The sequence below is a fragment of the Aquarana catesbeiana genome, linkage group LG13, assembly GCF_042186555.1.
Source record: "Aquarana catesbeiana isolate 2022-GZ linkage group LG13, ASM4218655v1, whole genome shotgun sequence".
In the NCBI taxonomy this organism is placed as follows: domain Eukaryota; kingdom Metazoa; phylum Chordata; class Amphibia; order Anura; family Ranidae; genus Aquarana; species Aquarana catesbeiana.
The window spans coordinates 219,647,704-219,936,061 of NC_133336.1; the positions used below are offsets into that span (position 1 = coordinate 219,647,704).

A 288,358-nucleotide genomic window follows, 5' to 3' on the forward strand; every position below is an offset into this window, starting at 1 on the left:
GCCATTGCCTTCCACATGCCGGTAGAGAGCCGGAATCACCTTCCATGAGAAGAAGTGGCGTTTGGGATGACGTCAGAGACTGGAGATGCAGGACGCAGTGGGGCGGTGACACGGCAGCCATCTTTGTGGTTAGAAGTGCTGGATGCTTCACACTGTTGTTTACTATTTGACCAAATCTGAGTTTTTTTACTATCAATTTATTAAAATTATTTTTGGATAAGGAGTTTGCGCAATGAGTGTTTTCTTTTTAATTCCCATGTACCATTTGTGGTTAGACTTGTTATCCCTGGATTCCACAAGAGGCAGAAGGCTGGTGTTACCTGGCCTCACTGGTGCCCATAATGGGGGTGATAGGTGATAGTGATGGGAGTCATTTACTTGAAGCTAGTATACACCCAAGGTATCCATTAAAACATCGTAACAAGAGAGAGTTATTCCTTGAAAAGGATATGGCCTGGGAATGGTTCCCTTCCTGGACAGGATGGGGAATAGATTTGATGAAAAGGTTAAATAATTACTCAGGAATTATTGATGAGATGATGGAAAAGAATTCTGATGACATTTCTAAACTCAATGTTGAAACTAGGGCTATTAGAAAACAACTAGAATTGCATGACTTTGAAAGCATGAGTTCAGCCCTTACAGGATTATGTGAAATGACTGAGGATTATGAATGTTGTACTTGGGTACACAATACCAGTATAGAGGTACCAGATTATTATGATGTGATAGCTCAGCATAGAAAAGAGGTGGCCAAGCTGCAACAAGAGGCTCGCAACATAGCCAAGACCTGGAGTCCTTTTGGAAATGTTGATTTTGGATTTGGAGGGATATTCTCTTGGATAAGGGATATTGCCATAATTTTAATCATGATTGTGTTCTTTTTCCTTTTCCTTTATCTTGTGTATAAGCTTATTATGTGCCTTATTAATAGAGCCACTTGCATTTCAGATCCCTCATCTCCCAATAAAACTTATCTCAGTATGTATCATCAGAAGCAGGCTGAGAATACCACCATGAAAAGGAAGTGAGATCATACATATATGATCAGAGTGGGGATTGTAGGGATATTTTAGCTTGCTGTCCACCATTTTAGCTATAAAAATGTGTATCAGTTTCAGAATAATATGTATATGTGACGTTTATCAAAAGTTAGTTTCAAATTCTTATAAATGGTTTGATTTCTCCGAAATGATGCACAAAGCTTTTTCTTGTTGACAGTGTCTGTATAAAGAAATCATGTTCTATTTTTGTTCGTTTTAAACATCCTGTATGTCTGTATGTCTGTAACTTTAGCATATATTAATGAAAAGGTTGGACTTTTCTTGTGATGTAATTTTGGTTATATAAGTGGAAGAATACGGAAATAAAAAGCAGAACATTCCGCATGTATTGACTGTGTGTCATTATTTTCTTATTGGAATGATCTCCAGGCCTGATTGGGTTTGAAGGAACACTCTAGGCAGGATATCAGATGAAGGTTCACTTGCTTCTAAATCATCTTTACACCCCATCAGCTCTGGGGGGTAGTTATAGCACCATGGTTCCTGAGTTGGCTCATGTCCACTGGATCATACCTGGCTCAATATTTGGTTATTAAGAGGAACCCATAAGTTATAATTTGGTCTAGAAGGATTTGAATTGTTTATGCCATCATAACAAAGGATCATTGGTTTATCCCTAGAAGATTGCCTTTGGTGTCTGTTTACTACCTATGTGTATAACCCATACACTGACGGTAAGAGTCAGTGAGTCAGGATCACCATCACTGAGTCAGTCAGTGATGGTGATCCTATCCTTTTTTGACTTTTCCTCTATGGTGGGTCTTGGTTAACAGTTGGTTCCTTATTTTCCTTTTGCTGGAGAAGGATTCCTTTTGCTATATTTTATCCATACTTCAGGACATTATCTCAGCATATAATTTAATTATATTTGGAATAACATCTTATCATATAACATTTTAGCGCTGCACCTATTTCTTCTATATCTCTTTAATTGTACCCAGCAATTTCGTGCCAGCCGCTTTTCATTATATGTCATATTAAGCGCAACAGATTGTGTTTTTTATTTTCTACCGTTTGGGAACCTGCCACTGAGGAACCGCACATTCCACAAACTCACGGAAGGGGGCAGAGTCTACCAACTGAAAAGGTAGCAGTTGAAGTGCTAGTAATTTAGCCAAGCAAGCATTCAACTGCTGGGCATGTGGATGGCTGGGAGCGAACTTCTTTTGGTGGTGCAGCAGCAGTGTACCAATAGCAGATTGCCCGCAAGTACTTGTCTGTGACACACCTAATTCTACACCTTCATTCCTCTCAGTGCAGGTCTAAGATAGGACTGAAGGTATAGTGGGGTTGGAGATCCCAGCTGATGAAGAGCAAGGAGAGTTCCTCTTTGTTCTTTGGTGTGGGACTTTAAGGTACGTTTGCCAATAAACTGCATGGCAGGTCAACATATGTCTGGTCAAACATGTGGTGCCCAAGCGGGAAATGTTTTGGCCATGTGAGATATGCTTGAGACATATGTTGCAAATAGCAGCGGTGCGATCAGATGCATTCGTCTCAAAAAAGGCCCACACCAAAGAACTTTTGCAATAACACACAGAGACAGCAGCGCCCTGCACATGCGGAGCTCTGAGGTGTGATGCAATCAGTGTGCTGCCCTTAGGCTGGCCCCTGGAGGGTATCCTGCCTTGTTGGTGATGTGCCTCCTCCTCCTCTCTCCTATCAGGCACCCACGTTGAGTCAGTGACCTCATCATCCCCTCCCTCATCACTGGAGCAAACCTGGCAGTATGCTGCAGCAGGGGGAACATGACTGCCAGATTGCGGTCCTTCTTGGGCACCCCCTCTGTCCGTGCTCACGTTACTGCCTTCATCTAGCTCAGTATCATCATCAGAGCCTTAAAAAAGCCAGGCATCCTCCTGGAGCATGTACCCAACACTGTGGTCAAACAGTTCGAGGGACTCCTCAGGAGGACATGGTGGGGCTAGGGAAGGAGTCACTGATGCCATTGAGCCGAGGGAAGAGGCCGCGTTGGCAGCTGCTTTGCCAGACAAAGTACCCTGAGCCTGGGTGAGAGAGGATGAGGAGGATGAGGACGGCTTGGTAATCCACTCAACCAAATCTTCCGCATATTGTGGCTAAACATGGCCAGCTTCCGAAAAAAAGGCCAAGCGTGTCCCACGGCCATGTACTGATGAGGATGCACTGTCTCCACAACCAGCACTGTTGCCTCTAGACACAGAGCCTGCTTGCCCTCTTTTATTGGCTTGTGACTGTCTGCCTCTCCTTGTTGGCCTTCCAGACATACTATTGGCCTGCAGTGAGCTGCACAAAACTGGGATGTATATATATATACCGATTATACTGCAGCTAGCAGAATCAACTGTCTGCCTGTAGTATTATTAGTAGGATAACCCCTGCACTTGTCTTCAAGTAGCTATACTGTAGGTGCAACTGTGCAGGTAGCTATACTTTAGGTGAGACTTGCGAGGTACACAGTACAGTATTTTGAAATACTTCAATGAGCCTACACAAGCACCTGGCTGCAGGTTGCTATACTGTAGGTCAGACTGTGCAGGGTACGCAGTACAGTAGCTGGAAATACGTCAATGAGCCTACACAAGTACCTGGCTGCAGGTTGCTATACTGTAGGTCAGACTGTGCAAGGTACACATTACAGTAGCTGGAAATAGGTCAATGAGCCTACACAAGCACCTGGCTGCAGGTTGCTATACTGTAGGTCAGACTTGCAAGGTACACAGTAAAGTAGCTGGAAATACTTCAATGAGCCTACGCAAGCACCTGGCTGCAGGTTGCTATACTGTAGATCGACTGTGCAGGGTACACAGTACAGTAGCTGGAAATACTTCAATGAGCCTACACAAGCACCTGGCTGCAGGTAGCTATACTGTAGGTGAGACTGTGCTGGGTACACAGTACAGTATTTTGAAATACTTCAATGAGCCTACACAAGCACCTGGCTGCAGGTTGCTATACTGTAGGTCAGAATGTGCAGGGTACACAGTAAAATAGCTGGAAATACTGTAAAAACACCTGCCTGCCTGTCAGTATATTAAGAAGAGAAGAACAGGATCTAGCTAAACTGAATACAGTATATATATATATATATATATATATATATATATATATATATATACAACACCTGGGATGCATATATATATACAAAATACACTGTAACTGCAACTAACTGACTCGACCTGCCTACTCTATCTAACTTAAATCAAATGACACTGTCTCTCTCTCTCTCTGAACGCCAGAACACACTACACAGGGCCGCTGTGCAGGCGGCCTTATATAGTGTGGGGCGTGTATTAAACCCCCTGAGCCATAATTGGCCAAAGCCTCCTTTGCTTTGGCCAATTACGGCTCTCTGTTCAGGCGGCGCTGTGATTGGCCAAGCATGCGGGTCATAGTGCATGCTTGGCCAATCATCAGCCAGCAATGCACTGCGATGCCGCAGTGAATTATGGGCCGTGACGCGACACTCGACTTTGGCACGAACGGCCCATATCATTTGTAATTTGGCAAACGATTGAACATGCGATCGATGGGTTCGACTCGAACACGAAGCTCATTCCTACTCCTGAGCAAAGGCTCATAGCCACCTTGCAGTTCTTGGCAATGGGGAGAAGCGTCCAGGATCTGATGTTTACCACTGGGATCTCCCTCCAGGCTCTGGGAGTCATTGTTCCAGAGACCTGCTCAGCCATCATTCAATTGCTGCAGAAGGACTATATTAGGGTAGGTTTTTTTTCTTTAAGATCACTATCTATGTATTTCTGTTTGCTATTGTTTTTATTCAATGTTTTGATTACATAATTATCAATCTTGTAATATGCTGTGAATGTCCTCTTTGTCCTCATGCATGCTGTAAGGTTTTCCAGCTCCTTTTTTGACCTACATGCATATTTTCCTACAATAACTTCCCCAGCATGCTATCCTGGGCTCTTACACACCTAGCCCAGTAACTTAACAATGTTTTTTGTCAGCTACATTTTGGGGCTTACTGATGAAGTCCCGCCCCTGGGACGTAATGCGTACAGGAACCACGTGACCTTGATTGTGATGTCACCCCCGTCCAACATGCTGATCCTCGTGGAAACTCAGCATATCTTTAGCTATTCATCCCTCGCACTGAGTATGTTGTTTGTAAGTGCACATTTTATATTCCTTAAATGAATTTATCTTTAGCATACAGAGAGCACTAGATCTCTTTTGCTTTTATTATATGTGTCCATCGTATCTGGTGTTGATGGTGAACATTTGGGATAGGCTTTATGTTCAGGCCAAACATGAGTTTGACTCAAACATTGGCTGTTCGCCCGTTCACCGAATAGTGAACAATTTTGGGCGTTCTTGGCAAATTTGAAAGCCGCAGAACACACTTCAAAAGTCTATGGGAGAAATCAAAAGTGCTAATTTTAAAGGTTTATATGCAAGTTATTGTCATAAAAAGTGTTTGGGGACCTGGGTCCTGCCCCAGGGGACATGTATCAATGCAAAAAAAGTTTTAAAATCGGCAGTTTTTTCGGGAGCAGTGATTTTAATAATGCTTAAAGTGAAACAATAAAAGTGTAATATCCCTTTAAATTTTGTACCTGGGGGTGCCTATAGTATGCCTGTAAAGGGGCGCATGTTTCCCGTGTTTAGAACAGTCTGACAGCAAAATGACATTTCTAAAGGGAAAAATAAGTCATGAAGTAATAGCGGCTATAGTGAATTGTCTATGGGAGAAATCAAAAGTGCTAATTTTAAGGGTTAATATGCAAGCTATTGTCATAAAAAGTGTTTGGGGACCTGGGTCCTGCCCCAGGGAACATGTATCAGTGCAAAAAAAGTTTTAAAAATGGAAATTTTTTTCGGGAGCAGTGATTTTAATAATGCTTAAAGTGAAACAATAAAAGTGTAATATTCCTTTAAATTTCGTACCTGGGGGTGTCTATAGTATGCCTGTAAAGGGACACATGTTTCCCGTGTTTAGAACAGTCCGAGTACAAAATTACATTTCTAAAGGAAAAAAAATAATTTAAAAGTACTAGCGCTAGCACCGGCTATAATGAATTGTCGGTCCGGCAATACACATAAAAGTTCATTAATAAAAATGGCATGGGAATTCCCCACAGGGGAACCCCGAACCAAAATTTAAAATAAAAATGCGTGGGGGTCCCACAAATTCCATACCAGGCCCTTCAGGTCTGGTATGGATATTAAGGAGAACCCCGCACCAAAATTTAAAAAAATGGCGTGGGGGTCCCCCTCAAAATCCATATGAGACCCTTCATGTCTGGTATGGATATTAAGGGGAACCCCGCGCCAAAATTAAAAAAAAATGGTGTGGGTCCCCCCAAAAATCCATACCAGACCCTTATATGAGCACGCACAAATGACATTTCTAAAGGAAAAAGTCATTTAAAACTACTCGCGGCTATAATGAATTGTCAGTCCGACAATACACATAAAAGTTAATTGATAAAAACGGCATGGGATTTCCCCACAGGGGAACCCCGAACCAAAATTTTTAAAAAAATGCGTGGGGGTCCCCCTAAATTCCATACCAGGCCCTTTAGGTCTGGTATGGATATTAAGGGGAACCCTATGCCAAAATTTAAAAAAAAAATGGCGTGGGAGTCCCCCTCAAAATCCATACCAGACCCTTTAGGTCTGGTATGGATTTTAAGGGGAACCCACGCCAAAATTTAAAAAAAAATGGCGTGGGGTCCCCCCAAAAATCCATACCAGACCCTTATACGAGCACGCAACCTGGCAGGCCACAGGAAAAGAGGGGGGATGAGAGAGCGCCCCCCCTCCTGAACCGTACCAGGCCACATGTCCTCAACATTGGGAGGGTGCTTTGGGGTATCCCCAAAGCACCTTGTCCCCATGTTGATGTGGAGAAGGGCCTCCTCTCCACAACCCTTGCCTGGTGGTTGTGGGGGTCTGTGGGCGGGGGGCTTATTGGAATCTGGAAGCCCCCTTTAACAAGGGGACCCCCCGTGTGAATTTGTAATGGGGTACAAATGTACCCCTACCATTTCACAAAAAAAGTGTCAAAAAGGTTAAAAAACACAAGAGACGGTTTTTGACAAGTCCTTTATTAATTTCTTCTTCTTTCTGCCTCTTCTTCCATCTTCTTTCTTCTGGTCTTCCTTCGGTGTTCTTCTTCCTCCACCTTCTTCTCCTCCATCTTCTTCTTCTCCATCTTCTTATTCCTCCGCTCTTCTTGTCCCGCATCATCTTCCGGCTTCTTCTCCGCTCCATCCGCACGATCCGCCTCAGTGGGAGTCTTCTGCCGTGTGGCGCTTCGGTTCTTCTGACACTTCTTATATAATTGAAACACTAATGTGTGGCGCTAATAGAGTATACCAGAAATCTGAGTGAGTGCATATATGGTCACAAATGTGATAGTGATATTCAAAAGAATGTAATAATAAAAGAGAAGTATGTAATTACACATATCGAAAACGTATATAAGCAATACCGGCTACAGAGAAACTGTAGCTCGTAAGTGAAAGTCAAAAGCTATGTTAGTGACAAAAAGGTATTTGTATGCCGCACTAACTACGACATCAAGGTTTAAACATCAAAAAAATAAATAAAAAGTGAGATCAATCGATCAAAGTGAATAATCTAGTGTATCACTATAACATAATGATAACAAATTGAGTAAATAAATGGGGTTGACAATGGCACATGTAAACCCGCCTCCAATATTTAGCAAGTATTAACATATGGGTATACTATGGTGCATCTATAGTTCATATCAAACAGGGAAGTGAAGACTCGTGGAGGTGAAGATGTGGTACTGTCGATACTATTGATCTTAATTGCTTCTCAAACTGGTGTTAGAGATGTGCTGGCATGTGAGATACTATCTTCTCCAAACCAAACTTCAAGTAAAGAAAAATGCAATGCCCTTACCAGAAGTGGTGGACTCACAGGCTGTTGGCGGTGAGTCAGATAGGCTTATACCGTCAAGCGGTGAGGGTGGATCTAATTCTAATAGATCAAATGTGCTTGGTAGGGAAGAAGAGCCTGAGAACTTGCTCGCCACTGGAGGAGATGGATCAAGCCTGGACTTCTTATTGGCTTGAATTCCTGTTCAGGGACTGGCTCGAATCACCCACCGAGCTCCACTCAATCATTTACACTATGGATTTACACTATGGTCACCGGGGGGCCCCGCCCTCCGTTATATAAGAAGTGTCAGAAGAACCGAAGCGTCACATGGCAGAAGACTCCCACTGAGGCAGATCGCGCGGACAGAGTGGAGCAGAAGCCGGAGGAAGATGCGTGACGAGAAGAGCGGAGGAAGAAGAAGATGGAGAAGAAGAAGATGGAGGAAGAAGAACACTGAAGGAAGACCAGAAGAAAGAAGATGGAAGAAGAAGCGGAAAGAAGAAGATATTAATAAAGGACACTTGTCAAAAAATGTCTCTTGGGTTTTTTAACCTTTTTGACTTTTTTTGTGAAATGGTAGGGGTACATTTGTACCCCATTACCAATTCACACAGGAGGGCCGGGATCTGGGGGTCCCCTTGTTAAAGGGGACTTCCAGATTCCGATAAGCCCCTCGCCCGCAGACCCCCACAACCACCGGGCAAGGGTTGTGGGGATGAGGCCCTTCTCCCCATCAACTTGGGGACAAGGTGCTTTGGGGGCTACCCCAAAGCACCCTCCCAATGTTGAGGGCATGTGGCTTGGTACGGTTCAGGAGGGGGGAGCGCTCTCTCGTCCCCCTCTTTGTTGTGTGCTCGGATAAGGGTCTGGTATGGTTTTTTGGGGGGACCACATGCCATTTTTGATTTTAATTTTGGCGCGGGGTATCCCTTAAAATCCATACCAGACCTGAAGAGTCTGGTATGGATTTTGAGAGGGACCTCCACACCATTTTTTTTTAAATTTTGGCGTGGGGTTCCCCTTAATAATCATACCAGGCCTGAAGGGAAATAATAATAATAATTATATGATAATTGAACTTTCCATCAATGGCCCGGGGGGGGACATCTACCTGACCTTTCACAAAGTTCACTCCCAATAAGTTGATAATTACTCCTCCCTGTAATCGTGAGAAGAGGACCAGCCACCACAAAGATGGTTATTCAAAGTTCCAAATGTTGTACAATCAGATTACATAGTGTATGGTCTTACTGAAAGGAATCTTTCTATGAGAGCTGAGAATGGTCTTCTCCATTAGGGAGATTCTTCCTCTATATTTGCCCTGGTGACCATGATCATTGAAAATAACTTCACTAAATTTTGGGTTGTCACCAGAACAGGAATAGGAGGGAAAATCTTCCAATGGGGCCACCGAGGATATTCTCTCACATCCTGTTTTGGATATGGAAGAGGAAGTGAAGGGAAATCTTACCAATAGGATGTAGCCCCTCCCCTTTATTTTATCCAAAAACATAACAGAAAAGGTTTTGCCTTTAGTTCTCCTTTATTGAATTTGTAATTTTCATTCATTATTAATTTCCATTCCTTTGTATTTTATACGGTGGATTTGGTTGTTGCCGGGAGACGTAGCGGCACCTTCTGTAGCCGGCCTCACTTTTGGGGTTTGTACTTCTGATTGCAGAAACCTCACAAATTCGCTGTTTTGTAATCTTACGTTATGGCTTTCATCCGAAGATACCATAATACTCTTAAAAAGATCCAGATACTGACCCTGAGAAGACACAAAGTATCATTCCTCCAATATACTGAATACACAATGTTACATTGCACCCTTTTCATCCACCGAGCCTGTGAACTGCAACATAGAAAGGGGGCTTCTCTGCTGAAGAGTTCACCTGGGGCCCCAGAAAAATGACACCCTGACACTTGGTGGCCCCAGAACAATGACACCCTGACACTTGGGGGTCCCAGAACAATGACACCCTGACACTTGGGGGCCCCAGAACAATGACACTCTGACACTTGGGGTCCCAGAACAATGACACCCTGAAACTTGGGGGCCCAAAAACAATGACACTCTGACACTTGGGGGTCCAAGAACAATGACAACCTGACACTTGGGGGCCCAAGAACAATGACACCCTGACACTTGTGGCCCCAAAACAATGACACACTGACACTTTCGGGCCCCAGAACAATGACACCCTGACACTTGGGGGCCCCAGAAAAATGACACCCTGACACTTGGGGGCCCCAGAACAATGACACCCTGACACTTGGGGGCCCCAGAACAATGAAACCCTGACACTTGGGGGCCCCAGAACTATGAGTCCCAGACACTTGGGGGCCCCAGAACAATGACACCCTGACACTTGGAGGCCCCAGAACAATGACACCAAGACACTTGGGGGCCCCCAGAACAATGACACCCTGACAATTGGGGGGCCCCAGAACAATGACGCCCTGACACTTGGGGCCCCCAGAACAATGACACCCTGAAACTTGGGGGTCCCAGAACAATGACACCTTGACACTTGGGGGCCCAGAACAATGACACCCTGACACTTGGGGGGCCCCAGAAAAATGACACCCTGACACTTGGGGCCCCTAGAACAATGACACCCTGAAACGTGGGAGTCCCAGAACAATGACACCCTGACACTTGGGGTCCAGAACAATGACACCCTGACACTTGGGGGTCCCAGAACAATGACACCCTGACACTTGGGGGCCCCAGAACAATGACACCCTGACACTTGGGGGTCCAGAACAATGACACCCTGACACTTGGGGGTCCCAGAACAATGACACCCTTACACCTGGGGGTCCCAGAACAATGACACCCTGACACTTGGGGGTCCCAGAACAATGACACCCTGACACTTGGGGGTCCAGAACAATGACACCCTGACACTTGGGGGTCCAGAACAATGACACCCTGACTTTTGGAGGTCCCAGAACAATGACACCCTGACACTTGGGGGTCCCAGAACAAAGACACCCTGACACTTGAGGGTCCAGAACAATGACACTTGGGGGTCCATATTATAATGTAAATGATTTTCTTACTTTGAGAGGATTCAGCTTCAGATATTCCATCAGCTCATTTGCATTCAAAAATGGTGTATTTCCATCCTTGTATGCAATCACATTAAATTTATTCACCAGACTCTGTAACATCAACTCCAGCAACTGGACCTGTACAAACATATGAGGAGGTTCCATCATCTAATCTCCAACCTCCCCATCCACTAATATTATTATTATTATTATAATACATTTATATAGCGCTGACATATACTGCAGTGCTGTACAGAGATCACTGAGCCAATCACATCAGTCTCTGTACTAGAGGAGCTTACACTATAATGTCCCCTTCCCCACAGTCACAGTTTTCTATGCCTCCTATTAATAACAATTGTATTATTGTCCATCGCAATGAGGAAAGGTAGGTACTCCCCTTGTATAATAAGGAAGGGTAGGTACTCCCTCTGTATAATGAGGAAAGTTAGGTACTCCTCCTGTATAATGAGGAAAGGTAGGTACTCACCCTGGTAATGAGGAAAGGTAGGTACTCACCTTGGTGCTGTAGGCAGAGAAGAGACTCAGAAAGATCAGAAGACAGAACATTTTGTAGGTGGGTTTGAGGATTGCAGTCTGGGGAGAAGAGAACACAATTATGATGGGTGAGGATGGGTAATATAAACTCTCTATAGGTAATATAACTTACCATGGTGATCAATGTGACGGCACACACTATGCTGGGTACAGGTGTGAGGAGCCTTTTATATGAACTGAAATCTGGTCAGACCCTCCTCTCCCCTCCTCTCCCCTCCTCTCCCCACCCCCTTTATGTGTATTATATTCCTTGTGTGGACACACCCAGCTCTGTACTGATACCTCTATACAGGTGATCCACACTCCAACGACTTGTCCTGCGACTTGGGACTGCAAAGTCACATGACAAGTCATTCCCCATGATTTCCAATGACAACCATTCATATTAGTATGACTTCATATCATGCCGATTTAAAAGTAGTCCCTGCACTACTTTGGTTCGCCTTTGATGCGAGTTACACAGGCATTCCCTAAAATCGCGGCAAAATTGCATGACTTTGGAGTCGCGGTAGTGTGAAAGGGGCCTAACTAGCTTGCTAAAACATTCTTCTCGACTATGAGACCTGGGACTGTCCCAGAGACTATGTCCAGGGCCTCCCAGGACTCTGGGTCTGTGCCATTCCCTCACACAAGGGTTGTCCAACTAATAATTGAGAGGTTATGGCTAAATCCCACCGATAATTGGAGGTTTGATGCATTTTTTATGTTTTGTTACCACAATAGGTGGTGAATAAGTATTATGAATCTACCTTAATTATTTCTGTATTGGAATATGCTGCTTTGACAACTTAATATTAATCTGCCTATGTGACTGGCTATTTTGTACTTTGTTACCTTCTTTTTTTTTTTTTTTTTTTTTCAAACTCTTTATTACAAAATTTTTACTTACAAGTTATTTAACATAACTTACATTATCATTTCTATATCTTTTCTTCCACAAATTTGTACATATATATCAATTATCATACCCACTCTTACAACTCATGCCGTGTACACACGAGCGGACTTTATGGCAGACTTTGCCCGGCGGACGGGATTTCGTCGGACAATTCGATCGTGTGTGGGCTCCAGCGGACTTTGTTTTCTCAAAAGTTGGACTGACTTAGATTTGAAACATGTTTTAAATCTTTCCGTCGAACTTAAGTCTGGTCGAAAAGTCCGCCGGGCAAAGTCTGCCGTAAAGTCCGCTCATGTGTATGCGGCATTATTCTTCCCTCTCGTCCATCTTATGGTCACTAATTCTTTCCCCTTTTGCTAATTTTATACTGTATTTTCTGGTCTTCCTGTATCTGTCGTCAAGTGTGATTTATTCCACTTTGCCCAAATCTTATAATAGTTCTACATATTTCCTCTTTGTTCATACATTATTTTCTCATGTGGTACCACTTGGTTTACTGCTCTCACCCACTGATTTATTGTAGGTGGATTTGGCTGGATCCATTTTTCCACTATTTGTTTTCGGGCCAGGAATAATACTTCTTGCAAAAATATCCTGGTGTATCCACACACCCTATCTTTTACCACCCCCAGCACACATAGTTCCACAGTGGCCATAATAGGTTTATTTATGACTTTTCCTAATTTCTTGACTACCTGTTGCCAATACCTTCCTATACATCCACACTGCCACATCACATGGATGAAATCCGCTCCTCCTTCCCCACATCTTGTACAGTCTGGCGCCTGCATCCTCCCCATCCTATACAGTCTATTTGGTGCCAAGTATGTCTGATGTATTATATTTAATTGAATTATCCTGTTGTTCATTGCCGGCGATACTTTCAAATGCGAGGAGCAGATTTCATCCCAGTCCTGATCACTCATTCCCGGGATGACCCCCTGCCATTTATCCCTCATACCCACCGGGTCCCCCCTTATTTTACTCTGTAATAGGTGTGAATACAACTTAGATATCAATCCCTTTGGTCCTTGAGATTTTAATATGCCTATAAGAGGGTATCTAGAGATTTTTGGTTCTTTTCTTTCAAACTGTTCCTGTAGTAAGTGTCTTAACTGTAGGTACTTTGTTTACTCTGGAGGTTATATTGTTTACACAGGTTCTCATATGTCACTATTACATTATTATTATACATCTGGCCAATAGTTTTTACTTTTTTCTGTTTCCAATAATTACTATCTTCAAATATTTCTAATTTTTCAAACATTGGGTTATTCCATAATGCCGTTTCTGGTGGAATGTCCTTAAATCCCGTCAATTTTTTTTACCTCCTTCCAAACTGACCTAGCCAGCTTATAAGAGGAATTTTTACTCCGATCTTTCTTAATTCTGCTGTTTCTAATCCTACCAGTAGGTCTCCTACCTGCATTTTATTTAGCAAATATTTCTCCACCCTCGTTTCTTGTTCCCGAACTACCCAGGTTCTTAAATGTTTTAATTGCCCCGCCAAATAATATAAATATAGATCTGGTATTGCAAACCCTGCTTCGGTGTTGGGTCTTTGTAACGTGGAAAGCTTTAATTTGCATCGCCCATTTGCCCAGATGAACCTAGTTAGCTGGGAGTTTAATTTTTTTAAATATATATTTTGGTATCTTTACCTCCGAATGCGCCATCACATAGAGACACTTTGGTAGTATAATAGATTTGATCAACTGTATTCTCCCTGCCATTGATAACGGTAGTTTTTTCCATACTCCCAATTTATTCTTTACATATTCTACCAAGGGGTCTATATTTGCTTTAAGAGCTTCTTCTGATTCCAATGTAATATTTATTCCTAAATATTTAAAAGTTTCCACTATTTTTAATGGGGTCTGAGGCTTCCTCTCCTTTCCTGGCCTTAATAACATCAATGTGGATTTCTGCCAGTTTATTTTAAGTCCTGATAGTATCCCATATGTTTCTATTATTTTCATTGCCTCCCCTAATGAACTATGTGCATCCTCCATGTATAATATGATATTGTGTGCATATAGTCCTATGTGTTCAATCCTATCCCCTACCCTAATCCCTTTATATATTTTGGATTGTCTAAATCTATTAGCTAATGCTTCTATAGCAAGTGAGAACAATTGGGGGGACAGCGGGCACCCCTGTCTTGTTCCCCTTTGCAGTTTCACTGTGGGAGACAAAATTTCATTTATCAAAAGGTTAGAGCATGGTTGTTTATACAGTATTCTCACCCATTTTCTAAATCCTTTCCCAAATCCACTTTTTTTCAACACTGCCTGCAGGAATTCCCATTCTATGGAGTCAAATGCCTTGGCCGTATCCAACAATGCCAAGGCACTCGACTCTGGGAAGTACTCCCTCAGCTGGACCATCAGCTGAGTTCTTCTAATATTATTTGTAGTGGACTTCCCCGGCATAAATCCTGTTTGATCTTCTGATACAATGGATAGACTTAGCTTCTTTTACCTCCTCTACTTCAATATCTTTCTCTAATTCCCCTTTTTGCTCTTCTGATAATTTCAGGAACTCCAAATTCTTCTAGGTATTTCTCTATCTCCTCTCCTGTGCATGTCAGTGTTGATGTATACATTTTCTCGTAATATCTATAGAAGGTTCTCCCAATGTCCTCCACTGTATTAACCATCTCCCCCTTCTCATCCCTCACCTTTGTTATAGCTAGTGTAGATACTTGTTGTTTTATCAGATAGTTTACTATTTTATTGGCATAGTAACCTTGGTCAAAGTTTTTTTGTTTTGACTGGAGCCTCTTGCGTTTATTTTTGACTATTAACTGATTCTTGTATTGACGCACCGCTCCTACCCATTTTATCTGGTTCATAATTTAGGGGTTCTTAATAAACTCTGCTTCGGCCTTCTTACATACATCTTCCATTTCCTCTTCCTCTTGCCTATTAGCATGTTTAATATATGATATTGAAGATCTTACTATCCCTCTTAAATACACCCTCCAATATACTGTCCCCGTGGGCCTCAGAAACATTTCCATTTGCTCCGATATTCAATCATTTGACCCAATCTGGGCTAGCCAATAGGGCTGTATTCTGTATCCCGGCTGCCTTCCTCTGGGACCTATCTTCAACTCAAAGATAAGCCCAGAGTGGTCAGACACCCCTTTAAGCATATATGCAACCGAGTGCACCATTGGGAGTATTTTCTCATTCCCCAGTGCCAGGTCTATCCTAGACATGCTCCCTCTACCTGGAACATGCCACAAATAGACCCTGACCCCTGGGTTTCTAATCCACCATAGATCAAACCATCCCACCTCCTTCAATAAGTTTTCCAATGTTTTAGACCCTTCACCTCTCCCAAGACTTTTTTTTCCAAATCTATCCATCTTTGGGTCCAGCCACATTTTAAAATCTCCCATACATATAACATATGCCTCTGGGTATTCTGACATAAATAACATTGCTTCCTTCAATACTCCCAATGTGGCTGGAGGTGGATTATATATCCCCATAATAACCACTGGAAGTGAGTGCACCAGGGCAAAGACAAAAACATAACGCCCATCTGGATCCCTCCTTACCCTGATGCACTCCCACGCCACAGATCGATGTACCATTAGAGAAACCCCTCTCGAAAAAGTTGTATGGCATGAGTGGTAAGACCATTGTATCCATGGTTTTTTCAAGTAATCAAGTCTCTTGTTAACCATATGTGTTTCTTGAATGCAGATTATTTTGGCCTGAGTTTTCCTAACTTCTGTATATACCTGTGCCCATTTTACTCGCGTACCCATACCCCTCACATTCCAAGATAAAAAAGTACAATTATTAGTCATTTCTACCCATTCTTAATCATTCTTTTACCAGGAAGCCTGACCTCTATTTCTCCTCTTTTCCCTTAGTAACCATATTTTCATTTTCCCTCCATTCATCCATTCATACATCAAACACAACCTTGATTTTAGGGCATTACGACATATCGCATCTGCTTTTATATAGGTAATTCATCTTGTTTCAGCCTGTCTACTCCTCAACCCCCCTCCATAAAAAAAGAAAAGAAGGGTGCACCCATTAATATATCCCTCCCTATCACTAGGGAAGGGAAGGTGGGAGGGGGGAAGGAAGAGAGAGGAGGAAAAAAAAAACCATAACATATATCAATCCCCCCTCACTTCACCCAGTTTTAACCCCCATACCCCCCCCTCTGTGTTTCCGTGTTTAAGTTATTTATGTGTGTATATGTGTGACTAACTTTCGTTCTCCCCATTGGTTCCCCTGTCCCTTTATCCCTTTTATCCCTATTCTTCTTTAATAACACCCTTTGTTACTCCCACCCCTCCCCCTCCTTATTTCTATCCCGTCTTATTGTGTTCACTTCATTATTAATTCCTTGGTTTTTTATAACACCTCTACTATTCCCCCCAAATGTTTTGTGCCTCGTGTTCCAAAAAAAAACAAAAAACCAGCCACCCACTTTTACCACTCCAAATATTCAAATCACAACATCACCCTTATCCATCCCCCTTCAGGGGCACACCAACACTCCCACTCTGTGATGAGAGGGGTACAATATATTCTCCCGCATCTCTCCCATGTCCCCTGCTTCAACCTGCTGCAGGAGCTACAGGGAGGAGGAGGGAGGAAAAAAAAAGAAAAAAAAATACAGACAGAAAAACAAACCCCATCATTTCTCCTCTCCCCACCCCACCCCCCTCCCGCCATCAACCAAACATAGTCCTCCCCCCTTTCCTTCCAATATTTTTGTCCCGGCAGCATCTTTTTCCTTAGATTATCTCACGATTTTCCATTTCATGTTATTTAGATATTTAGTCCGAATCCACTCTTTAGCTTGCTCCGGTGTATTGAAAAAAAAAAGTCCTTCCTCCTTCATCCACTCTCAACCGGGCTGGATATGCCATAGAATATTCTATTCCTGCTTCTCTCAATTTCTTTTTAACTTCATAAAAGGTTGCCCGCTGCTTTTGTAACTCTAGAGAAAAGTCTGGGAATATTGACACTTTGCTGTTCTCATAGTGAATCTCTCTTTTTTGTCTTGCATTCCGCAGAATTGTGTCTCTGTCTCTGCAATTCAAGAGTCTCACCAGCAGTGGTCTGGGGGGAAGCCAGGCCTTGGTACCGCTGCAGGGACCCTATGCGCCCATTCCACCGCAAATGCTTTTGATACCTCCATATCTGGAAATGTATTTATCAACCATTTTTCAATAAAGTCCCCCGGGTTAAACCCCTCCGCTTTTTCCAGAAGACCTATTATTCTTATATTATTGCGGTGCATCCGATTCTCAAAATCGTCTGTTTTCTGCTGCCATGTGCCAATCTGCTTTTCTACTGTTGCTATCTTTTTGTGTATATGAATTACTGTATCTTCCAACTGAGATATCCTGTTTTCAACCTCGGCCATCCTGTCTCTAATACTTTGCATATCTTGCCTAATCAATCCAATGTCCGTTTTAATCTCGTCCATTTTACCTGTCAGTCCCGCGCTGCTTGCTTGGATGGCTGCCATTAATTGTCCGCTCACCTGCTCCAGCGTCAGTTTAGCTGCTTTCTCTGGCTTCTCTGGCTTCACAGCCTGGGACGGAGGCGTGCTGGTTTTCTGGGTGTCCAGCGCCAATGGTCTGCCGCTCCTTGTCTGCGGAGGGCTCCGCACGCCATCAGTTTTCTCTGTCCTCGCATACTCTTTAAGGCGATCTGATGCCGGTTGTTTAGTTCTCATCTTGCCGCCAGATTTGTTTGTTTTTCGGGGTCTTGGGTCTCGGTTGTAGTAGATGCTAATCAGGATACTGTTGGAGACTCAGGCTGACTCAGAGCTTCCGCCGCTCACATCTGGTCGTATCAGCGTACTTTGTTACCTTCTTTTTCCAATAAAAACATTGAAATATAAAACATTCTTTTCACCACTGAACCCAGCTCTATCTCCACGGGAAGGAACCTTTTATAGTGTGGCGCAAGGATGGGCTCGGGCGTGTTCGCACAGCCCACATGTGGAGCCCGCCAGGAAGTCGGCACAGTGCTGCGCTAATCACAGGCAGTGAGACATTTCCCGATCTCTGCAGCCATACATGTGGGCTGTGCGAACATGCCCGAGCCCATCCTTAGTGTGGGGTGAGACTATGAGCACTGAGCCATGATTGGACAAAGTCATAACTTTGCCCAATCAGAGCTCTCACAGTGCTCTTTGCCCTGACTGGGCAAAGCCTTGCACCTGACCGCTGCTCAGGTGCATTGCTTCAGCCAATCAGAGCTGTTAAAAACGCACTGTGCGTCACGCAAGTGCATTGTGGGCCGCTCGGCGGGAGAACATGCAAATACCCGAAAGGGCGATGTTTGGGTCAGAACTGATGCTTGGCCCAAACAGCTCATCTAAACACCATGGTCTAGAGAACAAGCAGGAGAATAAGAGAGCTTGGTTAGGGTCGATTGACTTCCAGTTGGCTTGTGTTCCAGTGTTGGTGTCTTTTCTTTTGCCAGCAGCAGTGGCGTAGTGTAGGTTGTCAGCACCCGGGGCGAGGCAAGTAATTTGTGCCCCCCTAACCTGTGGGCTTTTAGCACCCAAGAATGGGGGCCCAGGTTCCTCCACTCACAGCCTGAGCCTCTGATTGGCCACCTGCAGCCTTTTATTAATGGTTAGATCTGAGATATCTCTTTGATTACAGTAGTCAAAGAGATATCTTCTCAGTATCAGTCAATAATAAAAGGCTGCAGACAGCCAATCAGAGGTCTAGGTTGTAAATAACAAGGAGCACCTATATACAGCAGAGCAGGCAGCCAATAGTGACCCAGACGTAAGGGTTGTGCATATTATTTAATGCTAGACATACTACAGGAGACAGTCAGAAACTGCAGGCATACTATAGGAGATGGTCAGAGACTGCAGATGTACTACAGGAGATGGTCAGAGACTGCAGACATACTATAGGCAGGGCATTTTTTCTCAGAGAACCACCGCCTAAGAGTGGGAGAGTCTTAATGGAGCATTGTTAAATACTACTTGTGCATTCTGCACAGAGTGCAGAGTTCAGGAGTGCAGTATGTACAGAGTTCATGAGTGTACTGCGTACAGAGTACAAAGATCAGGAGTGTGCTATATACAAAGTGCAAAGATCAAGATTATGCTACGTACCAAAAATCAGGAGTACCCTATATACAGAGTGTAAAGTTTAGGAGAGCGCTAGGTACAAAGTTCAGAGTGAAATTCATACAGAGTGAAGAGCTCAGGAGTGTACTGCATACACCGTGCAGAATTCAGTAGTGAGCTACGTACAGAGTGCAAAGATTAGGAGTGTGCTAAATACAAAGAGAAAAGATTAAGATTCTACTACGCACTGAGTGCAAAGATCAGGACTGTCCTATGTACTAAGTGCAGGATTCAGGAGTGCACTACATACAGAGTGAAGAGCTCAAAAGTGCAAAGAGTTCAGGATTCCGCTATGCAGAGTGAGCAGAGTTCAGAAGTGCACTGCATAGAGAATGCACTGCAGAGTTCATGACTGTGCTAAGTACAGATTGCAGGGCTCAGGAATGAATGTCTCACAGGACAGTTTACAACTCCCCTTCCAGTACAGAGCTCTCCTCCCATCCCCAAATCCTCTCTTCCCCACCTACAAAGTATCAGGTGTGGGGCTGCTACAGATGTGCAGCTACAGCTTACAGTAGGAGTGCAATGTTGTTAGGTGGATAGAGGGGGCATTAGTGCAATGAGGGGGTATAGGCAATGATATTGGTGCTAAGTTAATAGGGCACTGGCGCTAAATGGGGGGGGGGGCAATGTGCTAATTTCTAACTTGGGGGAGAGTTGGAACATTGGTGCTAAGTGGGGGGATGTTTGGGATAAGTGGAGAGAGAGGGGTTACTTGGGATAAGTGGAGGATGTTGGGGATACGTGGGAGGAGAGGAGAAACATTTGGGATAAATGGCGGGACAGGAGGGACATTGGGGATAAGTGGGGGGAGAGGAGGGGCATTTCGAATAAGTGGGAGGGGAGGGGGGACATTTAGGATAAGTGAGGATAAGTGGGATAATGGGGATAATTGGGGGGACAGGAGGAACATTGGAGGGACAGGAGGGACATTGGGGGGAATGGGAAGGACCATGAGGATAAGTGCAAGGACAGGAGGGACACTGAGGATAAGTGGGAGGAGGGGAGGGACATTGAGGATAAGTAGGGGGAGAGGAGGAACATTTGGAATAAGTGAGAGGAGAGGAGGGGCATTGGGGATAAGTGGGGGGACAGGAGGGACATTGGGGGACAGGAGGAACTGCCAGAGAACTCACACATCAAGCACCCGTCCCCATGCAGCAGCTGCCAATCATTGTTCTGCTAATGCCAAGGTGCATGCACGAAACCATAGCCAGAGACAAATGAGATCCAGGGTGGGCATGCACAATGGCACCTCTATGCGAACGCGCGCATGCTAACGCGTGCCCGCGAGTGCCAATGCGCGCCCGCGAGTGCCAAAGCACTAATGTGCTAGCGCGCATGCGACAATATGCCAAGGTGCTAATGTGCTAACGCACATGTGCCAATGTGCTAAGTTGCTAATGCGCATGCGCGTACGCACGTACGCTGGCGCGAATCCTGGCACACAGCACCCTATATAAACAGAGAGTCTGCCTAGCATCAGTGCTGGATTGTCTTCAGCTTGTTCCTGTGTTCCTGTTGTTACTCTGCCTGATTGACCTTGTTCCTGAAAACCTGGCTATCTTCTGACCATTCTCTTGGATCTCCCCTGCCTGCTGAACCTGCCTCTACCTGCAATACTGACCTTGGCTTGAACTTATGATTACGGCTCTGCCTCCTGATTCTGTACCCTGCTGCCTGTCTGTTGCCAACCCCTGCCTGTTCCTGACTACGGTTTTGCCTTCTGACTCGATACCCCGCTGCCAGCCTGTTGCCATCTCCTGCCTGTTCCTGATTCTGCAGTTGATCCTGATCTGGCTCCCGCTGAACAAGTTTGGTGATCAGTTTTCACATCTCCTCAGCAGAGGTTCCTATATCTCCAAGTTCCAGCCTCCTGCCTGCAGGCACCTGCACCCTTTCATTGCCCTCGCACTCCCTGTACCCACCACCAGGGGTGCTTGGACCGGAACCGTGCAAGAGGCCACCTTCATCATTTCGGGCTCCGCTGTAAGGTACGTGACAGGAACATTGGAGGGACATTGGGGAGGACAGGAGGGACACTGGGGGACAGGAGGAACATTGGAGGGACAGGAGGGACATTGGGGGAGACGGGAGGGACATTGAGGATAAGTGGGAGGACAGGAGGGACATTAAGGGGACAGGAGGGACATTAAGGGGACAGGAGGGACATTGAGGAAAAGTGGGAGGAGGGGAGGAACATGGGGGGAAATGAGGAATATTGGAGGGACAGGAGGGACATTGGGGGACAGGAGGGACATTGAGGATAAGTGGGAGGAGGGGAGGGACATTAAGGGGACAGGAGGGACATTAATGGGACAGGAGGGACATTGAGGGAACAGGAGGGACATTGAGGATAAGTGGGGGGAGAGGAGGAACATTTGGGATAAGTGAGAGGAGGGGCATTGGGGATAAGTGGGGGGACAGGAGGAACATTGGAGGGACAGGAGGGACATTGAGGATTAGTGGGTGGACAGGAGGGACATTGAGGATAAGTGGGGGGACAGGAGGGACATTGAGGATAAGTGGGGGTACTGGAGGGACATTGGAGGGACAGGAGGGACATTGGGGATAAGTGGGGGACAGGAGGAACATTGGGGGGATGGGAAAGACATTGAGGATAAGTGGGAGGACAGGAGGGACATTAGGGGACAGGAGGAACATGGGGACGGATGGACGGGAGGAACATTGAGGATAAGTGGGAGGACAGGAGGGACATTGAGGATAAGTGAGGAACAGGAGGGACAGTGGGGGACAGGAGGGACATTGAAGATAAGTGGGGGACAGGAGGAACATGGGGGGATGGGAGGGACATTGAGGATAAGTGGGAGGACAGGAGGGACATTGGGGGACAGGAGGGACATTAGGGATAAGTGGGGAACAGGAGGAACATTGGGGGGACGGGAGGGACATTGAGGATAAGTGGGGGGACAGGAGGGACATGAGGGACATTGGGGATAAGTGGGGGGCAGGAGGGACATTGGGGGACAAGGAGGAACATTGGGGGGGTGAGAGGGACATTGAGGATAAGTGGGAGGACAGGAGGGACATTGGGGGGGACAGGAGGGACATTGAGGATAAGTTGGGGACAGGAGAGGACATTGGGGAGCAGGAGGGACATTGGGGGACAGGAAGAACATTGGGGGGGCGGGAGGGACATTGAGGATAAGTGGGAGGACAGGAGGGACATTGGGGGGGACAGGAGGGACATTGAGGATAAGTGGGGGGCAGGAGGGACATTGGGGGGCAAGAGGAACATTGGGGGGTGGGAGGGACATTGAGGATAAGTGAGAGGACAGGAGGGAGATTGGGGGGGACAGGAGGGACATTGGGGGACAGGAGGAACATTGGAGGGGTGGGAGGGACATTAAGGATAAGTGGGGGGACAGGAGGGACATTGGGGGGGGCAGGAGGGACATTAGGGAACAGGAGGAACATTGGGGGGAGGGACATTGAGGATAAGTGGGAGGATAGGAGGGACATTGGGGGGGACAGGAGGGACATTGAGGATAAGTGGGGGACAGAAGGGACATTGGGGGACAGGAGGGACATTGAGGGACAGGAGGGACATTGGGGATAAGTGGGGGGCAGGAGGGACATTGGGGGCGGGAGGAACATTGGGGATAAGTGAGGGGCAGGAGGGACATTGGGGACAGGAGGAATATTGGGGGGGCAGGAGGGACATTGAGGATAAGTGGGAGGACAGGAGGGACATTGGGGGGGCGGGAGGGACATTGAGGATAAGTGGGAGGAGGGGAGGGACATTTGAGATAAGTGGGGGAGAGGGTGATGCTCTGTGTATGTGAAGTGTACATCCGTTTCACATACCGCAGTTTACTTGGTCAGGAAGATCCGGTTCCCCAGAGATGTAATTTCATTGCATGTGGGGTAGAGCTGGTGGCCTGGCGCCACACCGCCAGACTGGCTGCCACAATGTAGAAAGGGGAGATCCATCATCCAGTCCAGAGCGGCGGAAGAGAAGATGGCGGCGGTTCACACAGTAAGGCGGAGGCGGGACTCCTGGAGCAATCCAGCCCTGCCACCACACATGACCTCCGTTCATCCAATCACCGGCACCCGCTGCCCATGCCGGAACCTGGTGGCCAGAGCACAGCCAGTGACACCGTCCGTACACAGTTAGCATTTGGACGGAGTGTCACTGGCACCTGATGCTGCGCCTCCCCAAATTTTGCGCCCGGGGCCACGGCACCCCCCACACTACGCCACTGGCCGGCAGCCACATCTGGGTTTTACCTGGAGTGTGGTGGCTGCATCATATGACATATGGGAAGAGTTGCCACCTCATCCCTTTAAACCCAAACGCCTTTGAATTACACAGGTTCTGAGGCTAATTAAATAAAGATAAGGCACCAAGTGAGTTTAAATAAAATATAAATAAAGTAAGTAATAGACGCGCAACCGAAAATGGGAAAAAGGCCAACGTGTACAAAGGATACAAAGTTAAAAAAGGAGACAAAAAAGGTGAAATATGTGCACCTTGGTGATCAAATTGAAGCAAATAAAATAAAATAGAATAAAAATTTTGTGAATGTCCAGATGAATCTCAAATAATAATAAATTCTATCTGCATACATATATTGACATAAAATAAACCTTTACTGAAACAAAAAGGGAAAAAGGGGAACCTCAGTGCTAGCAAAAACACAAGAGAAGTCCATGGTGCATTCAATACAGTTTATATGGAAATAGATTATTCCGGTGAAGAGCCTCAATACATCTTTTTCTGCAAATGGTCCCACAGGATAGTCAAAGAATGAAAAAAGGAGGTCAGGTGGCCACTTACCAGAACTGTAGGACCCCTATTACGGAGGTCTAATAGGCACAGACAGGAGGGAACAGTCAGTCACGGGCGGCAACTTCAAACGTCCGTCTGGATCCTCTCATCCACCAGTATAACCAGACTCAAATATGTTCTGTGGGACCCACGTTCAGCAAGTAGAAATAGGGGGTTCCAAGGGGTAATCCGCGGCCGGGTCTCTTTCGCTCTGAAGTGCCTGCTTTTTTCTATGTTTGTGTGCAGTGTCACAATAAAAGAAAACTTTTTAAAATTTACTGCACCATGAAGCCCTCCTTTTTGTTGCTTTGACTTACCCCTTGGCACCCCCTATTTCTACTTGCTGAACGTGGGTCCTACGGAACATATTCGAGTCTGGTTATACTGGTGGATAAGAGGTTCCGGACGGACGTTTGAAGTTGCCGCCTGTGACTGACTGTTCCCTCCTGTCTGTGCCTATTAGACCTCCATAATAGGGGTCCTACAGTTCTGGTAAGAGCCCAGTCTCCTTTTTTCCTTGTCAAAAGAAGTTTATTGAGTATACAATGTTATAAAGATACATAAAGTAAGTTTACAAGGATCTATAAAGTAAGCTCATTGTTTTACAGTAGGATTTATATAGGTAAATATCATGAAATTTCAAATATTAAATGTTGGGTTCACGTAAACCTAAATTAAAGATATATATCATTTCCTTAGTTACTTTTGTAGGTATTTAAATGATTTATACCTACTATACATATTGTTTACAAGTAGAGTGTATATAGGTCAAATAAATTCTGATAATGAGCTTTAATCGTAAGGTGGAGAAAAGGAAAGAGAAAGAAGAAAAAGGGTTGAAAGGTAGAGGTATGGTCCACAAGGTTGTCCCGCTCGTCAGTTTATTATTCTTTTTAGTTCTCTTTGAAACCTTAGAATGGGTGTCTCTGTAAGTCATTTAATCTGTTACCATGGCAGCAGGACAGAGTCATTGAAATTTGACAGGAACTGTTGTTTTATCCAAGGATGCCAAAGTTTTTCAAATTTTGGAATTTGATTTTGATCGATGGCTACCATCTTAGCATGGGACATTGTATTATTCATTCTGTGAATTGTTTCTGCTAGTACCAATGTAGGAGATTTCCATGCCTTGGCCACTGTTTGTTTTGCAGCCGTTATTAGTTGGATCATAAGTTTGAATTGAGAGAGTGTTAACCATTCCGGTTTTAGATTAAGTAAAGTTAAAATATGGATCTGGTTGTATTATTTTTTTAAATATTTTAGATGCAATCACCAAGACTTCCTTCCAGAAGGTTTGGATTACTGGGCACGTCCACCATATGTGTAAATATGTGCCTATTTCTGGGCATCCTCGAAAACAAAGAGCTGAGGTATTAGGTGAATATTTTGCCACTCTAGCGGGTACAAGGTACCAGCGAGTTAGGACTTTATAATTTGTCTCCAGTGCTAAGATGTTGGGTGAAGATGACTTAGATGTGAGCCATATGTTAGACCAGTCTGTGTCTTCTAAAGTTCGTCCCAGGTCCTCCTCCCACCTCTGAACGTAAGAGGGTCTATTAAGATTTGCTACTCCATATAATTGATTATAAAGTGATGAAATTGTACCTTTAGCAAATGGATCTTTTGTGCAGATTGATTCAAAAATGGATAATTGGGATAATGGTGTATCCCCCTTTAGGAATGGTGTATAGAAATTTTTGATTTGGAGATATCTAAATATCTCAGAGTTTGGTAGATCATATTTTTCTCTAAGCGATGGGAATGAAAGGAATGATTTAGATGCTATGAAGTCATTTAGTGTCTGAATGCCTGATGTTGTCCAAGCTTTAAAAGAATTTGGGTAGATCCATGCCGGATAAAAGGCCGGATTTCTGATAAAAGAAAGGAGAGGATTGTGTGGAGATTGTAACTGATATTTGGTTTTTAGTTTATCCCAGAGAGATAAGAAGTGTTTAGTTATGGGATTATGAATTTTAAAGCGGTCTTTAGGATCAAGCCATAATAAATTTGATATTAATAGAGGGTCATTTTCTGAAGCCTCTATAAATACCCATAATGGGATTTCCTGTTTTGCATGGTATTTGGACAGACTGGCCAAATGTGCTGCTCTGTAGTAGTTAGTAAAATTAGGGTATCCCAGGCCTCCTTTATTTTTGGGAAGATGTAGTGTGTGTATAGGTATACGTGGTTTAGAAGAGCCCCATATAAACAAAGTTGCTCTTTTTTGTACTATTCTCAAAAAATAGGAAGGAATTGGAATAGGGAGGACTCTGAATAGATAAAGCAATTTGGGTAGAATAGTCATTTTGATTGCATTAATCTTCCCTATCCAGGATAAAGGAAGTTGCGACCATTGTTTTATTAGATTTGTGATCTGTCTTAATACAGGAGGATAATTGGTTGAGAATAAGTCAGAATGAGATGCTGTTAAATGAATTCCAAGATATGGGATTGATTTTTCTGCCCATGTGAATGGGAGTGCAGCCCTAGCCGGGATCAATTCCATGTTTGTGAGTGAAATATTAAGCACTAGGCATTTCTTAGGATTAATCGGCGATGAGTATCTTAAGGAATAAAGTACACCACTCAGCTCCATCTTGTGGTCATAATGATGTACTTTCCACATCCACATCTTTTTTTGGCACAGTTAGCCGGATTCAACTTTAAAATAAGTCCAGACATAATTGTTTTTAAATGGGGAGCAAATGTATTAATTTATTATATAGCTGAGCCCCCCACCCACCCAGCTTTGAACTGCACAATGAAGAAGTATTTTGAGGTTCTGATCTCTGAATATGAAGAACAAATATGGTAACTTTATCAGTGAGAAGCCTCAGAAAGAAGCTGCCATGCTATAATTGCATGTTAGGTTGGGGGGGCAGCAACGTCCTCTGAGAGCAATTATACAGCATTATGTGATCTGCAATCACTTCCATCAAAAGCTTCTCCCATAGATGATGACAGAAATCGGTCTGTTAGAATATTACAGATCCTCGGCTTTCATGGTCACCTCTTCTCTGGTTTACTAGATGTCATCAATATCCATATTCTGTGTCAGCATTGGATTGGTTGACAGCCAGGGAACCGGCAACTTCTGATAAGGTTCACTTTAATGCTCTGAGGCTCTAATGCTGATGACGTGTCCCTACCCACCGATGCGTTTTACTCATTATGAGGCAAGTGAGCTTTGCATGGGAATTTAACTTCATACGTGTTGTTGGCACCAAACTGGCGTCAGATTCTGTGGACGGAGAGATTGCTTTAATTGTACAAATTTATTATAATTATTATAGAAAAAAATCAGACAAAATTCCACCCTATAACTCAATGAATGGAAGGATAATGGGCCGACTCAGAGACAGAGACTCTGGGGCCATCTAGTGGTCAGTATGTAGAAGGCAGAAACCCTGTGTGGGCGAATATACAGTATATACCTCTCATTATATATAGGAATCAACTATATTATATATACAGTATATACCTCTCATTATATATATAAATCAATTGCGGTATATGTCAGAGCTATATAAATGTATAATAATTAGGGATGGGCCAAACACCCCCCTGTTCGGTTCGCACCAGAACATGCAAACAGGCAAAAAAACACGCAAACACGGTTAAAGTCTATGGGACACGAACATGAAAAATCAAAAGTGCTAATTTTAAAGACTTATATGCAATTTATTGTCATAAAAAGTGTTTGGGGACCTGGGTCCTGCCCCAGGGGACATGGATCAATGCAAAAAAGTTTTAAAAATGGCCATTTTTTCGGGAGCAGTGATTTTAATAATGCTTAAAGTGAAACAATAAAAGTGAAATATTCCTTTAAATTTCATACCTGGGGGGTGTCTATAGTACGCCTGAAAAGGGGCGCATGTTTCCCATGTTTAGAACAGTCTGACAGCAAAATGACATTTGTAAAGGAAAAAAGTCATTTAAAACTACTCGCAGCTATAATGAATTGTAGGTACGGCAATACACATAAAAGTTCATTGATAAAAACGGCATGGGATTCCCCCACAGGAGAACCCCAAACCAAAATTTAAAAAAAAATGCATGGGGTTCCCCCCAAATTTCATACCAGGCCCTTCAGGACTGGTATTGATATTAAGGGGAACCCAGCACCAAAATTAAAAAAAAATGGCGTGGGGGTCCCCCTCAAAATCCATACCAGACCCTCCAGGAAAAGAGGGGGGACGAGAGAGCGCCCCCTCCTGAACCATACCAGGCCACATGCCCTCAACATTGGGAGGGTGCTTTGGGGTAGCCCCCCAAAGCACCTTGTCCCCATGTTGATGGGGAGAAGGGCCTCATCCCCACAACCTGGTGGTTGTAGGGGGCCTGAGGGCAGGGGGCTTATCGGAATCTGGAAGCCCCCTTTAACAAGGGGACCTCCAGATCCCGCCTCCTGTGTGAATTGGTAATGGGGTACAAATGTACCACTACCATTTCACAAAAAAAGTGTCAAAATGTTTAAAAAAGACAATAGATGGTTTTTGATAATTCCTTTATTAATGTCTTCTTCTTTCCCTGCTTCTTCTTCCATCTTCTTCTGGTTGTCAGAGGGGGGCGGGGTCACCCATTTAAGTAAACGGGTGACCCCGCCCCCTCTGACAACATGGGGGAAGCCATAGGGAAGTCCCCGTGCATCAGAGGGGGCGGGGGTCAATGGGTGGTCTTGCCCTCCGTTATAAAAGAGCTGTCACCTGAACAGAAGCGTCATACAGTGGAAGACTCCCATTGAGGTGGATCGTTCGGAGGACGAAGCAGAGAAGAGAATGCTGCCGGCTGAGAAGACCGGAGGAAAAAGCAGAGGAAGAAGCGGGGGTAGAACAAGATGGAGGAAGAAGAACACCGAAGGAAGACCAGAAGAAGATGTAAGAAGAAGCGGGGGAAAGAAGAAGACATTAATAAAAGGAACTGTCAAAAACCGTCTATTGTCTTTTTTAAACATTTTTGACACTTTTTTGTGAAATGGTAGGGGTACACTTGTACCCCATTACCAATTTACACGGGGGTGGGATCTGGGGGTCCCTTTGTTAAAGGAGGCTTCCAGATTCTGATAAGCCCCCCATCCGCAGACCCCCACAACCACCGGGCAAGGGTTGTGGGGATGAGGCCCTTCTCCCCATCAACATGGGGACAAGGTGCTTTGGGTGGCTACCCCAGAGCACCCTCCCAATGTTGAGGGCATGTGGCCTGGTACAGTTGAGGAGGGGGGGCACTGTCTCGTCCCCCCCTCTTTTCTTGCAGCCTGCCAGGTTGCGTGCTCGGATAAGGGTCTGGTATGGATTTTGAGGGGGACCCCCACGCCACTTTTTTTTAAATTTTGGCGCGGGGTTCCCCTTAATTTCCATACCAAACCTGAAGGGCCTGGTATGAAATTACTGCTAAACAAAAACAAGTGTGCTTACATCAGCAAGTAAAGAAAACCGTTTCCTGACAAGATAACAGAAAGAAACACATTTTAATGACAACTACAAACCCCGAACCTCAACTTAAACACAATCCAGGCTAAGAAACATTTTGAGATTTAATCGCCATCAGGATGCGATTCCAAAACCCCCCATTAACCCCTCCCCCCACATCATTCACCCCAACTTTCACATCATTCACCCGACTTCCACATCATTCACCTTGCATTCTGCACCAGCCACTCTCATGCCCTTCCCACCTCCCCTTCCACTATCATCCAATCCATCCCTCACTCCACCCGCACTTCTGCTACGCTAAGGAAAGGGGTTGGAAGCATCTTACTTGCTGGTCCAGCACCCTCCGCTGTCTTCACTACAATAGGAGAAACAATAGGTGCGGACACAGACTTGACAACCACACTTTCTGACACTGACTGGGGAACCACAGACTGGGGGGGACACTGACACCACAGACTGGGGGGACACTGACTCCACAGTTGGCCTCACAGACACAGATTCTGACGGGACAGAGACACTAGGATCTCCCGGTACAAACTCTGCCAACCCAGACTCTTCTCCATCCAGACAGAAAAATTCCTCCACTAACTCTGGCTTATTGTGCTAAGCCTCAGGGCATTGGCTATAAGGGTGACCTTATCACATAGGTTACATTTAATGATGTTACAGTCCCTCGCCAGATGCCCCAGTTCCTGACACAAAGAGCACTTCTGTTCTGGACATTTAGAGGAGAAATGTCCCTTGACTCCACATTTATGGCAGAGCTTAGGTTGACCAGCGTAGAAGACAGTAATCCTATTGCCACGTACACACGAGCGGACTTTACGGCAGACTTTGTCCTGCGGACTTTTCAATGGACTTTACGACTGACTTTCCGAATGAACGGACTTACCTACACACGATCAACCAAAGTCCGACGGATTCATACGTGATGACGTACGACCGGACTAAAACAAGGAAGTTCATAGCCAGTAGCCAATAGCTGCCCTAGCGTCGGTTTTTGTCCGTCGGACTAGCATACAGACGAGTGGACTTTTTGACCGGATTCGAGTCCGTCGGACAGATTTGAAACATGTTTCATTTCTAGGTCCGTCAAACTTTTGAGAAAAAAAAGTCCGCTGGAGCCCAGACAAGATCGAACTGTCCGACAGACTCAGGTTCGCCGGACCAAGTATGCTGTAAAGTCCGGTCGTGTGTAAGTGGCATTACTCTACCAATAAATGTTTGCGCTGCGCTTGATAATCTAATAAAATGGTGCACAAAATCACTAATATATAAATACCAAATAAAATAAAAACAAACTAATAACTTCCTATATATAATGTGCACATTAACTTCTATATTGTGCTTACATATGAAACAATTAAAGTGCAATGTGCATGTATAATAACACCAAAATACAATTACTCAAGTGATGTATCAAACAACATGCAATATCTCGCATTTAGTGCAACATGCAAAATTTCAAATGACATAAAATTACATAAAAGTGCCCAGTGCTTTTTTTTAAAACGCAGTCATTATAATCTGTGTTCAGTAATCTCCATATTCTAGTGTCCTTAAAATATCCAAATCAAAAGTGCATCTGTGTCCAGCGAAATCCAAAAGATCCAGTGCAATGAATCTGAGTGCTGCAAACAACCGTGATATATTCTGATAACCCCCCAAAGTGATTGCGCTCACCTCAGAGGGTGTGACACAGTGGCTAGCTATGTCAAATCACGCTTGGTAGCCACTCATTGGGCTCTACAAGGTATAATAGATGCGATCTCCACTCACTCTGGGTTGAAAAGGCTCCATAGACATCCAATCATAAAATGAAGAGAGACTACATAGTGTAATACTATCAAACACTATTTTATTAAATATAAAACCACTTCCCACAGAGGGGTACTCACATTCTCCTGGTGCTGCTGTGCACCAGACAAAAAAACGCTGTATTAAACCGCTAGTTAGTATGCCGCAGGGTAAGTGTTTTTCTCCCAATTCAGCTGTATGCTTTTTTGTCCGTCCTGGCCCCTCCCCTACGCGTGTTCAACACAGGGGGTCACGTGTCTTCATCAGGGGGATATGATTGGACGGGTGCTCTGTCATTTAAATACTCTCCCGGCGGCCATTTTTCCTGAGATCGCAGACTAGATCCTAATGGGCTACATTACTCTATCTCATGTATTGCGAATCAGTGAAAAGACGCTGTGTAGTAAAGTGTTATCGCTTTGTAACCCATTCTATGCCTATACTAATCCAGGATGAAGCTTCAGGAGGAAAAATAAGTTACCCCGCTGCACCAACATAGCTATGCATAATACAATACATGTTTAATCAATTGTTAAAATATAATAACATATAATAAAAGTAAGCCATACAAAAAAATGAATAAAATAATAATGAACGGTAATGTGTGTCTTAAATTCCTCCCTTGGAATATTATAACAATAAAGAACTGAATCTATCTAATCATAATACGGACGCTATCCCATACACATTATGTTAGGGATTACCAAATGCCATAGCTGTTATGGAGCCTGTATATCTGAATGAAGACGCACAAGCTCCAAATGCTGGACATAGCAATCTCCATATAAAATTAACCCTTACATCCTTAAATCTCTCCGAATGCTGGACATAGCAATCTCCATACAAAATTAACCCTTACATCCTTAAATCTCTCTATTGGTGTTATCTGTAATATCCCAATATCAGAAGGGGGGGTTGCTTATCCTCCCGAACAGCAGTGAGAAGGGAGGGGTAAATGTCTTGGTTGTATCAGAATAAATTTAAAACTCAAAATAACAAACATATAAATTATGCAAATTCCAACAGACTTATATCCTTAGAATAGATAAAATCTTAAAGCTAAATTAAAAATTACTCCAAAAGCATGTAAGATCAAATTCTTTGTTCAACCCACCAGGCGACAAAGAGCCAAGCTGGTAAATCCACCAGGATTCACGTTTACTAATGTCCCTGACGTAGTTGGAGCCCCTCCAGTTACGCTTGGGTGCTTCAATTCCCCAAAATTTCATACCTTGCGTACTTTGATTATGAACCCTTTTGAAGTGTATGGAGAGGTGATGTTTATCGTGTCCCTTTCTAATATTCCTTATGCCGCGTGTACACACGGTCGGACTTTTCGTCTACAAAAGTCCAACGGACGCTGACGGACTAAAGCTGGCTGGTAATCCGATCGTGTGTGGGCTTCTCCGGACTTTCAACGGACTTTTTCAGCCTCAAATCCGACGGACTCGAAAAATCCGCTCGTCTGTATGCTAGTCTGACGGACAAAAACCCACGCTAGGGCAGCTATTGGCTACTGGCTATCAACTTCCTTATTTTAGTCCGGTGTACGTCATCACGTAAGAATTCGACGGACTTTTGTGTGATCGTGTGTAGGCAAGTCTGTTCGTTAGAAAGTCCGCCGCAAGTCCGTCGAAAGTCCATCGAAAGTCTGTCGGACAGGCTGTCGGACTTTTGTAGCTGAAAAGTCCGACCGTGTGTACGCCCCATTACATGCTCCTCCATACGGTCTTTCAAGGCTCTGGTAGTGCGGCCCACATAAATAAGGTTACAGGGACATTTGATCGCATACACCACCCCTATCGTATCGCAAGATATAAAATCCTCTATAGTATGCAACCTACCCCTATGGGGATTAGAGAACTCCTTCACTCTCTTATTATTAGAAGGAACCCTGACACAGCTGTAACATCTTCCACAGCCAAAAAAGCCCTTCAAATTCCAGAACATTTTAGGCTTTAATGGGGGTGGTTCCACTATATTGTGTACTAGCCTATCGCGCAGAGAGGGCGCTTTCTTGTAAACAATCTTGGGTTTATCGGACAAAAGGTCTTTTAGGTGAGTATCTTGCTTAAGTACACTCCAATATTTCTTTAAAATCCTCTCTACATCCCTACTCTGTAGACTGTAATCCAAAACAATACAAGTACCATCAAATTCTTTATTTCCCACAGCTGCGTTTTTATCTTTCAACAAATCATCCCTGTTTAGATTCCTGACCACATTTCTTTCTTTCTTCAAAAATTCTTTTCGGTATCCTTTATCTAAAAACATTCCTTCTAATCTGTCTGATTGGGTTTCAAAGTTGTCTTCAAGCGTGCAATTTCTCCTCATCCTCATAAACTGGCCCCTGGGAATGTTATCAAGCCATGGTTTATGGTGACAGCTCGTAGTGGAAATGTAGGAGTTACGATCTGTAGCCTTAAAAAAGGACCTCGTGATCATACCTTCTGCTGTGTTGAGTATCTCCAAATCTAAGAAGTGTATACGGTCCTTACTTATATCCCAAGTCAAAGAGATGTAACGATCGTTATCATTCATGGTTTCCAATAGCGTCATTAATGATTCTCTACTCCCCTTCCACATAATTATAAGATCATCAATAAACCTTTTATATAACGCTATATCTGTATACTGTTCAACCATTACTGACTCCTCCTCCCATTTAGCCATGTATAGGTTTGCTACGCTCGGGGCGAATTTAGCGCCCATAGCAACACCCTTTATTTGCAGAAAGAATTTATTATTGTACCAAAAAAAGTTATGGTGTAAACAAAAATCCAAACACTTCAAAATAAATCCACAAAGGCCTTTATCAATCCCTTCCTCCTTATCTAGGGCCCATTCCACTGCTTCCAGAGCGCCCTCATGGTCAATGTTGGTATATAACGATGACACGTCTCCCGTAGCCATAGTCATATCATTTTCCATGTCAAGTTCATTTATCAATTGAAGGGTGTGCTTGGTATCTTTAAGATAAGCTCGTGTCTTTTTCACCAAAGGTTGTAAATGTAGATCTATATACTCCCCGAGCCTTGATGTTAAGGACTCGATCCCACTCACAATGGGTCTTCCTGGGGGATTAGAGTTATCCTTATGAATTTTCGGTAAGTAGTATATTACAGGAATCCTGCTAACCGTGGGAATTAAATACTTGGCTTCTTGTTTATTTAAAAATTGGTTGTCCACACCATGTTTGATAATGAGATCTAATTCTTTCTTAAAGACCTTCGAGGGATCAGCACTCAGCGTCTGATATGTGCTGTTATCACTCAGTATTCTATTCATTTCATCTTTATATTGCTGTAATGAAAGTACTACAATGCCCCCCCCTTTATCCGCTGGTCGTATTACTATATCAGTTCTCTTCTCTAACAAATCCAATCCTTTCTTGAAATCTTTGTGCTCGTATGCCTTCTTGATGGGTAGCTGTTCCAGCTCAGTAGTGACCAATTTTTTAAAAAGATCCACATATCTATTGTTAGCTACGTGTGGGTTGAAAACGGAGTTATTACGCAGATTGGTAAATTTATTACTTATAGCCGTTTTTTCTACTGGATTTAGGGCGTAATATTTTTTGATGTTAATAGTGACTGCGTTTTAAAAAAAAGCACTGGGCACTTTTATGTAATTTTATGTCATTTGAAATTTTGCATGTTTTGCATGTTGCACTAAATGCGAGATATTGCATGTTGTTTGATACATCACTTGAGTAATTGTATTTTGGTGTTATTATACATGCACATTGCACTTTAATTGTTTCATATGTAAGCACAATATAGAAGTTAATGTGCACATTATATATAGGAAGTTATTAATTTGTTTTTATTTTATTTGGTATTTATATATTAGTGATTTTGTGCACCATTTTATTAGATTATCAAGCGCAGCGCAAACATTTCTTTTTAACCTTGGCACGACTATGAACGCGTGAACTGCGTTTGCGGCTAGATATCTATATAATTATATACATTTCTTCACGTTTCATTCTTTAAGTTTCACGCTTTACATATTTTTGCACATTGAGCATTGGATGATTGTGGCTCGCAAGATTTTCCTCATTTCTACTCTACCAATAAAGGCAGAGGAGGGCAAATGATGGATGACATTCTCATGAACACTCAACCTCATTGACACTGGCCACCCACCCATCCAGATTCCTCTATCATCCTCAATATTTTTTAGGGGACACGTTTCACCAAACCTCCTCAACCAGACCCATAAATCCTCAGGGGGTATAGACTCATTCTTTGTCAGGATAGTCACATTCTTAATCAAGTGCTGAGGTGAGACAACTTTGGGGACAAGCCCCTTCCAGTTCGGCTGGTCCCTATATACATGCTCAAACCGCTTCCAAAACAGATCCAGCAACTCTGGATGCACAAAGGATGAATCATATTCATAGGAACCAGCCAGACTGATAAGCGCATAATATCCTCTGCCTTAAATCCCATGGCTAGGATCTTATCCACAACCACCCTCCTGATAGGTGGAATATCTTCTCCCTCCCACCTGAGCTGTACCACATTCCTGCGTTTAATGGAAGAAGGTGTGTTAGGTGAAAATCACACAACTGGCTCCCTTTCACCACCAGCAGTATGACTTTGTCCCAACACAGCCTTAGCATAGTTCATAACTGGGACAGATGACACATTAACTGACTGCATAGGAACCTCTGAAATCTGGTTTGTCATGCGACATTCCTGCTCTGCACTGTTAATGTCCATGTGGGACTCCTCACAGCCAGCGGAAACTTCTCTGTCTGGATACATGCTTGCATTCCCATGATCTTCATCTGATGGGTTGTTGTCACTCAAGGGAGATTCAATTTCTATAATGGTCTGCAGCAATCCGCCATTTCCCTCAACCTCCTCCTGAGATGACCCAGGCTGCTGGAGAGAGAGGGGGCAGATACTGACTCGGATGCAACAGATCCTGAGACAGAGGTAGTACTGGGGCCACCATGTGAAGCCACTTCCTTACCCCCATACATACCACCCTCTGGCTGGTACTGGCACCAGCACTCTCCTTCATCTGTTGGCATCTCTCCTCATGCTCACACTTTTCTCTTAACACACCGGTGCTTTCCTTTAAAGAAGCAACCAACTTCTCCTGCTTTCTCAATGTCTCTTCCAGAGACTTCAGCTTGGGGACTTCCCTCTTACTGTTCCCAGATATTAGATATTGGGGGATATTAGAATGTAAGCTCCTCTGGTACAGAGAATAATGTGATTGGCTTAGTGATCTCTGTACAGCATGGCGGTATATGTCGGAGCTATATACATACCTATATATATTTGTGTGTATATATATATATATATATATATATATATATATATATATATATAAATATATATATATATATAAACAGCAGATAGCACGGTTGTAGCTTTGTAAGGTTATATATAAACAGAACAGCACAGAGCACTCTTACAACTTTGTACAATTGTAAGGTTTTAAATAAAGTAGAACAGCAGAGGGCGATGTTGTAGCTTTGTACCAATGTAAGGTTTTATATAAAGTGGAACAGCAGAGGGCGATGTTGTAGCTTTGTACCAATGTAAGGTTTTATATAAAGTGGAACAGCAGAGGGCGATGTTGTAGCTTTGTACTAATGTAAGGTTTTATATAAAGTGGAACAGCAGAGGGCGATGTTGTAGCTTTACACCAATGTAAGGTTTTATATAAAGTGGAACAGCAGAGGGCGATGTTGTAGCTTTGTACCAATGTAAGGTTATATATAAAGTGGAACAACAGAGGGCGATGTTGTAGCTTTGTACCAATGTAAGGTTTAATATAAAGTAGAAAAACAGAGGGTGATGTTGTAGCTTTGTACCAATGTAAGGATTAATATAAACTAGAACAGCAGAGGGCGATGTTGTAGCTTTGTACCAATGTAAGGTTTTATATAAAGTGGAACAGCAGAGGGCGATGTTGTAGCTTTGTACTAATGTAAGGTTTTATATAAAGTGGAACAGCAGAGGGCGATGTTGTAGCTTTACACCAATGTAAGGTTTTATATAAAGTGGAACAGCAGAGGGCAATGTTGTAACTTTGTACCAATGTAAGGTTTTATATAAAGTGGAACAGCAGAGGGCGATGTTGTAACTTTGTACCAATGTAAGGTTTTATATAAAGTGGAACAGCAGAGGGTGATGTTGTAACTTTGTACCAATGTAAGATTTTATATAAAGTGGAACAGCAGAGGGCGCTGTTGTAACTTTGTACCAATGTAAGGTTTTATATAAAGTGGAACAGCAGAGGGCGATGTTGCTGCATTGAATTGTTTTCAGGGTTTATATAATACAGCTGAGAACTTATGTGACAAACAGAGGGTACAACTCTTGTGCAGTCATTACAGCTCCCAGTACCTGAAACATGTTAGGATTAGGAAGCCATGTAAAGTGCTGTAATAAGATTGGCTCATAGAGCAGAGCCCTCCCACTGTCATCCTGATTTCTGGTTCTCAGAATATGGAACAATACTAAATCATAATTTCTTTTGTCTGCAGAGATCCATTCATGGCTCTTGTTTCTGATTGGTTTCTGTGAGTTGATGGCTATTTCCACTCTTTTATATGAAGTCAGAGAAATAGACCAATAAAATCATTCGTAGGAAGCTGACCAGACGTAACAAGCTAAATTATATTTTTAGCACAAATACTGCAGACGAGACGAACGTCATATCCAAAAAATGTTACATTTATTGAAGGATTGCACAATCGCTGAATTCAGTAAATATTGCCCCTCCCCCTCCACCGAGGATGCTACTCTATTGCATCCTTTATGAACATTGTGGCCAAGGAACCCAAGAAACGCATGAGTTCCTTGAAGGTCACCTTCTTATCCTCATTATCATCCATCGTACTGATGATTCTCTCCAGGCTCGCATTATTCTTCGCACGTCCCTGTAAGACAGAATTAGGACACATTTTCATTTTAAATTTATTTTCTTTTTAAATGAGATTTCCTGCAGTAGTTTGTGTCTCTGCCCCTCCCACAATGGTGAGATTTCCCTGCAGTAGTTTGTGTCTCTGCCCCCCCACAATGGTGAGATTTCCCTGAAGTAGTTTGTGTCTCTGCCCCTCCCACAATGGTGAGATTTCCCTGCAGTAGTTTGTGTCTCTGCCCCTCCCACAATGATGAGATTTCCCTGCAGTAATTTGTGTCTCTGCCCCTCCCACAATGGTGAGATTTCCCTGCAGTAGTTTGTGTCTCTGCCCCTCCCACAATGGTGAGATTTCCTGCAGTAGTTTGTGTCTCTGCCCCTCCCACAATGGGGAGATTTCCCTGCAGTAGTTTGTGTCTCTGCCCCTCCCACAATGGGGAGGTTTTTTGCTCAGTGACACTTCCACAGCTTTCAGTGAATGTCTATTCTCCATATCTGAGTCGGTAATCACATGAGACAAATGTAAGGATGTGATTGGCTGCCCTTTGGTGTGACCCCACCAATAGGTGTCACTTACCCTGAGTGTGGGGAATTCGGCTCTGACCATGTCATACATCTTGTCGGTGCTCATCGTGTTCATGTCTTCACTACTCTTAGAGGCAAAACTTTGAAATTTCATCACCAACAGGGCCAGGATATCCTCCATCTTCAGTTTCCTATCCTGGAGAGAGAAGAAAATGAGCGATCCCAACGAGATCCACCGAGATCACCTACCCCTCCCACAGTGAGGCCGGGGAGAGAGAGAGACAGAGGGTGGGGTTACTGGGAGAGGGTGGGGTTACTAGGAGAGGGTGGGTTTACTGGGAGAGGGCGGGGTTAGTGGAAGAGAGACTAGGGTTACTGGGAGAGGGCGGGGTTACCAGGAGAGAGCGGGGTTACTGAGAGAGGGTGGGGTTACTGGGAGAGGGCAGGGTTACTGGGAGAGGGTGGGGTTACTGGGAGAGGGTAGGCATACTGGGTGAGGGCAGGATTACTGGGAGAGGGCGGGGTTACTGGGAGAGGGTGGGGTTACTGGGAGACGGTGGGGTTACTGGGTGAGGGCGGGATTACTGGGAGAGGGCGGGGTTACTGGGAGAGGGTAGGGATACTGGGTGAGGGCAGGATTACTGGGAGAGGGCGGGGTTACTGGGAGAGGGCGGGGATACTGGGAGAGGGTGGGGTTACTGGAAAAAAGCGGGGTTACTCCCAACTATTATTATTATTTACTATTATTAATAATCATAATAATAGTAAATAATAATGTTACAGATCAGCACAGCAGAGCCCCTCCCCCATTAGCGTTCATATCGCTCCCCTGATCTCACTACCAGCCGGACTCCTCTTCATCAATTGTCATTTTAGCCCTCCGAGTATCATAAAACACAAAAGCAATGGAGCTTCCTCTGCTCTGCTGGGCCCTGGCACAAAGTCTGGGGGGTGTCTGGCACAAAGTCTGGGGTGGTGTCTGGCACAAAGTCTGGGGGCATCATGTACAGAGTCTGGGGGTGTCAGGCACAAAGTCTGGGGGGTGTCTGGCACAAAGTCTGGGGGGGTGTCTGGCACAAAGTCTGGGGAGTGTTTGGTACAAAGTCTGGGGGGTGTCTGGTACAAAGTCTGGGGGGGGTGTCTGGTACAAAGTCTGGGGGGGGTGTCTGGTACAAAGTCTGGGGGGTGTCTGGCACAAAGTCTGGGGGGTGTCAGACACAAAGTCTGGGGGTGTCTGGCACAAAGTCTGGGGGGTGTCAGACACAAAGTCTGGGGGGTGTCAGGCAGAAAGTCTGGAGGGGTGTGAGGCACAAAGTCTGGGGGGTGTCGGGCACAAAGTTTGGGGGGTGTCGTGCACAAAGTCTGGGGGGGGTGTCTGGCACAAAGTCTGGGGGTGCCGGGCACAAAGTCTGGGGGGGGTGTCGGGCATTAGGTCCGCCCATCAGCTGCTCTGTGTTGCCAAATAAAATGTAATGAATATCTTATTGGTTGCTTTTAGTGACTTTGGCTCCGCCTTGTTTCTCTGCTGTCTCTAGGGAGGCGTGTCTCTCCGGTTGCTCCACCTCCTCTGCAGCAGCCGGGGATGGCTAACATTTTCCTAATTGTGACCAGCCAGTCTTGTGATTTACACTGCGTGCTGCATAGCTGAAGGGGGAGGGAGTGACACCACTATCTGCAGCTCTGAGCCTCCCTGTGAGATTTGGATTCCTGTAACACTCCCCATTGCCCATCGCACTGCCCCCAGCACCTGAAACATGTTAGCTTGTCAGCATTATGCATTGATGTCTGTAGATTTCAAGCTTCACTATTTACTGCAGACTCGGATCCTTCTGTGAGATCTTCACCCGATCGTCTGGAATGTTTTTTTTGTCTCGTTCGACAGACAACAATATTTGTTCAGCCAATCACAGGTCACTGAAATCAGACTAGCATACAATGAGCCCTGATTGGCTGCCTCAGCTGCATTCCTAATAAATAAAGATTTCAATATTCAAAGCTCTCCGGCGGCTGTGTCGGTGTTCTGTACATAGCGGAAGGGACGCCGATCCCCAATTATTATCTCATATCTCTATTGTGTGTATTATAGGACCCCGCGGGGGTGGGGAGGGGGAGGGGATAACATGAGAGGAGGGCGGAGATCCCTATACATGGATTTGTTACATCTTTAATCTGCATCTGTGCAAAATTGTATTATTATTGTTTTATTATCAATATTTGTATTATTATTAATATTGTAATATTATTTTTTATTAGTGTATTGTTGTTGTTTGTTTTATTATGTTGCAATATCAATAGCATTATTATCAATATTATGTTTAATAATTTATTATTGTTATTATCATTATTGTTATTATTAATATTATTATTATTATTATTATTATTATTATTATTATTATTATTATTATTATTATTAATAATAAAATATTTTATTTTGTAGTTTTTTTATTATTGTATTATCGTTGTGATTATATTTTTGTAGTCTATTATATAATTGTTTATTTATTTTTTGATTATTATCAATGTTTGTATTAGAAATATTGTATTTTTTTTATTATTGTATTATCGTTGCTGTAGTATTATGTTTTATTATTAATAGCATTATTATCAATATTTTTAATATTATATATCTTTTATTATTGTCTTTATTGTTATCAATATTTTTATGAATTTTGTAGTATTTTTAATATTGTATTATCATTGTTATTATTATTTTTTTTAAATGATATAATTGTTGTTTTTATCATTAGCAACATTTTTATTAGTAATATTGTATTTTATTTTTTTATTATTGTATTTATATTTATTTTAATTATGTATTATCATTGCTGTATTTTTATTATGTTGTAATAATAATATCATTGTCAATATTTTTAATATTATATAAATATTATCGCTGTTGTTAATATTATTATTATTATTATTATTATTATTATTATTATTTTTATTATTATCAATAAATTCATTTTGTAGTATTTCTTGTTATTGTATTGTTGTTATTATTATTTTTAATATTATATCATTGTTTTTATTATCATTATTATCAATATTTTTATTAGTATTTTTTTAATTATTGTAGTACTATATTATTATGTTGTAATCTTATCATTATTATCAATATTTTTGATATTATATAATTGTTGTTTTTATTATTATCCATATTTTTATTATTGTATTTTTTTATTATTGTTGTTGTTATTATTTTTAAATTATGTTGTAATATTTCATTATTATCAATATTATTTTTTAATATTATATAATTGTTGTTGTGGTTTGTTTGTTTGTTTGTTTGTTTTTATTTATTTATTTTTTTAATTTATTATCAATATTTTTTATTATGTTTTAATATTATTATCAATATTATATAATATTATTGTTATTATGATTATTATTATTTTTATTATTAATATTGTAGTTTTTTATTATTATTATTGTATTGTCCATGTTAATAAAATAATTGATTATTATGTTATAATATTAATATCATTATCAATATTATTTTAAATATTTTATTGTTTTTATTTTTCTATTTGCTCGGCTGGCCGCATACAAGAAATCGGCGTCTACAGGGTGTAATAATCATGGCGTCATAAATGTAAACTATGTGTACCCCTGACACACCAGGGAGGTAAAATAGATGCAATATTTGCCGATCCCACCACTACCGACAGATGGCACACATAGGGTTAACCCCTCATTCTATTCTATCAATCGGCAGACAAGTTAACACGAAGGGGTGATCAATTGCTTGGATCAAAAATATCTGTCCGATGGTCTTTGTTCCTCTATGACAATCAGTGCCCTGCCCCTCCTCCACTCTGCACAGGCATAATCATGGACACACGGCCGTGCCAATCGCTCATGTTCATGCCGGCTGGGTTTTCCTGACCACCTCCTAGTCAGGGTGACCTGCACAGGTGGGCAAATGGGGGTCAGTTGCCTCAGACTACTCCAAAGGACAGGGGGCTGCTGAGAGAACAGAAAATAAGGAGACTTCTCAAGACTTTGGAGACTTCCTGGTCACAGACGTGAGATGACCTATTGAAGACAGATCTGAGGAAGGAGACGCCTTCTTCGAAAATGGCGACCATTCCTATTTTCCGATCTCTTAGCGGCACCCCCTCTCCAACTATCTGAAAGAGCTGACCCCCATTTTTCTCACTGGTGCAAGGGACCCTTGCCTATCGAGAATGTAACCTGGAACATCGAATGACCCCACCAGAGGAATCCCATAGAGAGAGCCCCATGCCAAGCTGGCCATGAACATTGGCACTGCTACCAACCCCCCCCACACAAAGCAGACAGAGAGCAGCGGAGTCTCACTATGTTTTTAATGTCGTCAGTCTACGGAGACAGAGGGTAGAATTCAGCTGGTGTGGTACCTGTTATATTTGATGCCCAATATATACCCAGACAGGACAGCACCACACCCAGGGGAGCCATCTGATGAGAGATGAGCCAAGGATTTGGGGCAGAGGTATCACCCTTCCTCCTCGTCCTCTCCTCATTGGCTCCCCTCTCCTCACAAACTCTCCGAAATGTTGGTAAAACTTTTAGTAAAACTATTCAGGTTGTGGTCCCTTAGGGGAAGAATTTGAGGGTAGTGTTGAGTACTCAGGGGTTCTCATCCATGCAGGGTTGGAGGTTCTGGGGTAGTCCAGGTGGAAAGGAGAGGACTGGTTTTCATTTGGCACCTGGCTGAGAGAGATTGAGCCGGGTGAGCTTAGGACTGAGCCATGGTTGGTGGGCTGCGAAAAAAACCTCCTTGGAATCCCTGAAGCCAACGGGGAAACCCAAAACCCCAGGAGGGGCCAGTATGGTGACGGTGAACCTTTGACTTGTTCTGCAATTTTGAAGCAGGGTTATGGACTATCTCGTGTTTTGTGTTTGTTGAAGATTGTAGTGATATAGTATAGTGGGTAGATAATTAATTAGTAGTTATTATAATGATGATGTAAGTAATCTTTCCGCAGCAACCCAATTCTTCCAGAGAGATGCACTTTATTGAATTCCAACACAGAACAAAGTCTTGCAACAGATGACAAAATCCAACAGAGTAAATATGACAATGTTAGTAAATATCCGAACCTTCAGAGCTCATTCACACAGGGGCAACGCGACTTCCAGCGCGACTTTGGGAGGCAACTTGGACACGACTTGAGTATGAATCACAGCACGACTTGGGGCAACTTACAACACAACTTGAAGTCGCCTGCAGGACAGGGAACTTTACAAGTGGCCAATCAGAGCTTATCAGCTGTGTGTGAGAAGGAGGGGGCTGGCTGTTTAGTGGAGGAAATTACTTTCTGTTTCCTTTCTGCTTCCTGTAAAGTTGCCTCAGTATGAACAGTGATCAGACTTGGAGGCAACTTCCATTGAAATCAATGGGTACAAGTTGTCTTCAAGTCGGATTGAAGTAGTACAGGAACCTTTTCTGAAGTCGGAGCAACTGCAGTAGTGTGCATTAAGGCTAGGTTCACACTGCTGCAGTGCGAATTTAGCGCGATTTTGTTCCGATTGCGTTGCGAATTTGCATTGCAAATTCTATATGTGTTCTTGCGATTCTACTGCAAATTTTGCAGTCTATGGAGCTGAATTCGCATCACACACGGATCAAACTCGCACAGGACCTTTTTTTCCCGCAAGTTATATTCGCAACGCATTGATGTGAACGACACTAATGTTAATCTATATAATTTAAATGACTTGCGAATTTGAGCGATCGCAACGGCTCAAATTCGCAATAGAATTCGCAGCAGTGTGAACCTAGCCTAAGATGGATCCATTCACTTACCTTTCATTTTTTCATGTAGCGCGACTTGAGGTGACTAGGGGCGACTTGGGGTGACTTGAAGTCGGATCCAAAGTTGCCCCTGTGTGAATGGGCTCTCAGAGTCCCATGTTTCCTAGACCTGTGCCTTCATAATCACAGACCCCCAGTGAATAGACTGAACGCCATGTTATATTCACTATACACTGAATGGCTGAGCAATTTGATTGGCCATTTCCATTTAGGCCTTTGATCTGCTTCTGTCCTTCAGAGTGACAGACAATGACCCCTCGCCGTAAACAGCTGTCCTCATAAACTGCCCTAATTTGTATTCTTGTATATTAACATCAACGAGTATTTGTGTAATTAGATTAACAGATACCAATGTGGCCTGCCTAGAATGGACTTGTCCTAGAATGCCTACATATAACACCATATATAAAATACATATATATACCGTATATACTTGAGTATAAGCCGACCCGAATATAAGCCGAGGCACCTAATTTTACCACAAAAAACTGGGAAAACTTATTGACTCGAGTATAAACCTAGGGTGAGAAATGGGCAGCTACTGTAAGTGGAAAAGAGGGTCAACAATGCCCATTTGCAGCCTCACTGTGCCCATTTGCAGCCTCACTGTGCCCATTTGCAGCCATAGGTCCCCCGAACTTCAAACTCGGTAGTTAAGGGTTCCTAGATACCCCCTAGCTGCAGCCAAAATTTGGGTCTCTGGACCCAAAGGGTCCCAAAATGACATTGCTGCAGATGGACACAGTTGTCTAAATTTGGGCCCTGTATTTTGGGGGCCACTTGGTGCTAGGAACCCCAAATTTGGTATGCAAACCCAGTAGACCTAGAACTACAACATATCTAAAGCTGGGGTTCCTAGCACTAAGTGGATTATAGGTGGTATGGGGGTATGGCGCTTCCTTATGAGATGTAGGCTAATTAATTAAAAGTGCGTTTGACAGTGACTAAACCAGATAGGTTACATAGTGTTCCAAACACAAAAAGTAAAGACTGTGAAATTCTTGCTCGGTGAACCCATAATTTATAAATCAAAAAACCTAAAAATATATGTATATGTATATGCACCCCCTATTATATTGCATATAACTCTGTGTAACAAATAGTGTCAAAAGGTGCCACTAGGTGCTGCTGCTGAGCAGCTAATGTAATAAATCCAACTTATATGTATGCAAATTTAGTGACATATACATATACCAATGTAGAAACATATATATGTCACATATACGTATATATATGACCGTGCAATCCACCATATAACTGTGCAATAAAGTGCAATATAGTGCAATCAAGTCCAAAAAAACCAAAAAAACTGTAGATGGCATCAAAATTGCAAAAAACAGAGGAAAGTATAATCTCAAGTGATGCGTCCCAGTTTTAAATAGCAGCAGAAAAGTTCCAACAGCTTAGTGACTTTGGTGCCCTCAGAGGTAAATCCGTGACTTCTGTGCTCCCCTTTTGGCTCCCCACTCACCAGCTTCCACTACCCCTGCAGGGGTGACAGGCACTCTAGAATCCTAAAGCCGTCCTCTTATCCGGTATCCCGTGGTTGCTGAGATGGAATGGCCTCTCTCCCAGGAATTCCGGATTGTCACCTCATACCATATCCAGGAAGGGGATCGCCAGCAAAGCCCTCATAAAAGGAGATGCCACCTCATAGTGTAGTATAATTAAAAGCTTTAATAGTATAAAAACTCCCCTCAGGGGAAAAAACACATCGCACTACACTAAGGGTGAAGCTGAAAGCCACTATGAGGTGGCATCTCCTTTTATGAGGGCTTTGCTGGCGATCCCCTTCCTGGATATGGTATGAGGTGACAATCCGGAATTCCTGGGAGAGAGGCCATTCCATCTCAGCAACCACGGGATACCGGATAAGAGGACGGCTTTAGGATTCTAGAGTGCCTGTCACCCCTGCAGGGGTAGTGGAAGCTGGTGAGTGGGGAGCCAAAAGGGGAGCACAGAAGTCACGGATTTACCTCTGAGGGCACCAAAGTCACTAAGCTGTTGGAACTTTTCTGCTGCTATTTAAAACTGGGACGCATCACTTGAGATTATACTTTCCTCTGTTTTTTGCAATTTTGATGCCATCTACAGTTTTTTTGGTTTTTTTGGACTTGATTGCACTATATTGCACTTTATTGCACAGTTATATGGTGGATTGCACGGTCATATATATACGTATATGTGACATATATATGTTTCTACATTGGTATATGTATATGTCACTAAATTTGCATACATATAAGTTGGATTTATTACATTAGCTGCTCAGCAGCAGCACCTAGTGGCACCTTTTGACACTATTTGTTACACAGAGTTATATGCAATATAATAGGGGGTGCATATACATATACATATATTTTTAGGTTTTTTGATTTATAAATTATGGGTTCACCGAGCAAGAATTTCACAGTCTTTACTTTTTGTGTTTGGAACACTATGTAACCTATCTGGTTTAGTCACTGTCAAACGCACTTTTAATTAATTAGCCTACATCTCATAAGGAAGCACCATACCCCCATACCACCTATAATCCATTACATGTTAGTCCTTTTGAGGACTTAACTCGGGGAGGCAGCACACCTTACAAATTTCTTTTCTTCCTTTCCCCCTCCCCCCTCCCATCCCTTTTCTATCTGCATCACTTGTCTATCATCATTACTCTTCCCCCCCCCCCCTCCCCCCCCTTTTTTCTGATATATGTCCTAAGCGCAGAGATTTGGAGGCTTGATCCTAGCACTAAGTGGCCCTGAGATATGGGGCCCCAAATTTGGTTCGGAAAATGTCAAGCACTTTTCAGCAGCAGAGAAAGACATTTTCTGAACCGACTTTGGGGTCCCGTATCTTGGGCCACTTAGTGTTAGGGGACCCCAGCTTTGGATATGTTGTAGTGCTAGTTCCACTGGTTTTCACACCAAATTTGGAGTTCCTAGCACCAAGTGGGGCCCCAAAGTCGGTTCAGAAAATGTCATTCTCTGCCGCAGAAATGTGCTTGACTTGAGTATAAGCCGAGGGGAGAATTTTCAGCCTAAAAAAAGTGCTGAAAAACTCGGCTTATACTCGAGTATATACGGTATATATAGATATAGATATACATACATATATATATATACATATACAAAACACACTACATATATCCCCACTTGGTTTGGTACGAATCAGAATTGATTCACAACCAAACTGCTCAGACATCCCTGGCTCTTAAGATTGAAGCCATCTCTATGCTTTCCTTATTTTTCTGGATTGTTCTTAGTTTTCTTCTACCACAACAATATAAACCAAACAAAAAACATATTAATATAAATTGAATAAACACAAAAATCATGGACAGAGTTCTCAATAGCGAGTGAGTAAAAGTGTTATTGGGTCTCCACCAAGGCTCCTAAAATTCTTTAGCAATTTTATTAGAAAAATTATATTATTAGAAAATATATGTATATATATGTGTATGTATTTTATATATGGTGTTATATGTATGTATATATATGTGTATGTATTTTATATATGGTGTTATATGTATATATATATATGTGTATGTATTTTATATATGGTGTTATATGTATATATATATATGTGTATGTATTTTATATATGGTGTTATATGTATATATATATATGTGTATGTATTTTATATATGGTGTTATATGTATATATATATGTGTATGTATTTTATATATGGTGTTATATGTAGGCATTCTAGGACAAGTCCATTCTAGGCAGGCCACATTGGTATCTGTTAATCTAATTACACAAATACTTGTTGATGTTAATATACAAGAATACAAATTAGGGCAGTTTATGATGACAGCTGTTTACAGCGAGGGGTCATTATCTGTCACTCTGAAAGACAGAAGCAGATCAAAGGCCTAAGTGGAAATGGCCAATCAAATTGCTCAGCCATTCAGTGTATAGTGAATATTACATGGCGTTCAGTCTATTCACTGGGGGTCTGTGATTATGAAGGCACAGGTCTAGGAAACATGGGACTCTGAAGGCTCCGATATTTACTAACGTTGTCATATTTACTCTATTGGATTTTGTCATCTGTTGCAAGACTTTGTTCTGTGTTGGAAGTCAATAAAGTTCATCTCTCTGGAAGAATTGGGTTGCTGCAGAAAGATTACTTACATCATCATTATAATAACTACTAATTAATTATCTACCCACTATACTATATCACTACAATCTTCAACAAACAGAAAACACGAGATAGTCCATAACCCTGCTTCAAAATTGCAGAACAAGTCAAAGGTTCACCGTCACCATACTGGCCCTCCTGGGGTTTTGTTGTTTCCCCGTTGGCTTCAGGGATTCCAAGGAGGTTTTTCCAAGGAGGTAAGGTACTTCCCCTGGTAATGAGGAGAGGTAGGTACTCATCCTTGTAATGAGGAAAGGTAGGTACTCCCCCTGTATAATGAGGAAAGGTAGGTACTCCCCCTGTATAATGAGGAAAGGTAGGTACTCCCCCTGGTAATGAGGGAAGGTAGGCACTCACCATGGTAATGAGGAAAGTTAGGTACCCATCCTCGGTGCTGTAGGCAGAGAAGAGACTCAGAAATATCAGAAGACAGAACATTTTGTTGGTGGGTTTGAGGATTGCAGTCTGGGGAGAAGAGAACACAATGATGATGGGTGAGGACGGGTAATATAAACTCTCTATAGGTAATATAACTTACCATGGTGATCGATGTGATGACACACACTATGCTGGGTACAGGTGTGAGGAGCCTTTTGTATGAACTGAAATCTGGTCAGACCCTCCTCTCCCCTCCTCTCCCCTCCTCTCCCCACCCCTTTATGTGTATTATATTCCTTGTGTGGACACACCCAGCTCTGTACTGATACCTCTATACAGGTGATCCACACTCCAATGACTTGTCCTGTGACTTGGGACTGCAAAGTCACATGACAAGTCGTTCTCCATGATTTCCAATGAGAATCATTCATATTAGTACAACTTCAAGTTGTTCCGACTTCAAAGTAGTCCCTGCGCTACTTTGGTCTGACTTTGATGTGAGTTACACAGGCATTCCCTAAAATTGCAGCCGCAAAATTGTGTGTCTTTGGAGTCGCGGTAGTGTGAAAGAGGCCAAACTAGCTTGTTAAAACTTTCTTCTCACCACTGAGCCCAGCTCTATCTCCAACTTCACACTGCAAAAGGTTCCACGGCAAGGAACCTTTTATAGTGTGGGGTGAGACTATGAGCACTGAGCCATGATTGGACAAAGTCATAAAGTCAGAGCTCTCACGGTGCTCTTTGCCCTAACTGGGCAAAGCCTTGCACCTGACCACCGATCAGGTGAATTGCTTCAGCCAATCAGAGCTGATAAAAACACGCTGTGCGGCACACAAGTGCATTGTGGGGTGCTCGGCGGTAGAACACGTAAACACCCGAAAGGGCGATGTTTGGGGCTGAACTGATGCTTGACCCGAACAGCTCATCTAAACACCATGGTCTACAGAACAAGCAGGAGAATAAGGGAGTTTGGTTTGGGTCGATTGACTTCCAGTTGGATTGTGTTCCAGTGTTGGTGTCTTTTCTTTTGCCAGCAGCCACATCTGGGTTTTACCTGGAGTGCGGTGGCTGCATCATATGACACATCACGGGTAGAGTTGTCACCTCATCCCTTTAAACCCAAACACCTTTGAATTACACAGGTTCTGAGGCTAAATTAATGCAGATAAGGCACCAAGTGAGTTTAATTACCACCTTAATCAGCCACAGAACCTTTGTAATTAATATGTGTTCGGGTTTAAAGGGATGAGTTGGCAACCATAATCACGGGACTGCATCCTCGATTTGAAATCAAGTGGGACGTTGTGTCAGTGCTTGAGCACGGAGTCCATGTTCCTCTAGAACTTTTGTGCCTGCAGCTCCTCTGAAAGGTACTGAAGCATTCCTCTACAACCGTTAGACCTTTAAACCTCCGTAGCCCCCTGCAACTTCCACTAATCTACACAGCAGTCCCTTTTGCGCCTTGGCATCCCCATCTGCCATCCATTCTCTGCCACCTCTGTACCCGCAGTCTCCACTACATCCACAGTCTGAACCTGGACTACACCCAATACCAGGGCAAGGCCTTCTAGAACCCAAGAAAAATGAAGCCAAAATGTGCAGTGTTGAGGCAGGCAAAGCTTTGTATTTGCACCTAGAGTGTCCGGGACGGCACAGGGAACATAATTGGCCACCACTGTCCACCAGGCCTAGTCTTGACACTTTGCAGTCCGTGGAAAACTGAATAGAAAAGGGAAAAAGATGTGACACAGTTCCACCAGTGTTGTTTAGCTATCAGGAGCTTTGGGAAGCCAGGTTTTCATTAACATTATTGAAACCAATTTTGGTTTTATCTGTAAACTAGTTAGAACTCATAAAAAGTGCAAATTGCATTCTTTTGTAAAGTCACTAGAATGAGGTCTGTGGTACAGATTCTGGTTCTGTCTATTTTTGTTATGTGACAGATTTCTGTGCTGGTTCTGTTCCCCCAATGCCTATTATGACTAAATCTCAATCATGTAACTATGATAGACCACCCCCATCCCGTCCTGCAGGTATACAAGCCTTCTCCATCTCACTGATAGGGACTACAAGGATTACACCAGGACTACACCGTATGATGTCAGCTTAATGAGGATGTTTTTTACTCGGGATGTATGATTTTGGCAAACAGGCTCAATAAATCTTTATATGAGCATCTTGCTGTACCCAAAGGTCTACCGCCTGCTCCTGTTCTCCATTCCACAAGATAAATAAAACCAGTACTTACTGGGAATTAATGAATTGTTCTGTCTGCTCTTCCAATAATGAATGCCGGAGATCTGGGACCTCAGGCAAGTTCTGAACAATCGGTGATCTTTACCTGAACAAACTAATAGTCACAGTACAGGCTGGCCTCACGGTAATCTCATCCTCATTGAACTGTTTATCTGCGTTTGTCAACATCAACGTCACGCCACACGCCGATGTTTGTCATTAACCTGTAATGTGGCCTGTACATAACAGAATGCATCTATAAACCCAAGAGAATACGGGGCATTACATTAACAAAAGGTTATAAGCCCTGTCACTTGGGGGTCCCAGAACTATGGCACCCGGACACTTGGTGGTCCCAGAACAATGGCACCTGGGGGTCCCAGAACAATGACACCCAGACACTTGGGGGGTCCCAGAACAATGACACCCAGACACTTGGGGGTCCCAGAACATTGACACCCGGACACTTGGGGGTCCCAGAACAATGACACCTGGACACTTGAGGGTCCCAGAACAATGACACCCGGACACTTGAGGGTCCCAGAACAATGACACCCAGACACTTGGGGGTCCCAGAACAATGACACCCGGACACTCAGGAATATTGGTATTGGATTATGGTCATTGGTATTCTATAGATATATTGATGCAGAAAACAGAAACACAGAAGCATTTAAAGGATACATTTCTAGTTTATTGAGACGTCAGTCTTTGTACAAGGGTCTCCTCCATGGCGGTGGAATGAACGGTCGGAGAGCCTCAGCTGCTCTCGCAGAAAAAGGTGTTGCAGGCCACGGTCTAAGAGGCCACCAAGATGACAAACTCCTGAAAGTCCACCTCCCCATCTCCGTTCTCATCCAGCCCCTTCAGGATCTTGTCCACGGAGGTGGCGTCTTTCTGCTCCTAGAGAAGAAAGACTTAGATTTAATTAACCATCGTTTTCCCATCTTTCCCCGGTTCCTGCCTACATTACACCGAGATTCCATTCTAGAAGAGTATCCCACAGGAAATAAAAAAGTGTATTTAGTTTGGAAATTTGAGGCTTTCGTAAAAATTCTACACGTCTGTTTTTTTCATCTTTGTAGTTTGTGTATCAAGATGATGTGGTCCTCTTTAGAATTAGTCAACGCTATGCAACCCTCAATATATTTTTTAGATAATGATTTTTGAATGTCAGGTATCAGCAAAAAGACTTTTCAGAGGGTTCCCCAATCACCAATTTGGCTGTTGATTGTGTGTGACTTGCTTTAAAGAGTAACTACATGCAGTATCTGGAGTAGAGTTAAAAGATATTACTTTTTACTTATTGATTTATTTATTTATTTTATTTATTTATTCTGGAGTCCTTGTCCCTTTAGAGCCGGTTCACACAGGGGGGCTTCAAAGTCGCCCGACTCTGAAATCGCCCCATACAGCCCGACTTGCAAAACTACTTCTGTATAGAAATCAATGCAAGCCGCTCTGAAGTTGCCCCAAAGTAGTACAGGAACCTTTGAGTTGAGTTTGACTTGAGTCGCTCCTATTAGAATGGTTCCATTGTAGAGAATGGAGAGTGACTTGTCAGGCCGCTAAGTCGCCTGACAGGTGGCCCCTGTGTGAACAATGTCTTTCTTCTTGTCACTCTTCCATAAAGGGCAGATGTGTGGAGAACACGACTAATAGTTGTCCAGTGGACAGATTCTCCCACCTGAGCTGTGGATCTCTACAGCTCCTCCAGAGTTACCATGGACCTCTTGGCTGCTTCTCTGATGAATGTTCTCCTTGCCCGGCCGGTCAGTTTAGGTGGACGGCCATGTCTTCATGAGATGTTCAAAGCTTGGGATATTCCTTTATAATCTAACCCTGCTTTACACTTCTCCACAACTTTATCCCTGACCTGTCTGGTGTTTTCCTTGGCCTTCATGATGCTGCTTGTTCACTAAGGTTCTCTAAGAAATCTCAGAGGGCTTCACAGAACAGCTGTATTTATACTGAGATTAAATGACACACAGGTGGACTCTATTTACCAATTAGGTGACTTCTAAAGGCAATTGGTTCAACTCGATTTTAGTTAGGGGTATCAGAGTAAAGGGGGCTGAATACAAATGCCCCCCCCACACTTTTCACATAATTATTTGTATCATTTATCATTTTCCTTCCACTTCACAATTATTACCTCTGATGTATGATGATGATGAGGATCAGATTAGGTACACCCAGAGGTGATTCTCATCATCATCATACATTAGAGGTAACCCTTTCCTGTCCAGAGTGTACCTATTAGCTAGGTCCCCCTTGCTAGTAGCGGGTTGGACCCCCTTTTGCCTTCATTCTTGGTGGCATAGTTACAACAAGGTGTTGGAAACGTTCCTCAGAGATTTTACTCCATAGTGACATGATAAGATCACACAGTTGCGGCAGATTTGTCGGCTTCACATCCGCGATGCAAATCTCCTGTTCCACCACATCCCAAAGGTTTTCTATTGGATGAGATGTGGTGAGTGGGGAGGCCATTGGAGTCCAGTGACCTCATTGTCCAGTGGTGAGATGATTGGAGCTTTGTGACATGGTGCATTATCCTGCTGGAAGGAGCCATCAGAAGATGGGGACACTGTAGTCATAAAGGGATGGACATGGTCAGCAACAATACTCAGGTACCCTATCCCCCACACCATTACACCCCCACCACCAGCCTGAACCGGTGACACTTGGGGGTCCCAGAACAATGACACCCTGACACTTGGGGGCCCCGGAACAATGACACCCTGACACTTGGGGGTCCCAGAAGAAAGACACCCTGACACTTGGGGAGTCCTAGAACAATGACACCCTGACACTTGGGGGGTCCTAGAACAATGTACTTGTGTCGAGGATTCAGACCCCTTACTGAATTCTCATCATTTACCCTACCCTCTGTGTCTGTCTTGGTGTCTTTTAGTACAACAAGAATGGGTGGGAAACAAAGTGTTGAATCTCCCCTACAATCCATGATCTCCAACTTTAGGAAGGGATTTTCTAAGAACTGAAATTAAAAACTTAGTCCTGAGAAATTAATAACATTGTGTGAGAAAGATTGGCCCCGCTATGGAGCGCGGTGGCTCCCACAGGGAACCTTTGACTTAGAGAACAATGACAGATTATTTGAGAATATTATGTCAGACTCACAGAAACATGACCAAGACGCACCTTCCAGGAGGACTGTTCGTTCGGATGATTGTGCATCCCTCGAATAAATCCTCAGCCAGTCAGTTAGGAGGAATATCTGTCCGGATGATTGTGCATCTCTCAGATAAATCCTCAGTCAGTCAGCCAGCTAGGAGAAAACGTCCGTCTGGATGATTGTGCATCTTTCGGACAAATCCTCAGTCAGTCAGTCAGTCAGTCAACTAGGAGAAAACGTCCGTCTGGATGATTGTGCATCCTTTGCACAAATGGGAGATAAAGACCTGCAGTGGATAGAAGCCACAAAAAGAGGAACAGTGTAGAATTATGGTTATGACAATAGTACCACTGACAAAACAAACAAAACACATATATTCTCAACCCGAAGAGACAGATCAGCCTCCCCCGTATGTAGATGAACGGACCTCAGATAGAGACAGGTCAGAGCCATGTCCAAATGCCCCATCCAGTAAACAAGGGGACTCAAGTTGTTGTCCACCTACATCAGATTCAGCAAGTTTGTCAATGCCAAATCTCAGTAAATATACTCCGAACTGTAACACTGTGGGTATAGGCAGGACAGAAATAGGGAACTCAGTAGTAGTCTATGGGCTCCCCAATCAAGTGTCCACTTCCACTCCAAGAAATCCTGATGCAAATAGCCGGATCCTTGCCCCATCTTTCAACATACCTCTGCAAAATGCCCCTAAGAGAACAGGCGGTGGGGGAACTCTAGTTTACACCCCTTTTTACCACAACAGATTTACTGAACTGGAAGATTCATAACCCTGCCTACTCTGAGAAGCCCCAAGCCATCACAGATTTGCTTCGGTCAATAACTCAGACCCATAACCCCACTTAGTCGGACTGCCAGCAACTTTTATTGACCCTTTTTAATACTGAGGAGAGACACAGAATTAACCAAGCAGTGCAGAAGTATAAAGGCAAAAGACCCTTTCTATTAGAAAGACTTTGTAGTTTTGGGGGGGATCAAGCCCAACATCAGTTCCTGTACATGCCGGATTCCCCTATTCCCTTGCTGGGCAGAGACTTACTTGCTAAACTCAGAGCATACATATACTTCCAATCTGACGGACAGGCTATCCTAAAATTGCCCCATCTCTTTGAAGCTCGCATACTGCAAGACATCCCGGGACTATGGGCAGAAGACAACCCACCAGGATTAGCCAGACACATTTCCCCAATCCTTATTGAATTAAAATCAGGAGCCACTCCAGTCAGCCTGAAACAGTACCCAGTCCCTCGAAAAGCCCTATTAGGAATACAAAAGTACTTAAACAAATTCCTACACTATGGTATTCTAAAACCCTGTCAGTCTCCCTGGAATACACCTTTACTCCCAGTGCAGAAACCTGAAACAGCTCACTGTCGTCCTGTTCAAGACCTCAGAGCAGTCAATCAGGCTGTAATGACCATGCACCCAGCGGTCACTAATGAACTGTTACAATTACTGTGGGAGGCAGGTTATAAGGTGTCCCGGAGAAAGGTGCAATTGTGACAAGAGACTGTAAAGTACCTGGGATTCAGAGTATCACAAGGGCAGAGACAATTGGGAGAAGGCAGGAAAGAAGCTGTTTGTCAGATTCCCACCCCGACTACCAGACGGCAAATACGTGAATTCCTGGGGGTGGCAGGATTCTGCTGAATCTGGATACCGGACTTTGCCACAAAAGCCAGACCCCTCTATGAATCCACAAAGGGGGCAGAAAAGGAACCCTTTCAATGTGGAGAACAAAACAGAGCATTCCAAGACATTAAGGTCTCCCTAATGCAGGCTCCTGCGCTAGGCCTGCCGAATAGCCAAAAAGTCTTCTATTTGTATGTCAGTGAAAAACAAGGAATAGCAGGAGGAGTCCTGACACAATACTCTGGGTCTTGGTAGCGCCCTGTAGCATACCTTTCAAAACAACTGGACACTGTAGCTCAGGGATGACCATCCTGCCTGCGGGCCATCACAGCAACAGCCCTCCTTGTGGCCGAAGCTGACAAGTTGTCATTAGATCAGGAGACTTATGTCCGAGTCCCACACCAAGTACAGGCATTAATGGATTACAAGGGGAATCACTGGTTTACTAACAGTCAAATGGTTAAATATCAAGCTATGCTGTGTGAAAATCCTCGTATCCACTTAGAGACTGTAAACACTTTAAACCCAGCCACTCTGCTCCCCACCTCACAGGAACCCCTAACTCATGACAGTCTCCAGGTAATGGATATGCAAGCCGACCAGACTTGAAAGACAGCCCCTTGGAAAATCCAAACGTTGAGTACTTTACTGACGGAAGCAGTTTTGTAAAAGATGTTTATCCCCAGATATAGACTCAGACAATGGCCCTGCCCTTTGTCCACAAGTGCCTCCAGGAATTAGCAACAGCACTTAAGATTACTTGGAAACTACTCACTGCATATAGGCCCCCAAAGCTCTGGAAAAGTTGAACGAATGAACTGTACGCTCAAGTCACAACTGGCCAAGCTCTGTCAGGAAACCCAAATGAAATGGACCTTGATGTTGCCCATTGCTTTACTGAGAATTCGGAGTGCCCCAACAAAGAGGACTAATCTGTCCCCTTTAAGGTACTGTATGGTAGGCCCCCACCCATCATTAGAGGGATAAGAGGAGACCTGCATCAGATAGGAGGGGTTGTTAACCGTGAACTGATACAGAGACTTGGGGAAAGTATGCAGGACATAGGGAAATGGGTTCAAGAGAAACTTCCCGTAAGCTTGTCGAACCCAGTACACCCCTTTAAACCAGGAGACACAGTGTGGGTAAAGGAGTGGAACTTAACCCCACTAGGGCCAAAATGGAGAGGTCCTTACATTGTTCTGCTATATACCCCAACAGCCATTAAGGTAGTCGAGGTGACACCCTGGATACACCACTCCAGGGTAAAACGAGCTGCTGACCTCACAGACTCTTGGCACAGTACAGATCCCCAAGATCCTTTGAGACTGAGATTGACCAGAGAAATCAGAAGGAAGAACTCCAGCCCTGTGTTCAGCACACCCCTGGAAGCTGCTGAATTTACGCATGGCAGAAGATAGAAAGACTGCAGCCCTGCGGCCAACATACTCTTGGAAGCTGCTGGCTCAACGCACGGCAGAAGATAAAGGATATCTACTAAGCTCTGCTCCAACCACACCCCGGACACTGGTTGGTCTACGCACAAGCTGAAGCCTGAGGATATTCATCGGTGTAATGTTTACTAAAATCTTTATAATGAGACTGTTGATAGTCATAATAGTGATACTGACCGGGCTAAAAGAGGGGGAGAGTAACTCATGTGACCCTTGTATAAAGACCACCAGAGTAGGATCCATAGCTACCAAGATGTTACTGTGGCACTCCCATTATCAATGCAAGGGCACAGAAACTGGTACTTGCATACATAATGGGACTACCTATTCAATGTGCTCCGTTGAAAATCAGATAACCTGTTATGACCCCACTTATGCACCCTATAAAACCTGGCTAACCGTTCGGAGCTTTAGTTCCACCGGTAAGCTGATAAACCGTACACTGATCACTAACCCCAGCACTGCAGCAAACCTGATGTTTGATGTGTGTTCTGCCATCAACCTCAACCACTTCCCAAGGGGAGGGTGTGGAGGATTGGGATGGGAGAGAGAGTATTTGAAAAATGATAGGTACATCTGTTCAGGGAAACTGGGACCTAGCTGTGCAAATGAGGAATGAAACTACTGCCCCAATTGGAGGTGTGCTGCTTGGGGAACATGGGGAATGAAAAATCAGGATGCCATTCTACAATCTTTAGCTGGTTCATCCAGCTGCACAGTGGGGAGTTGCACCCCTATGAATTTCACCATACATAACCCTGCCCGGTTTTTAACACAATGGGGAAATAAATTTGGAGTTCATATTCATGGTAAAGGATCAGACCCCGGTACAATTGTGTATGTCTCATTGGAGACTGAACATACAAAGAGTACTAATCATCAGCTATTCCATTCCCTATATGAAGAACTAGCCACTGGTATGGAAATACCCCCTAGAACAAAGAACCTGTTCACTGAACTGGCAGAAAGTGTGGCTGATAATTAACAAGTGACAGATTGCTATGTGTGTGGAGGAACTAACATGGGAGACCAATGGCCTTGGGAAGCCAGGGAAAAAGATTATGATGTGCCATTCAGTGCCACCTCTGAGCAGCCCCCTGAGTGAATAAGGTCAGAATGGCACCTGAAAACATCAATAATTGGGAAATATTGTATAGCCAGGTCGGGTCCTCAGTATAGAACACATGTAGGAGAAATGGCCTGTTTAGGACAACAGTTTTATAACAACACTTCTAAAAATACATCCTAGTGGAGTGATACAAATGTATCCATGCCTGACCCACACAATTTTACCAATATTACTCATCTAAAAGGGCTATGGGAAAATCTCACCAAAGAATCTAACTGGAAGGCCCTAGAAAACTTTTACTGGATTTGTGGGAATAAAGCCTATTCAGAGCTCCCCCAAGACTGGTCAGGAGCCTCTGTCTTAGGCACATTAAAACCCTAATTTTTCCTTCTTCCACTGGGGAATAGGGAAGAGCTGGGAGTCCCTGTGTACATAGGTTCAAAGAGGAAGCGGAGGTCATCTAACCTAAAGATAGGAAACTGGAAAGATAATGAGTGGCCCCCAGAACGTATCGTCCAGTATTATGGTCCAGCTACATGGGCCGAAGATGGTGGCTACGGTTATAGAACACCAATTTATATGCTTAATCGAATTATAAGGTTACAGGCTGTATTAGAAAAAATTACGAACGAAACTGCTGCTGCCTTAAATTTGCTTGCTAAACAAGGAACTAATTTATGTGCTCATGTGTATCAGAATAGACTTGCCTTAGACTATCTGTTAGATACTGAGGGTGGTGTCTGTGGAAAATTTAATCTGAGTAATTGTTGCTTAGAAGTGGACAACACAGGAAAAGTAGTTGAAGAAATCACTGGTAGAATGAAAAAGTTAGCTCATGTGCCAGTCCAGAGATGGGATGGTCTCAATGCTGGTAGCTGGTTCGGAGATTGGGGTTTCCCCAGTGTATATGGGGTAAAGGCTATATTGGGGATCGTTGTAGTAATACTTGTAGCATGTCTGCTGCTGCCCTGTCTGATTCCCCTTGGGACTAGAATGATCCAGAGTTTCATTGAAGCCACCGTAGAAAGAAAGGCTGCGACCCATATTATGTGGAAATACCAGCCATTAACCCCCCAGGACTAAATAAAAATCTCAGTCACATTAGGCTCTGATCCATTAGAAAGAAGAACTGTATGCTATTTAGTGATGCTTAATCTCGCTCATATTAATCGCTATGATTATGATCAAAGGGGGGAATGAAGTAGGAACGGGGGTCAGTTTATATGGCCATAGATATGTGTGTAGTAAGACTGATTTAGAATTTCAGCTAAGAATCATATTTCTTGTATTCCATGTTGAAGCTATTTGTGACTTCCTCATCAGAGGAATTTGCTACATTCCTCTTTCTGTGCAAAAAGCTTGCTTGCTGACATCATTTAAGACAGATGAAGGAACCGCAAGAGCATACTGCAGAGAAACGAAAGTTTAGTAAAAAAGCTAAAAATATATATATTTTGCAGAACTTGTCTGGGTTAGGATGCATAGGTTGATTTTTAAAAGGTTAGAATGTCTGGTATAAAGAAGTGTACCGTCTGTTCGCTTGTGACGTAATATGCTGAAAATTATATCTACACTGTATTCACTGTATCTGGAACTCTTGATGTGTAGACATTAGTCGGGTCAGGAGTGTCCATTCTTTTCTGGCCAGAAAGATGGAATAAATCTCCCATACCAAAGTTCTTTGTCCAACTGTCATTCACCGATATCCTACCTAATATTCAGCTACATTACCAAATCAAAGAGACCCAGACACTTGGGGGCCCCAGAACAATGATACCCTGTCGCTTGGGGTCCCAGAAGAATGACACCCTGATACTTGGGGGTCCCAGAAAAATGACAACCTGACACTTGGGGGCCGAAGAACAATGACACCCTGACACTTTGGGTCCCAGAACAATGACACCCAGACACTTGGGGACCCCAGAATAAGGGCACCCTGACACTTGGGGGGTCCCAGAACAATGACACCCTGACACTTGGGGGGTCCCAGAACATAGACACCCTGACACTTGGGGGGTCCCAGAACAATGACACCCTGACACTTGGGGGGTCCCAGGACAATGACACCCTGACACTTGGGGGCCCAAAAAAAGACACCCTGACGCTTGGGGGCCCCAGATCAATGACCCCTTGACACTTGGGGGTCCCAGAACAATGAGACCCTGACACTTGGGGGGTCCCAGGACAATGACACCCTGACACTTGGGGGCCCAAAAAAAAGACACCCTGACACTTGGGGGCCCCAGATCAATGACCCCTTGACACTTGGGGGTCCCAGAACAATGACACCCTGACACTTGGGGGTCCCAGAACAATGATACCATGACACTTGGGGGTCAAAGAACAATGACACCCTGACACTTGGGGGCCCCAAAAAAAGACACCCTGACACTTGGGGGACCCAGAACAACGACAACCTGACACTTGGGGGGTCAGAATACAATGACACCATGACACTTGGGGGGTCCCAGAACAATGACAAGCAGACACTTGGGGGCCCCAGAACAAAGACAAACTGAAACTTGGGGGGTCCCACAACAATGACACCCTTACTCTTTGAGGCCCCAGAACAATGACACCCTGACACTTGGGGGGTCCCAGAACAATGACACCCTGACTGTTGGGGCCCCAGAACAATGACACTCTGAGACATGGGGTCCCAGAACAATGACACACTGACATTTGGGGGTCCAGAACAATGACACCCGGGGGTCCCAGAACAATGGCACCCGGACACTTGGTATTGGATTATGGTCATTGGTTTTCTATAGATATATTGATACAGAAAACAGAAACACAGAAGCATTTAAAGGATAAATTTCTAGTTTATTGAGACGTCAGTCTTTGTACAAGGGTCTCCTCCATGGCGGTGGATTGAACAGTCGGAGTGCCTCAGCTGCTCTCACAGAAGAAGATGTTTCAGGCCAAGGTCAAAGAGGCCACCAAGATGACAAACTCCTGGAAGTCCACCTCCCCATCTCCATTCTCATCCAGCTCCTTCAGGATCCTGTCCACAGAGATGGCATCTTTCTGCTCCTAGAGAAGAAAGACTTAGATTTAATCAACCATCGTTTTCCCATCTCTTCCCGGTTCCTGCCTACATTACACTGAAATTCCATTCTAGAAGAGTATCCCACAGGAAATAAAGTGTAATTAGATTGGAAATTGGAGGCTTTCGTGGTAAAAATTCTGCATGTCTGTTTTTTTCATCTTTGTAGTTTGTGTATCAAGATGATGTGGTCCTCTTTAGAATTAGTCAGCACTATGCAACCCTCAATATATTTTTTAGATAATGATTTTTGAATGTCAGGTATCAGCAAAAAGACTTTTCAGAGGGTTCCCCAATCACCAATTTGGCTGTTGATTGTGTGTGACTTGCTTTAGAAAGTAACTACATGCAGTATCTGGAGTAGAGTTAAAAGATATTACTTTTTATTTAATTATTCTGGAGTCCTTGTCCCTTTAGAGCCGGTTCAGACAGGGGGCTTCAAAGTCGCCCCACTCTGAAACCACCCCGTACAGTATAGAAGTCAATGCAAGCTGCTCTGAAGTTACCCCAAAGTAGTACAGGAACCTTTGAGTTGAGTTTGACTTGAGTTGCTCCTATTAGAACGGTTCCATTGTATAGAATGGAGCACGACTTGTCAGGTGGCTAAGTCTTCTGACAGGTTACCCCTGTGTGAACAATGGCTTTCTTCTTGTCACTCCATAAAGGTCAGATTTGTGGAGAACACGACTAATAGTTGTCCTGTGGACAGATTCTCTCACCTCAGCTGTGGATCTCTGCAGCTCCTCCAGAGTTACCATGGACCTCTTGGCTCTTCTCTGATGAATGTTCTCCTTGCCCGTCCGGTCAGTTTAGGTGGACGGCCATGTCTTCATGAGATGTTCAAAGCTTGGGATATTCCTTTATAACCTAACCCTGTTTTATACTTCTCCACAACTTTATCCCTGACCTGTCTGGTGTGTTCCTTGGCCTTCATGATGCTGTTTGTTCACTAAGGTTCTCTAAGAAATCTCAGAGGGCTTCACAGAACAGCTGTATTTATACTGAGATCAAATGACACACAGGTGGACTCCATTTACTAATTAGGTGACTTCTGAAGGCGATTGGTTCCCCTAGATTTTAGTTAGGGGTATCAGAGTAAAGGGGGCTGAATACAAATGCCCCCCCACACTTTTCACATATTTATTTGTGTCATTTATCATTTTCCTTCCACTTCACAATTATTATCTCTGATGTATGATGATGATGAGGATCAGATTAGGTCCTCCTTGCTAGTAGCGGGTTGGACCCCCTTTTGCCTTCATTCTTGGTGGCATAGATACAACAAGGTGTTGGAAACATTCCTCAGAGATTTTGCTCCACAGTGACCTGATAACATCACACAGTTGCTGCAGATTTGTCGGCTGCACATCCATGATGCAAATCTCCCATTCCACCACATCCCAAAGGCGCTCTATTGGATGAGATGTGGTGATTGTGGAGGCCAATGGAAGACAGTGACCTCATTGTCCAGTGGTGAGATGATTGGATCTTTGTGACATGGTGCATTATCCTGCTGGAAGGAGCCATCAGAAGATGGGGACACTGTAGTCATAAAGGGATAGACATGGTCAGCAACAATACTCAGGTACCCCATCCCCCACACCATTACACCCCCACCACCAGCCTGAACCGGTGATACCCCATCCCCCACACCATTACACCCCCTCCACCAGCCTGAACCGGTGATACCCCATCCCCCACACCATTACACCCCCTCCACCAGCCTGAACCGGTGATACCCCATCCCCCACACCATTACACCCCCTCCACCAGCCTGAACCGGTGATATCCCATCCCCCACACCATTACACCCCCTCCACCAGCCTGAACCAGTGATATCTCATCCCCCACACCATTACACCCCCACCACCAGCCTGAACCGGTGATACCCCATCCCCCACACCATTACACCCCCTCCACCAGCCTGAACCGGTGATACCCCATCCCCCACACCATTACACCCCCTCCACCAGCCTGAACCGGTGATATCCCATCCCCCACACCATTACACCCCCTCCACCAGCCTGAACCAGTGATATCTCATCCCCCACACCATTACACCCCCACCACCAACCTGAACCGGTGATACCCCATCCCCCACACCATTACACCCCCTCCACCAACCTGAACCAGTGATATCCCATCCCCCACACCATTACACCCCCTCCACCAGCCTGAACCGGTGATACCCCATCCCCCACACCATTACACCCCCACCACCAGCCTGAACCAGTGATATCCCATCCCCCACACCTTTACACCCCCACCACCAGCCTGAACCGGTGATACCCCATCCCCCACACCATTACACCCCCACCACCAGCCTGAACCGGTGATATCCCATCCCCCACACCATTACACCCCCACCACCAGCCTGAACCGGTGATATCCCATCCCCCACACCATTACACCCCCACCACCAGCCTGAACTGGTGATACCCCATCCCCCACACCATTACACCCCCACCACCAGCCTGAACCGGTGATACCCCATCCCCCACACCATTACACCCCCTCCACCAGCCTGAACCGGTGATACCCCATCCCCCACACCATTACACCCCCTCCACCAGCCTGAACCGGTGATATCCCATCCCCCACACCATTACACCCCCTCCACCAGCCTGAACCAGTGATATCTCATCCCCCACACCATTACACCCCCACCACCAACCTGAACCGGTGATACCCCATCCCCCACACCATTACACCCCCTCCACCAACCTGAACCAGTGATATCCCATCCCCCACACCATTACACCCCCTCCACCAGCCTGAACCGGTGATACCCCATCCCCCACACCATTACACCCCCACCACCAGCCTGAACCAGTGATATCCCATCCCCCACACCTTTACACCCCCACCACCAGCCTGAACCGGTGATACCCCATCCCCCACACCATTACACCCCCACCACCAGCCTGAACCGGTGATATCCCATCCCCCACACCATTACACCCCCACCACCAGCCTGAACCGGTGATATCCCATCCCCCACACCATTACACCCCCACCACCAGCCTGAACTGGTGATACCCCATCCCCCACACCATTACACCCCCACCACCAGCCTGAACCGGTGATACAAGGCAGGATGGATCCATGCGCCAAATTCTGACCCCACCATCTGAATGTCGGAGCTGAAATCCAGACTCATCAGACCAGGCAACGTTTTTCCAATCTTTTATTGTCCAATTTTGGTGATCCTGTGCCAATTGTAGCCTCAGTTCCTGTTCTTAGCTGATGGGAGTGGCACATGGTGTGCTCGTCTGCTGCTGTAGCCCATCTGCTTCAAGGTCAGATGTGTTGTGCGGTCAGAGATGGTATTCTGCATACCTTGGTTGGTTATTTGAGTTACTGTTGTCTTTCTATCATCTGGAATCAGTCTGCCCATTCTCCTCTGACCTCAACAAGACATTTTCCTCCACACAACTGCCACTCACTGGATATTTTCTCTTTTTCCCACCATTCTCTGTAATCCTGAGAGATAGTTGTGTGTGAAAATCCCAGAAATACTCAGACCAGCCCGTCTGCCACCAACAACTATGCCACGTTCAAAGTCACCGAGATCCCCTTTCTTCACCATTCTGATGTTCGGTCCTCAGCAAGTCGTCTTCACCACATCTAGATACCTAAATGCATTGAATTGCTGCCATGTGATTGGCTGATTAGCAATATTTGCTACCAAGCAATTGAACAGGTGTACCTAATAAAGTGGTATATATATATACCGTATTTATCGGCGTATAACACGCACTTTTTTCCCCTTAAAATCAGGGGAAAATCGCGGGTACGTGTTATTCGCCGATCCCCTGCAATCCTGAGTTGTCAGATCTAAAAAAAATTGCGGACCACGATTTGAAAATGGCGCCGCCGGCGCTGAAATACACAGAGCCGGTCCTCGGCTCTTCTCGGCCACTTTCGGCTTCACTCGAGCGCCACCCGAATCTAGCCGAGTGTACTCGGCTAGGTTCGGATAGCTCCGCTCACAGTCACGCCCATCCCGAGTGGAGCCGAAAGTGAACGAGAGCCGCCGAGAAGAGCCGAGGACCGACTCCGTGTATTTTGGCGCCGGCTGCGCCATTTTCAAATTGCGGTCGGCGATTTTGAAGCTCAGCGTGCTGCAAGGCTGCACTGGGGCAAGGCTGCAATGATGGGCATTTAAATGTAAGTTTTTTTCCCTTCAACTTCCCCCCTAAAAGTTTTTTTTTTCCTCAAAATTCCCTCCTAAATTGGGGTGCGTGTTATACGCCGATAAATACGGTATATATATATATATACAGTATATAGTACATTCACACCAGTCACTGCCCTCAAGGAGCTTACAGTCTAAGGTCCCTAACTCATATTAATACATACATTGGGGCTAATTAACCTCCCAGCGTGTCTTTGCAGTATGGGAGGAAACCCACACAGGCACAGGGAGAACATGCAAACTCCAGGCAGGTAGTGCCCCCTGGTTGGGATTTGAAGTGATGACCCCGAGTGCTGCCAGGTAGAAGTGCTAACCACTTATCAACATTGGAAAAGACTAAGAAATTCCAAAAAATGGACTTTGTAGGCACACACGTAGGATACAAAAATATTAGAATTTTTAATTGGATAAAGTTAAAAAGGTAAATTGTAGAAAACATAAAAAGAACAGACATCATACTAATGATGACATAGAATACATGACCCCGGGGACTCCAATAACACCTCCAAATATTATAATCTAATCCAGTGGGATGAGAAATAAGATCCGGTATAACCAGTAGCGGCATCCAAGAGGAATAAAGTGCATGGAGTAGTTGAGTCGCAGTGGGAGGTCACAGGAGGATTTTCCCCTCTACATGTTTCGCACAATTGTGCTTCTTCAGGAGATTACAGATCTGATAAACATGGAAAAAACATCAAATAAGTATATATATATATATATAACATACTATCCAGTGCATAAAACAATATAAACAATGAAATGGTCATTTCAATGGGATCCAGCAGGATGGAGCCCAAGTCCGGTGACCACCGGGGGAGGGGGGAAGTAACAATCCTCCCATGGGGACGCAGCCACACATTACACAAACTAATAAATTAACCACTTCAGCCCTGGACCATTTGGCTGACCAAAGACCAGAGCACTTTTTTGCGATTTGGCGCTGCGTCGCTTTAACTGACAATCGCGCAGTCGTGTGCGGCGTGACTCCAAAACAAAATTGACATCCCTTTTTTTCCACCACAAATAGATCTTTCTTTTGGAGGTATTTGATCACCTCTGCGGTTTCTAATTTTTTGCATTATAAACAAAAAAAAGCGACAATTTTGAAAAAAAGCAATTTTTTTGCTTTTTTCTATAATAAATATACCCCAAAAAATATTAAAAAAAACATTTTTTTCCTCAGTTTAGGCCGATACGTATTCTTCTACATACTTTTGGTAAAAAAAATCACAATAAGCATTTATTGATTGGTTTGCACAAAAGTTATAGTGTCTACAAAATAGGGGATAGTTTTATGGCATTTTTATTAATAATTTTTTTTTTGGCGGCGATCAGTGATTTTTATTGTGACTGCGACATTATGGCGGACACATCGGACACTTTTGGTGCTATTTTGGGACCATTCACATTTATACAGCGATCAGTGCTATAAAAATCCTATAAAAATGCATTGATTACTGTGTAAATGTGACTGGCAGCGAAGGGGTTAACCAGGAGGGGCGCTGAAGGGGTTAAGTGTGTCCTAGGGGTGTGTTCTAACTGTGGGGGAGGGGCTATGTGTGACACGACACTGATCACTGCTCCCGATTACAGAGAACTGTGATCAGTGTCCTGTCACTAGGCAGAACAGGGAAATGATTGTTTACATCAGCATTTCCCCGTTCTTCCTCTCCGTGAGACGATCGCGGGTATCCCCTCAGACATCATGTCCATGGGACCCACCCACAATGCCGCGTCTTAAAGGGTGATGTACAGGTACATTAATATGACTGTCCGTGCCATTCTGCCGACGTATATCTGTGTGAGCCGGTCGGCAAGCGGTTAAAAAGTTTTATGCATAACAAGTCAAATTTTGCAAAATATATTCCATAGAAATAGATACATAATATGAAGATTTTTAAGGTAATGTATGAATAAATCACACAAAGAATCCCCAATATTGAAATAGTAAAATTCTGTAAAACAAAAAAAGAAGAAAGGGAAAGAGAAAGATAACCCGTATGGTACCTAGAACTATGTATATATACATTATGCATGCCAAAAAATGATATGGCCAGTAAATAGAGAATATTGGATATATAAGGTATAAAAAATATATAAGATATATAAAAAAAGCAGAGGGCTTACCAGTGGCTAAAAAGGCCTATAGATAGCAATGGTTGATAATCATGAGAACCGGGACTTGTATTGTGTAAACGCACTTTAGATAGAGGCTCGTCTATCACCGCCGTCTAAGCTGGAAATTATCACTGTAAAATATATTAGTGTTAGGGTTATAGTATTTATATTTTTTTGGCATGCATAATTGTTGCTTTTTGCCCCCCCTCCCCCGGTGGTCACTGGACTTGGGCTCCATCCTGCTAGATCCCATTGAAATGACCATTTCATTGTTTATATTGCTTTATGTACTGGATAGTATGTTATATATATATAAATATGGATGAATGAATGTACTATATGAAACAGCAATTAACCCATCAAAGCAGCGCTATTTTCAGTCCTCAATGCTGACTGATAAAACAAAGTCTTTGTAAATGCAAGCAAAACACATGCAGGCAGGCAAATTCCAACAAAGACACAGCGGTTGGAGCTCGGTCTGGGTTCCCTTATATGAATAGTAGATCTGATGAGTGCACCTTTCACCATCTATTGGGACACCTTGTGCTGCACACACCCCGTAGGGGTTCAAACTTAGACATGTGCATTTTGTTTAGTTCCGAATCTAAATTCAGACAAAATTTTCATTATTCGGACATTCGGATGCATCCGAAATACCGAATTACAATACTAACGAATTTAAACGAATCCGAAATGTTTTGAATCGAAAACCCACGGACGAAATTCTAATCGAATTCGAAAACAAATTCGAAATCTATTCGATTTGAAAACAAATTCGAAATCTATTCGACTCGAATTCGAAAACAAATTTGAATAGAATTAGAAAAATATAAATTGATTTCTAAAAAAGAATACAATAAAATAGAATATAAAATAATAAAACAATAGAATAAAAATAAAAGAATAGTAAAGAATAGAATAGAATTTAATAGAATGTAATAAAATACAACAGAATATGATCGTCTTCTGAAATTCAAATTTCGAATAATATAAATTGGAATTTGAAAATAGATTGGAAAATAACAAATATCAAAACAATGGAAACTAAAATAATATATATTATATTTTATTCTATGCAGTTCTGTTTTTCTATTATTTTATATTCTATTCTAATATGAAATCATTCTATACTAAATTTCAATACTATTGATACTAATTCTATACTAAATTGGTTATATAATATTCTATTCTATTCTTTTCTAATCTATTCTAATCTTTTCTAATGGAATTTGAATTAATTCTATATGAATTTCGAATTTCAGAAGATGGTTATATATATATAAATGTAAAACCATTTTCAGAAATTCAAATTTCATATAGAATGAATTTGAAATTTGAATAGAAAAGATTAGAATAAAAAAGAATAGCATAGAAAAACAATAGTTTATTAGAACAGAGAAAATATTATAATATAATATATCAATTAGAATAGAAAAGATTTGAATAGAAAAGAATAGACTAGAAAAACAATAGAACAGAATAGAATAAAATATAATATATATTATATTTTATTCTATTCTTTTCTATTTTTTTTTAGTCTATTCATTTCTATTATTTTCTATTTCAATCTTTCCTATTCAAATTAATTCCTTATGACATTCGAATTTCTGAATATTTTATATATAATATATGTAATAAATGTAAATTCGAATTTATTCTATTCAAAATTCGAATGTCAGAATATGGTTGTATATTCTTTTTATTTTATTCTATTAAATTCTATTGTTTTTCTATTATATTCTAATCTTTTCTATTCGAATTTGAAATTTTGGAAGATGGTTATATACATCTGTCACATCAACTTCTCAGACTTGCAGTGTACCAGTGCAAAAACACACACATCTTATTTAATTTATAGTTATCGCAACAAGGAAGTTGTCAGCATGCCTGATTGAAGAATTCATAATTGTACGAATTGCTTAATTGCATGAACATGTCCTACATTTCAGAAATTTGCTTCAAATTTGATTCGAATTGAATTCGAAACGAATTTGAAATGAAACATATTCAAAACAAAACGTCCAATCGGAATTGTCCAATCAGCTTTTTTTTCATTTCTCATTGGGGGTGGGGCTATGATCTATATAAAGCTAATCCTCCTGGCAGGGTTTACCACAGATAGAGAGAGTGTCTTGTGGTGTGGGGAGGTGCACCTTTCTATTTGCCTTGAATAGACTCTCTGTCTTAATCTAGTAGTCAATACTAGTTGTCAATTATTATTGTTATTGATGTTTTGTAGGGAGATAGTGGGAGGATTCTTTTTTTTCCATGACATCTTTGTCTTGTATACACTTATTGCAGTCATAAAGGTAGTAGGGTGGGGCTAGGTAGTCAGTCAAGCACTTCACCTATCATCAGACAGCTGTGTGTGAAGTGGAGGAACTGTTTCAGACAGTGTCACAGTTGTTTGATTGAGGAGGACAGGCTCTGGTTGTGTTTTTATAATGGAGCCTTCTCAGAGTCAAACTTCTCACACATTGAGCAAAAGCACTCTTGGTACCAGCACAAGCAGCAGCAGCACCACCAGTCCAGCAGTAGATATGACATGTATTGTTATTTCTTCTGACCATGGACAGATGTCCAGCAGAGCTGTTATCAGGAGGAGAGAAAGCAGTGCGAGTAGTGAGTTGAGCAGCCCACCTATTAAACTAAAAAGAACAAGCAGTGTAATTGGAGAAGCTGCTAATACTGCCAGTGTGCAGAATAAGAAGAGTAAGCCACCTACTAAGCACCGGCTGTTTAGCAACCCCATACCCATAAACACAACCACCAGTGTTCCAACTACTTCCACCATAACTGTAACAACGTCTAAGTTCTACAGCAAAGGCCGTGCAATGACTGCACAGGGTTTTTGTGGTTTTAATCCACACAAACAGCCAAAAATGGAGGTGTTAGATTTGGAGAATTATGCTGACATTGCCACAACAAGCAACACTAATACTTCCACTTCTTTTGCCACCAACACGACATTTGCTATGAGCGCTGCTTTTTCTGAGGGTAGATTTCATAATGAGGGAACTCTGCATGTGCCCCCAACATCAGGGGAAGTAGACATTCAGCAGCCTGACTACGGACATGAGTGTAATAGACGTCCACTTGCAGATTTCACCAGTAAATCACCCCTACGGTATTCATCACCGCCACCACAAATGTCACCTCTAATGGACTCTCCATCCTCTACACTTTCAACATTGGAGTCTCCTGCCCTTGTATGTAAAAGTTCTGCCACCAGTGCCACCATTCAGGGTAGGCCTCCAAAGCCTGACATTGCCACCATTCCCTCTTTAGGCCCCCTCCTGTCAAGACCACAGCAGGGAGCATAGGGGTGGATATTATCAAGCAACCAGTTGTCCCAGCACAGCAGGCTGCTGAAACCTCAGCAGAGAAATCTTCAGCACCTGCGTCCAGTGGCTCTTCTAGTCGCCGTTCTAAGATATGGAACTACTTCCTAGCAATTGGTGATGGTCGCATAGCCAAATGTAAACTATGCTGTTGGGAGGTGAGCCGCGGGCAAGTGATAGGACATCTTACAAATGCAGGCATGAACCAGCATATGCGCACTCACCACAAACCTGTGCTACTAAGGGAGGAACATGGTGTGGCTTCTCCTCCATGCACCACTAGGGGAAGTTCAGCTTTGACTATTGCTATTAGTAGTACCCAGGCAAAGGCACAGATTCATCATACCACTTCTGTCACAGCATCATCAAGTCAAATGTCACATACCCGCCATTCCACATACACACAGGCGACCCTTGAACAAGTTGGTGCCTTTCATGCAAAAGTCATGTCCCGCCAGCAGTCCCGTAAAGTAACACGGTTAATAGCGCAGCTCATAGCAGTTGGAGGGGCTCCTTTTAATTTGGTTGAAGGGGAGCCCTTTAAACAACTCATGGAAGCTCTGGCCCCCGGGTACAAAGTACCTTCTCGTACAACTTTTAGCCGCACTATAGTGCCATCCCTTTACAGCTCATGTGTTGGAGTGTTGAAGGAGGAGCTGGCAAAGGCTGCTGGGCAGTCAGTGCACTTCACTACAGATTTAAGGAGTGCTCCAAGTGGCCAGCATGCCTTTTTGTCCCTGACAGCACATTGGTGGCAACCTAAGGTGCCACAAGACATAGTATGTTCTGGGGCAAGAGGCTCAGCCACCTTAGCCAAGCAAGGGCACCGTTCCTTCCTTCTCCATGCTGAGGTCATGGATGAGCAACACACTGCCCACAACATTCTGCAATCACTGAAGAGGATGGTGGCACAGTGGTTGGGAGAGCAGGCAGGTACTCAGACAGAGATGGGCTTTGTCATTACAGATGGTGGTGCAAATATGCTTAAAGCTGTGCGGGATGGTAAATATGTGGGTGTACGCTGCTCAGCCCATTTGCTTAATCTCATTGTGAAAGATGCGCTTTCTGAGAAAAACACAACTGGAAAGCTGGCCACACTACTTGACTCATGTCGCAAGATTGTGGCACACTTTCATTGTAGTGTAAAAGATAGCCATATCCTCAGAAAGGAGCAAAAAAAAGCAGGGCTGAACGAGCACCGCCTCAAAATCGATGTTGTCATGAGATGGAATTCAACTTTGGATATGTTGGAACGCATACTAAAACAGCAGAAGGCCCTTCATGCCATGTCAAATGAACATTACATTGGTATTAGAAGACCACTTGCTAGGGAGGATTGGGCAATGATTGCTCAGCTTGTGGCAGTACTCAAGCCTTTTAAGGCTGTCACGGAACAACTGAGCCAAGAAAGTGCCAGCATATCTGAAGTAGTACCACTCATGTCATATCTGGTTAATAACATAGATGCTTTTCTGTCATATAAGGAGGTGTTGCCTGGGGGACATGTACCAGAAGTAATGGCTCAGGAGGTGTAAGGTTGAACTAAGTAGACAGCTGAAAGAGCTCACAGACTCATGCCCCGAAGTAATGTTGGCCACTCTTTGTGACCTACGGATAAAGGGCAAGATGGCCCTGAGATCCAATTCCCTGACCTTCTGGCGAGATAAACTGGTAGACAGGGTCAGCTAATGAAAAAACTTGTGTTCCTAAAATTCAATTTGCCCAAGCTGGAATACCCAGTTCTCAGCTACGATACTGAATGAAAGTCCAAAAAAAGTTTTTGTTATTTTTGTTCCATGTGTTATGTTATATTTTTCCTATTATGTTTCCTTACATGTTTTTGAACGATTAACATAAAGCGTTATAACACATCTACTGTCTAAACAATGCAGTGTTGTGACACAAAAAAAAAAAAATTTTAGTTTTAAATAGTTACATAGTAGGCTGAATAAAGACAATAGTCCATCTAGTTCAACCTTTATAGGTGTACGTTTGTTTATAATTATTTCCCATATCCCTGTATGTTGTGTTCTTTAAGATATATACCCAAGAGTCGTTTAAAAGTATCCATCCCAACTGCAGCCACCACCATTTTTGGAAGTGTTCCACATCCTTATTGCCCTGATAGTGAAAAAACCCCTGCGCAGTTTAAGGTTAAACCGCTTCTCCTCGAGTCTCATTGTATGACCCCGTGTCCTCTTACAGTCTCTGAGACTTTTTTTTTTCCTATGCTGGGATCCCCATTGAGGTATTTGTAGATCGTTATCATGTCCCCTTTCAAGCGTTGCTTCTCCAATGGGAATAAATCTAGCGTTTGCAGTCGTTTTATGTAGTTGAGGTCCTCCAGTCCCCTTATTAGTTTCTTTGCCCTTCTTTGGACTTTCTCCAGCTCCAGCACAACCCTTCTATATATACTGTTTACGATGCTGAGGATTTGTTAAGGACTGAAGTTTATTGGACAGCAAAGTGGTTCCCATAGGGTAAAAGTTCATTGCAGTTTGGTTATTCAGGGGTCTCACCCATGTAGTGTGAGAAGGTTCCAGGATAGTGAATGATAAAAAGGAGAAGACTGATGTACACTTTTCTCTGATTTAACAGTTGTCTATTTGGGACCTGGAATTTTGGAGGTTCGGAGAGATTTTAGGGTGGGAAAGAACCTCCACCCCTGAATATGGGGACTCTGGACCTAAAACACAAACTCCAGGAAGCAGCACTGAAGGCTGGACAATAGTAGTGCAGAGGGGTGGATTAATACCCCGTTTCCCCGAAAATAAGACCTAGCGTGATTGTCGGTGATGGCTGCAATATAAGCCCTACCCCCCAAATAAGCCCTAGTTAAAGTCCTTGTAGGTCTTATTTTCAGGGCAGGGCTTATTTTCAGGGAAACAGGGTAGGGCTTATTTGGGGGGTAGGGCTTATATTGCAGCCATCACTGACAATCACGCTAGGTCTTATTTTCGGGGAAACAGGGTAGGAGCTGTAGGAGACACCTGTCTGTGTGCTGCATGCCTGCAGGACAATGTGGAATACTTGCCAAAATTTAATCAAAGCCCTGTGAAGTCAACCTATTTGTTATGCTTCTATTGTACTGAATCAAAGTGTGCTTTTGATCAGTATTTCAGAGTTGAAAGCATCAGCCATTGTAACCTTATTTTAATATGCATGAAAATGTAAAGATATACTTCTGTTTGTTAGTTATGTGTTCCATATGTGATTCCAAACAATAATTAACCAATGCGGCTACACCCCTGAACTTTACAGTAGACACAAATGGTTTATATTTTAGTTCAAGTTTAAACAGAATGGGTTGTTGAAGAAGGTGAGGGTTCTCACATATGCTGTTAAACCTGCAGTACTATTACTCTGGTGCACCTGCACAGATATTGTTTTAAGAGGTGTGGGGTCTCACTTATCATTTTAGATCTGCATGACAATTTTGCGGTGGTGGTGCTGCTGCTCAATAATTCTTTTTTAAACATAAATTTAAAAATAACACGGACATAAGAAGACAAGGCATGGGCTGTTAAATCCTGTCTCCCACTGCTCCCACTACATCAGCAAAAAAATTCTGGACCTATGGCGTTGTGGATGACAGCATGCTGCTACGTGCTGCCATAATATCGAAACCAACCATATTACATTAGCTGGCCACAGATTCGGGCACTCCTGAAGACCACACTACATGGCAAGACTGGATATGCTTACCCCTGGGGATTCCCCTAAAAAAAGTGATTGTCTTTTTAATTGCCCATTTACTGTCTTGTCAATCATTGATAGATATATATATATATATATATATCACACTTTTTGTTTCTTACCATTTTTTATCTCTTTCTGTATACCATTTCCTCTTGTGTATCCAGCTCTTTCCCTCCCTATACACCGTGTCCACCATGTATGTAACTCTCTTTTCTTATTCTCACTTTCTCTCAACCATATCCCTTGATGTAGCTAACAAACTAACTATCGCTCTCTCTTTCTCAGTATAGTGAAAGTAATGCTACAGTTTGAACTTGAAGAGGATATAGAAGAAGAAGAAGAAGAAGAAGAAGAAGAACTCATATAGGAGGATTTCTAGACTTTGGTAAGTATTAAATGAATACACATTTTATCATATCTAATGAGAAACTGCGTGAATTTTTTTTTTTCTTCTGGGGAATTTGTGTTAAATTTATTTTTGAATCCATTTTTGAGCATAGAATAGACAAAGATTGATAGAAAGAAATACAAGCAATAGCAAAAAATAGTGGGTGTTGTCAAACTTTAATAACAGTAGAAGGGTCTTAAAGGTCATAAAGGGCCAGAGGCAGAGGTGGTGGAAATGAGTTCCACCAAGTTCCATTTAAAAAAAAGTTTATTTTTTTTAACTATTTGCTGCCCACGTTATAGCCGAAAGATGGCTACAGTGCGGGCTTACAGTGCCGGGAGGGCAAACATGGACATCCTCCCAAACTCACGCTGCCCACACGCCACGTGAACAGCTGTGTCCAATGACAACTGATCATGGATGTAAGCACAAGCCAGTTATTGTGAGAAGAGAACCGATAACCACCATGTGTTAAAGGGACATTGGCACTGATAATCAAAGCACTGATTATCAGTGTCTTGATTATCAGTGCAGTCCCAACAGTGCTGCTATTCAGTGCCCATCAGTTTCTCCTCATCAGTGTCACTTGTCAGTGCTGCTTATCAGTGCCCATCTGTGCCACCTATCAGTGCTCATCAATGCCGCCTATCATTGCAGCCTTATCAGTGCTGCCTACCAGTACCTATCAGTGCTGCCTCATGAGTGCCCACCAGTGCCACCTATCAGTGCCACCAATCAGTGGCAATCAGTGCTACCTCATCAGTGCAGCCTATCAGCGCCCATCCCATCAGTGAAGAAGAAAAATTACTTGTTTGCAAAATTTCAACAAAACTATGAAAAATGTTCTTCTTTTCACAATTTTCTGTCTTTTTTCATTTGATTGGCAAAAAAATACCACCAAAAGGAAGCTTTGTGTGAACAAAATGATAAAAATCTCATATGTGTACAGTGTAGCATGACCGCGCAATTGTCATTCAAAGTGTAATGCCCCGTACACACGGTCGGACTTTGTTCGGACATTCCGACAACAAAATCCTAGGATTTTTTTTGACGGATGTTGGCTCAAACTTGTCTTGCATAAAGTTGTCGGAAAATCCGATCATTCTGAACGCGGTGACGTAAAACACATACGTCTGGACTATAAACGGGGCAGTGGCCAATAGCTTTCATCTCTTTATTTATTCTGAGCATGCGTGGCACTTTGTCCGTCGGATTTGTGTACACACGATCGGAATTTCCGACAACGGATTTTGTAGTCGGAAAATTTTATAGCCTGCTCTCCAACTTTGTGCGTCGGAAAATCCGATGGAAAATGTGTGATGGAGCCTACACACGGTCAGAATTTCCGACAACAAGGTCCTATCACACATTTTCCGTCGGAAAATCCGACCGTGTGTACGGGGCATAAGAGTGCTGAAAGCTGAAAATGGGCCTGGTTCAGGAAGGGGGTGAAAGTTCGCTGGTAGTTAATAAGCAAAAGTTTATCCAGTTTGCATTTCTATTTTTTTTATAAAGTTTTCACAATACAAATGTAAAAAAATTACAAAAATACAAAAAAACGTATAAAGAGTAAAAGCAACATACTTAAAAACATCAAAAGTTTAACATTGTAAACAATAAACAATAAATTAGGATGTGCATAATTTTCTCAACGGCCACTTTATTAGGTACTCTTGTTCAACTGTGTGGCAACTCAATGCATTTAGGCATCTAGATGTGGTGAAGATGACTTTCTGAAGTTTAAACTGAGCATCAGAATGGGGCAGAAAGGGGATTTAAGTGACTTTGAATCACTAAACAGTAACACAAATAACGCAGTAACACAAGTAACGCAAATAACCACTCATTTACACCCAAGGTATGCAGAATACCATCTCTGAATGCACAACACATCGAAGTTTGCTGCAACATTCAGATGGTAGGGTCAGAATTTGGTGCACTTTCCTCCATACCTGGCGATTCTGCTGTGGTTTCATACGGTGCATTATGGCGCGAGATTGCCTGCAGCAAATCGAAGCGCATTTTGGCCAGTTCCCGGTGCCAGTCTTCCTCTAATCTCACGAACAACATTTGAAAAAAAAAAATCTGTCTGTTGACGGAGTAAGCCTTGCATATTTCTATTTAATTGCCGGACTTCACCCAGTACAGTCTGCAGCAAATATTCTGTTGGTGCTACATCCACACCCTGACTTGCTGCAGACTGTACTGGGGAAGATGGTGGCATGCAAGCCTGGGGACAGGCACCTGGTGAACTTGGAATTCTAGTATGCCCTTCATCACCTCCCAATATGTTCTCCTCCCCAGGGGAAAAACAAGCTGCTGGACTGGGTACCAGAAATGCCTTCAGCAGTACATCTTCTCCCTCACAACCACTGCCTTCCGAGGATTGGAATAGGGGGGGGTAAAGCCATGAGCATTGGGTCTCTTTTCATCATCTGAAAGAGGAATTTGGCATTGTAAATGATTACCTTAAGATAAATAAAATTGATTACCGTATTTATCGGCGTATAACACGCACTTTTTTCCCCTTAAAATCAGGGGGAAATTGCGGGTGCGTGTTATACGCTGATCCTGAGCTGACAGATCTTCAAAATCGCCGACCGCGATTTAAAAATGGCACCGCCGGCGCCGAAATACACAGAGCCGGTCCTCGGCTCTTCTCGGCCACTTTCGGCTTCACTCGAGCGCCGCCCAAACCTAGCCGAGTGTACTCGGCTAGGTTCGGATATCTCCGCTCACAGTCACGCCCATCCCGTGTGGGACTACGAGTGGAGCCGAAAGTGAACGAGAGCCGCCGAGAAGAGCCGAGGACTGGCTCTGTGTATTTCAGCGCCGGCGGCGCCATTTTCAAATCGCGGTCGCCGATTTTAAAGATCAGGATCCCAGGGGATCACAGGATCGCAGGGGAGTGGCGCCATTTTCAAACTGCGAGCTGCAAGGCTGCACTGGGATAAGGCTGCAATGGACACTGGGGAAGGCTGCACTGGGGCAAGGCTGCACTGACATGGCTGCACTGACATGGCTGCACTGACATGGCTGCACTGAGAAGGCTGCACTGATGGGCATTTAAATGTAAGTTTTTTTCCCTTCAACTTCCCTCCTAAAAATTTTTTTTTCCTTAAAATTCCCTCCTAAACTTGGGGTGCGTGTTATACGCCGGTGCGTGTTATACGCCAATAAATACAGTATATACTAAAAGCACTACATTTTATTCTTATGGTAACATACATTTATCAAATACTTAAACATTAAAAGCTTGATTAGTGTTATGTTTAACAGTATTCATACATATCTTTTGTGTTCATGTCAGTTACTCACCGCCAGAATGCTCATCTTCTCCTATTCGAAGGGGTATGTCTTGTGTGGATGCAACTGATGGATCTGGAAAACATGAATTGAAATAAAAAAGTAAGTATAATTAGAACAATGAAATTTGATGCTTTTTCAACTTATTGGAATACCTCAGGAAATCTTTAAAAGAGAAGTATATTTCGTTTTTTTTCAGATTTATACTTACCTAGGTGGATGCTGCATCTCTGCCCCAGTGCCTCTTATGCCCCGTACACACGGTCGGACTTTGTTCGGACATTCCGACAACAAAATCCTAGGATTTTTTCCGACGGATGTTGGCTCAAACTTGTCTTGCATACACACGGTCACACAAAGTTGTTGGAAAATCCGATCGTTCTAAACGCGGTGACGTAAAACACGTACGCTGGGACTCTAAACGGGGCAGTGGCCAATAGCTTTCATCTCTTTATTTATTCTGAGCATGCGTGGCACTTTGTGCGTCGGATTTGTGTACACACGATCGGAATTTCCGACAACGGATTTTGTTGTCGGAAAATGTTATAGCCTGCTCTCCAACTTTGTGTGTCGGAAAATCCGATGGAAAATGTGTGATGGAGCCCACACACGGTCGGAATTTACGACAACGAGGTCCTATCACACATTTTCCATCGGAAAATCCGACCGTGTGTACGGGGCACAACACCGAGAACCAAGCAATTGAACACTGCCGATCGCTCGGTTCTCACAGCTCCCTGAGCAAAGAGCTGGTGACTGGCAGTCAGTGGTTCTCTGTTGTGCCCGCCCCCCCTGCGCTCCTCCACCCATTAATACTTACATGAGATCCATTATGGTCCAGTGCTGTACCAGAAAGCAGTGGCTCTACACTCTGTCCCCCTTCACAGGGATGATCAATAGCTGGCTCCCGCTGCTATCAAACTCTATAACAACAGAAGGCGAGGTGAAAACGTACACCGCTGTCTGCTTGTATGATTGCAGGCAGCGTGGCTCTGGTCCAAGACCACACAGGCACCAACATAGGAGATAGCTTCCTATGGGGCACTCTCTGAAGTGTGTTACATGAATCATTTCCCCACAATAAATAAATGTAAGATCTTTAGTCTCCATTTCATATTGAAAGCATATATTTCCCGAAGAGAGAATTTTAGATGACTCTGCCAGGAAAAAGAAAAATCTAGACCAGGGTGGCTTTTGACTCCTGTGTTAAAAGTTGGAGTTGCAGAAATGAATGAAGATGTTAACATTTCCCTGCAAACATATAACCAAAGCACTTTTTTGTGAGTAGGCTGTGGAACATACCAAGACACTTCCAGACTAAAGCTGGACAATACAAACTATACAACTTTTGTTGTTTGATTTCCTTTAGATTTACCTTTAACCCCTTCTCACCAACCGTACGCAGATGTGCGTACTCAGCTTTCGGGGGTTATACTGGGATAATGCCCGCAGCTGCAGGCATCATCCCAGTACCGTTGTTTAGAGCCGGCGATTGGCTATCCGTGTATAACAACTGATGCGGCTAAAAGCTGCTTGGATGTTATACCAGAGCAGCGGGAGGGGACGTCCCCCCTCCTGCCACCTCCCGCCGCTGTTACCGGGCCTCCCGGTCAATCCGGAGGCTCGGTGACCAATCCGATGCCTCCGGCAGCTGGGGGCGGGCTGGAACGAAGCTGTGGGCGGCTTCTTTCCAGCCTTCAAATTGTAAACGCGGAAGCGACCTCATGATGTCACTTCCCGTTTACTCGGCTGCCAATGGCGCCGGTTTTAAAAAAGTACACAGTATTCAGAATCGCCGTTTTTGGCAATCTGAATGCTTTGAAGTGCAAAGGAGGGATGGGGGGTTTTTTAAGACCCCCGATCTCTCCATAAAGAGCACCTGTCACCACCTATTACAAGGGATGTTTACATTCCTTGTGACAGCAATAAAAGTCATCAAAACATTTTTTTTTAAACACAGTTTATGAATTTAAAAATAAATAAGAAAAAAAAAAAAAGTAAAGCGCCCCCATCCACGCGAGCTCGCGCAGCAAAGAAAACGCATACGGAAGTCGCACCTGCATATGTAAACTGCGTTCAAATCACACATGTGAGGTATCGTCGCGATCGTCAGAGTGAGAGCAATAATTCTAGCACTAGACCTCCTCTGTAACTCTAACCTGGTAACCATAAAAAAAAATTTAAAGCGTCGCATATGGAAATTCTTAGGTACCGTAGTTTGTCGCCATTCCATGAGTGCGTGCAATTATAAAGCATGACATGTTTGGTATCTATTTGCTCGGCGTAACATCATCTTTCACATTATACAAAAAAATTGGGGTAACTTTACTGTTTGGATTTTTTAAAATTCATGAAAGTGTCCCTTTTCCAAAAATTTGCATTCAAAACACCGCTGCACAAAATGTGATATAAAATATTGCAACAATCTCCATTTTATTCTCTAGATTCTCTGCTAAAAAAATACATAATGTTTGGGGGTTCTAAGTAATTTTCTAGCAAAAAATACGGATTTTAACTTGTAAACACCAAATTTCAAAAATAGGCTTAGTCACGAAAAGGTTAACTATGTAGTGCTAGTGCCTGCCAGATTGCATACACATTGAAAGTGTTTAGGTTGAACCTCATATTATATGGTTTCTAAATCTAAAGGAAAATAAATCTAAAGAATATTGTATAATGTGTATCCAGCTTTGTTGACCTTTGCAAAATCTGAACTACTTTCCATGCACAGTGAGCCATTCATTGTCTGAGAAGAGTCTGCATTGCTGACACTTTCAAGCACTGAATTGAGGGCAGGATAGTCATCAGGCACCTAAAATGCAGATGAAGGCAGATGTAGGAATTCTGCCTTCTGAGCAAGACAATAGACTAGTGAGTTCAAGGTAAAGGGAACATTCGTTCCGAAACTTTTTTTCATATTACATTGGAAAAAGGGTCTTCAGACTTTCATCATTCAGAATACTAATAAAACTGTTATTGTGGATTACATGTTGATTGAATGCTATCTATCATTTTTACTTTTTCATAGGTACCTACTAGAATAAGCTTCTGATGTCTTTGCTGGGGAGATTTTCTCTGCCGCTGACGCTGTTGTAGCATCTGAAAACCATTAACAAACAACAAAATGTAAGTGTACTGTGCATGGATAGTGACTTCAGATCATTTTCAATGTTTTTGAAAAAAAAAAAAATAATCACACAACATTCCTTAGACAAGTGATTGATAGGTATATGAGTGATGTGTGCATTCGAATAATGGAAGGGGTTTTGGTTTTTTTTTTGTTTTTTTTAGGTAAATCCAGTGTGGAATGATGGGATGATAATGGCATTTCCTGCTAGTTTTTATTGCTAGCTGGAGTACTTACGTTCCAAAATAGTGGCCCGTTCTTTATATGTGCTATCAAAATCAGGCATCCAGCTTTCTGTTACAGACAGAACAATGGAGTCAAGGTAAGCTTGAAGAATACAGCGACACATTTTAATATCACATTAACATTTACATCTTGCTGTAATATTTTCTATAATTGCATTAATAGTGGTTCTGCAGCCTACATTTTTTGTTTACTGAATGCATCCTATGTATAGGGGCAAAAAACAATGTTAAAGGAGTGGTAAATGCCTCCGTTCCCAGTGGAAGCCTGTTTAGAGGAAACGCGTCGGGTGGAGCAATTGGCTGTGACGCCATCACGTTCTTTTTCCTTTGCAGTCAGCTCGGTTTGATCCGCTGCTGTTTTTTATGATCATAAGAAAAGTTGCTATTTTGTTCCTTGTTCCTGTGGAATGCCGTTTTGTTTGCTGTTTGCTGTGATAATCTTTGCCGTGACAGTCTGCTGTGAAAACGAGTGATGTTTTAATAAAATACTCGCTTTGAATACATCTGCACTATGAGATCTCCTTAATTTATCTCCGCTGAGGGGCTGATGTCAGGACGGTGTGAGGAGGGCTAATCGCATTAAGAGGATCACCGCTCTTTGTATCTGGATCCCTGCTGTGTAAAAACCTGAAACACCGACCGTTACTATCGGATGAGGATATCTATCGCTTGGAAGTGAAGCGGAGGTGGAGACCCTTGGTGCCGGCAGGCTTATGCACCTGGCATATTAGATCTCTATAACCTGAGATCCGACGTATCTGGTAAGCGGCTATTTTTTAACATCTTTGGATGAGAAAACAGTGGCATTCCTGCAAAGTTCAGAAGATTTACAGCTGACGCATATTTTCATGGGACTGTCTTTCATTTCTATTATTTTGTTTCACGATATTGATGTTGCAGTTTTATCACTAGTTTAATAGAGTTTGTAAACAGAATTTATTTGTTTCACAATAGTATCAAGCACAGATTGTGGCAAACAGTGTCTTTAAATGGATTTTCTTTGCACCATCAGCTAATTGGTTGCACATGCAATTGGGACCTATCGCTGAGGTTTCTATTGCAATATCACATGCAGTGAACACTTATCACTAAGGTTTATTGTAACTATTCATGTAGATGCACGCTTGTAATATTTTTGAAAGGAGTGGTAAAGGCAGAAGGTGCATTCTATGCATTAAGATAAAAAACTTTCTGTGTGTAGCAACCCCCCTAATACTTATCTGAGCCCCAATGATGTCCACGTGTCCCTAGGCCATCCGGGACTCTCCCTACTGATTGGCTGAGACACAGCAACAGCGCCATTGGCTCCCGTGGCTGTCAAAATCAGTTAGACAATCGGGTGAGAGAGTTGGCAGGGCCAAATGGCAGCTCCATGTCTGAATGGACACAGGGAGCCACAGCTCGGCTCGGGTGCCCCCATAGCAAGTTGCTTACTGTGGGGGCACTCAACAGGAGGGAGGGACCAGGAGCACAGTAGAGGGACCTGAGAAGAGGAGGATTCAGGCTGACCTGTGCATATCCACTGCAATAGAGCAGGTAAGTATAACATGTTTGTTATTTTTTTTTTTTTAAACAGACTTTAGAATCACTTTAATGAAATCCCCCCTTAACCACCACCCTGGTACTTTACTGATAGAACTTCACGCACGCAATCCTGCGCTGGACCAGAGAGCAGTGGCACAGGCTCTCTCTGCTCAGTCCCTCTTCATGTAGAAGATTGATAGCATAAATAGTGAGCCATTGACTCACTCAACTGTCATTCCAACTCTGTGAGGGGGAAGCTTTGGGGCAGAACCATGACACACTGTCTGCGTGTATGGATCCTGCAAACAGCTTGTTTCTGACATTGCCCATGTGGAATATGTAGAGGATGATGTGTGTGTCCTCTCTCTTTGTATCAGATTCAAATGGTTGTTTACTTACGCTGGGGAATGATGGTCTGCCTCTTTTCTGCACAGCTTTCTGACCTACCGATGCGGCTTTCTGTTAAAGATGAAAAGAGTCAAGGTAATGTTGGACACTAGATTTAAAGTCTTCTTCTTATTATAGTAATGTCTTTTTATTTTTAATGACATACGTTAGAAAACTATTTACAAGGGGTTATCCATTAAAAATGAATAATAAAACATGGGTATGGACGCAAGCAGCTAGGCCCACACCGATGTAGAAAATCTGCCTTCCTAAGTTCCCAGCAAAACAGGAGCCTGCTGAGTCCCAGGGGAAGGGGTAAATCCTTTCAACATGAGTTGGTCTTTTACTAGGGAACAGTGTCTACACACTATCAGCATTCAGCATACTAGAGTAGGAAAATGATGTAAATGTGTAATCCATGTTCTCTATTGCATACATTTTTTCTTTGTAGTAGGTACTCACTAGAAGATGCTTGTGAGGTTCTTTGGGCCAGGGATGGTACAGATGTTCTTGCTGCAGATGTTTTTTTATAGCTGTAAAATAGACATACATTGGAACATAGCAAAGTTTAAAGTGGTGTTCCGGCCGAAATTATACTTTTTAAATAAAAATACCCCTATAATACACAAGCTTAATGTATTCTAGTAAAGTTAGTCTGTAAACTAAGGTCCGTTTTGTTGGTTTATAGCATTAGTTTGTTATTTTATAAACTTCCAGCAGGCCGTGGCCATCTTAAGTGTGGGCATCTGAAGCCAGACTGTATTTCTTCCTGGATCTCATCCTTGTAGATCTCGCACATGCTCAGTGCAGCACAAGCAGTGTAATAGGTTTCAGGTCAGGTTTCCATAGCTACGGCAGTGTCAGAGGAAGTTGCCCAGAAGGCATTGCAAACAGGAAATGATGCGATGGGCCGCGGCCAGGGAGGAGGAAGTGAAAAATGAATACGGCAAATATACAGTAGGTGCTGAGAAAAAAATATCCAATTTGTTTACAGTGCACAGTTTAGTGAGGGATGCTGAAGAGTTGTAAAAGTGGGTGGAACTCCACTTTAAGCAGCATTTGGCTGGATGCTAATAACATCAGATGATTTAAAAAGTGTTACAGATATATAACAGATAATTCTCAATTACACAAAAAAGAAAGAGTTCATAGGGACTTTTTATTCAATTGTGAGGCGAGGTATATGCATTAGGTGTGTCTAAATTTTGATAGTTGTTTATGGCCTTTTTTAATGTTTATTCTAGAGTAGAAGGTGTAGATGTTGATGATATGCAAATCAACAGCTTTATTACTTACTCTGAGGAGGAATGAGCCACTGCTTTATCCCTGCCAATGATTTCAAACGATAAAGGCTCTCTGTTAAGAACAAATGAAAAGGTAATATTGTAGATAGAGTAAACTTTTTGGGATATACACCTAAAAAATTTACTTTTTTGGTTTAATATTAATGAAGAAAAAAAGAAAGTGTATAGTGTTTTTTAAAGCCTAGCTTTTTTTTTAATTTTACTTCATTCTTACTATGAAGTTTAACCCTAAAAATAAATTGGTTAATGAGATTCCTCCCTCTGCATACTCCAGTTTTAATTTCTTGAGCCCCATTGCAATCCAAGCAACCACCTGGTTATTGGGGGACAATCACTGAGAAGGATGACTTGGGAGCAACAGTGGTGGAAACCAGAGAGGAGGATTGGGGCCACTCCATGCACTTTTTTTCCATATCAGTTGAAGATTTATTCCACCCATTCACAAAAGACACGCTTAGTATTTTTTTAAAGGAGAACAGTCTACTGACACTCTCAGCCACTAAATAGACAGCAGTATCATCAGGGTTGCAAACTTCAGAAGAACCCAAATGTAGTATATCTGCCTTCAAAGCTAACCAGCAGACTGTAGAGTACCAGGTAACGGGGATAATAGTTCCTATTCTGAGTGGTTTGTCATTTCAGGAGAGAACTGGCCTGAATACTATCAGCATAGTAGCATACTACGTTTTGTTGTACAACAAAAATTGTTAAATAAATATTCAACAGTGAAAAACATTTCTATTGGTTTTAGGTACTTACCAGAATGGGCAGGTGCTCGACTTGGGCCCGGGAGAGAGGAACCTTGGCATGCAGACGATGGACCTGGGCAACAGGGAAACAAAGCAAAAAGTCAGACTTATTTACAAGACCTACTGTCTGCTAGTAGGGATGAGCTTCGAGTTCGAGTCGAACTCATGTTCGACTCGAACATTGGCTGTTCGCAAGTTCACCGAACAGCAAACAATTTGGGGTGTTCGCGGCAAATTCGAATGCCGCGGAACACCCTTTAAAAGTCTATGGGAGAAATCAAAAGTGCTAATTTTAAAGGCTAATATGCAAGTTATTGTCATAAAAAGTGTTTGGGGACCTGGGTCCTGCCCCAGGGGACATGGATCAATGCAAAAAAAAGTTTTAAAAACGGCCGTTTTTTCAGGAGCAGTGATTTTAATAATGCTTAAAGTCAAACAATAAAAGTGTAATATCCCTTTAAATTTCGTACCTGGGGGGTGTCTATAGTGTGCCTGTAAAGGGGCGCATGTTTCCTGTGTTTAGAACAGTCTGACAGCAAAATGACATTTTGAAGGAAAAAACTCATTTAAAACTACCCGCGGCTATTGCATTGCCGACAATACACATAGAAGTTCATTGATAAAAACGGCATGGGAATTCCCCAAAGGGGAACCCCGAACCAAAATAAAAAAAAAAAAATGACGTGGGGGTCCCCCTAAATTCCATACCAGGCCCTTCAGGTCTGGTATGGATATTAAGGGGAACCCCGGCCAAAATTTAAAAAAAAAAATGACGTGGGGTTCCCCCTAAATTCCATACCAGACCCTTCAGGTCTGGTATGGATTTTAAGGGGAACCCCGCGCCAAAAAAAAAAAAAAAAACGGCGTGGGGTCCCCCCAAAAATCCATACCAGACCCTTATCCGAGCACGCAACCTGGCAGGCCGCAGGAAAAGAGGGGGGGACGAGAGTGCGGCCCCCCTCCCTCCTGAACCGTACCAGGCCACATGCCCTCAACATTGGGAGGGTGCTTTGGGGTAGCCCCCCAAAACACCTTGTCCCCATGTTGATGAGGACAAGGGCCTCATCCCCACAACCCTGGCCGGTGGTTGTGGGGGTCTGCGGGCGGGGGGCTTATCGGAATCTGGAAGCCCCCTTTAACAAGGTGACCCCCAGATCCCGGCCCCCCCCCCTGTGTGAAATGGTAAGGGGGTACATAAGTACCCCTACCATTTCACGAAAAAAGTGTCAAAAATGTTAAAAATGACAAGAGACAGTTTTTGACAATTCCTTTATTTAAATGCTTCTTCTATCTTCCTTCATCTTCTGGTTCTTCTGGTTCTTCTGGCTCTTCTGGCTCTTCTGGTTCTTCCTCCGGCGTTCTCGTCCAGCATCTCCTCCGCGGCGTTTTCTATCTTCTTCTCCTCGGGCCGCTCCACACCCATGGCATGGGGGGGAGGCTCCCGCTCTTCTCTTCTTCTTTTCTTCTCTTCTTCTCTTCTTCTCTTCTTCTCTTCTTCTCTTCTTCTCTTCTTCTCTTCTTCTCTTCTTCTCTTCTTCTCTTCTTCTCTTCTTCTCTTCTTCTCTTCTTCTCTTCTTCATTTTCTTCTCCGGGCCGCTCCGCAATCCATGCTGGCATGGAGGGAGGCTCCCGCTGTGTGACGGCGCTCCTCGTCTGACAGTTCTTAAATAACGGGGGGGCGGGGCCACCCGGTGACCCCGCCCCCCTCTGACGCACGGTGACTTGACGGGACTTCCCTGTGACGTCACGGGGAATGCCACTGGGAAGTCCCGTCAAGTCACCGTGCGTCAGAGGGGGCGGGGTCACTGGGTGGCCCCGCCCCCCCGTTATTTAAGAACTGTCAGACGAGGAGCGCCATCACACAGCGGGAGCCTCCCTCCATGCCAGCATGGATTGCGGAGCGGCCCGGAGAAGAAAATAAAGAAGAGAAGAAGAGAAGAAGAGAAGAAGAGAAGAGCGGGAGCCTCCCCCCCATGCCATGGGTGCGGAGCGGCCCGAGGAGAAGAAGACAGAAGACGCCGCGGAGGAGATGCTGGATGAGAACGCCGGAGGAAGAACCAGAAGAGCCAGAAGAACCAGAAGATGAAGGAAGATAGAAGAAAGAAGAAGCATTTAAATAAAGGAATTGTCAAAAACTGTCTCTTGTCATTTTTAACATTTTTGACACTTTTTTCGTGAAATGGTAGGGGTACTTATGTACCCCCTTACCATTTCACACAGGGGGGGGCCGGGATCTGGGGGTCACCTTGTTAAAGGGGGCTTCCAGATTCCGATAAGCCCCCCGCCCGCAGACCCCCACAACCACCGGCCAGGGTTGTGGGGATGAGGCCCTTGTCCTCATCAACATGGGGACAAGGTGTTTTGGGGGGCTACCCCAAAGCACCCTCCCAATGTTGAGGGCATGTGGCCTGGTACGGTTCAGGAGGGAGGGGGGGCCGCACTCTCGTCCCCCCCTCTTTTCCTGCGGCCTGCCAGGTTGCGTGCTCGGATAAGGGTCTGGTATGGATTTTTGGGGGGACCCCACGCCGTTTTTTTTTTTTTTTTGGCGCGGGGTTCCCCTTAAAATCCATACCAGACCTGAAGGGTCTGGTATGGAATTTAGGGGGAACCCCAGGTCATTTTTTTTTTTTAAATTTTGGCCGGGGTTCCCCTTAATATCCATACCAGACCTGAAGGGCCTGGTATGGAATTTAGGAGGACTCCCACGTCATTTTTTTTTTTTAATTTTGGTTCGGGGTTCCCCTTTGGGGAATTCCCATGCCGTTTTTATCAATGAACTTCTATGTGTATTGTCGGCAATGCAATAGCCGCGGGTAGTTTTAAATGAGTTTTTTCCTTCAAAATGTCATTTTGCTGTCAGACTGTTCTAAACACAGGAAACATGCGCCCCTTTACAGGCATACTATAGACACCCCCCAGGTACGAAATTTAAAGGGATATTACACTTTTATTGTTTGACTTTAAGCATTATTAAAATCACTGCTCCTGAAAAAACGGCCGTTTTTAAAACTTTTTTTTGCATTGATCCATGTCCCCTGGGGCAGGACCCAGGTCCCCAAACACTTTTTATGACAATAACTTGCATATAAGCCTTTAAAATTAGCACTTTTGATTATTCATGTTCGTGTCCCATAGACTTTAACGGTGTTCGCATGTTCGAACGAACCTTTTTCCTGTTCGCATGTTCTGGTGCGAACCGAACAGGGGGGTGTTCGGCTCATCCCTATCTGCTAGTATGGCAGCTGCAATCAACAGAAATTCCACATGAGCATCCCTGTAAGAACCACCTAGTTATTGGGGGCAATCACTGAAAATGATGACTTAGAAGAAACAGCTACTTAAAAGACAGCAGTAGAAAAACCAAAATGTAGTATATCTGCCTAACCAGCAGACTGTAGAGTCGCTTATTCTGTGCGATTTGTCAATTAAGCAGAGAACTGGCCCCGAATACTATCAGCATAGTAGCATACTAGTGTTGTAAAACAAAAACTGTTAAATAAATGTTTAATGGTGCTTATTTATCGGTTTTAGGTACTCACCAGAATGAGCAAGTGCCGACTTGGGCCCAGGGGTGAGGGAACTTGCCATGCGGATGATGGACCTGAACATCAGGGAAATAAAGCAAAATGTGAGTCTCTCACGTGTAGTCATTATTTGAATAATGAGCTTGAGAAATAGAAATGTTAATGATATAATGAATATGATATATTTCATTTTACTCACCAGCTTTCAGCCGCTTGCTGGGCCTGTGCACCTCAGCCTCCTCCTGAGCATCAGATGCCGTCTCTGACATGAGCTTCAAATAGAAGATCTCTTGCCAGTTATTTAACTGCAGCTTACATCCAGTGCCCTGCTCCTCTAGTTGTTTAATAACTGCAGCTTTGCAATCATAATATCTGTAAACAAAATAATGCAGCATTACTACTTTAGCATCACCCAATTACATTTTGAATAGGACTTTTACAACAATAAAAACGTTTTTTTTCAAATTATCAAGTTATCTTATCAGTACATGTACACAGGATCCCTGATCTCTCCTCTGTTATCTTATCAGTACATGTACACAGGATCCACGATCTCTCCTCTAGGTTATCTTATCAGTACATGTACACGGGATCCCCGATCTCTCCTCTATGTTACCTTAACAGTACATGTACACAGGATCCCCGATCTCTCCTCTATGTTATCTTATCAGTACATGTACACAGGATCCCCGATCTCTCCTCTATGTTATCTTATCAGTACATGTACACAGGATCCCCGATCTCTCCTCTATGTTATCTTATCAGTACATGTACACAGGATCCCCGATCTCTCCTCTATGTTATCTTATCAGTACATGTACACAGGATCCCCGATCTCTCCTCTGTTATCTTATCAGTACATGTACACAGGATCCCCGATCTCTCCTCTGTTATCTTATCAGTACATGTACACAGGATCCCCGATCTCTCCTCTATGTTATCTTATCAGTACATGTACACAGGATCCCCGATCTCTCCTCTATGTTATCTTATCAGTACATGTACACAGGATCCCCGATCTCTCCTCTAGGTTATCTTATCAGTACATGTACACAGGATCCCCGATCTCTCCTCTATGTTATCTTATCAGTACATGTACACAGGATCCCTGATCTCTCCTCTAGGTTATCTTATCAGTACATGTACACAGGATCCCCGATCTCTCCTCTGTTATCTTATCAGTACATGTACACAGGATCCCCGATCTCTCCTCTGTTATCTTATCAGTACATGTACACAGGATCCCCGATCTCTCCTCTATGTTATCTTATCAGTACATGTACACAGGATCCCCGATCTCTCCTTTATGTTATCTTATCAGTACATGTACACAGGATCCCCGATCTCTCCTCTAGGTTATCTTATCAGTACATGTACACAGGATCCCCCATCTCTCCTCTAGGTTATCTTATCAGTACATGTACACGGGATCCCCCATCTCTCCTCTATGTTACCTTAACAGTACATGTACACGGGATCCCCGATCTCTCCTCTATGTTATCTTATCAGTACATGTACACAGGATCCCCGATCTCTCCTCTATGTTATCTTATCAGTACATGTACACAGGATCCCCCATCTCTCCTCTATGTTATCTTATCAGTACATGTACACAGGATCCCCCATCTCTCCTCTATGTTATCTTATCAGTACATGTACACAGGATCCCCCATCTCTCCTCTATATTATCTTATCAGTACATGTACACAGGATCCCCGATCTCTCCTCTATGTTATCTTATCAGTACATGTACACAGGATCCCCCATCTCTCCTCTATGTTATCTTATCAGTACATGTACACAGGATCCCCCATCTCTCCTCTATGTTATCTTATCAGTACATGTACACAGGATCCCCGATCTCTCCTCTCTTATCTTATCAGTACATGTACACAGGACCCCCGATCTCTCCTCTAGGTTATCTTATCAGTACATGTACACAGGATCCCCCATCTCTCCTCTATATTATCTTATCAGTACATGTACACAGGATCCCCGATCTCTCCTCTATGTTATCTTATCAGTACATGTACACAGGATCCCCCATCTCTCCTCTATGTTATCTTATCAGTACATGTACACAGGATCCCTGATCTCTCCTCTAGGTTATCTTATCAGTACATGTACACAGGATCCCCGATCTCTCCTCTATCTTATCAGTACATGTACACAGGATCCCCGATCTCTCCTCTGTTATCTTATCAGTACATGTACACAGGATCCCCGATCTCTCCTCTATGTTATCTTATCAGTACATGTACACAGGATCCCCGATCTCTCCTCTATGTTATCTTATCAGTACATGTACACAGGATCCCCGATCTCTCCTCTAGGTTATCTTATCAGTACATGTACACAGGATCCCCCATCTCTCCTCTAGGTTATCTTATCAGTACATGTACACGGGATCCCCGATCTCTCCTCTATGTTATCTTATCAGTACATGTACACAGGATCCCCCATCTCTCCTCTATGTTATCTTATCAGTACATGTACACAGGATCCCTGATCTCTCCTCTAGGTTATCTTATCAGTACATGTACACAGGATCCCCGATCTCTCCTCTATCTTATCAGTACATGTACACAGGATCCCCGATCTCTCCTCTGTTATCTTATCAGTACATGTACACAGGATCCCCGATCTCTCCTCTATGTTATCTTATCAGTACATGTACACAGGATCCCCGATCTCTCCTCTATGTTATCTTATCAGTACATGTACACAGGATCCCCGATCTCTCCTCTAGGTTATCTTATCAGTACATGTACACAGGATCCCCCATCTCTCCTCTAGGTTATCTTATCAGTACATGTACACGGGATCCCCGATCTCTCCTCTATGTTACCTTAACAGTACATGTACACGGGATCCCCGATCTCTCCTCTATGTTATCTTAACAGTACATGTACACGGGATCCCCGATCTCTCCTCTATGTTATCTTATCAGTACATGTACACAGGATCCCCGATCTCTCCTCTATGTTATCTTATCAGTACATGTACACAGGATCCCCCATCTCTCCTCTATGTTATCTTATCAGTACATGTACACAGGATCCCCCATCTCTCCTCTATGTTATCTTATCAGTACATGTACACAGGATCCCCCATCTCTCCTCTATATTATCTTATCAGTACATGTACACAGGATCCCCGATCTCTCCTCTATGTTATCTTATCAGTACATGTACACAGGATCCCCCATCTCTCCTCTATGTTATCTTATCAGTACATGTACACAGGATCCCCCATCTCTCCTCTATGTTATCTTATCAGTACATGTACACAGGATCCCCGATCTCTCCTCTGTTATCTTATCAGTACATGTACACAGGACCCCCGATCTCTCCTCTAGGTTATCTTATCAGTACATGTACACAGGATCCCCGATCTCTCCTCTAGGTTATCTTATCAGTACATGTACACAGGATCCCCGATCTCTCCTCTATCTTATCAGTACATGTACACGGGATCCCCGATCTCTCCTCTGTTATCTTATCAGTACATGTACACAGGATCCCCGATCTCTCCTCTGTTATCTTATCAGTACATGTACACAGGATCTCCGATCTCTCCTCTATGTTATCTTATCAGTACATGTACACAGGATCCCCGATCTCTCCTCTAGGTTATCTTATCAGTACATGTACACAGGATCCCCGATCTCTCCTCTATCTTATCAGTACATGTACACGGGATCCCCGATCTCTCCTCTGTTATCTTATCAGTACATGTACACAGGATCCCCGATCTCTCCTCTGTTATCTTATCAGTACATGTACACAGGATCCCCGATCTCTCCTCTATGTTATCTTATCAGTACATGTACACAGGATCCCCCATCTCTCCTCTATGTTATCTTATCAGTACATGTACACAGGATCCCCGATCTCTCCTCTATCTTATCAGTACATGTACACAGGATCCCCGATCTCTCCTCTGTTATCTTATCAGTACATGTACACAGGATCCCCGATCTCTCCTCTATGTTATCTTATCAGTACATGTACACAGGATCCCCGATCTCTCCTCTATGTTATCTTATCAGTACATGTACACAGGATCCCCGATCTCTCCTCTAGGTTATCTTATCAGTACATGTACACAGGATCCCCCATCTCTCCTCTAGGTTATCTTATCAGTACATGTACACGGGATCCCCGATCTCTCCTCTATGTTATCTTATCAGTACATGTACACAGGATCCCCCATCTCTCCTCTATGTTATCTTATCAGTACATGTACACAGGATCCCTGATCTCTCCTCTAGGTTATCTTATCAGTACATGTACACAGGATCCCCGATCTCTCCTCTATCTTATCAGTACATGTACACAGGATCCCCGATCTCTCCTCTGTTATCTTATCAGTACATGTACACAGGATCCCCGATCTCTCCTCTATGTTATCTTATCAGTACATGTACACAGGATCCCCGATCTCTCCTCTATGTTATCTTATCAGTACATGTACACAGGATCCCCGATCTCTCCTCTAGGTTATCTTATCAGTACATGTACACAGGATCCCCCATCTCTCCTCTAGGTTATCTTATCAGTACATGTACACGGGATCCCCGATCTCTCCTCTATGTTACCTTAACAGTACATGTACACGGGATCCCCGATCTCTCCTCTATGTTATCTTATCAGTACATGTACACAGGATCCCCGATCTCTCCTCTATGTTATCTTATCAGTACATGTACACAGGATCCCCCATCTCTCCTCTATGTTATCTTATCAGTACATGTACACAGGATCCCCCATCTCTCCTCTATGTTATCTTATCAGTACATGTACACAGGATCCCCCATCTCTCCTCTATATTATCTTATCAGTACATGTACACAGGATCCCCGATCTCTCCTCTATGTTATCTTATCAGTACATGTACACAGGATCCCCCATCTCTCCTCTATGTTATCTTATCAGTACATGTACACAGGATCCCCCATCTCTCCTCTATGTTATCTTATCAGTACATGTACACAGGATCCCCGATCTCTCCTCTGTTATCTTATCAGTACATGTACACAGGACCCCCGATCTCTCCTCTAGGTTATCTTATCAGTACATGTACACAGGATCCCCGATCTCTCCTCTAGGTTATCTTATCAGTACATGTACACAGGATCCCCGATCTCTCCTCTATCTTATCAGTACATGTACACGGGATCCCCGATCTCTCCTCTGTTATCTTATCAGTACATGTACACAGGATCCCCGATCTCTCCTCTGTTATCTTATCAGTACATGTACACAGGATCTCCGATCTCTCCTCTATGTTATCTTATCAGTACATGTACACAGGATCCCCGATCTCTCCTCTAGGTTATCTTATCAGTACATGTACACAGGATCCCCGATCTCTCCTCTATCTTATCAGTACATGTACACGGGATCCCCGATCTCTCCTCTGTTATCTTATCAGTACATGTACACAGGATCCCCGATCTCTCCTCTGTTATCTTATCAGTACATGTACACAGGATCCCCGATCTCTCCTCTATGTTATCTTATCAGTACATGTACACAGGATCCCCCATCTCTCCTCTATGTTATCTTATCAGTACATGTACACAGGATCCCCGATCTCTCCTCTATGTTATCTTATCAGTACATGTACACAGGATCCCCCATCTCTCCTCTATGTTATCTTATCAGTACATGTACACAGGATCCCCCATCTCTCCTCTATGTTATCTTATCAGTACATGTACACAGGATCCCCGATCTCTCCTCTATGTTATCTTATCAGTACATGTACACAGGATCCCCGATCTCTCCTCTGTTATCTTATCAGTACATGTACACAGGATCCCCGATCTCTCCTCTATGTTATCTTATCAGTACATGTACACAGGATCCCCGATCTCTCCTCTAGGTTATCTTATCAGTACATGTACACAGGATCCCCGATCTCTCCTCTAGGTTATCTTATCAGTACATGTACACAGGATCCCCCATCTCTCCTCTAGGTTATCTTATCAGTACATGTACACAGGATCCCCGATCTCTCCTCTAGGTTATCTTATCAGTACATGTACACAGGATCCCCGATCTCTCCTCTATGTTATCTTATCAGTACATGTACACAGGATCCCCGATCTCTCCTCTAGGTTATCTTATCAGTACATGTACACAGGGTCCCCGATCTCTCCTCTGTTATCTTATCAGTACATGTACACAGGATCCCCGATCTCTCCTCTGTTATCTTATCAGTACATGTACACAGGATCCCCGATCTCTCCTCTGTTATCTTATCAGTACATGTACACAGGATCCCCGATCTCTCCTCTGTTATCTTATCAGTACATGTACACAGGATCCCCGATCTCTCCTCTGTTATCTTATCAGTACATGTACACAGGATCCCCGATCTCTCCTCTGTTATCTTATCAGTACATGTACACAGGATCCCCGATCTCTCCTCTGTTATCTTATTAGTACATGTACACAGGATCCCCGATCTCTCCTCTAGGTTATCTTATCAGTACATGTACACAGGATCCCCGATCTCTCCTCTATGTTATCTTATCAGTACATGTACACAGGATCCCCGATCTCTCCTCTATGTTATCTTATCAGTACATGTACACAGGATCCCCGATCTCTCCTCTATGTTATCTTATCAGTACATGTACACAGGATCCCCGATCTCTCCTCTATGCTATCTTATCAGTACATGTACACAGGATCCCCGATCTCTCCTCTATGTTATCTTATCAGTACATGTACACAGGATCCCCGATCTCTCCTCTATGTTATCTTATCAGTACATGTACACAGGATCCCCGATCTCTCCTCTATGTTATCTTATCAGTACATGTACACAGGATCCCCGATCTCTCCTCTAGGTTATCTTATCAGTACATGTACACAGGATCCCCGATCTCTCCTCTAGGTTATCTTATCAGTACATGTACACAGGATCCCCGATCTCTCCTCTGTGTTATCTTATCAGTACATGTACACAGGATCCCCAATCTCTCCTTTATGTTATCTTATCAGTACATGTACACAGGATCCCCGATCTCTCCTCTGTTATCTTATTAGTACATGTACACAGAATCCCCGATCTCTCCTCTAGGTTATCTTATCAGTACATGTACACAGGATCCCCGATCTCTCCTCTAGGTTATCTTATCAGTACATGTACACAGGATCCCCGATCTCTCCTCTATGTTATCTTATCAGTACATGTACACAGGATCCCCGATCTCTCCTCTATGTTATCTTATCAGTACATGTACACAGGATCCCCGATCTCTCCTCTATGTTATCTTATCAGTACATGTACACATGATCCCCCATCTCTCCTCTATGTTATCTTATCAGTACATGTACACAGGATCCCCCATCTCTCCTCTATGTTATCTTATCAGTACATGTACACAGGATCCCCCATCTCTCCTCTGTTATCTTATCAGTACATGTACACAGGATCTCCGATCTCTCCTCTAGGTTATCTTATCAGTACATGTACACAGGATCCCCGATCTCTCCTCTAGGTTATCTTATCAGTACATGTACACAGGATCCCCGATCTCTCCTCTATGTTATCTTATCAGTACATGTACACAGGATCCCCGATCTCTCCTCTATGTTATCTTATCAGTACATGTACACAGGATCCCCGATCTCTCCTCTATGTTATCTTATCAGTACATGTACACAGGATCCCCGATCTCTCCTCTATGTTATCTTATCAGTACATGTACACAGGATCCCCCATCTCTCCTCTATGTTATCTTATCAGTACATGTACACAGGATCCCCCATCTCTCCTCTATGTTATCTTATCAGTACATGTACACAGGATCCCCCATCTCTCCTCTGTTATCTTATCAGTACATGTACACAGGATCTCCGATCTCTCCTCTAGGTTATCTTATCAGTACATGTACACAGGATCCCCGATCTCTCCTCTAGGTTATCTTATCAGTACATGTACACAGGATCCCCGATCTCTCCTCTATGTTATCTTATCAGTACATGTACACAGGATCCCCCATCTCTCCTCTATGTTATCTTATCAGTACATGTACACAGGATCCCCCATCTCTCCTCTATGTTATCTTATCAGTACATGTACACAGGATCCCCCATCTCTCCTCTGTTATCTTATCAGTACATGTACACAGGATCTCCGATCTCTCCTCTAGGTTATCTTATCAGTACATGTACACAGGATCCCCGATCTCTCCTCTAGGTTATCTTATCAGTACATGTACACAGGATCCCCGATCTCTCCTCTAGGTTATCTTATCAGTACATGTACACAGGATCCCCGATCTCTCCTCTATGTTATCTTATCAGTACATGTACACAGGATCCCCCATCTCTCCTCTATGTTATCTTATCAGTACATGTACACAGGATCCCCCATCTCTCCTCTATGTTATCTTATCAGTACATGTACACAGGATCCCCCATCTCTCCTCTATGTTATCTTATCAGTACATGTACACGGGGTTGTCTATAGTCGTTTCTAGGCAGTTGAGTTTAGAAAACATTTTTTGGGAAAACAAAAAAAAAATGCATTCAGGATGGATGTTCAGAGGCATTTGAAATGCAAAACACCTGTAACAGCTTATAAACGCAATAACTAGTATTTAGCCACGTTTCATTTACAGGTGTTTTTGATGGAGATACAATTTTATCCATTTGAATAAAACGTTCCGAAACAAAAATGAGGCTAAATGCGACTAAACGCAGCATGTAAATGCGGCAAAATGGACGTTTTTAAATGTTGGTTACTATCTGTCAAGTTAAATAGTTCAGGAGAGGTTTCAAAATGTCCTGTGTACATTAAGCATTAGCTGGTACAAACACACAAAGGTGACGCACACAAGTTACAGTGGCAACTAAAGGCCCATTTCCCACATCTGTGGATTTAAAATTGCAATTAGTGTCTGTGTATAAATAGTCAATGAGTTTGTAGCTCTCACATGGATACACTGAGCAGGCTAGATACCAAGCCACGGGGAGCAGAAAATAAACTGTGTGACAATGTGATGTAACTGTAGAAGAATGGAAAAAAGGATATAAAATGATATCCAAAGCTTTGAATACGCCAGTCAGTACTGTTCGATCACTTATTAAGAAGTGTAAAATTTGGGGATCTCTTGATTGTTATCAGAAAATACTGGCAGCCATTTTTCATTCTTCTACACAAAAGCTGCGCATCTTGGACTTTCCAGGAAGACAATGACTCAGCTGACCCTCCAATGATTACAGCAGAAAAAAGCAAAGGTTCTGGAGTGGCCATCACAGTCTCCTGACCTTAAAAGCGGTTGTATACCCGCACATGTAAAAAAAAAAAAGACCCTGTAAGGCAAAGGCATAATGAGCTACTAGCTCATTATGAAATACTTACCTTAGAACGAGGCCCCTGTATCGCAGCCCAGTCCAAGCCTAGGGAGCTGACATTTTGCCCTCTGCGTTTCTTTCCGGTTAGTGGCTCCGGTGTTGTTAGTGGCTGGAGCCACGATGACATCACACCCGCATATGCGTGCGGGAGTGTTCTTCCCGGCAAGGTCCGGCAGTGTCTGCTGGACCTTCAGCCGGGCATTCAGAGCTCATGCGCCGTGGATGTCAGCGGCTGCATGCAAAGTCAATATCTCTTAAACCGTACAGGTTTAGGAGATATTCATTTTACCTACAGGTAAGCCTTATTATAGGCTTACCTGTAGGTACAAATTAAAAATAAGGGTATACAACTGCTTTTTATTGTTTGATTTCCCCTCTTGGTGATTTTTACCTACAGGCAAGCCTATAATAAAGCTTACCTGTAGGTAAAATGAATATCTCTTAAACCTCACGGTTTAGGAGACATTCACCCTGCATTCAGTCGCTGACATCAGCGGCACATGCACTCTGAAGGTCCGGCGTACTGTGACGGAACTTCAGCGCTCCTTGCTGGAAAGGAGGGCTCGGGAGTATTGTCATCGCGGCTCTGGCCACTTACAGCGCTGGAGCCTGTGAACACGGATAAAAACCTAAGGGAATATGTCAGCCCCTGCAGCAGCACCCGGTCACCATTCTAAGGTAAGCATTTCATAATGTGCTAGTATGCGATGCTACTATAGGCCAAGGGTATGGAAACTTTTGAGCACACAACTGTGAGAGAGACAGAGACAGAGACAGAGAGAGAGAGACAGAGACAGAGAGAGAGAATAAGTTATGGCAGCCATAGCAAGTGGCATGGGGGTGGCAAAAAAGAGCTACCCCCCGCATGAAAAAAAAACCCCACCCATCCTCCCGGACTAATATAACTCTCCGCACCGCAGTCAGCCTGCTGGAGCATGGCACCGGTGTTCTATCAGATAGCTGCTACCCGGTCCAGGCTGTTGGACTTGGCTTAGGCTGAGGGAGGCTCTGTCAGCAGGGAGGGATGGGGCAGGGAGCTCGACTTACACTCTGACCCTGCCCCACTTCGTCCCATGTAGTCTGTATGTGCTCGGAGTGCTGAGATCGCCTCTCCTGGACTTCTGAGAGCCCTGCCCTGGACCACGAAAATCCCTGCCCATACCACCAAAAGCCCTGCCCCCTACCGCTGAAAACTCCGCCCCATACCGCCAAAAGCGGGAGGTGAGCCCGGCTGGCGAGGTAGGTCTTTCTGCCTATATTTACACTGCCTATAGACTCACTGTTTCGCTAAACCCTCCCTGACAATGGTATTAACCCCCCTGCATAGCTGTGCATTGCTGAAAGTTTAAATTTTAAAACTGGCTACTTGATCATCTCCTGTAGTATGTCGCATTCTCAGTCTCTGGTCATCTCCTGTAGTCGCATCCACAGTCTACTTAAAAGTAGTACCTGCTGTTGCACTGCACAAATCACTTAATTACACTTTATTTATGATATCCATTTATTTATTCCATATTGAGCACTATATTTGTTTGGCTGCTTCTGTTTAGGCCTGGCACACACACACAATCGCACGTGATGATGACTTAAAAGTCATCATCATGTGCGATTGTGCGTGTGTGCCAGGCAGAAGCACCCAATCAAATATAGTGCTCAATATGGATTAAATAAATAGATATCATAAATAAAGTGTAATAAAGTGATTTGTGCAACAAGCTCATTAAACATTCTACATTCAGTGAAAGTTCATGCAGTGCAAACTTTGCAGTACATGAACTTTCACTGAATGTAGAATGTTTAATGAGCAGGAGCGGACTGACCCATCGGGCACTTGGACACTTTATGTAGTGCCAATCCATAATTTGTTAATTGAAAGATTAACCACTTCCCGCCCAGCCTATAGTAGAATGACGGCTGGGCGGTTGTTCAGTTATCCTGACCGGGCATCATATGACGTCCAGCAGGATAACAGCCGCCGTGCGCCCAGTCTGACACACCGCTACACCCATCTTAGTAAAAAGCCTCCGGCGGAGGCTCTTTACCACGCGATCAGCCATGTCCAATCACGGCTGATCACGATGTAAACAGGAAGTGCCGTTGATCTTTTTTTCCTCACTCGTGTCTGACAGATGCGAGTAGAGGAGAGCCATTCGGCGGCTCTCCTGACAGGGGGGTGTGCTGATTGTTTATCAGCAAAGCCCCCCCTTGGATGCCCACACTGGACCACCAGGGAAGCCGCCAGGAAAGTACCTAACATGTGGATGGCCAGGTACATCCATATGTGCAAATTAATGCCCAACATATGCCAATCAGTGCCCACAAATGGGCACTGACTGGCACCATTATGGCACAAATAAAATCAGTGATGCCCAGCAATGCCACCCATCAGTGTCATCAGTGCCACCCATCAGTGTCCACCTGTGCCATCCATAAGTACCCATCAGTGCCGCCTACGAGTGCCCATCAGTGCCACCTACAAGTGCCCACCAGTGCCACATACCAGTGCCACCTATCAGTGCTGTCTATCAGTGCCCATCAGTGCCTCCTTATCGGTGCCCATCAGTGCCGCCTTATCAGTGCCCATCAGTGCAGCCATATCAGTTCCCGTAATTGAAGAAGGAAACATACTTATGTACAAAAAAATTTAACAGAAACAAAGAAAAACATTTATTTTCAAAATTTTCGGTCTTTTTTTATTTGTTGCACAAAAAATAAAAATCGCAGAGGTAATCAAATACCACCAAAAGAAAGCTCTATTTGTGGGAACAAAATGATAAAAAATTTGTTTGGGTACAGTGTTGTATGACCGCGCAATTGTCATGCCTGGTATTGAAGTGGTGAACCGTTCCCGACATGCGCACGCCGATGTACGTCGGCAGAATGGCACGGCTGGGCAAATGGGCATACCTGTACGTCCATTTGAATTCCCCGCCATGCCATTGAGTGCGCGCCGGCCGGGAGCTCCATGAGTCGGGCCGCGGGTCCCGCGATCGGCTCATGGAGAGGACGAACGGGGAAATGCTAATGTAAACAGCATCTCCCTGTTCTGCCTAGTGACAGTGTCACTCGATCTCTGCTCCCTGTCATCAGAGATTAGTGACGTCACATTCACAGCCCATCCCCCTGACAGTTAGTAATCACTTCCTAGTACTGACTTAACCCCTCCCCGCCCCCTAGTGGTTAACCCCTTCACTGCCAGTGTCATTTACACAGTAATCAGTGCATTTTTAATCGCACTGATCGCTGTATAAATGACAATGGTCCCAAAAATGTGTCAAAATGTCCGACGTATCCGCCATAATGTTGCAGTCACAATAAAATTCGCTGATCGCCGCCATTACTAGTAAAAAAAAAATTATTAATAAAAATGCCATAAAACTATCCCCTATAACTTTTGCGCAAAGCAATCAATAAACGCTTATTGCAATTTTTTTTTACCAAAAATATGTAGAAGAATACGTATTGGCCTAAACTGAGGGAAAAAGAACCAGTTACACTTACCGGTAACGGTGTTTCTGGGAAGTCTTCCAGGACGGCACCCTGAGAGATGACTGGTCCACCTGACAGGAAACACAATCAATCAAGAGGTTAAAGGCCCCCGCCCCTCCCGATGCTCCTCAGTTGTAACAAAGTATTGACCCACACCAGTGCACGAGAGTGAAAAACATAACCACCACCACACTCTAAACATTACATGTTTCCTAAATAGAACGGGTGGGAAGTAGGCCTGCTGTCCTGGAAGACTTCCCAGAAACACCGTTACCGGTAAGTGTAACTGGTTCTTTTCTCAAGTCGTCTTCCAGGACGGCACCCTGTGAGAAGAGCAAGTAGCTCAGGCCTACCTTTAGGGCGGGACCACCGCTTGCAGGACCTTCCTGCCAAATGCCAGGTCCTGAGGAGATAGTAACTCCACTCTATAATGCCTCAGGAACGTGTTCTGGCTTGACCATGTAGCGGCTCTACATATCTGCTCCACCGAAGCTCCGGCCCTTTCCACCCAGGAGGTTGCCAGAGATCGTGTGGAATGCGCTCTAAGATTTCTAGGAGCTGCTTTACCTGACTGCTCATAGGCTAACGAAATGGTATGTTTAATCCATCTAGCTATAGAAGCCTTGGATGCCTGTTGGCCCTTCTTTTGGCCAGAAAAATTAACTAAAAGATGGCTGGACCTTCTGAATTCCTTAACCCTTTCTAGGTAGGATAATAAACAGCGTCTGACGTCCAGACAATGAAAAGAAACTTCCCCTTCACTTTTGGGGTTACTACAAAAGGAAGGCAGCACCACTTCTTGAGTCCTATGGAACTTTGATGCTACCTTAGGGAGGTACAGGGGGTCCTGCCTAAGTATAACTCTGTCCTCGAATAAAGAAAAAAATGGTTCTTTAATAGAAAAAGCCTGAATGTCACCTACTCTCCTAGCTGAGGTGATTGCTAGTAAAAAGGCTAATTTAAAGGTCAGGATCCTAAGGGGGATCTGATCTATCGGTTCAAATGGGGCCTTTGTTAACCCCTCCAGTACTAGTGTAAGGTCCCAAGGAGGACACCTGGACATTTGAAGAGGGGACAACCTCTCCCTGACCAAGAGAAATCTCTTGATCAGGGGGTGTAATGCCAAACGTTTCTCAAGGAAACAGGACAAGGCTGAAACCTGCGCCTTAAGGGTCTTGGTTGCCAAACCTAGATCTGCTCCATCCTGGAGAAATTCTAAGATAGCAGGGATCTCTCTTTGAGAAGTCCCTCTCTCCTGGCACCAGCGAGAGAAAATCGCCCAGGTCTTGGCGTAAATACGCCTTGTGACTGGCTTCCTACTAAGGAGCAGTGTATCCACTACTCTGTCCGACAGCCCCTTCTCCCGCAGGTTCTGCCTTTCAAGAGCCAGGCCGTCAGCTTGAAGAAGCTGGGGTCTGGGTGGCGGACAGGACCCTGAAGGAGAAGATCGCCCCGGACCAGGAGGTGAAGCGGTGGGGCTATGGACCAACCCTGCAGGGTTGGAAACCAGGCTCTCTTGGGCCACCAAGGGGCTATTAGAATCAACTTGCTTTTCGAGAGGAACAGTTTTTGAAGGACCCTCGGAATTAGTCCCAGAGGGGGAAAGGCATAGGAGAGTCGGAAGTCCCAGACCTGTGCCAACGCGTCTATCCCCTCTGAGCCTCTCTCTCGAGCAAGGGAAAAGAATCTCTTTACCCTTCTGCTCTTCCTGCGGGCAAAGAGATCTATCTCTGGAACGCCGAATTGCCGACTTATCAGGGAAAAGACTGAAAACAAGACTTGGGAAATTGGCGCTGCCCTACTATAATAAATTTGCCCAAACCATACAAATAGTGCATAAATATGTGAAACAGAAACAAAAAACAAAAAACAAAAAAGGGGGGTACTATTGTAAATGACCTGCCCCTACCTATGTGCTAAAATTATAATAGCGTAGAAAATTATTTTTATATATTTCTTAAACGTGAACGTGTGACTCCTCTATGTATCTTAAATAGATATCAAATTGTGCAGATATAGTTAAAAAGTGCTCCACCTCTATTGCAACATTCAGAAAGTGTCAATCAAATACTGCAAGATTAGGGGTTACCATTAATCATGTGGGGGTCTCCTCATAATCCCCAAGTCCATAATAACAAAAGTGCACTGTGCAACAAATAAATAAAACAAGGTACATTAAACTAATAATTGCTAGATTCCATATAGACTCAGTTCATAAGAGCAAAAACCTTAGGAGCATAAGTCCGAACTATAATATTGATGTAAAAAGTCCAAAAAAGTACATCTATAAAATAAAAACCAAACCAAGGAATAAAACTTATTTAAAAAAGGAATATTTAGGTGCGTCAGGATTAAAAATGCATTCCCAGCTGTCCAGGGGGTGATATTCGGTGACTTCTGTGCATACAGGAACTGGTGACTTCAAGTGCTCCCCCCCGTGCTCCCCCACTCACTGGACTCCGTCACCCTCAAAGGGGTATTAGGCAAGAGAGTGGGTGCCTCAGGATGGCTGCTGTTGTAGGGTGTCCCTCTCCCGTTCTGCTTATTCGTTCATGGATCCCTCCTTCTGTGCTGATGTTAAAGTTTCCCTTATCTGGATCTGGATGTTATCACTAATTCCCACCTCCGTGTTGTTTGAAACGATTTGAAGAGTTCAGAACCGCCATCACAGTTAAACAGTCCCTGACTTTTGGAAAGGGTAACTTCCCCTGCCAGCAGGTTTCCAGCCAGGATACTGACATGCAGCCTCACAGCTGTACACAAATTCACAGTCTTCAGCCTTGTCTAGCCTTGCTTTTCGAGAGGAACAGTTTTTGAAGGACCCTCGGAATTAGTCCCAGAGGGGGAAAGGCATAGGAGAGTCGGAAGTCCCAGACCTGTGCCAACGCGTCTATCCCCTCTGAGCTTCTCTCTCGAGCAAGGGAAAAGAATCTCTTTACCCTTCTGCTCTTCCTGCGGGCAAAGAGATCTATCTCTGGAATGCCGAATTGCCGACTTACCAGGGAAAAGACCTCTGGATTCAGTTCCCATTCCCCCTGCAGAATCGGCTGCCGACTGAGGTAGTCTGCCTCTACATTTAATGTCCCCTTTATGTGGACTGCGGAGATGGAAGGAACCCAACTTTCCACCCAGGACAGGATCTCTGCAGATAGGGATAGGAGTGCTGTAGATCTGGTACCCCCCTGATGATTCAGGAACGCCACTGCCGTGGCATTGTCTGACAAGACCTGCAGCTCCTGGCCCCTGATCCTTCCCTCGAAAGCCTTTAGTGCTTCTCCTATGGCCAACAGCTCTCGAAAGTTGGAGGAGGCCCTTCTCTGTTCTGAATTCCAGGACCCCTGAGCTATTAGTTCCTCTAGGTGGGCTCCCCACCCCCAGGAACTTGCGTCTGTAGTTAACCTGAGAGGCTGAAGTTGGCTCCAAAGGAGGCCCCCTTGAAGCCTCTGAGGAAGGAGCCACCAGTGAAGGGAGTTCTTTACTTCTACCGGAATGGCTATCTCTATGTCCAGAGAGTCTCTTCTTCTGTCCCAAGAGGATAGAAGGAAGTGCTGGAGGGGCCTGGAGTGTAGCTGTGCCCAAGGAACTGCTGGGATAGCTGATGTCATTAGACCCAGAACTCTCATGATACCTCTGTAGGAGATGGTGCTTGCCTGTAACAGCGACCTGACTGCTGATATGAGGCCCTCTACCTTGCCCTGAGGTAGAATTAACTTTTGTTCTGAGGAGTCCACCAGGAAACCTAGATACAACTTTGTCTGAGCAGGAGTCAGTGAGGACTTTTCCCTGCTGACAATCCATCCCAGGTCTTCTAAGGTCTGCATTACTCTGGATAGATCCAGAAGTAGTTGATCCCGACTTAGACTGTAAATCAAAATGTCGTCCAGGTAGGGAATCAATGCCACTTCCTGGAGGTGCAAAAAAGCCACCACCTCGGCCATGACCTTTGTGAAGACTCTCGGACTGGATGCCAGTCCAAAGGGGAGGGCTGTGAACTGCCAGTGTTGCACTCCCTCTGGAGAGGCGATCGCAAATCTCAGTAAGCTTTGATGGCCCTGAAAAATGGGAATATGAAGGTAGGCTTTTTTTAAATCCAAGGTCACCATAAACACTTCTTTGAGGAGATGTCTCCTGAGGGAATAGACACTCTCCATGCGGAACTTCTTGTAACGAAGAAAAACATTGAGGTTCCTTAGATTTATAATAAGACGATACCTTCCTGAGGGTTTTGGTATCACGAAAATGTGGGAATAAAACCCCTGATCCTGCTGGTCCACTGGAACAGGTATTATAACCTCCTGACTGGCCAGCTCTCTTATATTCTGAAGAATTCCTACCACCTTGCAGGGATCCCTGGGAAGGTAGGTCAAGAGAAACTTGGGGGGTGGAGGGGAGAGAAATTCCAATCTGTAACCCTCTCTTATGATCCGCTGTCAACTTCTGTATGCATTTAAAACAGAAGGGCTTTGGATGTTCTGGGGGTAGCCTGTCATTACAGTTCCCACATCGTTTAGAGCGGGTGGAGGATTTCACAGGATGGCTGGCAACCTCACGGGTAATAGCGTCGTCCCCTGAAAAAAACACACAGGCATACACTGTGAGAGTCGGAGGAGAAGAGTTGGGGTACCCTCCCCCTCTAAACCTCCGAAGGCCGGTCAGACTCACCCCCTGTGGTCTCTTCCATGGCCGCAGACCCTGCAGGTCTCTCCTTCTCATGTTCCATGCTACTTCCAATCTCTCCCTGGAGGTGCTGCATACAGGAACGCAGAGGAGACATGGGCGCCTGTTCCCTGTGGCTTTTTATATCCTCTGTATGCTGGCTGCAACTCGCCACCGCCATCTTGCCGAAGACAGGAAGTGATACTGGACCTGAGGTCACTTCCTGCTGCAGCCCTTCCCACTCCCTCCTCTTAGAGGAGGAAGTGATGTAATTTCCTGATCTTCAGGAAAATGGTGCTGAGCTACACTCAGCAAGGTCCCTGGAAGAAAAGCTCTCCAGGTAGAGCTTCTTGCTGCGCGACCTCCCATGAATGGTCGGTGGACGAATGGCAGCCCTGGCCAGACCCCAGAACGGGTCCCAGACTCACCTCCTGTGGTCTTGTAGCCAGTAGAAGGAAAACCACCAACTCCTGCAACTGCGCGGCCACCGCACAGGTAAGGAAGGGCAACAGGAAATTTGAAGTTCTGGGTACACCACCGCACCCAGGGTTCTTCAGCACTCGGGGGGGCTCTTCCATGGAAAGAAGCATGGTCTGCTGCCTCTCCCCCCCCCCGAGACATGGATTGGGAAACCCCCCAGGAAGGATGAGAACCATCCGGCCGGACCCAGAGGCTTCCCAGGCATTTGGTCCGGCTCCCAGGGGGAGACCACCAGCCCCAGGCTTTTAGGTCAACAGAAAAATAACAAACGGTTTCGCTGTGGGGAAACACAATCAAAAACTGAGGAGCATCGGGAGGGGCGGGGGCCTTTAACCTCTTGATTGATTGTGTTTCCTGTCAGGTGGACCAGTCATCTCTCAGGGTGCCATCCTGGAAGACGACTTGAGAAAAAAATGTTTTTGGGGGATATTTATTATAGCAAAATCTAAAAAATAATGCGTTTTTTTCAAAATTGTCGCTCTTATTTTGTTTATAGCGCAAAAAATAAAAACCGCAGGGGTGATCAAATACCACCAAAAGAAAGCTCTATTTGTGGGAAAAAAAAGGAAGTCAATTTTGTTTGGGAGCCACGTCGCACGACCACGCAATTGTCAGTTAAATGAACGCAGTGCCGAATCGCAAAAAGTGGTCAGGAAGGGGGTAAATTCTTCTGGGGCTGAAGTGGTTAAAGACTTGTAGTTTTATTAGCTGTTTTTTTTTTTTTTTTGACAGGGGCACAGTTTCAGTGCTTGCCATAGGTGCCATTTTCACTAGATACGCCTCTGGGAGACACAGAGAGAGAGAATGTAATCATTTTTATTTACTGATGACGGATGCAGTCTGGGGTGCGCTCAATCCCTCTCACAGCTTTTACTGCCATGGTGACGTGAAACCATGCAGCCATAGGTATGCGCAGCCTAATGCATTAGGGTGTGCACCCTTAAGCTCAAACATACATGCATGTGTATATATCTACATATATATGACCCCGACACATTGATCTCCCTGCTGGCACAGTGAAAGAGAAAAGGATAAATACTTCTCTTATGGCAGAGCCGGTAAGAGGGAGATCTTTCCCATGTTCCTGTTGCTACACAGAGGGGGGATTAGGGTGTGCCTGGGCACGCCCGGCACACCCTGTGCGCACACCTATGCATGCAGCGTTCTTCTGGTTTGCTGAAGAGGATGTGGAAAACAGGATGACCCATTCTTTGGCCACCGTGTTTGTGAGGGCTACATTCTCTGCATCGTTAAAGCGAGGGCTCTTTTTGCTGGACTCCTTGGGGGCGGCACCACTTCTGGCATCAGCCGTAAATGATGATTTTGAGGTCACAACCACTGGAGGAATCATTTTCCTCCTTTTTTCCTCCTTGGCTTCCTCTTAGTTGAGGTAGAACGCTGTTTTGCCTCCTCCCCTATCTTATGCCTCTCCCCCCACGCCTCCTCTTTCTCCCATTTCTACTCACCCCACCCTCCAACGTACCCACACCACTTTCACACTCTGCACCACCACTCTCAACAACACGTTCAGACTCACCACCACCACACACATTCACTCTCCCAAAATCCCACCACAAGCTCCTGCAGATGTAAAGACACACCAACATCAGCTGCATTTCCATCTGCATCATCCACATTCTCACCCTCACACACACCGCTGCCCTCTCCACACCAGACATCCTGCACACCAAACACACACAATCACACAGATAAAGCTCACTCACTGCAAATCCAAAACAAAACAGTCAGCAGACAGTACAAGTGACTAGCAGCTAGCTAGATCTCCCCTCTCTCTCACACAAAATGGCCACAGGTGCATCCTGGTACAGTGCTGCCAAAAAAAGTGCTTCTGAAATAGATAAATTAAGTACATTTTTTTATTTAAAATCATTTTTGAATTGTCAGACTGTCTAATTCAATTCTTATATGTGTAAAATTCGGCAGACACACTTAAATAGGAAAATAGCTGAATTTGGTTGAATTATTATCGAATCCTGTTGAACTATTATCAAATCCGGTTGCAATATTATCGATTTTGGTTGAAATATTATCGAATCTGATTGAAATAATTTCGAATGCGGTTGAAATATTATCAAATTCGGTAGAAATATTTTCGAATGCGATTGAAATAGTTTCTAATACAGTTGAAATATTTTCGAATGCGGTTGAACTATTATCGAATCCGATTGAAATAATTTTGAATACGATTGAAATAATTTCTAATACAGTTGAAATAATTTTGAATACAGTTAAATAATTTTCGAATTCGGTTGAAATATTTTCAAATTTGACCGATTTTCGAATTCGGTCGAAAACAAAACTGATTTGAAAAACGAATTTAATAAATCTAACTACACAAAATGAATTAAATAACGAATTAAAATGAAACAAAACAAATGTTTTCATTTTGCACATGCCTATTCAAACTCACCGGAGCCAAGAGGTTAACAAGCCTTGGATCAACTCCTCTCTCTGGTTAGTCCCGAAGTCCTCCAGGGTTGATGATCAGATAGGGGTAGAGAAGGAGTGTCAGGTGGCGCTTCCTTCTCTACCCCTCTCTCATCCATCACAGAGCCGGCTCTCTGAGGAAACAGCAGCCGCCTAGCCTACTTTAACCATTACATTACCGGTTACCACTTAACCCATGAACTTCCAGCCTGTCCCCTATGGACTAAGTTGCTCAGCCTTTTATATCTCCTGTTATATATGGACTTGTGTGTTTGTGCTTACAGTTACCAATACTCTGTTTGATGATCAGATAACAGCAACAATGTCCACATGTAAAAAAGAGACCCCGAATAGTCCAGTACCGTTTTGATAATTTATTGTAAGTCACAAATAAGAGAAAAAAACGAATAAAGTAAATACACTGTAAAAATCAGTGGGCGCAGTTCCTTACAAAGGATAGCCTTCTAGCTTTCGGCTGGTTGGTAATAGTGGATAACTCAAACTGCTTCTCTCAAAGCACAAGGGTACTGGTTGCAGACTGGATGGATGATACACACTCACAGCTGATCAGTCCTTCATTCCACTAGTATACAACTACAAGCTTGGAGCGCACTGCGTGTCAACCAGGCACAGCTGATCCGCACTTCCTCCCTCTTGTGTCTGAAGCTTCAGGCTAGAAGCACACTGCGTCCTCACGTGATAACGGTTGCCGTGGTACCGTGCTCTGACTAGTTTCGTCAGGAAGACTTTTTCAAAGAGCATGACTACACAGCTTGTTGAACAAAATTTATCTGAAAACCAGGGGGTGGGGCGCGACCAACACTCCACCCTAATGAGTCAATACTTGGTAAGCACTAGGTCTGATTGGAAGGTGCGTCCCTATCTTAAACTAGGAACGTATCCATACTCCAACCAACCAAAAGCTGCAGGCTGCACATTTAAATGAAACCGCGGTCTATTTATACCAGAATCTTGCATTACATCTGCAAACTCCCAATTCCTTGTGAGAAACAGTGCTTATGTCCTGGATTAAAACTAAACATCTCCTCTTCCATATATTCCAGGTGCAACTGAAGAGAGGGAGTCGCTTAACCCCCAAACATAATTAAGCTATATGGATGTCGCAGTGTAGTGACCAAGTAATTAAAATACCCATAGTTCCTCACCCGATATAATTATCATATTAAATCAGATAAGTTTAGCAAATTGCGACATAAAATTGACATAAAATTAACAAAAAATAAAAATGTTACATAGAAAATCACATATAATCGCATATAATTGCAGCAACATCGGAACTTGTGATAAAATCACGAAAATAATAATGATTAAAATCTAATCAGATTAAAATGACCTGACATACCTATTGACATAAAATGTTACATGCAAAATCGCATATAATCGCATATAATCGCAGCAACCTCGGAACTTGTGATAAAATCACAAAAATAATAGTGGTTAAAATCCAATCAGATTAAAATTACCTGCACGGCATAATCTAAAATTCTATGTAAATAGAAGGCGGAAGTTGATAAAAGATTCTCCAGTACCGCTCTGTATCACATAGTTCCATATTGTACATACACAATAAAAAAATATGTAATCCAAACGGGGCATAGTTATTAAGTTATCTATACAGAAAACAGATCAAAATCTCAGAGTGAGGAACCCCTCCATTAAAACTCTAATACATTGTGTAAACGTCCACTCTAGTGAACCTAAAAATCGCTGATAAAGCAATTAATATCGAGTTCGATATTTAACCCTTTCGGGCTAAGAGTGTCAGTTAAAAAAATCCATTGAGTTTCTTTTTTTGATAAATCCCTTATTATATTACCCCCCCCTCCAAGATTGTTTGATGTGATCAATCCCCCAAAATAACAATCCAGCAGGATCTTGATGTAATTTGAAATGCAGGGATACGTTATGGTCTTTATAGCCAATAGTAATGTTGTGCACATGCTCAGCCATTCTCTCTTAAAAGACGCTTAGTGCGACCTATGTACATTAATCCACAAGGACAATGCAGGGCATACACTACATGTGATGTATTACATGTTATAAAGTGCTTAATTTCAAATTCCCTATTGTTGGAAGTTGCAGTGAATTTTTCTATTTTTCTCATAGGTCTCACCACCATTCTACACGCTTTGCACTTCCGGCGTGCAAAAGAACCATTTTATTCCCAGAAGGTTGGATTTCTCCCGGGGGATCAATAATCTTTTTGACTATAACATCCACAAAGCTTGGCGCCTTATGGTAAATGAACTTGGGCTTGTCAGGTAGAACACTTGCCAGTGTCCTATCCGGACAAAGGACATGCCAATGCTTATGGAAAATATTCTCCACCTCCTTGTACTGTGAGTGGAAGGGAGATATGAAACTCCATTCATGATCTAAGTTTCTTTCCATCCTGGGTGCATCTCTTAAACAATGATCTCGAGGGAGAGACCTAATCTCCTCAATAATAGGGTCTAAAAACAGAGGTTTATACCCTTTTTCCACAAACCTATTTTTTAATACTGTAACCTGTTGGTCAAAATCCTCTAATTCAGAGCAATTTCTCCTGACCCTCAATATTTGGCCCTTGGGCACATTTTTCAACCATAGCGGATGGTGGCCACTATGCACTGGAAGATAACTATTTCTGTCGGTGGGTTTGAAGAACACTTTCGTTTGTACTCTGTCACCAACTCTGTAGATGTTCACATCTAAAAAGTGTAATAGGGCGTACAAACGGTCGGACTTTGTTCGGACATTCCGACAACAAAATCCTAGGATTTTTTCTGACGGATGTTGGCTCAAACTTGTCTTGCATACACACAGTCAGACAAAGTTGTCGGAAAATCCGATCGTTCTGAGCGCGGTGACGTAAAACACGTATGTCAGGACTATAAACGGGGCAGTGGCCAATAGCTTTCATCTCTTTATTTATTCTGAGCATGCGTGGCACTTTGTCCGTCGGATTTGTGTACACACGATCGGAATTTCCGACAACGGATTTTGTTGTCGGAAAATTTTATCTCCTGCTCTCCAACTTTGTGTGTCGGAAAATCCGATGGAAAATGTCTGATGGAGCCCACACATGGTCGGAATTTCTGACAACGCGCTCCGATCGGACATTTTCCATCGGAAAATCCGACCGTGTGTTTGGGGCATATTTCCTCAGTGCTCCACTGGCTCGTAAGTCTGATATTATGAGTATTGTTGTTCAAATGAGACATATAATCTTGAAGTGTCAGTTCTGAACCCGCCCATATCAATATCAGGTCATCAATATAGCGTTTGTAATATAAGAGTTCTGGTCGTCTGTCTCTAAAAATCTCTTTATCCTCCCATTCACCCATAAAGAGGTTAGAGATGCTGGGCGCGAATTTCGCGCCCATTGCAATGCCCCTCTTCTGGGTGAAGAAATGATGGTCAAACCAGAAGTAATTGTGAGAAAGACAGAAGTCTAACGCATCTCTAAGAAATATTTTTTGTCTCAGAGGCAGATCTTCCCTTTTACTCAATGCCCAATTCAGTGCTAGTAGAGCATCCTCATGTTGGATAATAGCGTATAAGCTGGTCACATCAGATACACCTTATTCTTCCCTGCTAAGCTGATTTCTTTCAGATCCTGTAATAAACTCTTATGGGGCGTACACACGGTCGGACTTTTCAGCTACAAAAGTCCGACAGCCTGTCCGACAGCCTGTCCGACAGACTTTCGACGGACTTTCGACGGACTTGCGGCGGACTTTCTAACGAACAGACTTGCCTACACACGATCACACAAAAGTCCGTCGAATTCTTACGTGATGACGTACACCGGACTAAAATAAGGAAGTTGATAGCCAGTAGCCAATAGCTGCCCTAGCGTGGGTTTTTGTCCGTCAGACTAGCATACAGACGAGCGGATTTTTCGACCGGACTCGAGTCCGTCGGAAAGATTTGAAGCATGTTTCAAATCTAAAGTCCGTCGGATTTGAGGCTGAAAAAGTCCGTTGAAAGTCCGGAGAAGCCCACACACGATCGGATTACCAGCCAGCTTTAGTCCGTCAGCGTCCGTTGGACTTTTGTAGACGAAAAGTCCGACCGTGTGTACGCGGCATTAGTGTATTTCAAATAGGCTCTGGTTGTGGTTACACTTTTTTGTAGGAATATGTCTAAATACTGTCCTAATCTTGAGGTGACCAAATCAATCCCATTAACTATGGGTCTAGGGGGGATTGGTCGAATCCTTGTGGATTTTCGGAAGGGTGTAAATAGTAGGGGTGCGACTACTGCTGGGGAACAGAAATCTTTTTTCTTTGTCCGTAAGGACATGTGAGCGATAGCCAAAATCAATCAGCGTTTTTAATTCGGCTCTGTACTGAGGGGTTGGATCCTTACCTAGCATCTCGTATGTATCTTTATCTGACAACAATTCAGACAGCTGAGTGGTGTAGTAGTCCTTTGACATAATCACCACTCCCCCTCCCTTGTCAGCAGGTCTGATTATTATGTCCTTTCTCGCTTCAAGTGACTCAATGCCTTCCTTAATATATCTCGGGTTCACTTTTTTTTTGGTTTTAACTGATCTAAATCTCTTAAAATAAGACTTTTAAAAACCTCCAAATGGTGGGAGCCATTATTGGGGCGATTGAATAAGGACTTGTTTTTTAACCCACTATCCACCGCCAGTGCTGAGGCCCCGCTCAGACTGGTTGGGTTCGAGTTTTTATTTAAAAAATGTTTTTTAATACTCAGCCTACGCACATATTTATGTACATCTATATAGGCATCGAACTTGGTGAGTGGTCTATTAAAGCCACATTTTAGTCCCTGATGTAAGATGTTAGTTTCTTTATGTGTAAGCGGTGTATTACTAAGATTAAAAATACCTCCTAATCTGTTTCCCTCCTTCTTTTTTTGGACCCTGTGTCCTGCTCTACATCCCCTGGCTCGCTTTGTCTTGGGTTTTGTTGTTGAGGTGGGTTTCTTTCCCAGTGGTAAGGGTCCTTCCACTGATTTTGTTTGTACGTGGATGTTGTTGGTGGGTAATAATGGTAGGGAGGTCTGGATCTGTGGGGTGGAAAACCCCTGCCTCTCCTCTGACCCCCCCGGCCTCTCCCTAAAAAAGGGCGCAGAGACGTATAGCTATACACGGTGGTTCCCACAATGGTTCAAACCTATTACCAACTGATACCTGGTATGCATGATCATAAATTGAGGAATGGGAAGTCCTAACAGTCCCACCCCTCCCTCTATTGCCCCTACTCTGGTTACCAACTCCCTTAGCTGGAGTGCCAGGGCGTAGATGAGTGGGGATCTTCTGCTTTTTTTGCTGTAATACCACCTCTCTCCTCTGTACAGAGGTCTGCTGAGTAGGTTGTTGTGTAGTATGTTCAGAATGTGTTGGTTCACTATCCTGTGATTCACCCTCCAAATGGGTGGGCCTTGCGGTATTTTGCCAAAAGTAGATAGCATTAGTCCGGAAGTCCTTAAGGTCCCTATAAAACTTTTTTGACTTCTTTTTCTGAGAGTCTTTATTTTTTCTAATTTTTTGCTAATTTTTTAATTAAAAGAAATATATTGTTGCAAATCCTTTATTGGTTCCAACTGTTGCTGTAATTCTTTTATTATAGTTTCTAATTTAGTCATTTTTTTTTTTCCTTTCTAATGCCCTGTACACACGGTCAGACATTGATCGGACATTCCAACAACAAAATCCTAGGATTTTTTCTGACGGATGTTGGCTGACGGATGTTGTCTTGCATACACACGGTCACACAAAGTTGTCGGAAAATCCGATTGTTCTAAACGAGATGACATAAAACACATACGTCGGGACTATAAACGGGGCAGTGGCCAATAGCTTTCATCTCTTTATTTATTCTGAGCATGCGTGGCACTTTGTCCGTCGGATTGTGTACACACGATCGGAATTTCCGACAACGGATTTTGTTGTCGGAAAATTTTATAGCCTGCTCTCAAACTTTGTGTGTCGGAAAATCCGATGGAAAATGTGTGATGGAGCCCACACACGGTCGGAATTTCTGACAACAAGGTCCTATCACACATTTTCCGCCGGAAAATCCGACCGTGTGTACGGGGCATAACACTAATTGTTGCAATTTTAGTCCGACCCCATTGAAGAAATCTAACCAGTCTTGCATAGAAGCTGGATCATCTAATCCATCCTGGGGTGTGACTTCCCACCTCAGGCTGCGTAGAATAATCCTCTCTTTCAGGTAATGCTCTACAGTACAAATATCCCACCAAGTGCGTATTTGTTTTTCTAGAGCATTACCCAAAGAAATAATTAAATTATCAAAGTTCTCATCGGTTGGTGGTTGTTCATCAACCGAAAAGAGACTATCAAGGTCAATCTGTCTGCTTTGCAAATACCTAAAAATATCCATAGCAAGCTAGAGTAAACAATAATCAATATACAAACAAAAAGGAGACAATAAGCCCTACTCCAATCCTCCTATCTCAGTGCTAAAGGATATTCGGTATATACAGATGGAAGATAATAATGTTAATAAACCGCAGTGATTTAACCTGATGTCACCATATTCTGAGTGAGATATCTCTCAGCAGCCACTTAATACAAAAAGAAATAGAATATAAATATGGATGAATGAATGTACTATATGAAACATTATTATATAACATTTATTTATATATATATATATATATATATATATATATATATATATATATATATATATATACTTATTTGATGCTTTTTCCATGTTTATCAGATCTGTAATCTCCTGAAGAAGCACAATTGTGCGAAACATGTAGAGCGGAAAATCCTCCTGTGACCTCACACTGCGACTCAACTACTCCATGTACTTTATTCCTCTTGGATGCCGCTACTGGTTATACCGGATCTTATTTCTCATCCCACTGGATTAGATTATAATATTTGGAGGTGTTATTGGAGTCCCCGGGGTCATGTATTCTATGTCATCATTAGTATGATGTCTGTTCTTTTTATGTTTTGTACATTTTACATTTTTTTAACTTTATCCAATTAAAAATTCATATATTTTTTATCCTACCTGTGTGCCTACAAAGTCCATTTTTTGCAATTCCTTAGTCTTTTCCATTGAATATCGGGACGTTGGCATATTGTTATCAGTGTATCCACAGTGTCACCCTGTGAGGATACACGTTAAATCCCATTTTTTTACACTTATCAACATTACTCTCTATACTTTGCCTATCACAGCTAAAGCCCATTGTAATATGGCTACTGTGATCTCACCTTTTTATTGTGAGGGGGGCTGGATTATCCAAAAGCCCTTTTATTGGCCCTTCCAAGCCAGCTGACCTAAGCTCAAAGGCCAGACAGTGCATTTTGATTATTATGGTAAAGTCCGACATTATTTTGCTGGGTCCGTGAACCTCGAACACGTAAGAATTTGCTGTGAACCCATGATGGCAACCAACCCAAACCTCATCCTTACTCATTGACAAAGGTTGTTTATTTTAAATTAGTCCCAATAACTTCCATATACAGTAAGTGTATATTTAAAGAATGTATATTAGTATGTACTTCTCAAAAGAAAAAAAAATCACATTAATTGATGAACGTACCTCACCAAACTTGTCAATGAATCCATTGATGTGAGATCTTGTGTGTCTCCATTCATGTGCAGCTTTCAGTTGAGTTCATTGCACCTCCAGCATCTCTACCTTGTCCATGTCCTCCACCTCTGGTTCAGAAGTTTCTGACCTGAGATCACATTACATAGTAACATGTTAGTACAAACAACTACCATTAGTTCTGCACAACCCTTCAATCACAATCATACTTTCACATTCCAGCTGTCATTTTGAAAAGTAGGATTTGATTCTGATTGGTGTCTTTGAGGTGATGTCAATGGTTGGTAGAGAAGTGGATCTATGAGGCCCATAGAGGACAAAGCACATATTTGGACCATTGCACACACAGGAGTTAAAGGGAAACTCCACCCACAACTGGTTTCTTCCAGTTAGGAAGCAGTAAAGAAAAACCTGTTCAGCTTCCCCGAGAATGAATTAATCTGTTGTGGGGTCTCAGTCAAGATAGTGTGCAGTTTGTATATTTTTTCTTCTAAGATATTAAAAACAATATACTTAATGTTCTTAATGGACAGCAAACACAATCCAGGTAGTTATTTTGTTTCCTGAACGTTCTTCTTACATAATCTGAATGTGTCCTGTGTTGGGCTACACAGGTGATAAGTACAAGAGGGTTAGTGTGAGGATTGCAGATCAGCTCAGTATTCGGGTTACAAGAAGCAAAATGGAGGAAGAGGGGGCAGGCAGGACTTTTAAGGTACCAAGGGATAGAATAAGCAATCAATTTAGAAAAATATACATTTTATTTAAACAATTCTTTAAAATCACAATAAACATTTACAAGAATCACGTATGATTTCTTTTGATATGTACAACCATTTCTTACTCTACATGTTTCGCTCAAAGGAGCTTCTTCAGGAGATTTTTGAAAGTGTCGCATGAAGTAATATATACTATAAGAAAAACAACATTTGTAAATGATTATGTTTAAAAATTGCCATGAATAAAATCGCATGGCATGTCAATAGGACATGCCTATGTATATTTAATAGAAAAATATTCATACATTATACAAAATACATTTTATACAAAATAATGATGAACTGAAGATGAATGCCTACTGGATGCTTGTGTTCAAGAAGTATTCATTTTAGATTCCTAAACTGAAGCCATGATTTACAAAATGAGAAGACCTTTGGTAACCAGAGAGGATAAAATATCAACATGTTGGATATGGTTTTCAGATATGGGTACTCACCAAGGCCGAGATGCTGAGAGCGGTAACCTCTTGCGACTAAGTACACTCCATTCCTGGAGATGGTACAGGGGGTGAAGGGCACAAAGAGGCATGAGTCACCAGCAGACAGGGCAGGTCTTGCGTGAAGGTCACCGGGAAGGAGACAGCTGTGCAGGACTGGGAGATCCTGAAGCTCAGGGAGGTAGATGAGCAGCTAGTCCAACAACAGGCCGGGGGTCAAACACCGATGACTGGCAAGAGTCTCTTAGATGGGCAGAACAGTCTTGTGCTGGAGACTGATAGCAGGTCTGTAAACAGGCTGATGATTAAATGCTGATGACTGATAGGAAGTCCGTAAAACAGGCTGAGGGTCAAACACAGGTAACTGGAGGCAAAGTCTGTGAGCAAGCCAGGGGTCAAGCACTGGAGACAAACAGCAGAGTCTGAGAGAAGGCCGAGGGTCAACCACTGGAGACAGGAAGTAATATCCATAGACAAGCCGAGGGTCAAACACAGGAGGCAAGTAGCGAGGTCCAAGAGGCAAGCCGAGGGTCAGATGCAGGAAGAGATCAGTGTAAGTCAAGGTCAATCCAGATCTCAACGGGTAATCAAGAATCAGGATACAAGCAGGAAACACACAGGAAGCTGAAAGACAAACCAGCAACTTGGCCATGGCACAGAGTGGCTTTTATAGGCAGTGGGAGGCTCAGGTTGTGCGTGCGCTATTGCGTCCGCGCATTCACCGTTTTGCTGAATTACGCACGCGCATTAGCCCTTCCACTGTATTGTGTCCAGGGATGCGCCGGGGTGCCACTCTACTGCGCATGTGTGTAGAAAAGCGGTGATATTGGCGAGGCTGGTACTTGCTTCTTTCCTGACAATGGTTCAAAATAATAATACTAAAGAGTATAGGGTAGTGAGTAGGGCAAAAACATTTACCTCAATTCTAGATAATGAAAAAAATAGAACCGATTTGATCTTCCATCCCTAAAATGAGGGGATGATCTGATGATTCGGACAGTAAACAGGAGGACCGAGAATGGTGAATGCCGCCCCTTATTTTTATCCCCACAGTGCCCAGACACGCACCCGTGGCACGCTTGCTGTTGGGTTCTACTGTTTAGGGAAATAACCTGTATTATCCTATAAGTAAGAAAAAAAATTGGAATTCATTTATGATGTTGTTGATAATTCCTATATAGATTTAGTGTTTCTAATCGTTGTGGGCAATTAACCAAGGGGTCAGTTTGAAAGAGGGGACAGTAAAGGCAGAGCCCACGAAGATCAGATGGCATTTCAAATCCTTCAAGGCTCTGCAAACAATACCCTCCTTGAGCTGCATAAGCAGATCACTGAACACCAAGGAAATTCAGTCCCCACAATGAAAGGCTAAACACAAGCATAAGTTCCTTAAGCCGGGTACACACGAGCGGACTTTCAGGCATACTTGGTCCGGCGGACCAGAGTCCACCGCACAATCCGATCGTGTGTAGGCTCCCGCTGACTTTTTTTTCCCGAAATTCCTCCGGACCTAGATTTGAAGCATTTTTCAAATCTTTCCACCGGACTCAGTTCCTGACGGAAAGCCTGTTCATCTGTATGCTGGTCCAACGGATCAGATACCACAAAAGGGCAGGGTACTGCATCTCACGCTCGCTGTAATAGGAGAAACAAATTTTCCTATTGCGGTGAGCGCAGGGCATACCAGGCCCTTAGGTCTGGTATGGATTTTAAGGGGAACCCCCTACGCCAAAAAAATGGTGTGGGGTCCCCCCTAAAATCCATACCAGACCCCGATCCGAGCATGCAGCCCGGCCGGTCAGGAAAGGGGGTGGGGATGAGCGAGCGTCACCCCCTTCTGAACTGTACCAGGCCGCATGCCCTCAACATGGGGGGATGGGTGCTTTGGGGGAAGGGGCGCCCTGCGGGCCCCCTACCACAAAGCACCTTGTCCCCATGTTGATGAGGACAAGGGCCTCTTCCCGATAACCCTGGCTGTTGGTTGTCGGGGTCTGCGGGTGGGGGGCTTATCGGAATCCAGGAGCCCCCTATAATAAGAGGGCCCCCAGATCCTGGCCCCCCACCCTATGTGAATGAGTATGGGGTACACGGTACCCCTACCCATTTACCTAGGGAAAAAGTGTCAATAATAAACACACTACACAGGTTTTTAAAGTAATTTATTAGACAGCTCTGGGGGTCTTCTTCCGGCTTTGGGGGTCTTCTTCCAACTTTGGTCCCTCCGGTTCCTCTTCTCCCAGCATCCGGTTGGTTCTTCTCCACTCTCTCTGGCCTCTTCTGCCGGTGTTCCAGTTCTTCTGCCGGCTCCTCCGCTATCTTCATGCTGCTCTTTTGTTAGCTGGGGCCCGGACTTCTGGTTCTGGGCTTCTTGGCTTCTTCTCTTCTTCCGATGTTGACACAACGTCTCTCTGGCTGGAATGCTCTCTGAGTGCTCCGATGTGACTTATATAGGCGGAGACCTTGCCCCCTTATGCCGTCACAGTCCCTGGGCATGCTGGGACTGTGACGTTTTAGGGGGGGCATGATCAACATCACCCGGTGCCCACGCCCCCCTAAAACGTCACAGTCCCAGCATGCCCAGGGACTGTGATGGCAAAAGGGGGTGGGGTCTCCGCCTATATAAGAAAAATGAAGGGAATAACTGCGCTACAGTGAAATACATAAACAATAACAATTATAGCCGCGATTCATCTATGTAACACAAACACAGTGAAATTAAATAAGAAAAAAAGGGGGCTTGAATCGCGCTAAAACAGATTGGTGATCATACACATCATCACCAAACCAAATATTTAGAACTAAGTGAAGAGTTCCCCTTTAGTGTATACATAATATACAAAACATATCAAATGAATAATCAATCCAAAAATAAAATGTTCAAAGTGATAATAAAAAGTCCATGTACAAAAAATAAATCACCCAAGTGATATGAAAGTATCTTAAAAAAGTTCCAAAAACATAAATTCTTGCTGTGAGAAGAAAAAAGTATGCTTGCTCCACCACCGTGAAATCAGACTGGCCGCTTACCAGAAACTCATGATCCCCCATTACAGAGGATCATAGAAAGCTGTTTGTTAATACTGCTTCAAACCACGACCAATCGATCAGAGACATTATACCGAGATGGGACATCAAAGACTGCAAGGTCAGGCTAAAGATGTTCACACTGACAGGTATTCAGACATCAGCCCACAGCATTGCAGATATAGTCATAGAAGGAAAAAAAGGCTCCATATAGTGTAAAATCATTGACTTTATTGGATAAGTAAAAAGTTAAACTCACGTGTTAGTAGACAATAGTAGGCATGTAGTGTAGTCTGGAGCGCCGGCCGTAAGCTCACAGACAGCCCGTCCTACTGGAAACAACAGCAGCAATGGGAGGTGAGGAGAAAACGTTGTGTTCTCCTCACCTCCCATTGCTGCTGTTGTCTCCGCCTATATAAGTCACATCAGAGTGCTCAGAGAGCATTCCAGCCGGAGAGACCGCCGGAAGAAGACCCCCCGGAGCTGTCTAATAAATTACTTTAAAAACCTGTGTAGTGTGTTTTATTATTGATACTTTTTCCTTAGGTAATTGGGTAGGGGTAACATGTACCCCATACTCATTCACATAGGGTGGGGGGCTGGGATCTGGGGGCCCTCTTATTATAGGGGGCTCCTGGATTCCAATAAGCCCCCCGCCCACAGACCCCAACAACCAACGGCCAGGGTTGTCGGGAAGAGGTTCCTTGTCCTCATCAACATAGGGATAAGGTGCTTTGTGGTGGGGCCCTGCAGGGCGCCCCCCTCCCCCAAAGCACCCACCCCCCATGTTGAGGGCATGCGGCCTGGTACAGTTCAGGAGGGGGGCGCTCACTCGTCCCCACCCCCTTTCCTGACCGGCCAGGCGTGCTCAGATCGGGGTCTGGTATGGATTTTAAGGGGGACCCCATGCTGTTGTTTCGGCATAGGGGGTACCCCTTAAAATCCATACCAGACCTAAGGGCCTGGTATGCCCTGCGACGGGGCTCACAAGGTGTCAATCTTGCCGATAAAAGCGGCAAGATTCACTTCCTTTTCTAGTCCTGTCGTACCCGAGTCACGTTCAAAATGAACAGACTTGTCCATGTGTAGGCAAGTCCGTTCATTCTGAAAGTCCGCCGTATCTCCAGCGAAAGTCCGTCAGAAAGATGGGCGGACCTAGCCTGCCGGAAAGTCCGGTCGTGTGTGGGCAAGTCCATCCGTTCAGAAAGTCCGGCGGGAAGAACGTCGGACCAAGTCTGCTGGAAAGTCCGCTAGTGTGTACCCGGCATAAGAGTACTAGTGTAGAGGAGGTCCAAAAAGAATGTCTGAAGGAGGGAGAAGGTGGCAGGATGGAGAGAGGCATAAATGGTGTCATTCCTACACCTTACTCTGATAGGGAAACATTACATGAGAGAGAGAGAGAGACTGCTTCACTGTCTCCCTCCCTTCTCCCTCCTTCAGCCATTCTTTTTGGGACCTCCTCTACACTAGTAAGTACTCTTTGGAACTTATACTTGTGTTTAGCCTTTCATTGTGGGGACTGAATTTCCTTGCTGTTCAGCAGTGTTGCCAACCTACCAGATTGCAATGACACAACACCCAAAATTTACTGGCACAGTCAAGATTTTCCTGGCATATCCAAACGTTACAAAATGACAGTTTTAAGTGCAAATTTCAAGATTTAGGCCACAATCAAGTACAATATGCAATTAGCAAAGTGATTTAAGGTAGATATTAAGGCAAAAACATATTTCTTATTTTATTTTCGATATAGTAAGTAGCTCAGGGACAAGAATCGAGAGGGCAAGAAATTAGAATGGGCGGCACACACACATGAAATTGACTCCCAAAATTACACTGACAGCAGTGTGCAGCAGCACAGATGATGATGGCACCTCACCAACATGATACGCAGTGGCGCCGCTAGGGGGGTGCAGGCCACACCCAGGTGATACCCACCAGAGGGGTGACACATGGTGCTGGATTGAGAGAGGCGCCATGGCTCTTTCCTCTTCCTCCTTCCCCTGCACACTTCACTATCTCTGCTGTGGCTCCTCAGCTCCCCATGATGTTCGGGGAGGGAGGAGGAGAAAGAATGGTGAGGCAGAGGCAGACAGCTCTGCAGTCTCATAACCCAGTGCCCCCAGTGCCCACTTGTCCCCTGGGAACCGGCACTGCCTATTATTGTGAGTGACAGGCAGGCAAGGAGAGGTGCTGGCTGCCTATCACAATTACACTCCTCAGAGCCGACAGAACCTAGATGGAGGGACATTTGTGGGGACAGAGCCACGCTGATCTGAGGTCTGTAAATGTAGGGAGGGGAGATATACATGGTGGGTTACATTAGGGGGATTACACAGGGCGGGTTACATTAGGGAAATTGCACATGGGGGTTACATTAGGGGGGATTACATGGGGGGAGGGTTACAATAGGGGGATTACATGGGGGAGGGTTACATTAGGGGGGGTTACATTTCAAAGAAGAGCGTTCCAGCACCAGGGTGGCACTCGGTGATTGCATGGTGGCTGCTCAGGGGTATAATACAACTGCCAGAAGCACCCCAGAACCTAAGCTTCCAGGGAACCAGGGGGAACCCCATGAGGTTTGCTGTTGGTCCTGCCATCAACTGGGTCATCTGGCGGCCCAGTGCCCGAATTGGGAAGAATCAATGGAGTGCAACATGGGTCGCCATCGCTCCATGTATGCCCATGCATTATGTGCTGCAACCTGCCTGAATCCGCATGAGTTTGTGGTCTGGGTCAATGGACAGGAGGTGGTAGCATTCCTTGACTCTGGGAGTGTCATCACCCTGCTCTGATCGGATGGGTTGCCAAGAGAGCTGGTACCAAGGTAACAGGTCGGGGTCATATGTGTGCATGGTGATTTTAAAAACTATCCGGTGGACTGTGTGACCCTGTGTACACCAGCAGGAACGGCTACACTAAAAGTTGGGGTGATCCCGGGATTACCTCATGACTTACTAATCGGGTGAGACTGCCCCATGTTTTGGGTCCTGTATGAGGAAAAGCTCAAAGGTTCGGGGTTTCTCCCAAAAGGCAAGAACCCACAGAGGTGCTAAATAATACTGTGTTGCAGGAGGTTGTTACTAAGGATCAGTACCAGGTTGCTGAGCCTGCAGGAAGTGAGCCCGGTCCTCTGGAGGTGTTTGCGCTATTGGAAGTGAAAAGTACCTCCTCTGAGCCAGATATGCCAGATCTCTGGGGCTCCTGGGAAGATTTCCTTACTGCTCAGATGACGGACCCCACTTTGATCCCCACCAGGGAAAAGGCCACAGTCTTAAACGGTGAACCACAGCACGCTGGGGTGGATGTGCAGTTCCCTCATTTTGCTGTGATTCATGGATGTGCAGTTCCCCCATTTTGCTGTGATTCATGAATGTGCAGTTCCCCCATTTTGCTGCGATTCATGGATGTTCAGTTCCTCCATTTTGCTGTGATTTATAATTTGTTGTGCTGAGTAACTAAAGTCGATAAAGAAGTGTTGGAACAACTGGTGGTACCCAAACCTTTTAGGTCTAGGGTGTTACATTTGGCTCATAGTCATGTATTTGGGGGTCACCTTGGAGGAGCTAAAACTCAGGAACAGGTTTTATAGCGTTTTTTTGGCCTGGAGTATATCGGGAAATTAAGGGCTACTGTGAGTCCTGCCCTACCTGTCAAAGAACCGCTCCAACACCCCATTTTCACAGTCCGCTGGTACTGCTTCCAATTATCGAGGTTCCCTTTGATCGCATGGCCATGGACTTGGTGGGCCCCTTACCCAAGTCAGCTAGGGGACATCAACACATTTTAGTTGTCCTTCACTATGCCACCAGGTATGCGTAAGTGGTCCCTTTAAGGAATTACTCATCCAAGGTCATCGCACGGGAGTTGTTTCAGATGTTCATGAGAACAGGGCTCCTTCCCGAGATCTTGACAGACCAAGGTACTTGTTCATGTCAAAAGTGATGAAGGAACTCTGTAAACTGTTTAAGATTAAACACTTGCAGACTTCAGTTTATCACCCACAAACTGATGCGTTAGTGGAGCGGTTCAACAAAACCTTAAAGGGAATGCTAAAGAAAGCAGTTGAGGAGGATGGTTGGGATTAGGATTGCTTGTTGCCTCCCTTGTCGTTTGCCCTAAGAGAGGTACCCCAGGCCTCCATGGGATTCTCCCCCTTTGAGTTGGTTTATGAGAGACACCCCCGTGGACTACTGGACATAATGAGAGAGACGTGGGAACAAGAAGCTTCCCCGTATCGGAGTGTGGTAGAACACATCTCTCAAATGCAGGACCGAATAACAAAAGTTATGCCCATAGTACGAGAACATTTGCAGGCTGTGCAAAACGCCCAGAGTCATGTATACAACTGATCTGCCAAGGTTAAGGAGTTTAAACCTGGGGATCGGGTGTTGGTGTTAGTGCCTACTGTGGAGAGTAAGTTTCTCGCCAAGTGGCAAGGACCCTTTGAGATAGTTGAGAGGGTGGGCAAGGTCAACTATAAAGTCCATCAGCCCACCAAACATAAACCCTACCAGTTTTACCACGTCAACTTGATCAAACCATGGAAAGATAGACAGGTTTTGATAGTCAGTCTGAAGGTCCCAGAAGATCCTGACACTCAGATTAGGAAGGTAAGGATCGCAGAGGCTCTCCCCCCTTCTCAAAAACAGGAATCCTCTGAGTTTTTGCAGAGGAATTGAGACAAACCTGCCGGGCCTAACCTCGATAATTGAACATAATGTCATCACAGACCCTGGCGTTCGAGTAAACCTCAAACCCTACCGCATACCCGAAGCTCGCCGGAATATTGTCTCGGTCGAGCTTAAAGCCTCATACACATGATCGGATTGTTGGCCAACAAAACCATGGACTTTTGTCCGAAGGGCGTTGATCCAAACTTGTCATGCATACAAACGGCAAGGAATTGTCGGCCAACAAATATGAACATAGTGACGTACTACGTTGTTTTTCAGCTCTTAAGCACCACCCTTTGGGCTCCTGCTAATTTCGTGTTAGTAGAAGTTTGATGAGTGTTGATTCACGCTTTTCATTTTGTGATTTTCAGTTTGGGCTTTTCAGTTAGTTTCTGAATGGCCGTTCGTCAACCAGACATGTTGCGGAATCGGAGGAGTCAACGTTTTATTTATTGTTGGCCTTGGAGTTATTGCTTTGACATTATTTTTTTGGTTGAATAATGATTTGATTTGGTATATTTTCTTTATTTTTGGATGCATACCATAGAATGTACTTTTAAGTTAAGTTCTATTGGCAGATAGCATGTCTAATTTTATTTGTTTTCTTTATTTAACACACAATAAAAAAATAGTGGACAATAATACTTGGCTATGTGTTTTACTTCAAATGACAGTTTGGGAGTAGGCAGTTACATAAAAAAATACAATGTAAAACTGACAAGGGACACCAACATAGTTGTATCTTTGATCTTAAAAACTACAGGATAATGGTGTTGTGGTAACTTGCCCAAATAAAAAAAAAGCATAATATTATTATTCTTAATATCACTAGAAAAAAAGCCTTTGAAAATTCATTTGTAATAACTCCATCAGTATCACTAGCAAAGCAGCTTCATTATTATCCCATTAAAGAAGAAGAGAATGTGCGCTGCATTTCGAGACTACATAATTTGCCACGTCACAAATGTTAATTCTCCATTACGAATGCTAGTCTACAAGACCGACCGCTTCCGGCTCGTCCTTGCTTTCGAGCATGCATGTTTGTACTTTGGACTTTTGTCTGACAGACTTATGTAAACACGCTCAGAAAATCCAACAACAGACATTTGTCCACGGAAAATTTTAAAACCTGCCATCCAACATTTGTCCGCGGAAAATCCAACAATTGTCAGATGGAGCATACACACGGTCAGATTTTCCACCAACAGTCTGTCATCACACATTTCCCGTCGGATAATCTGATTCTGTGTATGAGGCTTAAGAGTATGTTGGACCTTGGGATCATTGAGGAGTCTTCAAGTAGCTGGACCAGCCCTATAGTCCTTATACCCAAGCCGAATGGAACCTGGCGGTTCTGCAATGACTTTCACAAGTTAAATAAAGTCTCCAAGCCAGGCGCGTATCTCATGTCCTGGGTGGATGAGTTAATTGAGAGATTAGGACCGGCACGGTACATCACCACTCTTGACTTGACCAAGGGATACTGGCAGATCCCACTTTCCCCAGAGGCTAAAGAAAAAAACTGCATTTGCCACACCAGAGGGGTTATGGCAATATGCCCGAATGCCGTTTGGGTTACCTGGGGCCCCAGCCACTTTCCAGAGGTCCATGGATTTTGTCCTGAGACCTCATAAGGAATTCTCAGAAGCCTACCTTGATGACATTGTCATCTTTATTCAGGACTGGGAGAGTCACTTACCGAAGGTCCAGTTGGTCTTGGATGCGATCCGAAGGGTGGGGTTCACAGTGAACCTAGAAAAGAGCAAGGTTGGGTTGGAGGAGGCCCGCTACCTGGGGTATGTTGTAGGCAGGAGTGTGATTAAACCCCAGCTAAACAAGGTGGAGGCTATCCAGAAATGAGCCCCGTCTACTCACAAAGAAACAGGTGCGTTCTTTCCTTGGCATTGTCAGCTATTATAGGAAGTTTGTCCCCAACTTTGCCAGTCTAGCAGCACCTCTGACTGATCTCACCAAGGGAAAGAACACAACTGTTGTTCAGTTGATTGCAGAAGCAGAAGCAGCGTTCTGTCGGTTGAAGCAAGCTTTGTGCCAGGAACCAGTGTTGGTAGCTTCCGAATTCCAAAAAGAGTTCCTGGTACAAACAGATGCCTCAAAGTTGGGTCTGGGTGCAGTATTGTCCCATATGGTTGGGGGGATGAGCACTCCATTGTGTACTTGAGCCGGAAGCTCATGCCAGCTGAGAGGAATTATTCCATTGTGGAAAGGGAGTGTCTCGCACAGGGTAGTATCTAGTGCATTTGGCACCCGGGGCGGATCCTATATCTGGCACCCCCATCTTAAAATGTAAAAACACCCCACTGTGCCCCCTGCATACCTATGCATCCTTAAATATCTTTGTCACTACTGTGTACATTACACAGCACCCCTTTACATTACAAAGCACCTTGCACCTAAGGACCTCTTTACATTTCACAGCCCTTGTACGTCTAGACCCCTTTGCATTACACAGCACCCTGCCCCTCTGGACCCCTTTACATTACACAGCACCCTGCAACTCTGGACCCCTTTACATTACACAGCACCCTGCACCTCTTGACCCCTTTACATTACACAGCACCCTGCCCCTCTTGACCCCTTTACATTACACAGCACCCTGCACCTCTGGATCCCTTTACATTATACAGCACCCTGCATCTCTGGACCCCTTTACATTACACAGCACCCTGCCCCTCTGGACCCCTTTACATTACACAGCACCCTGCACCTCTGGACCCCTTTACATTACACAGCACTCTGCACCTCTTGACCCCTTTACATTACACAGCACCCTGCACCTCTTGACCCCTTTACATTATTGTTATTATTATTATTATACAGGATTTATATAGCGTCGACAGTTTACGCAGCGCTTTATACAGCACCCTGCACCTCTGGACCCCTTTACATTACACAGCACCCTGCACCCCTGGACCCCTTTACATTACACAGCCCCCCACATCTCTGGACACCTGTATGTTACACAGTTACCCCCCAACAGTTCTGGACCCCCTGTATGTTACACAGACCCCCCTACAGTGCAGACCACCCCTACAGTGCAGACCCCCCTACAGTACAGACCCCCCTTACAGACCCCTCTACAGTACAGGCCCCCATACACTACAGGCCCCCTACAGTATAGAACCTCCCCTACAATATAGAACCCCTTACAATACATACCCCCTACAATGCAGACCCCCCTACAATACAGACCCCCCTAAAGTGCAGACCCCCCTTCAGTGCAGACCCCCCTACAGTACAAACCCCCTTCTGTGCAGACCCCCCTACAGTGCAGATCCCCCTACAAAACAGACCCCCCTACAGTGCAGACCCCCTACAATACAGACCCCCCTACAGTGCAGACCCCCCTACAACACAGACCCCCTTCAGACCCATAATGTACCTCAGGCCTCGGCTCAGATGATCAGAGTGGGACATGATGCACAGTACATGTAGACTACATGGAGGAGGGGGAGGAGGCACCAGCGGCTTCACTCTGCTCGGCTGTGTGAGACAGCTGAGACAGATCAGAGCCACGGCATGGCCACGAGAGAAGGGGATCGTTGCGGGTCCTGGGTGTGCCGATGGGTGTCACACGGGTGTCACTTGGGTGCGCAAACATCCCCGCATTTGCAAAGCCAGTACAGGCTCTCCATGTGTTTACTGTGTTCTTTCCTGCCACTGCCTGTCACCATGCAGTGCTGCTGCACTGCTTAAATCCACCAACTGTCTCTGCTTCAGTCATGGAGGAGGGAGGGGGCACTGACATGACACCCCCAGTGTGTGGCACCCGGGGTGGCCCACCACCCCCGCCGCCCACTTAGTACGCCACTGGTCTCGCAATAAATTGGGCTTTGGATACACTCCGCTACTACTTGTTGGGCCGACCCTTCAAGTTAGTTTCAGATCATGCACCCCTTACGTGGATGGCCCAAAATAAAGAAAAAAACTCCAGAATCACTAGGTGGTTCCTTGCTCTACAGGACTTCAAGTTTGTAGTGGTGCATAGACCAGCAAAGGTACATCAGAATGCGGGTCTATTGCCTCTTGATTCGTGGTGTGCAGACCCCTGGCCTGGAACGTGGGGGGGGATATGTAGAGGGTCAGCCTGTATTTCTCCTGAGGTTACCTGTGGGTTTTTCTTCGTATCCGAACAGTTCCTGTGGCAGTTGTGGCTGAAATCTTTCTTGATTCTTGATCTACCTGACCTTGGCTTGGTATCAAGAGATCCCCAAATGTTCCACTTCTTATTAAGTGATTGAACAGTACTATTCCGATCGTGTGTATGCCCCATCTGACTTTTTCCATCAAAAATTCAGACGAACTTAGACATAGAACATGTTCTAAATTTTTCCGATGGAACTAATTACTATCGGAATAACCGCTCATATGTATGCTGTTCCGACGTACCAAAAATGACGCATGCTCTGAAGCAAGTACGAGACGGAAGCACTCGGTCTGGTAAAACTAGCGTTCCTAATGGAGATAGCACATTCCTCACGCTGCAAATTCTGTGATCTTTTAATGCAGCGCATTCTTTTGTTCTTTATAATGCTAGAAGAATGAAGTTATTTTGCTGCTGATATTCACACAGAGTTCTCACAAACGTATTTCTTCATTATTTCTCGCGATCTCATGAATATTCTTTTATTTTTTTAAAGCCATATCTCCAGAATAATGTTTAGAATTATTTTTTATAGTCTTTTTTTATTATGTTTAATTCCATCAAGATCTCCTTTTTTTGGATTATTGAAAAATTATTTTTTAGTGATCTCCATAAATTTTTTTGTGTGTCAAGTTACCACAACACCATTATTATCTTGTATTTTTTAACCTCAAGGAGGCTGGTTGGTGTCCCATGTTAATTTGACGTTGTATTTTTGAAATGTACCTGCCTACTCACAAACAAACTGTCCTATTTGAAGAAAAACACATGGCATGTATTTTCAGAAAATAAAATATCCATTTATTCTGGGTAACAAAATAAAGAGGAAGACAACGCTGGAGAAACTTTTGGAATTTGCAAAGCCTTTTGGCTCCGAGGGCAGACATCAAGTCTGTGGAAAATAAAATTGTTAGCTTGAGAAGTCCATGTAATTTGGAGCCCAATCTGGTCCAGGACTCCCGGAGATCAGGACCAGCAGCAGATGATATCTATGTCCCCAGGCTGTGGTACTACACAAGCCTGCATCTTCTCCCAGACCAGACTGAACCCAGGCCATCACTTTCTTCTCTTCACTGCAGCCTTCCCTCCATGCTTCCATGCACCCATTACCTACAGCTGTCCCTGCAGCCTTCCTTGGAGGCTGTGGCTCTGGTGGTGCACTTGTGGCAGGAGGAGGAGGAAGTGGAAGAGAAGGAGGATGGTCGAGCTCATATACGTGACTGTTCTCAGTCAGCTGGCCCCTCAACCCCTTCTGAAGGGCCTCACCAAAAATTCCCTCACAGAGGAAGCATTGACCCTCCTCCAATTTTTGCAATCTAGTGGCTAGATAGCAGCCATAGGCCTCTTCAGTGTCAGGGGGGCTTCTGAGGACATCACTTGCTTCCCTAATGAGGCCCAGTGCTTTCTCCTCCGTGATCGTCCCCTTCCTGGGCCTTTTTGTTGTAAGGCAGAGGGGAGGCACCTGTGATTGGGTGAGGCTCCTACTGGGCCCAGCCACCTCTTGGATGACACTGATCCTGCCCACCTCCTGGTTGACAATGGGCCCACCCACCTACTGGCTGACACTGGGCACGGCCTCCTCCTGGCTGACACTGGGCACAGCCTCCTCCTGGCTGACACTGGGCACAGCCTCCTCCTGGCTGACACTGGGCATGGCCACCTCCTGGCTGACACTGGGCATGGCCACTTCCTGGCTGACACTTTCTAGACCCTCCTCCTGGCTGAGCTCATCCTGTGTATAAAAAAGGGACATTGTTTTAGTTTTTGGTTCATCAATCACACACAATTTTCAGCTCATAACTTGCAAATTAAATGTTAATAAATAGAAAAGACTATCATTCTGAGCACAGCATTTTTCATTCTTGTCCCAAACATTTTTGGCCACTACTGTTTATTGATATGTAAATCACCTTTTTAAAATCATTAATTTGTTATCAATTATAACATCTAGTTAACATCATTAATATTAGGACAATAAATATGTAGTAAAATAATATACCTGGGGCGTGGCTTGGCGCGGAGAGGATGGCAGCAGACTAGACAAGCTCCGCTAAACCCTCAGCTGCTTCAGCAGAAGGGGCACCAATAAAAGCAGCAAAGATGAGCAGACTCACACGTCACAACACCGGGAACCACCCTCGCCGCTCTGCACCCTTATCCAGCTCGAGAAGTATCCCTGACATCTTTAAAACTCAACCCCGGAGCCTCAAGGCCAAATCCAAGATGACGCAGCCTCGTGGAGATGATGAGTTCAGTGAAGACTCATAGTATGCAGATGAGGACGAGGTAAGGGATACCCCGGCTTCTGAGCTCCCACTCACTCTCACTGCTATGATGAAAATAGCGGCTGACATCAAGGGCACCCTCTTTCTGCCATTACAGATGTACTTTCACTGTCAGAGAAAATGCGGGGTAGAGAAAGCGGGCTCGAGGAGAGATAAAGCTATTGCACGCCTAGATAAAATCACTGACTCCCACTCTGAACGTCTCATTGAGATGCATCACCAGTTGGAGGATTTAGACAACAGGGGGAGAAGGCACAACATAAGGGTGAGAGGTGTCCCGAAGTCAGTTGAACCAGGCAATATGCCATCTGCCCTGCAGTACGTGTTTAACGAGCTGCTAGAGCACAAAACAGACACACCGATCAAATTTGACAGGGCGCACAGGGCTCTGAGAGCAAGGCCGACTGACAAAGCTCCCCCACGGGACATAATTTGCTGCTTGCCCAACTTTAAACTAAAAGAGGATATTATGGCTAAAGCACGGCGTAATGAACGCATTACATTCAATGACACTGAGATACTCATATATCAGGACCTTTCTCCTATTACCCTGAACAACAGGAGAGCACTGCGCCCCCTGCTGGAGACGCAGCGCAGACAAAATATACCTTACAGATGGAAATTCCCCTTTGCTCTAAATGCGACTTTCCAGGGCAAACAAATATTTCTGCGTACGCCAAACGATCTACATGACTTTTGCTAGGAATTGCAGATACCACTCATTGAGCTACCGGATTGGTATGGGGAATTCCGCAACCCGCAGGCAGTGCCTGATGCTCAGGTTCCACCCCATACTACCCCTACTAAACCCCCACACAAGAGAGGGAAATACCAGAAGCAACATATTCCGGGTCCTAGTTCCACAGCGAAGCTCCCTAATGCTGCCAGGGCTTTGCAACCTGACTCGTGTCCAGAGTGAGGAGGAGGACAAGCAAGGTTGATGGTACTACAACTTTCTAGAAAGTATGGGAACAAGACTACAGTGTGAATAAGGCTACATGGACTCATGTAAGCTCCTTTGCATGATAACTCATTGACCAGAGGAGATATTACTTTACTGCTCTACTGGATACTGTTTTATTGGTTATTATTTTGCATTTTTTTTCTCCTTTCTTTTTTGAACTGAAGCGATTGTTCCCCACTCAGGCTGTTCCACAGGTTGGCAGAAGGGGGATTAGTTGCTTCCATAATCAGAACCTGATGTAGGGGACTTTCAACGAACCCTACAGGCATGAGGTATGATGATTGTTCAGCATTGACCGAGAAAGATCCATGTTTGTTGATGTTCCTACTTCTGACTGTGGTTCCTAGCCTTGTGTATATCTGCACGGGGTGGATCCACATTTGCACTTATAATGCATGGAAACTGTCCCCACACTGTCATCTCATACTATGGAAGTAAGGTGTATCGCATGACAGACAACGCACCTTAAGTGCTCTATAAACTTCCCACCTGCCATTACCTTCCAAGTCTGATCATGCAAAAATTGGGATACCCTGAGTCTATAAGATTGCTTACATAATGTGTTTATTGAGTAACTCATTGGAAAATAGAAATTAAGTTTACATGTTTGAGTCTAACTGGTTTTAACTTTATACACCCCCTTTTGGGGTGTTGGTTGCCGTTTATAATTAATGTTATACATTTAGTGGTGTTATTACAGGAGCGGGGGGTTGAAAAGAGTTATGTATCATTAGTGGTATATTACCCCAGACTTCTAAGCTTTACCAAGGAAGCGATTGCAAACACAACTCTGCTCGTGCCTCCCACTTCCCCCTTTGTAGGGCTCTCGCAGGTGTGCACGCTCAAGGCCTCAAGGTTTACAGATTCCTCTAGGGGCTGCTGCTTAGAGGCAAATTACTATATATACAGGCCCCTCTCCCTTAGTGTCAGAGAGTGGGAGCACTTTTTTCTTTCTTGTTTTTCTTTTTCTTCTATTTCTTTTTCCTCTCCTCACCCCCTCTTCCTTTTTTGTGTTTTGGACCGTAGCATCACTAGCAACAACCTCAACCAACATGATTTATTCCTCACTGGGTAAGAACCCCACAGTAATATCTCACAATGTGAGAGGACTAAATATCCCCCAAAAGCGCACACAATTACTACGTCATCTTGGGAGGAAGAGGCCGGCCTTTGTTTTCTTTCAGGAAACACACTTTAAAGCGAACTCCATTCCTAAATTAACTGATAGCTACTTTACCAAGGCATATCATGCCACTAGCGCAGAATCTAAGACAAAAGGAGTATCGATCTTGATTGGGAAAAACTCAGGCTTTGAGCTCACCCAACAATTAGCAGACCCGGAAGGCCGGTATCTCCTTCTCAAGGGGACCATTGGGAAACTCCCAGTTACTCTAGCGAGTGTATACATTCCAAATACTGCGCATGTAACCTTCTGCCAAAAACTGATTGATGAGCTTACGTGGTTTGCCTCTGGTTGCATAATCCTTGGGAGGGATTTTAATGTCCCATTGGATCCCCTCCAGGACACCTCCAACGGCAGATCATCCTTATCATATTGCATACTTAAAAAGATTAGAACTCTGCTTAACAAATTAACGTTAAAAGACACATGGCGAGTAACGCACCCCAAGGAGAAGGACTATACTTACTTCTCCATGGTACACAACAAGTACTCCCGCATAGACTTTGTGTTTATAACACAAAGGGACTTAAACATTATGATGGGGGCACATATAGGAACAAGGACGATATCAGACCACACTTCGACCTCTCTGACCTTACAACTTCAAAATACACCCAAAAGACAGGGTAACTGGAGACTCAATTCAACCTTGCTGACAGACCCCGTGACTCTAGAACCTATAGCGGAGGCTATAAAGACATATTTCAGAGAAAACTCTACAGAAGAGGTTTCACACATTACGGTGTGGGAGGCTCACAAGTGTGTGCTTAGGGGAAGACTCATAAGCCTAGCTTCACTGAAAAAGAAAAACTCAGAGAAGGAACTACAAGTCATCTTAGATAGAGTACAGAAGTTGGAAACCCAACATAAAAGATTGTCGGCAATTAAACTGGCCGAGGAGGTTTTAATTGCCCGTAAAGAATTGCAGGAAAAATTAGATTTACAAGCAAAATGTATATTATTTTTTCGTAGAGGCTTCTTCTATGAACATGGTAACAAAAATAGTAAATTCCTAGCCAGGGCCCTAAGGGAAATTCGCTCGACCAACACTATTACACAAATCAAAAACAGAGAAAACAAACTGATACATGCCACAGACCAAATTGCTGCGGAGTTCCATGGGTTTTACACAAAATTGTATAACCTTCCTCCTTCACATAAGCCTGCGGCAGTGGAGGGACATAGATCCCAGATTATAGCACAAAATTTAACACAAAGCGGCTTTCCTAGTGTCGCAGAGGTAGATGCAATGGATATTGACAGACCGATAGAGCTTATGGAACTCTTGCAGGCGATCAAGTCTTTAAAATCAGGGAATAGCCCGGGCCCAGATGGCTTTACAGCCATTTCTTATAAGATGTTTTTACACCTACTAGCGAAACCCTTACTACAGGCCCTGAATTCTCTCTCAACTCCCCAAAATCTCCCACCCACCTTTAACATGGCACATATAACGGTACTCCCCAAACCCGGAAAGGACCCCAACATCTGCTCAAGTTACAGGTCAATATCCCTGCTTAACTTGGATATGAAACTCCTGTCTAAAATTATTGCAACAAGAATAGGTAGATTTCTACCAGATATTGTTGGCCCAGATCAAGCGGGGTTCATGCCGGGGAGAAAGGCTCATGACAATGTTATTAAAGTTATAAATTTCATTCACTCCCTTAGATGAAACTCGGTAGGGGGCCTTCTCCTATCCACGGATGCGGAGAAGGCCTTCGATAGGGTAGCATGGGATTACATGTTCGCAGTATGCAAACACGTAGGATTCCAGACCAACATGCTGACGTGGATTTCAACGTTGTACCAGAACCCGACGGCCAGATTAAAAATGAATGGATCTCTTTCAGAGCCGGTACAGATACACAACGGCACGAGACAGGGTTGCCCTCTGTCCCCAATCCTATTTATTCTCACCTTAGAACCCTGTATGCACACAATAAATGGGAACTTATCCATCAAGGGATTATCCCTGGGTCACACATGCCACAAAATAGCCGCTTATGCAGATGACTTATTGTTCATTGTCACACAACCACACACATCGATCCCCAAACTCTTGAAAGATTTTGAAATGTTTGGATACATCTCCAATTTCAAGATCAATTTTGAAAAGTCAGAAGCACTCAATTTCTCTCTGAACACTAAACAGCTCAGAGACACTAAGTACAATTGCCTTTTTAAATGGGTAGATTTCAGACTCAAGTACTTAGGGATTTGGCTCACACCTGAATTAGATATTCTTTACTCACAAAACTTCCTCCCCTTCTTACACAATCTACGACGAGACCTTCAACTTTGGAATCTCAAACCGCTGTTGTGGTTTGGGAGTGCGGCAGCAATAAAAATGACGGTCTTGCCCAGGGCACTGTATTTGTCCCATACACTGCCCATTAGATTGCCTAAAAAGTTCTTTTCAATACTAAACACAACACTGAGAGACCTTGTCTGGGCCGGGAAGAAATCACGCATAAGTATGAAAACACTGATGACCCCGAAAGCAGAGAGAGGTATTAACCTTCCACATTTTAAACACTACTGTTGTGCGGCCCATTTGGTAGGCATTCTGGATTGGAACTGCCACTCCTCTTCTAAGGCTTGGGTGGGTATAGAAAGCCTACAGATCGAGATACCCCTGAGATTTCTGCCATGGGTCACTAAAGGGGCCCATCCACCTAACTTAGATTTACATCCCACAATTGGCCCGAGAATGGCAGTCTTTCAGACTGTTTCACAACTTTTCAACTTTGCATCCACACCGGGTCCTTTAACCCCATTGATCAATAACAAGAAGTTTGCGTTAGGCCAACCACAGCGTCTTTCCCACACAGGGAAGGTAAAACCCCAATAATAGTTGCCCACTGTTTAGACGACGGCAAATTTAAAACCTTTGAAAAATTTAAGACTGAACTGCAGGCAAAACACTTTACACACTGGCAATATAGACAACTGCACGATTACGTACATTGTACTGCTAACAGACAACAATTTATGAGAGAACAGACTGGGTTTGAGCAATTGTGCATTACTTGGGAGCAGGTGAGTAAAGCAACCTCTCTGATGTACGGTTGGTTACAAACCAATCAAGACAGACAACCGAGCAGACATAAAAAAGATTGGGAAACTGTTCTCAAAAAATCCTTTACGGATGAACAGTGGGATAATGCATGTATCATGGCACACAAGTGCTCTATTAGCACAGGTACTCAGGAAACCTCCTATAAGGTTCTGAAAAATTGGTACTTTACCCCGGCCAGATTGTATGTGTGGTACCCAGAGGCAACAGATGTCTGCTGGAGATGCAGAATTGAGAAAGGTACCATGCTGCATATCTGGTGGGAATGCTCGCACTTACGTGGCTTCTGGGATGAGGTGTGTGCACAGATCCATGCCATAACAGAAACTGAACTAGAGCTTTCACCAGAATGCCATCTGTTACATATATCCAATTACTCACTGGGTAGGTACAAAAAATCGGTAGTGCGCCACATGCTAAACGCAGCAAAAACCATAATTCCAAGACATTGGAAATCAACACATACACCTACATTAACTGAATGGCTCTCTGAGGTTGATTTACTTTACAGGATGGAGGAGACTGTGGCAATGGCGTCGGAGAGAACAGACAAATTCCCTAAACTATGGAAATCATGGTTCATCTTTAAATATTCAGACGATGTTGCCAAGATGAATAGGATAGTTAAAGACATCATTTTGATCATTGGGCTCTAGCCTACTTTCAGGTCCTAATAGGGAGTACTCTGGAGTCAGTTTGGATTGAACACAATAATTTCTCTCTCAGATTGCGGCTACTAAGCCAAAACCTCCCACCCCCACACTCTACTCCCTCTTCCCCCTCTCTCTCCTTTCTTTTTTCTCTTTGGTTGTTTTACTTATTATTATTTTTTGAATGTATTATATATTATTTTACTGGTACTATTATCTAAGACACTTACAAAAATACCCAGTAATTATTGAAATAAAAGAGCACTTCATTTATAAGTTTGTTGGTATTGATAGATCTGGAGATTCTGGATGCGTTAATGGTTGTAACAACTATAATGCTAACTAGGGCTGAATATGTGATTAGGAAAAAGATTTAACAGTGGACCCTGAATTAAACACAAACCAAATTAGTTGTAAAATATGATGCCTAGTATGACTGTATGGATTATGTCATATGCTTTGTTATAACAATTTCTATGCTAAATAAAAACTTTTATTGGAAAAAAAAATAATATACCTGACTCCAGATGGATGCATCCACTTCTTCCTCCAGGATGGAAGGCCCAGGTTGTTCCTCATCAGCCTCTGCTGGGGTTGAGGGAAGGGTGGAGTGAAGGCTGCAGGGAAGGGTAGAAAGTGATTCCCTGCCTTCAGTCTGGTCGTCCACAAACCGCAGTTTGTTGAAGTACCACGCTGGGTACCTACACATGCGCTGCTGATGCTCCTGATCTGAGTGATTTCTGGATCTTATTATGCTCCTTCTTATACATGTTCCTCAAGATCCCAATTTTATTTTCCAAGAACAGGATGGTTGCATCGGGGACCCGAGTCTTCACAAATTCCAGAAGTTTCTCCAGTGTTGACCTCCTAGCTTGTTTATTATAATATAAGCTGTGTTTCACCTACCACAAATTCCTCATCTCCCTGTACCTGTCTATGAAACTGGTCATGAATTCTGGGTCCCTAAAGTGATTCATATTTGCTGGAAGACAATACACAAGACAAAAACACTAATGTCAGCCTAAACTCTCATTATCTTATCCCAATATAGGCCTCAATCTTGAAGCAGTATAGGCCACTGTGATGGGCCAAGTTCAAATTTTACCTTTGTTTAGCACGCTCGCCACTTGCGTTCGTCCTTCCTCCACACACACAGATTGTACGTACGACACATACGTGTTAGCTTGATATACACTGCGCATGCGTGAAACTCCACTCGTGTCGGCCGCCCCTGACGTTCTTTCTCGAATATTCACCGCCCCTTCTATCTTTGGTGCGCAGTAGGAGCAACATGGCGGAGAAACTGCAGGTGTGTGGAAATTATTCCAGTAACGAGGAGAGCCCGGAGCCTGAAATGACCCAGTCCTGGAGGAGGAGATTTAAGGCCTCCAATAAAGGCCTTTGTAGAGATGGTGGAGATGGTGGACATCTTGCGGAGGAACAACTATGATGGGAAGCAGGGACCGTACAACAACCCTAATTTGCGCAAGGCCAAGATCATGACTAAAGTTGTGAAGAGTCTGCAGCAGAATTTTGGGGTTACGACGATCCAAGGAGCAATTAAGGAAACGCTGGTCAGATCTTAAACTGAGGGAGCAGGATCAGTACAGAAGAATAGAGTGCTTCTAAAAAGTAAGTAGTTGTTGTGTGTTCCTATCATTATTATTACTTGCATGCTGCTCCATGTGCTTTTTTTTACTGTTGTACAGTTTAAAATGGCGACTTTCATGTTCGTGGGCACAGTAATCGGTCGTAGGAAACATTGTTTGCTCATTAAATACAATGTTTTGGGCAGATACTGGTTAAATACATTTGGCCATGCCTATTTGTATAAAATTAAGTTTTGTACATTGCTGTCTAGATGTGTTTGTAACTAGAATGAAATGCAAGCTTGATTCAGTGTAATGTAAGGAGAGGACACTCAGCAGCTGTTTACACATCTGGACTCAGGAGCACTAGTGTGGGACACAAGAACAAACTTTTTAGGGTGTCCCACACAGGTGCTCCAGTGGATACTTGGGGTGTCTCCATGTGTGAAAATTGTCACAAAAAGGTAAGTATTTCTGGTTTGGTAAGGTACAAAAATCATGTCTTCAGCTTGGAACTCTGCAAAAAACAGACAATTGTACCCCACTTCCCAGCAATGTTTCATATTCCTATTTTTGGACTCAAATATCTGTGTGCTAAGTATACCTTTTGATTCATTCTCATAGGGGAGAAAAGACTCGGAGGACACCATTAGGGATGAGCCGAACACCCCCGGTTCGGTTCGCACCAGAACCTGCAAACGGACCAAAATTTTGCATGAACGTTAGAACCCCATTAAAGTCTATGGGACTTGAATGTTCAAAATCAAAAGTGCTAATTTTAAAGGCTAATTTGTATGGTATTGTCCTAAAAAGGGTTTGGGGACCCGGGTCCTGCCCCAGGGGACATGTATCAATGCAAAAAAAAGTTTTAAAAATGGCCGTTTTTTCGGGAGCAGTGATTTTAATGATGCTTAAGGTAAAAAAGTGAAACATTCCTTTAATTATCGTACTTGGGGGGTGTCTATAGTATGCCTGTAAAGTGGCGCATGTTTCCCGTGCTTAGAAAAGTCCCTGCACAAAATGTCATTTTTAAAGGAATAAAAGTCATTTAAAACTGCTTGCCGCTTTAAAGTACTGTCAGGTCCCAGTAATATGGATAAAAATCAGTGAGACAAATGGCATGGGTACCCCCCAGTCCATTACCAGGCCCTTTGGGTCTTGTATGGATACTAAGGGGAACCCCACACCCAAATTAAAAAAAGGAAAGGCGTGGGGCCCCCGGGCCCTATATACTCTGAACAGCAGTATACAGGCGGTGCAAACAAGACAGGGACTGTAGGTTTGTTGTTAAGTAGAATCTGTTTGTAATTTTGAACTGGTACATTTTTAAAGTGTAGCTCCAGCCAAAAAATCTATTTTAAGCTTTTTGGAAAACATAGGGAATGGTTATCACCCCTGTGACATTTGTTTTGCTGTCTGTGCTCCTCTTCAGAAGATTTCACCTCACTTTCTGTCCCAATGACAAATGTTTTTAGAAAATTTGGGGTTTTTAGTGAAAACAGGATTGGTGATAAAGCATCAGTGGAGAGGAGACACGTTTTTCACATATTAACTCTTACAGGAGAGAATTTCCCTTCCTAGGGGTGGATTTCATCTCACTTCAGGTTGTCTCCTTCCATTTGCAAGTAGGAGTCATTTGTAAGTTGGATGTATGAAAGTAGGGGCCTGCCCTATATTCTCAGCAGAAATTTGGGCCTTAGATGTTGGTGTTGCCACAAATTGTAAGTCCTTACAGTTACTCTTGGTGGGCACAGAAATGGGCCCTGCTGTGAAATATTAGATCAAGAATTGTAATTACATGTAACTGTTGAACAGGGGCAGAAAAATTGGGCCTTAGACACTGGTGCCACAACACTGCACCCCCTCACAGATACTCTAGTTGGAGCGCAGGAATGAGCCCTGCTGCAAAGTATTGCAATAAAATTGTAATTACGCGCTAGGGATGAGCCGAACACCCCCCTGTTTGGTTCGCACCAGAACATGCGGACAGGTAAAACATTTGTTCGAACACGCGAACACCATTAAAGTCTATGGGACAGGAACATGAATAATCAAAAGTGCTAATTTTAAAGGCCTATATGCATGGTATTGTCATAAAAAGTGTTTGGGGACCCGGGTCCTGCCCCAGGGGACATGGATCAATGCAAAAAAAGTTTTAAAAACGTACGTTTTTTCAGGAGCAGTGATTTTAATAATACTTAAAGTCAAACAATAAAAGTGTAATATCCCTTTAAATTTTGTACCTGGGGGATGTCTATAGTATGCCTGTAAAGGGGCGCATGTTTCCCATGTTTAGAACTGTCTGACAGCAAAATGACATTTCAAAGGAAAAAAAGTCATTTAAAACTACTCGCGGCTATTAATGCATTGCCGGTCCGACAATACACATAGAAGTTCATTGATAAAAACGGCATGGGAATTCTCCACAGGGGAACCCCAAACCAAAATTTTTTAAAAAAATGACGTAGGGTCCCCCTAAATTCCATGCCCTTCAGGTCTGGTATGGATATTAAGGGGAACCCCGGCCAAAATTTAAAAAAAAACGGCGTGGGGTCCCCCTAACAATCCATACCAGACCCTTATCTGAGCATGCTACCTGGCAGGCCACAGGAAAAGAGGGGGGACAAGAGAGTGCCCCCTTTAACCGTACCAGGCCATATGCCCTCAACATTGGGAGGGTTCTTTGGGGTAGCCCCCAAAACACCTTGTCCCCATGTTGATGAGGACAAGGGCCTCATCCCCACAACACTGGCCAGTGGTTGTGGGGGTCTGAGGGCGGGGGCTTATCGGAATCTGAAAGCCCCCTTTAATAAGGGGACCCCCAGACCCTGGCCCTCCCCCTGTGTGAAATGGTAAGGGGTACCTACCATTTCACTAAAAAACTGTCAAAAATGTTAAAAATGACAAGAGACAGTTTTTGACAATTCCTTTATTTAAATGCTTCTTCTTTCTTCTTTCTTCTATCTTCTATCTTCCTTCGGTTTCTTCCTCCATCTTCTTCTGGTTCTTCTGGCTCTTCTGGTTCTTCCTCCAGTGTTCTCATCTGGCATCTCCTCCGTGGTGTCTTCTTCCCTTCTCCTCGGGCCGCTCCGCATCCATGGTGGCATGGAGGGAGGCTCCCGCTCTTCTCTTCATCTTCTTCTCTTCATCTTCTTCTCTTCATCTTCTTCTCTTCATCTTCTTTTCGGGCCGCTCCGCATCCATGCATGGAGGGAGGCTCCCACTGTGTGACGCTTCTCCTCTTCTGACGGTTCTTAAATAACGGGGGGCAGGGGCCCCCGGTGACCCTGCCCCCCTCTGACGCACGGTGACTTGATGGGAATTTTTTTTTTTCATGTAAACAAATAGTGTCAGAAAGGGCTTTGTCTTCAAGTGGTTAGAAGAGTGGGTGATGTGTGACATAAGCTTCTAAATGTTGTGCATAAAATGCCAGGACAGTTCAACCCCCCCAATGACCCCATTTTGGAAAGTAGACACCCCAAGCTATTTGCTGAGAGGCATGTCGAGTCCATGGAATATTTTATATTGTGACAAGTTGCGGGAAAAAGACAATTTTTTTTTGCACAAAGTTGTCACTAAATGATATATTACTCAAACATGCCATGGGAATATGTAAAATTACACCCCAAAATACATTCTGTTGCTTCTCCTGAGTACGGGGATACCACATGTGTTAGACTTTTTGGGAGCCTAGCCGCGTACAGGATCCCAAAAACCAAACACCGCCTTCAGGGTTTCTAAGAGTATACATTTTTGATTTCACTCCTCACTGCCTATCACAGTTTCGGAGGCCATGGAATGCCACATGGCACAAACCCCCCTCCAAATCAGGGGCGGATCCAGAGCCTAGTCTCAGGAGGGGCACTGCCATAAAATTTTGCGGGCAATTTGTCGGGGCAATGGCTGGTGTTGGCGCTTCAATCATCACACGGCAAAACAAAATGTGTAGCGCTAAAAGTTCAATATAAACAAAAGTGTCCAACTGATAATTCCAGGTATCACAACAAACTCAAACAGTCCTCCATGTATATGAAGCTCATGGATAAGCAAATACTATTCCAGTGACTTTGTGCAAAGAATGTATCATATGTGTGACATCAAAGGTAATCACAGAGGAGAAGCACCACCACCAACATTAGGAAGGCTTACCAGATGGTGTTGACCCAAAAGAGCGTACGCCCAACTGGGTCAAATCAGGCTTGGGTGGTGGGTAATGATGGTCGTTCCTGAGGAATGATGGAAATGAAGATTCAGAAGCCGACCAGTAGCTAGTGGGTCCCTCAAGGTGATGATGAGGAGCAATCGGCCATAAATTGGAATGAGAAGGAGAGAAGCCACATAGTGTAATTCCATAAAAAATACCAAATTTTATTTAAAAAAGGGGTACACTCACATGAAATACTTAAAAAACAGCGCTGTAGAAAGAATGGCGGCAGTGGGGTTCTACCCGGCGCGTTTTGTCCTACTGGACATCATCTGGGGGGTCCCCCCACTGCAGCCAGCAGAGTATATATAGGCAGTATGTCCCCATGGAGGGGAGGCTGCCAAAAAAACGCACATAATTGACACTTCCTGTTTGCGGTCAAAATGGCCGCTCGGCATGCGTTCAACGCCTCTCTATGGGGCAGAATGCCGGTCCCGGAAGTGAAACCATTAGGGTTGATCAAAACCCATGGAAAACCACATTGTAAAATAATATAAAGAAATGCCATCGTGGATAGGTAGTGAATTGATAACGATGTGGAGGTATTAACAAAATGAAACAATAATGTGAATCAACAGGCGGGGGTGCGGACACGCTCCATACTAAAACAATGTCCGTACAGGTGCCATGACCTGAGCGCCTAGAGAGCGCGCGCACATCACGTCGCAGGGTGCATGGATGGCATGAAGTGAAAGGCGGTGGGCGTGCACACCGTGCGCATGTGCACACGCACGCCATACGGAAACCTTCTGCACAGACATTGCAGACAGCAGTCCGCCCACCGCATTGGGATAGGCTCAAAGGCTGAGAGCAAACCACCAATACAAGGGACGGCACCCCTCCCCGCAGAACGTGACTACGTGTGTTAATGCGGTGGCTCCAGGGTAACAAAAGAAGTGGAGTCACCGTAAACAATGTGGGTTGGTGTCAAAAATGCAAGAGTAAGAAAAAATATATATAGTGTGTGTCTATATAAAGAAAAATTTATTACAAAATTAAATTAAATTATAATAATAGCGTGAAGAAATATATATTAACTCAACTAGTGAGGGGACGACGGAATCATATGATGTACATAGACAAAAAATGGAAATATCCGAAGGATATAGTGTTTAGTATACGGATATGTAGCAGCCTCCCCTTGCAATAAGGCAAACCTCTTACAAAAACCATAAAAAATATTTAAAATTTATATAATGCATGTAAATGAAATGACGAGCGAATAAGTGCAAAAATTGTATCAAATATGATATAGGTAATCAAAATCACACATATCGCTGTAATTAAAATGAAAAACAATAAATGAAATGTAGGAGAGAGCATGTACAAAGAGGAGAACGGGAGAAAATAATGGAGCTGGGCCTCAAGCCACATCAAGCCGTATTAATAAAGGCATTGACGTCCAGCTCAACATTGATACCTAAAGGGGAATAAGTGCGGAGCTCATGGATCCAGAAAGTTTCCAAACGTGACACCCCTCTAGTCCTAGCTCCACCCCTGCAGGGGGAGACGTATTTATCGATTACTATAAATTGCGTTCCATCTATTACCCGGTTATGGTTAAGCTTATAATGTCTGGGGACAGTATGTTTAATATCACCATTTTTGATGAGGGCAATATGCTCTGCTACTCTGACAGCAAAAGAGCGAATGGTGCGTCCCACATACTGTTTACCACAGTGGCATGTTATCAGGTAAACAATATAGCTGGTGGTACAGGTACAAAATTGTTTGATGGAATAGTGTTTGTGGGTGACTGAAGATGTAAAAGATACAGTCTTACATCCAATCCCTGTGTTGTGCTGACATACTATGCATTTTCTGCACGAGTAGAACCCTTCCATCTCGTGAAAAAAAGGCTGACATATGGGGGGGTTAATGACGTTTGGAGCAATTTTGCTCTGTAAAATTTTGCTCTGTTCCGGTAGGGGCACCTCTAAAAATGACCTTAGCTTGATCTGGCAAAACCGTATTCAGAACACGATCACTTTTCAAGATTCCCCAATGTTTGCAGATGATGGCTCTGATCTGTCTATGTTGAACAGAAAAAGAAGTGAGCATAGACCATTTATAGCTGTCATTTTGTTCTTTCTTAGGTCTTTCTTTTAATAATGACTTTCTATCAGTTGCAAGAGCGTGCTGGAACTCACGTTCAATTAGACCAGGGTCATAGTCCTTATCTAGGAACTTGGTTCTTAGAAGTTCTTATTGTACTTTAAAGGAGTCAATATCTGAGCAATTTCTGCGCAGCCTAAGAAATTGGCTCCGTGGCACAGAATCAAGCCAGGATCGATGGTGGCAGCTATCTGGTGGTATAAAGCTGTTACGATCCGTGGCTTTGAAATGTGTCTGGAATTGAAAATGACCATTGTTTATTCCTATCTCTAGATCAAGGAAATTGATCCTGTCTCTACTGGTGGTATAAGATAGAGAGATGCCTCTGTCATTATTATTCAGATATTTGAAAACTGAATCAAGAGATTCGGCACTACCCCTCCATAGGAGGAGGACGTCGTCTATGTAACGCGCCCACACAATCAGGGAAGGATCCCTATTGGTATAGACGACGTCCTCCTCCCACTTGGCCATAAATAGATTGGCGAGGCTAGGGGCGTATTTAGCGCCCATAGCCACGCCACGTAACTGCAAATAATATTGTTGGTTAAACCAGAAATAGCTTAGCTTTGTGGCAAATTCCAATAACTCCATAATAAAGGAGCATTGGAAAGAAGCGATGCTAGGTTCTTTTTCCAAAAAATACCAAACTGCATCTAGACCTTGGTCTTGAGGGATGCATGTGTAGAGAGAAGCAACATCTGCAGTTGCAATGATGTGGTCTCCTTGTAACTCCAAACTCTCTAGCAGATGGATGGTAGCGCCTGTGTCCTTTATATAGGATGGCATCCATCTGACCAAGGGCTGGAGATAAAAATCAATGTAGCGGCCGATACGTGAGGTGACAGAATCGATCCCGCTCACGATCGGCCGACCTGGAGGTTGTACTGGATTCTTGTGGACCTTGGGTAAATAATATATAGTTGGAACCCTAGGTGCCAAAGGGACCAGAAAATCTTTCTCCTTTCTATTCAAAATGCCCTGATCATAACCTCTCTCCACAATATTGATCAACTCTCTCTTGTAAACAAATGTGGGATTATTAGGTATGGTTTTATAGGTATCGGGTTCATTGAGGATTCTGTACATCTCCAATTCGTAGTCCTTCTTATCTAAGATAACAATCCCTCCACCCTTGTCAGCCTGGCGAATCACCAGATCTTTTTGTGAGCACAGGGATTTAAAACCAATGTTAGACAAAGGTTGGTGACGTATTTGTTTATCCGGAAGCTCAGCTAAGTCCCTAAGAACAAGATCTTTAAAGATACTAATAGCAGGAGCTGTCGGACCAGGAGGGTTAAATAAAGAAGGGTTTCTCAGACCTGAGTGGACAGTACCTGATGAAGCGGCACTACCCCCACCTCTAGACGGATTAGAGATGAGGTAGCGCTGAACATTCATTTTCCGTATGACTTTGTGAATATCAATAAAAGTGCCAAATCTATCCAATTTTTTGGGGGGGCAAACCTAAGGCCCTTGTCTAAAATAGAAAGTTCCTCTTTGGTCAAAGACTTGGCACTTAAATTAAAAACTCCTTGGCCTCTTAAGTTCTCCTTCTTTTTCTTCCATTGTGCTCTCCTCCCTCCCCTTGTACCTCTCTTGGATCTGGGCCACTTTTTCGTGGTCTTTGGTCCTCGTGAAAAACCTGGCCACTATATTGGTTAGAATTGGGTTGGTGATAGTATGGCCGTTCGTGCCATGATCCAGTATTGTGTCTATAGTCATCTCTGTATTCATCATTTCGCATCCCCCTAAGGGGAGAGAACCTATTATGAGTAACAAGGGGAGGTTGGTGATAATAGGGAGGGTCAGAATAATATGTGTCATCATAATTTCTATGTCTAGATGAAGAGACATCCATCCGTCCTAAATGTGATTCAGACTGACGCATGCCACGACTATTATGACCCCTCCCACCACGTTTGCCTCTGTTGTGGCCCCTACCCCTCTGTTGTGGACTCCTGCCCCTGGAGTGGCAGGGACTGAGACCCAACTCGGAGGTACTCTAGTTGGTGAGAGGAGCAGTGATGTTTTAAGACATAGATCTCCATCACATATTGGAACACGTTTCACTTCATGCCAACCATGCACCCTGCGACGTGATGTGCGCGTGCACTCTAGGCGCTCAGGTCATGGCACCTGTACGGACATTGTTTTAGTATGGAGCGTGTCCGCGCCCCCCACCTGTTGATTCACGTTATAGTTTCATTTTGTTAATACCTCCACATCGTTATCAATTCACTACCTATCCACGATGGCATTTCTTTATATTATTTTACAATGTGGTTTTCCACGGGTTTTGATCAACCCTAATGGTTTCACTTCCGGGACCGGCATTCTGCCCCATAGAGAGGCGTGGAACACACACAGAGTGGCCATTTTGACCGCAAACAGGAAGTGTCAATTATGTGCGTTTTTTTGGCAGCCTCCCCTCCATGGGGACATACTGCCTATATATACTCTGCTGGCTGCAGTGGGGGGACCCCCCAGACGATGTCCAGTAGGACGAAACGCGTCGGTTAGGACCCCACTGCCGCCATTCTTTCTACAGCGCTGTTTTTTAAGTATTTCATGTGAGTGTACCCCTTTTTTAAATAAAATTTGGTATTTTTTACGGAATTACACTATGTGGCTTCTCTCCTTCTCATTCCAATTTATGGCCGATTGCTCCTCATCATCACCTTGAGGGACCCACTAGCTACTGGTCGGCTTCTGAATCTTCATTTCCATCATTCCTCAGGAACGACCATCATTACCCACCACCCAAGCCTGATTTGACCCAGTTGGGCGTATGCTCTTTCGGGTCAACGCCATCTGGTAAGCCTTCCTAATGTTGGTGGTAGTGCTTCTCCTCTGTAATTACCTTTGATGTCACACATATGACACATTCTTTGCACGAAGTCACTGGAATAGTATTTGCTTATCCATGAGCTTCATATACATGGAGGACTGTTTGAGTTTGTTGTGATACCTGGAATTATCAGTTGGACACTTTTGTTTATATTGAACTTTTAGCGCTACACATTTTGTTTTGCCTGTTGTTACATACCCATATTTCATTGGTTGTGTTAGCTGCTTATTTCTATCCTTAGTGTGGCCGCGCAGAATTTCTTGATATCCTATTTGCTTCAATCATCACAGCACCATGGTTGATGTGGTGTCAGGATGATTGAAGCGCATTATTTATATTATTACATTGTAATGTAAAATGAAATCGTTCAACTCACCATAATGCAGAATCATTGGGAGCCCTGAGCGTGTCACTTGCTACCGTCGCCTGCCACCAGATGCAGCGTGTCACTTGCCACTGTTGGCTGCCACAAGATGTGGATTGTCACTTGCCAATGTCGCCTGCCACAACATGCGGATTGTCACTTGCCAATGTCGCCTGCCACAACATGCGGATTGTCACTTGCCAATGTTGCCTGCCACAACATGCGGATTGTCACTTGCCAATGTCACCTGCCACAAGATGCAGATTGTCACTTGCCAATGTCACCTGCCACAAGATGCAGATTGTCACTTGCCAATGTCGCCTGCCACAAGATGCGGATTGTCACTTGCCAATGTCGCCTGCCATAAGATGCGGATTGTCACTTGCCAATGTTGCCTGCCACAACATGCGGATTGTCACTTGCCAATGTCGCCTGCCACAACATGCGGATTGTCACTTGCCAGTGGATGTGTCCCAGAGTGAGGGTGATCAGTGAGAGATAATGTAACTCATTACCTCATGTAACTCATCAGAATATGCATGCAAAAGCATGTTGCATTGAGGCCATCTTGGTACACCCTCACTTGTCAGCAGTAAGACTAGAGTTAGAAGTCGGCAAGCAGACATCTTTATACACCCACCGGAGTCTTGCTTTTCACAGTTATTTTTAACAGTAAACTCAGCTTATTTAGTGAAATATAAGTTGAGTTTACTGTTAAAAATAACTGTGATAAGCAAGACTCTGGTGGGTGTATAAAGATGTTCGCTTGCCGACTTACAAACACTAGGCTTACTGTGGACGAGTGCGGGAGTACCAAGATGGCCGCGATGCAATGTCCCTTCAGTCACATATTCAGAAGGGGAGCGGCTTCAACACCTGCCTGCTCGCTGCCTCGCTCAGCCTCAGTCACACGCCAGTCGCCCGCCCCGGGCCAGCGGCATGATTACTCGCTCACCCGCCGGCTCACCTGCTCGTATGTTCTCGGGGGGTGCAATTGCCCCATTGCCCCCCCTGGATCCGCCCCTGCTACAAATGACCCCATTTTGGAAAGTAAACACCCCAAGCTATTTGCTGAGAGTAGGGATGAGCTTTGAGTTTGAGTCAAACTCATGTTCTGCTCGAACATCTGCTGTTCGCCAGTTCACTGAATAGCAAACAATTTGGGTTGTTCACAGCAAATTTGAATGCCACGGAACACCCTTTAAAAGTCTATCTGGATTTTGCAAAAGCATTTGACACAGTTCCCCATAAACGTTTACTGTACAAAATAAGGTCCGTTGGCATAGGGTGAGTACATGGATTGAAAACTGGCTACAAGGGCAAGTTCAGAGGGTGGTGATAAATGGGGAGTACTCAGAATGGTCAGGGGTGGGTAGTGGGGTTCCCCAGGGTTCTGTGCTGGGACCAATCCAATTTAATTTGTTCATAAACGACCTGGAGGATGGGATAAACAGTTCAATCTCTGTATTTGCAGACGATACTAAGCTAAGCAGGGCAATAACTTCTCCGCAGGATGTGGAAACCTACATGGCAAATGAGGTTCAATGTAGAAAAATGTAAAATGATGCATTTGGGTGGCAAAAAATATGAATGAAATCTATACACTGGGGGGAGAACCTCTGGGGGAATCTAGGATGGAAAAGGACCTGGGGGTCCTAGTAGATGATAGGCTCAGCAATGGCATGCAATTCCAAGCTGCTGCTAACAAAGCAAACAGAATATTGGCATGCATTAAAAGGGGATCAACTCCAGAGATAAAACGATAATTCTCCCGCTCTACAAGACTCTGGTCCGGCCGCACCTGGAGTATGCTGTCCAGTTCTGGGCACCAGTCCTCAGGTAGGATGTACTGGAAATGGAGCGAGTACAAAGAAGGGCAACAAAGCCAATAAAGGGTCTGGAGGATCTTAGTTTTGAGGAAAGGTTGCGAGCACTGAACTTATTCTCTCTGGAGAAGAGACGCTTGAGAGGGGATATGATTTCAATTTACAAATACCGTACTGGTGACCCCACAATAGGGATAAAACTTTTTTGCAGAAGAGAGTTTAACAAGACTTGTTGCCACTCATTAAAATTAGAAGAAAAGAGGTTTAACCTTAAACTACGTAGAGGGTTCTTTACTGTAAGAGCAGCAAGGATGTGTAATTCCCTTCCACAGGCGGTGGTCTCAGCGGGGAGCATTGATAGCTTCAAGAAACTATTAGATAAGCACCTGAATGACCGCAACATACAGGGATATATAATGTAATACTGACACATAATCACACACATAGGTTGGACTTGATGGACTTGTGTCTTTTTTCAACCTCACCTACTATTTAACTATGTAACTGTCAGGGTTCTTCCAGCACCAGACCTGGGCGCTTGCGTGCGCCTATGCACCGGCGCGCCCCTGTTCAGACACAGCGGCAAGCTGCTGCTGTTGTTGGGCATTGGCACGGGTGCACGGCGTGGGTGCGTACGCGTGTTCGTGCGTGCGCGCGCACGTGCACGCGCGCGTTCGCGTTAGTGCCGGTTTGGCGCCATTTAGCACATAAAAGTCCCCCTGTTCCAGGGAACATTGCTGCTTCGTCTCAGCTTTGTGATTGAACCTGAACTTGTATCTGATTGTCTGCTATCTGATTTGACCCGGCTTGTTGACCATCCGACCTGCTTCAATCCCGACCCGGCCTGCCTGACCACTCTGCTGTCTGTATCTGCCACCGTTGCCGACCCTGCCTGCTCACCGACTCTGCCTTGCCTGCTGTGATCTCCTTTGCCAGTTACCTGCCGACCCGGACTGTCTGACTCTGCTTGTGCCTGCCGCTCTAATTGCTGTTGCACCTCCAGCTTCAGCTCCTGTGATCCTTCACCTCCAGAGTGTCAAGTCTGCTGCTGTTCCAGTCTCCACTTACCTGCAGTCCTGCCATCCCTGGAGGGATCTCTGCCGCTACACCAGAGCCTACTCCAACAGGCACTCCTACCCCACTGCGCTCAGGAGACCACTGTCCCCACTCCAGTGGCTCCTGAACCAGCGTTGTATGAGAAGTCTCCTCCTACAGTCAGGCTCTCCTACCAGGTACCTAACAGTAACTATGTAAAGGCTTATATTCATGGTATTGTCATAAAAAATGTTTGGGGACCTGGGTCCTGCCCCAGGGGACATGGATCAATGCAAAAAAAGTTTTAAAAACGGCCGTTTTTTCAGGAGCAGTGATTTTAATAATGCTTAAAGTGAAACAATAGAAGTGTAATATCCCTTTAAATTTCATACCTGGGGGATGTCTATAGTATGCCTGTAAAGGGGCGCATGTTTCCCGTGTTTAGAACAGTCTGACAGCAAAATGACATTTCAAAGGAAAAAAAGTCATTTAAAACTACTCGCAGCTATTAATGAATTGCTGGTCCGACAATACACATAGAAGTTCATTGATAAAAACGGCATGGGAATTCCCCACAGGGGAACCCCGAGCCAAAATTTAAAAAAAAATGGTGTGGGGTCCCCCTCAAAATCTATACCAGAGCCTTCAGCTCTGGTATGGATTTTAAGGGGAATCTCGCGTCAAAATTAAAAAAAATGGCGTGGGGTCCCCCCAAAAATCCATACCAGACCCTTATCCGAGCACGCAACCTGGCAGGCCGCAGGAAAAGAGGAGGGGACGAGTGAGCACCCCCCCTCCTGAACCGTACCAGGCCACATGCCCTTAACATTGGGAGGGTGCTTTGGGGTAGCCCCCCCAAAACACCTTGTCCCCATGTTCATGAGAACAAGGGCCTCATCCCCACAACCCTGGCCGGTGGTTGTGGGGGTCTGCGGGCGGGGGGCTTATCGGAATCTGGAAGCCCCTTTAACAAGGAAACCCCCAGATTCCGGCCCTCCCCCTTTGTGAAATGGTAAGGGGGTACTGTACCCCTACCATTTCACTAAAAAAGTGTAAAAAATGTTAAAAATGACAAGAGACAGTTTTTGACAATTCCTTTATTTAAATGCTTCTTCTATCTAGTTTCTTCTTTCTTCTCTCTTCTATCTTCTATCTTCCTTCGGTTTCTTCCTACATCTTCTTCTTCTTCTGGTTCTTCTGGTTCTTCCTCCGGTGTTCTCGTCCGGCATCTTCCTTCGCGGCGTCTGTGTCTTCTTCCCTTCTTCTCCTCAGGTAGCTCCGCATCCATGATGGCATGGAGGGAGGCTCCCGCTGTGTGACGCTTCTCTCTTCATCTTCTTCTCTTCATCTTCTTGTCTTCATCTTCTTTTGGGGCCGCTCCGCATCCATGATGGCATGGAGGGAGGCTCCCGCTGTGTGACGCTTCTCCACTTCTGACGGTTCTTAAATAATGGGGGGGCAGAGCCACCCGGTGACCCCGCCCCCCTCTGATGCACGGGGACTTGACGGGGACTTCCTTGTGGCATTCCCTGTGAGGTCAGAAGGGGGCGGGGTTACGTAACGGGTGATCCCGCCCCTCTCAGACGTCACGGGGAATGCCACAGGGAAGTCCCGTCAAGTCCCCGTGTGTCAGAGGGGGCAGGGTCACCAGGTGGCCCCTGTTAGTTAAGAACTGTCAGAAGAGGAGAAGCGTCACACAGCGGGAGCCTCCCTCCATTCCATCATGGATGCGGAGCGAACCCGAAAAGAAGATGAAGAAAAGAAGATGAAGAGAGAAGCGTCACACAGTGGGAGCTGAAGGGTCTGGTATAGATTTTGAGGGGGATCCCACGCCATTTTTTTTTTTATTTTGGCGCGGGGTTCCCCTTAATATCCATACCAGACCTGAAGGGCCTGGTATAGAATTTAGGGGGACCCCCACGTCATTTTTTTTAATCTTGGTTCGGGGTTCCCCTGTGGGGAATGCCCATGCTGTTTTTTATCAATGAACTTTTATGTGTATTGTCGGACCGGCAATTCATTAATAGCCGCAAGTAGTTTTAAATGACTTTTTATCCTTTAAAATGTCATTTTGCTGTCAGACTGTTCTAAAAATGGGAAACATGTGCCCCTTTACAGGCATACTATAGACATCCCCCAGGTACGAAATTTAAAGGAATATTACACTTTTATTGTTTCACTTTAAGCATTATTAAAATCACTGCTCCTGAAAAAACGGCCATTTTTAAAACTTTTTTTGCATTGATCCATGTCCCCTGGGGTAGGACCCAGGTCCCCAAACACTTTTATGCCAATAACTTGCATATAAGCCTTTAAAATTAGCACTTTTGATTATTCATGTTCGTGTCCCATAGACTTTAACAGTGTTCGCGTGTTCAAACTAATTTTTTGCCTGTTCGCAAGTTCTGGTGCGAACCGAACATGGGGGTGTTTGGCTCATCCCTGGCTGAGAGGTATGGTGAGTATTTTGCAGACTTCGCTTTTTGTCACAAAGTTTTGAAAATTGAAAAAAGAAAAAAAATACATTTTTCTTTTCTGTCTTCATTTTCAAAAACAAATGAGAGCTGCAAAATACTCACCATGCCTCTCAGCAAATAGCTTGGGGTGTCTACTTTCTAAAATGGGGTCATTTGCGGGGGTGTGCCATCTGGGCATTTTATGGCCTTGGAAACTGTGATAGGTAGTGAGGAGTGAAATCAAAAATGTACGCCCTTAGAAATCCTGAAGGCGGTGCTTGGTTTTCGGGGCCCCGTACACGGCTAGGCTCCCAAAAAGTCCCACACATGTGGTATCCCCGTACTCAGGAGAAGCAGCTGAATGTATTTTGGGGTGCAATTCCACATATACCCATGGCCTGTGTGAGCAATATATCATTTAGTGACAACTTTTTGTAATTTTTTTTTGTCATTATTCAATCACTTGGACAAAAAAAATAATATTCAATGGGCTCAACATGCCTCTCAGCAATTTCCTTGGGGTGTCTACTTTCCAAAATGGGGTCATTTGGGGGGGTTGTACTGCCCTGCCATTTTAGCACCCCAAGAAATGACATAGGCAGTCATAAACTGAAAGCTGTGTAAATTCCAGAAAATGTACCCTAGTTTGTAGACGCTATAACTTTTGCGCAAACCAATAAATATACGCTTATTGACATTTTTTTACCAAAGACATGTGGCTGAATACATTTTGGCCTAAATGTATGACTAAAATTGAGTTTATTGTTTTTTTTATAACAAAATGTAGAAAATATTGTTTTTTTTTCAAAATTTTTGGTCTTTTTCCGTTTATAGCGCAAAAAATAAAAACCGCAGAGTTGATCAAATAGCATCAAAATAAAGCTCTATTTGTGGGAAGAAAAGGACGCAAATTTCGTTTGGGTACAGCATTGCATGACCGCACAATTAGCAGTTAAAGCGATGCAGTGCCAAATTATAAAAAGTGCTCTGGTCAGGAAGGGGGTAAATCCTTCCGGGGCTGAAGTGGTTAATCATGGTTGATAAAGCAATTTATATCCCAATCAACTTTTAAGCCAAATGGCACATATGATCTCATGTTAAAAATCCATTTAGTTTCGAGCCTAGAAATGGATCAAATCTTGTTAGTACCCCTCCAGTGGGAATGAAATTTATCAATAGGTAAAAAAGGGTCCCTTTGAGTTTTTTGTCATGGTATTGTTGTGGAAAATTTTATATTAATGTATTGTCATAAGTCTCTCAGTGTGTGTTCAATCGTAGCCCGCTCTAAAGAGCAGACTGGGGCAGACCAACGCTGGTTGAGATCTGTCTGGTAGTGAAAAGCTCTTTGGGGATGTAGAGAAATGTTTGTGGAGTGAGGACATGTTCGCCAGCTAAGGGCCCCTGTGCGATGCACAGAACGATCGTCTGGTGGGGATGTGTTCGCTCTGCAAAGACATTATTGGTTTAACGAGTGTGCTCTCGTATTGCCCCTGTGTGCCTAATCAACACATTTGTGGCCCAATGAGTGTACGCCTGCCGATAATCTCTCGTCCACAAAGACAGTAGAATAATCCAGGTAAACCATGTTCTCTGGAACAATGTATAATAGGGATTTCTATCAACGGAAATACGGGAGTCTTTTGGGTTCTGGTTGGAGACAGGGTTAATGTTTGAAAGCCATGTGGCTTCTAAAAACATACATGCACCCTGTCTCTGCTCAGACACACCCATAAGGCTCCAATAATCATTTTTCATTGGTTGTTGCATTTTCCTGTGTTGTTAAATCCTTATATGGTCATTGATATCCTGTGAGGTCACAAGCTTTGTAAGAGGTGTTATTGGCTGTTGGAGGCCGAACCCTCAAGCTTCGGGACTTCCTATTGATATGCTAATAAAGTGGCTCACGCAGACAGCTGAGGGAGGCTGGCTGGCAGTGTGTTTTTGGAACTGGAAGAATGAGGATGTGATTATTTGTCTAGTTGGCTGGATGGGGCACACACCAGAGGATGGATATGATCAAAAGGTGAGATGCATTTATATCATTAGACGAAATTGTTATGATTAGAAACAGGAGATTTGGCTGTGTGCTTTGCGTACAACCAAATTTCGCTGACAGTATTTGGCATTAGGGATGAGCCGAACACCCCCCGGTTCGGTTCGCACCAGAACCTGCGAACGGACCGAAAGTTCGCACGAACGTTAGAACCCCATTGACGTCTATGGGACTCGAACGTTTGAAATCAAAAGTGCTCATTTTAAAGGCTAATTTGCATGGTATTGTCCTAAAAAGGGTTTGGGGACCCGGGTCCTACCCCAGGGGACATGTATCAATGCAAAAAAAACTTTTAAAAACGGCCGTTTTTTCGGGAGCAGTGATTTTAATGATGCTTAACCACTTGCCGACCGCCTAACGTAGATATACGTCAGCAGAATGGCACGGGCAGGCAGAATCACGTACCTGTACGTGATCTGCCTCCTGCGGGCGGGGGGTCCAATCGGACCCCCTCCGGTGCCAGCGGCGGTCGGCTTGTGACTGGGAGCGTTGGGAGGCGAGGGGGAGACCATCCGATCGTGGCCCCCCCCTCGCGATCGCTCCCAGCCAATCGGAATCCTCCCCTGCCTGTGTGTAGTTTCACACAGGCAGAGGATGTGATGTCATCTCTCCTCGGCTCGGCAGTTTCCGTTCCAGCGCCGAGGAGAGAAGACATGTAAGTGCACAACACTACACACAACACAGTAGAACATGCCAGGCACACTAAACACCCCCGATCCCCCCCGATCGCCCCCCGATCCCCCCCCAACCACCCCCCCCTGTCACAAACTGACACCAAGCAGTATTTTTTTTTTTTTTTCTGATTACTGCATGGTGTCAGTTTGTGACAGTTACAGTGTTAGGGCAGTGAGTGGTAGCCCCCTTTAGGTCTAGGGTACCCCCCTAACCCCCCCTAATAAAGTTTTAACCCCTTGATCACCCCCTGTCATCAGTGTCACTAAGCGATCATTTTTCTAATCGCTGTATTAGTGTCTCTGGTGACGCTAGTTAGGGACGTAAATATTTAGGTTCGCCGTCAGCGTTTTATAGCGTCAGGGACCCCCATATACTATCTAATAAATGTTTTAACCCCTTGATTGCCCCCTAGTTAACCCTTTCACCACTGATCACCGTATAAGTGTTACGGGTGACGCTGGTTAGTTCGTTTATTTTTTATAGTGTCAGGGCACCCACCGTTTATTACCGAATAAAGGTTTAGCCCCCTGATCGCCCGGCGGTGATATGCGTCGCCCCAGGCAGTGTCAGATTAGCGCCAGTACCGCTAACACCCACGCACGCAGCATACGCCTCCCTTAGTGGTATAGTATCTGAACGCATCAATATCTGATCCGATCAGATCTATACTAGCGTCCCCAGCAGTTTAGGGTTCCCAAAAACGCAGTGTTAGCGGGATCAGCCCAGATACCTGCTAGCACCTGCGTTTTTCCCCTCCGCCCGGCCCAGCCCAGCCCACCCAAGTGCAGTATCAATCGATCACTGTCACTTACAAAACACTAAACAAATAACTGCAGCGTTCGCAGAGTCAGGCCTGATCCCTGCGATCGCTAACAGTTTTCTTGGTAGCGTTTTGGTGAACTGGCAAGCACCAGCCCCAGGCAGCGTCAGGTTAGCGCCAGTACTGCTAACACCCACGCATGCACCGTACACCTCCCTTAGTGGTATAGTATCTGATCGGATCAATATCTGATCCGATCAGATCTATACTGGCGTCCCCAGCAGTTTAGGGTTCCCAAAAACGCAGTGTTAACGGGATCAGCCCAGATACCCGCTAGCACCTGCGTTTTTCCCCTCTGCCTGGCCCAGCCCAGCCCACCCAAGTGCAGTATCGATCGATCCCTGTCGCTTACAAAACACTAAACAAATAACTGCAGCGTTCGCAGAGTCAGGCCTGATCCCTGCGATCGTTAACAGTTTTTTTGGTAGCGTTTTGGTGAACTGGCAAGCGCCAGCGGCCTAGTACACCCCGGTCGTAGTCAAACCCGCACTGCAGTAACACTTGGTGACGTGGCGAGTCCCATAAGTGCAGTTCAAGCTGGTGAGGTGGCAAGCACAAGTAGTGTCCCGCTGCCACCAAGAAGACAAACACAGGCCCGTCGTGCCCATAATGCCCTTCCTGCTGCATTCGCCAATCCTAATTGGGAACCCACCGCTTCTGCAGCGCCCGTACTTCCCCCATTCACATCCCCAACCAAATGCAGTCGGCTGCATGAGAGGCATTTTCTTTATGTCCTCCCGAGTACCCCTACCCAGCGAACCCCCCGAAAAAAGATGTCGTGTCTGCAGCAAGCGCGGATATAGGCGTGACACCCGCTATTATTGTCCCTCCTGTCCTGACAATCCTGGTCTTTGCATTGGTGAATGTTTTGAACGCTACCATTCACTAGTTGAGTATTAGCGTAGGGTACAGCATTGCACAGACTAGGCACACTTTCACAGGGTCTCCCAAGATGCCATCGCATTTTGAGAGACCCGAACCTGGAACCGGTTACAGTTATAAAAGTTAGTTACAAAAAAAAGTGTAAAAAAAAAAAAAAAAAACACAAGCAAAAATATAAAATAAAAAATAATAGTTGTCGTTTTATTGTTCTCTCTCTCTCTATTCTCTCTATTGTTCTGTTCTTTTTTACTGTATTCTATTCTGCAATGTTTTACTGTTATTATATTTTATCATGTTTGCTTTTCAGGTATGCAATTTTTTATACTTTACCGTTTACTGTGCTTTATTGTTAACCATTTTTTTGTCTTCAGGTACGCCATTCACGACTTTGAGTGGTTATACCAGAATGATGCCTGCAGGTTTAGGTATCATCTTGGTATCATTCTTTTCAGCCAGTGGTCGGCTTTCATGTAAAAGCAATCCTAGCGGCTAATTAGCCTCTAGACTGCTTTTACAAGCAGTGGGAGGGAATGCCCCCCCCCCAACGTTTTTCAAAAAAGAGTACCTGTCACTACCTATTGCTATGATAGGGGATATTTACATTCCCTGAGATAACAATAAAAATGATTTAAAAAAAAAAAAATGAAAGGAACAGTTTTAAAATAAGATAAAAAAAATAATAATAATAAAGAAAAAAAAAAAAAAAAAAAAAAAGCACCCCTGTCCCCCCTGCTCTCGCGCTAAGGCGAACGCAAGCGTCGGTCTGGCGTCAAATGTAAACAGCAATTGCACCATGCATGTGAGGTATCACCGCGAACGTCAGATCGAGGGCAGTAATTTTAGCAGTAGACCTCCTCTGTAAATCTAAAGTGGTAACCTGTAAAGGCTTTTAAAGGCTTTTAAAAATGTATTTAGTTTGTCGCCACTGCACGTTTGTGCGCAATTTTAAAGCATGTCATGTTTGGTATCCATGTACTCGGCCTAAGATCATCTTTTTTATTTCATCAAACATTTGGGCAATATAGTGTGTTTTAGTGCATTAAAATTGAAAAAAGTGTGTTTTTTCCCCAAAAAATGCGTTTGAAAAATCGCTGCGCAAATACTGTGTGAAAAAAAAAAATGAAACACTCACCATTTTAATCTGTAGGGTATTTGCTTTAAAAAAATATATAATGTTTGGGGGTTCAAAGTAATTTTCTTGCAAAAAAAAATTATTTTTTTATGTAATCAAAAAGTGTCAGAAAGGGCTTTGTCTTCAAGTGGTTAGAAGAGTGGGTGATGTGTGACATAAGCTTCTAAATGTTTTGCATAAAATGCCAGGACAGTTCAAAACCCCCCCAAATGATCCCATTTTGGAAAGTAGACACCCCAAGCTATTTGCTGAGAGGCATGTCGAGTCCATGGAATATTTTATATTGTGACACAAGTTGCGGGAAAGAGACAATTTTTTTATTTTTTTTATTTTTTTTGCGCAAAGTTGTCACTAAATGATATATTGCTCAAACATGCCATGGGAATATGTGAAATTACACCCCAAAATGCATTCTGTTGCTTCTCCTGAGTACGGGGATACCACATGTGTGAGACTTTTTGGGAGCCTAGCCGCGTACGGGACCCCAAAAACCAAGCACCGCCTTCAGGCTTTCTAAGGCCGTAAATTTTTGATTTCACTCTTCACTGCCTATCACAGTTTCGGAGGCCATGGAATGCCCAGGTGGCAAAACCCCCCCCCAAATGACCCCATTTTGGAAAGTAGACACCCCAAGCTATTTGATGAGAGGTATAGTGAGTATTTTGCAGACCTCACTTTTTGTCACAAAGTTTTGAAAATTGAAAAAAGAAAAAAAAAAAATGTTTTTTCTCGTCTTTCTTTATTTTCAAAAACAAATGAGAGCTGCAAAATACTCACCATGCCTCTCAGCAAATAGCTTGGGGTGTCTACTTTCCAAAATGGGGTCATTTGGGGGGGGTTTGTGCCACCTGGGCATTCCATGGCCTCCGAAACTGTGATAGGCAGTGAAGAGTGAAATCAAAAATTTACACCCTTAGAAATCCTGAAGGCGGTGCTTGGTTTTCGGGGCCCCGTACGCGGCTAGGCTCCCTAAAAGTGGTATCCCCGTACTCAGGAGAAGTAGCTAAATGTATTTTGGGGTGCAATTCCACATATGCCCATGGCCTGTGTGAGCAATATATCATTTAGTGGCAACTTTTTGTAATTTTTTTTTTTTTTTTTTGTCATTATTCAATCACTTGGGACAAAAAAAATGAATATTCAATGGGCTCAACATGCCTCTCAGCAATTTCCTTGGGGTGTCTACTTTCCAAAATGGGGTCATTTGTGGGGGTTTTGTACTGCCCTGCCATTTTAGCACCTCAAGAAACGACATAGGCAGTCATAAATTAAAGGCTGTGTAAATTCCAGAAAATGTACCCTAGTTTGTAGGCGCTATAACTTTTGCGCAAACCAATAAATATACACTTATTGACATTTTTTTTACCAAAGACATGTGGCTGAATACATTTTGGCCTAAATGTATGACTAAAATTGAGTTTATTGGATTTTTTTTAGAACAAAAAGTAGAAAATATCATTTTTTTTCAAAATTTTCGGTCTTTTTCCGTGTATATCGCAAAAAATAAAAACGGCAGAGGTGATCAAATACCATCAAAAGAAAGCTCTATTTGTGGGAAGAAAAGGACGCAAATTTCGTTTGGGTACAGCATTGCACGACCGCGCAATTAGCAGTTAAAGCGACGCAGTGCCGAATTGTAAAAAGTGCTCTGGTCAGGAAGGGGGTAAAACCTTCCGGGGCTGAAGTGGTTAAAGTAAAAAAAAAAAAGTGAAATATTCCTTTAAATATCGTACCTGAGGGGTGTCTATAGTATGCCTGTAAAGTGACGCGTGTTTCCCGTGTTTAGAACAGTCCCTGCACCAAATGTCATTTTTAAAGGAAAAAATCTAATTTAAAACTGCTTGCGGGTTTAATGTAATGTCGGGTCCTGGCAATATGGATGAAAATCAGTGAGACAAATGGCATGGGTACCCCCCAGTCCATTACCAGGCCCTTTGGGTCTTGTACGGATATTAAGGGGAACCCCGCACCCAAATTAAAATAAGGAAAGGTGTGGGGCCACCAGGCCCTATATACTCTGAACAGCAGTATACAGGCTGTAGGTTTGTTGTTAAGTAGAATCTCTTTGTAATTTTGAACGGGTACATTTTTAACGTGTTTAGCTCCAGCCAAAAAATCTTTTTTAAGCTTTTTGGAAAACATAGGGAAGGGTTATCACCCCTGTGACATTTGTTTTGCTGTCTTTCCTCCTCTTCAGAAGATTTCACCTCACTTTTTGTCCCAATGGATTGGAAAGCATCAGTGGAAAGGAGAAATGTTTTTCCCACATTAACTCTTACAGGAGAGAATTTCCCTTCCTAGGGGTAGATTTCACTTCCTGTTGTCTCCTTCCGTTTGCAAGTAGGAGTCGTTTGTAAGTTAGTTGTTTGAAAGTAGGGTCCTGCCCTATATACTCAGCAGAAATTTGGGCCTTAGGTGTTGCTGTGGCCACAACACTGTAAGCCCTCACAGGGCTCTGCTGTGAAATATTAGATCAAGAATTGTAATTACATGCCCCTGTTGAACAGGAGCTGAAAAATTTGGCCTTAGGCACTGGTGCTGGTGCCACAACACTGCAACCGCTCACAGACACTCTAGTTGGAATGCAGGAACGAGCCCTGCTGCAAAGTATTGCATCAAAAATTGTAATTACACGCCCCTGTTAAACAAGGGCTGAAAAATTGGGCCTTAGGCACTGGTGCTGGTGCCACAACACTGCAACCCCTCACAGACACTCTAGTTGGAATGCAGGAACGAGCCCTGCCGCAAAGTATTACATCAAAAATCGTAATTACACGCCCCTGTTAAACAGGGGCTGAAAAATTGTGCCTTAGGCACTGGTGGTGGCACCCAGAACCAAAAATGTTCTTACAAGCTATCAGCGTGATGATTGAGGAGGAAGAGGATAATTACTCAGGGATAGTCACTCAGCATCAGCATAGGCAGTCTTTGAAGGGATCTGAGATTTCAAAAAAAATTATTCGGTTACATCAGCATCAGGTGCTTGGTAGCTGGTGGTGATCCAAGACTCATTCATTTTTATGAAGGTCAGTCGATCGACCGAGTCAGTGGACAGACGCACCCTGTGATCGGTTACCACGCCTCCAGCAGCACTGAATGTGCGTTCCGAAAGAACGCTGGATGCAGGACAGGCCAGTAGCTCAATTGCATACTGTGCAAGCTCTGGCCAGTGATCCATCCTCAAGACCCAGTAACCCAGAGGATTTTCGGTGGGAAAGGTGTCCAAGTCTGATCTTGCCCCTAGGTATTCCTGCACCATGTAAAACAGACGCTGGCGATGGTTGCTGGAACCGATCATACCTTGGGGCTGCGGACCAAAAAATTGTCTGAACGCATCGGTCAGACGGCCACCTTCTCCACCACTCCTTCTTTGACTGACCGAAGCCTCAGCAACACGTTGTCCAGAAACAGGAGTTTGTAACCTCCCAGTCTCTGGGAACGCATTGCACAGACCTTTCTACAAGGCCTCCCGAAGATGTTTCATCCTCTGCTCCCTCTGCGATGGCAAGATAAGGTCCGCAACCTTACCCTTGTAACGTGGATCAAGGAGGGTTGCCAGCCAGTATTGGTCCTTCTCCTTGATACCACGAATACGAGGATCCTTACGCAGGCTTTGCAGGATCAGGGAGGCCATGCAGCGTAGGTTTGCTGAGGCATTCGGTCCGGAGTCCTCTGGGTCACTAAGGACGACATGGTCCGCAGCCACCTCCTCCCAGCCACGTACAAGTCCATGTGTTTCTTGGGACTGATCACTTAAAGACTGCTGCTGATGCTGAGTGCCAGGCTCCACCTCCATACTGACACAATCTTCCTCCTCCTCCTCCTCCTCTTCCTCCTCGTCCTCTTCCTGTGTGATCGGCGGGCACGCAGGAACACTGTCTGGATAAAGGGGGCCTTGAGAGCTAAGGAAGTCCTCCTCTTCCTGCCTCTGTTCTGCCTCAAGTGCCCTGTCCATTATTCCACGCAGCGTGTGCTCCAACAGGTGGACAAGGGGGACAGTGTCACTGATGCATGCACTGTCACTGCTCACCATCCTCGTGGCCTCCTCAAATGGTGACAGGACAGTGCATGCATCCCTGATCATGGCCCACTGGCGTGGGGAAAAAAAAACAAGCTCCCCTGACCCTGTCCTGGTGCCATAGTCGCACAGGTACTCATTGATGGCCCTCTGCTGCGTGTGCAGCCGCTGCAGCATGGCCAACGTTGAGTTCCACCTGGTGGGCATGTCACAGATTAGGCGGTTCTTGGGCAGGTTAAACTCCTTTTGGAGGTCCGTCAGCCGAGCACTGGCATTATATGACCGGCGGAAATGCACACAGACTTTCCTGGCCTGCCTCAGGACATCCTGTAAGCCCGGGTACCTGCCCAAGAACCGCTGCACCACCAAGTTAAGGACATTTGTCCCTGTCGGAGGGCAGAGAGGAGGTTGGTGCCATTGTCGCAAACCACCATTCCTGCCTTAAGTTGGCGTGGCGTCAACCACCTCTGAACCTGCCCCTGCAGAGCTGACAGAACCTCTGCCCCAGTGTGGCTCCTGTCCCCCAAGCACACCAGCTCAAGCACTGCATGGCATCTTTTGGCCTGCGTACTTGCGTAGCCCCTTGAACGACTACGGAGCACCGCTGGTTCTGAGGAAGAGGCCATGGAGGAAGAAGAAGAGGAGGGGGTGGAGGAGAGAGGTGTGTCACAATCATTAGCATTTTGGAGGCGTGGTGGCGGAAAAACCTCCAACACTACTGCACCTTGTCCTGCATCCTTCCCAGCTGCCAGCAGAGTCACCCAATGCGCCGTGAAACTTAGGTAACGTCCCTGTCCATGCCTGCTGGACCATGAGTCAGCGGTAATATGCACCTTACCGCTGACCGCCCTGTCCAGCGAGGCATGGACATTGCCTTCCACATGCTGGTAGAGAGCCGGAATTGCCTTCCGTGAGAAAAAGTGGCGTTTGGGTACCTGCCACTGAGGAACCGCACATTCCACAAACTCACGGAAGGGGGCAGAGTCTACCAACTGAAAAGGCAGCAGTTGAAGTGCTAGCAATTTTGCCAAGCTAGCATTCAACCGTTGGGCATGTGGATGGCTGGGAGCAAACTTCTTTCGGCGGTGCAGCAGCTGGGGCAGGGAAATTTGCCTGGTACAATCTGACGTCGGTGTACCAAAATCAGATTGCCCACAAGTACGTGGCTGTGACACACCTAATTCTACACCTTCATTCCTCTCAGTGCAGGTCTCAGAGAGGACTGAAGGTCTAGTGGGGTTGGAAATCTCAGCTGATGAGGAGCAAGCAGAGGTCCTCTTTGTTCTTTGGTGTGGGTCTTTTAGATACGCTTGCCAACGAACTGCATGGCAGGTCAACATATGTCTGGTCAAGCATGTGGTACCCAAGCGGGAGATGTTTTGGCCACGCGAGATACGCTTGAGACATATGTTGCAAATAGCAGCGGTGCGATCTGATGCACTCGTCTCAAAAAAGGCCCACACCAAAGAACTTTTTGAATAACGCGCAGAAACTGCAGCACCCTGCACATGTGGAGCTTTGGGGTGTGATGCAGTCAATGTGCTGCCCTTAGGCTGGCCCCTGGAGGGCATCCTGCCTCGTTGGTGATGTGCCGCCTCCTCCTCCTCCTCCTCTCTCCTATCAGGCACCCACGTTGAGTCAGTGACCTCATCATCCCCTCCCTCCTCATCACTGGAGCAAACCTGGCAGTATGCTGCAGCAGACTGCCAGATTGCTGTCCTTCTTGGGCACCCCCTCTGTCCGTGCTCCTGTTACTGCCTTCATCGAGCTCAGTATCATCATCAGAGCCTTCCAAACGCTGGGCATCCTCCTGGAGCATGTACCCAACACTGTGGTCAAACAGTTCGAGGGACTCCTCAGGAGGACATGGTGGGGCTAGGGAAGGAGTCACTGATGACATTGAGCCAAGGGAAGAGGCCGCTGCTTTGCCAGACAAAGTACCCTGGGCATGGGTGAGAGAGGATGAGGAGGATGAGGACGGCTTGGTCATCCACTCGACCAAGTCTTCCGCATGTTGCGGCTCAACATGGCCAGCTGCTGAAAAAAAGGCCAAGCATGTCCCATGGCCACGTGCTGATGAGGATGCACCGTCTCCACGACCAGCACTAGACACAGAGCCTGCTTGCCCTCTCTTATTGGCTTGTGACTGTCTGCCTCTCCTTCTTGGCCTTCCAGACATACTAATGGCCTGTAGCTGCACTAAGCTGGGATATATATATATATATATATATATATATGTACTGATACTGCAGCTAGCAAAATCAACTGCCTGCCTGTAGTATGAGAACACCACCAACCTTCTACAGGTAGCTTTAGCTGAACGCTGTGAGGTGGACGCACCCCACTAACTTGTAGGTTTAGCTGAACACTGTGAGCAGGGCGCACCCCACTAACTTGTAGGTTTAGCAGAACACTGTGAGCAGGACGCACTGCACTAACTGTAAATAGTCTAGCTGCCTGACTGTGGTACTAATAGGATCAAAAGAACACCAGCAATTTTCTTTAAAATACTGTAACAAGACAAGCCTGCCTGTCAGTAAGAAGATAACAGGAACGGATCTAGCTGAACACTGTGAGCAGGACGCACCCCACTAGCTTGTAGGTTTAGCTGAACACTGTGAGGTGGACGCACCCCACTAAATTGTAGGTTTAGCTGAACACTGTGAGCAGGACGCACCCCACTAACTTGTAGGTTTAGCAGAACACTGTGAGCAGGACGCACTGCACTAACTGTAAATAGTCTAGCTGCCTGACTGTGGTACTAATAGGATCAAAAGAACACCAGCAATTTTCTTCAGGTAGCAGTATTTACTGTAACAAGACAAGCCTGCCTGTCAGTAAGAAGATAACAGGAACGGATCTAGCTGAACACTGTGAGCAGGACGCACCCCACTAGCTTGTAGGTTTAGCTGAACACTGTGAGGTGGACGCACCCCACTAACTTGTAGGTTTAGCTGAACACTGTGAGCAGGACGCACCCCACTAACTTGTAGGTTTAGCAGAACACTGTGAGCAGGACGCACTGCACTAACTGTAAATAGTCTAGCTGCCTGACTGTGGTACTAATAGGATCAAAAGAACACCAGCAATTTTCTTCAGGTAGCTGTATTTACTGTAACAAGACAAGCCTGCCTGTCAGTAAGAAGATAACAGGAACGGATCTAGCTGAACACTGTGAGCAGGACGCACCCCACTAGCTTGTAGGTTTAGCTGAACACTGTGAGGTGGACGCACCCCACTAACTTATAGGTTTAGCTGAACACTGTGAGCAGGATGCACCCCACTAACTTGTAGGTTTAGCAGAACACTGTGGGCAGGACGCACTGCACTAACTGTAAATAGTCTAGCTGCCTGACTGTGGTACTAATAGGATCAAAAGAACACCAGTAATTTTCTTTAAAATACTGTAACAAGACAAGCCTGCCTGTCAGTAAGAAGATAACAGGAACGGATCTAGCTGAACACTGTGAGCAGGACGCACTGCACTAAATGTAAATAGTCTAGAAGATAACAGGAACGGATCTAGCTAAACTGAATACAGTGTATATATATATATATATATATATATACAACACCTGGGATGCATATATATACACAATACACTTTAAGTGCAGCTAACTGACTGACTGTCCTGCCTAATCTAGCTAACTCAAATGAAATGACACTGTCTCTCTCTCTCTCTCTCTCTCTCTAAGCACACCGGAACACACTGCACAGGACTGCCGTGCAGGTGGCCTTATATAGTGTGGGGCGTGTACTAAATCCCCTGAGCCATAATTGGCCAAAGCCTCCTTGGCTTTGGCCAATTATGGCTCTCTGTTAAGGCGGCGCTGTGATTGGCCAAGCATGCGGGTCATAGTGCATGCTTGGCCAATCATCAGCAAGCAATGCACTGCAATGCCGCAGTGAATTATGGGCCGTGACGCACCACACGAATTTGGCGCGAACGGCCCATATCGTTCGCAATTCGGCGAACGATCGAACAGCCGATGTTCGAGTTGAACATGGGTTCGACTCGAACACGAAGCTCATCCCTATTTGGCATAATGCCTGGATAAATTATGTTTAGTGAACCCACGTTTGAAGTTTTCTACATGCAGACGTATGATTTTTTTCCTTATTCATTCATTTCAGGCATTTCACTCACACCAGCGCTGCACCCATACCTTTTCCCACTTGTTTGAGTTTTGTATTTAGACTTCTGGTGCTGGCAGCTTTTTTTGTATTGGTTTCATTTCTAGTTTCTTATGTTTGTTTCTAGCTCAGCTTTACCCTTCTGGGCTTTTTTACTACTATTGTACAATCAGATTACATAGTGTATGGTCTCCCTAAAAGAAATCTTTCTGTGAGAGCTGAGAATGGTCTTCCCCATTAGGGAGATTCCTCCTCTATATTTGCACTGGTGACTAGGGATGAGCTTCGAATTTGAGTCAAACTCATGTTCGACTCGAACATTGGCTGTTCGCCGGTTCGCTGTACAGTGGACAATTTGGGGTGTTCGAAAGCCGCGGAACACCCTTTAAAAGTCTATGGGATAAATCAAAAGTTCTCATTTTAAAGGCTTATGTGCATAGTATTGTCATAAAAAGTGTTTGGGGACCTGGGTCCTGCCCCAGGGGACATGTATCAATGCAAAAAAAAAGTTTTAAAAACGGCCTTTTTTTGGGAGCAGTGATTTTAATAATGCTTAAAGTGAAACAATAAAAGTGTAATATCCCTTTAAATTTCGTACCTGGGGGGTGTCTATAGTATGCCTGTAAAGGGGCGCATGTTTCCCGTGTTTAGAACAGTCAGACAGCAGACTGTGTGACGCTTCTCCTCTTCTGATGGTTCTTAATTAATGGAGGGCGGGGCCACCCAGTGACCCCGCCCCCTCTGGCACATGGGAACTTCCCTGTGGCATTCCCCGTGATGTCAGAGGGGGGCAGACAGGGAAGTCACCGTGCGTCAGAGGGGGGTGTAAATAAAGGAATTGTCAAAAACTGTCTTGTCATTTTTAACATTTTTGACACTTTTTTTGTGAAATTGTAGGCCCTTACCATTTCACACAGGGGGGAGGGCCGGGATCTGGGGGTCCTCTTGTTAAAGGGGGCTTCCAGATTCCGATAAGCCCCCCGCCTGCAGACCCCGACAACCACCGGGCAAGGGTTGTGGGTAAGAGGCCCTTGTCCTAATCAACATGGGGACAAGGTGTTTTGGGGGGCTACCCCGAAGCACCCTCCCAATGTTGAGGGCATGTGGCCTGGTACGGTTCAGGAGGGGGATGCGCTCTCTCGTCCCCCCCTTTTTTCCTGCGGCCTGTCAGGTTGCGTGCTCAGATAAGGCTCTGGTATGGATTTTTGGGGAGACCCCATGCCATTTTTTTTACGTTTTGGCACGGGATTCCCCTTAAAATCCATACCAGACCTGAAGGGCCTGGTATGGAATTTAGGGGACCCCCATGTCATTTTTTTTACATTTTGGTTTGGGGTTCCCCTGTGGGGAAACTCTCATGCTGTTTTTATCAATTAACTTTTATGTGTATTGTCAGACCGGTGTCTTGCCGAGAAAGTTCCCTCGGCAGATAAGTTCCCCCCTGTACTGCGCTTGCGCAGTACAAATGACCAGGAGCCGCCGAAAACAGCCGAAGATGAAAATCTTCAATCAGCTGTACACGGCGCCTGCGCTCTGGGTCCAGGCTGAAGCCCCACCATCGAAGTGGACCTAGAGGGGGAATAAAAAAGTGCTGAGCGAAGCGAGGCCGTGCCCGAAGCGTGGCGAGCGAAGCCAGCCCATAAGGGGCCCCCTTACAGGTGCCGTGTACAGCTGATTTCTTCTGTATTTCGCTTCGGCTATTTCCGCCGGCTCCTACTGCACAGGCGCTGCGCCTGCGCAGTAGATGGGGGTCCTTATCCGCCGAGAGGAACTTTCTCGGCAGAACACCGGCAATTCATTAATAGCCATGAGTAGTTTTAAATTACTTTTTTCCTTTGAAATGTCATTTTGCTGTCAGACTGTTCTAAACACGGGAAACATGCGCCCCTTTACAGGCATACTATAGACACCCCACAGGTCCGAAAACTTAAAAGGAATAGTACATGTTTATTGTTTCACTTTAAGCATTATTAAAATCACTGCTCCCGAAAAAATGGCCATTTTTAAAACTTTTTTTGCATTGATCCATGTCCCCTGGGGCAGGACCCGGGTCCCCAAACACTTTTTATGACAATAACCTGCATATAAGCCTTTAAAATTAGCAATTTTGATTATTCATGTTCTTGTCCCATTGACTTTAATGGTGTTTGCATGTTCGAACAATTTTTTTGCCTGTTTGCATGTTCTGGTGTGAACCAAACAGGGGGGTGTTCGGCTCAATTCTCTACTGGTGACCATGATCATTGAAAGTAACTTCGCAAAATTTTGGGTTGTCACCAGAACAGGAATAGAGGGAAAATCTTCCAATGGGGCCACCGAGGATATTCTCTCACATCACATTTAGGATATAGAACAGGAAGTGAAGGGAAATCTTACCAATAGGATGTAGCCCCTCCCCCTTATTTTATCCAAAAACATAACAGAAAAGGTTTTGGCTTTAGTTCTCCTTTATTGAATTTGTAATTTTCATTCATTATTAATTTTAAATCCTTTGTATTTTATACAGTGGAATTTGGTTGTTGCCGGGAGACGTAGCGGCCCCCGCCGTAGCAGAAATCACTTTTGGGCTTGGAGTTGGGAGAACCCAGAAACCCCACATCACATTTTACGAATTGGAATTTTCTGTCTCGTAAATCTTTCGTACATTCAGTTTCCTTCACAAAAATAGTCGCATCCAGATACTGATCCGGATCCTGAAAAGACACAAAGTATCATTCCTCCAATATACTGAATACAACGTTACATTGCACCCTTTTCATCCACCGAGCCTGGGAACTGCAACATAGAAAGGGGTCTTCTCTGCTGAAGAGTTCACCTGGGGCACCAGAACAATGACATCCTGACACTTGGGGGTCCCAGAACAATGACACCCTAACACTTGGGGGCCCCAGAACAATGACACCCTAACACTTGGGGGCCCCAGAACAATGACACCCTGAAACTTGGAGGTCCCAGAACAATGACACCCTAACACTTGGGGGCCCCAGAAAAATGACACCCTGAAACTTGGAGGTCCCAGAACAATGACACCCTAACACTTGGGGGCCCCAGAACAATGACACCCTGAAACTTGGGGGTCCAAGAAGAATGACACCCTGACACTTGGGGGCCCCAGAACATTGACACCCTGAAACTTGGAGGTCCAAGAAGAATGACACCCTGACACTTGGGGGTCCCAGAACAATGACACCCTAACACTTGGGGGCCCCAGAACAATGACACCCTGAAACTTGGAGGTCCAAGAACAATGACACCCTGACACTTGGGGGCCCCAGAACAATGACACCCTGAAACTTGGAGGTCCCAGAACAATGGCACCCTAACACTTGGGGGTACAAGAACAATGACACCCTGACACCTGGGAGCCCCAGAACAATGACACCCTGACATTTAGGGGCCCAGAACAATGACACCCTGACACTTGGGGGTTCAAGAACAATGACACCCTGACACTTGGGGGTTCAAGAACAATGACACCCTGACATTTGGGAGTCCCAGAACAATGACACCCTGAAAATTATGGGGCACAGAACAATGAAACACTGACACTTGGGGGTCCCAGAACAATGACACCCTGACACTTGGGGGTCCCAGAACAATGACACTATAACACTTGGGTGCCCCAGAACAATGACACCCTTACACTTTGAGGCCCCAGATCAATGGCAACCTTATGCTTGGGGGCCCCAGAACAATGACAACCTGACACTTGGGGTTCCTAGAACAATGACACCCTGACACTTGGGGGCCCAAGAACAATGACACCCTGACACTTGGGGGTCCCAGAACAATGACACCCTGACACTTGGGGGCCCCAGAACAATGACACCCTGACACTTGGGGGTCCCAAAACAATGACACCCTGACACTTGGGGTTTGCAGAACAATGACACCCTGACACTTGGGGGCCCAAGAACAATGACACCCTGACACTTGGGGGTCCCAGAACAATGACACCCTGACACTTGGGGGCCCCAGAACAATGACACCCTGACACTTGGGGGTCCCAAAACAATGACACCCTGACACTTGGGGTTTGCAGAACAATGACACCCTGACACTTGGGAGCCCCAGAACAATGACACCCTGACACTTGGGGTTTGCAGAACAATGACACCCTGACACTTGGGGGTCCCAGAACAATGACACCCTGACACTTGAGGGTCCCAGAACAATGACACCCTAAGACTTGGGGCCCCAGAACAATGACACCCTGACACTTGGGGGCACAGAACAAAGACACCCTGACATTTGGGGGTGCAGAAAAATGACATCCTGACACTTGGGGGCTGCAGAACAATGACACCCTAACACTTGGAGGCCCCAGAACAATGACACCCTAACACTTTGGGGCCCCAGATAATGGGCAAACTTATGCTTGGGGGTCCCAGAACAATGACAACCTGACACTTGGGGTTCCTAGAACAATGACACCCTGACATTTGGGGATCCCAGAACAATGACACCCTGACACTTGGGGCCCCAGAACAATGACACCCTGACACTTGGGGGTCCCAGAACAATGACACCCTGACACTTGGGGGTCCCTGAACAATGACACCCTAACACTTGGGGGCCCCAGAACAATGTAACCCTGACAATTGGGGGCACAGAACAATGACACCTTGATACTTGGGGTGCACAGAACAAGGACACCCTGACACTTGGGGCCCCAGAACAATGACATCCTGACACTTGGGGGCCCCAGAACAATGACACTATGACACTTAGGGGTCCCAGAAAAATGACACCCTGAAACTTGGGGGCCCCAGAACAATGACATCCTGACACTTGGGGGCCCCAGAACAATGACACTATGACACTTGGGGGCCCCAGAACAATGACACCCTGACACTTGGGGGTCCCAGAACAATGACACCCTGACACTTAGGGGTCCCAGAACAATGATACCCTGACACTTGGGGGTCCCAAAACAATGACACCCTGACACTTGGGGGTCCCAGAACAATGACACCCTGACACTTGGAAACCCAGAACAATGACACTATAACACTTGGGGGCCCCAGAACAAGGACACCCTTACACTTGGGTGGCACAGAACAATGACACCCTAATATTTGGGGGCCGCAGAAAAAGACACCCTGACACTTGGGGGCCCCAGAACAATGACACCCTTACACTTGGGGGTCCCTGAACAATGACACCCTGACACTTGGGGTTCCTAGAACAATGACACCCTGACACTTGGGGGCCCCAGAACAATGGCACCCTGAAACTTGGTGGTCCCAGAACAATGACACTGGGACCCCCAAGTTTCAGGGTGCCATTGTTCTGGGGCCCCCAAGTGTCAGGGTGTCATTGTTCTAGGAACCCCAAGTGTCAGGGTGTCATTGTTCAGGGACTCCCAAGTGTCACTTGGGGGCACCAGAACAATGACACCCTTACACTTTGGGGGCCCAGACCAATGGCAACCTTATGCTTGGGGGCCCAGAACAATGACAACCTGACACTTGGGGTTCCTAGAACAATGACACCCTGACACTTGGGGGCCCAAGAACAATGACACCCTGACATTTGGGGATCCCAGAACAATGACACCCTGACACTGGGGGGTCCCAGAACAATGACACTATAACACTTGGGGGCCCCAGAACAATGACACCCTGACACTGGGGGGTCCCAGAACAATGACACTATAACACTTGGGGGCCCAAGAACAATGACACCCTGACACTGGGGGGGTCCCAGAACAATGACACTATAACACTTGGGGGCCCCAGAACAATGACACCCTGACACTTGGGGGCCCAAGAACAATGACACCCTGACACTTGGGGATCCCAGAACAATGACACCCTGACACTGGGGGGGTCCCAGAACAATGACACTATAACACTTGGGGGCCCCAGAACAATGACACCCTGACACTTGGGGGCCCAAGAACAATGACACCCTGACACTTGGGGGTCCCAGAACAATGACACCCTGACACTTGGGGGGTGCAGAACAATGATACACTGATACTTGGGGGTCCCAGAACAATGACACCCTGACACTTGGGGGGTGCAGAACAATGACACCCTGACACTTGGGGACCCAAGAACAATGACACCCTGACACTTGGGGGTCCCAGAACAATGACACCCTGACACTTGGGGGTCCCTGAACAATGACACCCTAACACTTGGGGGCCCCAGAACAATGTAACCTTGATGATTGGGGGGCACAGAACAATGACACCCTGACACTTGGGGATCCCAGAACAATGACACCCTGACACTGGGGGGGTCCCAGAACAATGACACTATAACACTTGGGGGCCCCAGAACAATGACACCCTGACACTTGGGGGTCCCAGAACAATGACACCCTGACACTTGGGGGGTGCAGAACAATGATACACTGATACTTGGGGGTCCCAGAACAATGACACCCTGACACTTGGGGGGTGCAGAACAATGACACCCTGATACTTGGGGACCCAAGAACAATGACACCCTGACACTTGGGGGTCCCAGAACAATGACACCCTGACACTTGGGGGTCCCTGAACAATGACACCCTAACACTTGGGGGCCCAAGAACAATGTAACCTTGATGATTGGGGGGCACAGAACAATGACACCCTGACACTTGGGGGCCCCAGAACAATGACATCCTGACACTTGGGGGGTGCAGAACAATGACACCCTGATACTTGGGGACCCAAGAACAATGACACCCTGACACTTGGGGGTCCCAGAACAATGACACCCTGACACTTGGGGGTCCCTGAACAATGACACCCTGACACTTGGGGGTCCCTGAACAATGACACCCTAACACTTGGGGGCCCCAGAACAATGTAACCTTGATGATTGGGGGGCACAGAACAATGACACCCTGACACTTGGGGGGTGCAGAACAATGACACCCTGACACTTGGGGGTCCCAGAACAATGACACTATAACACTTGGGGGCCCAAGAACAATGACACCATGACACTTGGGGGCCCCAGAACAATGACATCCTGACACTTGGGGGGCACAGAACAATGACACCCTGACACTTGGGGGGTGCAGAACAATGACACCCTGACACTTGGGGGCCCCAGAACAATGACACCCTGACACTTAGGGGACGTAGAATAATGACAGCCTGACACTTGGGGGTGCAGAAAAATGACACCCTGACACTTGGTGGCCCCAGAACAATGACACCCTGACACTTGGGGTCCCAGAACAATGACACCCTGACACTTAGGGGTCCCCGAATAATGACACCCTGACACTTGGGGGCCCAAGAACAATGACACCCTGACACTAGGGGGTCCCAGAACAATGACACCCTAAAACTTGGGGGCCCCAGAACAATGAAACCCTGACACTTGTGGGGCACAGAGCAATGACACCCTGACACTAGGAGGGTGCAGAAAAATGACACCCTGACACTTGGTGGCCCCAGAACAATGACACCCTGACACTTGGGGGTCCGAGAACAATGACGCCCTAACACTTGGTGGCGAAGAATAATGACAACCTTAAACTTGGGGGCGCAGAACAATGACACCCTGACACTTGGGGGTCCCAGAACAGTGACACCCTAACACTTTGGGGCACCAGAACAATGGCACCCTGACACTTCGGGGCCCCAGGACAATGACAACCTTACACTTGGTGGTCCCCAGAACAATGACACCCTGATACTTGGGGGTCCCAGAACAATGACACCCTGATACTTGGGGGTCCCAGAACAATGACACCCTGACACTTAGGGGTCCCAGAATAATGACACCCTGACACTTGGGGTGCAGAAAAATGACACCCTGACACTTGGGGGCCCCAGAACAATGACACCCTGACACTTGGGGGTCCCAAAACAATGACACCCTGACACTTGGGGGTCCCAGAACAATGACACCCTGACACTTGGGGGCCCAAGAACAATGACACCCTGACACTTGGGAGTCCCAGAACAATGACACCCTGACACTTGGGGGTCCCTGAACAATGACACCCTAAAACTTGGGGGCCCCAGAACAATGAAACCCTGACAATTGGGGGTAAAGAACAATCACACCCTGACACTTGTGGGGCACAGAACAATGACTCACCCTGACACTTGGAGGGTGCAGAAAAATGACACCCTGACACTTGAAGGCCCGAGAACAATGACACCCTAACACTTGGTAATGAAGAACAATGACAACCTTAAACTTGGGGGCTCCAGAACAATGACACCCTGACACTTGGAGGCCCCAGAACAATGACACCCTTACACTTTCGGGCCCCATATCATTAACAAACTTAAACTTGGGGGCCCCAGAACAATGACAACCTGACACTTGGGGGTCCGAGAACAATGACACCCTGACACTTGAAGGCCCGAGAACAATGACACCCTAACACTTGGTGGCGAAGAACAATGACAACCTTAAACTTGGGGGCCCCAGAACAATGACACCCTGACACTTGGAGGCCCCAGAACAATGACACCCTAACACTTTGGGGCCCCAGATCATTAACAAACTTAAACTTGGGGGCCCCAGAACAATGACAACCTGACACTTGGGGTTCCTAGAACAATGACACCCTGACACTTGGGGGTCCCAGAACAATGACACCCTGACACTTGGGGACCGAGAACAATGACACCCTGACACTTGAAGGCCCGAGAACAATGACACCCTAACACTTGGTGGCGAAGAACAATGACAACCTAAAACTTGGGGGTGCAGAACAATGACACCCTGACATTTGGAGGCCCCAGAACAATTACACCCTGACACTTGGAGGTCCCAGAACAATGACACCCTAACACTTTGGGGCCCCAGATCATTGACAAACTTACACTTGGGGGCACAGAACAATGACACCCTGACACTTTGGGGCCCCAGATCATTGACAAACTTACACTTGGGGGCACAGAACAATGACACCCTAACACTTGGTGGCGAAGAACAATGACAACCTTAAACTTGGGGGGCACAGAACAATGACACCCTAACACTTGGAGGCCCCAGAACAATGACACCCTAACACTTTGGGGCCCCAGATCATTGACAAACTTACACTTGGGGGCCCCAGAACAATGACACCCTGACACTTGGGGCTCACAGAATAATGACACCCTGTCACTTGGGGGTCCCAGAACAATGAAACAATGACACTTGTGGGGTGCAGAACAATGACACCCTGACACTTGGGGCCCCTGAACAATGACAAACTGACACTTGGCGGGTGTAGAACAATGACACCCTGACACTTGGGGTCCCAGAACAATGACACCCTGACACTTGGGGCCCCTGAACAATGACACACTGACACTTGGCGGGTGTAGAACAATGACACCCTGACACTTGGGGTCCCAGAACAATGACACCCTGACACTTGGAGGCCCCAGAACAATGACACCCTAACACTTTGGGGCCCCAGATCATTGACAAACTTACACTTGGGGGCCCCAGAACAATGACAACCTGACACTTGGGGTTCCTAGAACAATGACACCCTGACACTTGGGGCCCCAGAACAATGACACCCTGACACTTGGGGGCCCCAGAACAATGACACCCTGACACTTGGGGCCCCAGAACAATGACACCCTGACACTTGGGGGCCCCAGAACAATGACACCCTGACACTTGGAGGCCCCAGAACAATGACACCCTGACACTTGGGGGCCCCAGAACAATGACATCCTGACACTTGGGGGCCACAGAACAATGACACCCTGACACTTGAGGGCCACAGAACAATGATACCCTGACACTTGGGGGTCCCAGAACAATGACACCCTGACACTTGGGGGCCCAAGAACAATGACACCCTGACACTTGGGGGTCCCAGAACAATGACAGCCTGACACTTGGGGGTCCCTGAACAATGACACCCTAAGACTTGGGGCCCCAGAACAATAACACCCTGACACTTGGGGGGCACAGAACAATGACACCCTGACACTTGGGGGTGGAGGAAAATGACACCCTGACACTTGGGGGTCCCAGAACAATGACACCCTGACAATTGGAGGCCCCAGAACAATGGCACCCTGACACTTGGGGGCGCAGAACAATGGCACCCTGACACTTGGTGGCCCCAGAACAATGACAACCTTACACTTGGGGGTCCCAGAACAATGACACCCTGATACTTGGGGGTCCCAGAACAATGACACCCTGACACTTAGGGGTCCCGGAATAATGACACCCTGACACTTGATGTGCAGAAAAATGACACCCTGACACTTGGGGGCCCCAGAACAATGACACCCTGACACTTGGGGTCCCAGAACAATGACACCCTGACACTTAGGGGTCCCAGAATAATGACACCCTCACACTTGAGGTGCAGAAAAATGACACCCTGACACTTGGGGGCCCCAGAACAATGACACCCTGACACTTGGGGGTCCAAAAACAATGACACCCTGACACTTGGGGGTTCCAGAACAATGACACCCTGACACTTGGGGGCCCAAGAACAATGACACCCTGACACTTGTGGGGCACAGAACAATGACACCCTGACACTTGGGGGTCCGAGAACAATGGCACCCTGACACTTGGTGGTGAAGAATAATGACAACCTTAAACTTGGGGGAGCAGAACAATGACACCCTGACACTTGGGGGTCCCAGAACAATGACACCCTAACACTTTGGGGCACCAGAACAATGACACCCTAGCACTTGGTGGCGAAGAACAATGACAACCTTAAACTTGGGGGCGCAGAACAATAACACCCTGACACTTGGAGGCCCCAGAACATTGGCACCCTAACACTTTGGGGCCCCAGAACAATGACACCCTGACACTTGGGGGCCCCAGAACAATGACACCCTGACACTTGGGGGCCCCAGAACAATGACACCCTGACACTTGGGGGCCCAAGAACAATGACACCCTGACACTTGGGGGTCCCAGAACAATGACACCCTGACACTTGGTGGCGAAGAACAATGACAACCTAAAACTTAGGGGTGCAGAACAATGACACCCTGACATTTGGAGGCCCCAGAACAATTACACCCTGACACTTGGAGGTCCCAGAACAATGACACCCTAACACTTGGTGGCAAAGAACAATGACAACCTTAAACTTGGGGGCACAGAACAATGACACCCTGACACTTTGGGGCACCAGAACAATGACACCCTAACACTTGGTGGCGAAGAACAATGACAACCTTAAACTTGGGGGTCCCAGAACAATGACACCCTGACACTTGGAGGCCCCAGAACAATAACACCCTAACACTTTGGGGCCCCAGATCATTGACAAACTTACACTTGGGGGCCCCAGAACAATGACACCCTGACACTTGGGGGTCCCAGAACAATGACATCCTGACACTTGTGGGGTGCAGAACAATGACACCGTGACACTTGGGGCCCCTGAACAATGACACACTGACACTTGGCGGGTTCAGAACAATGACACCCTGACACTTGGGGTCCCAGAACAATGACACCCTGACACTTGGGGGTCCCAGAACAATGACACCCTGACACTTGGGGGTCCGAGAACAATGACACCCTAACACTTTGGGGCCCCAGAACAATGACACCCTGACACATGGGGCCCCTGAACAATGACACACTGACACTTGGCGGGTTCAGAACAATGACACCCTGACACTTGGGGTCCCAGAACAATGACACCCTGACACTTGGGGGTCCCAGAACAATGACACCCTGACACTTGGGGGTCCGAGAACAATGACACCCTAACACTTTGGGGCCCCAGAACAATGACACCCTGACACTTGAAGGCCCGAGAACTATGGCACTCTGACAGTTAGGGGCCCCAGAACAATGGCACCCTGACACTTAGGAGTCACAGAACAATGGCACCCTGACACTTGGGGGCCCAAGAACAATGACACCCTGACACTTGGGGCTCCCAGAACAATGACACCCTGACACTTGGGGGTCCCAGAACAATGACACCCTAACACTTTGGGGCACCAGAACAATGACAACCTTAAACTTGGGGGCGCAGAACAATGACACCCTGACACTTGGAGACCCCAGAACAATGACATCCTAACACTTTGGGGCCCCAGATCATTGACAAACTTACACTTGGGGACCCCAGAACAATGACAACCTGACACTTGGGGTTCCTAGAACAATGACACCCTGTCACTTGGGCAGCCCCAGAAAAATGAAACAATGACACTTGGGGGGTGCAGAACAATGACACCCTGACACTTGACGGGTGCAGAACAATGACACCCTGACACTTGACGGGTGCAGAACAATGACACCCTAACACTTGGGGGACCCAGAACAATGACACCCTGAAACTTGGGGGCCCCAGAACAATGATACCCTGACACTTGGGGGTCCCAGAACAATGACACCCTGACACTTGGGGGCCCAAGAACAATGACACCCTGACACTTGGGGGTCCCTGAACAATGACACCCTGACACTTGGGGTTCCCAGAACAATGACACCCTGACACTTGGGGGTCCCTGAACAATGACACCCTAAGACTTGGGGCCCCAGAACAATGACACCCTGAAACTTGGGGGGCACAGAACAATGACACCCTGACACTTGGGGGTGCAGGAAAATGACACCCTGACACTTGGCGGCCCCAGAACAATGACACAATGACACTTGGGGGTTCCAGAACAATGACACCCTGACACTTGGGGGTCCCAGAACAATGGCACCCAGACATTTGGAGGCCCCAGAACAATGACACCCTGACACTTGGGGGCCCCAGAACAATGGCATTAACACACTTGGGGGCCCCAGAACAATGGCACCCTGACACTTGGGGGCGCAGAACAATGGCACCCTGACACTTGGGAGTCGCAGAACAATGACAACCTTACACTTGGTGGCCCCAGAACAATGACACCCTGACACTTGGTGGCCCCAGAACAATGACACCCTGACACTTGGTGGCCCCAGAACAATGACAACCTTACACTTGGGGTCCCCAGAACAATGACACCCTGATACTTGGGGGTCCCAGAACAATGACACCCTGATACTTGGGGGTCCCAGAACAATGACACCCTGACACTTGGGAGTCGCAGAACAATGACAACCTGACATATGGGGGTCCCAGAACAATGACACCCTGACACTTGGGGTCCCAGAACAATGACACCCTTACACTTGGTGGCCCCAGAACAATGACAACCTTACACTTGGGGGTCATAGAACAATGACACCCTGATACTTGGGGGTCCCAGAACAATGACACCCTGACACTTAGGGGTCCCCGAATAATGACACCCTGACACTTGGGGTGCCGAAAAATGACACCCTGACACTTGGGGCCCCAGAACAATGACACCCTGACACTTGGCGGGTGCAGAACAAAGACACCCTGACACTTGGAGGCCCCAGAACAATGACACCCTGACACTTGGGGGCCCCAGAACAATGACACCCTGACACTTGGAGGGTGCAGAAAAATGACACCCTGACACTTGGTGGCCCCAGAACAATGACACCCTGACACTTGGGGTCCCAGAACAATGACACCCTGACACTTAGGGGTCCCAGAATAATGACACCCTCACACTTGAGGTGCAGAAAAATGACACCCTGACACTTGGGGGCCCCAGAACAATGACACCCTGACACTTGGGGGTCCAAAAACAATGACACCTTGACACTTGGGGGTTCCAGAACAATGACACCCTGACACTTGGGGGCACAGAACAATGACACCCTGACACTTGGGGGCCCCAGAACAATGACACCCTGACACTTGGGGGCCCCAGAACAATGACACCCTGACACTTGGAGGGTGCAGAAAAATGACACCCTGACACTTGGTGGCCCCAGAACAATGACACCCTGACACTTGGGGTCCCAGAACAATGACACCCTGACACTTGGGGGCCCCAGAACAATGACACCCTGACACTTGGAGGGTGCAGAAAAATGACACCCTGACACTTGGTGGCCCCAGAACAATGACACCCTAACACTTTGGGGCACCAGAACAATGACACCCTGACACTTGGGGGTGCAGGGAAATGACACCCTGACACTTGTGGGCCCCAGAACAATTACACCCTGACACTTGGGGGTCCCAGAACAATGAAACAATGACACTTGGGGCCCCAGAACAATGACACCCTGACACTTGGGGGCCCCAGAACAATGACACCCTGACACTTGGGGGCCCCAGAACAATGATACCCTGACACTTGGGGGCCCAAGAACAATGACACCCTGACACTTGGGGGTCCCAGAACAATGACACCCTGACACTTGGGGGTCCCTGATAAATGACACCCTAAGACTTGGGGCCCCAGAACAATGACACCCTGACACTTGGGGCCCCAGAACAATGACACACTGACACTTGGGGGCCCAAGAACAATGACACCCTGACACTTGGGGGTCCCAGAACAATGACACCCTGACACTTGGGGGTCCCTGATAAATGACACCCTAAGACTTGGGGCCCCAGAACAATGACACCCTGACACTTGGGGCCCCAGAACAATGACACACTGACACTTGGCGGGTGCAGAACAAAGACACCCTGACACTTGGAGGCCCCAGAACAATGACACCCTGACACTTGGGGGCCCCAGAACAATGACACCCTGACACTTGGAGGGTGCAGAAAAATGACACCCTGACACTTGGGGGTTCCAGAACAATGACACCCTGACACTTGGGGGCCCAAGAACAAATGACACCCTGACACTTGGGGGCCCCAGAACAATGACACCCTGACACTTGGAGGGTGCAGAAAAATGACACCCTGACACTTGGTGGCCCCAGAACAATGACACCCTGACACTTGGGGTCCCAGAACAATGACATCCTGACACTTGGGTCCCCCAGAACAATGACACCCTGACACTTGGGGTCCCAGAACAATGACACCCTGACACTTGGGGGTCCCAGAACAATGACACCCTAACACTTGGTGGTGAAGAACAATGACAACCTTAAACTTGGGGGCGCAGAACAATAACACCCTGACACTTGGAGGCCCCAGAATATTGGCACCCTAACACTTTGGGGCCCCAGAACAATGACACCCTGACACTTGGGGGCCCCAGAACAATGACACACTGACACTTGGCGGGTGCAGAACAATGACACCCTAACACTTGGGGGCCCCAGAACAATGACACCCTGACACTTGGGGGCCCCAGAACAATGACATCGTGACACTTGGGGGTCCCAGAACAATGACACCCTGACACTTGGGGGCCCAAGAACAATGACACCCTGACACTTGCGGGTCCCAGAATAATGACACCCTGACACTTGGGGGTCCCTGAACAATGACACCCTAAGACTTGGGGCCCCAGAACAATGACACCCTGAAACTTGGGGGGGGCACAGAACAATGACACCCTGACACATGGGGGTCCCTGAACAATGACACCCTGACACTTGGAGGCCCCAGAACAATGGCACCCAGACACTTGGAGGCCGCAGAACAATGGCACCCTGACACTTGGGGATCCCATAACAATGACACCCTGACACTTGGGGGCCCCAGAACAATGGCACCAAGACACTTGGGGGCCCCAGAACAATGGCACCCTGACACTTGGGGGCGCAGAACAATGGCACTCTGACACTTGGGAGTCGCAGAACAATGACAACCTTACACTTCGGGGCCCCAGAACAATGACAACCTTACACTTGGGGGTCCCCAGAACAATGACACCCTGATACTTGGGGGTCCCAGAACAATGACACCATGATACTTGGGGGTCCCAGAACAATGACACCCTTACACTTAGGGGTCCCAGAATAATGACACCCTGACACTTGAAGGGTGCAGAAAAATGACACCCTGACACTTGGTGGCCCCAGAACAATGACATCCTGACACTTGGGGTCCCAGAACAATGACATCCTGACACTTGAAGGCCTGAGAACAATGACACCCTAACACTTTGGGGCACCAGAACAATGACACCCTAACACTTGGTGGCGAAGAACAATGACAACCTTAAACTTGGGGGCGCAGAACAATGACAGCCTGACACTTGGAGGCCCCAGAACAATGACACCCTGACACTTGGGGTTCCTAGAACAATGACACCCTGACACTTAGGGCCCCAGAACAATGACACCCTGACACTTGGCGGGTGCAGAACAATGACCCCCTGACACTTGGGGGCCCCAGAACAGTGACACCCTGACATTTGGGGGCCACAGAACAATGACACCCTGACACTTGGGGGCCCCAGAACAATGATACCCTGACACTTGGGGGTCCCAGAACAATGACACCCTGACACTTGGGGGCCCAAGAACAATGACACCCTGACACTTGGGGGTCCCAGAACAATGACACCCTGACACTTGGGGGCCCCAGAACAATGACACCCTAAGACTTGGGGCCCCAGAACAATGACACCCTGACACTTGGGGGGCACAGAACAATGACACCCTGACACTTGGGGGTGGAGGAAAATGACACCCTGACACTTGGGGGCCCCAGAACAATGACACCCTGACACTTGGGGGTCCCAGAACAATGACACCCTGACAATTGGAGGCCCCAGAACAATGACACCCTGACACTTGGGGGTCCCTGAACAATGACACCCTAAGACTTGGGGCCCCAGAACAATGACACCCTGAAACTTGGGGGGGGGCACAGAACAATGACACCCTGACACATGGGGGTCCCAGAACAATGACACCCTGACACTTGGAGGCCCCAGAACAATGGCACCCAGACACTTGGAGGCCGCAGAACAATGGCACCCTGACACTTGGAGGCCCCATAACAATGACACCCTGAAACTTGGGGGCCCCAGAACAATGGCACCAAGACACTTGGGGGCCCCAGAACAATGGCACCCTGACACTTGGGGGCGCAGAACAATGGCACCCTGACACTTGGGAGTCGCAGAACAATGACAACCTTACACTTCGGGGCCCCAGAACAATGACAACCTTACACTTGGGGGTCCCCAGAACAATGACACCCTGATACTTGGGGGTCCCAGAACAATGACACCATGATACTTGGGGGTCCCAGAACAATGACACCCTTACACTTAGGGGTCCCAGAATAATGACACCCTGACACTTGAAGGGTGCAGAAAAATGACACCCTGACACATGGTGGCCCCAGAACAATGACATCCTGACACTTGGGGTCCCAGAACAATGACATCCTGACACTTGAAGGCCTGAGAACAATGACACCCTAACACTTTGGGGCACCAGAACAATGACACCCTAACACTTGGTGGCGAAGAACAATGACAACCTTAAACTTGGGGGCGCAGAACAATGACAGCCTGACACTTGGAGGCCCCAGAACAATGACACCCTGACACTTGGGGGTTCCTAGAACAATGACACCCTGACACTTAGGGCCCCAGAACAATGACACACTGACACTTGGCGGGTGCAGAACAATGACCCCCTGACACTTGGGGGCCCCAGAACAGTGACACCCTGACATTTGGGGGCCACAGAACAATGACACCCTGACACTTGGGGGCCCCAGAACAATGATACCCTGACACTTGGGGGTCCCAGAACAATGACACCCTGACACTTGGGGGCCCAAGAACAATGACACCCTGACACTTGGGGGTCCCAGAACAATGACACCCTGACACTTGGGGGCCCCAGAACAATGACACCCTAAGACTTGGGGCCCCAGAACAATGACACCCTGACACTTGGGGGGCACAGAACAATGACACCCTGACACTTGGGGGTGGAGGAAAATGACACCCTGACACTTGGAGGTCCCATAACAATGACACCCTGACAATTGGGGGCCCCAGAACAATGGCACCCTGACACTTGGGAGTCGCAGAACAATGACAACCTGACATTTGGGGGTCCCAGAACAATGACACCCTGACACTTGGGGTCCCAGAACAATGACACCCTTACACTTGGTGGCCCCAGAACAATGACAACCTTACACTTGGGGGTCCCCAGAACAATGACACTCTGATACTTGGGGGTCCCAGGACAATGACACCCTGATACTTGGGGGTCCCAGAACAATGACACCCTGACACTTAGGGGTCCCCAAATAATGACACCCTGACACTTGGGGTGCAGAAAAATGACACCCTGACACTTGGGGGTCCAAAAACAATGACACCCTGACACTTGGGGGCACAAGAACAATGACACCCTCACACTTGGGGGTCCCAGAACATTGACACCCTAAAACTTGGGGGCCCCAAAACAATGAAACCCTGACACGTGGGGTCGAGAACAATGACACCCTGACACTTGGAGGTCCCAGAACAATGACACCCTGACACTTGGTGGCCCCAGAACAATGACACCCTGACACGTGGGGTCCCAGAACAATGACACCCTGACACTTGGAGGTCCCAGAACAATGACACCCTAACACTTGGGGGCGCAGAACAATGACACCCTGACACTTGGGGGTCCCAGAACAATGACACCCTAACATTTTGGGGCACCAGAACAATGACACCCTAACACTTGGTGGCGAAGAACAATTACAACCGTAAACTTGGGGGCGCAGAACAATGACACCCTGACACTTGGAGGCCCCAGAACAATGACACCCTAACACTTTGGGGCCCCAGATCATTGACAAACTTACACTTGGGGGCCCCAGAACAATGACAACCTTACACTTAGGGTTCCGAGAACAATGACACCCTGACACTTGGGGGCCCCAGAACAATGACACCCTGACACTTGGGGCTCACAGAACAATGACACCCTGTCACTTGGGGGTCCCATAACAATGAAACAATGACACTTGGGGGGTGCAGAACAATGACACCCTGACACTTGGGGCCCCAGAACAATGACACACTGACACTTGGCGGGTGCAGAACAATGACACCCTGACACATGGTGGTCCCAGAACAATGACACCCTGACACTTGGAGGGTGCAGAAAAATGACACCCTGACACTTGGAGGGTGCAGAAAAATGACACCCTGACACTTGGTGGCCCCAGAACAATGACACCCTGACACTTGGTGGCCCCAGAAAAATGACACCCTGACACTTGGGGGTCCCAGAACAATGACACCCTGACACTTGGGGGTTCAAAAACAATGACACCCTTACACTTGGGGGTTCCAGAACAATGACACCCTGACACTTGGGGGCCCAAGAACAATGACACCCTGACACTTGTGGGGCACAGAACAATGACACCCTGACACTTGGAGGGTGCAGAAAAATGACACCCTGACACTTGGTGGCCCCAGAACAATGACACCCTGACACTTGGGGTCCCAGAACAATGACATCCTGACACTTGGGTCCCCCAGAACAATGATACCCTGACACTTGGGGGTCCGAGAACAATGACACCCTGACACTTGGTGGTGAAGAATAATGACAACCTTAAACTTGGGGGTGCAGAACAATGACACCCTGACACTTGAAGGCCCGAGAACAATGACACCCTAACACTTGGTGGCAAAGAACAATGACAACCTAAAACTTGGGGGTGCAGAACAATGACACCCTTACATTTGGAGGCCCCAGAACAATGACACCCTGACACTTGGTGGCCCCAGAACAATGACACCCTGACACGTGAGGTCCCAGAACAATGACACCCTGACACTTGGAGGTCCCAGAACAATGACACCCTGACACTTGGGGGCGCAGAACATTGACACCCTGACACTTGGGGGTCCCAGAACAATGACTCCCTAACACTTTGGGGCACCAGAACAATGACACCCTAACACTTGGTGGCGAAGAACAATAAAAACCTTAAACTTGGGGGTGCAGAACAATGACACCCTGACACTTGGAGGCCCCAGAACAATGACACCCTAACTCTTTGGGGCCCCAGATCATTGACAAACTTACACTTGGGGGTCCCAGAACAATGACAACCTGACACTTGGGGTTCCTAGAACAATGACACCCTGACACTTGGGGGTCCCAGAACAATGACGCCCTGACACTTAGGGGTCCCAGAATAATGACACCCTGACACTTGGGGTGCAGAAAAATGACACCCTGACACTTGGGGGCCCCAGAACAATGACACCCTGACACTTGGGGGTCCAAAAACAATGACACCCTGACACTTGGGGGTTCCAGAACAATGACACCCTGACACTTGGGGGTCCCTGAACAATGACACCCTAAAACTTGGGGTCCCCAGAACAATGAAACCCTGACAATTGGGGGATACAGAACAATGACACCCTGACACTTGTGCGGCACAGAACAATGACACCCTGACACTTGGAGGGTGCAGAAAAATGACACCCTGACACTTGGTGGCCCCAGAACAATGACACCCTGACACTTGGGGGTCCGAGAACAATGATACCCTAACACTTGGTGGCGAAGAATAATGACAACCTTAAACTTGGGGGCGCAGAACAATGACACCCCGACACTTGGGGGTACCAGAACAATGACACCCTAACACTTTGGGGCAACAGAACAATGACACCCTAACACTTGGTGGCGAAGAACAATGACAACCTTAAACTTGGGGGCGCAGAACAATGACACCCTGACACTTGGAGGCCCCAGAACAATGACACCCTAACACTTTGGGGCCCCAGATCATTGACAAACTTACACTTGGGGGCCCCAGAACAATGACAACCTTACACTTGAGGTTCCTAGAACAATGACACCCTGTCACTTGGGGGTCCCAGAACAATGACACACTGACACTTGGCGGGTGCAGAACAATGACACCCTGACACATGGTGGTCCTAGAACAATGACACCCTGACACTTGGGGGTCCCAGAACAATGACACCCTGACACTTGGGGGTCCCTGAACAATGACACCCTAAAACTTGGGGTCCCCAGAACAATGAAACCCTGACAATTGGGGGATACAGAACAATGACACCCTGACACTTGTGGGGCACAGAACAATGACACCCTGACACTTAGGGGTCCCAGAATAATGACACCCTCACACTTGGGGTGCAGAAAAATGACACCCTGACACTTGGGGGCCCCAGAACAATGACACCCTGACACTTGGGGGTCCAAAAACAATGACACCCTGACACTTGGGGGTTCCAGAACAATGACACCCTGACACTTGGGGGCCCAAGAACAATGACACCCTGACACTTGGGGGTCCCAGAACAATGACACCCTGACACTTGGGGGTCACTGAACAATGACACCCTAAAACTTGGGGGCCCCAGAACAATGAAACCCTGATACTTGTGGGGCACAGAACAATGACACCCTGACACTTGGAGGGTGCAGAAAAATGACACCCTGACATTTGGTGGCCCCAGAACAATGACGCCCTGACACTTGGGGTCCCAGAACAATGACATCCTGACACTTGGGTCCCCCAGAACAATGACACCCTGACACTTGGGGGTCCGAGAACAATGACACCCTAACACTTGGTGGTGAAGAATAATGACAACCTGACACTTGGAGGCCCCAGAACAATGACACCCCAACACTTTGGGGCCCCAGATCATTGACAAACTTACACTTGGGGTTCCTAGAACAATGACACCCTGACACTTGGGGGCCCAAGAACAATGACACCCTGACAATTGGGGCTCACAGAACAATGACACCCTGTCACTTGGGGGTCCCAGAACAATGAAACAAAGACACTTGGGGGGTGCAGAACAATGACACCCTGACACTTGGGGCCCCAGAACAATGACACACTGACACTTAGCGGGTGCAGAACAATGACACCCTGACACATGGTGGTCCCAGAACAATGACACCCTGACACTTGGGGCCCCAGAACAATGACACCCTGACACTTGGCGGGTGCAGAACAATGACACCCTGACACATGGTGGTCCCAGAACAATGACACCCTGACACTTGGAGGCCCCAGAACAATGACACCCTGACACTTGGGGGCCCCAGAACAATGACACCCTGACACATGGGGGCCCCAGAACAATGACACCCTGACACTTGGGGGCCCCAGAACAATCACACCCTGACACTTGAAGGGTGAAGAACAATGACACCCTGACACTTGGTGGCCCCAGAACAATGACACCCTGACACTTGGGGGTTCCAGAACAATGACACCCTGACACTTGGGGGTCCCTGAACAATGACACCCTAAAACTTGGAGTCCCCAGAACAATGAAACCCTGACAATTGGGGGATACAGAACAATGACACCCTGACACTTGTGCGGCACAGAACAATGACACCCTGACACTTGGAGGGTGCAGAAAAATGACACCCTGACACTTGGTGGCCCCAGAACAATGACACCCTGACGCTTGGAGGTCCCAGAACAATGACACCCTGACACTTGGGGGTCCGAGAACAATGACACCCTGACACTTGGCGGGTGCAGAACAATGACACCCTGACACATGGTGGTCCCAGAACAATGACACCCTGACACTTGGAGGCCCCAGAACAATGACACCCTGACACTTGTGCGGCACAGAACAATGACACCCTGACACTTGGAGGGTGCAGAAAAATGACACCCTGACACTTGGTGGCCCCAGAACAATGACACCCTGACGCTTGGAGGTCCCAGAACAATGACACCCTGACACTTGGGGCCCCAGAACAATGACACCCTGACACTTGGCGGGTGCAGAACAATGACACCCTGACACATGGTGGTCCCAGAACAATGACACCCTGACACTTGGAGGCCCCAGAACAATGACACCCTGACACTTGGGGGCCCCAGAACAATGACACCCTGACACATGGGGGCCCCAGAACAATGACACCCTGACACTTGGGGGCCCCAGAACAATCACACCCTGACACTTGAAGGGTGAAGAACAATGACACCCTGACACTTGGGGGTCCAAAAACAATGACACCCTGACACTTGGGGGTTCCAGAACAATGACACCCTGACACTTGGGGGTCCCTGAACAATGACACCCTAAAACTTGGGGTCCCCAGAACAATGAAACCCTGACAATTGGGGGATACAGAACAATGACACCCTGACACTTGTGCGGCACAGAACAATGACACCCTGACACTTGGAGGGTGCAGAAAAATGACACCCTGACACTTGGTGGCCCCAGAACAATGACACCCTGACGCTTGGAGGTCCCAGAACAATGACACCCTGACACTTGGGGGTCCGAGAACAATGACACCCTAACACTTGGTGGCGAAGAATAATGACAACCTTAAACTTGGGGGCGCAGAACAATGACACCCCGACACTTGGGGGTACCAGAACAATGACACCCTAACACTTTGGGGCAACAGAACAATGACACCCTAACACTTGGTGGCGAAGAACAATGACAACCTTAAACTTGGGGGCGCAGAACAATGACACCCTGACACTTGGAGGCCCCAGAACAATGACACCCTAACACTTTGGGGCCCCAGATCATTGACAAACTTACACTTGGGGGCCCCAGAACAATGACAACCTTACACTTGAGGTTCCTAGAACAATGACACCCTGTCACTTGGGGGTCCCAGAACAATGACACACTGACACTTGGCGGGTGCAGAACAATGACACCCTGACACATGGTGGTCCTAGAACAATGACACCCTGACACTTGGGGGTCCCAGAACAATGACACCCTGACACTTGGGGGTCCCTGAACAATGACACCCTAAAACTTGGGGTCCCCAGAACAATGAAACCCTGACAATTGGGGGATACAGAACAATGACACCCTGACACTTGTGGGGCACAGAACAATGACACCCTGACACTTAGGGGTCCCAGAATAATGACACCCTCACACTTGGGGTGCAGAAAAATGACACCCTGACACTTGGGGGCCCCAGAACAATGACACCCTGACACTTGGGGGTCCAAAAACAATGACACCCTGACACTTGGGGGTTCCAGAACAATGACACCCTGACACTTGGGGGCCCAAGAACAATGACACCCTGACACTTGGGGGTCCCTGAACAATGACACCCTAAAACTTGGGGGCCCCAGAACAATGAAACCCTGATACTTGTGGGGCACAGAACAATGACACCCTGACACTTGGAGGGTGCAGAAAAATGACACCCTGACATTTGGTGGCCCCAGAACAATGACGCCCTGATACTTGGGGTCCGAGAACAATGACATCCTGACACTTGGGTCCCCCAGAACAATGACACCCTGACACTTGGGGGTCCGAGAACAATGACACCCTAACACTTGGTGGTGAAGAATAATGACAACCTGACACTTGGAGGCCCCAGAACAATGACACCCCAACACTTTGGGGCCCCAGATCATTGACAAACTTACACTTGGGGTTCCTAGAACAATGACACCCTGACACTTGGGGGCCCAAGAACAATGACACCCTGACAATTGGGGCTCACAGAACAATGACACCCTGTCACTTGGGGGTCCCAGAACAATGAAACAAAGACACTTGGGGGGTGCAGAACAATGACACCCTGACACTTGGGGCCCCAGAACAATGACACACTGACACTTAGCGGGTGCAGAACAATGACACCCTGACACATGGTGGTCCCAGAACAATGACACCCTGACACTTGGGGCCCCAGAACAATGACACCCTGACACTTGGCGGGTGCAGAACAATGACACCCTGACACATGGTGGTCCCAGAACAATGACACCCTGACACTTGGAGGCCCCAGAACAATGACACCCTGACACTTGGGGGCCCCAGAACAATGACACCCTGACACATGGGGGCCCCAGAACAATGACACCCTGACACTTGGGGGCCCCAGAACAATCACACCCTGACACTTGAAGGGTGAAGAACAATGACACCCTGACACTTGGTGGCCCCAGAACAATGACACCCTGACACTTGGGGTCCCAGAACAATTACACCCTGACACTTGGGGGTCCCAGAACAATGACACCCTGACACTTGGGGATCCGAGAACAATGACACCCTGACACTTGAAGGCCTGAGAACAATGACACCCTAACACTTGGTGGCAAAGAACAATGACACCCTAACACTTGGGGGTCCCAGAACAATGACACCCTAACACTTTGGGGCACCAGAACAATGACACCCTAACACTTGGTGGCGAAGAACAATGACAACCTTAAACTTGGGGGTGCAGAACAATGACACCCTGACACTTGGAGGCCAAAGAACAATGACACCCTAACACTTTGGGGCCCCAGATCATTGACAAACTTACACTTGGGGGTCCCAGAACAATGACAACCTGACACTTGGGGTTCCTAGAACAATGACACCCTGACACTTGGGGGTCCCAGAACAATGACACCCTGACACTTAGGGGTCCCAGAATAATGACACCCTGACACTTGGGGTGCAGAAAAATGACACCCTGACACTTGGGGGACCCAGAACAATGACACCCTGACACTTGGGGGTTCCAGAACAATGACACCCTGACACTTGGGGGTCCCAGAACAATGACACCCTGACACTTGGGGGTCCCTGAACAATGACACCCTAAAACTTGGGGTCCCCAGAACAATGAAACCCTGACAATTGGGGGATACAGAACAATGACACCCTGACACTTGTGGGTACAGAACAATGACACCCTGACACTTGGAGGGTGCAGAAAAATTACACCCTGACACTTGGTGGCCCCAGAACAATGACACCCTGACACTTGGGGTCCCAGAACAATGACACCCTGATGCTTGGAGGTCCCAGAACAATGACACCCTGACCCTTGGGGGTCCGAGAACAATGACACCCTAACACTTGGTGGCGAAGAATAATGACAACCTTAAACTTGGGGGCGCAGAACAATGACACCCCGACACTTGGGGGTCCCAGAACAATGACACCCTAACACTTTGGGGCAACAGAACAATGACACCCTAACACTTGGTGGCGAAGAATAATGACAACCTTAAACTTGGGGGCGCAGAACAATGACACCCTGACACTTGGAGGCCCCAGAACAATGACACCCTAACACTTTGGGGCCCCAGATCATTGACAACCTTACACTTGGGGTTCCTAGAACAATGACACCCTGACACTTGGGGCTCACAGAACAATGACACCCTGTCACTTGAGGGTCCCAGAACAATGAAACAATGACACTTGGGGGGTGCAGAACAATGACACCCTGACACTTGGGGCCCCAGAACAATGACACACTCACACTTGGCGGGTGCAGAACAATGACACCCTGACACATGGTGGTCCCAGAACAATGACACCCTGACACTTGGGGGTCCCTGAACAATAACACCCTAAAACTTGGGGTCCCCAGAACAATGAAACCCTGACAATTGGGGGATACAGAACAATGACACCCTGACACTTGTGGGGCACAGAACAATGACACCCTGTCACTTGGAGGGTGCAGAAAAATGACACCCTGACACTTGGTGGCCCCAGAACAATGACACCCTGACACTTGGGGTCCCAGAACAATGACACCCTGACACTTGGGGTCCCAGAACAATGACACCCTGACGCTTGGAGGTCCCAGAACAATGACACCCTGACACTTGGTGGCGAAGAATAATGACAACCTTAAACTTGGGGGCGCAGAACAATGACACCCTGACACTTGGAAGCCCCAGAACAATGACACCCTAACACTTGGGGGCCCCAGAACAATGATACCCTGCCACTTGGGGATCCCAGAACAATGACACCCTGACACTTGGGGGCCCAATAACAATGACACCCTGACACTTGGGGGTCCCTGAACAATGACACCCTAAAACTTGGGTGCCCAGAACAATGAAACCCTGACAATTGGGGGGTACAGAACAATGACACCCTGACACTTGGAGGATGCAGAAAAATGACACCCTGACACTTGGTGGCCCCAGAACAATGACACCCCGACACTTGGGGTCCCAGAACAATGACACCCTGACCCTTAGGGGTCCCAGAATAATGACACCCTAACACTTGGGGGTCCCAGAACAATGACACCCTGACACTTGGGGGTCCAAAAACAATGACACCCTGACACTTGGGGGTTCCAGAACAATGACACCCTGACACTTGGGGGCCCAAGAACAATGACACCCTGACACTTGGGGGTCCCAGAACAATGACACCCTAAAACTTGGGGGCCCCAGAACAATGACACCCTGACACGTGGGGGTCCAAAAACAATGACACCCTGACACTTGGGGGTTCCAGAACAATGACACCCTGACACTTGGGGGCCCAAGAACAATGACACCCTGACACTTGGGGGTCCCAGAACAATGACACCCTAAAACTTGGAAGCCCCAGAACAATGAAACCCTGACAAGTGGGGGGTACAGAACAATGACACCCAGACACTTGTGGGGCACAGAACAATGACAACCTGACACTTGGAGGGTGCAGAAAAATGACACCCTGACACTTGGTGGCCCCAGAACAATGACACCCTGACACTTGGGGGTCCGAGAACAATGACACCCTAACACTTGGTGGCGAAGAATAATGACAACCTTAAACTTGGGGGCGCAGAACAATGACACCCTGACACTTGGGGGTCCCAGAACAATGACACCCTAACACTTTGGAGCACCAGAAAAATGACACCCTAACACTTGGTGGTGAAGAACAATGACAACCTTAAACTTGGGGGTGCAGAACAATGACACCCTGACACTTGGAGGCCCCAGAACAATGACACCCTAACACTTTGGGGCCCCAGGTCATTGACAAACTTACACTTGGGGGCCCCAGAACAATGACAACCTTACACTTGGGGTTCCTAGAACAATGACACCCTGACACTTGGGGCTCACAGAACAATGACACCCTGACACTTGGGGCTCACAGAACAATGACACCCTGTCACTTGAGGGGCCCAGAACAATGAAACAATGACACTTGGGGGGTGCAGAACAATGACACCCTGACACTTGGGGCCCCAGAACAATGACACACTGACACCTGGCGGGTGCAGAACAATGACACCCTGACACATGGTGGTCCCAGAACAATGACACCCTGACACTTGGAAGCCCCAGAACAATGACACCCTGACACTTGGGGGCCCCAGAACAATGACACCCTGACACTTGGGGGCCCCAGAACAATGACACCCTGACACTTGGGGATCCCATAACAATGACACCCTGACACTTGGGGGCCCAATAACAATGACACCCTGACACTTGGGGGTCCCTGAACAATGACACCCTAAAACTTGGGGGCCCCAGAACAATGAAACCCTGACAATTGTGGGGTGCAGAAAAATGACACCCTGACACTTGGTGGCCCCAGAACAATGACACCCTGACACTTGGGGTCCCAGAACAATGACACCCTGACACTTGGGGGTCCCAGAACAATGACACCCTGACACTTGGGGGTCCGAGAACAATGACACCCTGACACTTGAAGGCCCGAGAACAATGACACCCTAACACTTGGTGGCGAAGAACAATGACAACCTTAAACTTGGGGGCGCAGAACAATGACACCCTGACACTTGGAGGCCCCAGAACAATGACACCCTAACACTTTGGGGCCCCAGATCATTGACAAACTTACACTTGGGGGCCCCAGAACAATGACAACCTGACACTTGGGGTTCCTAGAACAATGACACCCTGACACTTGGGGGCCCAAGAACAATGACACCCTGACACTTGGGGGCCCAAGAACAATGACACCCTGTCACTTGGGGGTCCCAGAACAATGAAACAATGACACTTGGGGGGTGCAGAACAATGACACCCTGACACTTGGGGTCCCAGAACAATGACACCTTGACACTTAGGGGTCCCAGAATAATGACACCCTCACACTTGGGGTGCAGAAAAATGACACCCTTACACTTGGGGGCCCCAGAACAATGACACCCTGACACTTGGGGGTCCAAAAACAATGACACCCTGACACTTGGGGGTTCCAGAACAATGACACCCTGACACTTGGGGGCACAAGAACAATGACACCCTGACACTTGGGGGTCCCAGAACAATGACACCCTGACACTTGGGGGTCCCTGAACAATGACACCCTAACACTTGGAGGGTGCAGAAAAATGACACCCTGACACTTGGTGGCCCCAGAACAATGACACCCTGACACTTGGGGTCCCAGAACAATGACATCCTGACACTTGGGTCCCCCAGAACAATGACACCCTGACACTTGGGGGTCCGAGAATAATGACACCCTAACACTTGGTGGTGAAGAATAATGACAACCTGACACTTGGAGGCCCCAGAACAATGACACCCTAACACTTTGGGGCCCCAGATCATTGACAAACTTACACTTGGGGTTCCTAGAACAATGACACCCTGACACTTGGGGGCCCAAGAACAATGACACCCTGACAATTGGGGCTCACAGAACAATGACACCCTGTCACTTGGGGGTCCCAGAACAATGAAACAATGACACTTGGGGGGTGCAGAACAATGACACCCTGACACTTGGGGCCCCAGAACAATGACACACTGACACTTGGCGGGTGCAGAACAATGACACCCTGACACATGGTGGTCCCAGAACAATGACACCCTGACACTTGGGGCCCCAGAACAATGACACACTGACACTTGGCGGGTGCAGAACAATGACACCCTGACACATGGTGGTCCCAGAACAATGACACCCTGACACTTGGAGGCCCCAGAACAATGACACCCTGACACATGGGGGCCCCAGAACAATGACACCCTGACACTTGGGGGCCCCAGAACAATGACACCCTGACACTTGAAGGGTGCAGAACAATGACACCCTGACACTTGGTGGCCCCAGAACAATGACACCCTGACACTTGGGGTCCCAGAACAATTACACCCTGACCTTTGGGGACCCAGAACAATGACACCCTGACACTTGGGGATCCGAGAACAATGACACCCTGACACTTGAAGGCCTGAGAACAATGACACCCTAACACTTGGTGGCGAAGAACAATGACACCCTAACACTTGGGGGTCCCAGAACAATGACACCCTAACACTTTGGGGCACCAGAACAATGACACCCTAACACTTGGTGGCGAAGAACAATGACAACCTTAAACTTGGGGGTGCAGAACAATGACACCCTGACACTTGGAGGCCAAAGAACAATGACACCCTAACACTTTGGGGCCCCAGATCATTGACAAACTTACACTTGGGGGTCCCAGAACAATGACAATCTGACACTTGGGGTTCCTAGAACAATGACACCCTGACACTTGGGGGTCCCAGAACAATGACACCCTGACACTTAGGGGTCCCAGAATAATGACACCCTGACACTTGGGGTGCAGAAAAATGACACCCTGACACTTGGGGGACCCAGAACAATGACACCCTGACACTTGGGGGTTCCAGAACAATGACACCCTGACACTTGGGGGTCCCAGAACAATGACACTCTGACACTTGGGGGTCCCTGAACAATGACACCCTAAAACTTGGGGTCCCCAGAACAATGGAACCCTGACAATTGGGGGATACAGAACAATGACACCCTGACACTTGTGGGGCACAGAACAATGACACCCTGACACTTGGAGGGTGCAGAAAATGACACCCTGACACTTGTGGCCCAAGAACAATGACATCCTGACACTTGGGGTCCCAGAACAATGACACCCTGATGCTTGGAGGTCCCAGAACAATGACACCCTGACACTTGGTGGCAAAGAATAATGACAACCTTAAACTTGGGGCGCAGAACAATGACACCCCGACACTTGGGGGTCCCAGAACAATGACACCCTAACACTTTGGGGCAACAGAAACATGACACCCTAACACTTGGTGGCGAAGAACAATGACAACCTTAAACTTGGGGGCGCAGAACAATGACACCCTGACACTTGGAGGCCCCAGAACAATGACACCCTAACACTTTGGGGCCCCAGATCATTGGCAAACTTACACTTGGGGGCCCCAGAACAATGACAACCTTACACTTGCGGTTCCTAGAACAATGACACCCTGACACTTGGGGCTCACAGAACAATGACACCCTGTCACTTGGGGGTCCCAGAACAATGAAACAATGACACTTGGGGGGTGCAGAACAATGACACCCTGACACTTGGGGCCCCAGAACAATGACACCCTAACACTTGGGGGCCCCAGAACAATGATACCCTGCCACTTGGGGATCCCAGAACAATGACACCCTGACATTTGGGGGCCCAATAACAATGACACCCTGACACTTGGGGGTCCCTGAACAATGACACCCTAAAACTTGGGGGCCCAGAACAATGAAACCCTGACAATTGGGGGGTACAGAACAATGACACCCTGACACTTGTGGGGTGCAGAAAAATGACACCCTGACACTTGGTGGCCCCAGAACAATGACACCCTGACACTTGGGGTCCCAGAACAATGACACCCTGACACTTAGGGGTCCCAGAATAATGACACCCTGACACTTGGGGTGCAGAAAAATGACACCCTGACACTTGGGGGCCCCAGAACAATGACACCCTGACACTTGGGGGTCCAAAAACAATGACAACCTGACACTTGGGGGTTCCAGAACAATGACACCCTGACACTTGGGGGCCCAAGAACAATGACACCCTGACACTTGGGAGTCCCAGAACAATGACACCCTAAAACTTGGGGGCCCCAGAACAATGAAACCCTGACAAGTGGGGGGTACAGAACAATGACACCCTGACACTTGTGGGGCACAGAACAATGACACCCTGACACTTGGGGGTCCCAGAACAATGACACTCTGACACTTGGGGGTCCGAGAACAATGACACCCTGACACTTGGGGGTCCGAGAACATTGACACCCTGACACTTGAAGGCCCGAGAACAATGACACCCTAACACTTGGTGGCGAAGAACAATGACAACCTTAAACTTGGGGGCGCAGAACAATGACACCCTGACACTTGGAGGCCCCAGAACAATGACACCCTAACACTTTGGGGCCCCAGATCATTGACAAACTTACACTTGGGGGCCCCAGAACAATGACAACCTGACACTTGGGGGCCCAAGAACAATGACACCCTGACACTTGGGGGCCCAAGAACAATGACACCCTGTCACTTGGGGGTACCAGAACAATGAAACAATGACACTTGGGGGGTGCAGAACAATGACACCCTGACACTTGGGGTCCCAGAACAATGACACCTTGACACTTAGGGGTCCCAGAATAATGACACCCTCACACTTGGGGTGCAGAAAAATGACACCCTTACACTTGGGGGCCCCAGAACAATGACACCCTGACACTTGGGGGTCCAAAAACAATGACACCCTGACACTTGGGGGTTCCAGAACAATGACACCCTGACACTTGGGGGCACAAGAACAATGACACCCTGTCACTTGGGGGTCCCAGAACAATGAAACAATGACACTTGGGGGGTGCAGAACAATGACACCCTGACACTTGGGGTCCCAGAACAATGACACCTTGACACTTAGGGGTCCCAGAATAATGACACCCTCACACTTGGGGTGCAGAAAAATGACACCCTTACACTTGGGGGCCCCAGAACAATGACACCCTGACACTTGGGGGTCCAAAAACAATGACACCCTGACACTTGGGGGTTCCAGAACAATGACACCCTGACACTTGGGGGCACAAGAACAATGACACCCTGACACTTGGGGGTCCCAGAACAATGACACCCTGACACTTGGGGGTCCCTGAACAATGACACCCTAAAACTTGGGGGCCCCAGAACAATGAAACCCTGACACTTGTGGGGCACAGAACAATGACACCCTGACACTTGGTGGCCCCAGAACAATGACACCCTGACACTTGGGGTCCCAGAACAATGACATCCTGACATTTGGGTCCCCCAGAACAATGACACCCTGACACTTGGGGGTCCGAGAACAATGACACCCTAACACTTGGTGGTGAAGAATAATGACAACCTGACACTTGGAGGCCCCAGAACAATGACACCCTAACACTTTGGGGCCCCAGATCATTGACAAACTTACACTTGGGGTTCCTAGAACAATGACACCCTGACACTTGGGGGCCCAAGAACAATGACACCCTGACAATTGGGGCTCACAGAACAATGACACCCTGTCACTTGGGGGTCCCAGAACAATGAAACAATGACACTTGGGGGGTGCAGAACAATGACACCCTGACACTTGGGGCCCCAGAACAATGACACACTGACACTTGGCGGGTGCAGAACAATGACACCCTGACACATGGTGGTCCCAGAACAATGACACCCTGACACTTGGGGCCCCAGAACAATGACACACTGACACTTGGCGGGTGCAGAACAATGACACCCTGACACATGGTGGTCCCAGAACAATGACACCCTGACACTTGGAGGCCCCAGAACAATGACACCCTGACACTTGGGGGCCCCAGAACAATGACACCCTGACACATGGGGGCCCCAGAACAATGACACCCTGACACTTGGGGGCCCCAGAACAATGACACCCTGACACTTGAAGGGTGCAGAACAATGACACCCTGACACTTGGTGGCCCCAGAACAATGACACCCTGACACTTGGGGTCCCAGAACAATTACACCCTGACACTTGGGGGTCCCAGAACAATGACACCCTGACACTTGGGGATCCGAGAACAATGACACCCTGACACTTGAAGGCCTGAGAACAATGACACCCTAACACTTGGTGGCGAAGAACAATAACACCCTAACACTTGGGGGTCCCAGAACAATGACACCCTAACACTTTGGGGCACCAGAACAATGACACCCTAACACTTGGTGGCGAAGAACAATGACAACCTTAAACTTGGGGGTGCAGAACAATGACACCCTGACACTTGGAGGCCAAAGAACAATGACACCCTAACACTTTGGGGCCCCAGATCATTGACAAACTTACACTTGGGGGTCCCAGAACAATGACAATCTGACACTTGGGGTTCCTAGAACAATGACACCCTGACACTTGGGGGTCCCAGAACAATGACACCCTGACACTTAGGGGTCCCAGAATAATGACACCCTGACACTTGGGGTGCAGAAAAATGACACCCTGACACTTGGGGGACCCAGAACAATGACACCCTGACACTTGGGGGTTCCAGAACAATGACACCCTGACACTTTGGGGTCCCAGAACAATGACACCCTGACACTTGGGGGTCCCTGAACAATGACACCCTAAAACTTGGGGTCCCCAGAACAATGAAACCCTGACAATTGGGGGATACAGAACAATGACACCCTGACACTTGTGGGGCACAGAACAATGACACCCTGACACTTGGAGGGTGCAGAAAAATGACACCCTGACACTTGGTGGCCCAAGAACAATGACATCCTGACACTTGGGGTCCCAGAACAATGACACCCTGATGCTTGGAGGTCCCAGAACAATGACACCCTGACACTTGGGGGTCCGAGAACAATGACACCCTAACACTTTGGGGCAACAGAACAATGACACCCTAACACTTGGTGGCGAAGAATAATGACAACCTTAAACTTGGGGCGCAGAACAATGACACCCCGACACTTGGGGGTCCCAGAACAATGACACCCTAACACTTTGGGGCAACAGAACAATGACACCCTAACACTTGGTGGCGAAGAACAATGACAACCTTAAACTTGGGGGCGCAGAACAATGACACCCTGACACTTGGAGGCCCCAGAACAATGACACCCTAACACTTTGGGGCACCAGAACAATGACACCCTAACACTTGGTGGCGAAGAACAATGACAACCTTAAACTTGGGGGCGCAGAACAATGACACCCTGACACTTGGAGGCCCCAGAACAATGACACCCTAACACTTTGGGGCCCCAGATCATTGACAAACTTACACTTGGGGGCCCCAGAACAATGACAACCTTACACTTGCGGTTCCTAGAACAATGACACCCTGACACTTGGGGCTCACAGAACAATGACACCCTGTCACTTGGGGGTCCCAGAACAATGAAACAATGACACTTGGGGGGTGCAGAACAATGACACCCTGACACTTGGGGCCCCAGAACAATGACACACTGACACTTGGCGGGTGCAGAACAATGACACCCTGACACATGGTGGTCCCAGAACAATGACACCCTGACACTTGGAGGTCCCAGAACAATGACACCCTGACACTTGGGGGTCCCTGAACAATAACACCCTAAAACTTGGGGTCCCCAGAACAATGAAACCCTGACAATTGGGGGATACAGAACAATGACACCCTGACACTTGGAGGGTGCAGAAAAATGACACCCTGACACTTGGTGGCCCCAGAACAATGACACCCTGACACTTGGGGTCCCAGAACAATGACACCCTGACGCTTGGAGGTCCCAGAACAATGACACCCTGACACTTTGGGGCACCAGAACAATGACACCCTACCACTTGGTTCCGAAGAACAATGACAACCTTAAACTTGGGGGCGCAGAACAATGACACCCTGACACTTGGAAGCCCCAGAACAATGACACCCTAACACTTGGGGGCCCCAGAACAATGATACCCTGCCACTTGGGGATCCCAGAACAATGACACCCTGACACTTGGTGGCCCCAGAACAATGACACCCTGACACTTGGGGTCCCAGAACAATGACACCCTGACGCTTGGAGGTCCCAGAACAATGACACCCTGACACTTTGGGGCACCAGAACAATGACACCCTACCACTTGGTTCCGAAGAACAATGACAACCTTAAACTTGGGGGCGCAGAACAATGACACCCTGACACTTGGAAGCCCCAGAACAATGACACCCTAACACTTGGGGGCCCAATAACAATGACACCCTGACACTTGGGGGTCCCTGAACAATGACACCCTAAAACTTGGGGGCCCAATAACAATGACACCCTGACACTTGGGGGCCCAATAACAATGACACCCTGACACTTGGGGGTCCCTGAACAATGACACCCTAAAACTTGGGGGCCCAGAACAATGAAACCCTGACAATTGGGGGGTACAGAACAATGACACCCTGACACTTGTGGGGTGCAGAAAAATGACACCCTGACACTTGGTGGCCCCAGAACAATGACACCCTGACACTTGGGGTCCCAGAACAATGACACCCTGACACTTAGGGGTCCCAGAATAATGACACCCTGACACTTGGGGTGCAGAAAAATGACACCCTGACACTTGGGGGCCCCAGAACAATGACACCCTGACACTTGGGGGTCCAAAAACAATGACAACCTGACACTTGGGGGTTCCAGAACAATGACACCCTGACACTTGGGGGCCCAAGAACAATGACACCCTGACACTTGGGAGTCCTAGAACAATGACACCCTAAAACTTGGGGGCCCCAGAACAATGAAACCCTGACAAGTGGGGGGTACAGAACAATGACACCCTGACACTTGTGGGGCACAGAACAATGACAACCTGACACTTGGAGGGTGCAGAAAAATGACACCCTGACACTTGGTGGCCCCAGAACAATAACACCCTGACACTTGGGGTCCCAGAACAATGACACCCTAACACTTGGGGGTCCAAGAACAATGACACCCTAACACTTGGTGGCGAAGAATAATGACAACCTTAAACTTGGGGGCGCAGAACAATGACACCCTGACACTTGGGGGTCCCAGAACAATGACACCCTAACACTTTGGAGCACCAGAACAATGACACCCTAACACTTGGTGGCAAAGAACAATGACAACCTTAAACTTGGGGGTGCAGAACAATGACATCCTGACACTTGGAGGCCCCAGAACAATGACACCCTAACACTTTGGGGCCCCAGGTCATTGACAAACTTACACTTGGGGGCCCCAGAACAATGACAACCTTACACTTGGGGTTCCTAGAACAATGACACCCTGACACTTGGGGCTCACAGAACAATGACACCCTGTCACTTGAGGGGCCCAGAACAATGAAACAATGACACTTGGGGGGTGCAGAACAATGACACCCTGACACTTGGGGCCCCAGAACAATGACACACTGACACCTGGCGGGTGCAGAACAATGACACCCTGACACATGGTGGTCCCAGAACAATGACACCCTGACACTTGGAGGCCCCAGAACAATGACACCCTGACACTTGGGGGCCCCAGAACAATGACACCCTGACACTTGGGGGCCCCAGAACAATGACACCCTAACACTTGGGGATCCCATAACAATGACACCCTGACACTTGGGGGCCCAATAACAATGACACCCTGACACTTGGGGGTCCCTGAACAATGACACCCTAAAACTTGGGGGCCCCAGAACAATGAAACCCTGACAATTGGGGGGTACAGAACAATGACACCCTGACACTTGTGGGGTGCAGAAAAATGACATCCTGACACTTGGTGGCCCCAGAACAATGACACCCTGACACTTGGGGTCCCAGAACAATGACACCCTGACACTTAGGGGTCCCAGAATAATGACACCCTGACACTTGGGGTGCAGAAAAATGACACCCTGACACTTGGGGGCCCCAGAACAATGACACCCTGACACTTGGAGGTCCAAAAACAATGACAACCTGACACTTGGGGGTTCCAGAACAATGACACCCTGACACTTGGGGGCCCAAGAACAATGACACCCTGACACTTGGGAGTCCCAGAACAATGACACCCTAAAACTTGGGGGCCCCAGAACAATGAAACCCTGACAAGTGGGGGGTACAGAACAATGACACCCTGACACTTGTGGGGCACAGAACAATGACAACCTGACACTTGGAGGGTGCAGAAAAATGACACCCTGACACTTGGTGGCCCCAGAACAATGACACCCTGACACTTGGGGTCCCAGAACAATGACACCCTAACACTTGGGGGTCCGAGAACAATGACACCCTAACACTTGATGGCGAAGAATAATGACAACCTTAAACTTGGGGGCGCAGAACAATGACACCCTGACACTTGGGGGTCCCAGAACAATGACACCCTAACACTTTGGAGCACCAGAACAATGACACCCTAACACTTGGTGGCGAAGAACAATGACAACCTTAAACTTGGGGGTGCAGAACAATGACATCCTGACACTTGGAGGCCCCAGAACAATGACACCCTAACACTTTGGGGCCCCAGGTCATTGACAAACTTACACTTGGGGGCCCCAGAACAATGACAACCTTACACTTGGGGTTCCTAGAACAATGACACCCTGACACTTGGGGCTCACAGAACAATGACACCCTGTCACTTGAGGGGCCCAGAACAATGAAACAATGACACTTGGGGGGTGCAGAACAATGACACCCTGACACTTGGGGCCCCAGAACAATGACACACTGACACCTGGCGGGTGCAGAACAATGACACCCTGACACATGGTGGTCCCAGAACAATGACACCCTGACACTTGGAGGCCCCAGAACAATGACACCCTGACACTTGGGGGCCCCAGAACAATGACACCCTGACACTTGGGGGCCCCAGAACAATGACACCCTAACACTTGGGGATCCCATAACAATGACACCCTGACACTTGGGGGCCCAATAACAATGACACCCTGACACTTGGGGGTCCCTGAACAATGACACCCTAAAACTTGGGGGCCCCAGAACAATGAAACCCTGACAATTGTGGGGTGCAGAAAAATGACACCCTGACACTTGGTGGCCCCAGAACAATGACACCCTGACACTTGGAGGGTGCAGAAAAATGACACCCTGACACTTGGTGGCCCCAGAACAATGACACCCTAACACTTTGGGGCCCCAGATCATTGACAAACTTACACTTGGGGGCCCCAGAACAATGACAACCTGACACTTGGGGTTCCTAGAACAATGACACCCTGACACTTGGGGGCCCAAGAACAATGACACCCTGACACTTGGGGGCCCAAGAACAATGACACCCTGTCACTTGGGGGTCCCAGAACAATGAAACAATGACACTTGGGGGTGCAGAACAATGACACCCTGACACTTGGGGCCCCAGAACAATGACACCCTGACACTTGGGGGCCCCAGAACAATGACACCTTAACACTTGGGGGCCTCAGAACAATGACACCCTCACACTTGGGGTCCCAGAACAATGACACCCTGACACTTTGGGGCCCCAGAACAATGACACCCTGACACTTGGGGTTCCCAGAACAATGACACCCTGACACTTGGAGGCCCCATAACAATGACACCCTGACACTTGGGGGCCCTAGAACAATGGCACCCTGACACTTGGGGGCCCCAGAACAATGGCACCCTGACACTTGGGGGTCCCCAGAACAATGACACCCTGATACTTGGGGGTCCCAGAACAATGACACCCTGATACTTGGGGGTCCCAGAACAATGACACCCTGATACTTGGGGGTCCTAGAACAATGACACCCTGACACTTGGAGGCCCCAGAACAATGACACCTTGACACTTGGGGGGCACAGAATAACGACACCCTGACACTTTGGGGCCCCAGATCAATTACACCATGACACTTTGGGGCCGCAGAACAATTACAACCTGACACTTGGGGGCCCCAAAACAATGACACCCTGACACTTGAATCCCGCTGGATTATTGGCCTTGCTGCCACCTCACCCCCCGGGCTAAATGATCATCTGAGTTATAGACCCTTTCTAGAGGGCTTCTCTTCCGGGGTATGTGAAAAAGATTTATAAGTTCTCCAACTTCAAATCCTTATTTTATCCTGTTTTTCCCCCTTTCTGCTTGATGACTTACACTAACGGTGGTGTTTGATGCCCTATGTGTGGCCGATTGTTTGATTGTTTATTGTTAAATCATTTTCTCAACATGTATTCTCTGTTATGTCAGGCCACCCCTTATTACATGTACATTTGTTCCCTCTTGTAGCCCTGTATATATAGACACACTGTCCTGTACTGAAGCTCCCTGTCGGTCCTTCTTTTGGCGAGTATTGTCGAATTACACTCTACTGGCCTCTCTTTGTCCCGCCCTGTGCACGGGGGCCTCCCGAGATTTACAATCCCTTTGGGGGGCCTTTTGTTGGCGCCCGGTTTACGCCGGCGGGGGATGGGCAGCGGTTTAGTTGCCCGGCCTCGCCTGCGAGCCCGGTCGCCTTTTTTGTGTCGGTGGGTGGTGGTTGCATGACCCCTCTCACGGCCTCGCTCTGGGGGGGTGCCATGCAGCGGCTGCTCAGGGTCCCCCTCCCCAGTGGCATCTGTAAGTACGCCATTTGTGGGTAGGTGGCGGTGATAACACACGGTGATTCTGGTGGATTTAATGACTATTCCAGTTATTCCCGTGTAATTTTTATTTTTGTCCCCGCCCTTTCTTCAATTTATTTACCCTTAAAATCGCTCCATTACATATATATGGAGCTGTCTGTGTAGTCCTCTAACCTCCGTTTCCCCCTCTGCTATGGCTGTGATACTGAGGCTGTGTATGTGCCTCTTACCACACTGGCGAGTGAGGAACGTGTATATGCTTCTGTTAGTAAGAAGTGACAGGAGGATGTCATAATCTAGACGCTCCTCCGCCGTTGCCGTAGCTCCCATCTCCTCCTTCCTCCTGACGGAGCGGCATCATGGTGTCGCCATGGCTTCCATCTCTTCTTTCCCCCAGACGGAGCGGCGCCATGACGTGCGGAACCCGCCCGTCAATCAGCACCGCACCTGTCTCTTCCTCCTCTCACCCCATATTCACATGGTGGATATGTGGTTCTGCGTCCACGCCGTGGCGGTTATTATTACATGTTTTTTTCTTTGGTAGATGGACACCAGCCTATTGTTTTTTATTTTGTTTTAGACACCCCCTTCTTTGGTTCTTTGTTAATTCGGATTCCTCTGGGACAGTTTTGCCCCTGTCGAGCCTGCTCTTCTGGGGTCACACAGGGGGACCAGTGTGGATAAGGCGGGTCCAGACACACGCCCGACTCCTCCTTGGAGGAGTCGGGCGTTTCGTACGTACTCGCCTCCGGGACTTTGACAGTGAGCTTTCTTGACTGAATGCATATGATCTCTAATTATTTTAATTTATATTTCATTATGTAGTGTAATTCCTCCTACAAGTTGTCCCTGATGAAGGGACTCTATAGGTCTATTTAGTGAATTGTATCAGATTTTTTTCTATTTGTATTTTTGTATATTTGTATTAATAAAATTGTTTTTTACTACTTCGTTGCCTTTAAAGTCCCACCTATTTTTTGAGGGGTTATTTCTTTTTCTCCCCATAACAATGACACCCTGACACTTTGGGGCCCCAGAGCAATGACACCCTGACACTTTGCGGGCACAAAACAATGACAACGTGACACTTGGGGTCCCAGAACAATGACACCCTGACATTTTGTGGCCCCAGAACAATGACACCCTGACACTTGGGGTCCCAGAACAATGACACCCTGACACTTGGGGCTCCCAGAAAAATGACACCCTGACACTTGGGGTCCCAGAACAATGACACCCTGACACTTGGGGTCCCAGAACAATGACACTCTGACACTTGGGGTCCCAGAACAATGACACCCTGACACTTGGGGTCCCAGAACAATGACACTCTGACATTTTGGGGCCCCAGAACAATGACACCCTGTCACTTGGGGGTCCCAGAACAATGACACCCTGACACTTGGGGGTCCCAGAACAATGACACCCTGATACTTGTGGGTCCCAGAACAATGACACCCTGACACTTGGGGGTCCCAGAACAATGACACTATAACACTTGGGGGCCCCAGAACAATGACACCCTTACACTTTGGGGCCCCAGATCAATGGCAACCTTATGCTTGGGGGCCCCAGAACAATGACAACCTGACACTTGGGGTTCCTAGAACAATGACACCCTGACACTTGGGGGTCCCAGAACAATGACACTATAACACTTGGGGGCCCCAGAACAATGACACCCTTACACTTTGGGGCCCCAGATCAATGGCAACCTTATGCTTGGGGGCCCCAGAACAATGACAACCTGACACTTGGGGTTCCTAGAACAATGACACCCTGACACTTGGGGGCCCCAGAACAATGACACTTGGGGGTCCATATTATAATGATGGAAATGATTTTCTTACTTTGAGGGTCTTTGCAGTATTCCGATATTCCTCCAGCTCTTTTTCATACAAAGTGTTCAGAATTTCTCCCTTGTCTGCGCTCTTATAAATTTCTTCCAGCAAACTCAGTATTCTCTCCTCCAGCATCAGGGCCTGTACAAACATATGAGGAGGTTCATCATCTGATCTCCAACCTCCTCATCCACTAATATTATTATACATTTATATAGCGCTGACATATACCGCAGTGCTGTACAGAGATCACTGAGCCAATCACATCAGTCTCTGCACCAGAGGAGCTTACACTCTAATGTCCCCTCCCCCACAGTCACAGTTTTCTATGCCTCCTATTAATAACAATTGTATTATTGTCCTCCACAATGAGGAGAGGTAGGTACTCCCCCTGTATAATGAGGAAAGGTAGGTACTCGTCCATGTAATGAGGAAAGGTAGGTACTCCCCTTATATAATAAAGAAAGGTAGGTACTCCGCCTGTAAAATGAGGAAAGATAGGTACTCCCCCTGGTAATGAGGAAAGGTAGGTACTCCCTCTGTATAATGAGGAAAGGTAGGTACTGCCCCTGGTAGTGAGGAAAGGTAGGTACTCCCCTTGTATAATGAGGAAAGGTAGGTACTCCCCTTGTATAATGAGGAAAGGTAGGTACTCACCCTGGTAATGAGGAAAGGTAGGTACTCACCTTGGTGCTGTAGGCAGAGAAGAGACTCAGAAAGATCAGAAGACAGAACATTTTGTTGGTGGGTTTGAGGATTGCAGTCTGGGGAGAAGAGAACACAATGATGATGGGTGAGGACGGGTAATATAAACTCTCTATAGGTAATATAACTTACCATGGTGATCGATGTGACGGCACACACTATGCTGGGTACAGGTGTAAGGAGCCTTTTATATGAACTGAAATCTGGTCAGACCCTCCTCTCCCCTCCTCTCCCCACCCCCTTTATGTGTATTATATTCCTTGTGTGGACACACCCAGCTCTGTACTGATACCTCTATACAGGTGATCCACACTCCAATGACTTGTCCTGTGACTTGGGACTGCAAAGTCACATGACAAGTCGTTCCCCATGATTTCCAATGACAACCATTCTTATTAGTACAACTTCAAGTCGTGCCGACTTCAAAGTAGTCCCTGCACTACTTCGGTCCACCTTTGATGCGAGTTATACAGGCATTCCCTAAAATTGTGGCAAAATTGTGTGACTTTGGAGTCACGATAGTGTGAAAGGGGCCTAACTAGCTTGATAAAACATTCTTCTCACCACTGAGCCCAGCTCTATATCCATGAGAAGGAACATTTTATAGTGTGGGGTGAGACTATGAGCACTGAGCCATGATTGGACAAAGTCATAACTTTGCCCAATCAGAGCTCTCACAGTGCTCTTTGCCCTGACTGGGCAAAGCCTTGCACCTGACCGCTGGTAAAACCACTGGTCAGGTGAATTGCTTCAGCCAAGAAGAGCTGTAAAAAATGCACTGTGCGGCACGCAAGTGCATTGTGGGGCGCTCGGCGGGAGAACATGCAAACACCCGAAACCAAGATGTTTGGGTCTAAACTGATGCTTGACCCGAACAGCTCATCTAAACACCATGGTCTACATAACAAGCAGGAGAATAAGAGAGCTTGGTTTGGGTCGATTGACTCCCAGTTGGCTTGTGTTCCAGTGTTGGTGTCTTCTCTTTTACCGGCAGCCACATCTGGGTTTTACCTGGAGTGTGGTGGCTGCATCATATGACACATCACGGGTAGAGTTGCCACCTCATCACTTTAAACCCGAACACCTTTGAATTACACAGGTTCTGAGGCTAATTAAATGCAGATAAGGCACCAAGAGAGTTTAATTACCTCCTAAGGCTCTGTTTCCACTACCGCGACTTGTTTTGTGACTAGACACGTGTCAAGTCGCATGACAAGTCAAAACCCATGTATTTCAATGGTCCTCATTCTAATTAGTGCGACTCAAGTCACAGTGTCTCCAAAAAAGGTTCTTGCACTACTTTGTTCCGTCTTCGGTGCGACTTGTTCTCCATAGAAAAATATTAAGTCGCAATGCAGTCGCATGTACATGTCTGACACCACGACTTTGTATTGACTTCCACGGAAGTCTACGGAAGCACATGATCTCTGGTCCTCCCAAATACATCACTTCCTATATTGATGTACGTGAGTGTGGAAGACAGGAAGAGGAAATAACTAAGCAGGATAAGGAATTACATCACTCTGGCTAAATCACAGAACATCAAAGTCGTTTTTAAAGTCGCATCAAATCGCAACATAAATCGTATTGTAAAGTCGCAGTGTAAATTGCGCGACTTTGGGGATGCAATAGTGGAAACATAGCCTTAATCAGCCACTGAACCTGTGTAATTAATATGTGTTCGGGTTTAAAGTGATGAGTTGGCAACCATAATCACGGGACTGCATCCTCTATTTGAAATCAAGTGGGACGTTATGTCAGTGCTTGAGCACGGAGTCCATGTTCCTCTAGAACTTTTGTGCCTGCAGCCCTCCTAAAAGGTACTGAAGCGTTCCTCTACAACTGTAAGACCTTTAAACCTCCGTAGCCCCCTGCAACTTCCACTAATCTACACAGCAGTCCCTTTTGCACCTTGGCATCCCCATCTGCCATCCATTCTCTGCAGCACCACCTCTGTACCCGCAGTCTCCACTACATCCACAGTCTGAACCTGGGCTACACCCAATTCCAGGGCAAGGCCTTCTAGAACCCAAGAAAAATGAAGCCAAAATGTGCAGTGTTGAGGCAGGCGAAGCTTTATATTTGCACCTAGAGTGTCCGGGACGACACAGGGAACATAATTGGCCACCACTGTCCACCAGGCCTAGTCTTGACACTTTGTGGTCCATGGAAAACCGAATAGAAAAGGGAAAAAGATGTGGCACGGTTCCACCAGTGTTGTTTAGCTATCAGGAGCTTTGGGAAGCCAGGTTTTCATTAACGTTATTGGAACCAATTTTGGTTTTATCTGTAAACTAGTTATAACTCATAAAAAGTGCAAATTGTATTCTTTTGTAAAGTCACTAGAATGAGGTCTGTGGTACAGATTCTGGTTCTGTCTATTTTTGTTATGTGACAGATCACTGTGCTGGTTCTGTTCCCCCAATGCCTATTATGACTAAATCTCAATCATGTAATTATGATAGACCACCCCCATCCCATCCTGCAGATATACAAGCCTTCTCCATCTCACTGATAGGGACTACAAGGATTACACCGGGACTACACCGTATGACGTCAGCCTAATGAGGATGTTTTTTGCTCAGGATGTATGATTTTGGCAAACAGGCTCAATAAATCTTTATATGAGCATCTTGCTGTACCCAAAGGTCTACCGCCTGCTCCTGTTCTCCATTCCACAAGATAAATAAAACCAGTACTCAGAGCCCTTGCACACTGGGGCGGTTTGCAGGCGCTATTGCGCTAATAATAGCGCCTGCAAACCACCCCGAAAGTGCCTCTGCATGTATTCCTGTGTGAAAGCCCCGAGGACTTGCACACTGGAGCAATGCGCTGGCAGGACGGTAATAAAAGTCCTGCTAGCAGCATCTTCGAAGCGGTGAAGGAGCGGTGTGTATACCGCTCCTTTACCGCTCCTGCCCATTGAAATCAATGGGACGGCGCGGCTATACCGCCGGCAATGCGCCTCTGCAGAGGCGCTTTGCGGTGGTTTTTAACCCTTTCTCGGCCGCTAGCGGGGGGTAAAACCGCCCCGCTAGCGGCCGCATACCGACGGTAAAACGCCGCTATTAATAGCGGCGTTTTACCGCCGACGCCGCCCCCGCCCCAGTGTGCAAGGGCTCTTACTGGGAATTAATGAATTGTTCTGCCTGCTCTTCCAATAAATGAATGCCGGAGATCCGGGACCTCAGGCGAGTTCTGAACAATCAGTGATCTTTACCTGAACAAACTAATAGTCACAGTACAGGCCGGCCTCACAGTACATCTCATCCTCACTGAACTGTTTATCTGCGTTTGTCAACATCAACGTCACGCCACACGCCGATGTTTGTCTTTAACCCGTAATGTGGCCTGTACATAACAGAATGCATCTAAAAACCCAAGAGAATACGGGGCATTACATTAACAAAAGGTTATAAGCCCTGTCACTTGGGGGTCCCAGAACCATGACACCTGGACACTTGGGGGTCACATAACAATGGCACCCGGGGGTCCCAGAACAAAAAAAGACAAAAAGACTTTTCAGAGGGTTCCCCGATCACCAATTTGGCTGTTGATAGTATGTGACTGGCTTTAGAAAGTAACTACATGCAGTATCTGGAGTAGAGTTAAAAGATATTACTTTTTATTTATTTATTTATTTATTTATTTATTTATTTATTTATTCTGGAGTCCTTGTCCTTTAGAGCCAGTTCACACAGGGGGGCTTCAAAGTCACCCGACTCTGATACCGCCCCGTACAGCGCAACTTGCAAAACTAGTCTGTATAGAAGTCAATGCAAGCCACTCTGAAGTTGCCCCAAAGTAGTACCGGAACCTTTGAGTTGAGTTTGACTTGAGTCGCTCCTATTAGAACGGTTCCATTGTAGAGAATGGAGAGCATCTTGTCAGGCGGCTAAGTCACCTGACAGGTCACCCCTGTGTGAACAATAGCTTTCTTCTTGTCACTCTTCCATAAAGGGCAAATTTGTGGAGAACACGACTAATAGTTGTCCTGTGGACAGATTCTCCCACCTGAGCTGTGGATCTCTGCAGCTCCTCCAGAGTTACCATGGACCTCTTGGCTGCTTCTCTGATGAATGCTCTCCTTGCCCGGCCAGTCAGTTTAGGTGGACGGCCATGTCTTCATGAGATGTTCAAAGCTTGGGATATTCCTTTATAACCTAAACCTGCTTTATACTTCTCCACAACTATATCCCTGACCTGTCTGGTGTGTTTCTTGGCCTTCATGATGCTGTTTGTTCACTAGGAATGAGCTTTGTGTTCGAATCAAATGCATGTTCGACTCGAACATCATGTGTTCGGTCATTCACCGAATTACGAACAATATGGGCTGTTCGCACCAAATTCGAGTGGCGCGTCACAGCCCATAATTCACTGCGGCATCGCAGTGCATTGATGGCTGATGATCGGCCAAGCATGCACTATGACCCACATGCTTGGCCAATCACAGCGCCGTCTGTACAGAGAGCAGTAATTGGCCAAATCCAGGTTGGCTTTGGACAATTATGGCTCAGGGGGTTTAGTACACGCCCCACACTATATAAGGCCACTTGCATGGCGGCCCTGTGTAGTGTGTTCCGGCATTGAGAGAGAGATAGATAGACAGAGAGACAGTGTCATTTGATTGAAGTTAGATAGAGTAGGCAAGCGAGTCAGTTAGCTGCACTTACAATGTATTGTGTATATATATACATCCTAGGTGTTGTGTATATATATATATATATATATATATATATATATATATATATATATATATATATATATACATATACATATACACACTGTATTCAATTTAGCTAGATCAGATCCTGTTATTCTCTTCTGGTGTTCTTCTGATCCTATTAGTCCTATTAGCTAGAGTATTTACAGTTAGTGTAGTGCGTCCTCTGCACAGTGTGCACCTAAAGCTACCTGAAGAAAATTAATGGTGTTCTTCTGATCCTATTAGTACAGTACGGCAGGCAGCTGCAGTATTTACAAGTTAGTTTAATGCATCCTCTGCACAATGTGCACCTAAAGCTACCTAAAGAAAATTAGTGGTGTTCTTCTGATCCTATATTAATACTACAGGCAGGCAGTTACAGTATTTACAGTTAGTGTACTTTGTCCTCTACACAGTGTACACCTAAAGCTACCTGAAGAAAATTGGTGGTGTTCTTCTGATCCTATTAATACCACAGGCAGGCAGCTACAGTATTTAAAGTTAGTGTACTGCGTCCCCTGCACAGTGTGCACCTAAAGCTACCTGAAGAAAATTGCTGTTGTTCTGCTCCTATTAATTCCACAGGCAGGCAGCTACAGTATTTACAGTTAGTCTACTGTGTCCTCTGAACAGTGTGCATCTATCTTTTTGCTACTCTGCTGAAGGTTTCCCTCATTTCCAGATCAAAAAGGTCCTTTAGCTCATCTCTTTTAAGTACTAGTTCATGTTGCAAAAACCTCGTTATGTCTTTTATTATAGTTCTTCCTTTTTTTGACCCTGTTCTAATATAAATATTTCCTCAATAAGTTCCTCCCTCTTCTTACTCCTCTCCTTCTTTTTCCTTGCTCCCATTGATATCAATATCCCTCTAATATAGGCTTTATGGGTCTCCCACAAGGAATTCTCTGCGATCTCCTCTGTTTTATTGATGGTGAAAAATTGTTCTAATTCCCTTTTCAAGATCTCTTCCCCTTGTTTATCTAGGAGGCTCTTATTAACCATGTATATTGTTGCCTCTGTACCTCCGGAATTCTAATTGTCATGGAAACGGGAGCATGATCTGATAATGAAGTTATCTCTATATTTGTAGACACCACTAGGTCCAGCATCCTATGTTTGGTTAACCAATAATCTATCCTCGTGTACGTCCCATGCACAGGGGAGAAAAACGTGAAGTCTAATGTTTTTGCATGTTGTATCCTGCACACCTACACCATCTGATATTGATGTAGGTGGGTTTTTTATTGCTTTTAATTGAGTGTTTCTTATACCCTGTGCATGGGACGTACTATCTAGACCCGGATCCATACAGAAATTCAAGTCACCTCCAATTATTACCCTTCCTTTTTGGAACTCCCCCAGTTTTCTCAGAGTTTCCCCCAAGAACTTTGTAGGGCTGTTATTTGGGCAATATGTGTTTACCAAAGTACACTCCATTCCCCATAATTTCCCTTTAAGAAAGAGGAACCTTCCCTCCTGGTCACATAGTCTATCCACCAAGGAAAACCGGACCCCTCTATCTATCCAGATTGCTACCCCCTTTGATTTATTTGACATCGAGTCGTCATAGTACCACACTGGGTACCGTGGGGAGTACAGTTTCACTTTAGTTTCATGCGACAGGTGGGTCTCCTGAAGAAAGACCACACCTGCCCCATAGTGCTCAATTTCTTTCAAAATGTTATGCCTCTTAGCAGGTGTGTTTAACCCCGTAACATTATACGTCAAAAAATGTACTGTTGTCATATGGAATTATAGGGGGCCCCTATTTTCCTGAGAGAGAAAATCCTGTCCCATAATTGGGGTCAAACTTTACTTGATCTAGGCAGTAACTTCCCCCTCCTTCCCAAATCTCCACCAACCCCCCCTCCCCTCAACCACATCTCCCACCCCCCCACCTCCAGCACAATCCCCCCTCCCACCTCCCCCTCCCCTCGGCCACAGTTCGGCCTTAATGCCACAGTCCAGAACCCCTTCTGATCCCATACTGTGGCTTTATCTTCTAGGGTGTGACTCCAACCACGGCCTCCCGTGTCCGAACCCCTCCCTCCCCCCTCCAGGGGGGGGAGGAGGGGCAGGAATGGGCACATAGAAAAAGCATAAGACCCCCCTCGAACCTCAAGCCCCCCCTTCTCCCTTAACTTTATTTACCTTTATAAAACCCTTTTCCCTCCCTCCCCCCACAACCCCTGGATTTCATTTAGTTCCTTATTTTATCTTTGGATTTATTTCACATATCTCCATTACGTTCTCTGCCACAATCCTTCTTCCCCTTTCGTTCTTCCCCTTTCTTGCCCTTTAGTAATGTCTGGAGCTGGCATGTCTAATTTTTTACAAAATTCCTGAATCTCTTCCAAAAACTTTAATCTTAAAGTCCTTCCTTCCTTCTGGACTATTAGCGATGCAGGGAACACCCAGCTGTATTTGATATTGGTCCCTCTCAATTGTTCCAATAAGGGTTTTAGTTGACATTCCTCTTAGCTTACTCCATATTTTAGCTTTATCTTCATACTGATGGAATTTGACAATTACATCTCGAGGCACATCTTCCTTCAGACCTGGGGGTTTTCTCACCCTATGAACTTGATCGATCTTTAATTCATCTCCTTCCCCTCTACCTAGGACTGGGTTAAATATTGTTTTCATTATTTTCTCTAACTCTTCTCCGTTCTTTTCCGGTATTGCTCTAATCCTTAGATTTTGACATCTGTTTTGATTTTCTTGGTCTTCCAACTTATATAGGATGTCCCTATGGTCAGTTTGTAGTTTTCTTACTTGTATTTTTAATTCCAAAATTTCCTGAGCTTGTTTTTCTGATTTTTCCTCTACTTCTTCTACTCTCCTCAGCAGACAGCCCATATCTCACTTTTTATTGAATCTTCTAGTTTAGCAAACATTTCCACCATTTCCATTTTAGTTGGCATTTGTACTATATTCCTCTGTTCCTCCATATTGCTTAAATCTAGTTCCCTTTCCATTCCAATATCTCCTTGGTCCCCTTTTTGTTTTGCCGACTCTTTCTTTTTCTCTTTTGCCCCCTGCTGTTTCTTTTTCCAATCCTGGGCTTTTAGGGTTCACCTCCTTTGTTGTTAAATATTTCTGAATCGTGCTAGAGTTTAAACTCTCTTTTGGGGTCTTGGGTTCCGTCGCTTTCTGCGTATGTCCTCTCATATTTCACTTTTATTACTTCCTTTCTCCCAGGTGATCTCCTCACGGGTGGAACTACCAGGCCATATATAGCTCTAGTCAACCCAACATACAGGAGTATATGGCCTTTACCACAAATTATTTGAGGGGACCCCTCTTTGGGCTCTTTGGGCTCAGTCCTTGTTCGCCTCCTCTTCCCCTCCTTACAACCTCCAAAGGGAATCACGACTATTAAGGGGTCATTTTTAATTAATCAGCTTTGATGACTCTAGAACCTATTAGGGAGAGAGTTCTTTATAGGTGAACTCTACCCGTAAGAGTTCCAAGAGAGTATGTCCCCAAGCTATGGGGCAGGGGCCTTAAAACATCAAATGGCCGGAGCGTGATACCCACACTTTAGTATTATAACCACACAATGCTTGTGACCAATGAGACAGAACAGAGCATCCAGTCCTTATAGTGGCCTAGCAGCAATATGGAACAGCAAAGAATCAGATTCTTGGATAGTAATCTAACTCAGTTCATAAGCTTGTGGAGACTTATGGCAGCACTTTAGTACAGTTGATCACAGTATGGCTGAACAGAAGTTATGTCCAAAATTACTAAGCAGAACCTCCACTCATTCCAATGATCTAGCAGCAGTATGGCAAAAAAAAGAAAGAAAAAAAAATCAGGTTTTTGCATAATTATCTGGCACAGTCCATGGTCAGCAGAAACCATATGGCTACTCTTTAGCGCAACAGGTTGCAAAATAACCAAGCGGAGGATAAGTCCAATATTAAAGGGCAAAAGCATTCAGTCATTATGATCTAGCAGGAATATATTGCTTCAAAGCCTTATGCCGCGTACACATGAGCGGACTTTACGGCAGACTTTGCCCGGCGGACAGGATTTCATTGGACAATTCGATCGTGTGTGGGCTCCAGCGGACTTTGTTTTCTCAAAAGTTGGACGGACTTAGATTTGAAACATGTTTTAAATCAATCCGTCGAAATCGAGTCCGGTCGAAAAGTCTGCTCGTCTGTATGCTAGTTCGACGGACAAAAAGCCACGCTAGAGCAGCTATTGGCTACTGGCTATGAACTTCCTTGTTTTAGTCCGGTCGTACGTCATCATGTACAAATTCGGCGGACTTTGGTGGATTGTGTGTAGGCAAGTCCGTTCATTCAGAAAGTCCGTCGCAAAGTACGTCGAAAAGTCCGCCGGGCAAAGTCTGCCGTAAAGTCCGCTCGTGTGTACGCGGCATTAGGAAGCAATATAGCACAGTCAATAAGCATACAGGGGCCCTACGGCCACAGTTAGCACAGCAGATCTCACTCACCCTGGGCACAAGGTTTATGGATATAGCCAGAGAGTCCAGAGACACCAGGCCGCAGTATAGTATGAGCACATGCAATTAAAAGTTCAAAAAAGCGATCTCAAACTACCCTCCCTCTCAACATCACATTTAGAACAACTTAACTCACCCATAACGGAGACTGAGATCCGAAAAGCAGTAAATTCATTGCCCACTGGTAAATCTCCAGGAGCAGATGGACTACCAAATAGTTACTATAAAATGTTCTGTGGGACCCTGTCCCCCCCACTCAAAGACGTTTATATGGAAGCAATGGCCTCTGCCTCGTTCCCCGCTGAGATGCTTAAAGCATATGTTGTTACTATTCCAAAACCTGGGAAGGACCCTGTAACACCTGCTAATTTTAGACCAATCTCACTACTTAACACAGATGTTAAGCTGTATGCCAAGATCCTCGCCCAGAGACTAATAACAATCCTACCACTCCTGATCAATCCAGATCAAGCAGGTTTCACTAGGGGAAGACAGGCAGCAGATGCCACAAGGAGGATTGTTGGTGTGCTCCACCATGCTGGGTCCTGTCGGGTGCCTTCTCTGCTACTCTCTTTGGATGCGGAGAAGGCATTCGACAGGGTCCACTGGGGATACATGTCGCAGACACTTAGGAAGTTTGGATTCACAGGCCCCATCCTCTCGGCCATCCTGGCCCTATATTCCTCACCATGTGCGCAGGTCTATACTTCCGGTACCCTTTCCCTTTCCTTCCCAATTACCAACGGAACCAGGCAGGGATGCCCACTGTCCCCTTTTATATTCAACCTCCTCATAGAGCCTTTAGCGGAAAAAATTAGAGCACACCCAGATACACCCGGATTTTCACTATTAGGCACATCACATAATATTAATTTATTCGCAGATTATATCATTCTCCTCTTGACAGCACCACATAAGTCCCTAAGATGTGCCCATGATATTCTTACAAGCTTTGCTCAGGTGTCATATTATAAAATCAATTTCTCAAAATCCCTAATCTTGGGCTTAAATATTCCTCCATCCCTCCAGTTAGACTTACAAAAACGATTCCCTTATACATGGAGCTCATTTAGCATCCCGTATCTAGGATTACAAATAATGGCCGACCCTTTAAAACTAGCAGACGCAAACTACAATCCGTTGATAGACAAAATTAAAAAAGAAACAAAAAGACTTACCATAATAGAATTATCGTGGTCAGGGCGGTTAGCCTCTTTCAAAATGCTCCTCCTTCCCCAGATATTGTATGTGTTTCGTACATTACCGATCCCACTTAAAAACACCCACCTCCAAATACTGAATTCTCTTCTTAAAAATTACATATGGGGATCCAAAAGACCAAGATGCTCTAGAGCTATTCTAATTAAACATAGATCAATGGGAGGAATGGGCCTGATAGATATTAAAGACTATCATCGAGCATCTCTGCTAACTCAACTCAGATATTGGTTATCACCATCCCCAGATATCCTCTGGTATAACATAGAACAAGCACTTAGTCCAACCCAAGATCTCCGAATGCTCCTACTGCTTGACACATGGATACTGTACCCCCTAAGATCATTACCACTAACTGTTCAAGCCTCTCTATTAGCATGGAGAGAGCTCCACAAAACACCCCCAACTACAACTAAAAGCATAAAAATCCCTATTCCAATCATAATCTTAAATCACGCTATACCACACTCCAATTTCTCAAAATGGGCATTGAGAGGTATATCTCTGATTGCCGACTTATATAGCAACAACACACTCAAATCATTCAACGCACTGGTGAAGGAATACTCATTACCCCTGGCGGACCACTTTAAATACAGGCAACTTGTCCACTTTTTAAAATCTCTAAAATCAACTCACATACTCATACACGACTCAATATGGCAATTCTACACTAAAACTCCCACTACATCTAAGGGTATCTCCTTATTTTACAACTTTTTTCAAAACAAAACTACTTTTACGAAACGACCACCTTTTCTAAAGTGGGAACTAGAATTAGGGGAATCCTACTCCGACAATCAATGGGAAATTGCATTCAAAACCACGTACAAGGCAACTAGATGTATAAACCATTGGGAACTCTCCCTAAAAATAGCTCAAAGATGGTACCTCACGCCCTATAGATTGTCTAAATTCTCCTTCTCCAACTCACCGTTATGTTGGAGAACATGTGGAGAAGTGGGTAATATTCTGCATGTGTTTTGGTCATGTAAGCATGTTATCAGCTTCTGGAAAAGTATATTTAGATGTATATCCCGCATCACAGGAATACTAAGACCACCAAACCCTGGATTGGCACTGTTGAACTTGGGTATCGAAAGCTTCCCCCTTGCTTCCGAACAGTAATTACACATATGCTCCTGGCTGCTAGATCACTGATTACCAAAAATTGGAAATCAAATATAGTACCCAATGTATCAGAAGTTCTTGCAATTACACAAACTAATTATATCTTTGAATCATTGATAGCAGCTAGAACTGAACAAAAATCTTCCTTCGATAAACATTGGAGGATATGGTCAGATTGGTTTAAAGACAATTAAAAAAAAAAAAAAAAAAAAAGATTGGTGCGCCAGGAGCATACCACTGTTCTCCAAGAGGGTGGTTGCTCTTTGCTCTTTCCTCACTATACTATACCTCAGCTAAATTTGAACATTTAATGTAAAATAAACATACCTACATAACTCCATCACGTCTTCTCTTCCTTTCCACTAACTCCCTCCAACCCCATACCCCCTTCTCCCTCCCCCCCCTTCTTTTCTTTCTATATTTCTACTCTATTGTTACATGGAAACACACTATGTTACACGGAGTGATATCTCACAATAAATGACTAACATGGTAATAAGATTGTTTAATAATTCACCTCCTACAATATATACTTGAATCCTGTCTTTAATTCATGTGTATTCTCATGTTTGTACTGTACAAAAAAAAACTTGTACTATGTTTTGTACTTGAAAATCTTTAATAAAAAATAATTAAAAAAAAAAAAAAAAAAAGTTCAAAAAAGCCATTTTACCTGGTGATCTGTATTCATTCCTTTACCTTCCAGAAGCTGCCTTTAGTCCTCTGAGGGGTCCCTTTGCTCTTCTTTCTAATGCTTCAGGCTTCATTATATTGCTTCCAAGGCGTCCTTAGCTGCTTAATATTTCATCCCCCCGCTCTTGATGCTGACTTGACTGTCTGTTCATCTTTAGCCTGCCCTCAGGCTTGCTAGGGGGTGTCCGGGAGAGTGGAGAAGGGAGGGGGGGTGTCGGTTTCCAGCTGGTCTGGACAGGCTCCCGGCATGCTCCTCTGCTCTCCTCACCTGCGCCTTTCCCCCACCAGACCGTACCGGTCCTTCGCTTATGGTCTGTGGGTCTCATGGGCTTTCATTCACCGGTCCTTGTGGTCTCTCACCCTGCTCAGCTCCGACCAGTTCAGCAGAGCCTCCTCCATGCGCCCTCACAGGTGCCGCCATCAGGCCCCTCCCCCAGCATGTGCGAGTCACGTCCGCATCACACCCCCTGTAATTACAATTTTTAATGCAATATTTTGCAAGGAGGGTTCGTTGCTGCACTCAACTAGAGTATCTGTGAGGGGTTGCAGTGTTGTGGCACCAGCACCAAAGGCCCAATTATTCTGGCCCTGTTCAACAGGGGCATGTAATTACAATTCTTGATCTAATATTTCACAGCAGGGCCCTGTGAGGGCTTACAGTGTTGTGGCCACAACAACACCTAAGGCCCAAATTTCTGCTGAGTATATAGGGCAGGACCCTACTTTCAAACATCTAACTTACAAACGACTCCTACTTGCAAACGGAAGGAGACAACAGGAAGTGAAATCTACCCCTAGGAAGGGAAATTCTCTCCTGTAAGAGTTAATATGGGAAAAACATTTCTTCTTTCCACTGATGCTTTATCACCAATCCTTGTTTCACAAAAAAACCCAAATTTTCAAAAAACATTTGTCATTGGGACAGAAAGTGAGGTGAAATCTTCTGAAGAGGAGCACAGACAGCAAAACAAATGTCACAGGGGTGATAACCCTTCCCTATGTTTTCCAAAAAGCTTAAAATAGATTTTTTGGCTGGAGCTAAACACGTTAAAAATGTACCAGTTCAAAATTACAAACAGATTCTACTGAACAACAAACCTACAGTCCCTGTCTTGTTTGCACCGCCTGTATACTGCTGTTCAGAGTATATAGGGCCTGGTGGCTCCACACCTTTCCTTATTTTAATTTGGGTGTGGGGTTCCCCTTAATATCCATACAAGACCCAAAGGGCCTGGTAATGGACTGGGGGTACCCATGTCGTTTGTCTCACTGATTTTCATCCATATTGCCAGGACCCGACGTTACATTAAACCCGCAAACAGTTTTAAATGAGATTTTATTCCTTTAAAAATGACATTTGGTGCAGGGACTGTTCTAAGCACGGGAAACATGCGCCACTTTACAGGCATACTATAGACACCCCCCAGGTACGATATTTAAAGGAATATTTCACTTTTTTTTCACTTTAAGCATCATTAAAATCACTGCTCCCGAAAAAATGTCTGTTTTTAAAAGTTTTTTTTGCATTGATACATGTCCCCTGGGGTAGGACCCGGGTCCCCAAACCCTTTTTAGGACAATACCATGCAAATTAGCCTTTAAAATGAGCACTTTTGGTTTCGAACGTTCGAGTCCCATAGACGTCAATGGGGTTCTAACGTTCGTGCGAATTTTCGGTCCGTTCGCAGGTTCGGCTCATCCCTATTGTTTACTAAGGTTCTCTAACAAACCTCAGAGAGCTTCACAGAACAGCTGTATTTATACTGAGATTAAACAACACACAGGTGGACTCCATTTGCTAATTAGGTGACTTCTGAAGGCGATTGGTTCCACTAGATTTTAGTTAGGGGTATCAGAGTAAAGGGGGCTGAATAGAAATGCCCCCCCCACACACTTTTTACATATTTATTTGTATTATTTATCATTTTCCTTCCACTTCACAATTATTACCTCTGATGTGTGATGATGATGAGGATCAGATTAGGTACACCCAGAGGTGATCCTCATCATCATCATACATCAGAGGTAACCCTTTCCTGTCCAGAGTGAACCTACTAGCTAGGTCCTCCTTACTAGTAGCAGGTTGGTCCCCTTTGGCCTTCATTCTTGGTGGCATAGATACAACAAGGTGTTGGAAACATTCCTCAGAGATTTTGCTCCATAGTGACATGATAACATCACACAGTTGCTGCAGATTTGTCGGCTGCACATCCATGATGCCATTCTCCCGTTCCACCACATCCCAAAGGTTTTCTATTGGATGAGATGTGGTAAGATGTGTGGAGGCCATTGGAGTCCAGTGACCTCATTGTCCAGTGGTGAGATGATTGGAGCTTTGTGACATGGTGCATTATCCTGCTGGAAGGAGCTATCAGAAGATGGGGACACTGTAGTCATAAAGAGATGGACATGGTCACCAACAATACTCAGGTACCCCATCCCCCACACCATTACACCCCCACCACCAACCTGAACCGGTGAGACCCAATCCCCCACACCATTACACCCCCACCACCAGCCTGAACCGGTGATACCCCATCCCCCACACCATTACACCCCCACCACCAGCCTGAACCGGTGATACCCCATCCCCCACACCATTACACCCCCACCACCAGCCTGAACCGGTGATACCCTATCCCCCACACCATTACACCCCCACCACCAGCCTGAACCAGTGACACCCCATCCCCCACACCATTACACCCCCACCACCAGCCTGAACCGTGATACCCCATCCCCCACACCATTACACCCCCACCACCAACCTGAACCGGTGAGACCCAATCCCCCACACCATTACACCCCCACCACCAGCCTGAACCGGTGATATCCCATCCCCCACACCTTTACACCCCCCACCACCAGCCTGAACCGGTGATATCCCATCCCCCACATCATTACACCCCCACCACCAGCCTGAACTGGTGATACCCCATCCCCCACACCATTACACCCCCACCACCAGCCTGAACCGGTGATATCCCATCCCCCACACCTTTACACCCCCCACCACCAGCCTGAACCGGTGATATCCCATCCCCCACACCATTACACCCCCACCACCAGCCTGAACCGGTGATATCCCATCCCCCACACCATTACACCCCCACCACCAGCCTGAACTGGTGATACCCCATCCCCCACACCATTACACCTCCACCACCAGCCTGAACTGGTGATACCCCATCCCCCACACCATTACACCCCCACCACCATCTTGAACCGGTGATATCCCATCCCCCACACCATTACACCCCCACCACCAGCCTGAACCGGTGATACCCCATCCCCCACACCATTACACCCCCACCACCAGCCTGAACCGATGATAACCCATCCCCCACACCATTACACCCCCACCACCAGCCTGAACCGTGATACCCCATCCCCCACACCATTACACCCCCACCACCAGCCTGAACCGGTGATACCCCATCCCCCACACCATTACACCCCCACCACCAGCCTGAACCGATGATAACCCATCCCCCACACCATTACACCCCCACCACCAGCCTGAACCGTGATATCCCATCCCCCACACCATTACACCCCCACCACCAGCCTGAACCAGTGATACCCCATCCCCCACACCATTACACCCCCACCACCAGCCTGAACCAGTGATACCCCATCTCCCACACCATTACACCCCCACCACCAGCCTGAACCGGTGATACCCCATCCCCCACACCATTACACCCCCACCACCAGCCTGAACCGATGATACCCCATCCCCCACACCATTACACCCCCACCACCATCCTGAACCGGTGATACCCCATCCCCCACACCATTACACCCCCACCACCAGCCTGAACCGTGATACCCCATCCCCCACACCATTACACCCCCACCACCAGCCTGAACCGTGATACCCCATCCCCCACACCATTACACCCCCACCATAAGCCTGAACCGGTGATATCCCATCCCCCACACCATTATACCCCCACCACCAGCCTGAACCGGTGATACCCCATCCCCCACACCATTACACCTCCACCACCAGCCTGAACCGGTGATACAAGGCAGGATGGATCCATGCACCAAATTCTGACCCCACCATCTGAATGTCACAGCTGAAATCCAGACTCATCAGACCAGGCAACGTTTTCCAACCTTCTAGCCTCAGTTTCCTGTTCTTAGCTGATGGGAGTGGCGCCCAGTGTGGTCTTCTGCTGCTGTAGCCCATCAGCTTCAAGGTTGGATGTGTTGTGCATTCAGAGATGGTATTCTGCATACCTTGGTTGGTTATTTGAGTCACTGTTGCCTTTCTATCATCTAGAACCAGTCTGCCCATTCTCCTCTGACCTCAACAAGGCATTTTCCTCCACACAACTGCCGCTCACTGGATATTTTTTCTTTTTCCCACCATTCTCTGTAACCCCGAGAGATGGTTGTGTGTGAAAATCCCAGAAATACTCAGACCATCCCGTCTGCCACCAACAACCACGCCATGTTCAAAGTCACCAAGATCCCCTTTCTTCACCATTCTGATGTTCTGTTTGATACTTCAGCAAGTCATCTTCACTACGTCTAGATACCTAAATGTTTTGAGTTGCTGCCATGTAATTGGCTGATTAGCTATATATATATATATCTATATAGATATATATCTATCTATATAGATAGATAGATATATATCTATCTATATAGATAGATATATATCTATATATCTATCTATATAGATATATATCTATCTATATATACAGTATATAGTACATTCACACCAGTCACTGCCCTCAAGGAGCTTACAGTCTAAGGTCCCTAACTCATATTATACATACATTGGGGCTAATTAACCTCCCAGCGTGTCTTTGCAGTATGGGAGGAAACCCACACAGGCACAGGGAGAACATGCAAACTCCAGGCAGGTAGTGCCCCCTGGTTGGGATTTGAAGTGATGACCCCGAGTGCTGCCAGGTAGAAGTGCTAACCACTTATCAACATTGGAAAAGACTAAGAAATTGTAAAAAATGGACTTTGTAGGCACACACGTAGGATACAAAAATATTTGAATTTTTATTGGATAAAGTAAAAAAAGGTAAAATGTAGAAAACATAAAAAGAACAGACATCATACTAATGATGACATAGAATACATGACCCCGGGGACTCCAATAACACCTCCAAATATTATAATCTAATCCAGTGGGATGAGAAATAAGATCCGGTATAACCAGTAGCGGCATCCAAGAGGAATAAAGTGCATGGAGTAGTTGAGTCGCAGTGTGAGGTCACAGGAGGATTTTCCTCTCTACATGTTTCGCACAATTGTGCTTCTTCAGGAGATTACAGATCTGATAAACATGGAAAAAACATCAAATAAGTATATATATATATAACATACTATACAGTACATAAAGCAATATAAACAATGAAATGGTCATTTCAATGGGATCTAGCAGGATGGAGCCCAAGTCTGGTGACCACCGGGGGAGGGGGGAAGTAACAATCCTCCCATGGGGACGCAGCCACACATTACACAAACTAATAAATTAACCACTTCAGCCCCGGACCATTTGGCTGGCCAAAGACCAGAGCACTTTTTGCAATTCTGCGCTCCGTCGCTTTAACTGACAATCGTGCAGTCCTGTGCGGCGTGACTCCCAAGCAAAATTGACGTCTTCTTTTTTCCCCCACAAATAGAACTTTTTTTTGGTGGTATTTGATTCCTCTGCGGTTTTTAATTTTTTGCGTTAAACAAAAAAAAAAGAGCGACAATTTTGAAAAAAAAAAAGCATTTTTTTTACTTTTTGCTATAATAAATGTCCCCCCAAAAATATATAAAAACATTTTTTTCCTCAGTTTAGGCCGATACGTATTCTTCTACATACTTTTGGTTAACAAAAATTGCAATAAGCATTTATTGATTGGTTTGCGCAAAAGTTATAGCATCTACAAAATAGGGGATAGTTTTATGGCATTTTTTATTAATATTTGTTTTGGCAGTGATCAGCGATTTTTATTGTGACTGTGACATTATGGTGGACACATCGGACACTTTTGGCTCTATTTTGGGACCATTCACATTTATACAGTGATCAGTGCTATAAAAATGCTATAAAAATGCATTGATTACTGTGTAAATGTGACTGGCAGTGAAGGGGTTAACCAGGAGGGGGCGCTGAAGGGGTTAAGTGTGTCCTAGGGGTGTGTTCTAACTGTGGGGGGAGGGGCTATGTGTGACACGACACTGATCACCGCTCCCGATTACAGAGAACTGTGATCAGTGTCCTGTCACTAGGCAGAACAGGGAGATGATTGTTTACATCAGCATTTCCCCGTTCTTCCTCTCTGTGAGACGATCGCGGGTATCCCCCCAGACATCGATCTGTGGGACCCGCGACCACACCCATGGAGCTCGCAGTGCCCACCCACAATGCCGCGTCTTAAAGGGTGACCTACAGGTACATTAATATGCCTGTCTGTGCCATTCTGCCGATGTATATCGGTGTGAGCCGATCGGCAAGTGATTAAAAAAGTTTTATGCATCACAAGTCAAATTTTGCAAGATATATTCCATAAAATAGATACATAATATGAAGATTACCTACATCTTTATACTCTTTTTATTTCGTCATTATGGTGATTACTTCTAGATCCATTATACTTTACTACTAATGTTGTTCTTACTGCAAATGCTTAATGAGACACACCAGGGAACACTATTCTCTTTTCAATCTCTCTTTTCCCATACTTGCACTCTCCACACTTTTATCATTTCTTCTTTCTCTTTCCTGATTTGTATCCATGCCCACCTTCTTATAGGGCCCCTTCATACATTAGTATTATTACACTATTTATACTCCCAAGTCATTATTAAACTCTATTTTGACATACATATATAATCTTATTACAGCTAACATGACCCAGGTGGTTAATTGGACATCTCAGGATACACCACACTTCAATCCTTTTCCTTGCCATGTCCGCCCTCTGCTGGGCCCCTGTTCTGGTTGCTGCGGGCTACGCCTCTTCAGCTCCCATGTGGAGGATTTTCCGCTGCTGCTTTTGCAAGTCAGTCCTATGGACCATTTGACCATATGTAAGTATGGGAGGCTTCTATGAAGCCACATACTTCTTTTTTGACCATAACTACCATTGAATGTCATATTTTATTGATTCAACGACAGGAAGAGGAGACAGGGGAGTCCCCAGAAAGCAAAAAAAGGGGAATGGTCAACTACGGCTTATGGTACAAAAATGCAAAAAGGCTTTATTAAGGGTGGGGGGGGGGGGGTATTTACATATACAAAAAATTCCAAATACATGTAAGATAAACAATGTATCTAAATAACTTAGTCCGTTTCATTACACTAAACCAAAATTAAAAACCATGCTGCAACATTGATGAATAAAACTGCAGAGCGTGCCTGCAGGCCAAAAACGCATGCAGTGTCCATTTGTATCCAAAGAAAAAAGTATAGCACCAAACATTACTTGGGGTAAGCTACTGATGGGATATCGAGTCTTATGTGGTCTAGTATTAACTGTGCATCAGATTGAGCAGTACTGAAAAGAAACTACATATATCCACATAGACAAGACCTTACATAGCTGAATTAGGTGGGGTTTTTTAACCCTCTGTTAGAAAGAAATCCTCCACAAGCAGCTTCCAACCTCAGTGCACTAAATGTGTGTATACACCCGTTGTTTGGAAATAGAAAGACCAGCGTTCCTGTTACTAGGTATGTCCAGTGCACAAACACTATTTCCTCAATGCAGCATATAAGGAGCAAAGGACAGACCACTCCAAAGAAAGGGCTTAGTCTCTTTTCCAATCTAGACCAGAATGATATTTTCACAGTTCATCAGTTTCAAGTGTGTCAATCCATGCAGGAGGGTTGTTGGGGATGTCCGTAGACTCTGCTGTCTTGTTGTTTGGCATGGAGCGGCTCACAGTCAGTTCAGAGCAACATTCAGTGTGTCTACTATTGAGGAGAATGGTGTGCTGTGACTACACACTAAGGCTCTGTTTCCACTAGTGCGACTTTTCATGCGACTTGGGACTGAAAAGTCGCATGACAAATTGTTTCCCATGATTTCCAATGAGTACCGTTCATATCTGTGCGACTTCAAGTCGCAGCGACTTCAAAGTAGTCCCTGCACTACTTTGGTCCCACTTTGATGCGACTTGAGGTCTATAGATACAGGCATTGCTTCAAATCGCGGTAAAATCGCAGTAAAAAATCGCGGCAAAATCACGCGACTTTGGGGACGCACTAGTGGAAACCTAGCCTGAATGTTGCTCTGAACTGACTGTGAGCCGCTCCATGCCAAACAGCATGTCTATGTCTATGACCAGCTCATTTAAAGTCCCACGGGCGAACTTCTCTTTTCTGTATTAAACAACTACCATTAGTTCTGCACAACCCTTCAGTCACAATCATACTTTCACATTCCAGCTGTCATTTTGAAAAGTAGGATTTGATTCTGATTGGTGCCTTTGAGGCGATGTCAATGGTTGCTAGAGAAGTGGATCTATGAGACCCATAGAGGACAAAGCACATATTTGGACCATTGCACGCACAGGTGTTAAAGGGAAACTCCACCCACAACTGGTTTCTTCCAATTGGGAAGCAGTAAAGAAAAACCTGTTCAGCTTCCCCGAGAATGAATTAATCCATTGTGGGGTCTCAGTCAAGATAGTGTGGAGTTTGTACATTTTTTTTCTTCTAAAAATTAAAAACAATATACTTAATGTTCTTAATGGACAGCAAACACAATCCAGGTAGTTATTTTGTTTCCTAAACGTTCTTCTTACATAAACTGAATGTGTCCTGTGTTGGGCTACACAGGTGATAAGTGCAAGAGGGTTAGTGTGAGGATTGCAGATCAGCTTAGTATTAGGGTTACAAGAAGCAAAATGGAGGAAGAGGGGGCAGGTGGGACTTTTAAGGTACCAATGGATAGAATAAGCAATCAATTTTGAAAAATATACATTTTATTTAACCACTTGACAACTGGGCACTTAAACCCCCTTCCTAACCAGACCAATTTTCAGCTTTTGGTGCTCTCACATTTTGAATGACAATTACTCAGTCATGCAACACTGTATCTATATGAAATTTTTGTCCTTTTTTTCACACAAATGGAGCTTTCTTTTGGTGGTATTTAATCACCGCTGGGTTCTTTATTTTTTGCGCCGTAAAAGAAAAAAGACAAAATCTGTAAAAAAATACATTTTTCTTCATTTCTGTTATAATATTTTGCAAATCAGTAATTTTTCTTCATATATTTTGGCCAAAATTTATACCGCTACATATCTTTGGTAAAATTAACCCAAATCGGTGGATATTATTTGGTCTTTGTGAAAGTTATAGAGTCCAAAAGCTATGGTGCGAATATCTGAAAATTGATCACACCTGAAGTACTGACGGCCTATCTCATTTCTTGAGACCCTAACATGCCAGAAAAGTACAAATACCCCCCAAATGACCCCTTTTTGTAAAGAAGACATTCCAAGGTATTTAGAAAGATGCATGGTGAGTTTTTTGAAGTTGTCATTTTTTCCCATAATTCTTTGCAAAATCAAGGTTTTTTTTTTACTTTTTTTTTCCCACAAAATTGTCATATTAGAAGGTTATTTCTCACACACAGCATATGCATACCACAGATTACACCCCAAAACACATTCTGCTATTACTCCAGAGTATGGCGATACCACATGTGTGAGACTTTTACACAGCGTGACCACATACAGAGGCCCAACATGCAGGGAGCACCTTCAGGCGTTCTGGAGCACCCAGGCCAATTCTGACATTTGTCTCCTACATGTAAAAATCATCATTTATTAGCTAGAAAATTACATAGAACCCCAAAACATTATATATGTTTTTTTAGCAAAGACCCTAGAGAATATAATGGCGGTCAATGCAACTTTTTATCTCGCACGGTATTTGCGCAGCAATTTTTTTAACGCGTTTTTTTTTTGGAAAAAAAACTGTTTTGTGCTTTACAAAAACCAAAACAGTAAAGTTAGCCTAATGTTTTTGCATAATGTGAAAGATGAAGTTACGCCGAGTAAATAGATACCCAACATGTCACCTTTCAAAATTGCACGCGCTTGTGGAATGGCGCCAAACTTTGCTACTCAAAAATCCCCATAGGCGACGCTTTAAAATTTTTTACTGGTTACATGTTTTGAGTTACAGAGGAGGTCTAGGGCCAAAATTATTGCTCTCGCTCTACCGATCGCAGCGATACCTCACATGTGTGGTTTGAACATCGTTTTCATATGTGGGCGGGACTTACGTATGCGTTCGCTTCTGCATGCGAGCACACAGGGACAGGGGCGCTTTAAATTTTTTTTTTTTTTTTTTTATTCATTTTACTTTATTTATTTTAGTTTGATGCTTTTTTCCAAAAAAAAAAAATTTGACCACTTTTATTCCTATTACAAGGAATATAAACATCCTTGTAATAGGAATATGGCATGACAGGTCCTCTTTACAGTGAGATATGGGGTCAATAAGACCCCACATCTCACCTCTAGGCTGGGAAGCCTGAAATAAAAAAAAAAAAAAAAAAAAAAAAAACGATCCTGGCTTCGATCGTAGCGGTGTGTCGGTAGAAGCGCGGGAGGGGGGGGACATCCCCTCTCGCCTCCCGTAAGAACGATCAAGCAGTGGAACAGCTGCTATGATCATCCTCATGGTGTAGGGAATCACCGGCTGAAAAAGCTGATATCTGAATGATGCCTGTAGCTGCAACCATCATTCAGATATCCCCGCACAAAGTCAAGGATGTTGTATGATGGCCGGCGGGCGGGAAGTGGTTAAAACGCTTTTTTTTTTTTTAACACAAAGTTGTCCATTTATACAATATTTCTACCACATAACATGTACATACCAAAAATGACACCCCAAAATAGATTCTCCTGCTCCTCCTGAGTACGGCGATACCACATGTGTGAGGCTTCCACAGCCTGGCCACATACAGAGGGCGAGTACAGCTGAGCATGGCAGGGTATGGCGGGGTATTGCGGAGTATGGCAGGGTATGGCGGGGTATGGCGGGGTATGGCGGAGTATGGCGGGGTATGGCGGGGTATGGCGGGGGCATGGCAGAGTATGGCGGGGGCATGGCAGAGTATGGCGGGGGCATGGCAGAGTATGGCGGGGGCATGGCAGAGTATGGCGGGGGCATGGCAGAGTATTGTAGGGGCATTGCAGAGTATTGCACAGCATTGCAGAGTATTGTGGGGGCATTGCAGAGTATTGCACAGCATTGCAGAGTATTGTGGGGGTATTGCAGAGTATTGCACAGCATTGCAGAGTATTGTGGGGGTATTGCAGAGTATTGTGGGGGCATTGCAGAGTATTGCACAGCATTGCAGAGTATTGTGGGGGTATTGCAGAGTATTGCACAGCATTGCAGAGTATTGTGGGGGTATTGCAGAGTATTGCACAGCATTGCAGAGTATTGTGGGGGCATTGCAGAGTATTGCACAGCATTGCAGAGTATTGTGGGGGTATTGCAGAGTATTGCACAGCATTGCAGAGTATTGTGGGGGCATTGCAGAGTATTGCACAGCATTGCAGAGTATTGTGGGGGTATTGCAGAGTATTGCACAGCATTGCATAGTAGTGAGGGATGGCTGAGCATGGATGGATGGATGGATGGATGTCTCTGTGCAGCGCTGTGGGCACTACACATACAGCCCACAGCGCTGCAGACATCCATCCATCCCCCTCCCCGCTCACTGTGTACCGATCGGTACACAGGAGGGGAGGAGAGGAACCGGCGTCATCAGATGACGCCGGTCTGTTTACATGTGATCGCGCCGTCATTTGACGGCGCGATCACATGGTAAACGGCCGCGATCAGCGGCCATTTACCGGGATCCGTGATGTGCCGGGTCCTCTGGACCCGGCAGTCACGGATGTGTTCGGGGGCGCGCGAGAGGGGAATTCTGGGAGGACGTCATAGTACGTCCACCCAGAGTTATCCAACCGCCCTGCAGCCGTCATTCGGCTATGGGCCGGTTGGTAAGTGGTTAAACAATTCTTTAAAATCACAATAAACATTTACAAGAATCACATATTATTTATTTTGACATGTACAACCACTTCTTACTCTACTTGTTTCGCTCAAAGGAGCTTCTTCAGGAGCTTTTTGAAAGTGTGGCATGAAGTATAATATACTATAAGAAAAACAACAATTGTAAATGATTATGTTTGAAAATTGCCATGAATAAAATCGCATGGCATGTCAATAGGATGTATATTTAATAGAAAAATATTCATACATTATACAAAATACATTTTATACAAAATAATGATGAACTGAAGATGAATGCCTACCGGATGCTTGTGTTCAAGAAGTATTATTCATATTATATTATAATAATTATATCATTATTGACAACTAAATAGAAGCCAGGATTTACAAAATGAGAAGACCTTTGGTAACCAGAGAGAGAGGATAAAATATCAACATGTTGGATATGGTTGTCAGATATGGATACTCACCAAGGAAGAGATGCTGAGATCGGTAACATCTTGCAACTAAGCGCACTCCACTCCTGGAGATGGTACAGGGGGTGAAGGGCACAAAGAGGCACGAGTCACCAGCAGGCAGGGCAGGTCTTGTGTGAAGGTCACCGGGAAGGAGACAGCTGTGCAGGACTGGGAGATGCTGAAGCTCAGGGAGGTAGATGAGCAGCTAGTCCAACAACAGGCCGGGGGTCAAACACCGATGACTGGCAAGAGTCTCTTAGATGGGCAGAACAGTCTTGTGCTGGAGACTGATAGCAGGTCTGTAAACAGGCTGATGATTAAATGCTGAAGACTGATAGGAAGTCCGTGAAACAGGCTGAGGGTCAAACACAAGTAACTGGAGGCAAAGTCTGTGAGCAAGCCAGGGGTCAAGCACTGGAGACAAATAGCAGAGTCTGAGAGCAGGCTGAGGGTCAACCACTGGAGACAGGAAGTAATATCCATAGACAAGCCGAGGGTCAAACACAGGAGGCAAGTAGCGAGGTCCAAGAGGCAAGCCAAAGGTCAGATGCAGGAAGAGATCAGTGTAAGTCAAGGTCAATCCGGGTCACAATGGGTAATCAAGAATCAGGATACAAGCAGGAAACACACAGGAAGCTGAAAGACAAACCAGCAACTTGGCCATGGCACAGAGTGGCTTTTATAGGCAGTGGGAGGCTCAGGTTGTGTGTGCGCTATTGCGTCCCCGCATTCGCCGTTTTGCTGAATTGCGCACACGCATTAGCCCTTCCGCTGTATTGTGCCCAGGGATGCGCCGGGGTGCCGCTCTACTGCGCATGTGCGTAGGAAAGCAGTGATATTTGCGAGGCTGGTACTTGCTTCTTTCCTGACAATGGTTCAAAATAATAATACTAAAGAGTATAGGGTAGTGAGTAGGGCAAAAACATTTACCTCAATTCTAGATAATGAAAAAATAGAACCAATTTGATCTTGTATCCCTAAAATGAGCAGATGATCTGATGATTCGGACAGTAAACAGGAGGACTGAGAATGGTGAATGCCGCCCTTTATTTTTATCCCCACAACGCCCAGAGACACACCCGGGGCACGCTTGCTGTTGGATTCTACTGTTTAGGGAAATAACCTGTATTATCCTAGAAGTAAGAAAACAATTGGAATTCATTTATTATGTTGTTTTTGTTAATTCCTATATAGATTTAGTGTTTCTAATCATTGTGGGCGATTAACCAAGGGGTCAGTTTGAAAGAGGGGACAGTAAAGGCAGAGCCCACGAAGATCAGATGGCATTTCAAATCCTTCAAGGCTCTGCAAACAATCCCCTCCTTGAGCTGCATAAGCAGATCACTGAACACCAAGGAAATTCAGTCCCCACAATGAAAGGCTAAACACAAGCATAAGTTCCTTATGCCGCGTATTCCGGCATACTTGGTCTGGCGGACCAGAGTCCGCCTCACAATCCGATCGTGTGTAGGCTCCCGCAGACTTTTTTTCCCAAAAGTCCACCGGACCTAGATTTGAAGCATTTTTCAAATCTTTCCACCGGACTCAGTTCCTGATGGAAAGCCTGTTCGTCTGTATGCTGGTCCGACAGACCAGATACGACACAATTTTCCTATTGCGGTGAGCACAGGGCATACCAGGCACTTAGGTCTGGTATGGATTTTAAGGGGAACACCCTACGCCGAAAAAACAGCATGGGGTCCCCCCTAAAATCCATACCAGACCCTTATCCGAGCACGCAGCCCGGCCAGTCAGGAAAGGGAGTGGGGATGAGCGAGCGGCAGGCCCCCCCCACCACAAAGCATGTTGTCCCCATGTTGATGAGGACAAGGGCCTCTTCCCGACAACCCTGGCCGTTGGTTGTCGGGGTCTGCGGGCGGGTGGCTTATCAGAATCCAGGAGCCCCCTATAATAAGAGGGCCCCCAGATCCTGGCCCCCCACCCTATGTGAATGAGTATGGGGTACATGGTACCCCTACCCATTTACCTAGGGAAAAAGTGTCAATTATAAAACACACTACACAGGTTTTTAAAGTAATTTATTAGACAGCTCCAGAAGGCCTTCTTCCAGCTTCAGGGGTCTTCTTCCGACTTTGGGGGTCCCTCCGGTTCCTCTTCTCCCAGCGTCTGGTTGGTTCTTCTCTGCTCTCTCTGGCCTCTTCTCCCGGTGTTCCAGTTCTTCTGCCGGCTCCTTCGCTATCTATATGCCGCTCTTTTGTTAGCGGAGGCCCGGATTTCTGGTTCTGTGCTTCTTGGCTTCTTCTCTTCTTCCGATGTTGACACAACAGTCTCTATGGCCGGAATGCTCTCTGAGCGCTCTGATGTGACTTATATAGGCGGAGACCCTGGCTCCTTATGCCGTCGCAGTCCCTGGGCATGCTAGGGCTGTGACATTTTAGGGGGCATGGTCAACATCACCCGGTGACCACGCCCCCCTAAAACGTCACAGTCCCAGCATGCCCAGGGACCGTGATGGCATAAGGGGGCAGGGTCTCTGCCTATATAAGTCACATCAGAGAGCATTCCAGCCAGAGAGACCGACATGTAAACATTGGAAGAAGAGAAGAAGCCAAGGAGCCAAGAAGCCCAGAAGCCAGAAGTCCGGGCCCCCCGCTAACAAAAGAGCAGCATGAAGATAGCGGAGGAGCCACAGAAGAACTGGAACACCGGGAGAAGAGGCCAGAGAGAGCGGAGAAGAACCAACTGGATGCCGGGAGAAGAGGAACCGGAGGGACCCCCGAAGTCAGAAGAAGACCCCCAAAGCCGGAAGAAGACCCCCCGGAGCTGTCTAATAAATTACCTTAAAAACCTGTGTAGTGTGTTTTATTATTGACACTTTTTCCCTAGGTAATTGGGTAGGGGTAACATGTACCCCATACTCATTCACATCGGGTGGAGGGCCAGGATCTGGGGGCCCTCTTATTATAGGGGGCTCCTGGATTCCGATAAGCCCCCCGCCCACAGACCCCAACAACCAACGGCCAGGGTTGTCAGGAAGAGGCCCTTGTCCTCATCAACATGGGGACAAGGTGCTTTGTAGTGGGGGGGCCCTGCAGGGCGCCCCCTCCCCCAAAGCACCCCCCCATGTTGAGGGCATGCGGCCTGGTACAGTTCAAGAGGGGGCGCTCGCTTGTCCCCACCTCCTTTCCTGACCGGCCGGGCTGCGTACTCGGATCGGGGTCTGGTATGGATTTTAGGGGGGACCTCACGCTGTTTTTTTGGCATAGGGGGTTCCCCTTAAAATCCATAGCAGACCTAAGGGTCTGGTATGCCCTGTGACGGGGCTCGCAAGGTGTCAATCTCGCCGATAAAAGTGACGAGATTCACTTCCTTTTCTAGTCCTGTCGCACCCGAGTCATATTCAAAATGAATGGACTTGTCCATGTGTGGGCAAGTCAGTTCATTCTGAAAGTCCACCGTATCTCTGGCGAAAGTCCATTGGAAAGACGGGCAGACCTAGCCTGCTGGAAAGTCCAGTCGTGTGTAGGCAAGTCAGTCCGTTCAGAAAGTCCGGTGATAGTCCGCCAGAAAGTCCAGCGGTAGTCCGCCGGAAAGTCAGTGGGAAGAACGTTGGACCAAGTCTGCCGGAAAGTCCGCTCGTGTGTACCCAGCATAAGAGTACTAGTGTAGAAGAGGTCCCAAAAAGAATGGCTGAAGGAGGGAGAATGCGGTGGGACGGAGAGAGGCATAAATGGTGTCATTCGTACGAGAAGGTGTACGAATGACACCATTTATGCCTCTCTCCGTCCCACCGCCTTCTCCCTCCTTCAGCCATTTTTTTGGGGACCTCCTCTACACTAGTAAGTACTCTTTGGAACTTATACTTGTGTTTAGCCTTTCATTGTGGGGACTGAATTTCCTTGGTGTTCAGCAGTATTGCCAACCTACCAGATTGAAATGACACAACACCCAAAATTTACTGGCACAGTCAAGATTTTACTGGCATATCCAAAAGTTACAAAATGACAGTTTTAAGTGCAAATTTCAGGATTTAGGCCACAATCAAGTACAATATGCAACAGATATTAAGGCAAAAACATATTTCTTATTTTATTTTCGATATAGTAAGTAGCTCAGGGAAAGGAATCGAGAGGGAAAGAAATTAGAATGGGCGGCACACACACATGAAATTGACTCTCAAAATGACACTAACAGCAGTGTGCAGCAGCACAGATGATGATGGCACCTCACCAACATGACACCCAGAGGCGTCGCTAGGGGGTGCAGGACGCACCCGTGTGAAACCCACCAGAGGGGTGACACACGGCGCTGGATTGAGAGAGACGCCATGGCTCTCTCTTCTTCCTCCTTCCCCTGCACACTCCGGTATCTCTGCTGTGGATCCTTAGCTCCCCACAATGTTTGGGGAGGGAGGAGGAGAAAGAATGGTGAGGCAGACAGCTCTGCAGTCCCATAGCCCAGTGCCCCCGGCCCCCACATGTCCTCCAGGAACCGGCACTGCCTATTATTGTGAGTGACAGGCAGGCAAGGAGAGGCGCTGGCTGCCTATCAAAATTACACTCTTCAGAGCCGACAGAGCCTAGATGGAGGGAAATTTGTGGGGACAGAGCCACGCTGATCTGAGGTCTGTAAATGTAGAGAGGGGAGATATACATGGGGAGTTACATTAGGGGAATTGCACATGGGGGTTACATTAGGGGGATTACACGGGGGGAGGGTTACAATAGGGTGATTACATGGGGGGAGGGTTACATTAGGGGGGTTACATTTCAAAGAAGAGCGTTCCAGAACCAGGGTGGCTCCCGGTGATCGCATGGTGGCTGCTCAGGGGTATAATACAACTGCCAAGAGCATCCCAGGACCTAAGCTCCCAGGGAACCAGGTGGAACCCCGTGAGGTTTGCTGTTGGTCCTGCCATCAACTGGGTCATCTGGCAGCCCAGTGCCCGAATTGGGAAGAATCAATGGAGTGCAACATGGATCGCCGTCACTCCATGTATGCCCATGCATTATGTGCTGCAACCGGCCTGAATCTGCATGAGTGTGTGGTTCGGGTCAATGGACAGGAGGTGGTAGCGCTCCTTGACTCTGGGAGTGTCATCACCCTGCTCCGATCGGATGGGTTGCCAAGAGAGCTGGTACCAAGGTAACAGGTCGGGGTCATATGTGTGCATGGTGGTGTTAAAAACTACCCGGTGGACTGTGTGAAGCTGTGTACACCAGCAGCCACGGCTACACTAAAAATTGGGGTGGTTCCGGGATTACCCCATGACTTACTAATCGGGCGAGACTGCCCCATGTTTTGGGTCTTGTATGAGGAAAAGCTCAAAGGTTTGGGGATTTCCCCCAAAAGTTGAGAACCCACAGAGGTGCTAAATAATACTGTGTTGCTGGAGGTTGTTATTAAGGATCAGTACCAGGTTGCTGAGCCTACAGGAAGTGAGCCCGGTCCTCTGAAGGTGTTTGCGGTATTGGAAGCGAAAAGTACCTCCTCTAAGCCAGATATGTCAGATATCTAGGGGCTCCTGGGAAGATTTCCTTAGTGCTCAGATGAGGGACCCCAGTTTGATCCCCACCAGGGAACAGGCCACAGTCTTAAACGGTGAACCACAGCATGCTGTGGTGGATGTGCAGTTCCCTCATTTTGCTGCGATTCATGGATGTGCAGTTCCCCCATTTTGCTGTGATTCATGAATGTGCAGTTCCCCCATTTTGCTGTGATTCATGGATGTTCAGTTCCCCCATTTTGCTGTGATTCATAATTTGTTGTGCCGAGTAACTAAAGTCGATAAAGAAGTGTTTGAACAACTGGTGGTACCCAAACCTTTTAGGTCTAGGGTGTTACATTTGGCTCATAGTCATGTACTTGGGGGTTACCTTGGAGGGGCTAAAACTCAGGAGCGGATTTTACTGTGTTCTTTTTGGCCCGGTGTATATCAGGAAATTAAGGACTACTGTGAGTTCTGCCCTACCTGTCAAAGAACCGCTCCCACACCCCATTTTCACAGTCCGCTGGTACTGCTTTCAATTATCGAGGTTCCCTTTGATCGCATAGCCATGGAGTTGGTGGGCCCCTTACCCAAGTCAGCTAGGGGACATCAACACATTTTAGTTGTCCTTGACTATGCCACCAGGTATCTGGAAGTGGTCCCTTTAAGGAATTGCTCATCCAAGGTCATCGCACGGGAGTTGTTTCAGATGTTCATGAGAACAGGGTTCCTTCCCGAGATCTTGACAGACCAAGGTACCCGTTCATGTCAAAAGTGATGAAGGAACTCTATAAACTGTTTAAGATTAAACACTTGCGGACTTCAGTGTATCACCCACAATTTGATGAGTTAGTGGAGCGGTTCAATAAAACCTTAAAGGGAATGCTAAAGAAAGCAGTTGAGGAGGATGGTTGGGATTGGGATTGCTTGTTGCCTCCCTTGTCGTTTGCCATAAGAGAGGTACCCCAGGCCTCCACGGGATTCTCCCCCTTTGAGTTGGTTTATGGGAGACACCCCCGTGGACTACTGGACATAATGAGAGAGACGTGGGAACAAGAACCTTCCCCATATCGGAGTGTGGTAGAACACATCTCTCAAATGCAGGACCGAATAACAAAAGTTATGCCCATAGTACGAGAACATTTGCAGGCTGCGCACAACGCCCAGAGTCGTGTATACAACTGATCTGCCAAGGTTAAGGAGTTTAAACCTGGGGATCGGGTACTGGTGTTAATGCCTACTGTGGAGAGTAAGTTTCTTGCCAAGTGGCAAGGACCCTTTGAGATAGTTGAGAGGGTGGGCAAGGTCAACTATAAAGTCCATCAGCCCACCAAACATAAATCCTACCAGTTTTACCACGTCAACTTGATCAAACCATGGAAAGATAGACAGGTTTTGATAGTCAGTCTGAAGGTCCCAGAAGATCCTGACACTCAGATTAGGAAGGTAGGGATCGCAGAGGCTCTCCCCCCTTCTCAAAAACAGGAATCACAGACCCTGGTGTTCGAGTAAACCTCAAACACTACCGCATACCCGAAGCTCGCCGGAATATTGTCTCAGTCGAACTTAAAGCCTCATACACATGATCGGATTGTTGGCCAACAAAACCATGGACTTTTGTCTGAAAGGCGTTGACCCAACCTTGTCATGCATACAAACAGCAAGGAATTGTCAGCCAACAAATATGAACATAGTGACGTACTACGTTGTTTTTCAGCTCTTAAGCGCCACCCTTTGGGCTCCTGCTAATTTCATGTTAGCAGAAGTTTGGTGAGTGTTGATTCGCGCTTTTCATTTTGTGATTTTCAGTTTGCGTTTTTCAGTTAGTTTCTGAATGGCCGTTCGTCTACCAGACATGTTGCAGAATCGGAGGAGACAACGTGTTATTTATTGTTGGCCTTGGAGTTACTGCTTTGACATTATTTTTTTGGTTGAATAATGATTTGATTTGGTATATTTTCTTTATTTTTGGATGCATACCGTAGAATGCACTTTTAGTTAAGTTCTATTGGCAGATAGCATGTCTAATTTTAGTTGTTTTCTTTATTTAACGCACAATAAAAAAATTGTGGAGAATAATACTTGGCTATGTGTTTTACTTCAAATGACAGTTTGGGAGTAGGCAGTTACATTTAAAAAAATACAATGTAAAATTGACAAGGGACACCAACATAGTTGTATCTTTGTGGTAACTTGCCCAAATAAAAAAATAAGCATAATAATATTATTCTTGATATCACTAGAAAAAAAAATCCTTTGAAAATTCATTTGCAATAACTCCATCAGTATCACCAGCAAAGCAGCTTCATTATTATCCCATTAAAGAAGAAGAGAATGTGCGCTACATTTCGAGATTTCATAATTTGCCACGTCACAAATGTTAATTCTCCATTACGAACGCTAGTCTACAAGATCGACCGCTTCCGGCTCGTCCTTGCTTCTGAGCATGCGTGTTTGTACTTTGGACTTTTGTCTGATGGACTTGTAAATACAGGCTCAGAAAATCCGACAACAGACATTTATCCGTGGAAAATTTTAAAACCTGCGATCCAACATTTGTCCGCGGAAAATCCAACAACAATTGTCAGATGGAGCATACACACGGTCGGATTTTCCGCCAACAGTCTGTCATCACACATTTCCCGTCGGAAAATCTGGTTGTGTGTACGAGGCTTAAGAGTATGTTGGACCTTGGGATCCTTGAGGAGTCTTCAAGTAGCTGGTCCAGCCCTATAGTCCTTGTACCCAAGCCGAATGGAACCTGGTGGTTCTGCAATGACTTTCACAAGTTAATTGAAGTCTCCAAGCCAGGCTCGTATCCCATGCTCTGGGTGGATGAGTTAATTGAGAGATTAGGACCGGCCCGGTACATCACCTCTCTTGACTTGACCAAGGAATACTGGCAGATTCCGCTTTCCCCAGAGGCTAAAGAAAAAAACTGCATTTGCCACACCGGAGGGATTATGGCAATATGCCCAAATGCCGTTTGGGTTACCTGGGGCCCCAGCCACTTTCCAGAGGTCCATGGATTTTGTCCTGAGACCTCATAAGGAATTCTAAGAAGGCTACCTTGATGACATTGTCATCTTTAGTCAGGACTGGGAGAGTCACTTACGGAAGGTCCAGTTGGTCTTGGATGCGCTCTGAAGGGCGGGGTTCACAGTGAGCCCAGAAAAGAGCAAGGTTGGGTTGGAGGAGGCCCGCTACCTGGGGTATGTTGTAGGCAGGGGTGTGATTAAACCCCAGCTAAACAAGGTGGAGGCTATCCAGAAATGAGCCCCGTCTACTCACAAAGAAACAGGTGTGTTCTTTCCTTGGCATTGTCAGCTATTATAGGAGGTTTGTCCCCAACTTTTAAATGTGCGGTTATTCCTAGAAAAATCAACCCTATACTAGGTCAACCCCACTGCGCCTTGGATAGTTCACCTAGATGATATTAAACATCCGGTCAACACCACCTACCTATAGCTGCCACTTAACAAATAAGACAATAGTAAAATGGAATTTAAATCTGTACTGAGTGGTAAATAACAATCACCGCCCGTGACAAATTAAATTGTGGCGCTATTCCCAACGCATCTAATTCACCCCCTACGGTGAAAAATAGAAAATCTAACCACCACCTTTTTATTGGTGTATATCTACATATAGTGCAACTCAACTTACACAAAAATTATTAATTTTTGTAAAAATATGTGCAATAAATAAGTATCTTAGTGATACCCCCACATCATATTCAGTAAAAAAATACTAAATTATAAACACCATAATAACTGATACATATCGTGACTCAGTGCTAATATTACTCAGATGTTGCTATAAATAATTCCCTTGTGGTAAAAATTAATATACAGTCTATAAATGAGAGTGTAACAAATAGTGTCCGTGATAGTGATCAAAACCAGTATAAATTGTGCCACAGCAAGTCCTTCTGTTATAGGAATGTGAGTTCTTCTAATATACTCTTCCACCACACCTCAGTGTTCAGTGACCTCTCTCCCTATGGGCAGCCACTCACCAGCTCCTCATGCCTCCACTTTCGTATGAGGCTAAAAGGCATAGATGACTGTTGCTACTGGCAAGGGTTGAACCATGTCAAATCCAGGAGGCTCGTTCCATATAAAATTAGAAAAAAACTCCCAATAGTGTAATAACGTAAAACACTTTAATGATTCACACTGCAAAATACACTTCAACAGTTCCACTCACATTGTGTATAAAACAAAATAGCACAGCAAACTCCACAGTAATCCGTCCAATGTAATATCAAACAGCAGCTAAGATCAACCTCCTAGGGGGTATGCGGTCATGGCGGACCCTCTAATTACGAGTGTTCAAAGTATCTCTCACCCTCTCACCGCTTGCTTCATAGATGGGTATAGCTGTCTCCCCCTCTCGGTTAACCGTGCAGCTAGCTTCTTCCTGTCACTAGTATGTGGTGTTATCCTTCTTACGGCCACGCCCCCAACATGTTTCGATACGCTTGTACCTTAATCATGGGATAGGCCGTTCTAGACATCCATCACTCCTTATATTCCCTCCTATCTCCAATCGAAATGAAGACGTCTTAGTGCGCGTGCGCACCTCTCTACCCAGAATCGAAAGTTGCCCGTCGAATAAAGACACCTTAGTGCGCGTGCGCACATCTCTATTCAGCGTCTGCGCTCTACGAGTGTCCCCGTGGGCGCAAACCCCCGCTGATCTCCATAACACAAGCCACGGTATAGCTGCATTAACTGGCACTGTGAGATCCCTACCATCCATCTCAATTTGTATATTTACATCCCGGAATGGTAGGCTATCGAACAGCGCTATTCCCCCTGACATGTCAATCGAAAAACGTATACTGTGCTTTCCACACATTAAAGCGGTACACATATATAAAACCATATATCAAACTTAACATCTCCATGTATAATAATCCCACCTATCAGCATATATGAGTTAAAACACACATGATGTGATATATTAAACATATTAAAATTAAAAATAAAATTATTTTAAAAATAAAAATATTTATATTTGAAAACCGTTTAACCTGGCTGTGGTGAGGAAATTGATAAACTTCAAAATAAAATATACTAAGTGTGTATAGAAAAACAGGAATGGCTGAACTAAATCCTTTAAAATCACCAACCTTAACCTTTAATAAAGGATGGAGATTAATTAATCCTAAAATCTCTAAAATTAACTGCTAATTGATCTGCAGCTATGATCACCAGTCAATTGATAACCACATTACTTATTTATAAAACATACAAGGTATATTAAAATCTATAAAAATCTAAAATATTATTCCACTCATAGCAGCATGAATGAATATGTGGAATAACGAACCGTATAGTCAATCTACCCACAGAATCTGTCTAAAAGTCATTTAAAAAACAGTTAAGGTCTAGCTCAATGTTGAGGCCTCTCGGAGTTAAACTCTTAAAGCGGAATATCCATTCCGTCTCTCTCCGTGATAGGTCCCTTACCCTGTTGGAACCCCTCCAGGATGGATGGACTACATCGATCCCGCAAAATTGCAACAGAGAAGGGTCTTGTTTGTGTTTGACCTTAAAGTGCATGGATACGCTGTGATACTTATATCCATTTTTTATGTTGGTGAGGTGTTCACTAATGCGGATCTTCAACTGCCTTTTGGTCCTCCCAACGTAATATAAGCCACAGGGACACCACATGAGGTATACCACATGTGTAGTGGTACACGTATTAAATTCATTAATATCAAACCTTTCCCCCTCTCTGTTGGTAACGCTGGTAATGCCTCTATTGCTGACCCTCACTGTTTTGCAACAAACACATTTCCTACAGCAGAAAAAACCTTTAAAATTAAAAGATAAGGTTCTCGGTTTTGGTGGGTCTAAAATCTTCTTCACTATCCGATCACCTATACTTGGGGCCTTCCTATAAATGAACCTTGGACATGTTGGTAGTATTCCTCCCAAGTGTTTATCTTTGCAAAGAATATACCAGTATTTTCTATAAATGTTCTCAATATCTTTATACTGGTGGTGAAAACCAGAGATGAAACTTAATTGATGTTGAGGATCCCCTCTTTGTACTTCTTTTTCTTTCAGGCACTGTTCCCTGGGGATATTGGCCACTTCTTGTACACTTTTAGTAAGCTCTTCATTTTTATACCCCTTCTGAATAAATTTTTTCTTCAAAAAATCTGATTGGGACAAGTAATCCTCCATCTGAGTACAATTCCGACGGATCCGCAATAGCTGGCCCTTCGGGATATTCTTTATCCATGATGGATGGTGGCCACTAGCTACAGACAGGTAGCTGTTGCGGTCCGTCGGTTTAAAATACACTTTAGTTTTTAACGAGTTGTTTATTTTCTCAATAGTAACATCTAAGAAATTTATTGATTCATCACTAATCAGGTATTCCAACCTGATATTATTCGTATTCCTATTCAGATGTTCAAGGAAAAGTTCCAAAGTATCCCTGGATCCCTCCCATATCAACAGGATATCATCAATGAACCTTCGATAGAAGATTAATTGAGGTCTATAGGCATTGAACACTTGTCTATCTTCCCATTCAGACATAAACAGGTTGGCGAGGCTGGGGGCATACTTAGCCCCCATTGCCACGCCAACCTGCTGGGAGTAGAACTGCCCATCAAACCAGAAGTAATTGTGGGACACGCAGAAATCTAATGCATGTCCCACAAATTTCTTCTGGATAAAGGGGATGTCGTCCCTTTTACTTAGTGCCCAATTCAGGGCTAGCGACGCATCCTCATGTTGTATGCATGTGTAGAGCGAAGCTACGTCTGCTGTTACTAAGTAGGATGTTATTGCAGGGTTAAATTTCACTTGTTCTAGCAGACGTAGCAGATCTGAGGTGTCCTTCAGGTAAGCTCTGGTGACCTTTACACTGGGTTGGAGAAATCTATCTAAATATTCGCCAAGTCTAGCAGTTACGGATCCAATTCCATTTACTATAGGGCGAGGGGGAGGTTTCTCTGTGTTCTTGTGCACTTTAGGTAGTGTGTATATCACTGGTATGCGGTTGGCACTGGGTACGAGATCTTTTCTCCTTCGAGTTTAGGGCTTTTACCCCAAAACCCCAGTCCATCAGTGCAGCCAATTGGGTGCTGTACGAGTCCGTAGGATCAGATTTCAACTTTTTATATGTATTTTGATCACCTAATAACTCCAACAATTGCTTGTGGTAGAACTCCTTCTCCATAACTACCACCCCTCCACCCTTATCCGCTGGGCGAATAATAATACTTTTCCTTTTTTCCAAGGATTCTATCCCCTCCTTTATGTACTGAGGGTTCACTCCTTTCCTTACTGGAAGATCCTCAATATCTTTCAACACCAAATTCTTGAACACTTCCACATAATGGTTGTTTTGAATTTGGGGATTAAAGATTGATCGTTTTTCAGGCTGCTATCTATTTTGTCCGGTGCCACCGAAGCTCTCATTCCTGCTTCCACCGGATGGCTCAGGAAATGTTTTTTTTATATTCATCGTACGAATGAACTTATGTGTATCAATATACACCTGAAATTTATTCATTCTTTTTTTCGGAGCACATTTGAGGCCCAGATTTAAAATGTTAATTTCTTTATGATCCAACTCAATTCCACTCAGATTGTAGATTCCCGTGTTCACATGTCCCTCGGTCGTTTTTTTGGATTGCTTGGATCTACCCCCCCTGCATCCCCTCCTTCTTTTGGTAGGGGCTTTGTGTTCATATTTTGTGTGTTTGGGGGTCCAGACCTTCCTCCACCTCTCTGTTGTTGTATCCGGGGATATCCTCTCGGAATACCCCCCCTCCCTCCCCTCCCCCGTGATCCTAAAAAAGGCTGGTTATATGACTGCTGGTCATAATAGCCCCCTTCTTCCATCCGTCCTGGAGGGGTTCCAACAGGGTAAGGGACCTATCACGGAGAGAGACGGAATGGATATTCCGCTTTAAGAGTTTAACTCCGAGAGGCCTCAACATTGAGCTAGACCTTAACTGTTTTTTAAATGACTTTTAGACAGATTGTGTGGGTAGATTGACTATACGGTTCGTTATTCCATATATTCATTCATGCTGCTATGAGTGGAATAATATTTTAGATTTTTATAGATTTTAATATACCTTGTATGTTTTATAAATAAGTAATGTGGTTATCAATTGACTGGTGATCATAGCTGCAGATCAATTAGCAGTTAATTTTAGAGATTTTAGGATTAATTAATCTCCATCCTTTATTAAGGGTTAAAGTCGGTGATTTTAAAGGATTTAGTTCAGCCATTCCTGTTTTTCTATACACACTTAGTAAATTTTATTTTGAAGTTTATCAATTTCCTCACCACAGCCAGGTTAAACGGTTTTCAAATATAAATATTTTTATTTTTAAAATAATTTTATTTTTAATTTTAATATGTTTAATATATCACATCATGTGTGTTTTAACTCATATATGCTGATAGGTGGGATTATTATACATGGAGATGTTAAGTTTGATATATGGTTTTATATATGTGTACCGCTTTAATGTGTGGAAAGCACAGTATACGTTTTTCGATTGACATGTCAGGGGGAATAGCGGTGTTCGATAGCCTACCATTCCGGGATGTAAATATACAAATTGAGATGGATGGTAGGGATCTCACAGTGCCAGTTAATGCAGCTATACCGTGGCTTGTGTTATGGAGATCAGCGGGGGTTTGCGCCCATGGGGACACTCGTAGAGCGCAGACGCTGAATAGAGATGTGCGCACGCGCACTAAGGTGTCTTTATTCGATGGGCAACTTTCGATTCTAGGTAGAGAGGTGCGCACGCGCACTAAGACGTCTTCATTTCGATTGGAGATAGGAGGGAATATAAGGAGTGATGGATGTCTAGAACGGCCTATCCCATGATTAAGGTACAAGCGTATCGAAACATGTTGGGGGCGTGGCCGTAAGAAGGATAACACCACATACTAGTGACAGGAAGAAGCTAGCTGCACGGTTAACCGAGAGGGGGAGACAACTATACCCATCTATGAAGCAAGCGGTGAGAGGGTGAGAGATACTTTGAACACTCGTAATTAGAGGGTCCGCCATGACCGCATACCCCCTAGGAGGTTGATCTTAGCTGCTGTTTGATATTACATTGGACGGATTGCTGTGGAGTTTGCTGTGCTATTTTGTTTTATACACAATGTGAGTGGAACTGTTGAAGTGTATTTTGCAGTGTGAATCATTAAAGTGTTTTACGTTATTACACTATTGGGAGTTTTTTTCTAATTTTATATGGAACGAGCCTCCTGGATTTGACATGGTTCAACCCTTGCCAGTAGCAACAGTCATCTATGCCTTTTAGCCTCATACGAAAGTGGAGGCATGAGGAGCTGGTGAGTGGCTGCCCATAGGGAGAGAGGTCACTGAACACTGAGGTGTGGTGGAAGAGTATATTAGAAGAACTCACATTCCTATAACAGAAGGACTTGCTGTGGCACAATTTATACTGGTTTTGATCACTATCACGGACACTATTTGTTACACTCTCATTTATAGACTGTATATTAATTTTTACCACAAGGGAATTATTTATAGCAACATCTGAGTAATATTAGCACTGAGTCACGATATGTATCAGTTATTATGGTGTTTATAATTTAGTATTTTTTTACTGAATATGATGTGGGGGTATCATTAAGATACTTATTTATTGCACATATTTTTACAAAAATTAATAATTTTTGTGTAAGTTGAGTTGCACTATATGTAGATATACACCAATAAAAAGGTGGTGGTTAGATTTTCTATTTTTCACCGTAGGGGGTGAATTAGATGCGTTGGGAATAGCGCCACAATTTAATTTGTCACGGGAGGTGATTGTTATTTACCACTCAGTACAGATTTAAATTCCATTTTACTATTGTCCCCAACTTTGCCAGTCTAGCAGCACCTCTGACTGATCTCACCAAGGGAAAGAACGCAACTGTTGTTCATGGAGTGCAGAAGCAGAAGCAACGTTCTGTTGGTTGAAGCAAGCTTTGTGCCAGGAACCAGTATTGGTAGCTTCCGACTTCCAAAAAGAGTTTCTGGTACAGATGCCTCAAAGTTGGGTCTGGGTGCAGTACTGTCCCAGATGGTTGGGGGGATGAGCACCTCGTTGTGTACTTGAGCCGGAAACTCATGCCAGCTGAGAGGAATTATTCCATTGTGGAAAGGGAGTGTCTCGCACCGGGTAGTATCTAGTGCATTTGGCACCCGGGGAGGATCCTACATCTGGCACCCCCCATCTTAAAATGTAAAAACACCCCACTGTGCCCCCTGCATACCTCTGCATCCTTAAATATCTCTTTGTCACTACTGTGTACATTAAACAGCACCCCTTTACATTACAAAGCACCTTGCACCTAAGGACCTCTTTAGATTACACAGCCCTTGTACGTCTAGACAACTTTGCATTACACAGCACCCTGCCCCTCTGGACCCCTTTACATTACACAGCACCCTACACCTCTGGACCCCTTTACATTACACAGCATCCTTCACCTCTTGACCCCTTTACATTACACAGCACCCTGCCCCTCTTGACCCCTTTACATTACACAGCACCCTGCACCTCTGGACCCCTTTACATTATACAGCACCCTGCATCTCTGGACCCCTTTACATTACACAGCACCCTGCACTTCTGGACCCCTTTACATTACACAGCACCCTGCACCTCTTGACCCCTTTACATTACACAGCACCCTGCACCTCTGGACTCGTTTACATTACACAGCCGCCACATCTCTGGATGCCTATATGTTACACAGACACCCCCCCAACAGTTCTGGACCCCCTGTATGTTACACAGACCCCCTACAGTACAGACCCCCCTACAGTACAGGCCCTCTACAGTACAGAACCTCCCCTACAATACAGACCCCTACAATGCAGCCCCCCCCTACAATACAGACCCCCCTACAGTGCAGACCCCCCTACAGTGCAGACCCCCCTACAGTGCAGACCCCCCTACAATACAGACCCCCCTACAATACAGACCCCCCTACAGTGCAGACTCCCTACAATACAGACCCCCTTCAGACTCATAATGTACCTCAGGCCTCGGCTCAGATGATCAGAGCGGGACATGATGCACAGTACATGTAGACTATATGGAGGAGGGGAAGGCGGCACCGGCAGCTTTACTCTGCTCGGCTGTGTGAGACAGCTGAGACCGATCAGAGCCACGGCATGGCCACGAGAGAAGGGGATCGTTGGGGGTCCTGGGTGCACCGACGGGTGTTACACGGGTGTCACTTGGGTGCGCAAACACTCCTGCATTTGCAAAGCCAGTACAGGCTCTCCATGTGTATACTGTGTTCTTACCTGCCACTGCCTTTCACCATGCAGCTGCGCTGCTTAAATCCGCCCGCTGTCTCTGCTTCAGTCGCGGAGGAGGGAGGGGGCACCGACATGACACCCTCCCAGTGTGTGGCACCCGGTGTGGCCCGCCACCCCCGTCACCCACTTAGTACGCCACTGGTCTCGCAATAAGTTGGGCTTTGGATACACTCTGCTACTACTTGTTGGGCCGATCCTTCAAGTTAGTTTCAGATCATGCACCCCTTATGTGAATGGCCAAAATAAAGACAAAAACTCCAGAATCACCCGGTGGTTCCTTGCTCTACAGGACTTCAAGTTTGTAGTGGTGCATAGACCAGGAAAGGTACATCAGAATGCGGGTCTATTGCCACTTGATTTGTGGTGTGCAGACCCCTGGCCTGGAATGGGGGGAGATATGTAGAGGGTCAGCCTGTATTTCTCCTGAGGTTACCTGTGGGTTTTTTCTTTGTATCCCGAACAGTTCCTGTGGCAGTTGTGGCTGAAATCTTTCTTGATTCTTGATCTACCTGACCTTGGCTTGGTATCAAGAGATCCCCAAATGTTCCACTTCTTATTAAGTGATTGAACAGTACTGACTGGCATATTCAAGGCTTTGGATATCTTTTTATTTCCTTTTCCATCTTTGTAAAGTTTCACTACATTGTTACGCAGGTCTTTTGACTGTTCTTTTCTGCTCTCCATGGCTTATGCCACGTACACACAAGCGGAATTTCTGACAGAAAGAGTCCAATGGGAGCTTTTCATCGTATATTCCGATCGTGTGTATGCCCCATCGGACTTTTTCCATCAAAAATTCAGACAAACTTAGACATAGAACATGTTCTAAATTTTTCCAATGGAACTAATTACTATCGGAATAACCGCTCGTATGTATGCTGTTCCGACGTACCAAAAACGATGCATGCTCTGAGTACGAGACGGAAGTGCTCGGTCTGGTAAAACTAGCGTTCCTAATGGAGATAGCACATTCCTCACGCTGCAAATTCTGTGATCTTTTAATGCAGCTCATTCTTTTGTTCTTTATAATGTTAGAAGAATGAAGTTGTTTTGCTGCTGATAATCACACACAGAGTTCTCACAAATGTATTTCTTTATTATTTCTCGCGATCTCAAGAATATTCTTTTATTTTTTTAAAGCCATATCTCCAGAATAATGTTTAGAATTATTTTTTATAGTCTTTTTTTATTATTTTTAATTTCATCAAGATCTCCTTTTTTTGGATTATTGAAAAATTATTTTTTATTGATCTCCATAAATTTTTTTGTGTGTCAAGTTACCACAACACCATTTTTATCTTGTATTTTTTAACCTCAAGGAGGCTGGTTGGTGTCCCATGTTAATTTGACGTTGTATTTTTGAAATGTACCTGCCTACTCACAAACAAACTGTCCTATTTGAAGAAAAACACATAGGCACGTTTTTTCAGAAAATAAAATATCCATTTAATCTGGGTAACAAAATAAAGAGGAAGGCAACGCTGGAGAAACTTTTGGAGTTTGCAAAGCCTTTTGGCTCCGAGGGCAGACATCAAGTCTGTGGAAAATAAAATTGTTAGATTGAGAAGTCCATATAATTTGGAGCCAAATCTGGTCCAGGACTCCCAGAGATCAGGACCAGCAGCAGATGATATCTATGTCCCCAGGCTGTGGTACTACACCAGCCTGCATCTTCTCCCAGACCATACTGAACCCAGGCCATCACTTTCTTCTCTTCACTGCAGCCTTCCCTCCACTCTTCCCTGCACCCTTTACCTGCAGCCTTCCCTGCATCCTTCCTTGTAGGCAGTGGCTCTGGTGGTGCACTTGGTGGTGGCAGGAGGAAGAGGAAGAGAAGGAGGATGGTTGAGCTCATATACGTGGCTGTTCTCAGTCAGCTGGCCCCTCAACCCCTTCTGAAGAGCCTCACCAAAAATTCCCTCCCAGAGGAAGCACTGGCCCTCCTCCAATTTCTGCAATCTAGCGGCTAGATAGCGGCCATAGGCCTCTTCAGCATCGGAGCGCTTCTGAGGACATCACTTGCTTCCCTGATGAGGCCCAGTGCTTCCTCCTCTGTGATCGTCCCCTTCCTGGGACTTTTTGTTGAAAGGCAGAGGGGAGGCACCTGTGACTGGGTGAGGATCCTACTGGGCCCAGCCACCTCCTGGCTGATACTGATCCCGCCCACCTCCTGGTTGACAATGGGCCCACCCACCTACTGGCTGACACTGGGCACGGCCTCCTCCTGGCTGACACTGGGCACGGCCTCCTCCTGGCTGACACTGGGCATGGCCTCCTCCTAGCTGACACTGGGTAAGGCCTCCTCCTGGCTGACACTGGGCACGGCCTCCTCCTGGCTGACACTGGGCATGGCCTCCTCCTGGCTGACACTGGGCATGGCCTCCTCCTATCTGACACTGGGCACAGCCTCCTCCTGGCTGACACTGGGCACAGCCTCCTCCTAGCTGACACTGGGCACGGCCACTTTCTGGCTGACACTGGGCACGGCCACTTTCTGGCTGACACTGGGCATGGCCACTTTCTGGCTGACACTGGGCATGCCACTTCTTGGCTGACACTTTCCAGACCCTCCTCCTGGCTGAGCTCATCCTATGTGTAAAAAAGGGAGATAGTTTTAGATTTTGGTTCATCAATCACACACAATTTTCAGCTCATGACTTTCAAATTGAATGTTAATAAATAGAAAAGACTATCATCCTGAGCCCAGCATTTTTCATTCTTGTCCCAAACGTTTTTGGCCACTACTGTTTATTGATAAGTAAATCACTTTTTAAAAATCATTAATTTGTTATCAATTATAACATCTAGTTAACATCATTAATATTAGGACAATAAATATGTAGTAAAATAATATACCTGGGGCATGGCTTGGTGCAGAGAGGATGGCAGCAGACTAGACAAGCTCCGCTAAACCCTCGGCTCCTTCAGCAGAAGGGGCACCGATAAAAGCAGCAAAGATGAGCAGACTCACACGCCACAACTCCGGCAACCACTCTCACCACTCTACACCCTTATCCAGCTCGAGAAGTATCCCTGACATTTTTAAAACTCAACCCCGGAGCCTCAAGGCCAAATCCAAGATGGCACAGCCTCGTGGAGACAATGAGTTCAGTGAAGACTCACAGTATGCAGATGAGGACGAGGTAAGGGATACCCCGGCTTCTGAGCTCCCACTCACTCTCACTGCTATGATGAAAATAGCGGCTGACATCAAGGGCACCCTCTTTTCTGCCATTACGGAACTAAAGGCAGATGTACTTTCACTGTCAGAGAAAATGGAGGGGGTAGAGAAAGCGGGCTTGAGGAGAGATAAAGCTATTGCACGCCTAGATAAAATCACTGACTCCCACTCTGCATGTCTCATTGAGTTGAATCGCCAGTTGGAGATTTTAGACAACAGGGGGAGAAGGCACAACATAAGGGTGAGAGGTGTCCTGGAGTCAGTTGAACCAGGCAATATACCATCTGCCCTGCAGTACGTGTTTAACAAGCTGCTAGAGTGCCAAACAGACACACCGATCGAATTTGACAGGGCGCACAGGGCTCTGAGAGCAAGGCCGGCTGACACAGCTCCCCCACGGGACATAATTTGCTGCTTGCCCAACTTTAAACTAAAAGAGGATATTATGGCTAAAGCACGGCGTAATGAACGCATTACATTCAATGACACTGAGATACTCGTATATCAGGACCTTTCTCCTATTACCCTGAACAACAGGAGAGCACTGCGCCCCCTGCTGGAGATGCTGCGCAGACAAAATATACCTTACAGATGGAAATTCCCCTTTGCTCTAAATGCGACTTTGCAGGGCAAACAAATATTTTTGCGCATGCCAAACGATCTGCATGACTTTTTCCAGGAATTGCAGATACCACTTGACATGGACATTCATTGTACTGTTCATTTAAGCACAAGAGAATCCATTTTGTTCTCACTGTTGAAATGTGTTCTGTAACCTTCACCTAACACACAGACACTTCTCCTACTAAACGCTCTCTACTCCCCCCTCCCTTTTCAAGGTTTTACTTTTGCAATTGTTCTATTCGCTAGTTTTTAATAATATATTTCTATTTGTTAGCTTTTAATAACATATTTCTACTTGTTAGCTTTTAATAACATCTCACACCACCCCTTTCTTATCTATGTATAAAATAACATGTAATAATACATTTTTCGCTGAACGGACATTTTAAACACAGTGATTGAGTCCTGTGAATCTGTTCCTGCAGCTGCAGTATTAACTTTGTTTTAGAGTCCCAATCAGAAATCAGTCATATCAGTCTTGGCGAGTCATAACAGGAGTTTGGCAGAGTCTCCAGAAGGAACCGCGATTCGATCGGGATCATCGGGAAACGCAGACCTCAAATGCCGGCTAGGTAAGCTGCCCTTAAGCTTGCTATATTTCTGCCTTTTCCTATGTATCCTATCTGTCGGTTCTCAAGGAAACCAGACCACTCTCGGACCTTTCTGGTTGGGTAACGTGTGTGTGTGAATGTGTATGTGTCCCCCTTCACGGGTTGGACTGTGTGTGGATAGGGAAAATCCTCTGCAGTTCCCTGCGTTGACTCCTTGTGGGCGACCTGGGTCAGAGGCACATGGTAGGGTCAGATAAAACTCACAGAGAAGAGAAGAGACGAGGAGGGTCTCTTAATGAGTGTTTTGTCTATTGTCATAAACCCCTTCTATCCACGTAGATAAGTGGAGACTATTCTTGTAAATCTGCAGATTTGCTGTACTATTTGTTTTAGAGGCAAGAGGGTATAGGCACAAGTAGAGAAGAGAGAAGACTGGCCAGTCATTATGGGCATTAAATTAATTAAGGGAATGAAGGGAGAGAGGTCTTCAGAAAATGCCCAGCGCAAGATGAGCGCTAGAGAATATATGAACCGAAGGTACGGTTCTGCCTATACTGAGCCCCTAGATAAATGGGTAGAATGGACAAAGGGAACAGCTAAACCTTTAAAATCTGAAGGGACTTTTGATTTAAAAGTATGGCAAACTTTTCTGCACGATTATGGCCCACTACTGTGCAGTGAAGGAACGTGGAGAATAGCTTGCACATGGGAGACAGAAGCTAAAGTAGCAAATCAAACTGGCTTGACGGAGATATTTAATAAAAGTACTGCCCAAATTTACTACGTTTGGCCAGAAGACTCTTTAGAGGAGGACCCCCCACCTTATGTGGCTGCCAGTTTGGCTTTAAGGGGTCCACGCACAAAAGCAAAAGAATTAGATTACATGGAACACACAAAAGATGAGCTATGCAATATAGTAGAGAGCAGAGGTTTAACAGCCCCATATCAACCTACAAAGAGGGATTTGGCTCGTATCCTAGAAACAGATGATTGGCATAAATCAAAAGGCACATATGCAAACCTAGATCTCTCTGAACTTAAGGCTTTGGCCAGAGAAAGAGAGATAGAGTCTGAACTTCCAGAGCAAACCATAATTTCCAAATTGTGGCAGCAAGATGATGAGAGAAGGAAGGGAGATGCCAGCCCTTCTGCCCCTGGCATAGAGAAATCTGTTGCAGTTTATCCTGTCAGAACCCAATTAGTTTTTGAAGGTGATGCTGTTGACAGTAAGTCTCAAATTAAATGGCATGTACCTTTTAGTCCCCAAGATATGAGAGCCATATTAGAGGGATTGGGAGATCCTAGAAAGAATCCAATAGGGTTTGCAAACAAACTTAGCGCTGCACAGGAAGCATATGAGGCTTCTGCTACTGACATTCATCAGCTTCTTATTAAAGCAGTGGGAAGCAACATGTCTGGCTATATACTTAAAGAATGTGGTGTAGACGTCCTGCCTATCCTGTTGTCCATAGAAAACAGGATTAACCAAAAAGACAGTAAACCCAAGGTAATGTACATGGGGAAGCAGAGAGGAAAAGGAAATCATGGCAATCGGGGACCAATTATATGCTACAATTGTGATGGGGAAGGACACATAGCCAAATTCTGCCATCTTCCTGACCGTAGACTAGAAAAGAGCTTAGAGGCACCTCATGCTGATCCCAGTTCTCTGCCAAAAGCAGTGGATCAGGCATAGGAAAATGGCATGCCAGTATCAGTCATGTTAAATAGGGGAGACAATGGTCCCGAGGCCAGAGTAAAAGTATTTTTACAAGAACTCCCCTATCCTGGAGGAGAAACAGAATTAACCTGTTTAATTGATACTGGTGCAAGCCGAAGTGTTTTTAATATAGAGGACTTACCTCCAGGATTATTATCTACAAATGTTATCTCTGGTGTTGGCCTAACCGGGACCTCTACTGATTTGGTTGAGTCCAAGCTACTTAAACTCAGGCTAGGACAGCAAACAGAAATTGTCACTAAAGTGTTAGTTTCAGACACAGTTCCTACCAATCTTTTGGGAGCTGACATTTTGAACCAAATTTTAGCAAACATAGACTACACTCCTACAGGAGTCCAAGTGGTCAGTAGTCTGTCAGGAGAAGTTTTAAATTCTGCCTGTGGAGTATTTTTAATCCAAGACTCCACTCTGCCATTTCCACCAGAATTGAAAGTGATTCCCACTGAATTATGGGCCACCAGCAAATATGATGTAGGTCTGCTGGATTGCACCCCAGTCATGATAAAAATTAAACCAGGAGCCCATCTCCCACAGATTAAACAGTACCCACTGAGTATTGCTCAGACTGAGGGGATAAAGGATCAAATCACTCAACTGAAAGCAGCAGGGGTTGTTGTACCAATTAAGTCCCAGGTCAATACACCCCTGTTCCCAATTGCAAAGAAGCCAGACAAGAAGGGTGGGCAGGTGACATATCGCATGGTGCATGATTTGAGAGCCATTAACAATAAAATAGAGGCAGATACCCCGATCGTGCCCAACCCCCGCACTTTACTAAGTGGAATACCTGCCTCCAGCACCTGCTTTACAGTGATTGATCTTGCAAATGCTTTCTTTTCGGTGCCCCTGCATCCAGATTGCTGGCACCTTTTTTCATTTACCCATGATGCCCAAAAGTTAGCATGGACAAGATTGCCCCAAGGCTGTGTGAGTAGCCCCTCTGAATATAATACTGCGTTAAAGCAAGTATTGGACCAATGGTCCCCCTCACACCCAAACACAGTTTTGCTTCAGTACATAGACGATTTGCTTATTTGTTCTGATACAAAGGACATTTGTAGCAGAGAAACAGTAAGCCTTCTCCTGTTTCTCTATAACAGTAACAACAAAGTTAGCAAAGATAAGCTACAATACTGCCAAGAGAAAGTGATCTTCCTGGGTCACTGCATTTCACATGGAATCCGTCACCTAACCCCAGATCGAGTTAAAACTCTACAAAACTTTGAAAAGCCAAGAAATGTCCGGCAACTACGTGCCTTCCTGGGGTTAGTGGGATATTGTAGGGACTGGATTCCAAATGCATCAGAACTTATGGCTCCTCTATATGAGGCTACCACTAGAAACCCTTTCAAACTCACATGGGACAATGAATTGCAGATGAAGGAGCTTATTAAAATTTTGTCTGAAGCTCCCGCCATTGGACTTCCTGACTATACTAAGACTTTCTCGTTGTTCTGTCATGAAGTCAATGGATTTGCTGCAGGTGTACTCACCCAGCTACATGGAGACAAACAGAGGCCTGTGATGTATGTATCAGCCTCATTAGACCCTGTCATCAAAGGCTCCCCCAGTTGTATGCGAGCCATAGCAGCCTGCATTTTGCTGCTAGACAAAGTAACGGAGCTTGTACTAGATTCTGCTCTGATCCTGTATGTGCCACATGCAGTACAGGAAATCATGAATCAAGTAAATACTAGACATGTGTCTGCCAGTAGATTTGACAAGTACCAGTCTGCTCTTTTTGCTCCATTGAATTTAACAATCAAACGATGTGTTACTTTAAATCCGGCTACTCTTCTTCCTATAATTGATGAGGAAGATGCAACAAATGGTACTGATGTAGAACCTGAGAGTTTTTCTCATGATTGTATGGCTCTTATGGAGGTAGAAAGGGCCTCTGTCACACCAGCAAAAGATGAGCCTTTATCAGATTGTGACACACACTTATTCATAGATGGTTCCAGATTTTACACTGATGATGGTCAGCCACACACAGGGTTTGCTGTAACCACTACAGACACCATTTTACATCAGGAAGCATTGAAACCCCAGATGTCAGCACAGGAAGCGGATTTGTATGCTGTAGTCAAAGCATGTCATCTCCTAGAGAATCAAAGGGGAAATGTTTACACTGACAGCAGATATGCATTTGGAATAGCCCACGATTTTGGGCCTCCAAAGCCAGATTTCCCTTTCCAAAGAATTCAAATAGACTACATTCAAATGCCCAGAATAGGCACCTATGAGTTTGCTTTAGTGTGTGTTGACATGTTTTCAGGTTGGCCCGAGAGCTGGCCAGTAGCCAAAGCAAATGCAAAAACAACAGCAAAGAAAATTTTGAATGAAATAGTTTGTAGATATGGAGTTCCTGAAACTATTGAGAGTGACAGAGGAACCCATTTTACTGGGGAAGTAATGAAAGAGGTAATGGAAGCACTTCACATACAGCAAGCTTTCCATACACCTTATCATCCACAAAGTAGTGGTAAAGTTGAGAGACTTAATGGAATTTTGAAAAACAGATGTGCAAAAATTAAAGCAGATACAGGAAAAGGATGGGTGGAAGCTTTGCCTTTAGCCCTATATTCTGTACGAACTACCCCTAAACAACCACATGGGCTGTCCCCCTATGAGATTTTATTTGGAGGGCCACCCAAAACAGGGCTATATTTTCCCCAACAGTTGCAGGCTTCTCACTCTAATCTGTTAGAATATGTTCAGATTTTGCAAAGAACATTGAATAAAATACGTGAAGGTGTTTATAAATCTATCCCCGACCCAGATTCTGTTTCAGGTATTCACAGAATCCAACCAGGTGACTGGGTGGTGGTCAAGCGACACGTCAGAAAGCCACTAGAACCAAAATTTGACGGACCACATTTGGTGCTTTTGACAACTGGTTCTGCTGTCAAGTTGGAAGGAAAGCCCACCTGGATTCACACCAGTCACTGCAAGAAAATCCTGAAGTGATGATATCCTTTGAAAAAAAGATGATAATGTTTCTTTTCTTTTTGTTGTTTGTGAGAACTGAGACATGGAAAAATAACCCTTTCATCCAAATGTTAAAATTGTACGCAACCCATAGCAACGCTAGTAACTGCTGGGTGTGTTCTCACTTACATCCCCAAACAGGAACAATACCCATGATAGCAATGCCTCTCAATTTCACTGATCTAAACAGGACCAGAATAAATGGCTCATACATCGTCTCCACAGCTAATGAGCACAGATCAGTAACTTTGATGGTTTCGAAACAGATAAACACTCCACAGATTTGTTTAAACATTACATGCCCGTTTAACACTAAATGTACACGGTTGGGCAATTCAGATTGCAGCGGAGCAAAAATTACAGTTTATGGAGGAGACTATGGTCAATATTATTATATCCCAGATCCAGAACTAAATAGAACCCTTTATAGTACAAATTGCTCACAGTTTCCAATATGTGAAAATATCGGTTTCCTGAGATTCCATGTTATTGCTTCCAGTTTTTTAGGAGCAGGCATACCGTCCATACGTAGAGGGTTATATTATATATGTGGAAATAAAGCTTACGCCTGGCTTCCTACTTATGTTACAGGTACATGTTACATTGGGAAGTTAGCACCTGCTTTGGCTGTTCGCAAAGATACAGTGCGACCAGATCAAAGTCCAGAATACCCTTTAGTGTTCAAAAGAGAGCTGTTCACTGAAGGTGACATGGCATGGTCATGGTTCCCTTCCTGGACAGGATGGGGAATTGAAGCAATGAAAAGACTAAATAATTACACTAGAATTGTAGATGAGATTATTAACCTTACTACCACTGATATAGGTTTATTAAATGAAGAAATAAATCAGCTTAAAAAAAGTAGTATTAGAGCACAGATTAACGCTAAATTATCTCACTGCAGCTCAAGGTGGGATGTGTAAGATATTTCACACTGACTGTTGTATATACATTTCTGATAATGAGGACATTATTAAAGGGCATCTTGCTAAGATAAGAGAACTACAGAATAAGGCCAGAGATATTGCTAAAGATGGATGGAACCCCTTTCAGGGTTTAGGAGGTTTTGGTGATTTTTTATATGGCATAGCAACATGGTTACAGAAACTAGGCGCTTACATTGTGATGTTCCTATTTCTCATGTTTGTTATTTACTTCCTCATCAGGCTATGCCTCTGTGTGACTACCCGCTGTACCAACAAATGTACCACCAGCCCTGATGAACCCATTATTGTGAGAAAGCTAGGAGAGAGCTGAACAGGACGCCGTCTCTCTGCGCCAATGTAACAGGAGTTACCAGCAATCGGCTGAATGTAACGCGGAGAAGAATGGTGTCAAATAAACAAAAGGGGGGAAATGACATGGACATTCATTGTACTGTTCATTTAAGCACAAGAGAATCCATTTTGTTCTCACTGTTGAAATGTGTTCTGTAACCTTCACCTAACACACAGACACTTCTCCTACTAAACGCTCTCTACTCCCCCCTCCCTTTTCAAGGTTTTACTTTTGCAATTGTTCTATTCGCTAGTTTTTAATAATATATTTCTATTTGTTAGCTTTTAATAACATATTTCTACTTGTTAGCTTTTAATAACATCTCACACCACCCCTTTCTTATCTATGTATAAAATAACATGTAATAATACATTTTTCGCTGAACGGACATTTTAAACACAGTGATTGAGTCCTGTGAATCTGTTCCTGCAGCTGCAGTATTAACTTTGTTTTAGAGTCCCAATCAGAAATTAGTCATATCACACTCATTGAGCTACCGGATTGGTATGGGAAATTCCGCAACCCGCAGGCAGTGCCTGATGCTCAGGTTCCACCCCATACTACTCCTACTAAACCCCCACACAAGAGAGGGAAATACCAGAAGCAACATGTTCCGGGTCCTAGTTCCACGGCGAAGTGCCCTAATGCTGCCAGGGCTTTGCAACCTGACTGGTGTCCAGAGTGAGGAGGAGGACAAGTGAGGTTGATGGTACTGCAACTTTCTAGAAAGTATGGGAACAAGACTACAGTGTGAATAAGGCTACATGGACTCATGTAAGCTCCTTTGCATGATAACTCATTCATCAGAGGAGATATTACTTTACTGCTCTACTGGATACTGTTTTATTGGTTATTATTTTGCATTTTTTCCTCCTTTCTTTTTTGAACTGAAGCTATTGTTCTCCACTCAGGCTGTTCCACAGGTTGGCAGAAGGGGGATTAGTTGCTTCCATAATCAAAACCTGATGTAGGGGACTTTCAACGAACCCTACAGCCATGAGGTATGATGATTGTTCAGCATTGACCGAGAAAGATCCATGTTTGTTGATGTTCCTACTTCTGACTGTGGTTCCTAGCCTTGTGTATATCCACATGGGGTGGATCCACATTCGCACTTATAATGCATGGAAACTGTCCCCACACTGTCATCTCATACTATGGAAGGAAGGTGTATCGTATGACAGACAACGCACCTCATGTGCTCTATAAACTTCCCACCTGCCATTACCTTCCAAGTCTGATCGTACAAAAATTGGGATATCCTGAGTCTATAAGATTGCTTACGTAATGTGTTTATTGAGTAACTCATTGGAAAATAGAAATTAAGTTTACATGTTTGAGTCTAACTGGTTTTAACTTTTTACACCCCCCTTTTGGGGTGTCGGTTGCCGTTTATAATTAATGTTATACATTTAGCGGTGTTTTTACAGGAGCGGGGGGTTGAAAGGAGTTCTGTATCATTAGTGGTATATTACCCCAGACTTCTAAGCTTTACCAAGGAAACGATTGCAGACACAACTCTGCTCACGCCTCCCACTTCCCCCACAGTGGGTGCCGAGAGGCGGGCGCATAGGTGACACCCCCCTTTGTAGGGTTCTCGCAGGTGTGCATGCTCAGGGCCCCAAGGTTTACAGATTCCTCTAGGGGCTGCTGCTTAGAGGCAAATTACTAAATATACAGGCCCCACTCCCTTAGTGTCAGAGAGTGGGAGCACTTTTTTCTTTCTTGTTTTTCTTTTTCTTCTATTTCTTTTTCCTCTCCTCACCCCCCTGTTCCTTTTTTGTGTTTTGGACCGTAGCATCACTAGCGACAACCTCAACCAACATGATTTATTCCTCACTGGGTAAGAACCCCACAGTAATATCTCACAACGTGAGAGGACTAAATATCCCCAAAAGCGCACACAATTACTACGTCATCTTGGGAGGGAGAGGCCGGCCTTTGTTTTCTTTCAGGAACCACACTTTAAAGCGAACTCCATTCCTAAATTAACTGATAGCTACTTTACCAAGGCATATCATGCCACTAGTGCAGAATCTAAGACGAAAGGAGTATCGATCTTGATTGGGAAAAACTCAGGCTTTGAGCTCACCCAGCAATTAGCAGACCCGGAAGGCCAGTATCTCCTTCTCAATGGGACCATTGGGAAACTCCCAGTTACTCTAGCGAGTGTATACTTTCCAAATACTGCGCATGTAACCTTCTGACAAAAACTGATTGATTGCCTCTGGTTGCATAATCCTTGGGAGGGACTTTAATGTCCCATTGGACCCCCTCCAGGACACCTCCAACAGCAGATCATCCTTATCATATCGCATACTTAAAAAGATTAGAACTCTGCTTAACAAATTAACTTTAAAAGAGACATGGCGAGTAACGCACCCCCAGGAGAAGGACTACACTTACTTCTCTATGGTACACAACGAGTACTCCCGCATAGACTTTGTATTTATAACACAAAGGGACTTAAACATTATGATGGGGGCACATATAGGAACAAGGACGATATCAGACCACGCTCTGACCTCTCTGACCTTACAACTTCAAAATACACCCAAAAGACAGGGTAACTGGAGACTCAATTTGACCTTGCTGACAGACCTCGTGACGCTAGAACCTATAGCAGAGGCTATAAAGACATATTTCAGAGAAAACTCTACAGAAGAAGTTTCACACATTACGGTGTGGAAGGCTCACAAGTGTATGCTTAGGGGAAGACTCATAAGCCTAGCTTCACTGAAAAAGAAAAACTCAGAGAAGGAACTACAAGTCATCTTAGAGTACAGAAGTTGGAAACCCAACATAAAAGATCGTCGGCAATTTAACTGGCTGAGGAGCTTTTAATTGTCCATAAAGAATTGCAGGAAAAATTAGATTTACAAGCAAAACGCATATTATTTTTTCGTACAGGCTTCTTCTATGAACATGGTAACAAAAATAGTAAATTCCAAGCCACTGCCCTAAGAGAAATTTGCTCGACCAACACTATTACACAAATCAAAACCAGAGAAAACAAACTGATACATGCCACAGACCAAATTGCTGCGGAGTTCCATGGGTTTTACACAAAATTGTATAACCTTCCTCCTTCACATAAGCCTGCGGCAGTGGAGGGACATAGATCCCAGATTATAGCACAATATTTAACACAAAGCGGCTTACCTAGTGTCGCAGAGGTAGATGCAATGGAAATTGACAGACCGATAGAGCTTATGGAACTCTTGCAGGCGATCAAGTCTTTAAAATCAGGGAAAAGCCCGGGCCCAGATGGCTTTACAGCCATTTATTATAAGACGTTTTCACACCTACTAGCGAAACCCATACTACAGGCCCTGAATTCTCTCTCAACTCCCCAAAATCTCCCACCCACCTTTAACACGGCACATATAACGGTACTCCCCAAACCCGGAAAGGACCCCAACATCTGCTCAAGTTACAGGCCAATATCCCTGCTTAACTTGGATATGAAACTCCTGTCTAAAATTATTGCAACAAGAATAGGTAAATTTCTACCAGATATCGTTGGCCCAGATCAGGCGGGGTTCATGCCGGATAATGTTGTTAAAGTTATGAATTTCATTCACTCCCTTAGAGGGAACTCGGTAGGGGGCCTTATCCTATCCACGGATGCGGAGGAGGCCTTCGATAGGGTAGTGTGGGATTACATGTTCGCAGTATGCAAACACGTAGGATTCCAGACCAACATGCTGACGTGGATTTCAACGTTGTACCAGAACCCGACGGCCAGATTAAAAATTAAAGGATCTCTTTCAGAGCCGGTACAGATACACAACGGCATGAGACAGGGTTGCCCTCTGTCCCCAATCCTATTTATTCTCACCTTAGAACCCTGTATACACACAATAAATGGGAACTTATCTGTCAAGGGATTATCCCTGGGTCACACATGCCACAAAATAGCCGCTTATGCGGATGACTTATTGTTCATTGTCACACAACCACACACATCGATCCCCAATCTCTTGAAAGATTTTGAAATGTTTGGATACATCTCCAATTTAAAGATCAATTTTGAAAAGTCAGAAGCACTCAATATCTCTCTGAACCCTAAACAGCTCGGAGACACTAAGTCCAATTGCCCTTTTAAATGGGTGATTTCAGACTCAAGTACCTAGGGATTTGGCTCACACCTGAATTAGATGGTCTTTACACACAAAACTTCCTCCCCTTCTTACACAATCTACGACGGGACCTTCAACTTTGGAATCTCAAACCGCTGTTGTGGTTTGGGAGAGCGGCAGCAATAAAAATGACATTGATCAATAACAAGGAGTTTGCGTTAGGCCAACCACAGCGTCTTTCCCACACAGGGAAGGTAAAACCCCAATAACAGTTGCCCACTGTTTAGACAATGGCAAACTTAAAACCTTTGAACAATTGAAGACTGAACTGCAGGCAAAACACTTTACACACTGGCAATATAGACAACTGCACGATTACGTACATTGTACTGCTAACAGACAACAATTTATGAGAGAACAGACTGGGTTTGAGCACACAAGTGCTCTATTAGCACAGGTACTCAGGAAAACTCCTATAAGGTTCTGACAAATTGGTACTTTACCCCGGCCAGATTGTATGTGTGGTACCCAGAAGCAACAGATGTCTGCTGGAGATGCGGAATTGAGAAAGGTACCATGCTGCATATCTGGTGGGAATGCTCGCACTTACGTGGCTTCTGGGATGAGGTATGTGCACAGATCCATGCCATAACAAAAACTGAACTAGAGCTTTCACCAGAATGCCGTCTGTTACATATATCCAATTACTCACTGGGTAGGTACAAAAAATTGGTAGTGCGCCACATGCTAAACGCAGCAAAAACCATAATTCAAAGACATTGGAAATCAACACATACACCTACATTAACTGAATGGCTCTCTGAGGTTGATTTACTTTACAGGATGGAGGAGACTGTGGCAATGGCGTCGGAGAGAACAGACAAATTCCATAAACTATGGAAATCATGGTTCATCTTTAAATATTCAGACGATTTTGCCAAGATGAATAGGATAGTTAAAGACATCACTTTGATGATTGGGCCTCTAGCCTACTTTCAGGGCCTAATAGGGAATACTCTGGAGTCAGTTTGGATTGAACGCAACCATTTCTCTCTCAGATTGCGACTACTAAGCCAAAACCTCCCACCCCCACACTCTACTCCCTCTTCCCCCTTTCTCTCCTTTCTTTTTTCTCTTTGGTTGTTTTACTTATTATTATTTTTTGAATATATTATATATTATTTTACTGGTACTATTATCTAAGACACTTACAAAAATACCCAATAATTATTGAAATAAAAGAGCACTTCATTTATAAGTTTGTTGGTATTGACAGATCCGGAGATTCTGGATGCGTTAATGGTTGTAACAACTATAATGCTAACTAGGGCTAAATATGTGATTAGGAAAAAGATTTAACAGTGCATCCTGAATTAAACACAAACCAAATTAGTTGTAAAATATGATGCCTAGTACGACTGTATGGATTATGTCATATGCTTTGTTATAACAATTTCTATGCTAAATAAAAACTTTTATTGGAAAAAAAAAATAAAATACCTAACTCCAGATGGATGCATCCACTTCTTCCACCAGGATGGAAGGCCCAGGTTGTTCCTCATCAGCCTCTGCTGGGGTTGAGGGAATGGTGGAGGGAAGGCTGCGGGGAAGGGTAGAAAGTGATTCCCTGCCTTCAGTCTGGTCGTCCAGAAACCGCAGTTTGTTGAAGTACCACGCTGGGTACCTACACTTGTGATTTCTGGATCTTATTATGCTCCTTCTTATACATGTTCCTCAAGATCCCAATTTTATTTTCCAAGAACAGGATGGTTGCATCGGGGACCCGAGTCTTCACAAATTCCAGAAGTTTCTCCAGTGTTGACCTCCTAGCTTGTTTATTATAATATAAGCTGTGTTTCACCTACCACAAATTCCTCATCTCCCTGTACCTGTCTATGAAACTGGCCATGAATTCTGGGTCCTTAAAGTGATTCATATTTGCTGGAAGACAATACACAAGACAAAAACACTAATGTCAGCCTAAACTCTCATTATCTTTTCCCGAAATAGGCCTCAATCTTGAAGCAGTATAGGCCACTGTGATGGGCCAAGTTCAAATTTTACCTTTGTTTAGCACGCTCTCCACTTCCGTTCGTCCTTCCTCCACACACACAGATCGTACGTACGACACATACGTGTTAGCTTGATATACACTGCGCATGCGTGAAACTCCGCTCATGTCGCCCGCCCCTGACGTTCTTTCTCGAATATTCAACGCCCCTTCTCCCTTTGGTGTGCAGTAGGAGCAACATGGCGGAGACACTGCAGGTGTGTGGAAATTATTCCAGTAACGAGGAGGAGGAGAGCCCGGAGCCTGAAATGACCCAGTCCCGGAGGAGGAGATTTAAGGCCTCCAATAAAGGCCTTCGTAGAGATGGTGGAGATGGTGGACATCTTGCGGAGGAACAACTATGATGGGAAGCAGGGACCGTACAACAACCCTAATTTGCGCAAGGCCAAGATCATGACTAAAGTTGTGAAGAGTCTGCAGCAGAATTTTGGGGTACGACGATCCAAGGAGCAATTAAGGAAACGCTGGTCAGACCTTAAACTGAGGGAGCAGGATCAGTACAGAAGAATAAAGACAGTGCTTCTAAAAAGTAAGTAGTTGTTGTGTGTTCCTATCATTATTATTACTTGCATGCTGCGCCATGTGCTTTTTTTACTGTTGTACAGTTTAAAATGGTGACTTTCATGTTCGTGGGCACAGTAATCGGTCGTAGGAAACATCGTTTGCTCATTAAATATGATGTTTTGGGCAGATACAGGTTAAATACATTTGGCCATGCCTATTTGTATAAAATTAAGTTTTGTACATTGCTGTCTAGATGTGTTTGTAACTAGAATGAAATGCAAGCTTGATTCAGTGTAATGTAAGGAGAGGACACTCAGCAGCTGTTTACACATCTGGACTCAGGAGCACAAGTGTGGGACACAAGAACAAACTTTTTAGGGTGTCCCACACAGGTGCTCCAGTGGATACTTGGGGTGTCTCCATGTGTGAAAATTGTCACAAAAAGGTAAGTATTCCTGGTTTGGTAAGGTACAAAAATCATGTCTTCAGCTTGGAACTCTGCAAAAAACAGACAATTGTACCCCACTTCCCAGCAATGTTTCATATTCCTATTTTTGGACTCAAATATCTGTGTGCTAAGTATACCTTTTGTTTCATTCTCATAGGGGAGAAAAGACTCGGAGGACACCACTAGGGATGAGCTGAACACCCCCGGTTCGGTTCGCACCAGAACCTGCAAACGGACCAAAAGTTTGCGTGAACATTAGAACCCCATTAAAGTCTATGGGACTCGAATGTTCGAAATCAAAAGTGCTAATTTTAAAGGCTAATATGCATGGTATTGTCCTAAAAAGGGTTTGGGGACCCGGATCCTGCCCCAGGGGACATGTATCAATGCAAAAAAAGTTTTAAAAATGGCCGTTTTTTCGGGAGCAGTGATTTTAATGATGCTTAAAGTAAAAAAGAAAAGTGAAATATTCCTTTAATTATCGTACTTGGGGGGTGTCTATAGTATGCCTGTAAAGTGGCGCATGTTTCCCGTGCTTAGAACAGTCCCTGCACAAAATGTCATTTTTAAAGGAATAAAAGTCATTTAAAACTGCTTGCCGCTTTAAAGAACTGTCGGGTCCCCAACAATTAGCAGACCCGGAAGGCCAGTATCTCCTTCTCAATGGGACCATTGGGAAACTCCCAGTTACTCTAGCGAGTGTATACTTTCCAAATACTGCGCATGTAACCTTCTTCCAAAAACTGATTGATTGCCTCTGGTTGCATAATCCTTGGGAGGGACTTTAATGTCCCATTGGACCCCTTCCAGGACACCTCCAACAGCAGATCATCCTTATCATATCGCATACTTAAAAAGATTAGAACTCTGCTTAACAAATTAACTTTAAAAGACACATGGCGAGTAACGCACCCCCAGGAGAAGGACTACACTTACTTCTCCACGGTACACAACGAGTACTCCCGCATAGACTTTGTATTTATAACACAAAGGGACTTAAACATTATGATGGGGGCACATATAGGAACAAGGACGATATCAGACCACGCTCTGACCTCTCTGACCTTACAACTTCAAAATACACCCAAAAGACAGGGTAACTGGAGACTCAATTTGACCTTGCTGACAGACCCCGTGACTCTAGAACCTATAGCGGAGGCTATAAAGACATATTTCAGAGAAAACTGTACAGAAGAAGTTTCACACATTACGGTGTGGAAGGCTCACAAGTGTGTGCTTAGGGGAAGATTGATAAGCCTAGCTTCACTGAAAAAGAAAAACTCAGAGAAGGAACTACAAGTCATCTTAGATAGAGTACAGAAGTTGGAAACCCAACATAAAAGATCGTCGGCAATTTAACTGGCTGAGGAGATTTTAATTGTCCATAAAGAATTGCAGGAAAAATTAGATTTACAAGCAAAACGTATATTATTTTTTCGTACAGGCTTCTTCTATGAACATGGTAACAAAAATAGTAAATTCCAAGCCACTGCCCTAAGAGAAATTTGCTCGACCAACACTATTACACAAATCAAAACCAGAGAAAACAAACTGATACATGCCACAGACCAAATTGCTGCGGAGTTCCATGGGTTTTACACAAAATTGTATAACCTTCCTCCTTCACATAAGCCTGCGGCAGTGGAGGGACATAGATCCCAGATTATAGCACAATATTTAACACAAAGCGGCTTACCTAGTGTCGCAGAGGTAGATGCAATGGAAATTGACAGACCGATAGAGCTTATGGAACTCTTGCAGGCGATCAAGTCTTTAAAATCAGGGAAAAGCCCGGGCCCAGATGGCTTTACAGCCATTTATTATAAGACGTTTTCACACCTACTAGCGAAACCCTTACTACAGGCCCTGAATTCTCTCTCAACTCCCCAAAATCTCCCACCCACCTTTAACACGGCACATATAACGGTACTCCCCAAACCCGGAAAGGACCCCAACATCTGCTCAAGTTACAGGCCAATATCCCTGCTTAACTTGGATATGAAACTCCTGTCTAAAATTATTGCAACAAGAATAGGTAAATTTCTACCAGATATCGTTGGCCCAGATCAGGCGGGGTTCATGCCGGAGAGAGAGGCTCCTGATAATGTTGTTAAAGTTATGAATTTCATTCACTCCCTTAGAGGGAACTCGGTAGGGGGCCTTCTCCTATCCACGGATGCAGAGAAGGCCTTCGATAGGGTAGCGTGGGATTACATGTTCGCAGTATGCAAACACGTAGGATTCCAGACCAACATGCTGACATGGATTTCAACGTTGTACCAGAACCTGACGGCCAGATTAAAAATTAAAGGATCTCTTTCAGAGCCGGTACAGATACACAACGGCATGAGACAGGGTTGCCCTCTGTCCCCAATCCTATTTATTCTCACCTTAGAACCCTGTATGCACACAATAAATGGGAACTTATCTGTCAAGGGATTATCCCTGGGTCACACATGCCACAAAATAGCCGCTTATGCGGATGACTTATTGTTCATTGTCACACAACCACACACGTCGATCCCCAATCTCTTGAAAGATTTTGAAATGTTTGGATACATCTCCAATTTCAAGATCAATTTTGAAAAGTCAGAAGCACTCAATATCTCTCTGAACCCTAAACAGCTCGGAGACACTAAGTCCAATTGCCCTTTTAAATGGGTAGATTTCAGACTCAAGTACCTAGGGATTTGGCTCACACCTGAATTAGATGGTCTTTACTCACAAAACTTCCTCCCCTTCTTACACAATCTACGACGGGACCTTCAACTTTGGAATCTCAAACCGCTGTTGTGGTTTGGGAGAGCGGCAGCAATAAAAATGACGGTCTTGCCCAGGGCACTGTATTTGTCCCATACACTGCCCATTAGATTGCCTAAAAAGTTCTTTTCAATACTAAACACAACACTGAGAGACCTTGTCTGGGCCGGGAAGAAATCACGCATAAGTATGAAAACACTGATGACCCCAAAAGCAGAGAGAGGTTTTAACCTTCCGCATTTTAAACACTACTGTTGTGCGGCCCATTTGGTAGGCATTCTGGATTGGAACTGCCACGCCTCTTCTAAGGCTTGGGTATGTATAGAAAGCCTACAGATCGAGATACCCCTGAGATTTCTGCCATGGGTCACTAAAGGGGCCCATCCACCTAACTTAGATTTACATCCCACAATTGGCCCGACCATGGCAGTCTTTCAGACTGTTTCACAACTTTTCAACTTTGCATCCACACCGGGTCCTTTAACCCCATTGATCAATAACAAGGAGTTTGCGTTAGGCCAACCACAGCGTCTTTCCCACACAGGGAAGGTAAAACCCCAATAATAGTTGCCCACTGTTTAGACGACGGCAAACTTAAAACCTTTGAAAAATTTAAGACTGAACTGCAGGCAAAACACTTTACACACTGGCAATATAGACAACTGCACGATTACGTACATTGTACTGCTAACAGACAACAATTTATGAGAGAACAGACTGGGTTTGAGCAATTGTGCATTACTTGGGAGCAGGTGAGTAAAGCAACCTCTCTGATGTACGGTTGGTTACAAACCAATCAAGACAGACAACCGAGCAGACATAAAAAAGATTGGGAAACTGCTCTCAAAAAATCCTTTATGGATGAACAGTGGGATAATGCATGTATCATGGCACACAAGTGCTCTATTAGCACAGGTACTCAGGAAACCTCCTATAAGGTTCTGAAAAATTGGTACTTTACCCCGGCCAGATTGTATGTGTGGTACCCAGAGGCAACAGATGTCTGCTGGAGATGCAGAATTGAGAAAGGTACCATGCTGCATATCTGGTGGGAATACTCGCACTTACGTGGCTTCTGGGATGAGGTATGTGCACAGATCCATGCCATAACAGAAACTGAACTAGAGCTTTCACCAGAATGCCGTCTGTTACATATATCCAATTACTCACTGGGTAGGTACAAAAAATCGGTAGTGCGCCACATGCTAAACGCAGCAAAAACCATAATTCCAAGACATTGGAAATCAACACATACACCTACATTAACTGAATGGCTCTCTGAGGTTGATTTACTTTACAGGATGGAGGAGACTGTGGCAATGGCGTCGGAGAGAACAGACAAATTCCCTAAACTATGGAAATCATGGTTCATCTTTAAATATTCAGACGATGTTGCCAAGATGAATAGGATAGTTAAAGACATCATATTGATGATTGGGCTCTAGCCTACTTTCAGGTCCTAATAGGGAGTACTCTGGAGTCAGTTTGGATTGAACACAATAATTTCTCTCTCAGATTGCGGCTACTAAGCCAAAACCTCCCACCCCCACACTCTACTCCCTCTTCCCCCTCTCTCTCCTTTCTTTTTTCTCTTTGGTTGTTTTACTTATTATTATTTTTTGAATATATTATATATTATTTTACTGGTACTATTATCTAAGACACTTACAAAAATACCCAATAATTATTGAAATAAAAGAGCACTTCATTTATAAGTTTGTTGGTAGTGATAGATCTGGAGATTCTGGATGCGTTAATGGTTGTAACAACTATAATGCTAACTAGGGCTGAATATGTGATTAGGAAAAAGATTTAACAGTGGACCCTGAATTAAACACAAACCAAATTAGTTGTAAAATATGATGCCTAGTATGACTGTATGGATTATGTCATATGCTTTGTTATAACAATTTCTATGCTAAATAAAAACTTTTATTGGAAAAAAAAATAATATACCTGACTCCTGAGGAATGCATCCACTTCTTCCTCCAGGATGGAAGGCCCAGGTTGTTCCTCATCAGCCTCTGCTGGGGTTGAGGGAAGGGTGGAGTGAAGGCTGCAGGGAAGGGTAGAAAGTGATTCCCTGCCTTCAGTCTGGTCATCCACAAACCGCAGTTTGTTGAAGTACCACGCTGGGTACCTACACTTGCGCTGCTGATGCTCCTGATCTGAGTGATTTCTGGATCTTATTATTCTCCTTCTTATACATGTTCCTCAAGATCCCAATTTTATTTCCCAAGAACAGGATGGTTGCATCGGGGACCCGAGTCTTCACAAATTCCAGAAGTTTCTCCAGTGTTGACCTCCTAGCTTGTTTATTATAATATAAGCTGTGTTTCACCTACCACAAATTCCTCATCTCCCTGTGCCTGTCTATGAAACTGGCCATGAATTCTGGGTCCTTAAAGTGATTCATATTTGCTGGAAGACAATACACAAGACAAACACACTAATGTCAGCCTAAACTCTCATTATCTTATCCCAATATAGGCCTCAATCTTGAAGCAGTATAGGCCACTGTGATGGGCCAAGTTCAAATTTTACCTTCATTTAGCACGCTCGCCACTTCCGTTCGTCCTTCCTCCACACACACAGATCATACGTACGACACATACGTGTTAGCTTGATATACACTGCGCATGCGTGAAACTCCACTCGTGTCGGCCCCCCCCGACGTTCTTTCTTGAATATTCACTGCCCCTTCTATCTTTCGTGCGCAGTAGGAGCAACATGGCGGAGAAACTGCAGGTGTGTGGAAATTATTCCAGTAACGAGGAGGAGGAGAGCCCGGAGCCTGAAATGACCTGGTCCTGGAGGAGGAGATTTAAGGCCTCCAATAAAGGCCTTTGTAGAGATGGTGGAGATGGTGGACATCTTGCGGAGGAACAACTATGATGGGAAGCAGGGACCGTACAACAACCCTAATTTGCGCAAGGCCAAGATCATGACTAAAGTTGTGAAGAGTCTGCAGCAGAACTTTGGGGTACGACGATCCAAGGAGCAATTAAGGAAACGCTGGTCAGATCTTAAACTGAGGGAGCAGGATCAGTACAGAAGAATAAAGAGAGTGCTTCTAAAAAGTAAGTAGTTGTTGTGTGCTCCTATCATTATTATTACTTGCATGCTGCGCCATGTGCTTTTTTTTACTGTTGTACAGTTTAAAATGGCGACTTTCATGTTCGTGGGCACAGTAATCGGTCGTAGGAAACATTGTTTGCTCATTAAATACGATGTTTTGGGCAGATACTGGTTAAATACATTTGGCCATGCCTATTTGTATAAAATTAATTTTTGTACATTGCTGTCTAGATGTATTTGTAACTAGAATGAAATGCAAGCTTGATTCAGTGTAATGTAAGGAGAGGACACTCAGCAGCTGTTTACACATCTGGACTCAGGAGCATTGGTGTGGGACACAAGAACAAACTTTTTAGGGTGTCCCACACAGGTGCTCCAGTGGATACTTGGGGTGTCTCCATGTGTGAAAATTGTCACAAAAAGGTAAGTATTCCTGGTTTGGTAAGGTACAAAAATCACGTCTTCAGCTTGGAACTCTGCAAAAAACAGACAATTGTACCCCACTTCCCAGCAATGTTTCATATTCCTATTTTTGGACTCAAATATCTGTGTGCTAAGTATACCTTTTGTTTCATTCTCATAGGGGAGAAAAGACTCGGAGGACACCACTAGGGATGAGCCGAACACCCCCCGTTCGGTTCGCACCAGAACCTGCAAACGGACCAAAAGTTTGCGTGAACGTTAGAACCCCATTAAAGTCTATGGGACTCGAATGTTTGAAATCTAAAGTGCTCATTTTAAAGGCTAATTTGCATGGTATTGTCCTAAAAAGGGTTTGGGGACCCGGGTCCTGCCCCAGGGGACATGTATCAATGCAAAAAAAAGTTTTAGAAATGTCCGTTTTTTCGGAAGCAGTGATTTTAATGATGCTTAAAGTAAAAAAGAAAAGTGAAATATTCCTTTAATTATCGTACTTGGGGGTGTCTATAGTATGCCTGTAAAGTGGCGCGTGTTTCCCATGCTTAGAACAGTCCCTGCACAAAATGTCATTTAAAACTGCTTGCCGCTTTAAAGTACTGTCGGGTCCCAGTAATATGGATGAAAATCAGTGAGTCAAATGGCATGGGTACCCCCAGTCCATTACCAGGCCCTTTGGGTCTTGTATGTATATTAAGGGGAACCCCGCATCCAAATTAAAAAAAGGAAAGGCATGGGGCCCCTGGGCCCTATATACTCTGAACAGCAGTATACAGGTGGTGCAAACAAGACAGGGACTGTAGGTTTGTTGTTCAGTAGAATCTGTTTGTAATTTTGAACTGGTACATTTTTAAAGTGTAGCTCCAGCCAAAAAATCTATTTTTAAGCTTTTTGGAAAACATAGGGAAGGGTTATCACCCCTGTGACATTTGTTTTGCTGTCTGTGCTCCTCTTCAGAAGATTTCACCTCACTTTTTGTCCCAATGACAAATGTTTTTTGAAAATTTGGGTTTTTTAGTGAAACAAGGATTGATGATAAAGCATCAGTGGAGAGGAGACACGTTTTTCCCATATTAACTCTTACAGGAGAGAATTTCCCTTCCTAGGGGTAGATTTCATCTCACTTCAGGTTGTCTCCTTCCATTTGCAAGTAGGAGTCGTTTGTAAGTTGGATGTATGAAAGTAGGGTCCTGCCCTATATACTCAGCAGAAATTTGGGCCTTAGATGTTGGTGTTGCCACAAATTGTAAGTCCTTACAGTTACTCTTGGTGGGCGCAGAAATAGGCCCTGCTGTGAAATATTAGATCAAGAATTGTAATTACATGTAACTGTTGAACAGGGGCAGAAAAATTGGGCCTTAGGCATTGGTGCCACAACACTGCAACCCCTCACAGATACTCTAGTTGGAGCGCAGGAATGAGCCCTGCTGCAAAGTATTGCATCAAAATTGTAATTACACACTAGGAATGAGCCAAACACCCCCCTGTTCGGTTTGCACCAGAACATGCGAGCAGGTAAAACATTTGTTTGAACACGCGAACACCGTTAAAGTCTATGGGACACGAACATGAATAATCAAAAGTGCTAATTTTAAAGGCTTATATGCATGGTATTGTCATAAAAAGTATAAAGATATCTCAACGGATCCGCGCTTATAGACTAACTTACACCTGCAGCCCCCCTAAGTAGAAAGGGGACACCTATGTGATCCCCCCAAGAATACAGATCTAGATATAGGGAGTGGCGCTGTGTTAAGTAGTATGACTAAAAATTACCAAAAAATTCAAGTGTAAAAATAAAAATGAAAATAGAAGTAAGAACTAAAAATAAAAATTTTTTTGGTGTGATCCAAGAATAACTTATAGAAAAAAGTGTCTTTATATTGGTGAAAACAAAAGTGAAAAATACTACTATATGTGCAAAAAATCGCAAATATTAAGCAACACCACTAGATAACATAAAAACATCTTCACATGAATAAATATAAAGTGATAAAGTGCCAAAAACGGTGATTGTCCACCAATGATGTGTAAATGTGCAATAATTATACGCAAATAAAAAATCATTAATAATGTGTCAAAAATCGCAGCTGAAAATCAAAGAAACTTTATATTATTTAGTGCAAAAAAGTTCATAGCAATAGTGCAGGAAGTTCTTCTTAGGTGATAAAGTGCCGTGCTGTAACAACTGGTGGTCCCCCCTATGTGGTTGCACTCACCGGAGCGCTCCACCCCTGCAGGGGTACGAGCGTGTATTGTTGGTCCTGTCCTTTCAGTCCTATGGGTGTCAGTTTCCTTCCACGCGTCCTATTTCCAACCAGCAGCTGTACACACAGAGAGGTGGGGACTTCCTGTCCCTTGATATTAAAAGTCCCCACTGGATATCCGCGAAGTAAGATGACTCAAATGGGCTTATGTACAATGAGTCAGTAGAGCTTGGTGTGAAACATCAATGCACGGAACGTCTATGCCTGTAGTCAGGATCGGAGTGGAAGAAGGTCCATCCATCCAGAGGAGTTTTTTCTCCCTTTTTGGCTGTATTGTGTGACTGCATGAGAGGACCCAGCACATCACACTGGCCATTCCCAAAGATTGCTGTCTTGTGTTGATCCCTGGATGGATGGACCTTCTTCCACTCCGATCCTGACTATAGGCATAGACGTTCCGTGCATTGATGTTTCACACCAAGCTCTACTGACTCATTGTACATAAGCCCATTTGAGTCATCTTACTTCGCGGATATCCAGTGGGGACTTTTAATATCAAGGGACAGGAAGTCCCCACCTCTCTGTGTGTACAGCTGCTGGTTGGAAATAGGACGCGTGGAAGGAAACTGACACCCATAGGACTGAAAGGACAGGACCAACAATACACGCTCGTACCCCTGCAGGGGTGGAGCGCTCCGGTGAGTGCAACCACATAGGGGGGACCACCAGTTGTTACAGCATGGCACTTTATCACCTAAGAAGAACTTCCTGCACTATTGCTATGAACTTTTTTGCACTAAATAATATAAAGTTTCTTTGATTTTCAGCTGCGATTTTTGACACATTATTAATGATTTTTTATTTGCGTATAATTATTGCACATTTACACATCATTGGTGGACAATCACCGTTTTTGGCACTTTATCACTTTATATTTATTCATGTGAAGATGTTTTTATGTTATCTAGTGGTGTTGCTTAACCACTTCCCGCCCGCCCTATAGCGGATTGACGTCCGGGAAGTGGTTCTGTTATCCTGACTGGACGTCATATGACGTCCAGCAGGATAACATGCCGCAGCGCGCCCCCGGGGGCACGCATCGCGGCGATCAGTGGAGCGGTGTGTCAGTTTGACACACCGCTCCACTGATCTTGGTAAAGAGCCTACGGCGGAGGCTCTTTACCACGTGATCAGCCGTGTCCAATCACAGCTGATCACGCTGTCAATAGGAAGAGCCGTTGATCGGCTCTTCCTCACTCACGTCTAACAGACGCGAGTAGAGGAGAGCCAATCGGCGGCTCTCCTGGCAGGGGGGGTCTGCGCTGATTGTTTATCAGCGCAGCCCCCCCGTAGATCACCACACTGGACCACCAGGGATCGCCACTAGGACCACCAGGGAAGGGGCAACATGTGGATGGCCAGGTATGTACCCCATGGCCATCCACATGTGCCTAGTGTGCCAAATCTGTCCCAATCAGTGCCCACAAATGGGCACTGATTGGCACCATTATGCTGCAGTGATGCCCAGCAATGCCACTCTTAGGGGCATCACTGCAAACAAGCAGTGCCATCAGTGCCACCCATCAGTGTCCATTCATGCCACCTGTCAGTGCCCATCTATCAGTGCCCATCCGTGCCCATCTGTGCCAACTATCAGTGCCACCCATAAGTAACCATCAATGCCACCTATGAGTGCCCATCAATGCCACCTATGAGTGCCCATCAATGCCACCTATGAGTGCCCATCAGTGCCGCCTATAAATGCCCATCTGTGCCACCTATGAGTGCCCATCAGTGCCGCATACCAGTGCCACCTATCAGTGCCCATCAGTGCCACCTATCAGTGCCCATCAGTGCCGCCTATCAGTGCCCGTCAGTGCCACCTCATCAGTGCCACCTCATTGGTGCCACCTCATCGGTGCCCATCAGTGCCACCGTATCAGTGCCCGTCAGTGCAGCCATATCAGTGCCCGTCGTTGAAGAAGAAAACGTACTTATTTACAAAAAGTTTTAACAGAAACAAAGAAAAACATGTTTTTTTTCAAAATTTTCGGTCTTTTTTTATTTGTTGCGCAAAAAATAAAAACCGCAGAGGTGATCAAATACCACCAAAAGAAAGCTCTATTTGTGGGAACAAAATGATAAAAAATTTGTTTGGGTACAGTGTAGCATGACCGCGCAATCGTCATTCAAATTGCGACAGCGCTGAAAGCTGAAAATTGGTCTGGGCGGGAAGGTGTCTAAGTGTCTGGTATTGAAGTGGTTAATATTTGCGATTTTTTGCACATATAGTAGTATTTTTCACTTGTTAAAGTGTTTTCACCAATATAAAGACACTTTTTTCTATAAGTTATTCTTGGATCACACCAAAAAATGTTTTATTTTTAGTTCTTACTTCTATTTTCATTTTTATTTTTACACTTGAATTTTTTTGGTAATTTTTAGTCATACTACTTAACACAGCGCCACTCCCTATATCTGGATCTGTATTGTCATAAAAAGTGTTTGGGAACCTGGGTCTTGCCTCAGGGGACATGGATCAATGCAAAAAAAGTTTTAAAAACGGCCGTTTTTTCAGGAGCAGTGATTTTAATAATGCTTAAAGTCAAACAATAAAAGTGTAATATCCCTTTAAATTTTGTACCTGGGGGATGTCTATAGTATGCCTGTAAAGGGGCGCATGTTTCCTGTGTTTAGAACTGTCTGACAGCAAAATGACATTTCAAAGGAAAAAAGTCATTTAAAACTACTAGCGGCTATTAATGAATTGCCGGTCCGACAATACACATAGAAGTTCATTGATAAAAATGGCATGGGAATTCCCCACAGGGGAACCCCGAACCAAAATTTAAAAAAAAATTACGTGGGGGGGTCCCCTAAATTCCATGCCCTTCAGGTCTGGTATGGATATTAAGGGGAACCCGGGCCAAAATAAAAAAAAAAACGGCATGGGGTCCCCCTAAAAATCCATACCAGACCCTTATCTGAGCATGCTACCTGGCAGGTCACGGGAAAAGAGGGGGGGACGAGATAGCGCCCCCCCTTAACCATACCAGGCCACATGCCCTCAACATTGGGAGGGTGCTTTGGGGTAGCCCCCCAAAACACCTTGTCCCCATGTTGATGAGGACAAGGGCCTCATCCTCACAACCCTGGCCGGTGGTTGTGGGGGTCTGCGGGCGGGGGGCTTATTGGAATCTGAAATCCCCCTCTCACAAAGGGACCCCCATATCCTGGCCCTCCCCCCTGTGTGACATGGTAAGGGGTACCTACCATTTCACTAAAAAAGTGTCAAAAATGTTAAAAATGACAAGAGACAGTTTTTGACAATTCCTTCATTTAAATGCTTCTTCTTTCTTCTATCTTCTATCTTCCTTCGGTTTCTTCTTCCATCTTCTTCTTCTGGTTCTTCCTCCAGTGTTCTCATCCAGCATCTCCTCCACATTGTCTTCTTCCCTTCTCCTTGGGCCGCTCCGCATCCATGGTGGCATGGAGGGAGGCTCCCGCTCTTCTCTTCATCTTCTTCTCTTCATCTTCTTCTCTTCATCTTCTTTTCGGGCCGCTCCGCATCCATACATGGAGGGAGGCTCCCGCTGTGTGACGCTTCTCCTCTTCTGACGGTTCTTAAATAACGGGGGGCGGGGGCCCCCGGTGACCCCGCCCTCTCTGATGCACGGTGTCTTGATGGGAATTTTTTTTTCATGTAAACAAATAGTGTCAGAAAGGGCTTTGTCTTCAAGTGGTTAGAAGAGTGGGTGATGTGTGACATAAGCTTCTAAATGTTGTGCATAAAATGCCAGGACAGTTCAACCCCCCCAATGACCCCATTTTGGAAAGTAGACACCCCAAGCTATTTGCTGAGAGGCAAGTCGAGTCCATGGAATATTTTATATTGTGACACAAGTTGCGGGAAAAAGACAATTTTTTTTTTGCACAAAGTTGTCACTAAATGATATATTGCTCAAACATGCCATGGGAATATGTGAAATTACACCCCAAAATACATTCTGTTGCTTCTCCTGAGTATGGGGATACCACATGTGTTAGACTTTTTGGGAGCCTAGCCGCGTACAGGACCCCAAAAATCAATCACTACCTTCAGGGTTTCTAAGAGTGTACATTTTTGATTTCACTCCTCACTGCCTATCACAGTTTCGGAGGCCATGGAATGCCACATGGCACAAATCCCCCTCCAAATCAGGGGCGGATCCAGAGCCTAGTCTCGGGAGGGGCACTGCCATAAAATTTTGCAGGCAATTTGTCGGGGCAATGGCTGGTGTTGGCGCTTCAATCATCACAGCACCATGGTTGATGTGGTGTCAGGATGATTGAAGCGCATTATTTATATTATTACATTGTAATGTAAAATGAAATCGTTCAACTCACCATAATGCAGAATCATTGGGAGCCCTGAGCGTGTCACTTGTTACCGTCGCCTGCCACCAGATGCAGCGTGTCACTTGCCACTGTTGGCTGCCACAAGATGCGGATTGTCACTTGCCAATGTTGCCTGCCACAAGATGCAGATTGTCACTTGCCAATGTCACCTGCCACAAGATGCAGATTGTCACTTGCCAATGTCACCTGCCACAAGATGCAGATTGTCACTTGCCAATGTCACTTGCCCCAAGATGCGGATTGTCACTTGCCAATGTCGCCTGCCACAAGATGCGGATTGTCACTTGCCAATGTCACCTGCCACAAGATGCGGATTGTCACTTGCCAATGTCGCCTGCCACAAGATGCGGATTGTCACTTGCCAATGTCACCTGCCACAAGATGCGGATAGTCACTTGCCAATGTTGCCTGCCACAAGATGCGGATTGTCACTTGCCAATGTCGCCTGCCACAAGATGCGGATTGTCACTTGCCAATGTCGCCTGCCACAAGATGCGGATTGTCACTTGCCAATGTCACCTGCCACAAGATGCGGATAGTCACTTGCCAATGTCGCCTGCCACAAGATGCGGATTGTCACTTGTCAATGTCGCCTGCCACAAGATGCGGATTGTCACTTGCCAATGTCACCTGCCACAAGATGCGGATAGTCACTTGCCAATGTCACCTGCCACAACATGCGGATTGTCACTTGCCAATGTCGCCTGCCACAACATGCGGATTGTCACTTGCCAATGTCGCCTGCCACAACATGTGGATTGTCACTTGCCAGTGGATGTGTCCCAGAGTGAGGGCGGGCAGTGAGAGATAATGTAACTCATTACCTCATGTAACTCATCAGAATATGCATGCAAAAGTATGTTGCATTGCGGCCATCTTGGTACACCCTCACTTGTCAGCGGTAAGACTAGAGTTAGAAGTCGGCAAGCAGACATCTTTATACACCCACTGGAGTCTTGCTTTTCACAGTTATTTTTAACAGTAAACTCAGCTTATTTAGTGAAATATAAGTTGAGTTTACTGTTAAAAATAACTGTAATAAGCAAGACTCTGGTGGGTGTATAAAGATGTCTGCTTGCCGACTTGCGGGAGTACCAAGATGGCCGTGACGCAACGTTCCTTCAGTCACATATTCAGAAGGGGAGTGGCTTCAACACCTGCCTGCTCGCTGCCTCGCGCAGCCTCAGTCACACGCCAGCCACCCGCCCCGGGCTGGCGGCATGATTACTCGCTCACCCTCCGGCTCACCTGCTCGTATGTTCTCGGGGGGTTCAATTGCCCCATTGCCCCCGCTGGATCCGCCCCTGCTCCAAATGACCCCATTTTGGAAAGTAGACACCCCAATCTATTTGCTGAGAGTAGGGATGAGCTTCGAGTTTAAGTCGAACTCATGTTTGGCTCGAACATTGGCTGTTCGCCAGTTCACTGAATAGCGAACAATTTGGGTTGTTCACAGCAAATTCGAATGCCACGGAACACCCTTTAAAAGTCTATGGGAGAAATAAAAAGTGCTAATTTTAAACACGTGGTGTATCTGGATTTTGCAAAAGCATTTGACACAGTTCCCCATAAACGTTTACTGTACAAAATAAGGTCCGTTGGCATGGACCATAGGGTGAGTACATGGATTGAAAACTGGCTACAAGGGCGTGTTCACAGGGTGGTGATAAATGGGGAGTACTCGGAATGGTCAGGGGTGGGTAGTGGGGTTCCCCAGGGTTCTGTGCTGGGACCAATCCTATTTAATTTGTACATAAACGACCTGGAGGATGGGATAAACAGTTCAATCTCTGTATTTGCAGACGATACTAAACTAAGCAGGGAAATAACTTCTCCGCAGGATGTGGAAACAAAAAGATCTGAACAAATTAATGGGGTGGGCGACTACATGGCAAATGAGGTTCAATGTAGAAAAATGTAAAATTATGCATTTGGGTGGCAAAAATATGAATGCAATCTATACACTGGGGGAGAACCTCTGGGGTAATCTAGGATGGAAAAGGACCTGGGGGTCCTAGTAGATGATAGGCTCAGGAATGGCATGCAATGCCAAGCTGCTGCTAACAAAGCAAACAGAATATTGGCATGCATTAAAAGGGGGATCAACTCCAGAGATAAAACAATAATTCTCCCGCTCTACAAGACTCTGGTCCGGCCGCACCTAGAGTATGCGGTCCAGTTCTGGGCACCAGTCCTCAGGAAGGATGTACTGGAAGTGGAGCGAGTACAAAGAAGGGCAACAAAGCTAATAAAGGGTCTGGAGGATCTTAGTTATGAGGAAAGGTTGCGAGCACTGAACTTATTCTCTCTGGAGACGTTTGAGAGGGGATATGATTTCAATTTACAAATACCGTACTGGTGACCCCACAATAGGGATAAAACTTTTTCGCAGAAGAGAGTTTAACAAGACTCGCGGCCACTCATTAAAATTAGAAAAAAAGAGGTTTAACCTTAACCACTTCAGCCCCGGAAGGATTTACCCCCTTCCTGACCAGAGCACTTTTTACAATTTGGCACTGCATCGCTTTAACTGCTAATTGCGCGGTCATGCAATACTGTAACCAAACGAAATTTGCGTCCTTTTCTTCCCACAAATAGAGCTTTCTTTTGATGGTATTTGATCACCTCTGCTGTTTTTATTTTTTGCGCTATAAACGGAAAAAGACCGAAAATTTTGAAAAAAAATGATATTTTCTACTTTTTGTTATAAAAAAATCCAATAAACTCAATTTTAGTCATACATTTAGGCCAAAACGTATTCGGCCACATGTCTTTGGTAAAAAAAATGTCAGTAAGTGTATATTTATTGGTTTGCGCAAAAGTTATAGCATCTACAAACTAGGGTACATTTTCTGGAATTTACACAGCTTTTAGTTTATGACTGCCTATGTCATTTCATGAGGTGCTAAAATGGCAGGGCAGTACAAACCCCCCCAAATGACCCATTTTGGAAAGTAGACACCCCAAGGAAATTGCTGAGAGGCATGTTGAACTCATTGAATATTTATTTTTTTTGTCCCAAGTGATTGAATAATGACATAATGACAAAAAAATAAAAAATAAATAATAATAAAAAAAAATTACAAAAAGTTGTCACTAAATGATATATTGCTCACACAAGCCATGGGCATATGTGGAATTGCACCCCAAAATACATTCTGTTGCTTCTCCTGAGTATGGGGATACCACATGTGTGGGACTTTTTGGGAGCCTAGCCCCGAAAACCAAGCACCGCCTTCAGGATTTTAAAGGGCATAAATTTTTTATTTCACTCCTCACTACCTATCACAGTTTTGAAGGCCATAAAATGCCAAGATGGCACAAACCCCCCCAAATTACCCCATTTTGGAAAGTAGACACCCCAAGCTATTTGCTGAGAGGCATAGTGAGTATTTTGCAGCTCTCATTTGTTTTTGAAAATGAAGAAAGACAAGAAAAACATATTTTTTTTTTCTTTTTTCAATTTTCAAAAGTTTGTGACAAAAAGTGAGGTCTGCAAAATACTCACTATACCTCTCAGCAAATAGCTTGGGGTGTCTATTTTCCAAAATGGGGTCATTTGGGGGGGGTTGTGCCATCTGGGCATTCCATGGCCTCCGAAACTGTGATAGGCAGTGAAGAGTGAAATCAAAAATTTACGCCCTTAGAAAGCCTGAAGGCGGTGATTGGTTTTCGGGGTCCCGTACGCGGCTAGGCTCCCAAAAAGCCTCACACATGTGGTATCCCCGTATTCAGGAGAAGCAACAGAATGTATTTTGGGGTGTAATTTCACATATTCCCATGGCCTGTGTGAGCAATATATCATTTAGTGACAACTTTGTGCAAAAAAAAAAAAAAATCATTATGTCACACATCACCCACTCTTCTAACCACTTGAAGACAAAGCCCTTTCTGATACTTTTTGTTTACATGAAAAAATTATTTTTTTTGCAAGAAAATAACTTTGAACCCCCAAACATTATATATTTTTTTAAAACAAATGCCCTACATATTAAAATGGTGGGTGTTTCTTTTTTTTTTTCACACAGTATTTGCACAGCGATTTTTCAAACGCATTTTTTGGGGAAAAACACACTTTTTAACATTTTAATGCACTAAAACACACTATATTGCCCAAATGTTTGATGAAATAAAAAAGATGATCTTAGGCCGAGTACATGGATACCAAACATGACATGCTTTAAAATTGCGCACAAACGTGCAGTGGCGACAAACTAAATACATTTTTAAAAGTCTTTAAAAGCCTTTACAGGTTACCACTTTAGATTTTACAGAGGAGGTCTACTGCTAAAATTACTGCCCTTGATCTGACCTTCGCGGTGATACCTCACATGCATGGTGCAATTGCTGTTTACATTTGACGCCAGACTGACGCTTGCAGGGGGGGACAGGGGTGCTTTTTTTTTTTTCCTTATTATTTTTTTGCTTTTTTTATCTTATTTTTAAACTGTTCCTTTCATTTTTTTTTTTTTATCATTTTTATTGTTATCTCAGGGAATGTAAATATCCCCTATGATAGCAATAGGTAGTGACAGGTACTCTTTTTTGAAAAAATTGGGGTCTATTAGACCCTAGATCTCTCCTCTGCCCTCAAAGCATCTGACCACACCAAGATCGGTGTGATAAAATGCTTTCCCAATTTCCCAATGGCGCTGTTTACATCCGGCGAAATCTAAGTCATGAAATGCTCGTAGCTTCCGGTTTCTTTGGCCATAGAGATGTTTGGAGCCATTCTGGTCTCTGATCAGCTCTATGGTCAGCTGGCTGAATCACCGGCTGCATTCTCAGGTTCCCTGTTGGGACAGGAGAGCCAGAGAAAAACATGGAAGATGGTGGGGGGGGTCATTCCCTCCTACTGCTTGTAAAAG

General features: G+C 45.3%; 1 protein-coding gene across 1 annotated transcript; it reads right to left on the bottom strand.

Annotated features, from left to right (window-relative positions):
* Positions 1-38,322: 38,322 nt before the first annotated feature.
* On the bottom strand, positions 38,323-211,827 carry LOC141116545 (protein S100-A6-like). Its single transcript, XM_073608943.1, has 4 exons — positions 211,801-211,827; positions 49,313-49,420; positions 39,071-39,214; positions 38,323-38,512 (listed from the first exon to the last, which is right to left on the bottom strand). The coding sequence occupies exons 1-4, from the start codon at positions 211,801-211,803 to the stop codon at positions 38,372-38,374; spliced, it is 396 nt and encodes a 131-aa protein (XP_073465044.1). The 5' UTR covers positions 211,804-211,827; the 3' UTR covers positions 38,323-38,371.
* Positions 211,828-288,358: the final 76,531 nt, after the last annotated feature.

Coding starts and splice junctions, on each gene's coding strand:
- LOC141116545 (XM_073608943.1), bottom strand. Junction 39,215..49,312: donor TAACTTTCCTCATTACCATG/GTGAGTGCCTAC, acceptor TTCTCTCTCCAG/GATAGGAAACTGAAGATGGA. Junction 38,513..39,070: donor CCGAATTCCCCACACTCAGG/GTAAGTGACACC, acceptor TCTGTCTTACAG/GGACGTGCGAAGAATAATGC.